General features: G+C 45.1%; 7 protein-coding genes, 2 long non-coding RNA genes and 1 pseudogene across 19 annotated transcripts in view; 5 read left to right on the top strand and 5 right to left on the bottom strand.

Moving 5' to 3' along the window:
- Positions 1-9,873: 9,873 nt before the first annotated feature.
- Positions 9,874-38,391, bottom strand: FDXR (ferredoxin reductase). Of its 2 annotated transcripts, none has more exons than XM_081184598.1 (12): positions 38,355-38,391; positions 30,593-30,702; positions 24,651-24,746; positions 22,791-22,913; positions 21,557-21,670; positions 20,633-20,734; positions 17,721-17,828; positions 17,085-17,169; positions 14,918-15,117; positions 14,111-14,282; positions 13,301-13,474; positions 9,874-10,895 (listed from the first exon to the last, which is right to left on the bottom strand). In XM_081184598.1, exons 1-12 carry the CDS (start codon positions 38,374-38,376, stop codon positions 10,765-10,767), a joined length of 1,437 nt encoding a protein of 478 aa, XP_081040724.1. In that variant the 5' UTR covers positions 38,377-38,391; the 3' UTR covers positions 9,874-10,764. The 2 variants fall into 2 exon arrangements, with proteins under 2 accessions (XP_081040724.1, XP_081040723.1); XM_081184597.1 differs by lacking the exon at positions 38,355-38,391 and adding an exon at positions 35,787-35,968.
- LOC308581913 lies at positions 37,948-46,557 on the top strand. Its single transcript, XR_014005377.1, has 3 exons — positions 37,948-38,248; positions 38,553-38,759; positions 46,428-46,557. It is a non-coding gene; the product is annotated as an uncharacterized lncRNA (long non-coding RNA).
- Positions 43,806-61,116, bottom strand: FADS6 (fatty acid desaturase 6). Its single transcript, XM_081184613.1, has 7 exons — positions 60,971-61,116; positions 55,435-55,966; positions 53,359-53,525; positions 50,371-50,551; positions 48,085-48,272; positions 46,572-46,751; positions 43,806-45,070 (listed from the first exon to the last, which is right to left on the bottom strand). The coding sequence occupies exons 1-7, from the start codon at positions 61,013-61,015 to the stop codon at positions 44,921-44,923; spliced, it is 1,443 nt and encodes a 480-aa protein (XP_081040739.1). The 5' UTR covers positions 61,016-61,116; the 3' UTR covers positions 43,806-44,920.
- Positions 61,117-62,551: 1,435 nt separating this feature from the next.
- Positions 62,552-121,093, bottom strand: LOC308581904. Its single transcript, XR_014005366.1, has 6 exons — positions 119,822-121,093; positions 86,893-87,006; positions 70,038-70,133; positions 67,567-68,118; positions 65,129-65,236; positions 62,552-62,762 (listed from the first exon to the last, which is right to left on the bottom strand). It is a non-coding gene; the product is annotated as an uncharacterized lncRNA (long non-coding RNA).
- LOC308579995 (cyclin-dependent kinase 9 pseudogene) lies at positions 102,321-103,635 on the top strand (annotated as a pseudogene). Its single transcript has one exon. The product of its transcript is annotated as a cyclin-dependent kinase 9 pseudogene (transcript).
- OTOP2 (otopetrin 2) lies at positions 113,333-157,436 on the top strand. The gene is made up of 8 exons (XM_081184587.1): positions 113,333-113,563; positions 147,445-147,626; positions 148,530-148,976; positions 149,989-150,125; positions 151,069-151,127; positions 151,988-152,106; positions 153,648-154,543; positions 155,567-157,436. The coding sequence occupies exons 3-8, from the start codon at positions 148,562-148,564 to the stop codon at positions 155,735-155,737; spliced, it is 1,797 nt and encodes a 598-aa protein (XP_081040713.1). The 5' UTR covers positions 113,333-113,563; positions 147,445-147,626; positions 148,530-148,561; the 3' UTR covers positions 155,738-157,436.
- Positions 129,231-146,656, bottom strand: USH1G (USH1 protein network component sans). Of its 5 annotated transcripts, none has more exons than XM_081184614.1 (4): positions 145,827-146,655; positions 144,981-145,245; positions 132,381-133,613; positions 129,231-131,087 (listed from the first exon to the last, which is right to left on the bottom strand). In XM_081184614.1, exons 2-4 carry the CDS (start codon positions 145,142-145,144, stop codon positions 131,084-131,086), a joined length of 1,401 nt encoding a protein of 466 aa, XP_081040740.1. In that variant the 5' UTR covers positions 145,145-145,245; positions 145,827-146,655; the 3' UTR covers positions 129,231-131,083. The 5 variants fall into 5 exon arrangements, with proteins under 5 accessions (XP_081040740.1, XP_081040741.1, XP_081040742.1 ...); XM_081184615.1 differs by having other exon boundaries at positions 145,910-146,655; XM_081184616.1 differs by having other exon boundaries at positions 144,981-145,241; positions 145,910-146,655.
- Positions 157,437-162,149: 4,713 nt separating the features above from the next.
- Positions 162,150-170,322, top strand: OTOP3 (otopetrin 3). Of its 3 annotated transcripts, none has more exons than XM_081184586.1 (7): positions 162,150-162,734; positions 163,394-163,808; positions 164,516-164,652; positions 165,952-166,010; positions 167,333-167,451; positions 168,402-169,336; positions 170,044-170,322. In XM_081184586.1, exons 2-7 carry the CDS (start codon positions 163,412-163,414, stop codon positions 170,212-170,214), a joined length of 1,818 nt encoding a protein of 605 aa, XP_081040712.1. In that variant the 5' UTR covers positions 162,150-162,734; positions 163,394-163,411; the 3' UTR covers positions 170,215-170,322. The 3 variants fall into 3 exon arrangements, with proteins under 3 accessions (XP_081040712.1, XP_081040710.1, XP_081040711.1); XM_081184584.1 differs by having other exon boundaries at positions 163,358-163,808; XM_081184585.1 differs by having other exon boundaries at positions 162,151-162,734; positions 163,391-163,808.
- Positions 170,323-173,813: 3,491 nt separating this feature from the next.
- On the bottom strand, positions 173,814-218,085 carry HID1 (HID1 domain containing). The gene is made up of 19 exons (XM_081184544.1): positions 217,744-218,085; positions 210,024-210,173; positions 206,472-206,642; positions 201,767-201,880; positions 195,734-195,840; positions 194,714-194,827; positions 192,906-193,128; positions 190,017-190,073; positions 189,764-189,904; positions 188,839-188,929; positions 186,684-186,835; positions 186,197-186,275; positions 184,685-184,849; positions 183,841-184,068; positions 183,049-183,182; positions 180,524-180,604; positions 179,336-179,427; positions 177,205-177,363; positions 173,814-175,763 (listed from the first exon to the last, which is right to left on the bottom strand). Exons 1-19 carry the CDS (start codon positions 217,807-217,809, stop codon positions 175,700-175,702), a joined length of 2,388 nt encoding a protein of 795 aa, XP_081040670.1. The 5' UTR covers positions 217,810-218,085; the 3' UTR covers positions 173,814-175,699.
- Positions 218,086-220,823: 2,738 nt separating this feature from the next.
- Positions 220,824-253,400, top strand: part of CDR2L (cerebellar degeneration related protein 2 like) — a 34,318-nt gene continuing 1,741 nt past the window's right edge. The window contains exons 1-6 of one of the 3 annotated variants that reach the window (XM_081184624.1): positions 220,824-221,017; positions 221,549-221,635; positions 245,093-245,205; positions 245,962-246,110; positions 248,402-248,566; positions 251,830-253,400. The exon at positions 251,830-253,400 is cut by the window's right edge and continues 1,741 nt beyond it. In XM_081184624.1, coding sequence (XP_081040750.1) covers positions 221,557-221,635; positions 245,093-245,205; positions 245,962-246,110; positions 248,402-248,566; positions 251,830-252,715 — 1,392 coding nt within the window. In that variant the 5' untranslated portion in view covers positions 220,824-221,017; positions 221,549-221,556 and the 3' untranslated portion in view covers positions 252,716-253,400. Of the gene's footprint in view, positions 221,018-221,484; positions 221,636-223,341; positions 223,444-245,092; positions 245,206-245,961; positions 246,111-248,401; positions 248,567-251,829 lie in introns of those variants that run through there. The other 2 variants (XM_081184623.1, XM_081184625.1) reach the window with 2 other exon arrangements.

Below are 253,400 nucleotides of genomic sequence, written 5' to 3'. Positions count from 1 at the left end.
TGGGTTCCAAAGAACGTTTGCGGCGTTCGGCAGCCAAAACATTCAAGTCAGAAGGTGTTTGAGATCATAGGTACGACTGTATATAAAAACATAATAAAACATTAAACATTCAAAAATTCCCTATACAGGACTGCCTTTAGACGTCTTCTAAAGGTTTTATAGCTACTTGCCTATTTGGCTCGGCGATCGCATAACTCCATATCCTCTGACATTTCGCTGGCGAAAACAATGACATGCTAAGGAAAAGCGTGACATTCTGGGATCAAATCAGAAACCAGGGCGGCTTCTGTAAATCTGGGACTGTCCCTGGAAAATAGGGACACTTGGCACGCTCGACAAACTACAATTACCAGGATTCTTTGGGGCTGTCAGATGTGTGCTAAATGGTGCTTTATAGAATCATAGAATCATAGAGTTGGAAGAGACCACAAGGGCCATCGAGTCCAACCCCCTGCCAAGCAGGAAACACCATCAGAGCACTCCTGACATATGGTTGTCAAGCCTCTGCTTAAAGACCTCCAAAGCAGGAGACTCCACCACACTCCTTGGCAGCAAATTCCACTGTCGAACAGCTCTTACTGTCAGGAAGTTCTTCCTAATGTTTAGGTGGAATCTTCTTTCTTGTAGTTTGGATCCATTGCTCCGTGTCCGCTTCTCTGGAGCAGCAGAAAACAACCTTTCTCCCTCCTCTATGTGACATCCTTTTATATATTTGAACATGGCTATCATATCACCCCTTAACCTCCTCTTCTCCAGGCTAAACATGCCCAGCTCCCTTAGCCGTTCCTCATAAGGCATCGTTTCTAGGCCTTTGACCATTTTGGTTGCCCTCCTCTGGACACGTTCCAGTTTGTCAGTGTCCTTCTTGAATTGTGGTGCCCAGAACTGGACACAGTACTCCAGGTGAGGTCTGACCAGAGCAGAATACAGTGGCACTATTACTTCCCTTGATCTAGATGCTATACTCCTATTGATGCAGCCCAGAATTGCATTGGCTTTTTTAGCTGCCGCGTCACACTGTTGGCTCATGTCAAGTTTGTGGTTAACCAAGACTCCTAGATCCTTTTCACATGTACTGCTCTCAAGCCAGGTGTCGCCCATCTTGTATTTGTGCCTCTCATTTTTTTTGCCCAAGTGCAATACTTTACATTTCTCCCTGTTAAAATTCATCTTGTTTGTTTTTGCCCAGTTCTCTAATCTGTCAAGGTCGTTTTGAAGTGCGATCCTGTCCTCTGGGGTGTTAGCCACCCCTCCCAATTTGGTGTCATCTGCAAATTTGATCAGGATGCCCTTGAGGCCATCATCCAAGTCGTTGATAAAGATGTTGAATAAGACCGGGCCCAAGACAGAACCCTGTGGCACCCCACTAGTCACTCTTCTCCAGGATGAAGAGGAACCATTGATGAGCACTCTTTGGGTTCGGTCAGTCAGCCAGTTACAAATCCACTGAGTGGTAGCATAGTCAAGACCGCATTTTACCAGCTTCTTTACAAGAATATCATGGGGCACCTTGTCAAATGCCTTGCTGAAATCAAGGTAGGCTACATCCACTGCGTTCCCTTCATCTATATGGTGTGGAAGTGAAGCGTGGCTACCTCAATCTCCCCCTGGACCCCAAGATTTAATGGAGGGTCTCTCCATGATCTCCCCTCCCTTCGCAGTACAGTGGTACCTCAGGTTAAGTACTTAATTCTTTCCGGAGGTCCGTTCTCAACCTGAAACTGTTCTTAACCTGAAGCACCACCTTAGCTAATGGGGCCTCCTGCTGCTGCCATGCCACCGTCCTGCGATTTCTGTTCTCATCCTGAAGCAAAGTTTTTAACCAGAGGTAATATTTCTGGGTTAGCGGAGTCTGTAGCGTCTGTAACCTGAAGCATATGTAACCTGAGGTACCACTGTACTAACAGGCCGAGGGGCGGGAGACGCCAGGTGGGGCGCAATGAGTGCCCTTTCCCCACAACTGGCATTTTCAAGAGGCTCAGCAGGGCTTGCGCTCAGGCCAGCATTTCAGCAAAACGGAGCCTTCCGGTGCCAGCAGCCTCCGGTGCCATCTGTTCCTCGAATGAAAGGCCATTAAGGAAAGAATCATGAAGCCGCGCACCCGAACGACGGCTGCGGGCCCGATGATTCATTGCCGCTAATGTCGGGGAACTTTTTAAAAAGCGGGACGCAGCCTCTGCAGACGGGGTGTGTGTGTGTGCATGTGTGGTAATTTGGGAAATTCGTCTAATTTTTTTTAACGGTTTCCTTAAACAAATCGCTTTTTGAACAACGTCCCTCTCCCGCTCCTCTTCCCTCTTCGCTCGCTTCTGAACCGCCCTCTTCCCCTCCTCACTGCTCTGCCCAAAATGGAGGCAAGGAGGCCTCTCCTCCTCCTCCTCCATCGTCCCTCGTGAGCATTAAACAACCAGGTAGCCAGGCGGCATGGGTCCCCAGGTAGCATTGCGCACACACTTAGGAAGAGCTATTACAATAACGAGGGCGGTAGTTAAGCAGGCGGGCGCGCCAGTCATTTGTTGCGCCTGCACAGAGGAACATGTTTACAAACACAATGGGAAGGAAATGACAGGCTTTGGCGTCAACTGGCATAATGGGCCTCTGCTGTGGGAAGCTGCCGCGTTGGCATCGCCTGCTTCAGGGATTCTGCAGGGGGCCGAGCTAGTGCATTTTCTGTCGCTTGTTATCCACACACCCCTCTCCTCTCTCTATTTTTAAAGCCTGCATCGTGGGGCAATAGATGGGGCTACCAGAAAAAGAGGCTAGCAAAACGGATGGCAGGCTTGTTTCATTTTTGGAGTGCGCAAGGACATAAGTCACATTCGCATCAGCCATTTGAAGAGCTATTAAGACGGCTTTCGACCGTCGTGAAGGACCCTGGGAACTGTAGTTGTGAAGGGACAACTACATAAAAAACTACAGTTCTCCATGACTGCTAAAAAGTGGCACAACAGGGCTTTAAGTGGCTGGTGTGGACGGCGTGAGCAGAATCGCCAAAACTGCGCCCACTCCTCTCACAGAATTGCCCACCCACAACTTTTCCAGTGATGTGGTGGTACGAAAGAAGTGAGGGGGCGTATCAGGAGAACATGTCCTTTATCATACAGTCTTCGGCTCTCTTAAAAGCAATTTTGTCTGCAATATAACGAGAGATGGGGAAGAAATTTGCTTGTGGTCATATTTTGATGCAAAGCGACTTAGCCTGCGCTTCCTCAAACAATATATGAACCAATCCTTTGAAATTCACACTCCTCTGAATTTTGTGGTGCAGTTTCCCAACCATATACTGTATTTTTCCGTGTATAAGACTAGGGTGTTTTTTTTACCAATAAATTAGGTTTAAAATTGGGGCTCATCTTATACACAGGTAGTGCTGAGGGGTGTTTTCTTAATTTGAAGTCCCCCAAAATAGGGGGTGTCTTATACATGGGGGCATCTTATACACGGAAAAATACGGTAATGAGTATAAAAACGATTAGGGGAAAGTATGCATAAAAAGGCAGGCACTAGTGCAAATAATATGCCCCAAAATGCATTATATTAAGAGGAATTGCCAGCAAAAAAAATAATTAATGTGATAAGCAGGCCCTTCTGGCTTTGTCTTTTGCATCCATAGAGCTGAAAGCTCCTAGCCCAAAGATAGCTTCTGCCCTATTAGTAGCTATGAGACAAGGAAACATTGGGGCAGAGGGGGGTGCCACTTATTCCATCACAGTTGTGTCGATGGTAAGAGAGCAGTGTCTGTAAGTTCCCTCCTCTCTCTTGACGCAGGGATGTTAAATACATAGCAAGTGCAACCTCATTTGTCAAGAATGCTAACATATCAGCCCTCAGAGTCTTGATGCATGCTGCACCCCTTGTATTTGTGAACAGACAAGAACATGGCGAATTAAGAGACCCCACCAACAGAGTACAGTATTCCCTTCATACCATCTGTTGCCCTGCCAATTGTGGAACAAGACGCTCAAAACAAAACTCTGCGAAACAGCCTTTTTCAGTCCAATGCACTTCATATGTTTTGGACTAGTGGTGACTGGGGTTATGGGAATCAGGTCAGTGAAGGCAGATGTAAAAACTATGCAGAAACATGCTAAGAATTTAATCCCCCCCCCCAAAAAAAAAATCATATGGAGGAAAAAGGTATGTAAGCTAATTATTGGAAGCTTGGGTGCAACTCAGCTTTTTTCATGGGACCTCCAGCTTTCCAGGCAATCCCTGTTATTTTATTTCTTTGCTGACTTCTCTCTAGCCTTTGAAGTATAGACTGATACATCTTTGATGGCATCCTGCTTACAACTTCCTCCTCCTCCTCACACTTTCTCTGGACCTCGAAGTGAGAGGTCATCTTGGATTTATCTTCTGACAACAAAGCAGAAAATGTGGCTCCTTTTTTTCTTCGACTAGTTAGCGAGGACTACAAAACTATTTTCCATCAAGAATGTAATTCCTTTAAACAAGCTTTCTTATTTAATACCAAGTCTCAGATCTGAATACCTTCCAACTAAAGGTGTGCTCCAAGAAGAATGCATTTAACTAAAGTTAACTTCTGCTGCTTATGAACTCTCTATGCTAACACTATTTTCTACTAAGAAGTCTTCTTGACCAGGGGAAACAGGAGATGGGGGAATAACTGAAATGATTTCAGAATTGTGAAAGTGTATAGACCTCCAAAGTCATTTCTCCAGTTCCACACTGTGGCCCGGCCTTCATATAGCTCCACAACAGTCTGGCCTCTCAGTATTCCACAGAGAGGAAATTCTCCTTCCTCTTAATAAAAACCATAACAGCGCCCTATAAACATAATAAATACAATATATTTTAAAAAAGTGAACCCAAATAAAGGAATGAAAGGTTGCACAGGTTTATAGGTAAACCAGTTGCAAGATTTAGGTTTTCTATGTACTGAATTCTAATTCCCTAGATTTCGTTTTACCTGAGTTCGTGTCCCCTAGGTGGCTTCACACTTCGTGAGGCAGTCATGTGTGCACCAAATGTCTACAAGGGCACGTCTATAAATACAGAGTGGGTGCACGCTGAGAGCCATGCTTGGTACTGGCATCCTGGCACACCACCGCTGCATGTTTGTCCATCTCCCTTCCTATGGAGCTCATTGTTTTTATGCACCAGGCAACCAAGAGACACATTGGCTACCCAAAGCATAAAGGGGCCTCAGTGGAACACTTAAAGATTAAACCCAACAGGAGGCTTAGTCACCTGTTGATATTATCAACAGATGCCTCAGCAGGAGAAAAATAATGGTTTGTGCCATTATGGGCAAAAGCTGAGGGAATCGTTTCCTGTCACCAGTCTTTAGATCAGCCTTCGTCAACCTCCAACACTTTAGACTGGGCTGGGTTAAGTGGGGCATGATTGACCCACATGGTGGTGCGAGGAGACAGGCAGTCCAGTGAACATCTTTTAATTGCATGACAAAGTGTAGATGGGGCATTTTATTGCAACCCTGCGTTTAGCAGGGAAGATGGTGAGTGGCATATCTGAAACTTGAGTTCACACCCACTCTATAGGTGATCTTAAGCTGTTTCCAGATTATTCCCACCCCTTCCTCCCAGTCCTAAACACAGGTTTAGTATGCAAATTTTGTTGTTCTTGTTCCAACCAGGACAGAATTATCAGGGCATGCTGCAGAGTTTGGAGATAAATGAACCATTCCATTCCTTATATCCCTACCTCATCATTGAGGTCTTGAGGTGAATCGCTGTTTGTGGTCCTCCACAGCTCAGATGCACAGCTCCCTTCTACCAGGAGCCATGCACATTCAAGTACTATGGGCCCAATTTTGGGAAGCTCCCTTCCAGTTGAGGTCAGACGGGCTCCTTCCCCACTAGAACTTCTGGCACCTGGTAAAGTCGTATTTAAATTTCTGCAGGCATTTCAAGTCAGGTGGGTGGGATACAAATAATAAAATTATTATTGTTCTTTCCAATTTTATAATTAGCTGTTAACTGGCCTTTCCTCTGGTGTATTTGTTGAGCTTGTTGTACACTTAAAGGCGATGGTAATTGAGGATATAAATGGTCAAAATAAAGAACTCCTGCATTGAATGGGTACCTCTCTTTTTTGACCATCTCCCCCCCCCCTTCCTCATTTAGCACTGCATAGCTCAGTCGTACCTGAACTTAGAAATACCTTTAACACTGCAACTGGGAAGCCACGGGAAAGAGCCTCCTTCTAAACTTAGCGGCAGGCAGCTCCTGTGCAAAGAACGATTCCCTTCCTCTCCCCAACCTGCCTCCCACTGGTTAAACAGGCAGAAGGGGTCTTAAACAGAGGAGAAGGCAAGTCAATATGTGTGGCATGAGCCATGCCATGGCATCCAAGCCAAGCCTTAAGTCCAGCCACTTTTCACTCAAACTTTTCAGGAATCAGGTGTCTTGGAAGGGGTGTGTGGGCGCATGCGCAGTAGTTTCTGGCTCCACAGCACCACCTAATGGAGAGAGCAGACTCGGGACAAGGAAGGTCGGCCTTGGATGGGGAGAGAGAGAAGAGAGAAGGGTTTTCAGGCCAAATTGGGTCACAGCAAACCGATATGGTGGGAGGGGCAGTTCAAAGGCATGAAGAACCGGCAGCACATTTACATAATCTTTACTGAGGGCTCCCTTCCCTCCCCTGCTCCCACAAGGTTAAGCCCAAAGGATTGACTTTTCGTCCTCCGGTGCTACTTTGCATAGGGGCATTAATCCCCCAAGCTCAAATCAGACTTCAGTGCGAATAGCTAAGTGCCTGCCCCAAAAAGTTTCTCCTTCAAGTCTTCGTCCTTTCTCAGTTACTGACGTAGAGGGGAAGCCAAACCAGAATGGCAGCAGGAGCTGCCATCTTTTTCTTGTTTTACACAGCTGGAATGGTGAAGGTTGTGTGGGTGTCAAATAATGTACCATTTGCTTCCACTGTGGATTTTTTTTACCTGTAGGCCCGATCTTGAGGTAGTTCCTGCAAGGGGCATGGGGAAACGCCTTTGCAATGGGAATTCAGCCATTTTGACAGAAGCACCAGCACTAAGACCTTGCACCCACCGTTGAGTTGGGACGGTGCGTCAGAGGCCCTCTTGCACCTCAACATCCCCACCAGAAGCCCAGCTCTTCCACCTCCACAAACCCCAAACACACGTCAAGGCTAATTCAAGAACAAGAAATACGACAACGAAACAGAGTAGGCACACTTCGACTGGCCTCCTTAATATATTCAAGGCTGCAGCTTTATAGCTCTTACAACACTCACTTTATTTACAAAAGGAAATGTTGGAGGCAGGATTTATAGACTGTCCCCCAAAGTACCTATTTCTCCCATTTATGAGAGGCCAGGCAGAGCTGATACGTGTACAGCAAAAACTGATCACTTGCCCAGCTCCCCAAGGGCTCCGGAGAGAGCAGTAGTCAGGCTCACTCTCTGCAAACTCACACTAGCGCAGGCAAGAATTTGAATTCCAAACTCTGTTGCTGGGAGACAGCATGGCTGGCCCCAAACGTTTTGCTTCCCAAGGTAGCATATCCACATGACCCTCCTCTGCCCCACAGAGGCAGACAAACCCCACTTAATGGCAAACAGTGCTGTGGTGACATCATCTTCAGGAACACCAGGGGTTTGTAACATGCCCTCCTTGCTCCGGCTGGTGAATGAGGAGATGACAAGGCTTTCAAGTTTTACTTTTGTTTGTGAAATGTCAGCATGTGACATGATTACTGTCAGCTTAAAACACTTGGCTATAATGGTATATTATACAATTGGTATAATGCTAGGCACTATTACTCTTTTGTCTCAACGTGTAAATTCAGGAATAGGGAACCAGGTGCTCTCCGTGTGATGATGTAGGACTTCTATCAGCCCCAACTTATGCTCAGGAATGATGGGAGTTGTAGTCCAACTACCTCCGTTGAAACAAGAGCCGCCTGATAGCATGATTCCTGGTCATTTCAATGTGCCTTTTACAGAGTAACCACCCAAGCAGAGTCTGCTACATGGGACAGATCCTTCCCATCTCTCACCCAAAGTTAGTCTCTGCAGCAGCTAGCTCACCTTGCTTCATGGTGGGGTCGCTGCTGGAGGCGAGATGCTAGCTCACTCCCCAAGCAGCAAGGGTCAGCTACCACCCTTGGGGTCCAGGTAAGCCGCCTCTTTTATCCACAGATGCACCCAGCAAAGGATGGTGGGATGCTTCAGAGTGCAAGATTGCCTTCTGCCAAAAGGCTTTAAAAAAAACAAAAGCCAGCCTTCCGAGGGAAATCTTTGGATACAGGAGCAGGCCAGATCAGAAAACTAAAGGGCCCCCGCTTTTTGTACCGGGACCCTGAATCCTCACAGAGCAGGGGACGCAGATCAGTTCCAACACTTCTTAGAGCATGCTGCCAAAACCAGCTTTCCTAAATCCAGAGTTGATGTAATCCCCAGATCAGAGAGAGTAACACCATAAATGCATCATCCAAGTGCCGTAACAGGGGCTCTATCACACAAGCAGCTGTTCGACAAGCTTTATTGCTCGTTTGCATACGACTTTCCAGCAGTCACTCCATTTCTCCCGAGTTCCCTAATGAGAGACTGCAAATGAGATTCCGGGGGTGCGTGCGTGCCTTCTCTCTGGGTTAGAAATGGGTCTCAAATACGGAAACCGAGCAGCTCGAAACCTAGAGTCTCCCAGTAACTGAAAAAGCCCCTGCAGGCCCCAATAGTGCAGTGAAAATGTGTATTTTGTGTTCAAAAAGCAAAAAAGCTGAGCCAATAAACAAATCTGATTTTTTAAAAAACTAAAAAAATCCACACATTTCAATGGGTTTGCACAATTTATTCTGTCCTGCTAAGTCATGGGGAAGGGTAATGAATTCTGCAGGGGCCCTACGCCATAACCCTCCCAATTAGGCTGGCTTTAGAGATCCCACCTGGGAATCTCTTATTTGCAGCCACAACAGTTCCAGAACATGGCTGTGGAACCTTTCTTCTGTCAAGAGCCACATTCCCTTAGGGAAAGGCCCTTTGGGGGGCTGCATATTGGCAGTGGGGAGGGGCTGGAGCCGCTGCTGTTGGGGGGGTTGGGTCAATGACAAAAGTAGGTGGGGCCTGAAACCGTTCCCTCACCTCCTTTCCACCTGTCTGAAATGATTTAACAAAATGCATATACTGCTTGACTGTACAAAAATCTCTAAGCAGTTTACCAAAATATAAAATAAAATTATTGGTTAAAAACCAGCCTCAAACAGGCATCTGAAAATATTCTTCCAAACAACCCAAGGTCTAAAACTTGACAAATCCTGTCTTGTTTTGTGAGCCACTAACCACAGTTTCCAGTTATGCTCAAACCTGGAAACTAAGGCCAAGTGCTGGATCTTGGCTTACAGAAAGGTAGGAGCAAAAGAGTTCCGGATACCAAAATGCAGCTTAGGCACATGTTGGCTTATTAAACTTGGAACTGATGGTGCGAAGGAGATCACATTGCCTCTGCAGCCCTACCAAGCGAGAAGGAGGATTACAAACCTCCTCCTTTCAACATAATAGATTGGTACCCAGAGACAAACTCCATGGCCCGAGAGAGCCCTAAAACATGCAACCCAAGAAGCCATCACTAATGCCCACCCAAACTTTGCATTGTGGGAGCAAGCTAATTAATCACGCATGTACGTTCCTTTATCTGCAGCAGTAATCCAGCTTCTGTTTGAGCTTCCAACAAGAAAAGATAATCATCGCCTGTGATTTATTGACAGTGACCGTGTGCTTGAAATTGGCAAGGACCAGTCAAGTTTGTCAAGAGCAGCCCTGCATTTCCCCAGCGCTTAGGACGGCTCCCGTGGCAGGTTTGCAGGCCTGCGTTAAAGCTAAAGCACACAGGCTGGCTAAGGAAGCTGGATTCCACTGTGCTGACCCAGGTTCACCTTCTGTTTGAGAAAGAGCTTTATTTTAAAATGGTTATACAATCCGCAATCTGGCATCAAAGTTGGGCGGCGGGTAGAAAGGAATAATTTGAGTTTCAGGGCGAAGGGGAAAGGTGACTGATGTTTCTCGTCCTATCTCTGGCTCATTCTCATGATTATTCATCCAACTTTTCGGCCCTCTCTCGGAAAGTTCTTTGACTTGGGTTTTTACTTCTTTTATGCTCACGTCCAGTGTGTGTGTAAATGGAATGCTCTGTACATTTAGCTGGGGGGTGCTCTTATGAAGTTTTTCATTATGGCAGAATAAGAGATGGCGAAAACTCATCAGGATTTTCTAATTACACAGGGGGAGGGGGGAGGCGTGCCTGGCTTTGTCTTCTCAAGATGGTTTGTGTAAACCTCATTACGTGGAGATGTGAAGTGAGAAAAACAAAGGGACAACCCTGAAATAACAAGTAAGGCACTTGGGAAAGGCCTGAATAATAAAAAAACAAAACAAAAATTTAAATTGTTCGCTTCAACCATTTACAGGCTACCTTTTCTGCAATGATTATGGCAAAGAGACAAGTGAGCCAATTCATTTTCTGGAGCAGGACTGTAAATCAGGAGGTAAAACTATGGCTAAAAGCCAGAGGTCCTTTGCAAAAAAAAAATGAGCGTAAAGGTGGACAGGGCTCTGGACCAAACGCTGCTGCTGGCAGTAGCAACAAGCTTTTAGCATATTCACATCGTTTTCAAAGTCCAGAGCCAGCACCGCCGTCACACGTTCTCTGTTTTCAGCGCATCTGTAGCATCATGAACGATGATTTCCACCATCTTTAGCAAACCAAGCACCTTTGGGAGCTACAGGGCCATTAACACGGCTAATTCTTGGCCGATTCCTGGCTGCATCTCAGGGACCGATCAATTCTAGCATCTCCTTCGGGTCGACAATCTTCTCCCGAGGCTTGCCGGCCAGCTTGCCTCTCGCCACTTCGGCAGCGTCAATCTTCTCCCAATCCGAAAAGGAAACTGGGCGGATCCCTGTTAATCACCGCAGAAAGGGAAAGCACAGATCAGATCAACCTGCTGCTCCCATGCAAAAACGGCAGAAGCTCACAAGCCTTCCGCATCAATTACTAGGCAGACTCAGGAGTGCCGGTCAAATGAGATTACTTGTATCTTGGAAGGCTCTTATAATAGCACAGCTCTACCTTAGGGGATGAAGCTCTTTTTTGGTTCGCTTTAAAAGCCTGAATTGGTTTAGAGGGAACACGTTAATTGAAAGCATTTAAATATAATGACAGCAAAGGACCCTGTCGGGCTTTAAAACTACGTCCCCAAACCCACTGGGGAAGGATCGCTGCAAAAACGATTCAATGTTTCTCCACAAAAACAAAGCCGTATTCCTGTGGTCTTTTCCCCCCAGGTTCTGCACATCGCTGAGAAGCAGTCAAACCGTCCGGGTTCCTTTTGAGATGGCATTTCTGCCCTCTCAATCTTGCCACGGCTACTGCTTTTCACATCACCACCACCCCATAGCTTTGCACCCTTGGGAGTGCAGGGATCCTTTTTACATAGGAATAAATTACCTGCATGGATCTCTCTGCCACACAGCAAAGTGAGCATGCACCTTTGTGGGTGGACAGTTACATGGGCATCCCTTATGCTGCATGTTCAAATAGAGCAGGGAGTTTTAAATGGCCCAGGTCACCAAACGAAATAGACACTAGGCCTGGGTGATATATCACATGATAGCGGTTTCATAATTTGTGATCTGGCAATATATCACAATTCATGATATATGTTTGTGTGTGTGTGCCCTATGCAAATAAATATGTGGGGAAAACCGTGAAGTCAGCCAATGCCTCTTTGTAGCTCCAGCCTTATTTTAGGCATTGTGATATAAAAGTAAAAGGCAAAGGACTTCTGGACGGTTAAGTTCAGTCATCTCGCTTTCAGGCCGAGGGAGCCGGCATTGGTCCACAGATAGCTTTCCGGGTCATGTGGCCAGCATGACTAAACAGCTTCTGGCACAACGGAACACTGTGATGGAAGCCAGAGCGCACGGAAACGCTGTTTACCTTCCCGCCACAGCTGTACCTATTTATCTACTTGCACTGGCATGCTTTTGAACTGCTAGGTTGGCAGAAGCTGGGACAGAGCAACAGGAGCTCACTTCATCGCAGGGATTCGAACCACTGACCCAAGAGGCTCAGTTGTTTAGACCACAGCGCCACCCGCATCTCTATCAGTATATCACAATGTTTAGCGGGCAATATAGCACGATGCTGAAAACCAGATATCGCTCAGCCCTACTGCTCACCTCTACAGAGTTTCATCCTTATTTCAGACATTGTGATATATCGATATATCACAATGTTTAGCTGGCAATATATTGTGATGTTGAAAACCAGATACTGCCCAGTCTTAATAGATACATGTTTCTATCACATAACTGTGTGTCCACAAACAATTGCTTTTACATACTAGGTAACTATTTTCCCATGGGCAAAGTGGCCCCAAGAGCTGCCAATGGCTTCCTGCTTGCTGCCTTGGCTTTTATTTGAGTCAGATATGTAAGCAACAGCACAGTGCTCTTACATAGACAAACCTTGTTCGCCCGCCCCCAAAGCTTGCCTGACATGCTGAACACGACACAGCACAAACCTGACGTAATCCTCTATTACGGCAGGCAAAAAAGAATAACACCACTAGACTCTTTGTGTGGAAAGGGATGAAAGTCTCTAATCGTAAGAATGAACACCCAGTTCAAGCTCCAGTTCTTTCAACCTCGGCTCCCCTTCCGTGAAGCACTGAACAACAGCTCACCTTAAAGCACTTGAGGCAAGGTTAGGCAAAGACTGCAAAATACACACTTAAAGAAGAGAACAACCACAGTAACACCAAGTTGCTGTCTTTGGTTCCTGGGAGAGGAAGGCTGAATTTCCTGTCAATGATGTTTGGGTCAAAAAAAAATCTCATTAAAAGTGAGAACAGCAAAATAAAGTTGACGGTAGGTATCCTCAAGGCTCCAGAAAGAGATTAGAAAGAAACACAACAGCAAAGGGCATTATTATTTCTTAAGATCCTTATAATGTACCAAGTACAGATAAAAAACAAGAACCCAAAAATCAAGTCCCCTGGCAAAGCCTTAAAAATCTAACATATTTCTTTAAAAATTAGAAGATGTATCTTGTCCCTCAACACTTGAACTGTGTATTTAAAGCCTCACATTTCCAAATCTTGTCTCATTGTTCGGTGGACTGTGTGTCTTTCGGCAATATATTGGGTCATTAAGGTAGCTGCATGGACACCACTGCCAATCTGGTGACAAGCTTCTCTAATGAGAATTAAAATACACACCTTGGCCAAGGTCACCTGTCCTATTATAGGATTCCAGTGTGAATCACAGTAGGATGGACAGAAAGACAGAGCAACACACTTACGTCGGGATTGAAGGATGCTTCTCACTGAGCCAAAGCCTTCCTTGGCATCAGGAAAGTCCAGAGCGCCAGACTGCAGGTCCTCCAGCACAGACTGGGCTGTGTCAAAGCTATCGTTCATCGTGGTGATGATGACGCCGGTGGGGCCCCTCTTCACCCAGCCGCTGCAGTAGAGCCCTGCAAAGGGAAATGAGCAGATGAAGCACGTGTCCGCAGGTCTTCACATGGAACACCTCCAAGCAGAAGCTGCAAACCTGCAGCTCTTTCTCCAGGGTCAACTGGAATACCTGCTGCTGACCCCAGGAAAAATTACCGTATTTTAATATTTTGTTGGAAGCCGCCCAGAATGGCTGAGGAAGCCCAGCCAGATGGGCGGGGTATAAATACAGTGGTACCTTGGGTTACAGACGCTTCAGGTTACAGACTCCACTAACCCGGAAGTTCTTAACCCTTGGGTTAAGAAATTTACCTCAGGATGAGAACAGAAATTGCGTGCTGGTGACAGCAGGAGGTGATTAGCTAAAGTGGTACCTCAGGTTAAGAACAGTTTCAGGTTAAGAATGGACCTCCAGAACGAATTAAGTACTTAACCCAAGGTACCACTGTATTATTATTATTGGGAGGGGGGACAAATGCAGCAGCGACACTCCAAGGCCCATGCATGCAGGTGCCACAAAGCTGGCCCAGAAAGCCTCGGTGCCGGAGCCACGAACCTCTCAGTAGAAATTACCCTGGGAATCACAAGCACCCCTGTCGGAAACACATTCTCACCCTCTGTAATGCCAGTCTCCACGTGGCTGCAGGTCCACTAACCTGGTGCCCCGAGAACTCTGCCCGACTGGTTCGGGATAACGCCTCGCTTGGGGTCAAAGGGCACGGCGGGGTCAATCGGGAGGCTCCTGTACCCAATGCTGCTGAGAATCAATCCGCTCATGACGTCCTCAGTATCTCCAGTGGGGACTGCCTTGGCAGCGTCTCCTGAGCCCTGCACAGTTCAGGGGCAGAAAAAGAGGAGCAGAGGACAGCGTTAGGGAGGGACGTCCTGTCCTGCCAGCACACACACAAAAACCAGGCTTATTGGAGAGGTGCATGAGCCGAGAGCCCCCAGCAGCACTGCTAGGTGTGTCCCTGGCTAGGCGTCTCCGCCACCCCTGTCCCGAGAGCCTCATGCTCCAAGCTTTTACATAGCTGAAATAGATTTCAGAAGCAGCATCCGTTTGGGTCTCAGCCTCCCCAGGATGCTGGTGATCTCCTCGTGAGCACTGGCTGCATTATGAGGGCATCCTCCTTACCCCAGCTACCAAAGAGATTGTGGGAGGGGGAGACACTTTCTGTACCACTCGGAGGAAAATGGATCCTCGGGGAGACATCGTCCCGGCTTGCCGAGAAGCTGCCATTTCAGCTTGCAGACAGCAGGCAGTTTACACCGGTGGCTCTAATTAGACTGGGAGAATAAAGCTGTCTTCCACTTAATACCGAAAGGCTCCTGGGGGAAACTCCAAAGCTAAATGGATGCAGCAAGGCGTTCCAAGCGCCAGACAGGATGAGCGAAAGGGGGCAGGAGCAGGGAAGGAAACGAGGCTTGGTGGGGCCACGGGAGAGGAATTTCGGAGCTCGTACTTCCAACCTGGTGGCAGCCAATCGGATGGCTCTGGCCTGCTTCCCGTCGGCGGTGGGCAAGACTTCCAGCGGGCTGCACATGAACTTCAGGCTCCACTCCTTGGAGGCCGAAAGCCAGCGGCCAGACACCACCTCCCCGGGCTCTTCCAAGGCTGTTTTGGCCATCAGCTCCGTCAGCCGTTTCCTAGGTCTGGGGAGATCTGAAAATTACAAAAGCACTTCAGAAGCACAGGGCGGCCCTGTTGGGATCAGAGGTCCCTGTTGTGCTACTTCAGATGGTGATGGAAGAAGGCCCAGCAGGAGGAAGAGAGACCATCTTGCTCTGCTACACAGTAATCAGAAAAAGTGGAAGACTATCTGCGGGACTCAGCCAGCCACCAGAACGTGAGAAATGGGGGTTAAGGCTCCATTAACTGAGGCCGCTGGCACTGAGCTCGGTAACAGGACACCTCTGCCCACAGAGCCACTTGCCACGAGGGGATTCAACCTGCCGTGTGAAGCACAAAGCAGAAGACTTTTTTCTCACAAGGAGAGAAAACACAACAGCCATCTACATGGATACAACAATGGAGCCTAAGTGGGGAGGGCTATTACCTCTTTGACGAGGTAGCCACTTTCCTACAAAAGGAAACACACAAATAAAGCAGGAATGGAGCCCTCATGCGATACATTGGGCTCCATCAGCAGTTCTCAGAAGGCGTCCCAAGCATGTCAGCATCCGTAAAGGTCAAACTAGACATGAAGTGATAGGATTTTCCCCATTGGGGCCCTTTGCTTTGCTTAAAAGCAGCAGGGTGGGGTAGAGGTGAGATTGGATTGGGGCCCAGGAGGAGGAGGAGGGGTCAACTCTTTTCCCTGCCACTAACACAGTGATTTATATTGCCCCACAGCCCAAACTGTTATTAGCCTCCAGGTGTGGGATTTGTGGGGAGGGGGTAAGGAAGACCCATGCAGTATTCCAACATAAAGAAAGCGTACATCTAGGGATCTGATCGCGGATCTTCTCTCATGTCTAGTCTGCATCTTGGGCTGCCAATTCATCAAAAGCGGAGGTGGAACTGGCTCAAGTCTGCAAACTGGCTCAAGCCCTTCGCAGCTTGCTACACTACAAGGGGAGGAAAAACTTGGGTTGTGATTTTACCAAAACTGTTGTTGTTATTATTATTCACTTGGTGAGGTGGCAACAAGCATTCATTCCCCAACCCCAATCTGAAGGGTTTCAGATTTTACTTGAATTCAAAATTTGAACATACAACACTTTAAAAGACACACAGTTTAGGCCAGCTCAGCTACGAGACAGAATTCCAAACACAGCATTTATCTGTTTTCCCCCGCCAACAGAATGCTTAACCTTCTACTCTCTTCTACTCAGCCCCCTTGAAATGCACCCTCCATCAACTCCTTCGCCGCCTACCCCTCTGGGCTCCTCCTCCTTCTCCCCTGATGTTCCTTTGCTGTTGTTGCGATCGGGATGTGCAGGGAAGAAGCTTTAGGACAGTGCTTGCTGCACGCTCCCGAGAGCCAGCCAGCGTGGAGGAGCTTCTGCCTGTCTCTGGCCCTCAGCCATCTCAAGGTTAAAGACAGCTGTTGTTGCAGCTCATTGCCCTTTGGAGCACTGCAGTTCGTCCCGACAGCGCACACTTCATTATTGTAAAAGAGGCTCTCCGCAGGAAACAAAAGGCAAAACAGGGGACATGTTTCGCTTGCTAAACCAAACCACTCCTGCTTGAGGTATGGCTCTGCACTGTAAACATTTGCAATGGTTCAGCCCTCATAGCAACCCTCACACCTCCACCATGGAATTTGGGTATGGGGAGGAGGACTGGCTCAAATTACCACCCTGTGTTGGCTTGGCCTTGGTCATCAGCACCAATTGGTAATTTATGAACTATAAAAAGGCACCAGCTGCCGAACGAAACATAAACATCATCCACATGTCTCTGCCATCTAAATGGAGGACCCCGTCTCTATGTGGGGACTTGGCCCCAGAGCATCTGATGTGCCCCTACCCATGTACAGAGTGCTTTCTGCTCATCACTTCCCATGCTCAGCCACACCACAACCAGCTGGGATTAGCAGGAAAGGTTTTCAGATCACGAGCCATAGCAGCAGCAGCAGCAGCAGCAGCAACATTCATTTAGGAAACAAGCTTTGGCCGATTCCTCACCTTTAACAGCCTCTCCAAGGTCTTTGAAGTCTGCAGGATCTAGGAAAGGCCGGGTGTTAGGTAGGTTGATCATCTCCCGCAGCTCCTGAAGGTTGTCAGACAGAGAGCCATTATGTGCCACAACTCCACGCCACCGAGTTGCAGAAACAGGTGTGATGCAGGGAAGCAGAATCAAATTGGCTTTCAAAAGTCCTATTATCAATATATATCTATACTCCACTGCCATAAAGAGCCTATAGGCTTAGAAAACTCATGTTTCAAACACCCACAAATGTTGGGGTCTTTTCTACCCAGCAGGCTGGCCTCACAACCAGGTGTGTCCTGGCAGGAACAGGCAGAGACTGCAGTCATTTTTGCAATTGTGAACTGCGAGCAATCTTCACGCCTTCAAAACTTTGGTGTGGAGTGCAGCAGCTCTCGCTCCGTTCCTTTTGAGACCGTAACGTGGCGAATCCAAGCCTGTCTTGGATATTCTTCATCCCAAACTTTAATCAGTGACTTCAGCAATTTTACACCCAGTGGAACATATCAGCCACACCAGATGAAGTGATAGTTATACTGAGCTGGAAGACACAGAACCTGAAGAGCTTTCAACTGAGAAACAAAAGAAGCGTGTGCGTGTCTGTTTGTTCATACCTTGATGGTGAAAGCCACCTGGAGGGGTCCCCTCCTACCGATAAGGCACACCCGCTTGACTTTGCTGCGGGCCAAGGCTGTCAGGGCATCCTCCGTGATGTCAGTTTTCTAGACAAAGGGAAGAACAGCACCATCCAGGGTTAAGGCAGGCCCACGAGGACCAAGGCTGAAAGTCATGTAGCCGCCAGTTCACATGAACGACCCAATCTCCTTCAACGCAAAGCTCATCTACGCAGGCAAATCTGACATTCAAAATTTGAAGAATTGAGCACAGCATAACCTGGGTGGGAGCATAGGAATTTGCATCATTCCAAGTCACACAGCTGGTCCACATTGCTGAGTACTCTCTGCACCAGGGTTTCCCAAACTTGGGTCTGCAGCTGTTGTTGTTTTTTGGACCACAGTTCCCATCATCCCTGACCACGGGTCCTGCTAGCTAGGGTGATGGGAACTGTAGTCAAAAAACAGCTGGAGAAGTTTGAGAAATCCTGGTCAAGATTGATGGACAGCAGCACTCCAAGGCAGAGGCCTCTCTCAGCTCTTAACTGGAGAAGCCAAGGATGGAAACAGGGACTTTCTGTTTCACCTCTGAGCCACACCCCTTCCACACATTTCTCAAGATTATAGACCAGCCATGAGCGTGCTGGAAACTCCGCCTGCTGCCTTCTTTATAGGGCACACCTGGTAACTCAGGAATCAAATTCTGAGCTTAGAATAGCAAACTAGTTCTTTGTCGTTTTGTCACTTATGAATGGCCAAATGGTTGCAGAGGAACCCAGTCCTCATCTGATGACCAGTCACATATTATACACAAGAAAGAGCTGTAATTGACATACAATGTGTCAATAAGAAACTATGGGTTGTGTCCCAAGGAAGACATCCCATCAGCGCAAATGCTTCCACCTGCACAACAGGATCTCCCCTCCCCTGTCTCTAAGAAGGGACAGGTGTTTGCAGGTAGAATCAACCAGCATATCCATGGTGACACATCTGGCAACCCAGCCAGATGGGTGGGGTATGAATGAATGAATGATTATTATTATTGTTTGGCAGCTTCTTAGGGCAGGGCAATGACATCTGCATAGCTCACATGGGAGATCTTTCTAGGCATTTTTGCAATGACTCGCCTAACTAGTTGAGCTTCAACGTGAAATCTTCCGGTGGGGAGGCAGGAGAACAGAGAGCTGCACAGCAGCGTGATGAAAGGTCAGCCGCACAAAGCCAGAAGCACAATTTGACATGAGTGTGGAGGGAGAAGTCTCAACGGGCAGCATCTCTGGAGCTTCCAATTCATGTTAGCTCAAGACCGGTTTTCTCTCCTTTGCTAGTGCAGGAAAGCTGCAGTCTAAGCCTAGCAGGGCTCGTCAGATTTTCCACCGTCCGTGTTTTCCAGATATAAAAGGGCCGAGAGATGCTCAGATGCCTCTTGCCCAAGGCTGAATAAACTCCAGTTCAATCAGCGCCTCCAGGTGGATTTAGTCCAGATGGAAGGCAAAAGAAAGGCTGGCTGTAGTCACCGGGGAAGCAGTGGATAAAACTCAAGGCGCCAAGTTGGACGTAGGTCGGAGGAGGAGGCGGGAGAGAGTTTCCTGACCAACGTACATGAAAGACATACCCAGGCTGCCACCTTGTGCTCAGCTGAGGTATGGGAGGCGGTTCCAGAAGAAGAACGCACTGTGGCAAGAGCTGCTCCCATTTCGAACATCAGCTGAAGAAAGCTCTACCCTTCTGCATGCAAGCACTGTTCCCTCAATGGGCAATTCTGCTTTTATTTTTTTAAGGACATCCTTTCCTCCAGTTCCCACAGGATGGAAGACTCTTAGAAGCACATGCAGGCAACCTCTAGGCCAGGGAAGGGGAATCTCTCTCATCCCGAGGGCCATGCTGCTTTGTAGGAAACCTTCCCAGGGCCGCAGGGTATGTGGCAAAAGTGGTTGTGGCCAGACATGTCCCATCGCATCCTCCTTCCAAGCAAGCAAATATATATTCTTACTACAGTTCAAGGGCACATTCCAGCCCAGTAAAATCTCCCGAGAGGTGGACACGGAGCAGGGCCAGCAAAGAGCATGGATTGGGGAAAGGGGAGTGTGGGCTGAGGAGTGCCAAGGGCCAGGTAGAAAGGCTTGGAGGGCCACATTCAGCCCTGTGGTTCCTCACCCCTGCACTAGGCTCCATTTATTGCCGCTGATAACTTATTTACCGTATGCCACCCAGAGAATTTAGGTTGTGGGGGAAATTAACAAATATGAAAATATGAGGGGCTGTGGGATTTTTGCACCATTAACGCAGTCTGTTCCGCCCTCCCAAAGCAGAAGACAGAAAGAAAACACGAGATGAGGAAAAAGGAAATGAAGTGGGCAGAATTCAACTTCTCTAAATCTTGCAAGGAAAGAAACAAAAGAATTTAATGCATTTAAATAGCAGAGAATGCAAGTAGTTTTTTTTTAAGAGATCTGTTTTGCCCGTGACGGTGTGTCAGTCCTACCATTGGTGGATTTAAGCAGACACACCATAAGGAAACGCGAGGGTTGATTTGTCTGTGTCTCATTTCTCACCCATCTCATGCACACACAGAGCGACACACACGGCTATGACTCTATCAGAACCCTCAATCACTCTCCCTCCCGCCCCCCGGCCACCTCCCTACCCCAAAGTCCTTCAGTGGCAGATGCAGGATTACAACCTCCCCACAGAGCTAAGCAGCAGAAGGACAGCTCTTATCTGCAAGGCGGGAATCCAACAAGCTGGCTGCAGCCATGTAGCTGCTTTTAATTAGATTCTGCCCAGCTCCACCTCGATGGCAAGAGCCCTTCATTAATCTAGATGGGATTTTCTGGTATAGTTTTACGCAAAGCCTTCACTGGCTTACACACACCCCTGCACCTGACTTCTGTTGCTTGTTCTCGACTTACCTGAAGAATTTCGAGTGGGGATAAGAGAATCCGGGCAACGTCCAGTGCCACATTCCCATGTCCCAGGACCACAGCCGTCTCACTGCTCAGGTCTGGTTTCAGCTACAAAAAGGAAAGGGGTTTTTCATCACAAGCACTCCAGCCACCCCCCTCAGTCTTATTACACAGCAGAGATTATCTGCTCTTCAGGATGTGCAGTTATGCTTTGCCTGCCCCTCGCCGTCTTGCAGGACTTCCCATGCCTCTCCACTTGAAGAGTTTCTCATGCCTCCCTCTCACAGTCTCTGGCAGAACTTCCGCGCCTGTTTATATAGGCCTGTGGACTCCATTTCTCTGTGCTCCAAAGGTGCCACTGTTCTTCTGACCAACTAAAAGCTGTCACCAGCATCACAACCGATGTGGTTAATTGAAGAAAATCCACCATAGGCGCCACTTAGTCCCATATAACTCAGAGGCCAGCCAGTTCGGGGGACCCACTTCAAATCTCCTCAGGCGGGAGCCTTGGGCAAGCCACCTTTCCCAAGCCTCCCCACCACATGCAATATTGGGATAACAAAGCTTTTCGTACAGGTTATAGGACAGCCCAATCCTTTTATTTCCTACATTCAAACAGGGGTTGGAGGTGGGGGGAACGCCCCACTGGACATACCCCCACTTCTCACCCCACCCCCTTCCCCAAAGTAGAAAAATGCCCCTTCTAGGTTTCCTCATGGCACCTCCAAGAGAGGGTCCAGCTAATCCCCTCTTACGGACGTGCAAATTGTTCACATTTGTAAGTCTAAGGAGGATTTAATTTGATGTCTGCTAATCTTTTCCAATTGCAGGCCTTTCAGCCAGCCACTAATCTGAAGCTGGATGGCTTCTCTGGAACATGTGGAAAGCCTGAAGAGGCTGCCGGGGGGAGGGGGACGACGTTCTCCTTACGTCTCTGTTCTCAGGCAGGCCATTGTACCACCCCACAAAGGCTCTGGCTGTATAAACTCCGGCCAGGTCCTCCCCTGGTATCCCCAGGGTCCGATTGTCCTCAGCTCCATAGCTCTGCAGGGGAAAGAGAGGAAATCCACGTACATTTTGCAGCACAGCTGGGAGGAGTGGCTGGCAACATTCTGCAACACTTGTGATGGGTTTCTCCCACTTAAATTACTCTCATGTTATCTGCAGCAGAGAAGGAGGTGGGAAGACCACGATGACCATAGGACTGTCAAGACCCTGGCAGAGCGGCAATGTTACTTCTCCCTTAGTTCTAGTGTGCTACAAGGGACTTTTGCCGAGATCCCACACTCACATTCACCTGATTGTAATGGCTGGCTTGAGCATTTTAAACTTCTAAGCCTCCAGCAATTTGTTTTCTGACTTCTGCATGGGACTTCTTTGTACTCTGGGAGCTTTTCCAGTTCCCAACAGTCAGAACTGAAGCAAAGTGGTTCTATTTGGGTATTTTAAATGGTTCCTGTCACTAGGGGGCAGTGTAACAACAACAACAACAACAACTTTATTATTTAACAACTACTACTTTACAGTAGTAAAGTACTTTACAGATGAAGGGCACTGTGGGTTAAACCACAGAGCCTAGGTCTTGCCGATCAGAAGGTTGGCGGTTCAAATCCCCACAACGGGGTGAGCTCCCGTTGCTCGGTCCCTGCTCTTGCCAACCTAGCAGTTTGAAAGCACGCAGTGCAAATGGATAAATAGGTACCATTCCGGCGGGAAGGTAAACGGTGTTTCTGTGCACTGTTCTGGTTCACCAGAAGCAGCTTAATCATGCTGGCCACATGAACCGGAAGCTGTACGCTGGCTCCCTCGGCCAATAAAGCGAGATGAGCACCACAACCCCAGAGTCAGCCACGACTGGACCTAATGGTCAGGGGTCCCTTTACCTTTACCACTTTATTATTTAACCCCCTGCCCATCTGGCTGGGTTGCCCCAGCCACTCTGGGCGGCTTCTAACACATATAAAAATGTGTCTTTGTGGTTTCAGTCCCAGGAAAAAAATAACTAGGGACCTAGCAATGGACACTGTGAGAAGTGGGCACACCTGGACTAAGGTAAAACATAGTCCAACAACTCTGACCTAGCCAATATATCTTTGAAAAACCCATGTCTGATCAGGCCTGCCACTGATTCTCCCGCTTAAAAACCAGAGCCAAGCAAACTTACCAAAACTACCGCATGGTACGCTTTCTGCAGCTCCTCTACGGTTACGTCCTTCCCCACAGTCACATTCCCGTAAAAGGAGCAGCGGTCAGAATGTGCCGTCTGAGTAAAGGTGTTGATCACGTTCTGTTGCAAGAGGTCAAAAGGGAGAGGTCAGAAGAAGTCGTGTTCCCACATATGCAGAGAGAACTCCCACAGCACCCAGGCAGGAGACCAGAGTCAGGCCAGAGAACAATGAAGGTCCTCAATGACCTTGCAGCATTTAAGCCAGCATCTCGCTCTCTGGTTCATGCTGCCTCTTCCAAGACTCTTATCTGACAACCGACGAGAACATCTCATTTTAAAACAACATTGTTATCTATGACCTGGCACAAGGCCAGACAGTTTCACTAAAACGGTACATTTATTTATTTTTCGTCCCCCAGCGTATAGTCATAGGAGAAAGATCGGGGGAGGGGAGGATTTCAAGTGCTGTATTCACAGGGGGGAAAGTGGGCTTTCTCACCCATCCATTTACAAGCATTTTATCAACAAGATGAGACAATGACAGGCTAGCAACGACCTTGTCCAGACATCAGGGTTTACCTCTCCAAAAATCTAGTTACCCATGCTATTGCTTTCCACTGAAAATCTTGCAAAATCAAAAGGTGAAGTGCAAAGAAGAAATCTAAACCAATGGAAATAATGCAAGTGCTGCACGTATTACCACTTTTAAAGCACCTGCCCACAGAAGACGGTGCTTGCCTGCAGGTGCACAATCTAATAGACATGGCACAAAAGGTGAAGGGGAAAAAATGTGGAGGGAAGAGGACAAATTCAGGTAGCAATTACTGAAGTTACATAACCTCAGCAGCATCATTTGATCCCTGCCTTTTAAGTACAAATATATGTGCAACCCAGCAGCCCTTAGTCCTTGACCAATGGCAGAGTCTACTCTGGTTTTCTCTTCAGCTTAGCAATTGGATCCTAGCTATTACTTACCCATCCTGCCCCAAATTCATACCTCTAGGATGTTTCTTCCTTCCACAATACCTATGTGACTTGTGCAGCTCCCTTTACTATACCGGTGGAGAGGGGAGCCAGTGGTCTAGCCTGCTTCTTCCCAGGAAGCGGATTCATGCCATAAGGAGAAATATTGCTTCCTATGACCTAAGATGCCCCCCCTCCAAAAAAACCCTGCAGCCGAGGCAAAACGGCTCAGGTGCTCGCAGCTTTTCCAATTCTCCATTTTGCAAAGGTCAAGTGGCTCCTCCCTGTTCAGCATGAGATCCCTCAGCCCGGGATCTCTCCTACGTCTTGTTAACTACTCTGTAGGATCCACATTTGTCTCGACTCTTTTATGGAGAAGCTCACGGCAGCATTTTGGCTTCACTGCAACCTGTGAGGTAAGGGAGGCTGACAGATGGCGACTTGGCCAAGGCTACAGAGTTCAATACTCCACTAAGCAAGGATATGAATCTGTGCTTCCCCACAGCCAAACCCCAAATCCTGCCCAGAGTGCCAGGCTGGCTCGCAAGCATCTGTGTCATTTCATGGAGAAGAAAAGAAAGAAGAGAGTGATTAAAGCAGGAGTGGGGAACTTATGCCCCTCTAGATCAGTGGCGTGGCAACTTGTGGTCCTCCAGGTGTTGCTTAGCAACAATTCCCATCACCCTCAGCTATGCTGGCTGGGGCAAATGGGAGTTGCAGTTGCACAACAACCAGAGGACTATAGGTTAGCCATCCCTGCTCTAGGTGTTGCTGCTGCCACCATCCCAGATCATTGGCCACGCTGACTGGGACTGACAGGAGCTTGAGGTTAACGATATCCAGAAAAGCACAGGTTGGTTTTAAGGAGAGAGATGTTCCCAAGCTACTATTTACCTTTACTTCAGGGTGGTCCGGAGCTACTCCAAAACGAACAAGGCCAAAGGGAACAGGCAACTTCTCATATATATCCACCTGAGCCAGTTTGTGGTGCTAGGGAGGAAATTAAGTTGGATTAACACATGTAGCTGATAGCGGTGGGGCGGGAGACACAGGAAAAGTTGAAATTAAATTGACTGAAGCTATTATACAGTTGAAATAGGCCATATGCAACAGCTGCTGTTGCAGCAGTTTAATGCAACTCCTATTTTTACTTTTTGAACACACAGTTTTGAGGTCCACTTACTCACTAATCGCTGTGGACGCCACCCATGGATTACATTACTTCCTTTAAAAAACCCCACATCTGCTGCTGGATGATGGCAGTATCTAGAAGGCTCCATGAAGTTGGTGGGGATCAAAGCATAACCACTTCAAGTCAGCAATGACACCATCTTGGGAGTTCCCAGGACCGATGCAGACACCTGGTCTAGAGTTCTCACAAAGCAGAACCCAACATCCATATGTGTTCACTTTCAATTTACTTCAATTACAATTAGCAACTTCAAACATTCCACTTTTCAGAGGTTTATCTCGGAACAGGTCTTCTTGCCTAAACCAGGGAAATGTGGGTTCTCTCCTCCTTTACTGCAGCCACAAGGAGGAGCTTGAAAGCTTTCCCTTCTGTTTTCAGTTTACTGTGGTTTTCTGTAATGCCAGAACCTGGAACTGTGGCTAAACTTAACTACCACTTAGGAAACAGGATCATAAACCACAGTTTGAAGTTGGCTTCTTTCCCTCAAGCATAGATAAGATTGACCACTGTTTGTCCAGGTTTAGCTGTAACACACAACCGCGGCTTGTAGGAAACTGAAGAGAAAGCTTCTGATCTTCACCTTGCAACTGTGCTAGAGGAGGAAAGAGCCTGATGCACAATCACGTAACACTAACACTACAGTTCAGTGTTACGTCCAAAACACAGCCACCGTGCTCCAATAATGTAATGCCTTTTTCTTAAAACTTAGTGCTCTTTATTCATTGCCACATAATGTGTATTTAACAAGCAGCAGGCCGCAGTCCCAAATACTGGGGAGTGAATCCCATCAGACTTAATGGGATTTGTTCTGAGTAAACATGCTCAGGGTTGCTTTGTTAGGAAAGGAACTACAATAGATCTCACTTAATTACCAGATACTTGTGAACCAGTTGGAACCATCCATTCGTGGATGAGCTCCGGAACGTGCTAAACAGTACAATACAGAACAGCTCATCACAATTGCCACCTTCTAACCCAAAGAGCTGCCTGTTATTGGAATACAGATTGGCAAAGGGACGAGACCTCGATTCAGTTATAAATATGTATGCGAGGTTTTGAACTATGGGGACATTATTGTTTCTCGGAGAGACTTCCCTCACGACCTGGTAAATTATTTGCTTTTGATCACCCTTTGCCTGGGGATTACGGGGCAAATCTAAACACTGCCATTGTTTCAGCAGAAGTGGGAACTCTGGGAAGGAGGCTAGAATCTAAAGTAGGCACACACTTTGAAAATTCGGTTATACTATGCATTTAAAGATGCTTCCCACCAGGTAACAAAATGTCTCCCACCAGACAGCTATTATGGAATCCAAGAACAACAAACCCAAAACCCTGGGAATTGATGGGGTTGTATTCAAAAGCAGTTTGTGTCCAAGTGGACTTGACTTCGACTCCCGCAATGGGACATTACCTCTCTCCTCTCCCCACCATGTCCTCAGGGTTGGGGGATCTGCCAGAGCAGATTTTAGGAGCATGTGGTGGGAGGACAGAAAGGTGAAGTCCCACTGCGTGGGCTGAAGTCCATTCACACAACACTGGGTTCCATTCTGTAGCTCTGTGAAATGACTGGTGGCTCCTACGAACTAGCAGTGCATTGGAGGCAGTATGCTTCTGAATACCAGCTGCTGGTATTCACAGACAAGGACAGTGAATTTGTCAGCAGGTCCTCTTTCCAGGTTTCCTACAGGAATCTGGCTGGCCACTGCCAGAATCGGATGATTCTCTGGTCTGATCCATCAGGGTTCCTCTGAGCAGCACTCACAGAACTACCATCCCTATGGTTCTTCAGGAGGAAGCGGTGAGACTTTAATCAACTGAAAACAAGCTTTAAATGTGGAGGACAGATTTAACATTGGCTTGTAGCAAATTCAGCATGGCCCCCGCATTACAGCATTTTAGAAAGCCAGTGTGGCGCAGTGGTTGGGGTGCTGGACTAAGACATGAGAGTCAAGGGTTCTAATCCCGACTCATCCACGAAGCTCACATGGTGACCTTGGGCCAATCCCAAGTCTCCATCCTACCCCACAAGGTCATCGTGAAGATAAAACGTGTCGGCAGTGGAAGTCGTGGGTAGGACTCAACTAACAAAGCCCCACAAATGGAAGGGCCTTCGCTAGCACAACAGGCCTTTGCCCCACCTCCCCCACTGGCCTTGGCTCTGGGTGGGTTGGCAGAACCCCCAGAACAGCACACAGCAGGGAGGAGAGGGTAAAAACTGTCCCATTAGGCAAGCAGAAATGTTTGCGGTGACGGGAGCGATCTGCTTAGCACCACGCAGAATTTCTCCCTGAGAATGCCTCCTAAGGCAAGATAGGAATGCATGCAAATTCCTTTTGACAATCTGAAGCCACAGTAGTAACTCCATGAGCAGTAGGGGGTTAAGATGAGGTAGAGATATTCCTCCTCCAGGCTCCAGCGGGGTGGGAGAGCAGGAGCTCTGCCCCTGCCCAAGCCCCAACTGTACCTGGCAAAAGCCAGTAGAGCAGGGCAAAGCAATTCAAAGCTGCACCTCCACCCCCAGAGAGGAGACTGATATTTGCCCCTGCCCTGCTACACCAACGTGGAGCTAGCGCAGCGAAAGAAGCATGCATGCACATGCACACATGCACATACACCCTTTGTGGCCAGCAGGGTCTGGGTGCAGTGGAGGACCTGATGTTACGTTCCTCCACAGCCAGTCTTAGGACTGCCAGGCCGGAGGACTTTTACAAGCCTTGACACAAACGCAGGACACAAAACAAGGCTGGGGAAGCCAGAGCTACTCTTGCAGAGACCCACAGTTTCAGCTACACTAGCATCACACATCAAGAGCTCGCCCTGAGCAGGGAGAGCGATGCCCTTGAACACGCTGGCACCCATTCCAGGATCAGTTTGTTATGCCTTTCAGGATTATCCTTCACAGTCGAATTTTGCGGCTGAGGGCGAGCAACAGGAACATTGTTTCCCCAATTTCAACCAAGAGGGAGAGAGAGAGAGAGCTCTTGAAGTTCAAAAGGATAGCAGTGGAGGCGGGGGAGAGAAGAGTGATCCTAATTTAACAGCATCACATCCAGTACTGCAAGAAGCAGAACACTTTATTCCCAATTACAGTCTCTTCCATATTCTGAACCGGCCTTCCAGCGAGAGATTTCCATCCCTCCAAGAGTCTCTGATGTGCTTATTAACCTACCTGACCTGGCTATACACAAGCACAGAAAATCCATTTTTCTTTTTACTATTTGGATCGAATCACCCTTGCAAAAAAAAAAAAAAAAGAAGTTGTGTGAAGCTTGCTTTCTCTTTTCGGGTCCAAAGCGTTGTCCCAATCAAAGGAATCGCCTCCACCATCAAAACTTGCAAGGCTCATGCAAGGCTTAAGGCACGGGTGTCAAACACAAGGCCCGCGGGCCGAATCCGGCCCGCCAGACCTCGTCATGTGGCCCGTGGCATCAAGGGCGAGGAAGCGAGCTTCTCGTCCTTTTTACTGGTCCCGACCCAGATTTTAGGGTCCGCACTCCGGCGGAGGCTCTCTGCCTTTCTAAAAAGTGACCCACGTGAACAGCCTTCCCTGCCTGCTTGCAGATAGGGCTCCAACCAACGCGCCCCAACGGCGCTGCCTACTGGCCGGTACCGCAACTTTCGCCTCCTCACGGGCCGGGCAAAGAGGCTTTCTGCTCGCTCGGTCCAGTCCGGGGCTCGCTGCGGAAGAGGCGGTCCCGCGAAGCCGAGCTCGGAGCCGGCTGCCTCCGCCCCTCGGAGCCTCCCAGGCGTGGCTGCTCGAGGGGGCGGGTCGTGCGCACGGCAACTTTAGGAGCCCAAGAGAGCCGCGGAGGCTGGCAGCGAGGGCAGGGAGCGAGAGCCATGCTTGGGACACCACTCACTCACTCGCTCGGGCCGCAAATAGAGGCCACTGCGGCGCTGCAGCTGGCGAGGAGATGGCCGGGGGCGCGGGCGGCGGGGCCAGGGGCTGGCTGGGGGTGGCTCTGGTGGGTAAATAGCGGGGCCGGCAGGCGGGGAAGGGAACGGCAGAGGCGGGTGGAGAGCGGGGACCAGGCGCAGATCCTGCAGCAGGCAGCGCGCCCCGGCTGGGCTGGGAGAGGCGAGGCTGCTGCCGGTTCAGCTGCGCAGAGTGGGGTGGAGGGAGGCGGGCGGGCGGTGTGCCACACCGCAAAGCAGGGGCGCCTCCCACCCTGAAGAGGACTGCGCTGGCATCTGGGCGGCTGGAGCAAAGTGGGAGCCTGCCAGCAACTTGGCTGCGGGAGCCTGGCTACGAAACACCGCCCCCCTCCCCACGCCAACACATCGGCTTTCTCCGGGCCGGAGGACTTGGCGGATAGCCCCCTCCCCGGGAGCAACTGTAGCAGCTCGGGGCCCCAGCAGGACATCCTGGCCACCCGCGCCCGCAGTGCCGCTGGGGCTCCCTTGCAGGGAAGAAACTGCTGCTGTCCAAACTGCAGCTCCGTATCCTCTGACTCCTGAGTGCGGCGGCAGGGCTGGGGGAGGCAACATTTGCTTCTGCTCTGCTCTGTTGGGACAGGCTCCTGTCTCCTCCCCATTGGAGCTCCAGTCTGCCTGGAAGCCCATCTCGTCATCTTTTAAAAAAATCATTATTATTTCTTCTTCTATTCTTATTTAAAATCGTACTGGAATAGGTATATTAAATAGTGTATAGGTTCAAGACAACACACACCAGTGCCTATGGAAAAATAACTTTGAAAAAGTCCTACAGATACAACCGGCCCTTTGAGGGTGACCAAAAAGCTGATGCGGCCCCCGATGAATTTGAGTTTGACACCCCTGGCTTAAGGCCAAGATCTGCTAAGCATTTCAGACAGTGGGTGTGAAATTTTCTAGTTTAGAATCCCTCTGCAGAAAAGCTGCAGGCCTACATAGACCCTTAACCAGAAGGAAGTCCTACTAAATTCAATGGGGCATACTTCTGAATAGACAAACACAGGGTTCTCTCTCTTATTATCTGTGGAGCCTCCACGAAAGGAGGCTCACCCAAAACCTGCTACTAACAGTGTCCAGTTAAGAGAGGAAGGTTGCAATTCTACACATGCATAGTAAGCACCAAGGAACTGAGCCTAAATGCACAGGATTGCATTTTTGCTCACACTAGCGTATGAGGGTGGATTTAAAAAAAAAATTTATTTGGGAATGGCTATTGCAGTTGTTGCTGTTTTTTATCCTATTACGTGGTACAGGAAGTAAACCCTTGCATCTGCTTCTCAGTGACTTACACACAGACACACACCAAGAGGGGAAATGCTACTAATCGCCAGTGATCTTGCAGGTACTATTCAACAGACACCCAGTCATCATCATCAATAATAATAATAATAATAATAATAATAATAATAATAATAATTTATAACCCGCCCATCTGGCTGAGCTTCCCCAGCCACTCTGGGCGGCTTCCTATCGACTGTTAAAAACAATACAGCATTAAATATTAAAAACTTCCCTAAACAGGGCTGCCTTCAGATGTCTTCTAAAAGTCTGGTAGTTGTTTTTCTCTTTGACATCTGATGGGAGGGTGTTCCACAGGGCCGGGCGCCACTACCGAGAAGGCCTTCTGTCTGGTTCCCTATAACCTCACTTCTCGCAACGAGGGAACCGCCAGAAGCCCCACTCTTGCCTTTGTAAGTATGCCAATTACCTTCAGAAGGTGTTGTGCCGTGTAGAATCCAGCAGGTCCACTGCCTACAATACATATCCGAGGTTCGGTCTTGGCTGTAGAAAGGAGCCTCTTGTTTCCTGAGAACAAAACTGGGGTGAAGACAACAGAGAAGTCACACAAAAAGCAAAAAAACAAAAACCACAGTGGTCCATAGCTGGTAGGTTCAATCCAGCTACAGAAATGCGCACCTGGCCTGGAAAATAATAATAATATATCACTGGAAAAGAGATATATACACACCCCTTCAGTTCCATCCTGATTGATGTCAAAAGTGGCTACCAGCAAACAAAGCAGAACCAAACCCAGTGGAAGTGGCAGAAACAGTGGGGCAGGAAGAAGACCCCCCCTTACAACAAGGGGGCTTATGGCCCACTGTTTCCATGTTCACCTCTAGCCTTGCCTGCTGATCACCACTATTGGTTGATTCAGCTTGCAGAATGAAGCACAGAAGAACAGAGTGGTAAGTGTGCAATATTTTTGATTCCCCAACCATCCCCTGCTCTGGCCATCCTTGCTCAGAGTTAACATATAGAAAACATGTTATTCTTGGGTCTGTGAATTTTATTCCCCTCATAGGGGAAAGTGAACTAGTGCCTCCTTTATTGCTAAGCATCCCCAACTCTACCAGTTAATTTAAAAAATAGCAACAATTGTTCCTATAAGCAGTTATCAGCACAGTTTGGATAAGCTGCTGTGAATCCAATATACCCACAAAATGCATGTCAAAGGAATTAGAGGGGGCCTTACACTTATTGTAACAACCTCATGGTGATAATGAGCTACCTATTATATTGGGAGGGAAGGGGAGCACCTGTCACCGCATTGCATGGGCTTGCACTGTGGTATTTTATATTTCCCCCATGATCCTTGACAGCTTGCTTATCCATGACAAATAACTGGGTTCTTACTCTCATCCCCTTTGTGCCCCAGCAGCAATGCGGGTTTGAAATATCTCATTCACGACAGCAATAAAATCCAGAGGCCAAAGATCATCAGTTACCACACGTGACTTAATCAAAAAGGCGAAGGTCTAGAGATCGTAGCCTTCCTCCCCCCCCCCCCCAGCCTACAAAGACCTTGGCAGTCACTGATAATTTTTACACTGTGAAGTACAAAGATAGCCCTATTCCCCAGCACGTCACTGAGTCTAACATTTTGACGAACTGTCCCAGATATTTTATGGGTTGTTGTTTTTAACCAGTTTGGGTTACGTAAGCATTACTTGCTTCAGAACTGCTAGACTTGCTTGGATCCACAGCCTGCCTAAGCTTGTATTCCAGTTCCAACCAGGGCCAACATTAGAAGCTTGAAAACAGATTGCGAACCGGTGGGCCCTCCAGAAGTTGCAGCCTACAGAGCGATGTCCAACAGGTTGATCGTGATCGATAGGTCGATCCTCGGGGGCTCCCTTTTGATTGCCAGCTGTAAAAAGAATTGTGTAGGAAGTCTCGCCCCCGCCCCCCAATGCTCATTCTGTCTGTGAGATGGGCGGTCGTTTAAGATACCGTATTTTTCGCACCATAGGGCGCACCGGACCATAGGGCGCACCCAGTTTTTAGGGGGGGGGGAAATCAAGGAAAAAAATATTTTCCCCCCCAGCCCCAAAGAGCAGCGTACAGGCTGCACACAACCCCTCCCTGCCAGAGGGGTTGTGCGCAGCTATGGAAGAAGGCAAGGCAGCGAGCGGGATGGATCCCGCTCGCTGTTTTGGCTTCCCCTTTAGCCCCGTGCAGCCTCTCCTTGCCGGGAGACGCTGCGCAGGGCTAAAGAAGCCATAGCCCCACGCAGCCTCTCCCTGCCGGAGGAGTTGCGCGCGGCTATGGCACAAGCCTGCATTCGCTCTATAGGACGCACACACATTTCCCCTCAATTTTTGGAGAGGAAAAACTGCCTCCAATAGAGCGAAAAATACGGTACTTGTCTGTATCATTTTGTCTGCTCTTTAGACCTGTGGCTGTTTTTGACTGCTTTATGACACCCCCTCCCCCAAAAAAGTTCAACTTTCATCTTCTCCTAAAAAGGCTCAACAACTCTCAACAAACCCTAAAAGCTCAACAACTTTGGTTCCCCCTCTTCAATGACAATGGGTAGATCACTGCCAGTTGTTTTATACTGGGAGTAGATCGCAGTCTCATAAGGCTACAGTCTGTAGGGAGTTGGACGTGCCTGCCCTACGCCACTGCATTGCCACTAAGAAGGGGAATAGCTTTCCCACCTGCGCCTGACCCCACCTGTGTCTGCGGTCTAAAGACTACTGTGTAAACTTTAGCTTTGGTTAAATACAGTCTCGCAGCCCTTGGAATACTTTGTGTAGGCCTACAACCATCTGGAAGCACGGCGGTCCAACACACAGCCCAAGGGCCACATGCGGCCCTCAAGGCCTTTTTGGGCAGCAGTGTTAGAAAATCAGATATAGAGTGGAACCTCGGTTTTCGAACGTAATCCATTCCGGAAAACTGACTGACTTCCGAAACGTTCAAAAATAGAAGCAATTACATCCGGGTTTTCAGCATTCAAAAACCGAAATGTTCAACTTCGAAGACGCTCGAAAACCAATGTTCCACTGTTTAAGCTAACCACCAAATGGTTCCTTAAACCTGAGTTAAGGTAAGGTTGCCACAGCAGAACATCTAGGCGGGGGAACAGTGAGGTTTATTATTAATTATTATTATAATCACCACCAGCATTTATATACCACTTTATAGTTTAAAGGGGGGGGGGGAGTCTCAAAGTGGTTGACAATATATTAAAGCATCCAATGAAACAATCCAATTTCCAGCTTCAAGGAAAATACTTCAGTGTCATTTTGCTTTCTCCATATTGATTTATCAACTTAATTTATATAGCTTGCCCTTAGCAGAAGTACTCTATGAAGCCAGTGTGGTAGTTAGTGTAGACTAGAACCTGGAAAATGCCTGTACAGTGGTACCTTGGGTTACAGACGCTTCAGGTTACAGACTCTGCTAACCCAGAAATAGTACCTCAGGTTAAGAACTTTGCTTCAGGATGAGAACAGAAATCGTGCTCCGGCGGCACAGCAGCAGCAGGAGGCCCCATTAGCTAAAGTGGTAAAGGTAAAGGTACCCCTGCCCGTTACAGGCCAGTCTTGACAGACTCTGGGGTTTGTGCGCCCATCTCACTCTATAGGCCGTGGGCCAGCGCTGTCCGGAGACACTTCCGGGTCACGTGGCCAGCGTGACAAAGCTGCATCTGGCGAGCCAGCGCAGCACACGGAACGCCGTTTACCTTCCCGCTGGTAAGCGGTACCTATTTATCTACTTGCACCCAGGGGTGCTTTCGAACTGCTAGGTTGGCAGGCGCTGGGACCGAATGACGGGAGCGCACCCCGCCGCGGGGATTCGAACCGCCGACCTTTCGATCGGCAAGCCCTAGGCGCTGAGGCTTTTACCCACAGCGCCACCCGCGTCCCAGTAGCTAAAGTGGTACTTCAGGTTAATAACAGTTTCAGGTTAAGAACGGACCTCCAGAACAAATTAAGTTCTTAACCTGAGGTACCACTGTATTTGTGCTTCACCCACGGCCCTAAGATGCCCATGAAATGTACCTTACCTAAGACAGAACAGCAGCGCCATGTCCAATTGCAGTAATGCTGCACCTAACCCCAAACTCACCCCTGCAGATGAATGCAGGAAATCTCTGGTGTACCCTGGTTTGCACACACTCCAAATGCCACAAAACCGACAAGATCAGACAAAAGATCTCTCACTCTCTAGTCCGGCCTCATGTTCCCACAGTGGCCAACCAGAACCCACAGAAGCAGGACATGAGCACAACAGGCCTCACCCCTCATAGTGCCTCTGGTCCTGGTGAGAGCATAAATAGCAGCCCTCTGACTAGTAGCCACCAACAAGGAATTTGATACCAAACACTTTTTCAAAGTATCCATGCCAGTGTTGGCTTCCCACACTCTGGACTAACAACGGTGGGAGAAAGTAGCACCTTCTAACGCACTGGGGGTTAGTAGCATCAAGCACCGCCTGGGCAGATCACACAGGCAACCCACACTACTGGCCTTTCAACTGCCACACCTCTGGAGGTGTGCTACCAAAAGGGGCAGCAGCATAGGCTGAAGCTCATGTGGCCTACAGCCTCAGGTGCGCCCAATAAGGACGCCATCTCGCCCCTTCTCCTGCTGTTGCTGGGATAGCAGAGTTGGTAGAGCATGAGACTTCATGCTGACCTTCAAAGCCCTAAACGGCCTCAGTCCTGTATACCTGAAGGAGCATCTCCACCCCCATCGTTCAGCCCAGACACTGAGATCCAGCGCCAAGGGCCTTATGGTGGTTCCCTCACTGTGAGAAGCCAAGTTACAGGGAACCAGGCAGAGGGCCTTATTGGTAGTGGCACCCGCCCTGTGGAACGCCCTCCCTTCAGATGTGAAGGAAATAAGCAGCTATCTTATCTTTAAAAGACATCTGAAGGCAGCTCTGTTTAGGGAAGTTTTTAATATTTAATGCTGTATTGTTTTTAACACTTGATTGGAAGCCGCCCAGAGTGGCTGGGGAAACTCAGCCAGATGGGCGGGGTATAAATAATAAATTAGTATTATTTATTATTATTATTATTATTATTATTATTATTATTATTATTATTATTATTATTATTATTATTAATAATCTCAGGATCGTGGATTCAAGCCCCACATTGGGCCAAAAGATTCCTGTATTGCAGAAGGTTGGACTAGATGACTCTCTGAGATTCCTCACACACACATTCCCTGTGGCCCGGACTTGGGGGCCTCCCTCTCCCTGTTTCTCCACCCTGCCAAACAGCCAAGTTCTGGGACAGCTCCCTTGGTAAAAGCCTGAGACTCTTAATATCTCAGGGTTGTCTGTTCAAGTCCCACGCTGGGCAAAAGATTCCTGTACTGCAGGGGGTTGGACTGGATGACCCTCGGGGTTCCTCCTAACTCGACAATTCTACGATTCCGTTCTTCTACCTTAGTCTTTCAGCAGATCGGGAGCGAGGTATCGCTTTCGTTTCTTGCTATGCCGTTTATCTTTTGCCTTTTTATATTGCAAACCGCCCTGTGACCGTCGGGCGGTATAGAATTTTAATTGATATTAAGAACAACCCAAGCATGCAATCAAATGACGCTCCCCACTTATAGGGTCCACCCTCAAAAAATAATCCCACCAGCTGCCCCGCTTACCGGCTCCGGAGGGAGGACGCTCTCCCGCCAGGGCTCCGCTAGGCAGAGAAGAGCGGAGCGCGCTCGCCCTCCTCCAGCGAAGAATCCCCCCGGCTCGGCTCATCTTGGCAAGCGGTGCGGCAGCATCGAACCCCGGCGCCTTGTCCCGCCGCTTTAGTCTCCTCTCGCCCGGAGAACGCCGCGACCAATCGCAGGGCGCGAGGGGCACGTCCTTAGCGTGGGTCCGCCCACGCGCCGCCGGACGGCTCCGTTCTCGTCCCGCCCCTCGGTCAGCAGAGGACCAATCGCGCCAAGCGCAAGTTATTTAGCATAGGACCGGCCCAACCCGGAAATTCAGAGCGCGGCCACAGGAGGAAGCACGTGACGGAATGCGCCTCTCCTGCCTTGGCCAGGTGGGCTGCGGAACTCTATCGTGCATCCTCCGCAAAAAAGGGGTATCGATTCTTTCCCCTGTGTGCAGGAGGGGGCTGCATGGGAAGCATTGATAAGTAAAGGTGGCTACGATCATGGGCGTAGCCAAGGGGGCGGGGCAGGTGCCCCCCCAAATAAATCAAAATCAATACAAATCTGAGGTTCTTCCCCTCCGTAACTAAAATCCTGGCAACGCCTATGGCTACGATGATGGGGAATAACCACACTTGCCCAGCCCCGAGTTGTATTCTGTTCAACAGTGAGTCGACAATTGACTGTCCATGTGCAGCAGCAGCAGCCCTGCCTCGTAATAGGGCTTTAATCCACCCTGGTCCATACTAATTCTTTCTCATCGCACACTGAGCCATATAATTTGCAGACAGCATGCATGAATTCACTTGCTAGGAACAAAATAGATTTGCTTTCTCGTACACCACTAGATGTGAAACGTAAATGTGGAGCCCTACAATACAGAAGTGCAAATTGCATGTAGGCAGTCTATATTATTGTTGTTGTGGATATTATTATTATTATTATTCCCCACCCAACTGACTGGGTTGCCCCAGCACTCTGAAGGCTTCCAGCATATACAAAAACGTAATAACACCAAACGTAAAAAAACTTCCCTATACAGTGGTACTTTGGGTTAAGTACTTAATTCATTCCAGAGGTCCGTTCTTAACCTGAAACTGTTCTTAACCTGAAGCACCACTTTAGCTAATGGGGCCTCCCGCTGCTACCGCGCCGCCTGTTCTCATCCTGAAGCAAAGTTCTTAACCGGAGGTACTATTTCTGGGTTAGCGGAGTCTGTAACCTGAAGCGTCTGTAACCTGAAGCATCTGTAACCTGAAGCGTATGTAACCCGAGGTACTACTGTACAGGGCTGCCTTCAGATGTCTTCAAAAGGTTGTATAGTTACTTATCTCCTTGACATCTGATGGGAGGGGGTTCCACAGGGTGGTCACCACTACCAAAAAGGCCCTCTGGCTAGTTAATGATTAATACAGCCTCTTTCCTCTTCCATTGCTTTCTACCTTAACATTAGCTAGATAAGTGCGTTAGAAATGTTTAGACTGGATCACTGGTGTAAATGATAGAGGACCTTGGTGTGACACCTGAGGATGCCAAGCCGTAAGAGTTACTTGTCTAGTAATATAAACTAAATTAAAGTTAAAGCCATGGTTTTCCCAGTAGTGATGTATGGAAGTGAGAGCTGGACCATAAAGAAGGCTGATTGCCAAAGAATTGATGCTTTTGAATTATGGTGCTGGAGGAGACTCTTGAGAGTCCCATGGACTGGAAGAAGATCAAACGTATCCATTCTTAAGGAAATCAGCCCTGAGTGCTCACTGGAAGGACAGATCGTGAAGCTGAGGCTCCAATACTTTGGCCATCTCATGAGAAGAGAAGACTCCCTAGAAAAGACCCTGATGTTGGGAAAGATGGAGGGCACAAGGAGAAGGCGACGACAGAGGACGAGATGGTTGGACAGTGTTCTCGAAACTACAAATATGAGTCTGACCAAACTGCAGGAGGCAGTGGAAGACAGGAGTGCCTGGCGTGCTCTGGTCCATGGGGTCATGAAGAGTCGGACACAACTAAACGACTAAACAACAACAACAATATAAACTAAATAGTGCCTTCTGAATTGGGATCACAATCAGTCTCATAAAACTTTTAACATTATATAACCTTTATAGTGTCAAACAGGAAACATTACATTTTTGTTCCACCATTCCGCCTTCAGGATGTATGCATGTTTCTCTCCCATTCCTCATTTTACCTTGATAAAATCCTTGTGAGATTAATTAGTCTGAGAGATGGTGGTTGGTTCAAGGTTATTCAATGAGTTTCATGGCCAAGCGAGGGATTTGAAGTTGGGTCTCCCCCATCCTTGTCTGACACACTGATTTTTCCATAGACTCACTATCTCCGCACATCAAATGTTAATGATAAAACTGAAGGTCGAGATACAGCTGGAATCTTTTCTGGTCAACAACCCTTTATGGATGCTAATCTGAGGCATTGCTGTTCCACAGTCATCTGGAACAGTACTATAGCTTGGTTCAAAACAGAACTTAATATACTCCAGTCACCATCCGCACAGCAACCCTGCCCCCACCCCCAAAAGCAGAGAAGAACAAATGAAGGGGCCACTAACCTGTTGGTAGTTATGCATGTAATTCTACAGCCAACCACCTACAAGAATTAAAAACAAAAATTAATACAACAACAACAAAGATAGGACAAGAGCAGTGGATCTCCTAAGTCCTAATGCTGAGCTATGTGGAAATGTTTGCAAAGATGTTTCCTGGCTCTTAAGAAATCAGGGGAACATTCCTTTTTCATACTGAGCCTCATTGGAAAGCAGAATACTATTTATTACTTTGAAAGTTTCTTCCCAGCTCAGTTCAACAGGGCCAAGCCCTCACCCCCCAGTTGAACACAATAGGACTTTGTGTACATAGGGTTACGTTTGTACTGTAAATCATGTTGTTTCCAGAGAGGTATCCAGCCTGATTCCGTGCATGTTTAGTTGGAAAGAAGTCCATTTACTTTCAAGTAAGTAGTAGCATTCTCTGTGATACTGCAGTATTCGCTCAATATTCAAGTTGACAAAATCATATACATATCAACACACTAGACTTCTTGTCTATCCCGTTGTATATTCCTTTTTTTACAAATGAATATACTCTTATTATTGTATATTTCTTTACATTTTATCTAATACATTCCTATATCAATATGTGCTCTTAGTCTTATTTCTCAACTCAGTCTCACTCCAACGTCAATCAAATGCTAGCATAGATAGCGAACCTTTACTGTATTTTTGAACATGTTTTATATCTATCCCACTTTTCCATAAATTTTTGTTTTAAATTGCCTCAGCGTATTTGTTAACTGCGCCATTTGTTTTTTCTCTTTGTTCTTTTTTTGTTTGCTTCATTTTCTTTCTAGGTATATAAAATTTGTATATAATTTCTGTATACATGTTGGAAATTATATTATAGTAAGTCCTGTAATGTAATATGACATTGTTTACCGATGTAATATAAGAATGTTAACAAATAAATAAAATGCAAATACAAAAAAAAAAAAATAAAAAATCAAGTTGACCTAGCTGTTGTCCTGCCCCCAAATCTGGCTTCCTTAGTCACAGCTACCTCTTTTCTTCTTCTTCTTTTTTGTCATCAGTTACATGTTGAAGGTTTTTTTGTTCCCAGGACAAACCATGCCTTTAGAAGTCTATTTTTATTAAAGACCTTGAAGCCATAAATAAATACTTCCTAAAAGGTCTGCTAGATAAGCCACTCACAGAAAGAAAAAACAAGGCTATATTTATCTGCCTAAAATAGACCATATTTTCCCTTTCATCTTCTCTTGAAGTCATTGATCTGCAAAATTGCCAATTATTCAAGATTTCAGCATGAATGATGGGAAATGTGCCCCAGCACAAATGTTGCTAGTCCTGTCTGTTCTCCCTTAATTTAATAGCCAAGAAGAGCATAAAAGCATGGCCTAGGTTTACTTCAAGACAAGCTGTTGCAATCCACTACTTGTTATGCCACAATATGTGGGTTTTTACAACACTGAGTACAATGCAAAAATTATATTCGTTATAATTTCTAGTGTGTTCTGATTTCTCACTAAACTGATACAGTGGTACCTCGGGTTACATATGCTTCAGGTTGCAGACTCCGCTAACCCAGAAATAGTACCTTGGGTTAAGAACTTTGCTTCAGGATGAGAACAGAAATCGTGCTCCGGCGGCGTGGCAGCAGCAGGAGGCCCCATTAGCTAAAGTGGTGCTTCAGTTTCAGGTTAAGAACGGACCTCCAGAACAAATTAAGTTCTTAACCTGAGGTACCACTGTACACAGTTGTCTAGTATTGAATCCTTCATGGCACTTCCTCAGTAACATATTGTAATAAAAAGAGTTTCCATGAAGTTGGGATAAAGGGCAACACAAAATGGCCCCGTGTGGCGGCTTCCTGAGGAGGATGAGCAAGATCTACTGCCTCTGAACTTGGAGGGGATGTAATAATACAGAGCCATCGTGATTAGTAGCCATTGATAGCTTTTCCCATTGATGTGTAAAAAAACCCAAACCCATTTTAGAGCCATCCCTGTTTGTGGCTATTGCCAGATCTTGTGACAGCATATTCTGCAGTTTGGCCATGCACTGTATGAAGATGTATGTCCTTTGTCTGTCCTGATCTCCCATCATTCAGCTTTTGTTGGATGACCCCCAAGTTTTGGCACAGTGGTACCTCGGGTTAAGTACTTAATTCATTCTGGAGTTCCGTTCTTAACCTGAAACTGTTCTTAACCTGAAGCACCACTTTAGCTAATGGGGCCTCCTGCTGCTGCCGCGCTGCCGGAGCCAGCATTATAAAAGAGGAAGAAAAACTTACCCACTTCCTCCACACCATTGTTCTAGAAACTTCTTGCAATGTCCTCCCTTACTCAGTAGAATCAGAGATGGAAGGGACCATGTGGGTCATCTAGCCCAACCCCCTACAATACAGGATTATTATCAGGGGCGCCGACTTATAAAAAATATTGGGGGAGCCCGCGAAAGCTCATGAATAATAAATAAGCTCATGAATATGCAAATAAAGTGGCGCCGCCTCCTCGTGAGCGAATAGGGGAGAGCGTGCTGCGCCTATTAATCAGCTCTGAAGGAAATTGGGTGGAGCTTTTGCTCGGGAGGGAGGGCAGGAGGCATGCACCCCGACCCTGTGCATTTTGGGCTGGTGGAGGGGCGGCGGTGGCGCTCTGCTGGAGGGGCGCCTGAGATTATTGGGGGGGCAGAGCCCCCCCAAACGAATTTTTGAGGGGGCTCGGGCCCCCTCAGGCCCCATGGAGTTGGCGCCTATGATTATTATTTTTTTGCCCAAGGTGGAGCTTAAACCCACAACTCTGAGATTAAGAGTCTCATGCTCTGCCAACTGAACTATCCTAGATTAGATCCTATTTTTGGTAAACTAAAAAGCTGCAGATGTTTGTAACCTTTTGTCTGGGGTGTTGCTCTTGCCCCCCTGATAATTTTGGCTGCTCTTTCTCTGCAGCTTTTCCAGCTCTTAAATCTAAACCATGTCTGTCTAGACCAGCCTCGTTTCGTGAAACAGCCAGTTGGGATATTCTGGGGCCTTACAAGCAAAGCACCAAGAGCATAGTCTTCTCCTGTTTGTTCTCCGTGTCTGGTAGTAATTTAAACAGCATAAGAAGCTGAAGGTTTTTTATCCATTTAGAGTCTTTCTATACTAGTCCCCCCCCCCCGACTCCAAATCACTTTAGTCATCAGAGTGGTTCATAAACATTGCATTTATAGGTGCATGATATTGACCCTCCACAATGGCAGTTCTTCTGACATATATCCAAGCAAGCACTGAATAAGATACTTTCTGAATATCCTGCTGGCCTGAGACAATTCTCCTGAAGTGAGAGGGACTAGCTGATTTTTTAAGCGATGTGTTTCGAATGCTGGGTCCTGTGATAGTTAAAACCATGGCTTATAGCCATTGGTAGACTTAGCCTTCATAAAGTTCAAGAAGGCTTCCAAACCAGCAGCTACCATCACATTTTGTGGTAGTAAATTCCACAAGTTAATATATGTGCATTGTGTGAAGCATTTTATCCTGTCAGCTGTGAGCCTATTGCCAATCGGCTTCATTGAATGGCTGCCCCATTCTCATAGCATGAGAGAATATTTATTTCACCCATTTTATCCGCTCTGTACCCAATTTTGTAAACTCCTTAATGATAGCAAATTAATTATATGAGCAAGTTCCTTGGATCCCCATTCAACCTGCAGATGTTGGCTAAGTATGCAATCTGATGCATACTTCTGTGGTTAAACTCCACTGGTTTGAATGGGATTATGAGTGGACATGGATAGGATCACACTGCTAATCTCTGTGTGGTGATACCATAGAGAGGGGCATTATTTTCAGTAGCAAGCAAATTTTGCTTAAAAACTTCACCTGCATGCTGTCAATATGATTTTACTGCAATAGCAACCACTGTGTATATGAACTGTATAGCTAAGCTTTATTCTGAACAAGATCAGAGCTTGTCAAACATGATTGTTTCTGAACTGAGCTGTAATTATGCCAGCAGCATGTGGCATTGGGATTAACCTCTTCACACAATCTGAAATGGTATCGAAATAAATCTCAGTTTAATCCTCCTCCCCCCCCCCCTTGCCCCTTAATTTTGCTGCCTTTGGATTGGGGGGCACTGTGGTCTTCGTAAACCAGGGAGGAAATTCATCATGATGATTAATCAAGCCTTTAATGAACAAATAGAGAGGAATGGATGGGAAATTAGACCAGCAAAATCCACCCTTGTCAGCCAGTTCAGGATTATTCCCTGCGCAGTGCTTGCTTCTACTCTGAAATGATAAAGCCTTACTTTCAGTTGGTGGCTATTAAGTAGAAGTTGAAGTAAATGTATTGTTTTGAAAATATTGTGATGAATACTCAGATTTTTAAAAAATCGGGCTAACAAAAGGCCAACAAATGACCTTTCAGACATTTGTTGGAGTATGACTCCCACCATCCCTGACCATTGGGCTTTGCTGATTAGGGATAATGGGAGCTGGAGTCCCAGCAAAATCTGAAAATGTTCTGTATCCCTGGCTTCCAAGAACATTCAGGTTTATCTTCTAATTCTAAAACTTCTTGTTCTTGTGGCATACTGCTTAATTTGCCACAATTAATTTGCTGGTCAACAGTGAAAACATTGTAAATCGATAGTTGCAAAACTCTGAGCTTCCAGACATAAGACAGGTGAACCATTATCCGTGACTTCTTGTATTATCTTATATTCCATCCTTTCAGCACTCACCTTTTTACATTCCACTCTTGTCCTCCATGGTGTAGGAGCTCCGGAAGTGGTGTGATAGCTATAACTATGGTTTGCCATTTCAGATATCACAGAATAATAGAAATGTTGTAGTTAGGATTCCTTAACCATGACTTGGCATCATGTCTGACTTGTGCCTATGTATCAGTCATTAAGGAATTGTATTACATGCTTGATACGTTGTTGGGGGGTTTATATTCTTGCTATAATAATCCATGAAATCCATCAAATCATGGATATGTAACAGAGCCTAGTTGGCTGTCTTATTGAAAAAATGTCACTTTAAAGTTTAGTAATACTAAATTTGGAATGTTGGAGCAGCATCAGCGATTTCAATATCCTGACTACATCTGGGTCTCTGCAATAGCTCATACCATGTTCCACCCACCCAGTCATCTTCCCTTCCTGCCTCTGCTACCTGCGATCTTGCTGGTGATGCTCAGTGGTGGAGAACCCTCTCCGGCACCCAGGGCGGTGCAGCCCATACGGACTTGCGCAGGCCATATGGGATGCAACTCATGTGTGACAGCATCCCGTATGGAGGGCACGTGTGAGCAGCAGCCCGGATGGATGCCGCATGAGCATGCGCCCTCGGCCGCTCTACAGCTGGGGGGAGGCAGGGGCCATCTTGTCACCCCTCCCAGAGTGGCACCCGGGGTGACCCGCCCCCTCCTTCCTACACCCCTGGTGATGCTCCACATTCTTTCAAAAGAAAAGAAATTAGGCAAGGCACAGATGTAAAATTGCATTACCAGTTTTATCTCAAGAACGCAAGTTCTCCATCACAGGAAATTTTTTTTTGGGGGGGAGCTAATATAAGAATTCATTTTCTTCCTACCTCCTCCCCCCCATTGCATAATAATTTCCACAGCAGCAGTCTTTAATATAGGCTCCCCCCCCAACATCATTCTTGTTAAGAAGTCTACCACCCAAGGTGGTTGTGTTGCCCCGGCCTATGGGCTGTCATCATTTGCAGAGGTAACTTCCATTTTGGCAGTTCTGGAAATTTGCCTTCAAGACCCATCAATCATTCCATGGAGAAGTATCACCTTTTCAATTGTCCTAGATTAGAGGCTTGACAAAGTGATTTAGCTAAGTTTAACAAAGTCCCTGAGTTATCCTGTCTGCACTGGGACAGGAGTCAACTTGATCTTTCATGTATTACTTTCCCCCTTGCAGACAGAACCTTCACACACTTCATGTCTGTTGTAAGGTATGGAAAGCAGTATGACATTTCCTCTATTGTGGATTCATAAATCAGCATCAGTCTGATCTGAGCCATACACCAAAGTTGTGCGGGGGAATACCACTCAACCATCTTGCTGTGTGCAAGTGTTTCCTGACATGAACGTTACATCTGTTTGAGGGGCAGCGGGGGAAACAACGCATGAATCAGCCCTTACAGCAGGAGTGGCAAACCTGTAGCTCTCCATTTGTTGCTGAAACATAACTCTCATCAGCCTCAGCAAACATGGTCAGGGATGATGGAAACTCTAATATAGCAATGTCTTGACTGGAGGGTCTGCAGGTTCACCATCCCTACTCTATAATTCATGGGAAGGATGCATCAAAGTTGTCGGTGTGCAAAATTAAAAGAGAGCGGGGAGGGGAGTCAAAGTATTAAAAATATCTCTTGTATAGGAGCAACTGATCTCCCCTTTGACTCATCACTGAGCAGATGCAGTTTCTTATCCAAAAGGTCATCTACTTGTCCATATGGAAGATATTAAAGACATGTTGGTGTTCCTCTTGATAGCTTGATCCAGTTCCTAATCTGAATTCTAAATTTCTTGATTCTGGGAAAGAGCAGTCTTGCCTTAGGTTTATAATAGCTTTGTGTCCTAGAAGAGTTGTCACTGAATCCCAACAAGTTCAGAAATAGGTGGCGCGTGGACCATCAGTTCTTCATATTTGGCCAGGAACAACTTCAGGCGGGACCAATAAGAATCCTCATTGTATGTCAACTTCTTCTCTTTAAAGTACCGGGAAACAATTGGCTTGATCTAAAAGGGAAAGCCAGCATTAATTAGCATTACTAGTGATTACTAATATTTCCAGCAGTTAGGATAGCCCCTAGACTAAATCCCTCCTGGGCCCTCATTTGCCAGCTGCTGAAGCAAAAGAGGGGTGTGGTTAAACAGCAAATAGGGACATCTTATTCAATAAACTGAGGGACGCGGGTGGCGCTGTGGGTTAAACCACTGAGCCTAGGACTTTCCAATCAGAAGGTCAGCGGTTCGAATCCCCGTGACTGGGTGAGCTCCCGTTGCTCCGTCCCTACTCCTGCCAACCTAGCAGTTCAAAAGCACGTCAAAGTGCAGGTAGATAAATAGATACCGCTCTGGCGGGAAGGTAAACGGCATTTCCGTGCGCTGCTCTGGTTTGCCAGAAGCACCTTAGTCATGCTGGCCACATGACCCGGAAGCTGTACGCCGGCTCCCTCATGACTGGACCTAATGGTCAGGGGTCCCTTTACCTTTATTAATTATTATTATTATTACTATTATTATTATTTTGTTTATATCTAGCCCATCTGACTGGGTTGCCCCAGCCACTCTAGGTAGCTTCCAACATATATAAAAACATCATAAAACATTAAAAAACTTCCCTATACAGAGCTGCCTTTGGATGGCTTGGGGGGGTCGCATAAAAACATACACTCCAATATTTCTCTGATGAAAATAGGAACACTCTAAGGAAAAGTGGGAAATTTCAGCATCAAATCAGAAACTGGGACAGCTTCTGAAAATCCTGGACTGTCCCTGGAAAACAGGGACACTTGGAGTGTCTGGAACAGTCCTCATGCCACAGATATTTGGCAAGTGGCTGGGGGGGGTGTCCTCCACTTCCATTACAAAGCAGCCCCAGCTCCAGCAAAACTCTTTGCTGTTGACCTGAGTTAAAGGCTTAGGCCCCAAGTATCTGAACAACCACATCCTTCCCTACAACCCCTCTCAACTGTTAAGATTGGTGGGAAGGCGGGTGCTTAGTATTTCTGCTGCCCTCAAAACTAATGTGAGGCCTGGAAGCCAGCATTCCTTTTGACAGCCCCTAAATTGTGGGATTCCCATGGCACCAAGGTTTGTCCAGCATCTTCACTGTACAGCTTCCATTGGATGCAGAAGACACTCCTCTTTACCCTGGTCTTTGATAGCCGAGAATGTAAAAATATACCTGTCTCTGCCTTCCGATTTAAACTGCATGGGTTTCTTATTTAAATTGTATTAGTTAGTTGCTTATAAAAATTATTTTTATCTGATTTTAAAATTAGATGGCTGCATTGTTGTAACCTCCTTATGGTGAGGAGTGGGTAAGGAAACCTATAATGGATAGAATAAATGCAATTTCTTCTATCCCCAGAGATGTTGTGACCTTGACCTCCCAAGAATTCACTTCCTTCTTAAAACCACCAGACATGTCCCCTTCTCCTTACTCATTCCACATTCAATAGACACTCCTGCCTTCTAAAGACCCAGCACGTCCATCCGCCACCCAACTTCGCACCTTCAGGCACATGTTATCAGAAAGTGCTGGGAAGAGATGATGCTCCACGTGGCAGCTGATGATCGAGTGCCCAAAGGACCAGTCCAGCAGGGGATTCCGAGGCAGGTTCAGAACGCCGCAGCTCATCATGTGAATCCGTTTGGGCTTTTTGTCAGCTGCGAACATTGGCAGGCCAATATGCTACGAGACAAAACCAGAAAGAGCTAGCTGCTGCTGATCAGCAGAGAGCTCGAGAGGAAGCTTAGCTACAGAAGGAAGCATCTGAATAATAGCAATAAATCATGTTTCCAGATACATCGCAGTGAGCCCCACTCTATGGTGGAGAAACAGTAACTCACTCAGAAATGGAACAGACCCAGAATTCTGCATTAAGTAATTCGCAACCTGCATAAAGGCAGGGATGGGGAATCAATTTGATTTAGTTCACATAAACCTAGAATTTGTATGTTCTGAAACAACGTGCAAGCTGAAATGCAAGCAAGATTTTCAAATTCATACTTCTCTAAATTCTGCAATACTGTATAGTTTATAGCATCACAAAAAAATATAAATAATTCACTTTCCAGGGGAAATGTGGCATAAAAATGCATATATTAGTGAGATTAATAGCAAAAAAATTTATTATTAACATATAGAGGGGAAATCTTGCAAAAACACGTACATCAAGCAAGATTTCATTCAACAATCTGTATATTAGGAGAAATGCATGCTAACATTCTATTTTTTGTGAGGACTTCTTTTCAACAAAGTAAATAGTAATGCAGCAATGTAGGGAACTGAACTTAAGATGGGGAAAAGAGAAACTGCAAGAAACCTAAATGGACAGATTCATCCATCTATACACAAAAGATCACATCAAGTATGGATGCTGTCAAATATCTGATGCAGCCTAATTCCATGTTTACTTGCAATATTGCATCATGTGTACTTGGAAGTGAGTTTGTTTATGCAGCCTTATTCCATGTTTACTTGCAATATTGCATCATGTGTACTTGGAAGTGAGTTTATTTATGCAGCCTTATTCCATGTTTACTTGCAATATTGCATCATATATACTTGGAAGTGAGTTTCTACATTACACTTACTATATTTGAGTGGGACTTATTCTTAATTGAGTGCAGAGGATTGCAGCCAAAATGCATACTTTTAGAGAGGCATCTCTATATGTGTGTTTGTGTTTGCGTAGTTAAATATGCAACCAATGTTTCATTGTTCCATTTCCTTTGCAGGTTTTGCAATATCCCATCTTTTAATCTACTTACAGCTCAGTCCTGTGCATCCCCATTCAGAAGCTGGTTTTGCTGAGTTCAGCGGGAGTTTGTGTGTGTGTGTGTGTGTGTGTGTGTGTGTGTGTGTGTGTGTGTAGGATTGCAGCCTAAACATGTCAACAGTGGGAAAGAATAAAGCATTTGCCAAATATGTTGGATGTTTCGAGTCACACGGCCTATTGCCGCAAGACCATCAATTAGTTAAACAGCAAGAGAGCCCTTGATACAGAGTTGGTAGCATTTACCTGGAAGATATTAACATGGATGTAAGGGTGAGAAAGGAGAGCTCTTGTGACCAGCATGCAACTGAGAGCGGACCACATGGACTGGAAACCTGAAATGTTGATCAGCAGCCAGTAATGGGAATACAGGCCAACAAACATGCAACAGAGCGTCCGGATGGCCGTCTTCAATTCAACTTCTTTGAGCAATCCTGTGGAATCAAGAATCTGTGAATGTAGCAGCTCTCAGGGTTCCTTCCCTAAGCTGCTACACCATCGGTGGGAAGTCATATTTCTGAGCGGCGCCTGAAGCTCTGCCTCATGTGGGGCAGTTTGCAGCAAGGCTCCATTCCTCATCCTTCTCCCTGCTAATACTACAGCAACAGTCATTCTATTTTTGAAGCATTTCTATATAGCCAAGCAGTGGTGTTAGGAAAGGGGGTGTTCAGCTCTTTTTCCTCATCACATTTCCCTAATGGCCTCCTTCTTGGGAGCTCTGTGGCAGGGGAAAATATAGGTACAGCATCTGGGTGTGTTGTGGGGGGGGGGAGAGAGAATTTAGAGTGGGGAAATAGTTCAGGTAAGATCAGTGGCTTGCTTAGGCTCCACCCGCCACAGAAAAACGCATCTCCAAAAAAGTAGCCAATGGAAGATGCAGTTCTGTGCAGAATTAGCTTCTGCTCACTTATGTAGGTGCAAATTTAGAAATACTTGCTATAATCGAAAGAGAAATAAAACATACCTCACTTCACACAAGATTATTGTTAAATATTTGACTGAAAACTAGGAAAAGGTGTGGATTTTGTTGGGTGGCATCGAGGTACTCCCCAGTAAAACTAGTTTTGGTAGAATGTGGTGAATGGTTTTATTCTGCACTCAAGGTCCGCCTGCCTGATCACAATATTTGAGGTCAGGAGTATTTGAGGTCAGGTGAGACTGGCTTAGCAACCCTGCGGAGGCAGGTTTCTCCCCTCTAATGTGTGGAATGGCCCGTTTGCTTGCTTCAAATAGCTGGAACTATGTTCTACAGGCCTCTTTCTCAGCCTGTGAGCACACTTGATTCAAATTAAGTAGGTGGGACTGGTTAAACAGATGTTCTTGTCTAATGGAAGTGGATTAGACTAGCATACTACATCTGAACCCCTGGAACATGAGTTGAGAAACCTGTGGGTCATGGACTTTCTAAAGTAAACCAAACGTAATTATTGCTTTTAATCTTTAACTGGCATGATGAATACCTCCTACAACTTTTTGTTTTCTTGACGTAACGCTAAAAATAAATAAATAAATAAATAAATGATTTATACCCCGCCCATCTGACTGGGCTTCCCCAGCCACTCTGGGCTGCTGCGTTGATACTTGGATCTGAAATGCTCAAGTCTTACATTTTAATGCTTGGGAACCACTTTTGTGCAGCAGATCCAGTGACAGTTCACCACAAGGCAACGGTTCACCACAAAGTGTGGGCCTGTGATTCACAGGCAAGCTGTAATAGTCGCTCATAATTGCTCCCTGTATGAGCACCTTGTGGCAAACCGTCACCGGATCTGCTACCAGGATCAGTGAAGGCAAAGACGCTCTGAAATTCGCTTAGTCTAAATAAGAAATAATATTTTTACGATATGTATCAATAATGATCCGAGTCTATGCCATCAATCCCCACATTTACAAACCCCAGGTAGGCAAAATTCAAGCTTAGCCATTCCACTTTGGCACTTGCCAAAACAGACTTCGTATCGAATAATTTTTCTCATGATATTGACCTATGAGTATTTTTATTACTGCTTGTAAAACTGTACGCTTTTAAAACAATATTGCAATATCCTGCGATCCAATGGTGGTGTTCTTAGATTCCCATAAACAAAAACAGCGAATTGCTTTGTAAGTACTATAAATATTTCAACAAATGATTCCACACTGATAGAAGCATTAAGTGCATTTTTGCTTTGATGCCTCATGTACTGGTTATAAAATAAGCACAAACTTGCAGTTAAAATGCATGAAACCTATGGCTGCCAAAGACCTAAGGTCCAAAACTCATGCGACAGTAAAAAGATGAGTCACACCACACCAAGTGAATTTCGATTGGCGGGTTGTCATACCAAAAAGGTTTGGAACCACTAGAGTAGCCTATCTTTGGTCCTTCCCCATCTTCTTACTCTGAGGCAAAGAATAAACGCTACACATACTGTGAGATACAATGACCAAAAATATCTCGATTTAAATCACCTTCTACATGAAGATACTTAAAATTGTCTAGGATAAACGTTATATTTGAAAAGTAACAGGATCCAGAGGAGAGCAACGTACCAATGGCTACCAAAGGGGTGAGGATGGGCACTGCGATGGGTGCAATGAACATGTAAACATAGCGGTTCAGGAAGGGAAGCTTCCAGGTGCTAGAGTCTCCCAGGCCGATGACATTTGTGTAAGCGTGGTGGATTTTCACATGGTTGTAGGACCCCTGTTCTGCCGTGAAAGCAGAGCAAACCTGGGACAGAAAGAAATGGTAAATAAAGGAACGCTGCCTGCTCATGTATGTAGCACATATGCATCCAGGGCTCTCAGAAGTGACAGTATTACAGAATTTCACATAAGGTTGCAAGCCTTGTAAGCTCAGTATTGGTCAACAAGACCTACTAGGCGGTACCGTATTAGCCCGAATATAAGCCACACTTTTTTTCCCCCCAAATTCTGATCGTGAAAAGTTAAAGTGCGGCTTATATTTGGAACCTTACACCGCCAGCAAAACAGAACAGCTCCCACCCCCTGGAAGTGTGGCCGGCCGCCACTCCAAAGCCTTCCCCGAGCTGTCGGAACAAAGGTGGGGAGTCGTACCACTTTGCTGGCAGCCTTCCCCCCTGTACCCCTTATCTCTGGCAGCTTAAGGGGGGCTTTGGAACGGCGGGTGGGCTGTGCGCCTTTGCCCTAGGCTCCCCTCTGGGGAGGGGGAGCTGCACCGCTTTGCTGGCGCCCACCCTTTTATCCGTCCACTCGAAGGCGGCTTTGGAGCAGCCGTTCACAAGCCTCCCCTGACCCACCAGAGATAAAGGGGGGAAGGTTGCCAACAAAGCGGCGTGACTCCCCCCCCCCACCGCCCCGAGAGCAGCCCAGGAGCGAGGGAAAATGGTGCGCAGCCCGCCCACCGCGGCTTATATTCAGGGTTCCCCCCCTCCAGTTTTATAGGTGTGGCTTATATTCGGGTGCGGCTTATATTCGGGCCAATACGGTAAGTTTTAGAACACTGCTGTTTGGTGGTGAATGCTCAAATCACTTAATTCAGTGTAGCCTCCCTGACTCAAATGGGGCTATGTTAGAATGTGTAGTTTCACAACTGGGTCCATAACACAACAATTCATCTGTTTGTACCACCCGAATGTCAAACTACACATTACACAGAAATACATGGAAACGTAGCTTGTAAGCCTGTTTTGAAGAGAAAGGACTACTTGGAGAGGGGGAATGCCATTTAAGAGCACAGAAGCGGCTGCTGGGGAAGGAAATTTCATTCTTTCACTTCTCATTACTTTCTTGTTCCGGATTGCTCCTGAAAAACACAATCCTATGCATGTCATCTCAGAGGCTTAAAATTGCAGCCTAAGTGACTTTCTTCACCTGCAGAGTTACACACATGTGTGTAAATATGCATTAAAGATCATACCCCAGACCCTCCCCTAGACTCTTTTTTTTTTTAGTCCAGGTTATCCCAATTTCCATTTCATATAAGACTCTGAAATTTGAATAAATTCATTTTGCAAAATAAAAGGGCAAGGTTGGCTGTGAATTTGTTTTATACTCAATCTGAATCAGGCAGTTCGGAATTTCCTCACTTGTAATCTCATTTTGACATCTTTCAATTAGGGCAACTTTTTCTCTAAAGCTTTGCCAGTTTCAGCCACAACTTGAGTGGAGCTGAAGTTTCACAGACTCCACAGACTCACCTTTGAGAGCCACTCCTTGAATCTTGCTACCCAGGATTTGTGAGAAAGCATTTAGCAATCCCTTTGTGAGGTGTGCAGTGTTGATGTGGCCTAAAGGTTATAAAAGACTGATGCTTTGTATGTTGACTGTGCTGCCGGCGCCCTGCCGCTCTCCATTTCCAACACAAGATAGGAAAACGATGGACATAATGATGGAAAGAACTTCTTTCAAGGGAAAGATTTCTATATTCAATGTACCCCTTTTTCAGAGCAACCTTTCAAGAAAATGGGAGCTTTTTCAGATTTCTCAATTTATATCTGACCCTAAGCAAATATTATTTCCCGCTTTCCTGAGGCTAAGACAGCGTGGGAAACAAATATGAGGTCAGATCCATGGAGTAAAATGTGGCACGTGAACCCCCTGACCACATTCTCCACTAATCTACAAGAGAACTCTCAAGTTTGTTCATTGGTGGTTTTATGTGCCAGTTCAAATGGTCCACATTCAGGGCAATGGTAATGCTTCGTGTTGGCAGAAATGCAACAAAAGACAAGCTTTTATTGGATCTGTCCAGTATTAAAGCAAGTGGTCGTGCAGATTGTCCTTAGAGGAGATAGAGCAACACTGGACCCCGTTACGTTTATTATCTGTATTACATGGAGGAAAATGCTGGTGCTGTTTGTAAACCCCTAATCATTTATTTCATGGTGAAATAAGGTAAAGGTAAAGGGACCCCTGACCATTAGGTCCAGTGGTGACCGACTTTGGGGTTGCGGCGCTCATCTCGCTTTATTGGCCGAGGGAGCCGGCGTACAGCTTCTGGGTCATGTGACCAGCATGACTAAGCCGCTTCTGGCAAAACTAGAGCAGTGCATGGAAACACCGCTTACCTTCCCGCCGGAGTGGTACCTATTTATCTACTTGCACTTTGACGTGCTTTCGAACTGCTAGGTTGGCAGGAGCAGGGACCGAGCAACGGGAGCTCACCCCGTTGCAGGGATTCAAACCACCGACCATCTGATTGGCAAGTCCTAGGCATCAATTACTTTAGATAACTGTTGCAATATGTAGTTTACCCCTCATGAAGCTGCAATTCCCAGCATAAACTGCAGTTCCTAGGATCCTTTTTCTTCAGGGGTGCTTTAAATGTAAAGTTTATGTAAATGTAAAACGTGCTTTTAACGTAAAAGGAGGGGGCAACTGCAGCTGAAGAAATAGCCTCACACTGAGACAGACACACACACACACACACACACACACACACACACAGAGCTTTCCACTCTCCGCCTCTAAAATAAAAGGGGGGAATGAGTTGATACGATTCAAACCTCTTTGCGTTCTCTCACAGAACAGGAGCTGCTGGAAGCGAAAACGCACCTCAAGGAAGAATACGGCCCATATTTTCCCCCAGGACTTGGACTCCGCCAGAGCGTTGTGGGTAGCCAGGTGGCTCCCCTTCACAGTGAGGGTTTGATGTACCACACCCAAGATGGCAATGCCCAACAGGAAAGGGAACAGATTGTCAGAACGCAGAAGCAGGAACCCTAGGGAGAGAGAGGAGACATTTAGAACCTTTTGCTAGAGGTAATCAAGGGACCTAGAAGGTCCATGGGTCCTAACCAGCTCTATCATGATAGCAACAAGGACCTTAGAATTATTTGGGCTCGGCTCATAGCTAGAAGGGAGGTTGATCATACTCTCTGGTAGTCAGTCAGACTCAGGATACTTGTGAAGATCAGGATCACACCTGTAGTGTACATTTAAAGCACATGACGTCTCTTAACAAATCCCAAGAACTGCAGTTTGTTAAGAGTGCTGGGAAGGACAGCTCTGTGAGAAGTAACTGACCCTTCTCAGAATTCTTTAGAGTAAGCCATTTCCTTTAAATGTATGGTGTGAATATGATCCAAACTGGTCTGCTTTTTGGAATTTAATGAAGCCTGGACACTTTGAATTGAGGGCTGCCCAAAAGTGGTTTGTTTTGGGGTGGGTCTTTTTTTACCATAGCCATGTGGTGTTTTTCCTGTTTTTTTTTTCCTTTTTTGAAGGCCCAAATAGGCATTAAAATGAGAGGCACAGCTTTTGCAACTCAGTGTCATGTGGGTGATGTCATTGTGCCATATTTTGCCCTGCCCCACGTCACTGGCAGGGTCAGGATAAGGCATGGCACCAATGATGCTGTGCCACATGTTCTAACTCAACATTACAGGAAATGGGACGAGACCAAAAAATAAAAATGAAAACCAGCAGCAACAACTTCCATGTCTATCAAGATGGTCTAGTTCAGGGTTTCCCAGACTTAGGTCTCCAGCTGTTGTTGGACTACAACTCCCATCATCCCTAACTAGCAGGACCAGTGGTCAGGGATGGTGGGAACTATAGTCCAAAAACAGCTGAGGACCCAAGTTTGGGAAACACTGTTCTTGTTGGACCTTCAAATGCACTCAGTTAAGTCGATGCAAAAGAACCACAGATACATTGTTCTGTTCCATTCTGGAATGGTTTAAGGCATATTTATCTGTTTTTGTTGTAACACACCATGGGACCTCATGTTGAAGGAGGGATAATAAATAAATTTTCATGCCAGCTGGGACAGATAAGAGGGAGAACATCCTCCAGACTCTTCAGCTGGCTTAGGAATAATTTGGTCAAATACATCCCAAAAATTAAACTCCCAGAGTGTCTCTCTCCCCTGTAAATAACCCCATACCACCTGGGCACTCCATTACTGACTTTACTGTTAGATAGCACTGATTTTATTATGCAGGATGACTAACCACCAGGGGGTCAGGCTGCACAGCAAAATAGTGACTGATCTGAAATTCACCAGATTAGCTCTATAAAAGCACCTGCCAATATCAATGCAGATTTCCAAAACCACTGCGGTCATGTTCGCTGTGACTTGCTGTGTTCTTGCTTGATACCATTTGCAACATGCCCACTGAGCTAGGTTGGAGAGCTCCTCCACAAATAAGTTTCAATGGGGAATATCTCAAGATGATTTATGATAACATCAGTACAGTGTTCCACTGACTCACTTTTCAGTGTGGGAAAGCTCCACCATCCTTTTCTGTTGCATAGTCCAGGGACTATGTGGCCATAAGTGGCAAAATGAAATAGTATCCCCACCCCCAACCCCATGCTTAGGAGTGCAGTGCAAGGACGTTAACGTACTCCATGCTGTGAGGGTCAAAGACAAGTCCCAGGGCATTCTAACCAACTCATCTCTCAGCAGTCAAGCAGATGCCCCAGAGAAGTCTCTGTGCAGGGTAAGACTGGACAATGCCCATGCCTTGGTAGCTCAGCAGTTGGCAACCTATGCTTTCCCTTCTTTGACCACATCACAGGGCTTACCTTAAGGTGTAATAGCACCCGTCAAGAATCACAGGACTCCCCGGCCTTCCTCCCACCCCACCCCGCAAGTTCAATGAGCCCCTGAGGCATTCTCCTTACCTACTGGCAGGGAGAGAAGGCTCAAAGCGATGATTGTACCATCGATGCCATGCCTCTCCCACCAGCTGCTGCTCTTCACCACGTCCTGCACCATCTCAGAGAGCTCCCGCATCATGGATTCCTCAGATCTCTTCCCTCCGGTTGGCTCCAGTTCCTCCTTGGCTGATCTTTTTAATACGCCCATCTTGTTTCCTTTGCCTAGGCCTGAATCGCCTTGGGGGGCCCTTAGGCTTTGTTCTTCTGAAATCTCCTCTTCCGAAGGGCCTTCTCTTCTGGAGCCATTTGGCAGCTGTCGCTTGGCACCTGCGCCCTCTTGGCTTGGGGCGACCCCTTGTCCTAGCCTCCTCTCACCTTCATCCTGGCAACCTTTCCCCTTTTCCGGCGCCACCCCAAGGCTTAAAGGAGACGCTCCCTGCAGAGGTCCTCCACCAGTCACATCTGCTGCCTTGGGCTGCTCCTCTTTCCTTCTCTCTGGGCACCATTCCTGGTTGTCCTTCATCAGCATCTCACCCTGCTGTGGCTCCATTCTTCCCTGCAGAGCACAGGACACTGCAGAGTGAGAGCCAATGTCCTGGTGCTTCCGCAGGATCAAATAACAAGCATGGCTGTCCCAGCAGGAAGGGCAGAGGGAGAGAGAGAGAGAGAGAGAGAGAGAGAGAGAGAGGGAGGGATAGAGAGAGACAGCAGAGAAATGCAGGTGGCCTTCTTGGCAGAAATGCCACAGTGTGCAGTCAGAAATGCTCACTGGGCTGTAAGCTCATGTTGCTTCGCTCTAGCCTGGAGAAGTTGGCCCCAGTCCCATCCCTAGGCTCTGCCCATTTTATCAGCCTCTGCTCTGGCAGCTTCCGCCACTCCCATTCTGCTTGTGTCTCCATCCCAATGGGGCCGTGTCCCTTGCCCTTGGCTCTCTCTGTCATTAAGAACAGCTTGTTCAGGCAGGAACAGTGCTGCTGCGCTCACCATTGCAGAAGGACGTGGGAAGGGCAGGGCAGCGGGTATCTTTGAAAAAAGGAGCGCGGAGCTCTGCTGGAGGCAAGTAGGAAAAGCGAGAGAAGAGGCAGACTGCAAGAGAGAGACCCAGGTCCATCACATCCCAGTCTTAAAGGGCCATCCCTCATATTAAAGCAGAACACTCTTCAAACATTCCTGGATCTGCAGTTTTAAAAGTATATTCTAAATGCTTACAGCTCTCCATCTGTGTGTAGCACAGATGAATGTGCAGTTTTGCGAATGTGAGGAGAGGGGGTCACAGTTGGAAGAGTTTATTATGAACGTGGATTACTATTGTATTATTTTTCGGTATTCAGCAGAACCCTCATTACTCCAACCTGATTTGTGTCTTCCTTCATAATAGAAAACCTGTGTTAGTGTAAACAGCTTTTTCATTTATCTTCTTAGCATAAGCCTTTGCCACAATAGCTCAGGGGATTTATTTAAAGGGCTGCCGTGCCAGTTCTGAAGAACTAAAAAATGAATTTAAAAAATCAACTCCTCGCAAATCATGAGACTTTATAAATGCCAGTTATAAATGTTGGGAAATTATTTGTATTGGCCCACAGATATGGCCAATATTAAAGGATACGAGTAGATTTCTTTCCGTGTGTGTGTGTGTGTGTGTGTGTGTGTGTGTGTGTGTGTATAGGCATATTTAAAATAAGCTAGTACCTAAACACAAACATATACACACAGAGAGAAGAAAGCACTATAAAATTCATATTAGTTTCCTGATCTCTGGCCAGGACCACTAATATTTTTGCTGTGCTTTGACCTCTTTCTCACAAAAGTTGTTTTTATTTATTATTTTAAAACAAACAGTTGAGTAGCCTAGGGCTGCCATACATCCGGTTTCCCCTGGACATTAATGGGACTTAAAAGGCAGAATTGACGTCCGGGGAAGATTTGCAAAAGGTGGTGGTTTGTCCTGGGTCTTAGGCAAGTCAACAGAAAAATTCTGGGGGGTTTTTTTTGGTGTCTTTGTAAACAGTTTGGGTGTTTCCTTAAAAAAAGCTCAACAACCTTCAGGATGTCCTGGTTTTTACTTTTGGAAATATGGCAACCCTAGAGTAGCCTAAACCTATAAGAGAGTCAGTGTTGCATAGTGGATTAGGACCTGGAAGGCTAGGGTTCAAAGCCCCACTCAGCCATACAGCTCACTGGGTCACCTTGGGCTGGTCACTGCCTCTCAGTTTAACCTACCTCACAGGGTTGTTGTCAGGATTGAATGGGTATAGGGAGAACCACATATTCTACCTTGAACACCTTGGAGACAAAAGTGTGGTGTGAATGTAATAAAGAACTAAATGAGCTGTTTGGAACAGGGGGGGGGGGGAATCATGAAATTTGCCAGAACAGATTATGGGGAAAGGGTTACCTTTTTGTTTTTAATGTCCCTGCTTCTGTGCCTTTTAGCTGCAGCCTGGCACACACACAAATTGAGCTGGTGAAATTATGTATTTTGTGTTTTTATATTGCGATTTTATGTTGTGAACCGCCCTGAGACTTGTGGGTATAGGGCAGTATACAAATAATAATAATAATAATAATACAGACCCTCCAAGTGTCCCTATTTTCCAGGGATGTAGCACTTTTATAGAAGTCATTCCGGTTTTTTATTTAATTCCATAATGTCCTGCTTTTCTTTAGGATGTCCATATTTTCATCGGAGAATTGTTGGAGGGTATGGAGTTATCTGACCCCTGAGCCATCTTAAGGCAGCCCTATATTAGGGAAGTTTTTAAAAAATGTATAATGCCTTATTATGTTTCTTATATATGTTGGAAGTCGCCCTGAGTGGCAAAGCAGTGAGATGGGTGGGGTATAAAGAATAAAATTAATTAATTATTGTTTTTGTTGTTGTTGAATAGGACGTCCCTATTTTCATCAGAGAAATGTTGGAGGGTATGGTACTAATAGTAGAAAGTGGGGAGAACAGCTTCACCTGTTAAATGTCTGCCTGACGGACTGCTGTTAAAGGCACAGGAGGAGAGCCAGTTAAATAGCTGGAAACTCAAATTGCAGGCTATACCACATAGGCCACAGGGAGAGGAAAGGAAGACAAGATGAGTTGGAGGAGAAAAGATTTGGGTGGGAGTGGGAGAGGAAGGAAGGGGGTCAGAGTAAAAAAGAAGACAGATGTAGGCAGTGGAAACAGCAAAGGCGGCAAAGAGAAACACAAGCCGTGTATTTAGGCCGGCAGATATTGTTTCAGTTTCCCAAGATAAGCTGAGCAGGGTGTATGTAGGACGGGCATGTACTGAGACTATTAAAACTATTTGAGGGGGCAGTAGGGAGAAATGGGAAGGCTAGTTTGGTGTATTAGAATATTGCATGCTCAGATGCTATGAAGATTGTGTGTGTGTGTTTCAGGTCAAGCGAAAGGACAAAAGCTGCCAAACAGGACCGGCTCAATACATTTTGCTGCCTGAGGCAGAAGACAAGATGGCGCCTCCTCCCCATTCCACCTACGTAAACTGACTGGACTGGCAGTGCAATCTTACCTCTGCCCTGGCAATAGGAGTTCCAGGAGAGGTATGTGACACACACACACGTGACTTCTAGAAGTCAGGGAATGGCTTGGGAACTCAGGAGACGAAGCCAGGGGAGCTGCTGCTACTGCTGCCACCAGTATGTACTGCATGAGCCAGTTGCCTCACTTTGCCCAATGGTAGGGCCAGTCTCAGTGTCAAATGCCTGATAATGTGTAATCTGTCAGCTTCCAGGCAGAATTCCCAGAAGTAATGTTATTTTATTGATTGATTGATGTTTTTATTTTATTTTTCTTTTGCAATCAACGTGGTTAAGAAAAAGATAAATCAATAAAATCAAAACCCTACTTTTAAACACACAAAAATTAAAATATTAAAACAGGTTAAAATCACTTCAACTTTCTAAGCATCTGGGTAGGCTTGTCGAAACAATGTTTTTTAGCAAGTGCCTGCATGATTTCAATAGGCAGGGAGTTCCGCAGTGTAAGTGCTGCCACACTCAACAATCAAGTTCTTACGGATGTGGCATCTGTAGCAGTGTCAATTCTGCTGATTGAAGTGGTCGAGTGGGCACATATGGGGCAAGGCAATGTTACAGGTAGATATTAAATAGTACTAGAAATAAGATATCCCCCTGCGGCACCCCATAATGTAGCCACCAGGGAACAAAAAGGCACTCACCCAAAGCTCCTCTCTGGACTTGGTTGTGAAAGTAGGATTGGAAACATGGTATAATACAGTGCCCCAAATTTCCATTCCCCAGAGGAGATCCAGGAGAATACCATGATCAATGGTATCAAAAGCTGATAAGAGATCAAGAATCAAAAGAAAAGCGGCAATCCCCGTGTCCCACTCTGTGCATCAGGGAGACCAAGGCTGGCTCAGTTCCGTGGCCAGGCCTGATCTCAGATTGGAGTGGTTCTAAATAATCTGTGTCCTCCAAGAACACCGGCCGCTGCCCCACCACAGCCCTCCACCACTTTCACCACAAAAAGGGTATGCGCAACTTCTCAATAGTTATTCCAGTCCAAAGGGCCCACAGCCAGTTTACTTAGAAGTGCCTTCACCACTTTCAACGCAGCAGGGACCAGCCCCTCACGCAGTGAAGCGTTAACCCAACCCAGTTATCCACCATCAGTTCGCCCTCCCAAATTCTAATGAAGATGTGGTGTTAAAAAAAACACAACTTCCTTTCACTTTTAAGGAAAAGAATCTCCCTCCCTCCCTCCCTCCCTCTCTCTCTCTCTCTCTCTGTGTGTGTGTGTGTGTGTGTGTGTTTCATATACAGGGCCAGCACCCAGCATAATCAGCAAAATGCCAGGGCCCACTGTAGCTGATGTGGTTCAGCTGGGCAGTGGCTGCAAACGGTGGAGCTCCAAGTTTGCTTGGTGGGTGGGGGGTGAATATTGTCATCTTCTTAACCAGGGGCCAGTAAACTTTTTCAGCAGGGGGCTGGTCTACTGTCCCTCACACCTTGTGGGGGGCCAGACTATATTTTGAAAATCATAATACGTAATAATGAACGAATTCCTATGCCCCCCAGATAACCAAGAGATGCATTTTAAATAAAAGCACACATTCTACTCGTGTAAAAACACGCTGATTCCCAGACCATCCGCGGGCTGGATTTAGAAGGCGATTGGGCCAGATCCAGCCCCCGGGCCTTAGTTTGCCTACCCATGCTCTTAACAATAATGGCGGCAGCACCCCTGAGTTAGGGGTACGGTAGGGTAGGGCTGGTTTTAACATAGGGATTCTGGTCAGTTGATGTATCCCAACTGGACCCAGAGTTCCACATGGCACCGCCATAACCAGGCCACCTCCCTGTATTCTGCCAGGAATTTCCCTCTCAAAGAAAATAGCACCTTCTAAGCAGGAATTTTCTTCAGTTAATGCAGAAGGGAAAGGAAGGCTTAACCACCACCCTTTCCACACCTACTGGCATGCAAATAATTATCAGAGAAAGACACACACACACACACACACCCCTCCAGCTGATGTTATTTTCATTTTTAAAAACCTGTAAATTAAATGCGAAGTTAACATCTTACCTGGTTTGGTCTCAGAAACATACAACGTGTTGTAACCCACAGCATAAGTTCTGCATGTCAGGTGACACCCACCCACTGAGGAATTAATCATCTCTGGGAATTTGTTACATAACCATGTGATACCCATCCAAACAACTGCAGGCCATTGCTCAAATGTGATGCAATGCTAGCACGTTGCAGGATTTCTGGGGAAACCTGTCTGAACCGGTTCTTTTGTAATGACGGGGAATTCAAACTATTAGCTGCTATATATACAGGCTTCTCCTCTTATATTCCATTGGCTCTTCCGTGGTATAAATTAGGACTGTGCATCATCATTACTCTGATCTGATCTGGGGCCCGATCAAGCACTTGGGATCAGATCTGAACCAGTTTTGGGCCAACCCAGATCTGGGCCCCAACTCAACTCTATCCATGCAACCCTAATGTCTAATGAGGATTTTATTTTTATTTTTAAAATAATTTTTATTAACTGGCCAATCACATCAAATTAAATCATATCACATAAATTCCGAATTACAAAGCCGAATTTTAAATTTTGTTGGGGGGACCCATATTTCAAGATCCGAAGGGGGATTCTGATCATCTTCTTGCTGCTGCGTTAATGTCCCAATTAGTCCAAATCAGTCCAAACAAAGTTCATAGGTCTATCCCATCTTGTCTTGCTGTTTCCACATCACATCTTGTTCATATATTTTCTCTTTTTTCTTTATGATCTCTTCTGATAGTCTCCTTAAGCTGATAAACACCAATAGTAATAATAGTCCTGTGTGAATTTTCCGTTCTTCCAATCCTCAAATCGAGATGGTTTCCATATATCATCTCCTTCATAGATAACATCACTCTTTCCATCATAGTCTCGTAAAGCTGTCGCTCTTAAGTCCCACTGAGGAGTTTAACCCACATATATAAACAGCTCTATTTCTCTCTTTCTCCTCCCAGACTCAAGACCTCCGACAGAACTTCCCAATATGGCGACGGCATTTTTAACTGCGTCATTCCCAAGCTCTTATACATTCCTCGCTCTTCTTAAAACATGCTTTGGTTCGAAAGTTTATCTCCACACAGCTTTAAATCCACAGCTTAAGTCCTTAAAATGACATTTCTGACTCATGAGGGGAGGGGATTCTTGTTTAATCACATAGGGAAAGAAGGGAGAGTTTTTCCCCCTCCGCCATCAGTCATTTGCCGTACCTTGTCTTGGCGTATCTTCTCATGTTTTATTCTTATCTTGTTTTGTCAGAGATCTCTTCTGTTAGCAGTCTTTACTCCCCCTTCTTTCTTGAAATATGTGCATTCCTTTCATCCAAATTGTTTCCTTTGAAGTTCTGCATCTAGTGGCGCGAATCATGGAATGTGGGAGTGTCGAAATCCCACAGGAGGGCTTTGTGCCTAGTGCCCCCACCCCCACAAATTCGGGGGTGGTATAGGGCACAGCAGGCAAGGGCCGTCCCCCACACAATCCTGGGGGGGTTAAGGAGGCTAATTACCCCCATCATAGCCTCCAAATTACCTCGTGTGGGTCGGAGAGATGTTACTGTCAGCCATCTTCCAATGCGCCCCCTAGTGGCCCCCGTTTAATGAGGATTTTAAACCTTAATTACACATGCAGTCAGGAGAGGGTGCTGCTTTGCCAACACACTGCCTGCCTCTGTCTAGGCTCAGCTGGTGCCTTGTATCTGGGAGTTGTATCACACCTCTTCCTATAGGCCCAGCCAGCCTTGCTTCATTTCCATCCTGACAGAGCTCCACAGAGCCTGGGGCTCTGAGCTTCATGGGGGGCACACTGGAACTGCCCAAGAAGGAGGAAGCCGCAGGATGAAGGGGTGGAGTGGGGGAACACTGTCCTTGCCGTGGTAATACAGCCGCTGCTCCTTACTCCTCATCTTTGGCTACTTCTGCACCTGAGAAGGCAGTGAATGGGGTTGGTGAGGAGAAGCAGAGCAGAGACCATATCTACTTCAGCCACAAACGGAACTGACTCTGGAAGGAGTTCAACGTCATCCCTTAGGAACCAGCACTGCCAAGTGTGCACATGGAAGGGCAACCACCGTCTCAGACCACAGCACCAAGTCCAGTACAGTGGTACCTCGGGTTAAGTACTTAATTCGTTCCGGAGGTCTGTTCTTAATCTGAAACTGTTCTTAACCTGAAGCACCACTTTAGCTAATGGGGCCTTCTGCTGCCACCGCACCGCCGGAGCACGATTTCTGTTCTCATCCTGAAGCAAATTTCTTAACCTGAGGTACTATTTCTGGGTTAGCAGAGTCTGTAACCTGAAGCGTATGTAACCTGAGGTACCACTGTACTGAGTATCTGCTCAGGATTGTCCCAGTTCTTCTCGACCCTTCGCTTGTGCAGCCCAGGCAAGGAAAGCATCTATTCTGTAACACTCTCACAGACACACAAACACGTCCTGACCTCCCTCTGCTTAGTCAGTGGGCATTGCAGGAGGATGAGTGGGGTGGGAAGTCTCATTGCTCTAGCAGGAGTCCTTGTGTGGGCTTCTGCTATAGGCAACAATTTGTCAAATCCTGCCCTATACTTAATTCAACAGTATGAAAAGTTTAGGAGTACTCTCATTTTCCTACTCATATTGAAATACTGCCCCTCAATGAGGCCAAACTTAGATTCACAAAATGTTTAGGGGTATGCATACCCCTGCAGCCCCCAGAAAAAAAGCACTGGTTTTCATGCTTACTCATCTGATGGGACAACAAATGCAGTTAGCAGGCAAATAGCATTTTGGCACCCCCTAGTGACAGAACACACATATTTCAACATACTAGCTGAGAGGAAGCCAGTCTTCTGCTGCAGTCCAGAGAGACTGCATGTTTAAACAGTCTCAATCCATTGAGAATCTAATTACAGAAGTCCAACCTGATATATTTTCTGTGTTAATTCATCCTCATGCAGAAATGAGGCAACTATAAGAGGCAGTTCCTTTTAAACAGTACCTCTGTATCCAGAGATGTCAGGGACTGACCCTGGTAATGCATGTGTTCTACCACTGACCTCAAGGTCTCTGGGTGGCACGGTGAAGATAAAACCAGGCCATGTGATGCCCCCCGAGAAAGAGAATATGAGCTCTCTCAGCGCGGTGCAGCAGGAAGGATTACTCTGTTAGAGACATGCAACCATTTGCTCACTTAAGCTCTCCCTCCGGCAAAAGAAAGAATTACCCAGAATCCCTAGGAGCAGGCAGCACTTCTGGGTTCTACACACAGCACAGGAGAACTGGGAACAGACAGGGCAAGTGGCATACTAGGTTCCCATTAAGACCCACAATCAGTCGTATTGTGTTAAAGCTGGTTTACCCATGATGGTGATAGGAGTAGAAGCAGTACAAACCAGCAGGTAAGAGGTACTCATTTTGCACCTGACTACAGGCCACCTGCAACCAAGTGAAGGTGCCTGGGTGCCACAATGGTGCCTGAAATCTCCACCATCTGGAAGTGCATCCCTGGGGGACCTTCAATCTTGACTGTTTTCACACACTATCAACACATTCTGTAGAACTCTATCCGTTATCTTTTATCTGCACAATCAGAATGAATTTCAGGAACCAAGAAGTCATATTGAAATATACAACTTTTGAGCTTTCTGGCCCCAAAATGGCAACTAGGCATTCCCTTTTGGCAACTGTAACCCCGGTTTAAGGAGCCATTTGGTGCCTAGATTATATAGCAGTTTCTAATAATGTTCCTGGGTATCTTACAAGGGTACTCTCCTACCTAGACTAAAGTTACACACTGTGCTCCTGTGCGTTTTGCTAAAATGTGCCGATTTCTTAGCCAGCTCTACTTGATTGACACCTGCCTTTCCTCTGGCAGAACAGAACTAGGACTTCACTAGCGCTTTCCCTCAGAACATAGGCAAGGAGGTTTCAGACATGCAAAGAGGCACGTGCCCCAAGAATTGAAGTAACTGAGCATCTATTCACTTTTTTAAAATTACGTAGTTATTTTCTGAAAAGTCAGAACAGAATCTTACCAATTCACCCAATATGTCCTCTTGCTGTATACAGACAACATAAATAATTCCTACACCCGCAAACAAAACATAACATAACATAACAATCCTTAAAAATATTACCTCTAAATTAGGTGCGAGTCATAGGTCTATGATGTGGCACTAGGATGTGAGGAAGCATACTACTAACCTCAGGTTCTGCAGCATGTGGGCTTCTTGAAGGTCACTGGTTGGTCACTGTGGCACATGTATCCTGGACTTTGATTTGATGTGTTCTTGTGTTCTTATGATCATCTGAGGGCACAAAAATTTTTAATTGATTCATTTATTATACAGTGCTATTTTTCTAGAAAAAGAGATGCTGGAACTCACCATGAGGACCTCCCTTGTTCTCTTAAAATGGCAATGGCACCCACTTGAGAGGTGCTGGAACTGAGTTACAGCGAGTTCTGGGTGAAAAAAAGCCCTGATATTATATACACCCCACAAACCTACCACACAAACATACGGTACCTTCCGGCAATCCAACTCTGGTTTCAGTCCTACTCAACAAGCTGATAATGGTGTCATTGGGCACCACCCGATTATAATGATGATAACTCTTTGCAGCTGCTTTGGTCCAGGTCACATAATACAGGGGTCAGCAAACTTTCAGCAGGGGGCCGGTCCACTGTCCCTCAGACCTTGTGGGGGGCCAGACTATAATTTGGAGGGGAGAAAATGAACGAATTCCTATGCTCCACAAATAACCCAGATATGCATTTTAAATAAAAGGACACATTCTACTCGTGTAAAAACACACTGATTCCCGGACTGTCTGCAGGCTGGATTTAGAAGGCTATTGGGCCAGATCCGGCCTCCGGGCCTTAGTTTGCCTACCCATGCATTATGAGGTAAATAATGAATGCTAAGCAACAGCTCATCCCGGGCATTTCCTCTGAGTGTTTTCCTCAGAACAACGGTTTGTATAAATTGCAACCACCCCCCATCAAGAGAGGAATTAACTGCCGCGACATTTTCCCATGTATGAGAGATGGTAATAATAGCTACATGCAGCAGTTAATGATCTGTGGTGAACAGCCACTGTAGAATATTAGGTGCTCCAGGAGTGACAGTGCAAACCACAGGCAAGTAATAGACTGAAAACAGCCCTAAGAAAAACAGGAATTCAACCTGATAGTGTGTCTCATCACTTGAAGGTCAAATTTAGCCAAAGAGGGAGTGGTTGCTCTTGCATATTCAATTAGCCCTGGCCATGTGACAAACCAGCATAAGATCAGAGGATAATTGGATGACATCTATACTAATTCATACCCAGTCCATCTAAGTCAATATTGCCTACACTGACCAGCAACAGCTCTCCAAGGTTTCAGCCTTATCTGGAGATGCTGAGGATCGGGACCTTTTGCATTCAGATCACATGCTCTGCTACTGAGCTACAGCCTTTCCTTAATATTAGACGTAGCCAAACACTTGATAAAAGTTAATAGAAAACGACTCAATGGGTGCCACTGAGTTGGCAGGAGAAAGAGACTGCATTCAGCAATCAGGGGAAAAGGAAATGTGAATAGATTATATTAACTGCAAAAACTTTACCTAAACATACTTCCTCCTTCTATTCCTACTTCAAATAGATGTGGTTGGGCAGAATTGACCATTATATTGGGAAGGAAAGTAATGATGGAAGAAAGGGACACTTAGTGTGAAGTTTGGGGCTGGGGGGTCTGCCTCTGCTGAGTTCGCCACTGTTCAGAATTGTGAAACCTAAAGGGGAGCCAAAGTCCCATGGGTGAGTTTAATTGGCATTGCTCCCTCCCTGTCCTGCTGTTTACTAAGTCAACGCCAAAATCTGGTTTCCCTACCGCTTGGCACAGGATTTTGGGAGGGGAAAACGAGATGATCTCAGTTCAAAGTTATTGCTATCCCTCCCTCCACTGGCTGAACTTTGAATGCAGATCTGTGGATTGTCATATATAAATGTGGGTTTTTTAAGTGGCATATTTCAAAAAGTGAAAATCCAGACAGAAAAGTTGTTGGCAAAGTTGTTGAGCTTTTAGTTTTGGCCAAAGTTGTTGAGATATTTCTGAGGAAAACCAGCAAAGAGGACATTTAGCAGATTTTCACCTGGACACTGCTTGCGGCTGCAATATTCCAGATAGGTCCTGGAAATTCCAGGTGTATGGCAACCCTAGGTACTGCATACCGTTGAGTACCACCAGGGGGAAAAATCACAGGTGGAGAGTCACAGGTTATTTTCCATGTATTTAAATTTTTGCATCTTATCACCATTTACCCGCATGAATACCTGAACCACCCACATTCACACTCTTTTAAAGATATTAAATACAATTGCAGCACTTTTTGGAACCGACAGCAGAATTTTCTGTTAAAGATTCAGAAATGATGGATCAGCAATATTCTCCAGGTCCTTGTCTCATGAACATCTATGTATTTTCTTATACACTCATTTTTACACACGCAACACTGCAAATAGAAGCACACAAGCAGGAAACTGGCAAACACAAAAGTGATGAACCCTTATTTTTAGAGGCACATAGAATTTTTAATACTCCTGCGGCACTTTGGTCCTTGGTTTGATATTTCAGTAAACTGTAAAGACCTACCCAAGTCAGACCTGGCTGTATGTTGTCTCCAAGTGAAGAGCACCACCTACTGGTAAGCATCGTCCTTTCTCCAGCTTAACTAGTTACTAGTCTGGTCCCTGCAGTTTAATACTTGGGACAGCAGAGGATTGGTTTGCAAAGGATCCATGCACTTTTGCACAACAATGTTTGGTCCTGTTGTAGCCCTGTCTGAGTCCCATTGCTGAGCAAGCAGGGGCTAGGAGTCTGGAAGGAGCTCTCACCTGAGAGCAGAATCCACATACAAAGTCAAACACTCCAGAGGTCAGGGAATCCTGATGGAGAGCAGGTAGCAGCAAGCTTGGGCCAGAAACTACAGGCATTGTTTCCAGCATCTGACTGCTGCTGAAAGCTCTGTTTAAGAAGGCCACAGCCAGCTGGTTCTCATCAGTGCTTTCTCCTGTGGAGTCACTCCACCTTCTCCTCCTTCAGGATGCTGTTCAACAGGTGAAGCTGACTCCTGGACCCATGACAGGTCCAGGCAGAGCACCATAGCAAGTGGGGCTAGGATTGCAGCTTTGGTTTACAGCAAACCTTCAAAATATCAAAACACAAAAGGGATAGGGGAGAGAAGTAGGGAAGTTTTTAATGTTCCATGTTTTATTGTATTTTTATATTTTGCTGGAAGTCGCCCAGAGTGGCTGGGGCAACCCAGTCAGATAGGTGGGGTACAATTATTATTATTATTATTATTATTATTATTATTATTATTATTATTATTATTATTATCATCATCATCATCATCATCATCTTAAGGAGTGGCATTCAATGCTAGTCCTACTCACACTAAACCTATTAAAGTTAATGCACATGACATAGCTGAATACAACCCAAAGCTCTTAAGGAGAGATCCTAGGCCCCCAAGGAGGCCTGTTCCTATGCTTTATTGCAGTTTCTGGGGAAATGTATTTAGAGGTTTGGGGTTAAACCCATCTCCCTCACCCAAGAGCTCTGCCAAAATTCAGAGCCACCATAACTGGGTTTCAGGAAATCAAAATAATAGGCGATTCATAGATCTTCCACTTCTTCTCTGGCTTGGCCTAAGTTGAATTTCACCCAAGGTACTTAGCTCAGTCTTATCTATAAAAAGAAATGCATATTTGTTGCTGGCAGAGCTGGATAAACAAACCAGTCAAATGTATCGCCTGCCTATTGTACTGTTTTCGCAAGAATCAGAAAACCAAAGGAAGAGATTAATGAAAGCACAGTTTGCATTGTTCATGACTTTTTCCCATTGAATTCCAACAGTTCTTAAGAAGACAACAATGCAACCAATCATAGATATCATCCAACACGTTCCAAAGATTGCAGTGATAACAACAGCAGGCCCCTGGTACCTTGAAGTCTAACTATGCCACAATAAATCTGTTAAGTCCTTTAAGATACTTCAAAACTCTTTGTTGTTTCATCTGATACATGTTGCCCTAGGAAATCTTTCGACAGCAAAATATGACATGTGTTCTAGTCTGATGAAGCGATGCAACAATTCATTATATAAAGCGCTGGTTTTGGCAAGATAAAGCTTGTTGCTCATTATCTGGAGAATCCATGCCTAAAAGATCAATGGTTCAAATTCTGACCCAATATGGCCATTATTCTTACTTGGTGCTGAGAGGATATTTTATCCATGGAGGTAATGGTTGCGTTCTGCTTGGCAGGATGATTCTCCGGGGTGTTTTTTATCATTTTATCTGCTGGGCTGTGCAAAGGAGCAAGTGCTACGGCATATGTCAAACTGACATTTGGGGAGAGATAGGTCGGTCTGCCATTGCTTTGCTGATTCACATCATACTAGGCAGAAGTTCTCAAACTTTCCCATAATAATGGGGAAGCCTGCATTTTAAGGGAGAGACGTGCTCCATGAAGCACCACTCCCTCCGAGGCCACTGGGGCTGTGGAAGCTGAAACCAAGGGCATCAGAAGGACAGTAGGAGTAGACTGTGCAACATCTATTTTAGTGAGCCAGTATAGTGTAGTGGTTAGAGTGTTGGACTATGACCTGGGAGAGTAGGGTTCTAATCCCCACTTAACCATGAAGCTCACTGGGTGACCTTGGGCCAGCCACTATGGGACTGAGCATGAGGGATAGCTCAGCTGGTAGAGCATGAGGCTCTTAATCTCAGGGTCGTGGGTTCGAACCTCATGTTGGGCGAAAGATCCCGACATTGCAGGGGGTAGACCAGATAATCCTCGCCATCCCTTCCAACTCTATAGTTCTATGACAGGCAGCAGAACTGAGAGAGGCCTGCACAGAGTGAGCCATCTCTCAGCCTAACCTACCTCACACGGTTGTTGTGAGGTTGAAATGTGGAGGAGGAGAACCACTTTGAGCTCCTGGGAGGGGGGGGGAGGTGGTATATAAATGTAATAAACACGCCAAATCCTTCAGATGGTTAGGACTACAGCCAGCCATGGCTAGTCCTTTTGGGCAAATGGGGCACTGATCCACCAACCTCAGCCAACCACCACTTGTCTGCCTCCTTCCTTGTAACCAGCCCAGTGGGTGTCCTTGGCTGCCAGCTTTCTCCTCCTCAGTTTCACCGTCACCCCTTGGGAAGAAGAAGAAGAAGAGTTTGGATTTGATATCCCGCTTTATCACTACCCGAAGGAGTCTCAAAGCGGCTAACATTCTCCTTTCCCTTCCTCCCCCACAACAAACACTCTGTGAGGTGAGTGGGGCTGAGAGACTTCAGAGAAGTGTGACTGGCCCAAGGTCACCCAGCAGCTGCATGTGGAGGAGCGGGGAAGCAAACCCGGTTCCCCAGATTATGAGTCCACTGCTCTTAACCACTACACCACACTGGGAGCAGGATGGAAGCAGAACTAGAATCTATTGGCTATGCCAGCTATTGGCTCTGGCTCCACTTGCTTTACTGTGCATGACTCTGTTCCCTTGTACTTGATCTAGAAACTGCAATTAGGACAGGATGCTGCAGCATGGTTGCTGACAAAAGTGGAAACTGTGCTAACTGGCCATCTGGCACTGTTATCGGTGCCTGAAAGGGTTGCCATATTTTGGAGAGCAAAAACGAGGACGCTATGACCACTCTCATTTTAAATACCCCTACTATGTGTAGTAGGGACGTGGGTGGCGCTGAGCCTCTTGGGCTTGCCGATCAGAAGATTGGCAGGTCGAATCCCCGCGATGAGGTGAACTCCATTGCTCGGTCCCAACTCCTGCCAATCCAGCAGTTTGAAAGCATGTCAAAATGCAAGTAGATAAATAGGTACCACTCTGACAGGAAGGTAAACGGCATTTCCGTGCGCTGCTCTGGTTCGCCAGAAGCGGCTTAGTCATGCTGGTTCACATGACCCGGAAAAACTGTCTGCGGACAAACGTCGGCTCCCTCAGCCAGTAAAGCGAGATGAGTGCTGCAACCCCAGAGTCGTTCGCAACTGAACTTAACTGTCAGGGGTCCTTTGCCTTTTTTACTATATGTAGACTATAGAAGCTGTGATATATTGCTGGGGGGGGGGTGAGGAGAAGAGAAGAGGAAAGCAAGTCTTCAACTACCAGTTACATCTATGTCTCATCCAGAAAGTATAGCCAGAGACATTTTGGCAAATTTAAAAAATCTACCCCGAGAGAAATTTTACCCCTGAAATAGAGGACATGTCCTGGGACAAGAGGACACATGGCACATGGCACGAACACGTGTTCAGTACTTGTAAGATGTCAGCCGTTTGGTGTGGCAGCAACTACATACATTGGAACTCCCTGCCTAGTGACATCAGGCAGGCTGTGCTGTACTCTTCTTGGCACCTGCTTAAACCATTTTTGTTTAGGCAAGCATAGTTGAAATTAAAATGCATTTTAATTATCTGTCAAATACTTTTAAATCCCTGTTGTTAGCAGACTGCCATAGATAACTTCAATGTTTTATTTTAATTTTATTGTAAAACGCTTAGAAGTTTGACGCAGAACATAAATTTTGCTAAAACAACCAAATTAATAAACATAGTTTTAGTCTGTGTTATTTTATGGGCTGCTAAACTGACTGTTTTGTGAACAGTCTTACCACCTTGCACTGTTTCAGCTCTGCTTTCCCACTGGTTATTGTACCATAATAATTTGATTGTTTTACCATCTTTGAAATTTCTTTAGTTGAAAGGTGGGGTATAAATTCTGAAAATAAAAAAGTCCTTATGTTGAAACTAGCACTACTTTCTTAGATCTCTTCTGAAAACATAAGACAAGAAGCTTTGGCTGTTATATAAGATTATGGAATTATGTATTACGTTTTGATTTTCTTCCAGTTTTTTCCATTTATGCTGATGCTGCACTGATAAAGCGAGATGAGCGCCACAACCCCGAACGGTCAGGGGTCCCTTTACCTTTACACTGATATATGATGTAGCATAGATAGATGATGATGATAGATGATAGATAGATAGATAGATAGATAGATAGATAGATAGATAGATGATAGATGATAGATAGATGGATAGATAGATGATAGATAGATAGATAGATAGATAGATAGATAGATAGATAGATAGAGATAGATAGATAGATAGATAGATAGATAGATAGATGATAGATAGATAGATAGATAGATAGATAGATAGATAGATTCAAAATGAGTTTTTTCAACAAAATATTGACAATGGGAGGGCTGGAAAATGTGTCTTACACCAGATCAGACTATCTGCCCACCTCACACAGTACTGTCTACTCTGGCTGGCAGCAGCCGTTCAGTGTGTCCAGTAGAGGAGCTTCCTATTACCTATCTCACCATGTAATTGGAGATGCCACCAGGGGTGGAATGTGGTGCCTTCTGCATGCCAGGCATGTGGCGCTTGACCACTGAGCTACAGCCCAGGGACATCCTGGGTGGTTGCTCAGCCTTGTGGCCACCACACTAAATGTACAAGGGCATGAGCCACTTCCCTTCCCATCTGTGATGCCTGCAGAACTCTGTGGAACAATAATTTACAAGAGGCATGCATCCTGCATCTTCATGTGATGCATGTTACTGTAAAACAACAGAATGAGCCACAACCAATTTACTGGCTAGCTTATTCACTGCGGGCTGCAGCGTGTGAACCACTGCCTCTGGGTATGCATGCGTTATGTGTCATTTTGCGATTTTAATTAATCACTGCCACACACGTATGGATCTATTACGGATATCAGAGGCACAAACATTCTTCCCAAAGCTACATGCAAACTGAAGTGGTGAGAAAGCAGCACAGTATATGGAAAGATTTGCTTTCAGATGACTTGTTTACTGAGCATTCATCCTGATTTATTTGTATGCACTTTCTGTCAATTGATGATGATGATTTATTAATTTTTTATACTGCCCGTCATCCTCACCCATTTTTTTAAAAAACTTGATTTGTTGAGCAAGGGCACCAGACCGCTTCAATCCACATTAATTGTGCAAACCTACATTTCCCAGTATGCATTTTAATCCCTCCAGCAAAATAGTAACAACCTTGAGATAGCTAGTAAACATGGGAAGTCTATTTACAAGAGACTAGCACAAGGAGAAGGGGATGACAGAGGACGAGATGGTTGGACAGTGTTCTCGAAGCTACCAGCATGAGTTTGACCAAAGTGCGGGAGGGAGTGGAAGACAGGAGTGCCTGGCGTGCTCTGGTCCATGGGGTCACGAAGAGTCGGATACAACTAAGCGACTACAACAGCAAAAAGCCTCTAGAGGGAGACATAGGCATAGATATAAGCAACAGTTAATGATCTGAAAAAGAGATGCAGTACCTTACCAGGGCTCATTTGGCAAAAAACAAAACAATGTCTTGTGTCTGTTGGTATCCAGCTCTTTCCGCCATCTGGTTCTCGGTAAAATAGATATCAGCATTCTTGTGCTAATCTTGGGGGCGATGCATTCATGATCACTGCTTAAGGAGACGACACAGCCTACACATCACATCGTAGAATATGTGACATCGTATTCAATACATCGCTTGAGTGGATAGACCCCCCCAATGTACCTAACTAAAATTGCACAATCACCTTGCCAACAAAGGTCCGTATAGTTAAAGCTATGGTTTTCCCAGTAGTGATGTATGGAAGTGAGAGCTGGACCATAAAGAAGGCTGATCGCCGAAGAATGGACGCTTTTGAATTAAGGTGCTGGAGGAGACTCTTGAGAGTCCCATGGACTGCAAGAAGATCAAACCTATCCATTCTTAAGGAAATCAGCCCTGAGTGCTCACTGGAAGGACAGATCGTGAAGCTGAGGCTCCAATACTTTGGCCACCTCATGAGAAAAGAAGACTCCCTGGAAAAGACCCTGATGCTGGGAAAGATGGAGGGCACAAGGAGAAGGGGACGACAGAGAACGAGATGGTTGGACAGTGTTCTCGAAGCTACCAGCATGAGTTTGACCAAAGTGTGGGAGGCAGTGGAAGACAGGAGTGCCTGGCGTGCTCTGGTCCATGGAGTCACAAGGAGTCGGACACGACTAAACAACTAAACAACAACAACAACAAATTGCACAAGCCTTTATTGATCTAGTATCACACTGCCCAAGCACCACTGTGGGGTAGGGACATTTGGGAGGGTGAATTAGAGAGGTGACTGTTGATAGTTGCGAAACAGAAACTAATAAACTATTACAATGAGAGGAAAGAACAAAGGCTCGGATTAAAAAGGAAGTCAGCAAAGATGCTACTTAGCTAATGCCAAGAAACAATGTTACAGAACATTTCCACAGTTCAAACAGATTAATATTATAAGAAACAGAAAAGACATGGAAACAAAGCAAATATTGGACTTAAGTCATAACCTGAAACTCAAACAGTCCATTGTTAATATATGATTTTGAAGTTAGCCATAAACTACAAACATACCAAAGAAAGCCTCTAGGTGGGAATTCAGACAGAAAGCAGGTTCTTCAAGCTCTTTGGTCGGGAAAACACTTCCTTACCCAATCTCAGCTCCTCCTCATTTTTTTGGAGCAGCTAAGAAAGCCAAGTAAGATTTTTCTAAAGACAGGCCAGCTCCTACAGCAGTGATGGGGAACAGGTGTCCATCAGGGTATTTTGTACCACAACTTCCATCAGCCCAGTCAGCATAGCCTGTGTTCAGAGATGAGGGGCTCTGTAGCCCACCAACACCTTGGAGAGCCACAGGTTGGTCACCCCTGCATTAAGGAATCCTTAGGAAGCTCGTGGAAATGCATTTCCCCCCCTCTTACAACTATCACCATATAATTTCACAATCTTTCGTATGCTCTTGTGCCGTCTGTTGCTACTGAGCAAATATTATTTGACATTTGGAGAAGACAATCTGTTTCCATAAAGGCTTTTCTCTCTCAAGCAATTTTATTCATATCTAATGTCTGTACGCTATCTGTTAGGGCCCACAGGAAATGCAGGTGTGGATAATTTCATGCAAAGCAACTCACGGCTTGCTTAGATACCAGAGCACCTTATTTGTCCAGAAGCATACCCATGACAACATTCAGGGTGTGTTCCCGTGCCCTGGCAAGACTTCTAGTCCGGGCTCTTGAAGAAATCTCATAGCTTTGGCACACTCAGCGACATGGCATGCCATAATTCAGGTTCTGTGGCCGGCTTTGCTCCTTGCGCCCGTCCATCTTCAGCGGACAACTCTTCTGCCATGATATCCCTCAGTAACACGTTCCCTTTAATGTGGTTTACATACACAGTGGTCTAACCACAGTAGACATTTTGCTTGGCCAGTCTTATCTTAATAGAGTGGATGAAGTATTGTGGCCACAAGTATAAGAAATGAAGCGGTTGTAATTGATTCCCTATAGGGGCTTTGGCAAATTGTCAGCATGCCTGCACGGATTTCCCAAAAGCATCTGATTGGCTAGGATGCTGGACTAGATAAGCCATTGGCCTGATCCAGCAGGGCTCCTCTCATGTGCTTACGTACTACTGGAGAAGAGGTAGGTGTTGCTCAGCCTCCTTCCCTTGATTTCCCTTGGTGTGCCGATTTATTGCTCAGCGCTCTCTTCCCGTGTTGCCAAGACTTGCCGAGCTACAGCTTTAGGGAACAAATTAATGGCTCTGAGATGAATGAATGTGATAGCATATTTGCACTGGTCCTCTATCAGCTTTCAGGCACGGCCCATGAAACTTGTTCCCGACCCAAGAATGCAGCCCTAACTAGTAGATGCGTGCACTAAGTCCAAGCACATTCCCCAGGCATTTTCTGTGGCTGCCCCACAGCTGCGCACTCCCTTCCATTGCAGACCCGCAGAGCTGCTAACATCACAGACGTGCCAAAATACCAGGGCTGGTTTTAAACAGCTGGCGTTAAAACAGAAAAGGTTCCTCAGTAAAATGTTACTGAGCACAATTCCCAGAGTTGAAGGTGAAGAGGGATGGGTGGTTAAGCCACTCTTGGAACTGTATCCCTGGGAGGGGAAGAGAGGTCTTCTAACAACTCTCTGCACCCTTCACAATCTACAGATTCCAGATTTCTTTGGGGAAGCCATGACAGTTTAAAGTGGTATCACAGTGCCTTAAATGTATAGTGTGACTGTAGCCTGAGTTAGATGAGAAGCTTGGATTCCAAACTCATGTCAACCGAAGAAGCACACCACCATAGGCGCCGACTCCATGGGGCCTGAGGGGGCCCGAGCCCCCTCAAAAATTCGTTTGGGGGGGCTCCGCCCCCCCAATAATCTTGGGCGCCCCTCCAGCAGAGCGCCACCGCCGCCCCTCCCCCAGCCCAAAATGCACAGGGTCGGGCTGCATGCCTCCTGCCCTCCCTCCCGAGCAAAAGCTCCACCCAATTTCCTTCGGAGCTGATTAATAGGCGCAGCACGCTCTCCCCTATTCGCTCACGAGGAGGCGGCGCCACTTTATCTGCATATTCATGAGCTTATTTATTATTCATGAGCTTTCGCGGGCTCCCCCAATATTTTTTATAAGTCGGCGCCCCTGCACACCACTGTTGGAAGAAGCAAGATTTCTTGCAACCCTATAATGATCCCTAGCAAAACAAGACAAAAGCAGGTTCAAAAAGGCCTATATGGTATACAAACCAAAATTTCTCATAACATGTTTTTTCCCCTGAAGGGGTATTTTGTGGTAGCGGCCGCCACTGCTCCTGCAAATGCCCTGGAACAATGCAAAGTCTGGAGAATTGTGGAAGAAGCAAAATGGTGGCCAGGCTACCAATGAAGAGGAATGTTTCAGGAAAAAAGAGGCTGCGTTAATGCCACTGTTCATAACGGGTCTCGTCCCTGAGACACTATTGGAGAATTTCTCCTCCCCCTAAAGAAATTCCGGAAAATGTCCCTGTCCCCCCCAGCAAATGTAGTGGGGAATTTTGAGAGGCCATTTGTATATAGCATTAGATATGAATGTGGAGGTTTGAATGCTGTGAGCTAAAGACATCATGTGCTGAGCAGCATATAAACACAGCTCCTTCCTAGCAAAAATCAAAGTGCCTGACAGGTAAAGGTAATGGTAAAGGGACCCCTGACCATTAGGGTCCAGTTGTGACCGACTCTGGGGTTGCGGCGCTCATCTCGCTTTATTGGCTGAGGGAGCCGACGTACAGCTTCCGGGTCATGTGGCCAGCATGACTAAGCTGCTTCTGGCGAACCAGAGCAGCGCATGGAAACGCCGTTTACCTTCCCGCTGGAGTGGTACCTATTTATCTACTTGCACTTTGATGTGCTTTCAAACTGCTAGGTTGGCAGGAGCTGGGGCCGAGCAACGGGAGCTCACCCCATCGCGGGGATTCGAACCACCGACCTTCTGATCGGCAAGTCCTAGGCTCTGTGGTTTAACCCACAGCGCCACACCAGCTTTAATACAATATACTGATGCCGAACAATATAGCAGTGGCCTTAAGGCTAAAGGAAATAACCCAGCAGAGGAACAATTTGGCAATTGCCAGAGGGCATGCATTGGGGGCTTGAGGAACCCTGCGTAAAGTTACTGAGCTTCCAAAAACAATTCCTCTTTGCGTTCATCAAGTTGCACAGAATAGCCAAGGGGACGCAATTGGCATAAATCATGCCCTGCTCTTCAGCGGCAGATTTTGTTATGCACAGCCTAGAACTGTGGGTGTCAGCTTTTAAACTGCATGACGTTGATCCCTGGGTGTCATCTCCCTCCAAAGCTTTACCGTGACGTTTCCCACAGAAGTTGTTGGCAATTGCATGCACTGTCTGAATCCTTTCTGGCTCCTGGCAAGTTTTATTTGAGGAACCAGTTTGAATCAACACAGCATGCCTTTATGTACTCAGCTGACTTGAATTAAAGCAGGGCTTGACCTGACCTAGTGATATGTGCAAATCCCTCCAGTTCTCCCACGACTGCACTGGAGGGACATGTTTTGCCCCAGTTATTCTCTCACTTAACCCCATTCCTACAGGGTTACGTCAGAAACTCAGGGCCTTGTCTGGCCCAGTTGTGCCTCAGAGGCCTTTGACACCTCCCACTTTCAGGAGCCTCAGCTGTTTGTTTGCAGATATGTACTTCTTCATTTCAATTTTTATTTCTTGTAAGAAAAAGACAAAGGGATAAATTAAAACTACCACTGATATAATCCATCTGGTCAACTAATAGGCACTATTTTCTTAGCTTCAAGCCTCTCCAGGAGCCATTGTTCTCTGCTCCGACACCAAGCCATATTTTGGGAAGCAAAAGTATGCATGTAACTGGAAAGAGTGTGGAGGTGTGAGGGAGGTTTCAGGAAGCTGGCAGGTGAAGAACCAAGAGAAGATAATTGGGTATCACAGCTAGGTTGCTTCCTTTTCATGCCGCACCCCCTTTCCTAGTCTCAGGGCCTATGCAAAATGTGCTGTAGCATGTCCATGAGAGAAAGAACAGCCATACATTGATACTACGCCGGGTGAAAACATGTAGTTAGGAAGTTTTCTCTTGCATAATTCATGCTATCTGTTTCACATGTTACCTCTTATAGCACCAAGAGGAACCATTAAAGAAGAATGTGATTGCTTTGTTGGCACCAGCTCAGCCAACATTCTGAACAAAGGGAGTCACCGCTGAGGAAATCTGCTGTAACATATTGTTATGCATTTGGAGGGGTCGGTTTGGATGACACCCTGCTTCTCTTCCAAACCCTCGATCCTGTATCTGTGAGGATACTGTTAAACCAGGAACTTCACCAAGGCTATGGTCTTTGCTGGCCGGTCAAGCTGGCCTCATCAGCATTTTAAATAATGAACGGTTAGGCATTTTCCTCACTCCCCTCACCTAGCTGGAAGCTACGTAATCCTAGGTGGAAGAACAGTAGCCAGAGTTGCATGTGTGAGTTTGACTGGTATTAGAAGCTGGAGACAGAGAGACACTCTGTGCTGGATCTAAATTTGGGACTCCCTCTGAAAATCTACTTATGCCCCTTCATCTTATGCTTCAGTGTGAATGAATCCTAAAGACACCAGTCTCTACTGACCATTGCTCCAGGGAAACCAAACCGTGGGAAAGTACAGGAACCCCTGGAGTCACTCAGAGATTAGAGATGTATCAATATAAAGGGGGCAGCTGGTGAAGGGCCTCAGCAGAGGTTCTTGATGTGCAGGCTGGTTGTTATGTGATCAGGCCCTTGCCATGTTGAACCCAACTGACACCGTTAGGCATGATATAAATCCACTTGACCGGGGTAGCCAACATACTGCCCTGCATTTTTTAAAAAATACAACTCCTATCATCCCTTAACATTGGCCACACTGGAAGAGGCTGATGGGAACCAAAGTCCAACAACATCATTTGGAGAACCAACGAGTCCAAAGTGTGTTTCCAGTTCCCACTGCATATAAAGCAGAGGAGAGGACAGAACTGGGCCGATCTGTGACTGGGATTTTACTCTTAAACTCAAAAGAAAGCCCTCTGTGAAAAACAGTTGCAGGCAACTTTTGTTGTTGTTGTTGTTTAGTCGTGTCCGACTCTTTGTGACCCCATGGACCAGAGCACGCCAGGCACTCCTGTCTTCCACTGCCTCCCGCAGTTTGGTCAGACTCATGCTGGTAGCTTCAAGAACACTGTCCAACAATCTTGTCCTCCATCGTCCCCTTCTCCTTGTGCCCTCCATCTTTCCCAACATCAGGGTCTTTTCCAGGGAGTCTTCTCTTCTCATGAGGTGGCCAAAGTACTGGAGTCTCAGCTTCAGGATCTGTCCTTCCAGTGAGCACTCAGGGCTGATTTCCTTAAGAATGGATAGGTTTGATCTTCTTGCAGTCCATGGGACTCTCAAGAGTCTCCTCCAGCACCATAATTCAAAAACATCAATTCTTCGGCGATCAGCCTTCTTTATGGTCCAGCTCTCTTGCAAATTTACCGCAATGTTATTTAAAAACAAGAAGGAGCCGTTGCAATTTTAAGTGGAAGAAGAACAGGTGGAGAGGTTAGCATGCCAACCCCTTTCCCTTGGCCCTAGTGGTGATTTTTCTGCTCCAACTCTCACACCCATGCTCAGCTGCACCAGTGATTCTTTCCAGTACTTGGTTAGCCAATGTCACAGGAACTATCATATCTGTAATGAACTGGTCACCAGAGAAGAGATGGCACTGCTATTTCCACATGTCACCTTCCTTCTCTATGGCAAGCTCTCTATGTTGACACCTCAGGATTGTCAGCAACCCAAAACCCAGAATGGAAACCATGATCCATCTGTGAGAACTAAATGCCATATGGAGCAAGTCCTGGCTGGAGACATTTGAAAGATTAACTCTGACATCATTAGTGGGCAATTAATACAGAAAACATTTTGGACTTTGCGGAATCCTATTTGGCTTGTGAAGCAAAATCAGTTTCATTTTTTCACTTGTTCCTCATCCCGTATCCATGAATAACCCACATACGCCAGTATCATCCTCCCAGAGTTTCTTCGGTCACACACATCCTCTCTTTACTTATGTGAGGCCCACAGTATAATTTGTGTTCTTCTATTCTTGTCTTAATTATACCAAGTCCTTTCTCCCATCTTTGTCCCAAATGTCACCACCTTTGTGGAATAAAATCCTTTTGAGTGTTAATTAAGCTCCCATTGCTCTGATGCAATACATTATTATCTTCTTGGTTTATGGAACAGCCTCAAATATTTTTACCTTAGCCATGCAGTAATTATTTCTCTAAAATGCTACTGTAAGTGTATACACGGTATCCAGTTGCTCTCAGCTAATCATTTGTGAATACATTGCATCTTCTACTTGTTTGAAATTCTAAAAGTTTCATAATTCTAAAAGTTTCATTCAGTCCACTAGTATGGGGGGAGCAGAAATTATTATTGATTGACACTTCGGGTTAATACCTCGAAGTTCTAGTTCTTCATTATTTACTTGAGCATCACCTTTGCCATGTAGTCTCTTCTACATCATGCTGGCATGAAAATGTTCTCCATCATGTGGTACTTCCCATGCCATTTTACCCGTGACCCCTTTTCCCCAGTGTGCCAGGTGTTTTTGGACTCCAACACCCACCGGCCCCAGACAGTATCTCCAGTAACCAGGAATTATGAAAACAGCTACCTCTGGAGGGTCACAGATTAGCAACCCTTGTTAAGTATATAGGTTTTGACCTAGGAAACCTCCAATTCAAATCTCATCCACAAAAGACTCAGCCACAAAAGGATCTAGTAGTTTTAGGCAAATTTGGCTTTCTCTATTACATGCTATCTTACCCACATATAGCCGTATCACCTGCCCTGCCCCCAAACAGAGAAGCATTCATAGAATCATAGAATCTTAAGAGTTGGAAGGGACTCCAAGAATCATCTAGTCCAGGGGTCAGCAACCCGCGGCTCCGGAGCCGCATGTGGCTCTTTTACACCTTTGCCGCGGCTCCGGTGCGGATACTAGCGAGGGGAGGAGGTGCATTGTGTGCCCCGACACTCCCCACTGTTTTAAATGTCGCAATGGTTTTGCGGCTCCCAGTTTTATTTCTTCGGTCCAAGTGGCTCTTTTTGTCTTAAAGGTTGCAGACCCCTGATCTAGTCCAACCCCCTGCAAAGCAGAAATCTTAGCTAAAGCATCCACGACAGATGGCCATCCAACCTCTGCTTAAAAACCTTCAAGGAAGGAGAGTCCACCACCTCTCGTGGGAGTCTGTTCCACCTCCAAACAGCTCTTACTGTCAGAAAGTCCCCCCCCCAAAAAAAATATTTAGTTGGAATCTTCTTTCTTGTAATTTAAACCATTGCCTCGAGTCCTACCATCCAGAGCAGGAGAAATTAAGCATGCTCCTTCTCCCTTAAGATATTTGAAGATGGCCATCATATCATATCATAAGAATTGTCCTGCTGGGTGGGCAAAGGCCCATTTAGTGGCCGACCAGATGCCCAGAGGAAGTCCATGGGCAGGACCCAAGAACAAGACCCCACTTGTGGTATTCAAAGGCATAGTTCCTTCGACAATAGAATTAAAATATAGCCATTTATGGCAATTGTCCTCCATGGATTTGTTTAATCCTCTTTTAAAGGCACCCAGGTTGGTGGTCATCATTGCCCCTTGTGGGAATGCATCCCATAGTTTAACTATGTGCTGTGCTTAAGAAGTCCTTTTTTTTGCCTGTCCTGAATCCTCCAACGTTCAGCTTCATTGGATGCTGCATACGCACTATACATTTAAAACACGTGACTCCACCCCAAGAATATTGGGAACTGTAGTTTGTTAAGGGGCACTGGGAACTGTATCTCTGATGAGGGTAAACTACAGTTCCCAGGATTCTTTGGGGTGAAATAGTGTGCTTTAAATGTGTTTTTAGCCTGTGGTATCTATACAGCCATAATGTTATGGGGGGGGCCTTAACCACATACTGCATGTACATTATTTAGCAATACTATTGCCTCCAGGGGCAAAGATGGTTCCAAGAATCACATAGTTGGAAGGGACCTTGAGGATCATCTAGTCCAACCCCCTGCAGTGCAGGAATATGCAAGTGTCCCATATGGGGAATCGAACCTGCAGCTTTGGTGTTATCAGCACCATGCTGTAAACCAACTGAGCTATCCAGTGCTCATGCCATGCATCATTTTATATACTTCTAGCATGTCACCTCTTATTTACCTTTTCTCTAACCTTAAAAGCCCCAAATGCTGCAATCTTTCATAGGAGATTGATCATTTTGCCTGCCCTTTTCTGAACTTTCCCCAGCTCTACAATATCCTTTGGAGGTGAGGGAACCAGAAATGTGAATTTAAGATTATTTTTTGCTCCAGTGTGCATCATCTGCAGCTCCCAACAGCACTGCTACAATCCAGAAAACGTTTTGTGACTGACTTCTGCTGATGGTGCAAACTAGTATAGAATACCTTGCCTAAGAGCACTTGGTGAGTCCCTAAGAGGAAATCTGAGCTGAAAACTTTTACCTCACCTGTATTTCACCAGCTCTTTCACCTATTAGTGTACGGATATGACTTGCAAATTGATCTAGACGTAACCTGGTATTTCCATGATTTGCGTCATCCACAAGTAATCTGCTTGCTTTAAATTCACAGACTTTGTTGTTTTACCCATCCAACATAATGTGGTCTGTCTGCTAGAAATTCTGGGTTTGGGCCTACTATTATCACAAATACAAATCCAGTGGACCTGTCATAATCCTTACAGTTTGGAGCTAAATTAAGACCTTGAAGACAGACATCGAGAGTCTGTTTGCCAACCAAATCAAACTTTACTAGTTTATCAACTTTTGCAGTTTATCCAACTCACGTGGCAAATCAATATGTCAGTTCTACCCAAAGTCCTGCTCCAAAGTTCAGTTCAACCTCAGCCACAAATGTATGTATCAAATAGCCATCATTGATGTTATCCGAATTTACGTCTTCCAATTCTGTCACACTTTTGTTGAAACAAGGAGTCTTACTGTGTGGTCCAAGGTTGACCATTAGCAGGGCCAGCCCAAAGCATTTCACTGCTTGATGCGGAAGACAAGATAGGGCACCCTCACTCAATCCCCATTCCACTTACAGGGCAGTGCTATTTTTCTAGAAGAAGAGGTGCTGGAACTCACTATGAATGCCTCCCTTGTTCTCTGTGCCCACCTGGGAGGTGCCAGAACTGAGTTCTGCTGAGTTCCTGCTGAAAAAAAGTCATTTTACAGGGTTATTTCCAATGTGGTGCTAAACAACTTGTTGCGTCAACACAAGGATTTACATTTGCACACAGGAACTCCCCTCCCCCACTTTCCTCTTCACATGCGCACCCTGCACTCTCTGCAGAGAGTTAGGGAGAGACCCTAGAAAAAATTTAGAGGGTATGCAAGAGTGGAGGAGAGGGGGGAAATTTCTGTTGTTCGAGCCTAAATCTTTGCACCGATGGAGCCAGTAAGTTGGCTAACACCCACAGAATTCAGCTACAGGGTGGGTAGCTGAATTTCACCTTAACCCTGCTGATGGGACAATATCCTCCCACCATCCCTGAGGGCAGGAGACTAGATTAAGGGGTACAGAGGAGGCTGGCTTAGGGAACTCAGAGAGAATGCGAACAGGGGACTGCTGCCACCTGAAGCAGCCGCCTCACTTGGCCTAATGGTTGGGCTGGACCTGAACCTGAGCCACACCCATTGGGTCCAAGCTATCTGAAAGATCGTATTCCCTCATACAAACCTGCCCAGGTTTTGAGATCTTTGGGGGAGGCCCTTCTCTCGGTCCTGCCATCCTCACAGGCACACTTGGTGGGGATGTGGGCGAGGGCCTTAGTGGCTGCTCCCAAGCTCTGGAACTCCATCCCTGGAGAAGCTAGCCTGGCTCCCTCCTTGTCCTTCTGCCAGCAAGTGAAAACGTTTTCATTCCATCAAGCTTTTGGGAACTGACTGCTTTTAATGAAAGCTCTGGTGCTGTTCTTATTTGAAATTATTTGTATGGTTTTAACACATTGTATATATGTATATACAGTGGTGCCTCGCAAGACGAAAAGAATCCGTTCTGTGATTCTCTTCGTCTAGCGGTTTTTTCGTCTTGCGAAGCAAGCCCATTGACGGATTAGCGCTATTAGCGGCTTTTAGCGGCTTAGCGGCTTATCGGATCAGCTGATAAGCGGCTTAGCGGCTTAGAAAAAGGGGGGGAAAGGGAAAAAAACCGCAGGAACTCGCAATACATTTTCGTCTTGCAAAGCAAGCCCATAGGAGATTCGTTTTGCGAAGCACCTCCAAAACGGAAAACTCTTTCGTCTAGCGAGTTTTCCGTCTTGCAAGGCATTCGTCTTGCGGGGCACCACTGTAGTCTTCCTTCTAACAATGCTTGATTGTTTTTTAATGATTTTTTTTCTATGTTTTTAGCGGTTCTCGTGTTAATAGGTAGGCTGCCTTGAGTCTCATCAGGGGGAAAGGGTATAAATATATGACGATGGTGATGATGATGATGATGATGATGATGATAAAAATTTCCCCATCTGAGATAATTGATCTGACTACACCTGGCGGCATCTTCAGAATCAAGTTCTGGAGAAACGGAAAAAAGTTACTTTTGGTCTGTTCCACAGGATTTCAGTTCCCTGAGAACATACCATGAGATGTTTGCAGTGCTTCCGTGGGAAACATAAGAAATCACATCCTGTGTCGTGTACAGGGAACCTGCTCTGCAAAACCATTTGTCCTATTTTCAGGGTTTAGATTCCTCTTGCAATGATGACCAAGTGGCGGTTTTATTTCCTCAGCCTAACCACTCACTTTCCAATCTTGCCCTTGGAGGAACTTCCTGTTTTTGCTCTACCACCTGTCGAGCCAGAAGAGATGCCATCTTCCAGGTTATTCCCCATGCTAGAGTTGGCACCTTGCTGCTAGTTCCTCTATGGCCTCTTAGGCTCCACATTTTAAATTCTATCACACAACATCCTTCCTGCCAGTGCAATGATTCATGTGTTTTAAGATGCTGTTTTAAAGCAATATTCCGACTGACAGTGTCAGAACCAAGTCAATGGCTACAACTGGAATTTTTTCTTTTAACGAATGGTTCCATGTAAGTGATGAGAACATACACACTTGATACAGTTTACCAGTGGGATCTCCTTACTCCAGCTGCTATGATTTCCAGAATAGGCACTGTTCCTGCATTGCAGGGACATGGGTGGCGCTGTGGTCTAAACCACTGAGCCTCTTGGGCTTGCCAATCAGAAGGTTAGTGGTTCAAATCCCCACTATGGGCTGAACTCCCGTTGCTCTGTCTCAGTTCCTGCCAACATAGCACTTCGAAAGGATGCTGATGGAAGTAGATAAATATGTACCGCTGTGGCAATAAGGTAAATGGCATTTCCGTGCGCTCTGGTTTCCCTCATGGTGTTCCGTTGCGCCAGAAGCAGTTTAGTCATGCTGGTCACATGAGCTGGGAAGCTGTCTGTGGACAAACGTCGGATCCCTTGCCTAAAAGCGAGATGAGCACCACAACCCCATAGTCGCCTTTGACTGGACTTAACCATCCGGGGGGGGGGGGGGTGTCCTACTTTTTTTTACTACTGCAGGGGGTTGGACTAGATGACCCTCATGGTCCCTTCCAACTCTACAATTCTATCATTCCCTCAATCTTTTATTTTAGCAGTACATACATACACTTTGAAACACCCTGATTATTGATAACAGGCAGGCACTTTTACCACACTCTTTTAAGTGGCTGCTAAAAACATTTTTTTTAAAGACAAGCCTATCCCTGTCCCTATCCCTATCGCGGTTCAAATCCCCGCAGCAGCATGAGCTCCCGTTGCTCGGTCCCTGCTCCTGCCCACCTAGCAGTTTGAAAGCACGTCAAAGTGCAAGTAGATAAATAGGTACGGCTCCGGCAGGAAGGTAAACAGCGTTTCTGTGTGCTGCTCTGGTTCACCAGAAGCGGCTTAGTCATGCTGGCCACATGACCCGGAACCTGTACGCTGGCTCCCTCGGCCAATAAAGCGAGATGAGCACCGCAACTCCAGTCGTCCACAACTGGACCTAATGGTCAGGGGTCCCTTTACCTTTTTATCCAGATATCTAGAATGAGAATGTTTTAATCTGTTGTGTGTTGCACCGGTCCCCACTAGCAACCCACCAAGGAATGCCTCACCAATGGAAGTAGTGGCTGTGGTGATAGATGGCACCCAGCAAACAGTTGTCACACACTTTAAAAAAAACACAAAACACCACCACCACACTCCCACACAATGCACTTCAGCATGTCCTGCGTAATATGTGATTTTTATGTTGGATTCCCCCCAAATTACTACATTATCTCTGGATCAGGAAAATCCAAATTAATTTGGGGGTGGGGGGTAGTAGTACAAACTGAACTTGGAACAGGATGTTGTGTGGATAATGCACAACACACACACCTGGGACACATCAAACCCACTTTACAGTGCCCTGTGTTCACACCTTGAGTCAATATTGGTGATGAGGAACTGAGGCTGAGAAATAGTGATGTACCTAAAGGTTCCAAATGACTTGAAAAGTAAGGTGGGATTTGAAGTGTCGACAATCTGGTTCAAAGCCTCAGTCACACGTCCCCAGCTCTCGAGGTCACTTAAGCTTCTCTGTCATCTACGAACTTGTAAGGAAACACATAAAAAAACCCACAACAATATCTTTTTATGGTTGTTTATGCTTTGAGGCCTTCTTCATGGGATCTGAGCAGCCGTTTTTCATCTCACCATATCTGTGGCAGATAGTTGTGTTACTTTGTTGGTGTTCCTTGTCTTTGACTGACTAGGATAAGGAAACTACAGAGGTCAGGGGTTTCCTGAAGCATGAATTGCGATGAGAAATAGGGTTGAATGGAAATATGTACTACTCCTCGTGTGTGTGTGTGTGTGTGTGTGTGTGTAAACCTGGTTTTGAAGGCACTGACAGAGGTGGGCATTTCTTACTTTCTTGGCAAGGTGTTTTCTCTTTGAGAATCTCCCTTCCTATCTCTTTCTATCTAGTACCCTAGTACTCTGATCCCTCAGAGCTTGCCAAGAAGATGGAGGCATACACCTTACACCAAAACGAGAGCTTCCAGAGGCATTCCAAGGGGTAACTGCAACCAGCTCCTGCTGAGGCCGCAAGCCCAGTGGGGGTGCAAAAATCACCCATCAGGTGTTGAAGTCCTCCCAATACTGGGAGCACCCCTCTCACCCAATGCTCAGCACTCCAGAATCTGTTTTGCTGGCAGAAGGAATCCGCTGGGATCTCTAGCAGGAAGAACTGCTGCTCCTGCTGCAGGAGGAGGAGATGGAATGGCCTCCAGGCATAGAGTGGCGCGAGTGCCCCATTCAGCCCCAAGGAGTCATGGTCCTCCTGTTCAGGCAACCTTGCCTGCTTCTCAGGTTGTTGTTTTTTTCAGGGGAGGGGGGTGCCTATACAGCTCCTTGCCAAGGGTGCAAGGGACACTAGGTATGCCTCTGAGAGCATCCACCTTATACCCTCAAGTGCATGTCTCATCTTCAGGCTCCTCCAGGGAAATGTGAAAATTTGTAGGTCACCTGCCACCTCCTATGGTGTTTTGTTCCTTAATTGATTTATTTAAAGCCGGCAGGGTGAAACCAAATGCAGGAAGAAACGAACAATGGACTCTCCTGCTTCCATTGCCACTTATATAACCAAATTACAACCTGGTTTAGACAATTCCCGCCTCAACTCTTATGGGTAATTTAGAGCGCCGTCCCACTGCTTGTGATGGAATTCCTAACACAACTATGCAAGTACATTTCCAAGCGATGATTGATGTAAATAACTTTTGGGCTAGCCATTATGGAGTCGTGAGAAGTCCCAAGGAAGGTTGTGTACAATTTCCTGGTCTGGTGTGTGGAGAGAAATGAAGGCTGTAGGCCTCAGAGACCCCAGAGCTATGGCAACAGAAGAGTAATATGTAACTCAAAGGGAACTGGGCCCTGTTAGGTGACCATAGGGCCAAACTAGCCAATACATTAGCTTTGTATCTGGGCCCTTAAATGCATCTTTAAGCCAGCTGGCTACACATCCTTTAGTTTGGTCCTGCATGGCACATAACCCTGAAGAAAGTATCCCAGTGTAAGTCAATGGCTCGCTCACACATCTTGAGTTGAGATTATGTAAAGGATAAACAGTAGGTGCTTAACTTGGTCATCAGGACACATTAATTAGGCTTGGCAAGCAGTAGCTGCTAAATATTTGGCTAAGCTGGAGGATTATTGGCTAAAACCCAGGTTTCTTCCTCCCTGGGCACCATATTTCCCCCTTTATGTTTAAGACTTAATTTCCAGGTGCCATTTGAAACTGGCAGGAGAAGAGAAGAGACTGGTTCATTTGCAGGTGTGTAGGAGGTTATGGATCCATTAGTGCAATTATGTGTGCTTGAGGCCTGCCGGGTTATGAACTCAGGGTCAAACTAGATCCGACTTGAAGTACCTGATTCAAAACTCTGCTTGTGTTTATTTACAACATTCCTACACCGCCCATTAATAAAAAGTTCTCTGGGTGGTTCAAGAACAAAAGTTAAAACCTCCATGAAGTGAAAAAGCAGAATGCAAGCATAAAATCTTATCAGAATAAAACCAGTATAAAGGCAGCAACAGAAAATAGTGCAAAGAGCATTAAAAGAAACCCTGAGAAAATAAAAAGGCCTTTTGCCACAGCATGGGTCTCAGGAGGAAAATCTCTCTAGTGAGAGAATTCTGCAACCAGGAGTGTTGAAAAGGCCTTCCCCTAGTGACAGCCAGCGTGGTGTAGTGGATAAGAGCAGTGGACTCGTAATCTGGCAAACTGGGTTCACTTCTCCACTCCTCCACATGCAGCTGCTGGGTGACCTTGGGCTAGTCACACTTCTCTGAAGTCTCTCAGCCCCACTCACCTCACAGAGTGTTTGTTGGGAGGGAGGGAGGGAAAGGAGATTGATAGCCGCTTTGAGACTCCTTAAGGGGAGTGAAAGGTGGGATATCAAGTCCAAACTCTTCCTCCTATTCTTCTTCTTCTGGCCACCAGCTTCAGTTCAAATGATGTCTCCTTGCCCTACTTTGTAGAGGGCAGACCTCTGTTTGAAAGTGTCCTCTAGAGCAGATCTCTTCAACCTTTAGAAACTCAGGACCCACCTTTAACCCAAACACGCATTTACGGACCCATTTCTTATGCTTTTACCATATTCCAATTTAAATGTTACAAATTTCTTTCAAAATTGGTATTTATACACTTAAGCTACCATATGCAAATTGGAGTCCTCTTTTGCCCCCTACTTTTTTTGGTGTCACAAATCATAATCTCCTATATCCCACTGATTAAAATTGGGGTGCTCGTTTGACCCTGAGTTTTTGCAGGAGCCAGCTGACTCACGCAAGAGCGTGAAACCAAAGAACGGGCGTCTTTTGGGCCAGAGATCTAGCACGAGCTGCTAGCATGTGCCAGAGTGCCCAACCAAAAAATGGGACATTCCGGAATCCAATCAGAAGCTGGGTTGGCTTCTGTAATTCCAGGATGTCCCCCTCAAATCAGGATGGTTGAGGAGTATGGCAGATCCTCAACTTTGGCAATGTGTGGCTGACCACCCTATGGGACGAATTTATTGAGGACACCCAGAGAAGGGCTTCTTAAATGAGTCTGTTGAAACAGACTGGAAAGTAATTGGAAAGTAATTCAGAATTCCCCGTTCTGTGTCTGGGGAAACCAACTGTTCTGAGCTGGTGAGAAAAGGGAGATTAAGCCTTTCCTCCTTGCTTCCTAACCCCCCCCTCCGATATGCTATTTACAACTAGGGCAAACAGCTTCTTTGGGTGGTGCTTTATATTTATAAAATATTCTTTTAGGCAATAATCCTAGGTGCAATTACCTGAACATTAATACTACCGAAATCATTATCTATAATTATAATATTAAGATTGCTGTGATAGTTAGTTACATATTCACCCTCCCAGACATTTGTCAGCTGGGAACTAGGTGCAAGCCTTTCAGTAAGGGAGAAAATAGAAAATTACCTTTTACCAGCTTTGTCTGATTCACAAGCTGGGGCTGTTTGTGGACAGGGATAGACTAATCGCTGTAGTCAATGCCTTGGTAACTTAAAGACTGGGTTACTGCAATACACTTTATGTGGGGCTGCCTTTGGACATGACTCCAACTAGAGCAGAATGCAGTGGCCTTGTTATCCCTCAACTTTCCCAGGAAAACAGGGACTTCCCATTTTTTAACACGACAGCATGGCAGCCATTTTGGGATACTCTGCCAATAGAGATTCAGCAGGCACCTTCTGTTTCAACTTTTAAATGCCTGCTAAAAACTTTATATTCCATCAGGCTTATGCAGGCAACTAATAATGCATATTTCCATAGTATAGGTAACTCACAAATTGTGCACATTCAACTTGTGCACATTCAGCTTTACACACTTGGCAAATAAAAAATAAAAAGGGGTGGGGTTCTAAGAAAAATGACTTTGGCAACCCCAATCACCATCAAACCCAATGTATTTTTGACTATATACAATTTTGGATTTACAGGTGATCCCGGAATGGAACCCTGCAGAAGTTGAGATTCATTTGTAATTGGCTGCTTTCTGATTTAAACATTTTCGAATGGCATGCATTGTCCTTTACGTATGGTTATTGTAAACCATTCTGATTCTTTTTAAAAAAATGAATAGCAGTGTATAAATATTTTTTATAAATAAATATTGTTGTTATGCACAATGGCAAATGTCATGATACAGACATTTTCATCAGTTCCAATGGCTGGGTGGGGAAAAACCCAGTGGATATAAAGAGGATAGTAAGAGTTGCTGCACTATCAAATGCAATATACAGTACATATAAACAAATCCTGATTATCCTTCTTACTTTTGTGGTTTAGAGTCTGCCCTAAAGAATTCACCCTTATCCCGTTATGCTAAAACGAAACAACTAGTTGTCACCGTTCCTTTGTATTGCGAGTTGTTTCTCCCCGCACTCCACCCACAAGTCGTCACATATGGTCCTGGAACTGCTTATAGAGCAACAACAGAAAGCACTGTTTACTTGCAATGCAGAGCAATGCGCCATCTCTTGCTGGGAACAACAGGTCTGGCCAGCCCCAAAGGCCTCTGTGACGCTGTGCAAACAGCCAGAGGGAACCTTGCCCTAATTCAATAGTGTTAACTAGGGGCATGTTATGTACAGTGGTGCCTCGCAAGACGAAAATAATCCATTCCGCGAGTCTCTTCGTCTAGCGGTTTTTTCGTCTTGCGAAGCAACCCTATTAGCGGCTTAGCGGCTTAGCGCTATTAGCAGTTTAGCGGCTATTAAAGGCTTAGCGGCTTAGCGGCTAAAAGGCTATTAGCGGCTTAGCGGCTTAGAAAAAGGGGGGAGCGGGGAAAATCGGAACCCTCGCAAGACGTTTTTGTCTTGCGAAGCAAGCCCATAGGGAAATTCGCCTTGCGAAGCAGCTCAAAAACGGAAAACCCTTTCGTCTAGCGGGTTTTCCGTCTTGCGAGGCATTCGTCTTGCGGGGCACCACTGTACTGAGTTGAATAGGATCCAAACTGCAGCAGTCTGATTGGTCCTAGAACAATAGGATCCAAATTGCAGCAGTCTGATCGGTCCTAGAACAATAGGATTCAGAATGCAGCAGTCTGATTGGTCCTAGAACAATGCAGCAGTATGATTGGTTGGCAGGAACCACCCAATCATGCTCCAGATATAAGTGAATCCACAACCTGATTGGCTTACAGTAGAATTCCAGAATTAGCCAATCATGTGCAGCCCATTGTGTAAATAATGTGTATAAAGCAGAAACTTTGGGGGGACTTTCATTCATTCCTCCTCACCACTATGAGCTGAATAAAGAGCATGAAATCACTTTGCGACTCTGAGTATATTTCACTGGCGACGAAGGTGGGATCCCGCTGAGCTGACTGCCACACACAGCACTGCAGCACCGCCACCTGCTGCACCGCTGCTTCACACCGTGTATCCAGGCTGCAGCTCCGGGACACAAGGAACTCAGAATGGCAACCGACAGCAGCTTCTCGCCGTTCAACCCAGCATCTGGAGACTGGGAAGCGTATGCCTTCCGTTTCACCTTCCTCTTAGAAGCCAAAGGGGTCACCGATGAAGAAGACGCCAAGAAGAGGGTGATATTCTTCAGCATCTGCGGAGAGGAGACGTTTGAAATCGCCCGGGGTTCTCCTTGCACCTGAAGACGTCGCTACTGTTCCATACAAAACAATAATGGAACAGCTGAAGGGGCACTTTTCGCCACAGCCCCCAGTGGTGGTTCGTTGAAATGCCTTCTACACAAAGCGGCAAGCCCCTGGGGAAACCATAACTGGGTTTGTGACCTCTCTCTGCCAAGCCGCCCGGTTCTGCAACTTCTCAGAGCTGGAGAACATGCTTCGTGACCGCCTCGTCGGTGGCCTGAAGGATGAGAAGCTGCAACGACGCCTCTACGCTAAGAAGGACCTAACGTTCCAGATCGCTCAGGAGGAGGCCCTGGCAACGGAAGCTGCCAAGAGGTCGATGCAAGAGGCACGGCCGAGCCTGCCATCCCAACCGAGGGTCCACCACGAAGACCTCACCGACGACTCAGGATCTGACAGGGAGAAGGTGCACCGAGTACAGTAGCGCACTCAAGCAGCCCACATACCACAGCTGCCTCGACGAGAAGGAGGGAACTGCGCAAGCTGCAGGGAAAGTCACGAGAGGAGGACCTGCCATTTCCGCAACGCAGAGTGCAGGCAATGCAGAAAATCGGGAAACATCGCCCGGGTGTGTCGAGCTCGGCCCACCCGACGCCAGGCATCAGATGACCAATCCAAGAGCCCCAGGTCCCGGGGCCCAACGCACCAAGGCAACTCGACGGAGCTCACGGACTTCCAGGTATACCAGTTGCCCCACCCCAACGTAGAGAAAATTTATGTAGAGGTACAGATAGAGGGGGGCCCATGCCGCATGGAGCTTGACACGGGTTCAACTCTATCCATAATCTTGGCAAGGACCTTAAGGAAACTGTGTCCTACTGGGGGTCCCAAACTCAGGCCGGCCCCATTCACCCTCCGGGACTTCCAGAAATGTAAGGTCCCCACAATGGGGGTGGGGACCTTCAGGGTGCAATACCGAGGGTGGACGCGGCAACTGGACTTGCTTGTGGTCAAGGGCCCCTACATTAGCTTACTGGGATTGGCATGGTTTGGACCACTGGGGCTAGCCATCATCGGGGTGAACCACACTACCTTACAAGTGGACGTGGGCGCCATATGCAAGGAATTTCCAGGGGTTTTTGATGGGAAATTGGGACAGTATACGCCCCCCCCCCATTGCTCTACAGCTTGACCCCGCAGTACGACCGGTCAGGCTCAAGGCCCGCCGGGTCCCGTTCACCCTGAAACCCCGTATAGACGAGGAATTGGACCAGCTTGTGGAGCAAGGAGTGCTGGAGCCGGTGCCTAATGCCCCCTGGGAAACTCCAGTTGCCACACCCGTCAAGCCTAATGGTTCGGTCCGCATCTGCGCATACTACAAATGTACCATAAACAAGGCCCTCACGGCCCATGCATACCCAGTGCCAGTGGTCAGCCATGTCCTTGCCACCCTGGCTGGGTCGAAAATTTTTGGCAAGCTGGACTTGGCCCAGGCATATCAACAGCTGCCAGTAGATGAGGCCACAGCAGAGGCACAGACGATTGTGACACACAGAAGAGCGTTCAGGGTAAAGCGGCTGCAATTCGGTGTCAGTGTGGCACCAGGCATATTCCAGAATCTAATGGACTCGCTCCTTAAAGGTATTCCTGGCATCACCCCCTTCTTTGATGATGTGTTGATTGCCGGGCCCACACCAGAGGAGTTTGAGGACCGCCTCCGCACCGTTCTGCACCGTTTCCAGGCGGCGGGTCTCAAGGTGAAGCGGGAAAAATGTCTACTAGGAGTGCCTCAGGTGGACTTTCTGGGATTTATGGTGGACGCAGAAGGGGTCCACCCGACTGGGGACAAGGGACGGGCCATTTGTGATGCCCCAGCGCCCAAGAGCAAGACTGAACTTCAGGCCTTCTTGGGACTATTGAACTTTTACCATTCCTTCCTTCCCCACAAGGCGGCAGTAGCGGAGCCCCTACACAGACTCCTGGACAAGCAGGCCCCTTGGGTGTGGGGCCAGGAGGCTGCATTCCAGGCAGTCAAGGACTTGCTTGTCTCAAACTCGGTCTTGGCACACTTCGACGAGAGGTTGCCGGTGGTGCTAGCATGCGACGCCTCGCCCTATGGCATTGGCGCTGTCCTGGGACACCAACTCCCGGATGGAAGAGAGGTACCGGTAGCATACTTTTCCCAGACACTCAGCGCAACCGAGCGGAACTACTCGCAAATAGACAAGGAGGGGCTGGCAATCGTGAAGGGAGTAAAAAAATTCCATGATTTCTTGTACAGGCGGCCCTTCACCGTGGTGACTGACCACAAGCCGTTGCTTGGCTTGTTTGCCCCCGAAAAGCAGACCCCCCAAGTGCTGTCTCCTCGCGTCCTCAGGTGGTCAATTTTCCTTGCCAGCTACCGGTATGCACTGATTCACCGCCCGGGGAAGGTGATGGGCCATGCGGACGCCCTCAGCAGGCTACCACTACCGGAAACAGGCCCCGACCCAGCACCTGCACAAGAGGTTATGAGCCTGGAGCTGCTTCCCGACCGCCCCATTCAGGCATAAGAAGTTGCACACCATTCCAAGAAAGATAGGGTCATCTCCCAGATCCTGGACTGGGTGCGGAGGGGATGGCCCAGCAGCAGCCCTGGGCCAGAATTCGCTGGCTACACAACCCGCAAACATGAACTGTCGGCCCACAAGGGGTGCCAGTTATGGGGAAGCAGGGTCGTTGTTCCCCAGCCCCTCCGCAAAAGGGTCCTCACAGCCCTACACGAGACACACCCAGGGGTAGTAAGAATGAAGGCCCTGGCCAGGAGTTATGTGTGGTGACCGGGGATCGATGGAGAGATAGAGGCCTGCGTCAAACACTGCCAGGCCTGCCAAGAATCCCGTCCAGATCCCCCAAGGGCCCCAGTCCAGTCCTGGGAGTCCACCCAAGCACCATGGTCACGCCTGCATGTGGACTTCGCTGGCCCCTTTCAGGGGAAAACATTCTTCATAGTGGTGGACTCCTACACCAAATGGCTGGAAGTCGCACTGGTACCGTCCACTTCTACATCCGCAGCCATCTGGGTACTACGCAGGCTGTTTGCAACCCACAGGCTCCCTGACACTCTTGTCTCAGACAACGGGACTGCATTTATGTCAGGAGAATTCCAAACCTTCACAGCGCAGAACGCCATCCGCCACATCCGTTCGGCGCCATTCCACCCTGCCACCAATGGCCAAGCAGAATGCACGGTGCAGACCACCAAGGACACCCTTCGCCGCATGATGCAAGGGGATTGGGAGTACCGCCTTGCCACATTCCTCCTAGCACAGCACCCCCAGCTCAACGACTGGCCGGAGCCCCGCTGAACTACTAATGGGTCGGCGCCTTGCAATCAGATTGGACCGTCTTCACCCCGATAGAGCTCAGGATGAGGTAGTGGTGGGGGAAGGCAGGAACCCCCCGGACCTTCGAGGCCCAGGACCCAGTGTACGCAAAGAATTTTGGGGCAGGCCCAGCATGGGTACCCGCCACAGTCACCAGGGTCACTGGCCCCGTGTCGTACGAGGTGCTAACGGATGGGAGGCAATGCTGGCGCCGCCACTGTGACCAGATACGGCGACGATTCCCAGGAGAAAACCAGGAGGAGGAAAGGTCAGAGGAGTCCCAAGGGAACAGAGGGGCAGTGAGGCCCATAGAGCAGGAGGGGCCAGCAGGAGAGGCAGAATCAGTAAATACAGAGAGGAACCGCGAGGCCGAAAGGACACCGGAACCAGAACCACGACTGAGCGAGCCGGTTGCGCCAGACCAAACAGGCCCATCACAGCTAGCATCCTTGGAACACGAGCCAGAACTTGAACCCCGGACCAGGGAACACCACGGGCCGCAACGCACACGTAGGCCGCCGGCGTACCTCAAGGACTATGAATGCGACCTCCCGGGCAGGACTGGAACTTAGAGGGGAGGGGTGTTATGTACTGAGTTGAATAGGATCCAAACTGCAGCAGTCTGATTGGTCCTAGAACAATAGGATCCAAATTGCAGCAGTCTGATCGGTCCTAGAACAATAGGATTCAGAATGCAGCAGTCTGATTGGTCCTAGAACAATGCAGCAGTATGATTGGTTGGCAGGAACCACCCAATCATGCTCCAGATATAAGTGAATCCACAACCTGATTGGCTTACAGTAGAATTCCAGAATTAGCCAATCATGTGCAGCCCATTGTGTAAATAATGTATATAAAGCAGATACTTTGAGGGGACTTTCATTCATTCCTCCTCACCACTATGAGCTGAATAAAGAGCATGAAATCACTTTGAGTATATTTCAGGGCAGGTGATAGGGGAACCTGCCTCAAGTGCAGCCTGGACAGGAGAGCAAATTGGTCGCTTTAAATCATCTAACATTCCACTGACAGCTACTAAAGCAATACTTCATTTGGAATAATTTGACATGTTTTCCAAGCCGGTAGCTGAAAAGTCAAGAAGCACAGCTATCAGCTTGCTCAGGGTGCTGGCGGAAACAGCAAGCCAGACTTAATGACATCCATCTAATTTGCCAGTAGGCTAAGCCTAGCCAAAGAACCTTCATACTGCAGGTGAGGGAAAAGGAAATTAGAGATATGCAACTTTCCCCAGATTTTACCATTCATTTCCCAAAGGAAGTTAAGGTTGTGGATGAATCCATCAATTTGGGGTTCTCATTTTTTCAGCTTTCAGTTCTCCGCATATCTGCATTAGTTTGTTATACAATGGTACCTCGGGTTAAGAACTTAATTCGTTCGGGAGGTCCGTTCTTAACCTGAAACTGTTCTTAACCTGAGGTACCACTTTAGCTAATGGGGCCTCCCACTGCCGCGTGATTTCTGTTATCACCCTGAAGCAAAGTTCTTAACCCGAGGTACTATTTCTGGGTTAGCGGAGTCTGTAACCTGAAGCGTCTGTAACCCGAGGTACCACTGTACACATACTCCAAAAAATCCATCAGTATTTAAGTACAAATTTATCCTAATATGCAATTTTTGGTGTGCAACTCTGCCCAAGTGGTGAAGTGCCCACGTTTGACACTTTGCAGGCTGTGACTGGAAATTGCATTTCCAACATTTCACAAAAACATAGGGATATGATTGTATCACGCCATTTCCCATACCAAGGATCGGTGCCTGAGCTCCCCACAACTAGCACATATAATAAAAGGCTGCCATTCACTTGATACATGGACCCCAGACCCCAATTATTTTTAATGATCCCCAAGTTCCCTCAACATTTAAAAAATATATACAGTGGACGCTCGGGTTGCGAACGTGATCCATGTGGGATGCACGTTTGCAACCCACAGCGGCACATCTGCGCACACGCGGGTTTTGATTCAGCCCTTTTGCGCATGCGCAACCTGAAAAACCCGGAAGTAACCCATTCCGGTACTTCCGGGTTTCGGAGCGTCCGTAACCTGAAAAAACGCAACCTGAAGCGTCTGTAACCTGAGGTATTGACTGTACTGCAGTGTGATGTTCTTCGCTGGGTTTTTTTTATCTCGGGTGGTGGTGTCATGCTCTCTCTCCAGCCATTGTCAACAGCGGCAGAACCGTACCCAGTAGGCTACTTGCCACTTCCTCATTCATGATCGCTTTTGCAATGCTCAGTCATCTTTGAGCACTTCTGGGAAGCCTTGTCTGCCCACTGAATGATCAACAGCGGCTGGCTAGTCCCAGCAGAGATTGCACATTAAAGCAGCCACTGTTCTGCCATGCCAGAAGTTTCACAAAGCCACTTTTCTGAGCTAAGTGCTTGCTGAGCACCCTACATATGTCAAGTACTTGTTTGATCAAGACTGGAATCAGGAAATTAATTATCCATTGTTTTGCGATTTGAGGACATTGACACTGCTTATATAATAAAAACAAGAGTTCCCAAATTATTTAAGAGTTAATGAATTTAATTTAATGAAATGATGCTGAATTATTAAATATATGTCTGGCAACACCCTCTTTGTGCACTTCTGCCACACCCACTTTGGCATGCAGTCCCCAGGGACATGGCCAGGGGACAATGTAGGCCTCAGACCAAAAACGGTTAGCCAGCCCTAATTTGGATGCAGCTCCTCTGCATGCTTCCAGTCTGAGCTCACTTTTGGTGCAACCTTTCATTGAACATTCCTCCTGGTTTGCTGGCACAAAGTTTACAGGGAGATTACACGACATGACATATTTATCTAGCATTCAGTTGGATTTGTTTATGGGGAGTTTATGTGCAGACCCTTCAAGTGTCCCTATTTTTCAGGGACAGTCCCGGATTTAGACAAGCCGTCCTGGTTTCTGATTTGATCCCCAAATGTCCCGCTTATCCTTTGGACATCCCTATTTTCATCGGAGAAACGTTGGAGGGTATGGAATTATGCAACCCCAGAGCCCAGGAGGTAAGTAACTTGCAACCTTTAGAAGACACCTGAAGGAAGCCCTTATGTTGGAAGCCACCCAGAGTGGCTCTGGCAGCTGAGTCAAATGGGCGGGGTACAAATAATAAAATAAGAATTATTATTGTTATGGAATAGGATGTCCCTATTTTCATCGGAGAAAGGTTGGTGTGCTTGTGATGTTGGGTCCAGCAATCATTACCCTACATCCACAGTCACTCATTAGTCTACAAGTTGGGTCAGGGCAGCCCACCATGCCACTTCAGTTGAGCTGGCTGTCCAGCAATGACTGACTAGGGGGCAATCTGGATGTAGCTGTGCTGAGGAGAGCTGTGGATCCACTTGGTGCACCTGAACTAGCCAATGCCACCCTGTGGCTGGCCCTGTGCGGAGATGTGCAGGTCGGAGCAGTGCCAGCATCATTAGCAGGGCAGCACCAGCCACTGCACATATGCAAAGCAGACCCAGAACTCCACTCAGCACAGCCACCAAACCGGAGCATCCGCTGTGGCCTTAGCTGTGTCATTAAGCCCTCCCAGGGAATCCATTGTTTGCTTTACAATGCATGCCAGAGGCTGCTGCCAGGCCTATTAAATCCCATTAGGAGTAAACATGCATAGGATTGCACTTCATGCTAAAGTCTATGGCGCTGCAATGTCATTGACTGATTGATTGATTGATTGACAGGCAGACATGGAAGAGGAGCCACAGAAGAAACCTTTTGAATTTAGGAGATTGGATTATTGTTTCGCTGTGCCTATAAAATCAACGTGCATGGATTGTTAGTGTGCAGGACAGCAGGCCTTGGACTTAGGTGACACGTGTGCTTGCACAAAGCAGGTTATAAACATACTTAATGTGGCTGACACTGACACTGGCATCTCTCTTGCACATCCTCAGATGAGAAAGAAGCCAGCCAGCCCTGTTTTATGGCTACAAATAATAACCCCTCACAATGTCCACAGTGCACCGTCACTACCATCCAAAGGGCTGGGCATGCATTCTGATGAATTGCTCCTCCTAGGAATTATAATTTGGTTTCACATGCCCTGCACTTACCCAGCAGCAGCACCTATGCTAAAGAGCTGCTTGAAAATTCCCTGCTGCCACCAAACTAAGGATGGACTTATCTGAAAATCTCAATGTCAAGTTTATCCACAATATTTCCCCCCTAATTCCTGCCTCACTCGTTCTCAATAAGAAGTTTACTGGTTCTATTAAAAACACAAACAATTCTTGCACAGCCTACACACACACACACACACACACACACACACACACACACACAAATAATATTACTAGGGGCTGCCAACCCGGCTTGCTCTATTCACCAACCCACCAATCGCTTTACCAACCCTCTTCCCCCACACCCAGCCAACCCCTTCTCGTTTCCCAACTTGGTAGGCAAATGAGCAGAGTGGGGCTAGATGTGTTTGATTTGCCAAGATGCTATAAACCATATTAACATACCCGCCTACATTTCTCTGGTGAAAATAGGGGCATCCTATTCAACAATAACAGTAATAGTAATAATAATGTGTTTCCAACATATATATAAATATAATAAAACATTAAACATGAAAACAATTCCTTGTAAAGGACTGCCTTCAGATGTCTTCTAAAGATTTTATAGGTACTTGTCTCCTTGGCCAAGGGGTTGCATAACTCCATACCTTCCATTGTTTCTCCAATGAAAAAGCCACTTCCACAATAAACAAGGAAGTGGGGTTGCGGGCGTCACACCCCTTCTCCACATTTGCGGGGGCTGCCTCCAGCCCCCGCGATACCTAAGGGAATCCCCACCCATGTCATACCCCAGGCCAGCCAATCGGCTGGCTCCGGGGGTGGGGCTTCGGCTATTTAAACCTGCTGCAGCCGAGGCTCCTCCTCTTTTCCTCCGCTGCTACAGCTGACCCGGTTTTCCCGCCCATCCCACCCCTTTTTAGGATAGGTTCTCTGACGTTGCTATGAACTCCGGTTGGTCGCCGTCAAGGGGCGTGGTAGGAATTTTCCCAAATGGCAGATTGGCTCCAGCCATTTGGTTTTCACCTACCTCGTAGCAAACCGTCACAACTCCTCGGTATTGGCAGTTAGGCATTGGTAGGGGTACTGTCCTATTGTTATGCAAATTAAGGGGGAAGGAGCACCATCACCTTCCCCCAAGCAAGGGTAGTCCGGTAAAGGATTCCGGGGGGCATGGCCTTGTCCTAAGCCTAAGGAGGTGTGGGCACACAGCACGCCCCCACGCGGTGATGCCCGGGGGAGGTCCTAGTTGACGTGCCTCAGCAGGACTCCTCCCTCTGGTGATTAACCCTTCTAGCCTCTAGCCGGTTAGTAGTTAGGACCAATGCCTAAGCCAATACCGCTCAATTCCTGTAATCAATAATGTTGTGGCCTAATTTGACCCACTAACCTGAATTCTTGTGTCCTGTGTCTTTATTTCCTCGGGGGGAGGCGGGAACTCACCACGCAATAGGAATAGCCTACCATACCCTCCAACATTTCACCAATTAAAATAGGGATGTCCTAAGGGACAACAGGACATTCCAGGATAAAATCAAAAGCTGTGACAGCTTCTGTAAATCCAGGGCTGTGCCTGGAAAATAGGGACACTTGGAAAGTCTATATTAATGTCAACAGAGAATTGCCAACATGTTTATCTCCCGCCACCCATTTATCTTCAGCATAATAGGGGCATCTCTTACGTAAGTTATCATTTTGTAATAAACCCTGTTGGAAATTACCTTCCAACCTTTCAGTAGCATGACTCAACAGAAGTTACATGTTTAGAGTGTGAGGTTAAAAGCCTCTGTGTACTTAAGTAGGCTTCAAGTGAGGTTGTCAGTCTGTAATAACCCCTCTTAATAAACAACCAGTGCAATGGCCAGGGAACTGTTGCCTAGGGACTTGGTGCAGGTAGCACTCCAACCAGCTAGCTCCTCACACACAAAGTGGCTCAGAAGAGTGACGCATGCAAGGGAACGAAGATCCCTGCCTGCAATTAGAAAAAGTGGCAGCTTGCCATTTTCCTGTTCAAAAAGAGAGGGAGCAAAGCACATTACTACTACATAAGTAGGCTGTTCAGATGAGCGGATAGTTATGCAGTCAAATCTTGCTGCACTAACATCTGTCCTGGCAGTATTATTATTATTATTATTATTATTATTATTAAACTAATAACCACTCTGATTTTTACAGTTCTCATGCTGTTGCTTATTGCTTGTTCTTATTAACTGGGCTGCATTAAACAACTGTCACTTTTTTGCATTATTGTATTCGATGCATTGTTGGAAACTGTCCTGGAATCACATAAACGTCTATAAACTGGACAGATAAATAAACTGTCTTACAGCCCGCGTCCTGGAAGTGGCATTGGTGGCGGCGGGATGAGAGGAACTGCAAAGAAATGGAGCGGCTGGGTGAAAGCGCTCCTGGAAACATGCTGCTGCGCCCCTCAGATGGAGACCGGCAGCAGCCAGAAGAGATCAGGGGCGCCGGCTCCGCCATGGCCTAGCAGTGCAACACGGTGGAATGTCTCTACTGCGACAAGGTCTCCAAGTACGAGAAGTTGGCCAAGATTGGGCAAGGCACCTTCGGGGAGGTCTTCAAAGCAAAACATCGCCAAACAGGCAAAATTGCATTGAAAAAAGTGTTGATGTAGAATGAAAAGGAAGGGTTCCCCATCAGAGCCCTACAGGAGATCAAAATCTTCCAGCTACTCAAGCATGAAAACATTGCAAATCTCATTGAGATCTGCAGGACCAAAGCCTCTCAGTACAACTGCTGCAAGGGCAGCATCTACCTGGTATTTGACTTCTGCGAGCATGACCTGGTTGGACTCCTTAGCAATGCCCATGTCAAGTTTACACTTTCGGAGATCAAGAAAGTCATGCAATTGCTCCTGAACGGCCTGTACTACATCTACCGGAATAAGATTTTGCATCGGGACATGAAAGCAGCCAACGTGCTTATCACCCACGATGGTGTTCTGAAGCTGGCCAACTTTGGCCAGCCCAATCGCTACACTAGCAGGGTGGTGACTTTGTGGTATCGTCCTCCGAAGCTGCTTTTGGGGGAACGAGATTATGGACCACCCATTGATGTCTGGGGCACAGGATGCATAATGGCAGAGTTGTGGACCCGAAGCCCCATCATGCAGGGAAACACAGAAGAGCACCAGCTCACTCTCATCAGCCAGCTTTGTAGATGCATCACCCCGGAGGTATGGCCAAGCATGGATAAGTACAAACTGTATGAGAAGGCGGACTTGCCGAAAGGGCAAAAGCACAAGGTGAAGGAGAGGCTAAAGGTGTATGTCAAAGACCCATATGCTCTGGATCTCATAGACAAGCTGCTGGTCCTGGATCCTGTCCAAAGGATAGATAGCGATGACGCCCTGAATCATGACTTCTTCTGGTCCGACCCTAGGCCTTCTGATCTCAAAAACATGCTCTCCACTCATAACCAATCCATGTTCGAGTACCTGGCTCCTTGCAGGAGGAGGGGTTGACATGTGCCACAGCAACCTGCCAATCAGGGCAGGAATCCAGTGGCGACCAATCAGACAGAGTTCGACAGAGTGTTCTGATGGCTGTGGACCAAGAACAAGAATGGAGTACTGGTTTCCAATGGAATAACGAAAACGATTTGTTTCAGCTGTTGTTGTTTTTTTACTGTTGCAAAGCAAAACAAAATGAACAAAACAAAAATTGGTGGGAAGAGAACAAAACACCTGCGGGTCTGTGTTTTAAGAGCTGCAGGGCTAGATTAAACACTGTCTGGAAAGGTGTGTAGAGTTCTGCCTACCTGGGCTATCACAGACCGAACTGCAGCTTTTCTGTGCTTGTTGATTTCTGAGGTACTGAAACAATCTTGGTGAACTGTTTTTCGGGGTTGTTGTTGTTTTTAATTCATTGCTTCTATGAAGTTGCACTGCTAGGAAAGTGTGTATCTGGTGTGCAGGAGGATGGAGCAGACTGGGTAGGGTCTTGTGTCCAAGAATGGCTGCTGACTTTGAATCATACCGTGTGGCCTGTCCACTTCTGTCAGCAAGTTCCACACACGTGTTGCTGCAGTGGGTTTGTAGCAGTGGTCTCCAAGATTCTGAGAAAACCCATAATGTGAGAAACAGTTTGTCATGTACTCAATTGCAGCTACAGGCCATGGACAGTTGCGAGAAGACTTATTCTTTTTGTACTAACCAGTGACGATAAAGCTCCCTTTATCTTATCTGTGGAATGTTGCTTAGAAGAACCAAGAAAGTCCGTTCGGAACAATAGTGAAGGCCATGAAAGAATGATGGAGCTTATGTGAAAAAGGGGGAAGTTAACCTTAAAAGGAGTGAGGAAGGATGTGGTTTAACAATTAGCTAATGAATATGTAATGCTTCATGTATATCAGCCAAAAATAAAGTATATAAGCCTCTGGGCAACCATGGCAAGGCACTCAGCTTTTGGAAGTATCCTCTGAGTATCCACTGCTTGCTGTCAGCAAACAATAAATTTACTTTCCTTTTCTTTATTGCTGCGTTTTGAAGTTTTCATTCAGTCTGCAGAGTCTTGCAACAGGTTGGTTAGGGGGGCCAGGAAGCAAGCTGCAGATCTCCCAGGCTTTGCTAACAGAGGTAGCCTTCCCATGGTGGGTGAGAAGAATGTGGCCATCAAACCAGTGTTTCTTGGATTTAGGTCCTCAGCTGTTTGACTACAAGTCCCACCATGCCTGGTCACTGGTTCTGCTAGCTATGGATGATGGGAGTTATAGTCTAGCAGCTGGTGGCCAAGGTTTGAGAAACACTGAATTCTTATATTTTTGCTGCACCACTATGTAGCTCTGCCATGGATTTTGTAGACTTCAAGCTTCTTAAAAAAAAAAAAAAAATCCCAACAGCAGCAGTAAATGCTCACTTACTTGGACCTAACAAGGCAAGAGGTCTGATGACTTTCCATTCTGGGTATGGGTGGGATACTTATCTGTATTACACTTTTATCATGTTCTGATAGCTCAACTGTAATAAACGGTATTTGCATACACACACACACACACATATACAGTGTCTTACAAACTGGACAGATAAATAAACTGCCATGTTGTTATTACTTGTATACTCCACTTTCCAATTAATATTTCTCAAGGTAGTTTAGGACGGCGATGATCAATTTTTTAAAAAACCTACAGGGTTGGACCAATATACAGTATACAGTTGAATCAATTAAATTCATCACAACAGATTATATGGGTATACATAACTGACACAAGACAAAGGGGCAGTTAAATTTCAGGCCGGCGGCTTAAAATAATAGTGCGGCAGTCGGAAACAGAACAGACCAATTTAACATCAACTTAAAACATGGTCACTTAAAATATTTTTTTTTAAAAAGGTAAACAAAGGGCCCCCCCCCCCCCGTTAGCAACAAGAAGTAAAAAAGCACTAAGAAATAAAGGTCTTGCTTCAGGCCTAGCATATGAACGAGGCACTAAGCAAGAGTCCCAGTTGTAAGTACTGAGAAGCCTTACCATCACATATACAGTGGTGCCATTTAGTACTTTGCAGCAGAAGTCCAAGGCCTCACCAAGTGCAGGCAGGGCTCCCCAATGCAGCCTGGCTGGCCAGCTGACAGATTCTGAGCCAGTGAAAGGGTATTGACTACCAGGAGTAGGTATTGGGCTTAATCTGTGCATGATTTGGAATTTGCATCTATTTAGCTTAGAGATTGCCTCCATCCATACTTTACACACCACAGGAGGAACAGCAGTGTGGTGTTAACAAGACAGGTACGGTATGTCATCCTATAAGCAGCCTGCTGAAGGACATTCTCTTCAGAGGACTCCAAGCCTGACTCAGGTCATGAAACATTTAGCATATGCAGGCATTCAGGTGATGCATCCCTAAGGATTTTTATGGTTTTAAGCATGCAGTTTTAAGCATGTCTGTGTGTATGTATGCGGTATTAAATGTGTTTATTTTGTACATGGAGAGCTTTGGGCAATGGGTGCTTTCATTAAAAAAAAAAAATCACAATGGGCATAATCCATACATGAAACCCTCCCACTGAAACTGATGGGACTGAAAACATCTATTTGAGGCAAATTTTGTACCTCTTTTATAAGACTAATAATCAAATTTATTCCAGTCATTTATAATGTTGATTTTAAGAAAATAAATCAATCAAAATTTCAACATCAAATAAACAGAAACATACAAAATGTTTTTCTTTTCTGGCTTATACACATGCACACAAAAAGAGAAAGAGAAAGCATGAATGAAAGAGATCAATCAGTTGAAACTGAATTTTATGCATCCCACGTTTGCATATTTTTGTATCATCTACACATCACTGCCCTCATCCAAATGTCAGTCGGTATTTTCTTCACATTCCTCAGACAGGAAAAATATGTCATTTATTATATACAATCACTGCTGCTGTGGATGTTCCATTGCACTTTTTTGCAGTGGGTGGTTTGTTGTGTGTGGCGACCAGTTATACTGCTTTCAGTGCTCTCTACTGCCACACCCCCGACTTCCTCACTTGAGCACAATGAAACCGTTTTGTTTCTGTGGCCTACACAATAAGAGTGTGCCTGTTTCCTCTGGCTGTTGAAGGCATGCTCCCGGTGCACATATATATATTTGTTTTTAATGCACCAGCCTTGCCCAAAACTACATCTGCACAAAACATCCTCATTAAAAATAATATAGAAGCATAGAATTGTAGAGTTGGAAGTGATCCCAATGGCCATGTAGTCCAACCTGCTGCAATGCAGGAATCTCAACACAGGGCTCCTCATCCAATTTGAAATCATATTGGACCCTGCTTAGCTTTGCAAATGCGCTAGCTGTTTTGTTGCTGTACCACTAGGAGATAATCTGGACTGTCATCCTCTCTTGGCTCTCACCCAACACACACAGTTAGAGGCTCTTACTTGTAACAATACAGGCTCAGGAGTCACGATTCAGGAGCAGGACAAGAAGTTCAGAACTGGATGGAAGTGATGAAGATGTCCCAGCAAGTTTTCCCACACCTCCCGCCAAAATTTCAAAGATGAGGCATGGTACACTAACTCACAAGGCTCCAACAATTTTGCCTGCCCCACCACCGCTGCTTCCTCCTCTTCCATCAGAGCCTGTCAGCCCAAACCTAAGAGCACTGTGGGGCTCAAGACTTAACCTGAATAACAACTATGGCAAGTGGAAAGGGGGAGAGTCCAGGTGACATGAGCTCATGCCACGGACCCCCCTCCCCTCCGGTTCTACAATATGCATGAGCATGATAAGTGAGGGAGATTCACTGTGCAGATATGATACACTGTTATATGATGTAGCATAGATAGATAGATAGATAGATAGAGGAGAGAGACAGATGCTCAATATACCAGTTCAGTGCAAATTGCTTCTCGGCAAAAAAAAAAAAAGGTCTGTATTAAAATTTTGAGCAAATATTGATCCATCAGGATATGGTCAGGATTTGGTAGCCTTCCACTCACTCAGATCGCATCACATTAAATTCAGACTCCTGTCTCTCGTCACAAAAAAACTCCCTCCCTTACCTCCTTGACTTACAGCTGTTCAGAACACTGGCGATTTCACTTTTTGTGCTGGCGAAAGCAGAAACAAAGCAGAAGGAAAAAGACCCCAAAACAGCCACTTGGTTTTTTTATGTGCTTAGTGTTGTGACATGGGGTTTGTGATTTCAGCTCTCTTGACATAATATGCTGGAGACAGTTCTCTAGTAACACTTCTTTATTAAGGCAAACAAGACTGAAGACTGAGGAGGGGAAAGCTACATTTATAGGGACAGGGAACTAGCTAGAAAGGATACATTTTGGAGGGAACAATATCAGGCAATCACAGTCCTGCCTTTTGGAGGAAACCAATAAGACAGAGGATCCAAATACAGCAGCTTAAATGAACCAATAGTAGCTGTACCCTTTGAAACCAAAAGGCAGTTACTTTACCCTAATGCAAATACAGACAATAATAATACAGATATAAAATCCTTTGACTCAATACACAACACTTAGGGAATGAAATGGCCTGGGAATGAGCTTGATAGCACCTTAAGAGAGACTTTGCAGGGGTGAAACATGGCGGGCGGGGGGGGGGAGAGAGAACAATATTGGGTCCGTTTTAAACTGCTGTGTAGACAGACCAAGCCTGGATAGATCCCACTGGTGTGGACTGCAAGCAACGCATATAGTGTCTAAAAACCCTGGAGTGTGTGTGTGGACACTTGCAAGCCAATAGTTCACACACATGAAACAATTCTGAACCACCTGTTTGCAAGATTACAAGCATCCCTGAAGCTGAAAGAAAGATTGATTCCAACCTGTTTATAAAGCATCCGTCCTGATTTCTTTGTACAAAGGTTGTATAACTTACCATCAATTGATGGCTATGCCACGCTTTCTTGTGCCATTGCAAGCAATCATTATCCCACACATTCCAGCACATTTTCCCACCACTTTCCTTACCGCAAAAAGTCTATTAAAAGAAAAGGTGGATTTGTTGTGCAAGAGAGCCAAATCCACTTTAATTGTGCAATGTGAATTTTCTCGTTTGCTATTGGATCCCACCTACAAACTAGCAACGGTCTGAAAACAGCCAAATCAGTTCATGTGTCCAGTGTCATGTATACACATGTCCATCTTGCATTGTAAATTAAGATGCTAATTCTATGAATGCTTATCTTTACTTATTCATAGGACACTTAAACTTATAATTGACATGTTACAAAAATAAAAACAGGCCCTGCCTGTAGGTGTTCAACTGGAAATCAACCTGTGCAGTCAAAGTGCTTTTTTAAACTTCAATTGATTTCAGTGGGAGAGAATTAAGCATGGGCTTAACTTCTGTGGATCATGCACTTAGTAAATATCATCTCAGAAAAGGCCCTCCTGCAGTGCAGTGAGGATTAAACATACATACAGGATGCATATGATGTAATGTTTAGTGTCTCCCAGCTCAATATGTTTTAATAAATGCTGTGTGGTGCCATAGCAATTGATCATCAGCTCTTATTGCCTCGCTTATATTACGGGAGAATCCTGTAAGGAATGAACACTGTCCAGAAGAGGAGATCTATTGCGGAATAAGTTACACCAGGGTTTAGCCAGTCATCACCTCCTCTGCCCCTATTTGTCAACTCCTTTCAATGATGCTGGAGAGAAAATCCCTTGTCCCTCTCACCTTTCCTCATTCCTCTGGGCCCTTTTCCCACGCCCAGCAAATCATTCCAAAACATTTCCAGCAGCATTCCACCACATCCTTTTTCTTATTAGTGCATATTTAAATTTAATTGTTCTCAACAGTGATTTCCCATGAAAACATGTTTTAGCACCTCCCCCCCCCCCCGGGTAGCTTTTCTTTTTCGCTTTCTAAAATCACCATAGGTAAAGGTACCCCTGCCCGTACAGGCCAGTCTTGCCAGACTCTAGGGTTGTGCGCTCATCTCACTTAAGAGGCCGGGGGCCAGCGCTGTCCGGAGACACTTCCGGGTCACGTGGCCAGCGTGACAAGCTGCATCTGGAAAGCGCAGCACACGGAACGCCGTTTACCTTCCCGCTGGTAAGCGGTCCCTATTTATCTACTTGCTCCCGGGGGTGCTTTCGAACTGCTAGGTTGGCAGGCGCTGGGACCGAACGACAGGAGCGCACCCCACCGCGGGGATTTGAACTGCCGACCATGCGATCGGCAAGTCCTAGGACCCCTGACCATTAGGTCCTGTCGTGACTGACTCTGGGGCTGTGGCGCTCATCTCGCTTTATTGGCCGAGGGAGCCAGTGTACAGCTTCTGGGTCGTGGCCAGCATGACTAAGCCGCTTCTGACGAACCAGAGCAGCGCACGGAAACGCCGTTTACCTTCCCGCTGGAGCGGTACCTATTTATCTACTTACATTTTGATGTGCTTGCGAACTGCTAAGTTGGCAGGAGCAGGGACCGAGCAATGGGAGCTCACCCGTCGCGGTGATTTGAACCACCGACCTTCTGATCGTCAAGCCCTAGGCTCTGTGGTTTAACCCACAGCGCTACCCGCATCCCTTAAAATTACCATGGTGGTGCTCAAATCTAGTGCCCCTTCAGACATTCTGGTTTCCAACACCCATCAGTTGTGTGACAGCACAGGGAATGGGAAAGGATTTTGGGAGTTGTAGTCTGGACCAAAACACCCGTTCAAGGAAGGATGAACTAGGACTGGGACCCCCAATGGTGGCATCCGTGGGCATCAGGTTCTCCATCCCCTTGGTGCCTAACAAGGCACCCCTCTCTTTTTAACTTGGAGGTTGGGGGAGACGACCATTTGGGCCAAAACGAATTTCAACAGATGTACTGCTAAGTTAATAATGCAAAGGGCTGCCCTGTACACTTGCTATTGAGCAAGAATTTTGCTAGTTCAGTAGGCAAACAGGGTAAAAGGGAAATTAAGAAGGTAATGAAATGTTTTTCTTCTGGCTTTTGTGAATGAGGCACACAATTTCGAAATGATTCTCTAGAAGGAGCCAAATTTAAGTATGTCCTTACCTGCTCAAAATGTCCCCAAGCAACTGCTCAGAATTGCTTTTTTTAAAAAAATAGAAATGTGTAACTTGTGGTTTCTCTGCATTCTTTCCTTACTTTTCTGTGTTTTGAAGAGGTTGTTTGAGCAATTCCCACTGGCGCAGAACCCACATCGTGAATGCTGTACTTTCTACCACGTCAGAGTAATGGTTCAGGCCTGGTCTACACCTTGTAAAAACTGAGGTGCTGACAGTCGTATACTGATAAAAGTTATTTGGGTGCCAGCAGAAAATGGCTGCCATGGACAGTAAGAGAGACAGAGACAGACAGAGAGACTGACTGACTGACTGGCTGGCTGGCTGGTACTCCATGTTGGTGAGTACTGTAACAGAAAAAAGCCCTGACATTATTTTTAAAAACAGCCTGTCCTTGAATCCTGATTCTATCTTCTGAGGTATTAGCCACCTCTCCCAGTTTGGTGTCATCTGCAGTTTTAATGAGTATTCCCTCAATTCCTTCATCCAAATCATTTATAAAAATGTTGGACAGCACCAAGCCCAGAACAGGAACCAGTAGCACCCCACATATAGGGCCTTGGTACGGTTTACCAGGATAATAGAACCATAGAATTGCAGTTGGAAGGGACCCTGAGGGTCATCCAGTCCAACCCCCTGCAATGCAGGAATCCTACTCACAGCCATGTCTTGGTGGGCTCAAACCACAGTACCAGCCTTCTAGTTAACAGCCAGACACACTGACCCATTGCACCACAGGCTCCCTTAATGTGTGTGAAGAACTTTGAACACTCAAAAAATTTAGTTGTTTCTGTTTTAACTATTTGTGTTTTTATCTTGTATTTTAGTCTTTTGATGAAGGGTGGTATATAAATCTAAAGAAAGAAAGAAAAGCGTTATATAAATTTCAGTGGTTTGTACTGGTAGCAGAGAACACACGAACCCTCCAAGAGCTTAGGTCATCAAAGGACCATACAAAGAGAATAAATCAACAAATTATTACTACCACTATCCTTTTGGGTCTTTGGACTGCAATAAAGAATTGACTGATACTACTGCTATGATCATGTAGGCTTAGCACTTTTCATTTTAGAAACGGAATACTACTTTGCAGTGCTTTTTAAAAAAAATGTTTAGGGGTACTCTCATTTTGACTCAAGGAAATCACCATTTTATAGTTCAAATCGGGGAAAATAAATACAGTAAATGGACAAAAGTACAAAGATTCACAAAATGTTTAGGGATATGCATACCCCTGCGTACCTCCAGAAAATAGCACTGCTACTTTGTAACCCTCAAAAAAGTGAGATACTGGAGCTGAAGCCATCTATACATGAGTAACATGTAGTTGTGCACACACATGCACATTCAGAGGGCGTTCACACACTCAAGAATCCTGGGATCAGTAGTTTGCTAAGGGTCTGGGAAATATAGTTTTGTGCGTGGGTGTGAACTACAGTTCCCAGAATTCTTTGAGGGCAGTGATTTAAATGTATAGGATCTATGCAGCCTCAGATGTGTGTGGGATGGTCAGGTGTCATATTGTAGTTGGTCATGCTGTTATTTCGTTGTGGCCAAACCTGGGAATGCAGGTAAGCCCTGGCCCAGCTCAAGCTCCTTACTGACCTCTAGCGATATAAAGAAGCAAGAACAAATGGAACTGAAGCAAGCCTCAAACTTGCTTTTTAAGTGCAGAGACAGGCGACCTGTGCCCTCCCCGTACAGCTCCCATTATTTTGACTGTTGGCCATGCTGGTGGAGGCTGATGGGCATTGGAGTGCAACAAGATCTGGAGGGCCACAGGTTCCCCACCCTGGTTGAAAGTGAACTTTCCAGTTCTCACTGCATATGGGGGCAGGATAGGATAGGACTGGGCAAGATCTGTGGCTGGGAAGATTTTGCAGAGGACATTTGCGGTGGCACGCACTTTCCCAGTTGGTGCTCAGAGGAAATGCATGCCCAAGTAACAAAACAAAAAGGGCTGTTTTTTGCTGTGTGTGGTTCCTTGTTGCCTGAAATGCACTCTCCAAAAACCTTTTGCTTTAATCAATGGGAGATTATCATATCGACGGAGAAATTCCCTTTTGTTGCAAAGCCAGCTCCTTGCCATTTGGGCCTCAGCTCAACTTTAAACAATAAAGAGTAAATATTGGCTCTAGTTTCACATAGTTGTTAAAAGGCGGCTGTTTTCAGCGGCCCTCCAGAGGTTGTTTAATTGAGTCCAACAATACCCAGAGAGCTGCAAAGTCATCCACCCAGATGTAGAGTTTCTCTACTGCCGCCGCCCCACCCCCATGAAAAACTGAAATTAGTAATAGGGTTTTATTATTTATTCATTAATAGATTTGTACCCCACTTATCCATGGAGGCCATATATTCAAAATGGCTAACAAGAAAATCCAAAAACCTATCATAAAAACATCCAATATAATTTCAAATGAAGCCTGCTCTTATTTTGATTCCACCTGGCTGAAATCGTTTCAGTTCAAGTCAATCAAATTTCTATAACCAGTTCAGCACAAAATAGAAGAAAATAAAATGATGCTTAATTTCTTATAGGTGAGTAATACCCATTTCAGAGTCAGAGCAGAACAAGAGGACCTAGTGACAGAAGCCAGTGTGTTTTAACATTACTTTCTACAATAAATCTGATCTGCTCCAGGGTGAAGTTCCCTTTGCATCAATGGGCAGAGTTCTTATCTAGACACCACACAGAAAAGCAGTAAGTACTTTATTTCACAATTCCTTCCCCCCTCCCCTCTCCATTTCAGTGTAGAAGGAAGATGGGAGAGAATTCTCAACTGGTTTGCCCAATCACAGCCAACTTGCACCAACTAGGAGTTCTGCAGGTCATGGAAAGGGGTGGGGCTGTGGTTTGGGAGGCAGGGAATCTCATCAGGATTAAAAGTGCTATATAGAAGCACCTGCCAGAGTCATTCTGCTCTCAGTTGCCCAGTGCTGCATCATCAAACAGCTTCCTGGATCATCTAGTCAGCCTGGATTGAAGACAAACACCTGTGCTTTCTTCTTATCCCACTTACTACCTGATACGCCTACTGCAAGCAACAGACCTCGGTACATCACTTCTGTAGGGATAACCAGCACGCATCAGGGGAACATAAAGAAGAGTGATGATGGAGCAAGGTAAGTGAAGCAGGATAACTTCTTTATCGCCTTTTTTAAAAAAAGTGGAGCTTGGAATATGCAAGATCAAAAACAGCAAAAAAGAGTTCTGGCATGCTGAAGTTTACCATTAAATAATGTACTGATTGCGTTTTAAAGGGTTTCCCCTTGTTCTGCTTTCTCTTGCTGATGAGACTGGAAAATATGGGCTGTTAAATAGGTTCTGAGCTACTAGTATTTGGTTTAGCTTGTTGATGGTATTCCTGTGCCTTCCTCTGCCGCCTCCTGAAAGTTGTTGTCGTTCTCGTTTGAAGTCTCTCTGTGCTTTTTTGTGCCTTACCCATCTTTGAACTCTAGGAGTGAATGAGTAACATAACCAGAATTCTGCCTTGGTCCTCATCACACAGGAAGATCACTGGGCATTAGTAGTGGCTGTGCAGCAAAACAGTCACCCAGCTAATTTGTCACATGTACAAGTTGGGTTTCACCCTGAAATAATGTGCCACAGAAGTCAATAGTTCATCTCTTTAACTGGTTGAAACTTGATCTAAGTGCATGTTGGAGCCATCAGACATTTCCAGGACACAGGCATGGGGTGGTCAGTTAGTTTCTGCTCAAAAAAACATGAACTGAAAGTATCAGACAGATATCTGTCTGGGATTGTAGACCAGGTGGAGGTGATGTGATTGATAAGTTGTCAGTGGCACATGCACTTATTTCCCACCCCACTCCTCCTCCTCCTATTGCCTCTGGTCAAAGATGTTCAGTAGGGCTTTGAAATGCTGAAAGCTCATTTGGCCAGAGGCAATAGCAGTGTCAGTGCGAGCTCCAGGTTTGGCCAAGATGCCTTCAGCCAACCTTTCTCTTTTCTTCTCTGAGTTGACCCACCTTTAAACATCTCTGCCCTTTTGCTTGTCCTCACCCTCTGGACTCAAGAGAAATGGTTGCTGCTTCGTTCCTGCTGCTTAAATATCCAAAGAGGACCAATGATTAGGTAGAGCCAGAGATGAAAGAGTAGCAAGGCCAGGAGGCTCTTAGCATTGATGATGGGCTCTCTGCAGGGGTGTAGACCTTGGCAAGTGCCTGATGATGATGGTGATCATGATGATATCCTGAGCCTAAATGCCAGGGAGGAAAACCAGTGAGTGCAACTGTGAGCATCAATGGTTTTACTCTGCTATCTTCAACTCTCTTTGAGGAGTACAGGAGAAGAATCTCTTGACTATCTCCATCCTGAAATATCTCTAATTCTTTGTGAGCCTCCTAGGATGGTAACACAAGAAGAGGCCTTCTCTGTAGTGGCTCCCCGTCTGTGGAATGCTCTTTCCAGGGAAGTTCGTCTGGTGACTTCCTTATACACCTTTAAGCACCAGGCAAAAATGTTCCTTTTTAACCAGGCCTTTGCATGTTTTGATTGACATCCTATGCCCTTTTAAAATGGGGGGGGGGGAGTTGTTTTTTTATATATTTTGTGGTTTTATATTTTGATTTTGTTCTGTGAACCACCCTGAGACCTCTGGGTATAGGGTGGTATACAAATTCAATAAATAAAATAAAATAAACAATAATATAAGGCTATATTAATCCATGATGTAACTGAGAAAATGGAGTCACTCTTTGAAATAGATAGCAACTTGATTCCATGGCTACAACTTCTGTCTACTCAAAATTACATGCAGAACATAGATTGGAATTTAGATCTTTACTGGATCTTAGTGTTGTGCAAGGATATTTGTCCAAAATTTCAGGCAGAGAGGTTTATTGGTACTTTTTCCTTCCTTGTAGTTTATAGAGCTGTTGTATATAATTCCTTCCCCATTAATGTTATGTCTGCAATCCAGCAAGTGGATTTTCAGGCTTCATTCCTCTTTGTTTCACCATACATAGGTCTTATTTTATTTTCTGCAAAGCTCCCATTTATTTCAATAGAATGTACAGTACGGGTGCTTCCAAACTACCGCTATTTTGGGATGGAATTCAGTCACAGACCAGCAAATTCAGGTTGTGCAATGGTAGTTGAGGTTAGGAATTGTGCAACAAAACTTCTTCCCAAAAAGTTCAGGCTTTTTGCTGTAAGGCAAGTGATGGGGAAATGAACCAGAAAGTGTGGGATAACACCTGTGTCTTCCAACCTCTTTGGAAACAAATCAGGATGACTGCTGAATAAATGGTTTTTGCTTGAAGAGGCCTCAATGTCATGCAGGCTTGCTTGTAGTCCACACATTTCCCTCTGGCTTTTATCCGTCCTTTCTTATTTGTCTTGCAAAGCAGACAGCTTTGAAGCCATTTAGGTAGATAACTAAGAGTGCAATAAATACCACAGGGAGAGAGAGAGAGAGACTAAAATTTTTATTAGTTAGTAAAACATGGAGGCATAAAAGCAGAATGGTGACCACAACTATTTTTCCCAAGAAAAGAAGAAATGGGGCAGGGGTGGGTGGGTGAAGCATTGTTGCTTGGGAGTGAAAAGTTCAAATGTCACCTTACACTCAAAGTAAGCAGCTTCAGAGCCTCGCAGTAAGATTCATAAAACTTTTAGGGCAACAACTTTCCCATAAGATGTCTTAAATGCCAGATGTCCTGTTTAATTTCCTTGTGGGTCCCAATTTTGCAGAAAGGAAGTGGGTTATAAGTCTCCTTGATGGCTATGTCTTCCAGTTAATTATTTGGGATCCGAAATAACTAGCTTCAGTAGAAGTAAATTGCACACTAATGTTTTGAGGACAACAGCCTTGCAGATAAATCTTACGCTGCCTACAGGCAGCACTTTATTCCATTTACTCAATGTTTATTACCTGTTAATTTCTGCAGTGAGGCTGATACTGACCCAAGCAAGCATGCATAAAATTGCAACCTTGGCTTCCTCACCGTTAAACATTATCTCCCCATCTCAGTCAGCCAGTCTCAGGGCCCCTCCTGCCTTGTATGTGTTTGCCTTTTTTGCTGTGACACGCCACTGAGGCAATAATTGTGCATTAGTGATGGATTTACTCTGGACCATCCGCACATTGTTCTGTTTTATTAGCTGCTCTGCTATGCTTCCTCTGTGTTACTGCATTATAGCCATCCGGACAGGCACTTTTGCACTACAGTGGTACCTTGGTTCTCAAACTTAATCCGTTCCGGAAGTCCGTTCCAAAACCAAAGCATTCCAAAACCAAGGCATGCTTTCCCATAGAAAGTAATGCAAAACAGATTAACCCATTCCAGACTTTTAAAAGCAACCTCTAGAACAGCAATTTAACATGAATTTTACTCTCTAACGAGTCCGTTGATCCATAAAATGAAAGCAATAAACAACGTACTGCAGTCACACAATCAATCAATCAATCAATCAATCAATCAGTAGCTGAACTGAGTTCCACACAGTCACAAAAACAAAACAAAACAAAAAAGTCACAAAAACGTAAAATAAATAGCAAAAACAGACAGACCTCAGCGTAACGCTCAAAGCGGAAGTGTGGCACTCAAATCGGAAGCGTTAACACTCAAAACGGAGTATGTTCAGCTTCCGGAAAAAGTTCACAAACCGGAACACTTACCTCTGGGTTAGCACTGTTTGGGTTTGAGTACCAAGGCATTTGAGAACCAAGGTACCACTATATAGCACAATAAAAATGGGACAAAATAAATAAATAAGCCAGAATACTTGTGGTATGAAAAATTACAGGATTTCAGCAGACACAAAATGAGGCAGTATGCCTGCCCCGAAACATTTGCAGGCACAAATAGGACTGAAAGCAAGATCGCATATACCTACGCCATCTGTCACGGATGCTCTAGCTGAGATTCCTGCATTGCAGGGGGTTGGACTAGATGACCCTTGGGGTCCCTTCCAACAACAACTGTTGTTGTTGTTGTTATACCCCACCCACCTTGCTGGGTTTCCCCAGCCACTCTGGGCAGCTTCCAGGACATATAAAAACATAACAAAACATCTGCAATGCTATGATTCTACCCCAATACTATCGCAAACACAAGCACAATGAAAAGGATGTGTGGAGAAGCCCTATGATCCTTTTAAAAGATTAGAAAGGACAGGATGGCACAAGATTGCACCGTAAGCTGCATGTCCATTGACCACACTATGGGCTTGGGAAAGATGTGGGGCCATAACTTCTATCCAACTTTGCATATGGTTTAGCAGTTAAACATTAACTCATCTGCTAGCGTGGACTAAAGTATATTGTCCATTGATGAGCTATGTTTGGTCTGTGTGCTGCCCAAACCCCTATGGCCACGTGAAGGTAGACCTGGGAACAAATGAGGAGGGGAGTGGCTTGATTTACCACAGGCACTTCTGCATGACCGAAAGAACTCTTCCAGAGTCTCCAGCTTGGTGCAAATACTTCCAGTTGCAATGGGTGTAATTAACTTAGAAGCACTCTCTGTTGCTAGATATCAGCAAGGGCTGAGTCACAGGGAGGAGACACCAAAATGACTAGGGTGAGCACATGCTGTGACTCTAGCTGGGATGCCAAGAGTCTATTAGTGGTTCAGGCATTTGTGTTTCCTTGAAAGGCTCTTAGGCACAAAACTGGCATCTCTCCATCCCCATCAGCTCCACATTGTTTGTTCTGTGGCTGGTTCTCCCTTGCATTCCTGTGTGGCGGATAGGTAAGGCGGCGTTTATGGATCTGCACTACCCATAGCAGGCAATCTTAGGTGCTTGAGGCTGCAATCCATGTATACTTATAGTTGGGAGTAACTCCCATTCAGCTTAATAAGGTTTAATAGGGTGCTGAGCTTCTCTGCTGTCGCGTCTCAGTGGCCAAAGCAGGTAGATTTCCAGAACCCACACCTGCTCCTGAAAGAATTAGCAGGAGGGATCTATAAGATTGTACCAGTTTCTCTTCCCTTCCTTCACATGTTTTGCTAACTCTCTCGTAAGCTGGTCTCCAGCACCCAGTTGACTTCTGTTGGCTTTGGCCCATAATTTTCCAGCTGTAAGTATCTATGAGAAGGGAGGAGACTGCCAGTATCCACGTCTCAGCCTTGTGACATTTGGCAAGTCAACTCCCAGAGTCATCATACCAAGCATACCTATCATAGGTATCATAGGTACCAGATTGCCTCTTAATTTCCAAATCTGATCTCCCGGCTGCAGAGACATGCTGGAGACTCAATAGAAATATGGAGCAGGGGGACGCAGTTTTAAATCCTTGCAGTTCTATCAGATTATGGACTCCCCTTACCCACCCAAGACGAGAATTACAGTACATAGGAACTCTGTGCTGGGAATATGAAATGATGACCAGGTTAAAGGACGAGCTATCATAGTGCTCTTTTCCAGATTACATGAAGGAGCAGTGGGTGTTTTGAGATGCCAAACGCTGATCCCATTATTTTCATTATTATGTATTTATATACCGCCTTTCCTTTCAAGCAGTTCACAAACCACTATCAACCGCAAAATAACAAGAATAAAACCAAATGGTAAAAATGCAGCCATACAGGTCTAGCACAGGTCTTTCAAACCTCTGGAGAGATAAAATCATTTCCTGGGCAATGAAGTAGATCCCATGTTTATGAAGAAATAAAATGAGGTCTTTTTTATTCTTAAGCAATGGTTTGGCTCTCAACACTTCTTCTAAAAGAGACGCATGTTAGAGTTAGTTGCAGAATGTGATCAAAGTGATGAGGTGACAAATATACACATGGCAATAATCTGCAATGGATTTTATCACTTCACTTGAAAATTGGGAACGCTCATATTTATGTAAAAACTCCAAACTGGTACCACCACTTTTTAAACCATTCCCCCCCCCCCACTGCCACAACTTTTATTTAGCATAGCCCACAAAGAAAAGAAAATATTATTTGCTGCATAGTTGCAGTTTTAACTGGAGATTCAAGCATGCATTTTTTCTTTCATGATTCCACAGCTGCCCCCTCGCCCAAATGAAATATTTGTGCAGATCAGGATTCCTCAGTTTCATCACAGAAAAAGGATACATAATCCCAGGTTTCTAGCTCTTAAGACTGCCATGGAAAGCTTAAAAGAGGGTAAATCTCAGAAACCACAATATGAGTTAGGGATGGGTATTAGTGCCCAGCCTTTTGTCCCTCCCTAGGGCTAGCAGATTAAGCATCAGAAGCAAGGATCTTGCAACACTTTAAGTGGCATACTATGTCCTGTCATAAACCTTGGGGGCAGGGGATATAGTACACAACACCGTCACCTATTACAGTTTTGAAGTGGCACATATAAAATAACCCACAGAATTAATCTTACAGATGCTAAAATTTTACACTCTGAAAAAGATCAACTGTACTCACCCAAAGCCAGACCAGATTTCCTTTTTTGTTTAAATGCTTAGGGCCAGATTCAATGAAGCTTTTGCGCTAGAAGAAGCCAGCGCAACGAATCCTACTAGGGCATTGTCACATTCCAGCCAAGCAAAGGACAGGGTGTGGGAAGAGTCAATGGGCCTCCTCAAGAGGCCTGGAGGGCTTCACTCAGTCTCCTAGGCCCGAGATTTCCTTTCCTTGCTGCAAAATGTGCAAGGCCCCTAGCCGATTTGGGCCATGCAACAAGCATTCACTTTTGCTCAATCACCAGTTTCCTCAGCCCCTCCCCTAAAAAAACCCCCATTCTATACTGAAACCCGTCCCAGGTTGAAAACAATGTAGGGTGGAGTGATTTGGTCCAAGCCCCATCTTCTCCTTGACTCACATTATTCTGCTTCCTTCCTCTAAAACTTCTCTTGATTTCAAGCCAGGAAGGATCATTGCAGAGCTTCTTTTCACGCCTTCCTACTGAACTGCTAAATAAAGGTGGGATTGGGAGCAAGATCACTACAGACCTGTCCTCCCCCCTGACAAAACAGTCCGGGAGGGATGGCTAAATTGTGGCCCTCCAGTTGTTGTTGGATTCCAGCTCCCAGCAGCCCCAGCCAATATGGCCAGTGGTCAAGTATGAGGGAGGTGTCGCCCGACAGCAACCGGGGCACCTCAGAGTTCCTCATCCCTGCATTACAAGAGCAAAACCTAGAATTTGGGTCTTTTATTGTGAGCATATCGGGTTTGGTGCATATCCCTCATACCCTTAGAGTGAATGGAGATCTCATAAGCCAGTAGCAGCTCATGCCATGGTGACAACACTAGTCCCATGACTGTGGAACCAACTGTTGCTAGATGCACCAATTAATCGTCAACATACCTCGATTTTCTCGTTTTTGTGAATAAGGAAACCAAGTCACACAGGAAACGTAGTGAGGTGTCGGGAAATCTCGCCTTGAGTGCCTGAGTTCTACCTCAGTGTTCCCTTGAACCAGTCAGATGGAAACAGGTGGAATGCCAAGGAAGTGACTCCATTTTATTTGTGGCTTCCATCACACCAGACTAATGAAGGGATAATACTGTGAGAAAAACGCTCTGCTCCCTGAAGGTCTAGCACATGGTGAAGTTGTTTTCTTCTTCTGAGTAGCATGAAATGAAATTTTAAAATACATCGAATCAAATACACCCCCACTCCTGATTTAGTGCTTTGAAGGTCCACAGCAGGAGCCTGAAGCAAGTGGAAACCGGTGAAGTTGGAATGATATTGGGAGTTATGTTATGTACTAAAGTTCTCACCCTGGGCCAGCAGGGGGATAGTGTAGATAGTTTTCACTCAGGTCCACGTCAGTTATTTTAGGCGGGAAACCCTGGGTTGTTGTTGCTACAATGTTGATAGCCGGCTGCCTATAAAAGCAGGCCGGCTGAGCTGTTTGCTGTTCAGTTCTGTCCAGCTTACAATAAAGAGCTTCTCTGGAGAAATCACTGTGTCATCTGCTATGTTCGCCCACAACTTAACAAGTTATATGCTCTGTGAAGTGAACCCATGTTAAGGGTCCTCCAGACTGCAAATCCACAACCCCTTCATGCTCAAATGAAAAGGCTGAAGCTCATCTCAGCTGTATTAGACGTTTGGAATAAACTGGTTTTCATCCAGCTTCAGCTCCACTGGGTTGTGAAAATACTAGTTTGGATGAGACGCTAGTGTAATGAAGAGCAATGAGGCCTATTTAGCTGAAGAACATAACCATGCTGGATTAGGTGTTTCTTTTTCGCCTGCCCTGTTTTAAGCTGCACAGAGCCCCTTGTTTTGACAGACCGGGGGGGTTCCTAAAAAATCTCATAAGCCTCAACAAACTACAGTTCCCAGGATTCTTTGGGGTCCGATAAATCTTTGATATAAGCTTGGATTTATAAACCATTGGTGCCATAAATAAAAGCTGGGTGCTAAAAGAAATGTGAACCAGCAACCACTCTCCTTGTGAACTCAGTTATCAGACTGCAAGAGAATTCAGTGTATAGCAGATTTTAAATAAATACATTTTCAGATAAAGTAAGTTGAACCAGTAGATGCTAAACCTAGAATAGTGATAAGGGTGTGCTGCCTATGTGGACTGATTTTATCCTTGCCCTGTAGTGGTTAGAACAGTTGATGTGCCTCCAGAATCCGGGGGGGGGGGGCGGTGTAAATTTATTGTTACTTATGGTTATGTTTGTAGCAGCACATTCCTCTTATAAATACTTGACGTTTCGGTTCTGAATGTCTGGTTTCATTACTGTCCTCTGTACACCATGGTTTTTGCCGCCTCCCTTTATTTGTAGAACCACTTTGGTGTTGGTGGGAGTGGCAATGGCAAGATGTCTTTCCAAGATCCAGCAGCTTTTCTTCCTCTCTTGAGTATCCCACAAGGTGAGGCAGTCTGAATAGCTGCCAACTTCTGACATCCCTACGATTCTCTCCAAACAGGTTTGCCTAGTCTGGGCATGAGAGGGAAAAAACCTTGAGCTGAGCTGTTCATTTTGTGGCTTCTGTAGTACTACTGACATCGCTTCCTGGCTTCTCTCGATGGCTTCCTCCTGGGCCCTTCTTGCCATGCTGACCTGTCCTTACACCCCAATGGAAACGAATTGCCAAGCTTAACAAATGGAGCTCTTTAATGCAGCGGTAACATATATCCACAAAACCCTACCTTAGGCTGGTAGGTCAGCCATGCATCGTCTCAAAATGGGTGGAACAGAGAGCTATGAATCTCCAGAGTTTGTGGATTTAAAATCTGGCCTGCTAAGTCTCACATTGATTGACTTTGGTTTGTTGACTTGAAAAGTTTTTGAAATCTTGCTGCAGAATTCTTTGATGATCTCAGCCTGGCTTTTCTTTTCTCGTCATAGGAACCTTTCCCACAACCCTCTTCTCCCTCCTATATTACATCATAGAGCCTCTCTTCTATTGGGATTGGTTGCATCATTTTTCCGACTTTCCAGCTGATAATACCCAAAGTCTGCTTTGGGTGGATCTACACGGGGGGGCGGGGGGGATGCTATAAATAAGTCAGAAATTGAATCGTTATAACAAACGAGGAAAAAAGCTATGTAAAAATTGCTTCGTTGTTTGTTTGTTTTTGCTCTCTGGTGCCATCTTGCATGTTTATAACGAATTCAAAATCTTGGTTTTTTACTAATGTAGCTGAGTCCTTTGTCTGTGATACTGTTTATCTTGAGAAGTTTGAGCCAGTTGGATATTGTTCTGAAACCGGGATGCCAACTGAATCACAATCCTGGTGATATCCTTAGTCTTTATCTTCAGGAGTGTCAGGGTGGGCTGGCAGCAAGTTTGCATTTAGAAAACCAGCAGTTTGGGCTGCTTGTATAGCTTAGCATAAGAACCCCAGATTCAGGGTATTGTTGAGAATGAGATAAACCAAGCAGTCCTCTGATCCACGCTCCAAGGCAAAAGATGCACCAGACATTTAAGCATCCCTAGGAGATGAGCACAAGATATTCAGACGGCAATATTCTGCGATCAGTTTACCCACCACGCAGAATTGCAGCATCTCCCGGGGGTTGGAATAACCTACATTCTTGATTAACACACCGCAAGGTTGCACAACATTTCTGTGGAAGGAAGCAAACCTTTCTGCTGAAACTTCAGGGGATACTCAAGTAGGCAGATTGTAATTGCTCAATTTGGGAAGAACCCAAAAACACCTGCAGTGTTTCAGGACACCAGCGAGCAAGGTTTTGATCTTCTACTTTCCCTAGGTCACTGCACAAGCATAAAGAAGTGAGCCGTAGTAGGGCATTCATTCAGGCATCTCACTGGGAAAACCTGTAAGTCCAAAGCTTGCATGTTATAGAAAGTATGTGGAAGTTAACTTAACGTGCAAAAAAAAATCAAAATCGAACTAAATTTCTGATACTCAAACTTTCATAGCTAGTTTCCTTTGCTTTAGTGTGCATGTGCCAAACATATATCTTGAACAATTAGAATACAACCCAAAAACACATTCGGGTACAATACAGTGGTGCCTCGCAAGACGAAAAGAATCCGTTCTGTGATTCTCTTCGTCTAGCGGTTTTTTCGTCTTGCGAAGCAAGCCCATTGACGGATTAGCGGATTAGCGCTATTAGCGGCTTTTAGCAGCTTTTAGCGGCTTATCTGCTGATCGGATCAGCTGATAAGCAGCTTAGCGGCTTAGAAAAGGGGGGGGGAACCAGCAGGAACTCGCAAGAGATTGTCATCTTGCGAAGCAAGCCCATAGGAGATTCGTTTTGCGAAGCACCTCGAAAACGGAAAACTCTTTCGTCTAGCGAATTTTCCGTCTTGAGAGGCATTCGTCTTGCGGGGCACCACTGTACTTGTAAAAGGTTGGTGTGGTGTGATAACACACACAGTTGACTTCTATAGACAGGGAAAGCAAAACTTCAGTTACCATACTAGCACATAACAATGTGCTCTCTTAAATATGGGGGAGCAGAATATATTTCCACTACATTTTGTTACCTCACTCTATGTGGATAGAGTTCTTTCTGATATATTGGAGGCCACAAAGAGAAATGACTGGACCTGCTTTTGCAGTAAGAAAGACAAAATTGATAGGTGCAAGAGAAAATTATTTGATAAGCAGAGTTCTACATTTCCCACCATGTTTTGAATATACTTCTCCTGGGTAAACTAGTCAGCTTTTAAATTTGAAACTAAAATTCTGATTCAGTTCAATTTCTTCCATCTTACTCCAGAGCAAATCACATCTATGCAGTGCAAATTAAAGCATGTGGTATCGTTGTCATCCCCCCCCCCCGAATCCTGGGAACTGTAGTTTGTTAAGAAAGACGGGAATTGCAGCTCTGTGAGGAGTACAGAACTTCTACCAAGATTCTTTGGAGGAAACCATGTGCTTTAAATGTATGGTTTGCATACGAGACAATTGTACAGGCTAACCTGCTGTATACATTGAGAGAGAGAATATCTTGCCTTTACAATCAGGAAATAGAATTAAACTTTCTTGCCATTGTGCAGCTATGAAAGGAGACTTATCTGGAAAGAGCTTGAAACCAAGAGTACTGTTTTCTCAAACAAGATACCAGGTAGTTTCCCAGAAAAATACTGTGTTTAGAAACCAGCCTGGTATCTTATTTCCTGGTGTCGTCGTTTTTAACTGTTTTAACCTCCATAGTCAGCATGCCATACAGTTGCATATTCTGGTGGGAGGGATTTGGATCTGAGTAGACCCATGGGATAGTCTTGGGTAACCCTCACCCATAAAATAATAAGAGAGATGGGTGGGGATTGTAAAGTAGATTGGCTGGTGTCATAAGTGTCATAAGAAGCAGTCATATTTTTAAATCCATGGGACGTCTTTACCAAGGCGACAAAAGGCCTATATAGAAATGCTGAAGAAGGAATAGGAAGTTTTGCCTGTAGGAAAGGACAGTTGTTTTCTCGTTGTTATGAAAAGAACCAATTAAAGGCCGCTCACAGTCTGAAGCAGTTTCTGCCTTGGAGGCAAAATACTTAAGCGTGTTGGAAGGGGTGAAACCTCTACTGGCCTGTGTGCTGGTTTCACAAGATGCCTCTCCAGAATGCATTTGCTACAGCCATAAATAATGGGCATGCAAATGGGCAGCACGTGTGGCGGTGGCCCTGCCTGGCTGACCTACCAGCTGTGCTTCCTTTCAGCAGCAGCCAAGGAGCCTGTTTCGGCATGTGAGTGTCACCAAGCAAAAGCAGAACATTCCTCTGTTCTTGCATATATTGTCTCCAGCTAGGATCAGGACAGCGATAGCTCTCTGACCTTCCGCCTGTTTTCTTTCAAAAGCTAGCCCTGCAAAGCCTTCATCACAAAAGACTTGAATCACCTATGTCCCGATTCCCCAAAGGCTCTCTCCTTCCAGGAGAGCCCTGCTTTGTGGAATAATCTCTTTAACAAAATGAAAGCTACTTGGCCAACTATTTTATCTAACAAAGCCAGACCTCTGTGGCAGGTTTGACCAGTTGAGCAGGCCCCCCACCCTATTTTCCAGACCCCAGCCTTAAAAAAAAAAAATGAGCCTGGGAAGTATCCGAAGGGGACATCCAGACCAATCCCTCCCCTAAAAAAAATTCCAATTCTCATTAGCCCAGCCAGCATAGCTGAAGGTCAGGAATAATGAGAATTGTAGTTCAGCAACTTCATCAATGGCTGAACAAGTTTCAAGTGAAGGCACTCTCCAGCGCCTTGCAGGTGCTGGCCCCTCCTGCCCTGGTTTCGCCTTTCCCAACCAGACACCTTCCAGATGCTTCGGACTACAGGACCCATCATTCCTAACCATGGGCCATACAGGTTTCTGGTTAATGGGAGTTGTAGTCTAATAACACTGGGAAGGTACCAGGTGAGGGAAGGCTATCTATTTTTTTTTTATTTTTTTTTTGAGGAAGGAGAACAGGGGGCATTTGCACTGACCAGATAGCAAAGGGGTTACAGCCTTATCTTTTAACCAAAGGAAAAAGGATATACAGTGGTACCTCTGGCTACGAAGTTAATTCATTCCGGAGGTTTGTTCTTAACCTAAAACCGTTCTTAACCTGAGGTACCACTTTATCTAATGGGGCCTCCCTCTGGCGCCGTTGCGCCGCCACTGTGTGATTTCTGTTCTCATCCTGAGGCAAAGTTCTTAACCCGAGGTACAACTTCCGGCACAGCGGAGTCTGTAACCCGAAGTGTTCGTAACCCGAGGTACCACTGTACTGTGCTTGAGGATAGCTGGAGACCCCAGGAAAGTAGCATAAAACAATCTTAAAATCAAGTTGTAAAATGGGTGTTTCTCAGCACCAGTGGACTGCACCTGCATATCTTTAAACTTGGAATACATGGTCAATGTGTCCTCTTCATCTCTCCCTGTATCATGTGAAATGGACAATTACCAATGGGCCACCAGTGTTGAAGCAGCTCAATAGCAGAACTGCCGTTCTTGCAGAACTGCTCAAAATTCTGCAGCAAGGTCTGTCGCCCCCTTAGCTGGCAGGGTTTGACTCGCAGCAGCAAACACACACCTACCTCCAGAGGTTTCCAAATGCCGCCTGCAATGGGCGCAGCTTCTTTTTGCCTCACACCCCCTCATTATGCTAGCCTGTCAGTTAAGATCTCAGATGCTTCCACAGCTGAAGACACTCCTGCTAAGTAACTGCTTAGTATTGGTTTCACTCCATTTTGCGTGGTATGGACTGAGAAAGGGAGGGAGGAACAAATGTCAATCATCGTGTCATGAAACAAATCCTGGAATGGAGCAAAGAGGTTATCAAGGACACAAGACTTCGGTCTGAGTTTTGCAAAAGTTCACCCTGTTAAGGGCTGTCCGCACAGTCTGGGAAATCTAAGAACTGTATGCACACATATATATATATGAGTGTGTGTGTGTGTGTGTGTGTGTGTGTGTGTGTAAAATATATTCATCATTGCACCTTCATTTAATATGTTACACTTCCAAACATTAAGGCACTGCCATTTTAAGAGACCTAACAGGATTTGTGTCATTTATATAGTAGAAATTAAATTGATAAAGCTTCGTTTAACTCAGAATGCCCTCTTTTCTTTTGCTGCAGGCAGCAAAATGTCTTAAGACTGTGTTTTTATACGTCCACCATGCTCTGCTTTTACTGTATATCTCTTGAGAAATGGCTGTTTAGCCCAGTGTCGAACAATATCTGAAGGGCACTGCATCAACTGCCCATGCTGTGCACACTTCCCTGGTAGTCAGGCCTATGGATATACTTCCAAGTAGGAAAGCATGCGACTGCACTTTATATCTTCGAGATCAGCAGCAAGAAAAAAGCCACACCTGTCAGAAAGGAAGGTAGATTCCAGTACAGTGATTCCTTTATCAGCATTCTCCAAGCGGAGCCAGTAGATCTATTGCACATACAGGGGGGGGGGGGGGAGAGAGAGAGAGAGATGCCCTGGAGCATACAAAACGCCTTCATGTTTAATTTGCAAGTTCTGAAAACACCCCAAATGGCTGGCACTCCTATTGCACCACCACCAGTCACCACCCCCAGTCACACCGAAAGAGCACGCCTAGGCTGCTGGCCGGCCTAGATATAGAAAGCATGACAGGGCGTGCTTTTGCAGAATTGTTGTCAGATGTTTCTGGTGCTTCTTTTCCAGCAGAGGGTGCAATCGCACTACCAATTCTATAGTCCATTAACAGGGAGTGGTTTAGGAGCAAACAAGGTGAAAGCCAGGACTCTACTACAGAGAGCTATTTCAAGACCGGCTGGCTATGCTACTGGTCTGGTGGTGTGGAAAAAGAGAGAGACACGCACAAGACGACTGCAGTTGTGAGTGTTCACTCACTGTGTTTGTTATATGTTTACATAGAATAGCCACAGACTGTGCAGATTGTATTTCTTTGTGGACATTTTGTCCCATAGCCTACATTTTATTTCCTGGGTGGAAAGCCCAGTTCCTATTATCATCTGTTGAAGAGTTCTACTGATGTGGCTTCACAAGTTGTCATTTGGGGTAGACTGATCTGTCATGCAGTGCCTTGTACCAATAAGCGTCCCGATTCACCAGCTGTTATGTTCTGGGAACGTGCTCAGCTGCAGTGTCACACCCTCCTCAAGCCAGGTGTGCTTGGCCACTTCACCCCAGATGCTCACCAGTCTGCAAAAGCTGAAGGCAAGAACAGCTGGACTGCAACCCAAACATTAGAGAAACAAGCCATGGTTTGTTTGGTCACCTATGGGGCAACTCAGCCCTGGTTCAGCAAACCATGGTTTAGCATTAGCTGTGAATTGGGCCAATGTCAAGGCTGTTTGCTGGGCCCCCAGTATTGAGCATACACTTCTGGAAAACGCACCTTAACGTCTGTGAAATGACCCACAGTGAGATTATATGGGTGAACAAGGATTCAACTTCCTCACCTTCATTGCATAGCAATGAAACTCAATATCAGCTGAACACTGGGACCTGCACAACCCTATGCAAGTTCTGGTGATCACTACATTTTTGCTGTCTGCAACAAATCAAATCCACTATCTAGGTGCACCTTAAAAGTGTTTGTGAGAATCAGCATTTCAGAAAGCTGCAGCTGCTGGAATCTCTTGCTTTCTTCAGCAGTGTTGTGAATGCACCTATTGCTCCATCTCAGTAGAGCTACTACCTATGAGAAATGGGGCTTCATGCCAGGCTCAAAGCGCCTGGAATGAGTGATGCAATGGTCTCTCTGGCTTGGAAACAGAGCAGGAATGGAGTCAGTGGGCTTCATTTTGGCCAAAAACTGGAATTACTGGGATCTGGCTATACTAAAATACTGCCCTTGTTCTAGTCCCAAATGATGCAATTTGCATTTAAAATAAACCTGCAGGAAACGTACCTGGAAGCAACCTCCTCTTCTAAATTACAATCATGAAAGACAAACTACGCCAGGTTCTTTTTATTAAAAATATTGTAATCAGGCAGTGGCAGGGAATAGTATGCACATGGTATAATAAATAAGCAGTAAACAACACGGTCCTTTTACGGGTTGGATATACATACATACAAGGAATACAAAACATACCAAACATCCACAGAAGATAGGAGGTGTACTGTAAATGCACAAACATTTACCAAACTGCAGCCCAATTCTATGCATATTTACTCAGAAATGAGTCCCTGTTGGATTGTAAAATTGACTTCTGCTCATGCAATAGGACTTCACCTTCTCCCTCTCCCAGCCCTCTTCACACCTCAGAATATGTGTTCTGGATGGTGGGGACTCCCCACCCAGAGCAAAATTTGGGTGTGCACAGGAGAGAGAGAGAAGGAAGCAGTGAAGGCCCACTGTGCAAGAGAAGGTTTGCACAACATTGGATTCCGTCCACTGATGTTCAGTCAGGCTTACTGCCAAGTACACATAAGATTGCAGCCTGAAAGATATACACTGTAGATATGGTCGGGCACAAGAGAGTCATGTAAAGTGGAGAAAGGGAAACAGTTTCTCCCCATGATCTCAAACCACACAACACTTGCTCCAGAGAAATCCTACTGAATAAAAGTAGGCTTGAGAATTGCAACCAAGTTTAGGTTGTTCGTTTAATGGCTAATATAAACAAAGAGCTTGGCTAAAATTCAGTTTACCACAGTTTAAATTTGCCCAGTATTGGTCCTTTGGATTCAAACCACATGCATATGTGATCAGATGCTCTTAACTGCTGTCAAATGAACAGTGGCACAGGGGGGGGCGGCTGTGGGCAGGATTCCTTCATTCCTAGGGGGTTAGACTAGATGGCCCTCTACAATTCTGTGAGTGGAGGGACCTATGTTTACACATGGCAATAAGCTGTCCAGTGCTGAAAGGTCTGCCCCTCTATTTTGTCAGTGGAGTTTTCTTCACCAATCCCATTGGTATGGCTTAGCTTGTTTTACCTTTATTTAAAACGTTGCAACAAAGCTTTTGCAAAACTGATGAAGATACATCACCAGGAGAAGTTCTGTAACATAGACCAGCCCATCCATTAGCAAAAATATAAACCTCGTGGGGAAAAGAGGCTTAAGACAGTGTGTGTGTGTGTGTGTGTGTGTGTGTGTGTGTTCGTTCCAGTCACAGTAAGTGAAAGCAGCAGGCATAAAGACAAGGCAGGCATAAAAAATAAACTAATTCCACTCATGCCTATTTCCATACATTTGCCTCCCACTCCAAGTCATGCAGCCTGAACTGTGCAAAGTTACTTGGAATAAGCACAATTTCCCTAGAGTTCTCAGAGCAGGAAATGCAGGTGAGCTCCTGCTCAACTTGGCCCTAAGCATGGTGGCTTCACAATGTGAGAGCCAAAGTTACAATACTGGTGGGATTCCACTGACATTGCAAATCTTGGTGGTGGTAATCACAGAGTCGTGAAGGTTTGGTTCAAATGAAGCTCCTTCATCCGTCGCTCTTCATATAGGATAGGCCTGGAAAACCTGTGGTGGGGGAAAGTGTTCAACAACAGCTGGAGCGCCACAGGCCCTGTAAGTCCTGTTGGACTTGATGGGGCTTACTTCTGAGTAGACATGTATAAGACTGCACGGTTAGATTAGTGTAGTGCAACTCATGTCCCCAAAATGCTCTTAAGCAAGAGGCTGTTCTCTGGCAAAAGTCTGCAGGCAGGAAAGCAGAGAAAGGAAGCTGAGAGGTGGTTAGAATTGGGCCTTTTATTATGGCGTTCATTATTTCCCACTGTTAGGATCACTGGGAGATGTTTTCTGGCAACTTAGAACTGGGGTTTTGTTTTTCTGTTCATTTCTTGTTCCTTAAAAACAGCTATCTGCAACGGAGAGAAGAAATTTTGTTAACGTAAAAGGACATTAACGTACAATTACTGAACTTTTCAGGGCTACAGAGTCATCACTGATACAAAAGTATGAAGCAACAAAAATATTACTGGTATCTGTGAGAAGCCCATGGTAAATCCAGCATTCCACAAAACGTTTCTCAAAGCTGCCTAGGAGATTGCAGTTCCTGTCCTCCATTCTTTGCAACAAGTAAAGATGCGTACTTAAATCTTCAGACCTACTTTACAAATAACCACTTGAGGCTAGGAATAAGAATGGGATAACAGGCTTGCGGTTTACCAAGAAGTGGCACAGGTTTTTAATGCCAACACTATGATTAATTGAAGGCTCCCATGCTGTCACATAAGAAATATATTATCTGACGGCAGCCACTGATTAAGTAGATGAGAGTCTGTTTACAAAGCCAGATCTATCTTTTCTTCAGACCAACCACCTGAATACTTTTTTTGCCTTTTAAGTGATGGTGGGGAAACTCTGGCCTTCCATGAGCCTCAGCCAGCACAATCCAATGTACAAGAATTATGGTCTAGCATATGTAGTCTAGCATATGAAGGGCTATGAGTTTCTCATGCCTGCTTTAAAGCTACCAACAGGCCCGAACTAGCTGTTGGACAGGTACAAATAGTATGGGGCTATGGGCCAGTAAGCAACAGCCAAAGGGAAGTCTCCCCACCACCACACAAGACGCTCCTTTAGCAGAGGGTGATGCAATACAACATCTGAAGGAGCAGGAGGTGGCTCTGCCAGTACTGTGCTTGTGAGTTTGGTGATCAGATGGTGTGAGCCCAAAAGTCCATAATTAGACCTGTCCTGTAAGGGTATGGAGTAGCCCAAGGTCTGTCCCTAGAAGCTCAGCTTTTGTCTGGTTTTTTGGCCAAGACTGCTTAAAAATGGCTTCCAGTGGCTTTAATGGCAGCACATTAGTGTTGATTTCACTGGGTAAAAATTATATTGATACCAACACTACCTTAATCTAGATAGCAAAAAGAATCTGATTTAAGACATTACCTCAAGGCAACTTGTGTACCCAGCTTGCAAATATTGAAACATTTGTATAAATTCATTTTTGTCAGTCTTTCTGCTGGCAATTTTCTGCCGTGTGCTACGCAGACATTCTCCTAGCACCCTGATCTATCGGAGAATTCCTGTTATTCAAATACATAATATGAATGTACGTAAGAAGTACCATTCTATGCTATGCGCATCGCATGCTGAAGACCTGTGTGCATTCCAGGAGAGTGAAAGGAGGGGGCTCAATTGCTTACAGCTCAGTGTCTTCTATGACTTCAGGGTTCTCCATAGTCTGTCTCCTCCTCTTGCAAGCATCCAGCATCTTTTTCCGGGGCCCCAGTGGAATGTTGATGCTTTTCAGATCATTGTCCGAACACAGCATAAGAGCTTCCAGGTCAATCTTCTCCTTCTTGAGGATTGAAATGAACTCAGACATATGCAAGGAAGCCAGAAAGGTCTCCAGGGGGCTCGTCTCAGGTTCGATATCATCATCCAGACCCAGCTCCACCTCGTCCCACGGCAGCTCCTCCACATTCCTCTCCTGCAGGCTGTTGGCACTGCCGATGCTGTCATTGAGACTTGGCGAGCGCTGCAGGCGGTTGTGAAGTTTAACACCCATCCTGTCCTCTCCCAGCATGCTGGGGTCATCCTGGCCAATTCCAAACAGTCCGCTACTGACATAGTTCCTCCGGAAAACCATCGTGCCAAGTCCAGGTCGATTGAATAAAGAGTCGTGACCAGAATCAGTGCTGACCTCAGAATGGGCCGAGTCCATGTGCAAACCTGGGTCACTTATGGCACGGGAGACAGTATCTTCGTCCGTCATAAACATGTCCCTAACGTTGCGCCGGGTCCAGTCCTTTGGGCTAACGTAGGTGCCTTGTTTCACAAACATGACGTCGTTGCCCAGCTGCAAGCCAGACAAGGACCTCACACTTTTCCTCCCATCCTCGTAGATTTTGAAGGTGCCATCCACTTGCTTCTTTTTCTCCAGCTTCTTCTGGATTTTGGTCTTGCCCTTGGCTGTGCCATGTATGGTGGCCTGAGAATATGGCAAGGAAGTCATCATAGACATGTGCTGGAACCTCCTGCTCAGAGTGCTGCTGGAGTAGCTGGAAAAACTCATAGTGTCTGAGTGGTCAGACATTTCCTTCTTGTACCGCTTCTCCATCCTCTCATGGTGCTTCTTCTGCATCTTTACACAGTCCTTAATCCGCTTCTCTGCGTCCTTGAAGGCCTTGTCCTTCAGCTTGCTCACCAGCTTGGGGTTGAGGCCACTCTGCTTGGCAGCAATGGAGTCCAAATAACGCACACACTCCATGTGGCCCTTCATGGCTGCCATGTCCAGCGGAGTGTGGTAGTCATTGTCCAAACACCAGATGTTGGCCCCAAAAGACACCAGGAAGGAGAGGCAATTGAGATGACCATTGGCTGCTGACAGATGAAGAGGCGTGTTCCCCCAGATATCACATTTGTCTGGGTCACCCCTAAAATGCAGGAAACAAATTAGTTAGTGATCAAGGAAGCCTGTATACCTAATGAGTAGATGTTGCTTAGGACTTGTGAATTGTATCAAATCAGTTTACACATTCTTATTCTGGCGTTTACCTTACCTGTGGCCCTTGTCTTAATCAATCACAGTAATTCTGGAGCATTTTTTGGAGGAGGAAATCCACACAAGCAGAATTATACCCAATAAACTTCCCTTCATCTCCTGTCAACAGATCTCTTTCCACCCTTCTCCACAATGCATTATTGACCTTTTTTAAAGCTTAGCTTCAGACTTGCTGTGCTTGTTCAGTCTTCTTCTTTTCCTCAGAGTGAGAGAGGGTATATTTGAAGTTTGGGGATGGCAAAGGTGGCAAGCAGCACTGACACTGAAGTAAGACATTGTGCACTCTCTCGACCTTTTTTGTGTGGGCATGAGGTGAAACGAATCCTTGCTTTTCAACTGCACTAGAGGTATTGCACAAATTAGAGCAGCTGCTTCCTACCCACTCACGCCTGCTCAATTGCCCTTGGTTATCTTCTCCAGAAATCCAGGACAAGTTAGTCAGGAGCACATTTCAAGAGGGAGCAAAGGTGAGTCCACCTCCAGAACCACAGTCTTCACTAGCACCAAGCTTATAATTTGGTCACACCTTTCCCCAGCAAAGTCGGCACAATGGGAGGCTAGTATAACCAGGCATGCTAAAAGCTGCCCTAGTATGCAAACCAAGACTCAGTCCTGCAAACAACATTTTGTTATTTTATTTTATGTCCCGCCCTTTCCCTCAAGGAAATCCAGCTATCATGCATGTCCCCTGCACCGCCAACTTTATCGTCAGTAAGACCAAGGAGAACTAGGTTCAAATTCCCACTCACCTTTAACCTACCTAGGTGACTTTGAGCCAGTCATTAGGGCTTATGCACACATTTGCCCCACTCTTTCCAGGCACAGGTCAGCGCTTGAAATCTCTGTGTCCAAGCATTGTGGTGTTTTTGCCCCAGAGCTTTTCCTGCAAAAAACCTGCTCTTTAGTGCTCAATCAGCACAACTGTCAATACTGGGTTTTCATATGGAAAACTCTGGGGCAAAGAAAAACAATGTTTGGATACGGAGCTTTAATGGATAAGCCTTGGTTATGTTGGGTTTTAAAAAAATAAAATTATATTGTTATCAGTTATGATGTTTTATTTATTGTTTATGACTATTTTTGTTACATTGCAGTTAAGTTTCTTTTGTGTTGTAAGCTGCCTTGAGCATGGCTTGAACTGTGAGGTGGTATACAAATTAAATTACGTACGCATGCATCCCACCTCACAAGGTTGTTGTGACGCTTAAAATGGAGGGGAAGGGAGTACCCTGCACACTGCCTTTTCCCATTAATATTTCTTTACATTTTTATGGCTGCCCATCAGTACAGTTCTCTAGTCCACTTACAAAACATGTATGCTGCCTCGCTCTCTTTGGAGGAAAGGCAGCTTACAAATATAATACATAAAGATGGGTATTGTTGTTGTTGTTGTTTTGAGTAGTGCTTGTTAACTCCATAGGCAAAAGCAGAAGACGCGTTTTTAAAAGAGCAGTGTTGCTTAGTGGCAGGCCTTCTCCCTATTTTAATGATATGCTGGAGTGACCGATACAAGATTTCTAAGCCATCCAACTCCAGATAAGCTCTCTGTTGTGTTTCCCACATAGAGCGAAATCTATCTAACCAGCCAGGCCCAGCAAGCAGCGACAGGAGGTGGGAGGATGAAGTTGTCTGGCAGCAGAACGCTGGAACAGGTTTCCTTTTGCTTTGTAGCCCTGGGTAAATGAGTACCATCCAGGAGCTGGCAACAGGTTCGCTGCGACTCCTTCGCTAGCCTGCCCTCATCCCTTCACCTTGATACTGGCCTATCGGTAGTGGGGAACTCAGGGAAAAGATGAATATTTGATGAATTGCAAGAGGGGTGAATTATTGATGGAGATTGCTTAAAGAGACACAGAAACTGTAAATGCTGGAGCCGGCTGGGAGCTCAGGGCGTGTGCGGCATTGTTTATATTTGTTCTGAATGAAGACATGTGCGTTGGAATTGGGCGTGGAGGCTTGCAAGCAGCCGGAAAAGCGGAATCAGACCCTTCTGTTTTCTCCCTGCAAGCGAGAAATGTTTCCCAATAAAGCAATCTATTTCACACCGATACAAAGCAGTATCGGGTGCAGGTCCAGGGCAGGAAAACGCAGCTATATCAAAGATTCTTGTTGCCAACGCAGGCAATTTCATCACGTCTCATCGGAATGTCCCAGCTTGGTGGGGCTGAGGGGAAAGTGGGTGACAGTTGCTTCCCACGTAACCTTTGGTTCGAATGTGAATGCACCAAAGCTTAGCGACAGAAACGTTGCACCGAGCATTTGTTCACTGCCCTGAGCTGGAACTTGTACCTATGGGACCGCCTCTCCCGGTATGCCCCACGGAGAGCCTCAAGGTCCATAAATAGCAACACCCTAGTGGTCCCAGGCCCTAAGGAAGTTAGATTAGCTTCAACCAGAGCCAGGGCCTTTTCAACTCTGGCTCCGGCCTGGTGGAACACTCTGCCTCATGAGACCAGGGCCCTGCAGGATCTGATTTCTTTCCGCAGGGCATGTAAGACAGAGTTGTTCCGCCTGGCCTTTGGCTTGGAGCCAGTTTGATTCCCTCCCCCTCTTTCTTTCTTTTTTTCTTTTCCTTTCTCCTCCTGCAATGAGGCTACATTTTAATATTTTAATGTTTCAATATTTTATGTTGTATTTTAATTTTGTTTTTAAGTTGTATTCATTCAATTTGTTTTTATTATTGCTTGTTAGCTGCCCTGAGCCCGGTCTTGGCTGGGGAGGGTGGGGTATAAATAAATATTATTATTATTATTATTATCCTGCTCGAGTAGGCCAATGGGCCACCTAGCTGCCAATGGCATTCTGTCCCCACAGTGGCCCACCAGACACCTATGGGAAACAAGCAAACATGATCCGGCCATGAGGGTACTCTGTCCTCCCATTGCTTCCTGTGACCATGGAGGCAGAGCATAGCCATCATGGCTAGTAGACATTAATAGCTTTACCTTCCATGAATTTGTCCAGTCCTTTCAAGATAGGAGCTGTGAAGTACAATACAACCGTTCCTTGCACCGCATTGTACTGCAGCCCCTCATTATTGAAAATTGCAATACAAATTTAACCGCTAAACCATAGAGTATCCGGGCTGGAAAGAAGCAGCATGCCTCATATTGTCCTCTCTTACATTCACCCGCTTGCCCAAGACATGTTAGTGCCTGAAGCAGGAAAAATCCCAGTGGAATCTACCTCCCAAATAGTGGCTAGTCTCATGACACAATTGACAGCCTGTTGCTCTTTAAATGGTTCTTTAAAATCTAGTGCCCAATGTGACCTGCCTCCACCTGCTAAAAGGTAGGCCTCAGTCTGGATAGCAGCTTCTGCTGCTGCCAGGTGATTTCTTGAGGCAGGTTGTAAGGGGTTGGTTGGTTGGTTGGTTTGTTCATTCTTCAATCTGGGCCTCTTCAAGGAAAATCAGTGAAGAGTCTTGTGGAACCTTGAAAGATTAACCACATTTTTATAGCATAAGCTTAAAACTACTACTGCTGCTGCTGCTACTACTAAATAGGATGTTTAGTCTTTAATTTGCCACAATACTCTCATTTTTTGGTTGCAACAGACTCACTTTGGAAATTTGTTTCAATGAAAATGACTTCTTGGAGAGCCAACGTTTGAGAAGGGTCTTTACATTGAAATGGTGAGGTGTGGATTAGTACTCAAGGCAGATGGGGGATGCTGGCAGCTCCAGGCAGGGCATTAGGCAGAGTGGGGTGACCACCTGAGGGAGCAGTCCTTGAGTGTTCCTCTTGAGCACACATCCCTTCTTCCATTTCTCTCTGCTGTCACACTGCTTGTCCTTCATGCTACTGTGGCCTGGTGCCTCAGATACAGTGGAGAAAGCTGTTGCACCCCCAGTGTTGATATCAGATTCCACTGCCATTCCAATTGGTTTCTGTGCTTGGAATGTGGAGGGACGCCATCTTGTCTGCCTCAGGCAGCAAGACGACTTGAAGAAGAAGAGTTTGGATTGGATATCCCGCTTTATCATTACCCGAAGGAGTCTCAAAGCAGCTAACATTCTCCTTTCCCTTCCTCCCCCACAACAAACACTCTGTGAGGTGAGTGGGGCTGAGAGACTTCAAAGAAGTGTGACTGGCCCAAGGTCACCCAGCAGCTGCATGTGGAGGAGCGAGGAAGTGAACCCGGTTCACCAGATTACGAGTCTACTGCTCTTCACCACCACACCACACTTGGGTCAGCCCTGGCTCCGGGACTGCTTGATTCCCACACTGGAAGGGCTCTCATACTGCAAACAGACTCCACGACTAGGTCAAGTTTCAGTGCCAAGTGCCAGATTGGTGTGCTTTCCATTCTGCTCCAGCATAGGATTTCTGTAACCTCGCTGCACGGCCGCCTCCTTTGTCTGGTATGATGTGAAGTGCTTCCGCAACAGAGTTGGGCACCATCGTCACGTGGGACAGGGTGCGTGAGCGGGGCTACAAGGAACACGAGAGACCAAGTAGGCATGGGATGCAGGGAGAGGAAGAGGCCTGTCCAAAAACCTCCTTCCCACTTGACTGATACCAGATCATCCTTTATGGGAAATTCAGTAATCCCTGCTAACAACATCCAGGCAGGAAAAACATAATTAAGTGCAATGACTGGTGGCAGTTACAAAATCACCAGAAGCAGGAATCAGCAAGAACCAGTAACCAGGGGGAAGTCCCTTTGCTAGGTGGAACATTTCCCGTCTGGCGTTGGGGGAAGTGCATGGGAAGGGGTAAGGTTGCATCAAGCTCCAATTAATGTGAGCCTAAGCTTAATCACAGTTAATAATAATCTAATTGGCTGTGGTGTTTGCTTAATTGTGACATATTGCCACTTCCAAGCACTTACAGCGCTTCCCTTAAAAAAAATGCCACCAAAATACCCTATAGATAACTGCTTCTCAAAGAGTGGGCCGGGACCCACCAGTGGGCCTTGGGACGCTTTCAGACGTCTGCTCACTCCTCACTTGCCTTCCCTGCTTCTTGGCCACGCCATACCCTTTTGGTTGGACCAATGGCAGCACCAGCCAACTGATTACATGGTGAGAAAACATGGCTGGAGATGGGGGGGCGAGGAGGAAAGAAGGAAAGAAATGTCCCCTCTCCTCTGAGGAGAAAGGACAAGGGAAGGTAATGGAGGAAATTAGAAAGTCAGACAAAAGGTGGTGGTTGCTGCTGCTGCTGCTGCTGTTGCTGCTGCTATTAGCAGTACAGTACAGTGGTACCTCAGGTTAAGTACTTAATTCATTCCAGAGGTCCGTTCTTAACCTGAAACTGTTCTTAACCTGAAGCACCACTTTAGCTAATGGGGCCTCCCGCTGCTGCCACGCCGCCGGAGCATGATTTCTGTTCTCATCCTGAAGCAAAGTTCTTAACCCAAGGTACTATTTCTGGGTTAGCGGAGTCTGTAACCTGAAGCGTATGTAACCTGAAGCGTATGTAACCTGAGGTACCACTGTAATTAACAAACTGGGACTAGTACATCTGGAGGGGACTTGGACTGGGGTGTTTTGTTAAGGGGGGGGTTGTTGATGTTGGTCTTTTGCATCTTTATTTACGATTCTTTTGTGATTCATGTGGGAATTGTTTGGTTTTGGTTTTGTATTTTTTAATGTTGTATTTATTGTTTATAACTACTTTTGATATGTTGTAGGTATGTGTTCTTTTCTGTTTTAAGCTGCCTTGAGCATAGTTTGAATTGTGGAATGGCAGCATACAAATCAAATTATGTATGTATGCACGGCTTTTTAAAAAAATAGAAAGAGTTGTCAGTACTGACCATGAAGTTGTTACAGCAAGTGCCACACTTTTAACATTTGGGGGGAAAGGAGGTGCCCAGAAAAAAGCACTGTATGTATTTATGAATAGAAATGAAGAAAGCTGTTTTACATTAAAGGACCAAGTGAAATGGCAGTTGGGTCCAAGTTTAGTGTGAAAGAAAGGGAAAATAAATCACAGGAGATGGGCAAAAATACTTTGAGAGGCATGCGGAGTTGGGACGCTAGAAATATAAAAGAAAAAAAATGTTCTCTAGTTAGAAGCCTCTGGATTAGCAAATTCTGCCTAAAATGGGAAGGCCTAGGTACACCATACCTCCAGAGCAAATGTTTGTAGTAAGCAGAGCTATGGAACTCCTTGACGCAAGGAAATTGCAGTGGCAAAGAAGTAGGCCATTTCAAAAGATGGATTAGGTGTAACTAGAAGGTGACGTCAGCAATGGCTAGCTGCTTATGCCGAAGTCTGCATCCATCTGCCACCGTTTTGTGATGAGTGTGCTTCAGTAATTTTTGCCTGTTCCAAATGGGTCCTAGGGAGCAGATAGTTTGAGAACGCCTCCTTTTGTTAACCCAACAAGTGGCCTACATTGAGCAGCCTCTTTTTATCTTCTGTAAACCTCAGCCCCATCTGTTTGTTGCCACATTTAGTGATGCAACAGCTATAAATCAGGCCCTCACTATTTGCATACATAATATTTATGAGTAATCACAAATATTTAGCATTGCCATTTTTTGTCGCCATGGCTTCCATGCCTTACACAGACACAGGATAGGCAGAAATGCTAAGGTTGTAGCTTTGCCCAGCCTTGTGATGCTGTCATGACAGGGTAAAAAGGCCTTTGTTGAATTTCTGCTCCTTCCTGACACTTGTAAATGTACAGGATCACAGCATCTAAATGTAAAATAAATACAGAAAAGGATGCTACAACTACATTAAAGGGAACCACTGAGTTCTCTTGAAGTGTCTGCAAGATGTACAGACCACTGGGCCAGATCACTGGATTTTATTTTTAATTGCTCTAGCGTCACTCGCGTCCAACACATTTTTGGAACTTTATAAACAAAAAACAAATCTCTAACATTCTGTGCTCATCTATCTCCTTGCATGTCAGCCTTCTCATGAACTGCCTTCCTGGAACAGGCAGAAATCTGAGAGGAAAGGGAACATAACAGGCTAGTACAGTGGTACCTCAGTTTACGAACTTAATCCATTCCGAAAGTCCATTCTTAAACCAAAGCTGTTCTTAAACCGAGGTGCGCTTTCCCTAATGAGGCCTCCTGCCATCGGTGCCCTTCCACCGTTTGTCCTTCGTTCGTAGACAGAGGTAAGGTTCACTAACCGGAACACTAATTCCGGTTTTGCGGAGTTCATATACCGAATAGTTCGTAAACAGGGCTGTTCTTAAACTAAGGTACCACTGCATTTGGAAACATGTAATCTTTAAGTGGGGAGTAAGTGTCCATCTGTATCCTCCACTGCAGGGATTTTTTTTCAGTGGGCAGAAGTTAGCAAGACTGAGTATAGAGGCTCAAGTGTCTTTACAACATTTGGTAAACTAAATCTCACTCCTTTCTGTAAGTCTACAATCCTCACGATCACTACTCAGTAATTAAAAATATTGCCTTGCAAATTACTGATGTCCTGACTTCAAATAGAATTAACTCAGATTCTGGGCAAGGATCAATTATTGCCATGAGTAACCAGACAAGGAAATGATCTTAGCAGTGGCGCCTGTCTAAATTTTTAAAAGACTTCTACCTCTTCTGCCCTAGAGGGCTACATAAAAATGTCAAATTAAATTTATAATTGGTGTAGAGGCTCAAGGCGGCTTATATTATTTTCCCTGCAGCCTAAGGCAGGAAGAGGCACCAACAGGTGTGCCTATCTGGAGAATGGAAGGATGGGAGAGGGTAGTATGCATGCATGGCAAGCATGCAGGATAAATATGAAGAGGCAGGGGAGAGAAGCTATGACAGTGTGCAAAATTTGGGGTGGAGGAAGGGTACAATAGAAGGAAGACAGCAGATTGCAAAACAACCTTGCTGTGTGTTAAGCCACTAATGTGAAAACATCCTACATCAGGGATGGGGAACCTTTGTACAAGGCTGGCAGGCCGCCCACCTGTCACTCAACTGGTGTCACTATGGCAACAGGCGATGCTGCGCTTTGGAGTCCCAGATCATCAAAACTTCCGGAACTGTTTGAAAGCCTTTTGCTGTTTCCCTCCCCTCTTACTTTGGATTTGCAGCAGCTGAAGCTTAAGCTCTACCTAGATCAGGTGGAGTTCAATGCATCTGCACTCCAGAGCCTGCCTCATGGTGTTTGCTTCCTGTGAGGAAGTGTGGGATCAAGCTGAAGCCATGAATTCAAATCCAGAGCAGGAAGTATAGCTAAGATCAGGGTCTCTGCATCCTGCAATCTGAACTGCATACTGCATTTGATATACAACTGAATTATGAAAAGAGAGCATCTCTGGCATTCACCCAGGAATAAAACAAACTGGGGGGAACAACACATTCTTTAATGAGTGTGTTGTTGCCAAAATAGCACACTGCTACTTGGACAGAAGGCAACTTCATTGCCACCTCATCTCCTGAAACCCTTCATTGTGAAGCCCAGCTAATCATAAGCTGGCCCATCTCCCATCTTGGGCACTGCTGCTGATGAGCTTGTCAAAAGCTCACACTAAAGAGCAATTGTTTCTCTCGGAGGCTGTGGCACCAAATGCCAGCTTGCCTCCCTTTTCCCAGCCATCGCATTAATTGTGTTCCTTTCCCTCATTAGCGCACAGCCGGGAGGATGAAAGAGGCCTTTTGTCTGACTAATGAACAGGGTAGATCTACCACCAAATCCTCCTGTCTTCCCCACAACCCTGCCTTCATCATGTGCTGCACAAAATACAAACATGGTGTTTCTTCAGAGCTGCGCACCCAGACAAATCCTTCGTGTGCAACAGTAGTATTGCCTCATTGTTCCCTACGTTGTGCATTGAGAGGATAAAGTGGTGCACACAGTTGATATAAAATTTGGGAGTGAGGCCTATGATCATAGCCTCCATATTCACCAGATATCCGTTTTGGAAAAGCTTAGGGAAGCAGTCCAGACAGCAATTTATCCTCCAGTCTAGCACACCAAAGCACATTCAGCCACTGATTACTGGTGCATAAATGTCTGCAGGAATTAGTTGCAATTGTGCAAAAGTATTTGTCCAACAGAAGACCTAAACAACTGGAGCTCATAATCTTCTAAAACAGAGTTAAGTTCCCTGCCGATTTCTGCTTGCGGCAGCTAGGCAGCTGTGCCAATACAGGATATGTCACTGTCGTTAATTGGGGGACGGGGGGAGAATAGCGAGATTGCAGACGCAGGTAAACTTTCCCAGTCAATACCGAGCATCAATAATTTTGCTTCTCTGAGCACAGCAAGGCCTCCTCCCTCTCTCTTGCAAATTCCGTGCTGTTTTAATTAAGCGCCAGGGTATATTTCTTCCATCTCTGACAAACTGTGGCCAATGATGAAAGCACCTTTTAAAGAGCCAGCCTCATCTGTCTTTTCCTAATAACATCCATCACCAAAAGGGCATGAGCATTCCTCTCTACTATATCCTCCCCACTGACAGCAAGCACATAGTATTTTCAGTTCATTAAACACTAGCTGAGCTGCAAGGAAGACGCTCATCCAGGACCATCTATTCCAGTCCAAATGTATCATCAAGTACCTTTCTGCAGAAATCCACATTTAAGCCCCTTTGAGGGGTGGCAGAATTGTATGGAACTGCAGCCAACACTGAAAAATTAGGGGAATGCCGCTTACCCATCAGATAATAATGAGAGCACTCATATTTAGTGCTCAGAGGAGAAACATATAAAAATGTGTGCATTAGCAATCATGGAAATCAAAAAGCCTCAATGTAAGGCAAGTCAGTGTAATGACTTGCTCTTTGCTTTCTGTGCAAAAGCTGAGATTTCAAAAAGACCTTTTGAAAGGGACCTGCTTTGGCCCAAAAGGTTATAGGCCCCTGTGCTTCTCCTGCACACTGGAGCTACCTGAGAGCTGCTTGGACACTTCAGCAATTAAGGAGCATATGAATACCTTCAATAAATAAATACTTTGAATTTCTAATAGTCCAGCAGCACCTGCCCAAGCAATTTCGGCAAACCTCATACAGTACTAGCTATGGTCCCTGGTCAACTGATCTATGCTGGAGCTCTGCACTGACTGGCCTCAGGTGAACTTCCATTCCTGTGCCTCAGTTCATTTGGGGAATGGGAACAACAGCACTCCAATCTTGCAGATTTGTGAACAGCAGTGGCTGAAATGAGGACACCTTTGATTATTTGTTCACCACAGAACTACCACAGAACTCATAGCCTTCGTCCAATAGATAGAGCTGCCTTTGCACACTGCCCATCTTCAACAGATAACCAAAACACATATTTTCATCTTGTAAAAGTTCAGCTTTTCTGGGACACAGAGGCTGGCCTGCCTTCAGGCAGCATAATCTAGGAAGAGGATCCAGTTATCCTGATACCTCTCTGCCTCTCAGATTCTTCCTCTTGCAGCTTCTATGATTAACACCATCAGTGATTGTGATGGAGAAGATAAGAGCATGGGTCTGATCTGTGTTTTAGCACACTTATTTTGCAGGCCTCCTCCATCCTTCTCAGCATACTGTCTTCAATGGATTTTGGAGGGGGTGCATAGATAATTAATACCCTCTTCAAACTATAACAAAAGAGCCGATACATCCCCATCAATGCCTCATGAGCCAGAGTTGGCTTGAAAAACAAATCACTTTGGGGGGAGAGGAGTGTCGAGAGATCTCCTCCATCCAACTCCCACATCTAATAGGTTTGGTAGGTTTTTGTAGTGCTTCAAAATCCACACAAAACCTAGAGGTAATAGAAATGTGAGTGGAGGAATGGAGGAAGCAATGCTAAAAAAAACACTTTCAATGTCTCTTTAAAACTATTGACACACATAACAGGAGAGGGTTACCAACCCCTGCCTTCGCCAGATAAAACAAGAGAACGGGGCTAGAGTTGCCAGCCAGGCACCAAACATCTTAACCAACATTGAGAGAACACAGTGCTGCGGTCCCGTCATTCCTGATATTTTTAAGGGTGAAATCTGCAAGGGAGGGAGACCAATCCAGGACAGTCACAGGCAGTGAAAGACAATTGTTAAAAGATGGGATAAGGTGATGGGGGAAGAGGTTTTCTTGCCCACTGACCCAACACAGCAGCTGCACCGAGTCAAAAGCTTCTCTGCTTTCCCAACATGTCCATATGGGAAATTCAGACTCGCACAGATTTACACATTCCCTCCCCGAAGGTTGAAAAACAAGCAGGCTCAATCCACCTGCCTCGCTTTCATTCCCTGTGAGGCTGTGTGGCCTGTCAAGGGAAAGAGCCGTGGACTTTTCGCTGAGCCCTGCATCACAGCAAAGTCAAAACAGGGCAAAAGGCAGAACTTACCCTCTGCTAACTATCAGCCTTAAGGCATCCAAGTTGCCATGGTAGGCGGCCCATAGGGTTGGGGTCATGCCATCCTCATCCAGCGAGTTGAGGTCCTTCTTGGTGGCTTCCTTCAGCAGGTCGAGGTAGCCATCCCTGGCTGCCCTGTGGTAGTGGTCGTTCATGGTGCAGCTTTACTCCCTGGCCGCTTCATTGGGAAGGGCGAGAGGGGATAGTAAGAGGAAGGGCACGGAGTCTGAGGGGAGAGTTCCAGGAAAGCAGCTGGCTGAGAAAAGAGAGGAGGAGGGAGCTTTGTTACTTGGACACCTGAGAATCCCTGACCAGTGAGGGGAGGAACTCCTCATATTGAATGCATGAGATTAGTTTCTGTGGATTCCCCTGGGTCCTAAGGATTCTTTGCCTCTCTCTGGTGTGCACTTCACCTTAGCAAACCCCTCGCAGAAGACACTCGTTCTGTCCTCTTCCTAGCAGCAAAATGGGCTGGTAACACTGTGGAATTCTCTGCTCAGCTGTTGCCTCAATAGCTGAAGTTCTCGCTTAAAGGGACTTAAAACTTTCTGCCTGCTACCTGCTATTCTGAGACATTTTCTCCCTCCCCTCTCTTCAAATCTGAGATAACAGCGTTGTTGTTGTTTTGAAAGGAAGTTTCTGGGAGGGATAGTTGCCGCATACAAAAACCCACTTTTGAAAAGGCTTCCCTCCACAATTTCTACTCAACAGAGAACTCTACAACTGTGTGAAGCAGCAAAGCAGCTGACTTTTAACCAGTTAGACCCGTGCTTAGTATTGTGGGCACTGACTGGCAGCTCTTCAGGCCTTCAGGCAGGGGGCCTCTCTCAGTCCTACCTGGGAGGCGTGGGCAATAGCCCTGGGACCTTCTGCTTGAAAAACACCACCCACTGTGCTCTGGCACTTCCTCCAGTGTTTACCCAAGTGAGAAGGCTCAGTTTCAGAATAGCAGTAGTTGTCTTCCAGGAATGTTCTTCAGAATTGCATTGTGCCTGTTTACTACGCAGTGTATGCCTACATCTAATGCAGGCTGCTGTGTGGTGCCTGTACAATGCATGTGCTTCCAGACACCTGTTTGTTGCATCAACCATCTCAGTAATGCGTGACCTGAATTTCAAAGGGCTGTGAGTGACCACTAGTTCTCTCTTTCCAGCTCTCTTTGGGAATACCTGGTCTTCTGGCGCCATCTGTTGCTCAGAGAATGAAATTCACTTAGAAGCTCTACCAGAAATAAGTGTCACTTAAGTGGCATAAGCTGTCATGGACTAGTGTCCAGAAATGTTTGTTTCCTTCCAGCCTTATTGAACATGGAACTAAATGATTCACTCCTGCAGTTTTCTTAGGATAAATGACTGCAAATGACATTCTATTGCAATAGCATCAGTGGATGTCATGGATTATTATTTTTTAATGTAAACTGCTTGGAGGTTTTGATGGTGAAGTGGTGTATAAATCTGGTTAAGTCAGCGAACAACTCATTGCCAGGGTGCCTTCCCTACAGTTCAATAACAGCAATCTTCTAACTAATCTGAATTGTGCACTGTTGGCTAAAGGGCACTGATATTTAAGCACAAACAAAAACACAGACCCACAGGAAACAAAACTGGCATTGCATGCCTAGGATAGTCAGGTGAAAAAGGGCTAAAGGTAAAGGGACCCCTGACCACTAGGGTCCAGTCGTGACCGACTCTGGGGTTGCGGCGCTCATCTTGCTTTATTGGCCGAGGGAGTGGCGTACAGCTTCCGGGTCATGTGGCCAGCATGACTAAGCCGCTTCTGGCGAACCAGAGCAGCACACGGAAACGCCGTTTACCTTCCCGCCGGAGCGGTACCTATTTATCTACTTGCACTTTGATGTGCTTTTGAACTGCTAGGTTGGCAGGAACAGGGACCGAGCAACGGGAGCTCACCCCGTCGTGGGGATTTGAACCGCTGACCTTCTGATCGGCAAGTCCTAGCCTCTGTGGTTTAACCCACAGCGGGGCTCCTTTGTCTTTAATAGTTGTGTAGAAAAGGGTTAGGTTGTGATTTTGTTTTGTTGCCATTTATACTGAAATCCCCTCCCCTGCATAACTATTACAGGCACAAGAGCTCTGTACCCTTTTTCATCTGGCCCCCAACTCTAAAAATATGCAGGAGATAAGACACCGACAATGCAGTCCTTATATATCACATCTACTCAGAAGACCCAGTAAGTTCAATGGAGCTCGTATAGGATCAATGGAGTGTGTATAGGATTTCAGCCTAAGGAGGTTTTACTTCCAGCTCAAGACTGGCAGGTTGATTCTAAGCCAAGGCCAATTGTTGCTGTTATGCTTTTTAAAAATAATAATAATGAAATGAAATGAAATGTGACCTGTGTGGTATGGTTTGCGATAAGATCCCACCTTCCCACCATTTTTACTGTCAAGTGACCTTGACCCTCTCTTCCTCATCCTTTCTTCCCTAAAACTAGCTGCTGCACAAAATGGATCATGTGAGCCTTACTGATAAGTTTATGAAGATCACTGGTGGTGTAAATCACAGAGGCGTCCGGACAGATATAAATTCCAGGGCATCTGTGAGCTGGGGGAAAAGGAAGCTTGTGTGAAAGCAGCGGTGAGGAAAGAGAGTCGACTTACGGTTGAAAACAGGTAGGTGTTCTTTGTTGTGATTACAGTTCTTGTCTCTTCGTGCCTAGTTATAATATACCAACTTAGCGATATTAGTAACAAATCTTAACTCCAGCACCGCACGCAATCCCATGCATCTAAAGTAAGTTCAGTTTGTTTTCAACAGGACTTATCCCCAGGCTGATGCTCATACGATTGCAACCTAGGGCTGTAGGTTGCAAAACACACCTGGGAATACATTCTCACTGAATTTAGTAGGACATACTTCTGAGCAGATATGCACATAGACTTGCACTGTAAGATGCTTGCAGGATCAAGCAAAGTGGTTAAGAATCCTTTGGAGGCTATTACTGATCAGATGCCTTTTTAAGGTCCTCATTCTTTGATACACAGAAATCAAAGTTCTCCAACTGTATTGCTGCATTGTGAAGAAGTAGATTATGTAGAGGAATACTGCTGCTGGAGTATATTCTCAATGGAGTTTGTAGGAGCCAACGCCAATGGCTGAGGTCCCTTCACCCCCGCCCCCCAATATAATATCAGCCTCCCCGCCAAAAAGTTGATGGGCATTGCCATTCAAATGGTGTGTGTGCACTATGTCTTGTGATTGATATTTTTATTCAAATTGGCACCCCAGATGTACTCCCCAGCTGATCTGTTTCTTCACAATGCAGTAGTACAACTAGATAGTTCTTGCTGCTTGCAAATCCCTCAAAATAAAGGCCTTAGAAAATAACAGAATAGGCTTCCACAACATGGGAGCTTGCTATGGAAAGAGCAGTTGAAAGATTGCACCTTGAAGCCCACCTTTGCAGGTCTTACTGTTCTCTTTTTATGTGCATCTTCCCCCTTTTTCTAACAATACCATAATTTTCGATGACACTAACATAGGTGTGTACATTTTCTCTCTTCCTGCCCCCACCTTCAGGCCAGCAGCATCTCCTCGGTGCCCATTAAATCATGACCGAAGTATCAATGTGGCAAGACTGTGAGATCAGACGTGAGGATTCCATTATGGGCTCCGGCCACAAGGACGATAAGGGCAGCTTTGGACCTGACCCGCTATCTCCCACCTCTCCCATTGGCTCCCACAAGTGCCCGTCTCCCTCGCCACACAGCTCCAAAGAAGTCTGGAAGAAAGGAGGGCGTGTCTTCTCCATTCTACTAGCCATCAATTTGGTGCTTCTGTCCTGCACACTGGTCAGCGGTGGGGCTTTCCAAGAAGTAAAGCTGCATGACTATGATGTCTTTTTCATGCTCATCATTGTGATGCTGATCAACATTGCCTGGATGCTCTTCTACATCTTCAGAACCTCCAGGCTGCAGGGTGCCATTCCTTGCAAGGACAACCATGCAGGGCCCATCTGGCTGAGAGGTGAGCAGGAAGCTATATGTCGTTGGGTGGGAAGGACAAAGCGTAAACATGATGAGCAAGTGGGTCTTATTCCCATGGGAATGGGGCAAATCCATGAAAAGGGTGCTGCTGCATTCATAAGAACATAATAAGAGACAGCTGGATCAGGCCAGTGGCCCACTGTAGTACATCAACCTATTCTCACAGTGACCAAGCACAGTCCTGCCTATATTTAATCAAAAATCTCAACTGTTCTCTAAGTTCTGCGAGACTTGCTGTTCTGTTGAGAGCCGTAAGCGGGAAATGCCTTCAGTGTCCAAGAAGAAAGCTAGGTAAAAAGTTATGTCACATTTGGTGTGGCAGCCAGAGGTGATGCCCGGATCTGGAGCATCTAACCCAGGTTCATGAGTTTTCAAAGCAAAGCCTTTGATCCAGTACAATCCCTAAAACACACACACACACACACACACACACACACACACACCACACCCCAACCACTTATCCTCCAGTGCTTTGGAGAGCATTAAGGAGGGTGGATTTAAGAATTACAGAAGCAAGCAAGTGACATAATATTGCTGGGGAGGCTCAGATGTCTTGTCTGCCTGTCAAACAGAAAATGGCGCGGTGCAGATCTTTTGCCAAAGGGGCCCAGCAGAAATCTGGAGCCAGCTCTGAGTACCCGTGTATAATCAAGGACTTGGAAGAGTTGGAGCTCCATTTACTGAGATGGATTCTGCACCCTGACATTGAGTTTGGACTTGATTTGCTTGAGGCAACACACACACACACACACACACACACACACACACACACACACACACGGGTTATTTTTGCTTTTATAAAATGGAATACCTAATTAGACTCCTGTTTCAGCAGACTGGTACCTTGTGCAGGAAATTCCATTATTGTTACTTTATGTGGGCTGCTGGCATAAAGGATCCATGGCTGTGGGTAAAAAGACAAAATGGAGGAACTATAGGAGTCTAGGAATCTGATGTGCATGGAATGTGATTGCATTTTCTTTCCAAAACAGGAGGCTTGGTCTTGTTTGCAGTCCTCTCACTGGTAATGGATGCTTTTAAGACCGGATATTATTCCAGCTACTATAAGTGCCTGTCACCCATCAGAATAATGTTTCCAGTGGTACAGGGTGTGTTTGTGATCACTCAGGTGAGTTGGACTCTTCTTTGGGGTACATAGGAGATGGTCTATGGTGGAGGAAGCCAGCCTGGGACTCTCCAGATGTTGTTGGATCCCAAATCCCATCAGTTCCAGCCAGCATGGCTAAGGCTTAGGGAAGATGGGAGTTCAGATCTTGCTGTGACTGATTCACTGAACCCAGCACATGCAGCAACCTTAGCTGAGACGAGGAAGCAAAAGGAATGGGTGGTGGCAAGCTCTTTAGCCTTGTTAGCTGTGCTTGTGTTTACTGGAGACTGTTCTTAGTTAGGACCTTGTCTGCTAGGAGGAGACTGGATAAAATTATGCCACTGTTTCCTTTTTGTGTGGCCTCACAGCTGCCTGGTTAATATACTTGGAGAGCCTCTTGTCTGTCTTTTGGATTACTTTTAGACCTGGAAAGGTTAACATTCCTGTAGAAAACATTCTCATGAGCGCAGGAGAATCTGTCACTAATTAGATCCAGGACATTTCCAAACTATGGGGGTTTTTTGGGGGGGAGGGGAGATCTGAGTGCATTCTGCAACATGTCACTGATGCAGTAATTGTGCATTAGTGGTGGATTTGTACTTGGCTGTCCACACAGCATCCTGCTTCATTAGTTTAACACTCTTCTACAGGAATGATGTGTAGAAACAGCTGGGTGGGAAATGAATCCTACAGCCATTTTATATTGGAAGGGCAAGGATATTAGTAAGACTAGCCATGCCTTTAAGGCCCCAAAGTGATCCTTGGGAGTTGGCAAGCTTGCATCGCTTAGAAGTGGAAGGAATATTTCCTCTATAAGCTGGATGAAGGGACAGAAGTTACTAAATAGGATAAGAAGAGTAAATGTGACATCAAATTTCTTTGCTCTCTTTTTTTGCCTCTTCCATTCATTCCCTGCCTACTTTGGAATGTCATTTTAAATATATATACTTCTTCCCCGTTCTAGACTGTCTTCCTCTGGATGTCTGCCCAAGACTGCATCCACAAGCATCTGAATCTTACCAGGTAAATATCCAGGCCACCTAACCGAGTTTTTCCATGCTGCTTTGTCATTTTATTAAGCCTCAGCCTAGGCTGGCTGAATAGAGGGCCGAATCCCAACATGCTAGCCATGACATCATCATCAGTAATGAAAGACAAGGAGGGGAACTGCAACAAAATGTAGGGTCCTGTTCCATCTTAAAGGGCTCTTTGAAAAGGCCAGCCAAAGACATGTTGCTGCTTCAGGTAGAACAGCAAATGAGATCATCCTCTCAAGACCAGCCAAGTTATTCTGGGAACTGAGTCAGAAAATCCCACAAGTATCTCTCCCCCTCCCTGGCAGTAAATATACAATCATAATAAGTAAATAACAACTTGCTGCCTTCTCGTGAATCCCAGAATTGGTTGCCTGAAGTGGCTGTCTTGCTCTACTAATGGTGGGTGTCCTCTGCAAGTTCCTGCTCTTTAATGACTCCAGAGGATAAGTTACAGGTAGATAGCCATGTTGGTCTGCTGTAGTCAAAACAAAATAAAACATTTCCTTCCAGTAGCACCTTAGAGACCAACTAAGAAGTGTGCATGCACACGAAAGCTCATACCAATAACAAACTTAGTTGGTCTCTAAGGTGCTACTGGAAGGAATTATTTTATTTTGTTCCAGAGGATAACTACATGATGGAAGATCTCATCTCTCTGCCTGTTGCTGTTGTTGGTCTTAGCCCTCCTGATGGAAATAGCTAACAGCAACAACAGCAGCTTAGAATTTTTATATTGAGCTTTTTCTCAGTGCTCCAAAATCCCACCTCTTGCATTTATTGTCATGATGTATAATCCTGTAATGAACAGAGTTTAACTCCATGGTTCCACGCTTTCTCTTCCTACAGATGTGGCTTGATGCTCACGTTGACCACCAACCTAGCAGTGTGGATGGCAGCTGTAACAGATGAGTCAGTGCATAAGGCTGAATCAAAGAACCCAGTTGCAAATGTTACACACAGAATGGGTAAGTGGCTCAAGCAAGGCAATCCGTTTAGAATAACTTAGATTAAAACTCACAAGGCTTCCTCACTCACACATTACACTAAACTCAAGTACAAGCTGTCTCTGCACATGTACAAGTGGTTGCATGAAGCAATAAATACTTGTAGATTTGCACAACTCGATTACTGTGTACATGGACTGCACACCTGGTTGAATGTTAATATGTGAATAATTCTACAGATGTACAGCTCAGCTCCTTATGTACACAGATTATACACTTGTTGAATGTTCATGTGTGGACATGCCTACAGTGCAGTGGACAGCCCTACAGAGCAGCAGTTTCATAGTGGATCATTTTACAATTTTCTTTTACTTTTGCTTATATTAAAGAGCAGTTTACCCAAAAGCAGACTTCAGTGGAAACTTCCATGGAGTAAGGTTGAAATTAGGATCCCCACTTCTTAACCAGCCCATATCTGCCCTATCTCCTGAACATTCCAAGACCAGGAAAAATTAGTTGGGTAGTGGTGGTGTTTCTTTGTTTTGTGAAGTGCTACATAGATTATTCGAATCCCTGCGAGGGGGTGAGCTCCCGTTGCTCGGTCCCAGCTCCTGCCAACCTAGCAGTTCGAAAGCACGTCAAAGTGCAAGTAGATAAATAGGTACCGCTCTGGTGGAAAGGTAAACAGCGTTTCCGTGCGCTGCTCTGGTTTGCCAGAAGCGGCTTAGTCATGCTGGCCACATGACCCGGAAGCTGTACGCCAGCTCCCTCGGCCAATAAAGCGAGATGAGCGCCACAACCCCAGAGTCGGTCACAACTGGATCTAATGGTCAGGGGTCCCTTTACCTTTACCTTTACATAGATTATTGTCCCCCTTCTGCACCACAACTCACAAACTAAAAGATTCTTCCTGGGAAGACATCAGGAACAGGCCTCGGCCTCACATGCTCCCATCCCTTCCCTGGTCTTCCTACTCCGTTCTGGAAAGTATGAGAAGTGAATCACCAACAAAGGAGGCCTGCTGTTATTTGAACAAGAAATCTCCCCAGCTGCCAAGAAAATAAACTGTTTCTAAAAGGGTAGTCGGCCATTCGGGCTCTCATTTAGCTCCTGTAAGAAGGAGTTGGGAGAGAGAGTATGGGCTTGTGTGAGTGAACCTAAGGGCCCCTCTCAGTATCCCTCTCTGAAGATGATAACATCCAAAGAAACCCAAAATAATCACACACACACACACACACACACACACACCCTGCCCCTTCCCCTACCTCTTAGCCTAACTAGTTTTAGAGTTGTTGGGAGAGGGGACATCTGTGTGTATCATTTTGACCACCACAGAGGAAAAGCAAGATATAAATGCAATGCACAAAGCACCTGTAGAGTTTTGAGAGGGCTTGAAGAATCATAGAGATGGCTCTGAAGTGGCAGCTCTCATTTCAATCCCATTCCAACAAAATTCATAGATATTGCAATCTTTGGCTCAGGGTCCTATTTTGTTTAAAGAACAAAAACCTTTCACAGAGCAGTAAGTAGCCCCTAACAAGCTTGCTTTCCCTTTGTTGCAGCTCTGTTAATGATGAGGGCGGCCTCGCATCCAGAAAACTGTGCCTGCAAAAGCCAACTCTGCAAGATCTTCCAGAATGGCTATTACTGGCTGTACCCCTTCAATATCGAGTACAGCCTCTTCGCTTCCGCAATGGTCTACGTCATGTGGAAGAACGTTGGCCGCCTCATTGACCCCCATGACAACCATATCCACCAACTGAAGTTCAAGCTTTTCAGAAGGACTTATTTTTTGGGCACCATCGTGGGGTTCTTGGTCCTTGTGACGGGCATAGCGGTCCTGATTGTGTATGAGATTCAGGTAAATTCAAAGGAAGACTCTAAGAGGACCGACCAGGTGCTCACTATGTATTACGGCTTCAACATCGTTTGCCTGAGCCTGATGTCCGCCATCTGCATCGCAGGCTCCATCGTTTATAGATTTGACAAGAGGGACATGGACCATCACAAGAACCCAACCAGAACTTTGGATGTAGCATTATTGATGGGTGCAGCCTTGGGGCAATATGCCATTTCCTATTACTCTATTGTGGCCACAGTGGCCAGTTCACCAAGGGACACTATAAATGCCCTCAACTTGAGCTATTCCCTGCTGATGCTTGCTCAACCCACTTTCCAAAACATTTTCATCATTGAAGGCCTGCACCGGCAACCCCCAGAAGAGGAAGACAAAGTTGACCCTCAGCAGAAGGATATCTATGGGCTCACTTTTGTCAATATGAATGCAGTATCGCTCCGTGTCCCTGAGAGTTTGAGTGCTCTGCCGCCCAGCGCACTGCCAGGGTTAGCTATTCAGACTTCTGAAGCGAGGCGGTCCCTTAAGGCCTCTAAGAAAATGAACTGGAGAAGAAGATTCCTAAAGGAGATCTCAGTGTTCCTGCTCTTGGGGAATGCCATTGTAAGTAAATCAGCTAATTAATTTGGAAAATTTCTTATTCCTTGGGGGGGGGGGATACATTGCAGCAAAGCATGCAAGGAACTCCTGCTCTGAGGCAGGGGGAATCTAGATGTACATCTTGAGTATTTCCTTTTCTAACCAGTTGCGGTCATGTTAATTACACCAACACATTTTCATGTGTGACAAAAGATGTAGCTGTAGGTTGAGTAGTGGAGTCTCTGATAGAACTAGGTGTTAACAAGAGACATGGAACTCTAGTAACAGTGTGCTTTCTCTCTCTCTCTCTCTCTCTCTCTCTCTCTCTCTCTCTCTCTCTCTGCTAACAAAACATACCGTATTTTTCCGTGTATAAGAATAGGGTTTTTCCCTAAAAAATAATGTCAAAAATTAGGGGGCGTCTTCTATACAGGGCCATCTCCCCCATTTTCTTAAATCTGAGCCCCCCCCCCCCCAAATAGGGGTGTCTTATACATGGAGGCATCTTATAGAAGGAAAAATATGGTATATTACACTGGAATTTTTTTTCTATACAGGGCTCACCCACACTTCCTTCTGTGCCATGCTTTCTAGGCTAAAGTCCAAGCTTTCCAGATCCAGAATTTCCAAGCTGTTTTACCTCCTTCCACTGCTTTCCCCTGGAAAACCGGCATTTTTCTGCTGAATCCAAGCAAACCTTTGCTCCGATTCAGTGGTAAAACCCGGGTCTCCCAGGGCAAACAGTAGGACCAAAACAAGTGCTCAGATGTGGGCCTGGAAATCCTGGATCTGTGCCTACAGTAGAAAAAACAGCACAAAAGGAAGTGTGTATGAGCCCACAGAGTGGGGAAAACGCATGGCACGACGGCATCATCTCCTGTGCTGTTAGTTTTAAATGCTATTGAGAAGTGAGCTCCAGGTCTCTTGAAAAGCCTAGTTTCCGCCCTTTATAGCTTGCTGATATAAAACTATGTAATACAGAGGGTGCTTACAGATTCCTAATGTTCTTGTGTGATTCCCCCCCCCCTTTCTTTTCCCCCCAAACAGCTCTGGGTCATGCCAGCATTTGGAGCCCGGCCACAGTTTGACAACAAAACAGAGCTTGCGTTCTACGGTTATCCCATGTGGGCTGCCATTGTGGACATCTGCCTGCCATTTGGCATCTTCTACAGAATGCATGCAGTGGCTAGCCTTCTGGAAGTCTACATCATGTCTTAATCGGAACTATGAAGAGTTTCTTATAAGGACCTATGTTATCATGCCCCTCCCAGGACTGGATGATGCACTTAATTGGGGGGGGGGGAGGTTGAGTTTCACTTTGATGTCAGACCCTGGTGATTCGTGGGATGGCAATAGCCCACATGTACCCTAGGGATTTTGTTTGCTTCTTTGTTTTCCCGTGTGTGTTTTGTCGTTCTATTTAAGTGCCTCCTTTTCTTCATCCTACTAAGGGTTGCTCATCTTTGACTACTTTTCTCCCCCCCCCTCCCCCTACCACCACAAAATGCTGACACGGACTGTTTGTAGCCTGAGGCTAATTCCTGGTCACTTTAAGGCCTGTTCAGTCAACCAGTCTAGGGAAGGTCAGTTTGAAAGAAGAATCAAGTGAATGTTGAAGCCAGTTAAACACTCCGCAGTCGTTTGGATGACTTTGTAGGTTCGTGTTGTCCCCCCCTCCACGGAGATTAAATCAGGCGGTTATTAACGGCCTTGGGGAGTATGACCCTGTTGGAACTCACACGATAAGTATAAGGCTGAAGTCCCAGAGGTTTCAGTGAAACTTACTTGCTGTCCTGAATCAGGGCCTGCAGCGTGCCAGGGTGTAGGGTTGTGCTTTCAAAAGGGTATTGAGATATGTTAGTTTTTAAAGGTAGCTTAATAATTTTTTTAACGAGTATTTTTATATGAAAAAATATTTATTGATTTTCATTCTGACAGCACACACACACACACACACACACACACACACATGATTGAATAGGGGCATTGAGGCAATCACCATTGAACTCAATACAATGGCAGCGCCTAAAGTGCAGGCATGCCTAAAAAGGTCAGAGCCTCTTCCTCAGCTCAGATGTTGTAGGAAGCGGGGTGTTCGTTGTTACCCTTGGTTGGCCTTGAAAGTTGACTGAAACTTATTGGGTGAGGTGTCTGCAAATGTGTCCTACATACGGTGGGATTTGATGGCTTTTCTTTTCAAAGTCTCCACCATCATCAGCTTTTAGTCCAGCCTTCCAAACCTAGAGGCCTCTGGATTTTATTTTTTACTACAATTCCCATCACCCCTTGCCATTGTCGAGTCTGGATGGGGCTGGTGGGAATTGTAGTCCAAGACATCTGGAGTGCATCAGGGTTTTGGAAGGCTGTTTAAATCCAGTGCAAAGCTTTGGAAAGCCTAACCTGCTCAAGATGCTCTTCCATATTGGCTAGGGCCATCATATATGTTACAAATCCTTCATAGACACTATACAGGGAATATTCTCTAAATGGAAAGTCTTGAGGCTCATTCAGTTAGAATATCCCTGCTCTTTTTCGGTTGTTATTCGAGCATCCTCGCCCCCATGAATTTTGAATGACTGTCAACATGTAAGCAGCCCAGATAGACACCCATACACTTGTGGTTAAAATTTAGCACATCTAAATCTATGCCATGGTTTAGTTACGTTCTTCCACTGGAAGCCACAGCTGCAACATTAAGATGGAGAGTAGAGGTGATGGTTCCGTCAGCTGATTCCATTCCCCCCAAATGTTTGTAGATCCAGATTTACTAGGTACACACCTACATGCACTGCCAGGATTTAAAAAAAAAACCATGAAACTGTATTCACAATGGAAAGAAATGTATTTTGCTGCTTAAAACATGGAGGGCGGGTGTTGGAAAATCTAAAATGAACAAATAAATGAAAATCATGTTTGATTTGGGTGAGCTTATTCTCTTCTTTTGACATGCCTTAAGGATCAATGCAGGGGGTAAGGTTGGGGTTTGAGCTGATTTACTGTGTCAGATACCAAAAGTCATTTAGAAGTTTGGAGTCTACATTTCCATGGATACAGTTGGGGGAAAGAAACATTTTTGCGCAGTAGTAAAAATATTTTAGCTGGAATCCTAAGAGTCAGCATAAGTTAATGGAAGGAAGGTTCCCACTGTTCCCCCTTCACTACACTTTAAGGTGCTAATGTGAACACACCCTAGGATAGGGCATTGAGGCTGCTGAACAGAAATCACCAAAACAGCTTCGCGGCCCCTCAAAAATCCATGTCCAGGGCCATGGTCCCTTTGCCCTGTCCCATGCTACGCCCCTGGCCCCTGCAGACAGACATAGCCATGGGCAGTGCGTACCATAGTTCATTATCTAAATCCTGGTTATAGTGTCAAATATACAATGAAACCCGATTTTGTTTTCTGAAGTTAAGCCCTGCTTCCAGTGGCGTAGCGTGGGTTGTCAGCACCCGGGGCAAGGCAAGTAATTTGCACCCCCTAACCCGTGGATTTGCGCCCCCTAACCCGTGGATTTGCGCCCCCTAACCCTAACCCCCAGATGTTGCGCCCGGTGCGGCTGGCCCCCCCTGCACCCCCCACGCTACGCCACTGCCTGCTTCCCTCAAGCATTTGTAAAGAGACAACCGAGTTGCGTTTGGCTGGCATGCAGGAGAGAGCATTCTGTAGAGTTTCACCTAGATTTTGGATTTTCCTTCTGAGGGAGGCCTGCTTAGCCTCATCCCTAGTGGCCCTCTCTCAGCTTGCAAAGATTGGTCTCTTTCACCTGCTGAATTCTACCTGCCCAGTTACTGTTTAACTTTTATTGGCTGTCTCCTCCTGATCTCTGAAGTCTTTTTTTTTATCATGCATTTTTACAAATATCTATTGTTTACCTCATAGTGAGAGTTTCAACGGAAAGATGGGGAGTAAGATTTTAGAAAAAGAACTAAGCAGGTGGTTTTTAAAGGACACAGTTAAACACACTGTTTGCTCATGGTCCTTACATGCCATTTTGTTTGCAGGAGGCGCTAGCGCAATGTTCGCCAACCTGGTGCCTTCCAGATGTTTTTGACCAAAAAACCCCCACTAGCGCCAGCGAGAGCAGTCAATTCTAGTCCAAAACCTCCAGAGAGGGGCATCAGGTTTGCAGAGGCTGCCCTAGTGTGTAGCTGCTGGTAGTGTTCTGTGTACGTTTCAGGACTGCTCTCGGCCTATAAATTTTTCAAGATCCAACATGATTAACAGACAGGCCATTTCCCTCTGCCCTGCCATGAATTTTACCTAAGAAGAGCATCTCAAATAGTGCCCTTGTGGCACGCTGCTATCCACAGACACACTTGGGTGGTATTATTTCAGAAGCACTCACAACACCTTTTCATTTGGGCTAACATGTCACATTTGGGCTTTGCAAGTTGTAAGATATTTAGTGGTGCCAGCAGCAGTTAATTTAATGCCCACCCGTTGGTATGAAGCTGCAACCAAGGTGTATTCATTCCTGCCTCAGTTTATGGGCAAATGAGTGGGGGCCTAGGAGCTGGCAGGGGAGCAGCTCATGTCCACACAAACACATATACAGTGGTACCTCGGGTTACATACACTTCAGGTTACAGAAGCTTCAGGTTACAGGCTCTGCTAACCCAGAAATAGTACCTTGGGTTAAGAACTTTACCTCAGGATGAGAACAGAAATCGCGCGGCGGCGGCAGGAGGCCCCATTAGCTAAAGTGGTACCTCAGGTTAAGAACAGTTTCAGGTTAAGAACGGACCTCCGGAACGAATTAAGTTCTTAACCCAAGGTAACAGGGTACATTTATGCTTACAGAAAGGCCCCACACGACCAGCTCTACCATTAGGTAACACGAGGTGGCTCTCAGGCCCCTAATTTTGGATTGCCACAAAAGGCCAACAAATTGTAAGAAGTTTAACTGCATTGTTATATGTATACTGCCAGAGAGAGGTACGTTTGAACTTTTTTTGCCTCAGATGCCAAAATAACTTAGCCAGTCTTGGGTACCTAACTTTTGGGGTCGGTGTGGGGAGTGACATTTGTTGTTCTGCTTCAGGCCAGCCCTGCAGAAAAGTTGCCATGTTGTAAATGCAGCAGGTGTGTTAAGCGGCCTCATTAGTCGCTGGTGACTGAACCAAGGCCAACACAAAAGCCAAGACTTTTCACTGTCTAATTACTTAACAACTGCTCTAATCTTGCTAATGGGCAATGATAAGAAAGCTCTCATACTTTAGCTGCTCATGATGTGTCAGCGTTGTTAGACAACACAAGAACTGCACAAGCTGTCTTCCCCAAGTTCTTCACTCTGAGAGGGTGCAGCATGTGTGCGTTTGCTTTACGGTTCAGTCTCAGAAGAAGATGCAGCGGCCTCAGGGGTCTTGCAGTTACAATTGCCCAGCAAGAAGGCCGGCGTGCTTGGGAAAATGAGAGGCAAATGCTCACCACTGTGCTGTGTGCCACCCTTAGCAATATGACCATGTTGGGGGGGGGATCTCAAAGATGTCGCCGATTTCTGCTACCTAACAGAGTCTGCCAGGACTTACCTTTGAACGAGGCTTGAACCAGGCAGCTCCCGGGCTGGGGTCTCTTTGGTCCCTACCGTGGCTTTTGAAACCATTGTTTAAAACAATGCTGCTATCAAACAAAGGCAATGCTAACAGAATTACAAAGGAGAGCACAAGCAGTGGTGTCATAATATAGCAAAATCCAGTCAAACTAAAACTGCTAAAACATGGGTGAGGAATCTCAGGCTCAAGGACCATATGTAGCCCTCAAACCCTCCCATTCCCAAGTCACCCTCTTTGGTGCTGTCCTGTGTCCTCCTCAAATACAACAACAACAACAACAACAACAACAACAACAACAACAACAACAACAACAACAACAACAACAACAACAACAACAACATTTGTATCCTGCCCATCTCACCAGGTTGCCCCAGTCACTCTGGGAGGCTTCCAACACATATAAAAACAAAATAAAACATTAAATCTTAAAAAGCTTCCCTATACGGGGCTGCCTCCAGATGTCTTCTAAAGGTTATATAGTTACTAATCTCCTTGTCATCTGATGGAAGGACATTCCACAGGGAGGGTGCCACTACCCAGAAGGCCCTCTGCCTGCTTCTCTGTAGCTTCCCCCGCTCATGCTAAAACTTGGTTAAACAAAATGACTTTCACTTGGTGCTTAAAGAGAATAGACACAAACATAAATGTATTTTGGGACCTAACTGGATAACCATCACTGGCAAAGCTCTGCCCCTGGTCACCACCCACATCACCTCCAAAGCTGGAGACTATTGATTCTAAGAACTGGATGGAAAGTTTTCTGCAAACAGACAAAAACCCACCGCCGAAAAGGTGATTTCATTGACAAAACATCACTGGGGCATTTATCTGTGGGTGAGAGCAGTTTGAAGCGATGCATACTGGAGTGTCCTATGCGTATTATATTCTGTAATATGATAGCATCAATGCAACCTGCTTGAACAAATCTTGATGCTTTACATAAACTTCCTATGACCTGATTTTTTATTGACACATTGCTGTGTGCAAGCAGGCAAAGACTCCACCCGCATGTAACCTTCAGCTTCTCCCTTTTCAATCCTGCTCTGGTCCTGGGAGACAGTGGAGCAGCAGACATTGGGGGCAGGAGGTGTGGAAGGCCTTGACTCTACAGCAGCCTGACCTCCCTCTCCCTCTCCCACTTCCTGTACCTGATCTTTACTCCCCTATCCTGCCACTTCTCCTGCCCCTGACTCCCATCTCCTGGCTGTTACAGATTCCCCCAGGTCAAGGATCCCTTCTTCCAAGCCAGCCTCCAACTCCCTGCTCCCGACGCCCACTTATCAGTATCCAGCCACCCCTCTGTGGTGCCCAGCCATTCCCTGGCCTACAATACTGCTTAAAATGCATACTGCAGATGGAGCTTCAGCCTTCACAACAAGGGATGCTCTGCTAGGACATGGGGAGAATACCTGCCACTGCCTCCTTCCCATCCTGTCCCAATGCATGTCAAGAAATCAAACCCTGTTTGATCCTTGCTCCATCTTTACCATCTTTAGCCATGTCTTATGGTGATTGTTGTTTAGACATTTAGTCATGTCCGACTCTTCATGACCCCATGGACCAGAGCACGCCAGGCACTTCTGTCTTCCACTGCCTCCCGCAGTTTGGCCAAACTCATGCTGGTAGCTTCGCGAACACTATCCAACCATCTCGTCCTCTGTCGTCCCCTTCTCCTTGTGCCCTCCATCTTTCCCAACATCAGGGTCTTTTCCAGGGAGTCTTCTCTTCTCATGAGGTGGCCAAAGTATTGGAGCCTCAGCTCCTTCCTTAATCTACCTTCCTTAATCTAATTGCAAATCTTCCATTGTTCTGGTCAAGCAACCTTTCCTCAAAGACATTACAGTGGTACCTCGGCTTAAGTACTTAATTTGTTCCAGAGGTCCGTTCTTAACCTGAAACTGTTCTTAACCTGAAGCACCACTTTAGCTAATGGGGCCTCCTGCTGCTGCCGTGCCACCAGAGCACAATTTCTGTTCTCATCCTGAAGCAAAGTTCTTAACCCGAGGTACTATTCCTGGGTTAGCGGAGTCTGTAACCTGAAGCGTATGTAACAGAGGTACCACTGTACAGAAAATAAACAAGAGTCCAAGATGACAAAGGAAGAGCTTCTGAACCTCTGAAGAACATGGGCCAGAGATTCAGATCATGTAGCAGTCCGCACCGATTAAACTTCAGGCGATCCAGTTAGCCTAGAACGGGCCCATTTCTCGCACCCTGGGTTCCTCTCAAATTGCAGCCTCGGCAGCATTAGTCATGGAGCTCTGTGGTTTTGCACTCGGCACATCCTGTGCTGCAGACTTAAACTGTTGACGTGAGCTGACCAGGCAGGTGTACAGGAGGGTGGTTGGATCCCATTGGTTGGACTCTCCAGCTCTAATGAACCTCTCAGCCTGGTAATTAATATAATGACACGACTATCCCCAAAGTAAACAAGGGGAAAAAATCAATGCAAACTACACTTTTTATTGGCAGCTCTGCTTGCCTGTGACTATTTCTCAGTCCTTCTGAGAGGAAAGGGCTTCGCAGCCCCGGAGAAGGAATGCCTTTTACTACTACTACTACTACCTCCTGTTTCTAGTTATGTTTCCCTGGAAGATGTAGGATAAGACAGTTTCCCACTATTCCAGTTTTCCTGCTGAAGCTGCCAGTGATCAAGCACGAGGTAAGAAGTCACATTCCTTAAACTGCATTTTCTGGATCTTCCCTTCTTTGCTGGGGATTTGATTTAGGGTTGATCAGGGATCCCAGAAACATTGTGGCTCTGGGGGCTTGGTGACAAGAAGATGGATGCATTTTAAACATTCCTTTTGAAATGTAATTGGACGGTTTTCAATGAGGACACATTAAACCGATAAAACCCGACATGGTGTGTTTAAGTCGGAAAATAATGGCAGCATGTTAAATGACCAATTCTGATTTGTTTTTAAGGATTTGGGGTTTAAGAGAAACAGGGAGAGAGAGAGATTTCACAGAGGATAGAATTCATTTACCTTTCATAGTCACAAAGAATAAGAAAAGCTGTGTCTGCAAATCATAATCTAGAAGGTTGCCCCTGAGGAAATAGTTCTCAGGATCAAAAGGGTTTCCCACATCTGGCATAGACAATGCCGAGGGAGGTAGACGGCTGATCTTAATGTTTGACAGCTTCATACGTAGCACCCTGAACCTACCCCACTAGCATCTGCAGCTTCCTTTGGAGTAAAGACTTGGTCAAGTCTATCCCAACAACCACCTCTTGGTCCTGCACTTATGGTGTCAATGACCCAACCTTTGTTAAATGTCTAGAGGGATTAAAAGCAAACTCTCCTGCCTACCCAGCAGCCAAAGCATCATCCAGCCATGGATATCAAAGCAACAGCGCATCAGAGACACCATCCCCAGGGAGCTGGAGAAGATGAGACTGCTTCCCCCAACCCAGAGGGCTGGAAGATCAACTACGAGAAGTCGTGGCTACACCGCCATTGCTCTTCCTTGCTCCTCCGCGACAAGCAGGCCCAGAAGGCCGGGCGGCTTTTCTCAGGACTGATGGCCATGAACGTGGTGTTCCTGGGCAGCGCCTTCATCTGCAGCATGATTTTCAACAAGGTGGTCATTACGCTGGAAGACGTCTGGATCTTCCTCTCCATCCTCAAGGTCCTGGCCTTAGGCTGGATGGCAAGCTATTTATTGTTCACCAGGAGGAAGCCACATGCTATCTTGTACCGGGATGCCCATGCAGGGCCCATGTGGGTTAAAGGTAAGCAGTGCTGCCACCATCTACAACGTCCTGACAATGTGTCTAGAGTACTTCACATACCAGGATCCAAGCATAGCCCCTAGGGCACCTACCTGGTTAATAGGCCCAAGTACCTGTTTTCTCAGGTGGGCGGTGTCACATCTTGGGGGAAACCTTAATGGTGGGCTATGGAAGCTCTAGAAGAGATGGTTCACTAATTGTTTTTAGGCAGCCTAAGAAGTACAGATTTAAAAAAAAGACACATACTACAAACTCTGGGGACATTCGCACACCTTGTTGGTGCATTCCCTTTTGCACTGTGCTTGGTTTTTTTAAAGGTGCTTTTATTTAATACCAGGGGTGGGAGATCTCAGGTTCAAAGCCAAATGTGGCCCTCCCTGTCCTTCTGTCTGGCCCTTGGAACTCTCCCCAGGTCACACACTGCAAGTGTTTTTTTCCTGGCTGCAATGCATCCTTTAACTCTGCTCATGTCTACCTCCTAACTAGACAAGCAAGGGAGAGGAATGTGGGTGTAGAAAGCAGCTACCTGTACAAAGGTAAATTCTGCGTTCAATGCTCCACCCACTTTTGCCTTGGTCCCCCACCTACCACTGTTTGCCCAGAAGGGAATGCGGTGCTCAGGCTGAAACAGGACCCCCAACTCGCAGGTTGACTGCTCTTATTAGCTAGCTCTTGACAAAATATGGTTGGTTTGTGTGTTCATACAGGTTCTCTAATCCTGTTTGGCGCTTGCAGTGTCCTCCTGCACATGTTCCGGATTGGGTACAACATTATCCATATTCAGTGTAAATCCCAGGTGGCCCTTTTGTTCCCATCCATAGGAATCCTCTTCATCTGCATTCAGGTATTAGCTCCTGCTTTTGCTACAGCCCAGCCTCTTTGCTAACAAAAGAGCTCACTTTTATCATTGGTATCAAAAGTATATATACACATTATTGTATAAACACAATGATATTATATGCTGCCATTCTAAGAGTTGTGTGTGTGCATATGTGTGTGCGCACACACACACACACACACACACACACATGGTTGCTTACCTTCAACTCCTGAGTTTTCTCCCAGACCTTTAGATTTGCAGGAGCAGGGGAAAAAACCAGCTGCCGTTTCTCCCATTTCCAATCTGGTCCTTTCACATTTTATCTGCTGCAGCAAACAGGAGACTCCCAAAGTGGGAAGAGGGCAGACAGGCAAAACACAAAGTTGCAAAGTTACAACACACAGGGAGGGAAGGGAAAACCACAAAAGTGCCCTTCAAAATTGCAGTTTTATATTAAGTACTAGCAGCCTTGTAGAAGAAGAAGAAGAGTTTGGATTTGATATCCCGCCTTTCACTCCCTTTAAGGAGTCTCAAAGCGGCTAACATTCTCCTTTCCCTTCCTCCCCCACAACAAACACTCTGTGAGGTGAGTGGGGCTGAGAGACTTCACAGAAATGTGACTGGCCCAAGGTCACCCAGCAGCTGCATGTGGAGGAGCGGAGACGTGAACCCGGTTCCCCAGATTACAAGACTACCGCTCTTAACCACTACACCACACTTGCTCTCCAATGTACCTGGCACTGCTTGATAATTCGAAGAAACAGACAAAAATTGGAGCAGTTCAGAAATTATTCACACATAGACGAAAACTTGCTCCTAGATCTCAGGACCCATAGTGTAGAATTTGGTTATATCTCAGGAGATGTTCAAATGCTAACAAGGTTACATTCAAGTATCTGTAGCTGAACACAGAACAAGTGGCCCACTCCCTCCCAGTGGCGTAGCTTGAATTGCCAGTGCCCAGGGCAAGGAAAGTATTGCGCCCCAATCACCTGTACAAAAATACAAGCAACATGTTTAATTTATTTAACAAGATTTACCATATTTTTCTGTGTATAAGACTAGGTATTTTTAAACCAAAAAAATAGGTTAAAAATTGGGGCTCATCTTATATACGGGTAGTGCTGAGGGGTGTTTTCTTAATTTGGAGTCCCCCAAAATAGGGGGTATCTTATACATGGGGGCGTCTTATAGACAGAAAAATACAGTATATACTGCTTGATTGTAAGAAAGCCTTTAAGTGGTTTTTACATGTTGGCCATCTGTACAAAACTGTTTTCATTATAGCCGCCACACTAATTTTCCTCTCTGCATTGATTTCAGACTTATTTTATATGGTGCCATGCAAAGGACTGCACCCAGGTTCACCACAACTTCACCAGGTAGGAAAACAGAAGCATGAAACCTATACAAATCGTAATGGTGAAACGGGAGCAGTGGGGGCTCACTTCATAACAGAGGCAAAGAACCTGTGGCCTATCAGATGTTATGGCCCCAACTCTCATCAGCACCAACAGCCAACAAGGGATGATGAGAGTTGAGAGAACAGCATCTCATAGGGCCACCAATTCCCCACCCCTAACAAAATTAAGTACTTTGTCACACAACACATAGCTAAACTATGGAATTTGCTCCCATTCGTAGCAATGGCCACCAACTCAGATGGTTTCAAAAGAGGATTAGACCAATTCGTGGACAATAAGTGGCCACTAGCCGCAATGGCTGTATTCTACCTCTACCATCAGAGTAGGCCTCTGAATACCAGTTGCCAGGAATCGCAAGTGGGGAGACTGGCACTCAAGTCCTGCTTTGGGGCAACTGGTATTCAATAAACTTCTGGCTGGCCCTTGTGAGAATAGAGTGCTGGACCAAATAGATCACTGGCCTGATCCAGCAGGTTTTTGCTATGCAGAATCTAGCACTAGTTACGGTATATAAGATTGCATCCATTTGTTGTCCTACTAAGGGTAGACCCACAGCAGTTAACAGGCATAACTAAGGGTTGGTCATTTCAAGGGGTCTACGTTGAGTAGAACTTAGTTGTCTGCAGCCCAAACTGTATTTACTGAAGTTTTATGATCAGAGGTTGATTCAAGGAAATGGCATTAAGGTGTTTAGGTTATTTCTTTTGGGCTAGCCCTCCTCTCCCTTGCCTACTCATTCTCTCACTCACAAACACCTTTTACATTAAAAGTTTATTCTGCAGCTTTGCAGGCTAGGTAGGAATCTTTTCATTAATGAAAGAGGAAGCCCTCGGGGATCTCTGCTCCCGATGCCAAACTCCACAACTGGAACAGGATCATGGAGCTGGATTGCATTAGCCACACAACTAAGGACTTTCACACATCCACTTTTCCTGCCAATTTTCCCCAGGTAAACTCTGCTCTTTACCACTGAATCAGAGAAAACATCAATTGGTCTTTCCACAGATTGAAGTTTGCTCTGATTTAGCCATAGAGAGTGGGTTTTCCTGGGAAAAGCCAAAATCCATTGGACTTGTGCTATCTGGGCATGGGACAAGTGGGAGTGTGGATGAGCCCTTAACTTTGCTATGTTAACTCATACACTGAAAGGTCAGCCAAGTTCCCTATTCAGTTGCCAACAAGAGAACTGAATACCAATACTGTGAGAACAGGTAGAATACAGCTTCATTAATAAAAGACCGATGTCAAAAGACTATAAATATGTGTTTCTTTTTTGACAGATGTGGGCTAATGCTGACCTTAGCCATTAACCTCTTGCTGTGGCTCTTAGCAGTGACCGATGACTCAGTTCACAAGGAAATTGAATCAGAACAAAACAATACCATACAGAGATATGAAGGCAAGGTTCAGTCTCTATTTTATTTTATTTTAAAGTGGGCAAGAGAGCCAAAAACAAGATACATTCTTCATCTTCTTAAAAAGGGTAGAGAAGTAGAATGGGGAACATGCCAGGTGAGCGGAAAGCTTTGTACATTTCCACACAGACAAACTGTGATTGTGAAGACATCACATGCAATAAGATGCTAACCTAGGTTATGAACCCTATTGATAGCTTAGGTGATCGAAAAGGAGGGTGGGTTATTTGCTCACTGAAATTAAGTGAGCCCTGATGGATCATTTATAGTCCAGCATCCTGTTTTCAACGTAGCCAAGCCCCACGATCTCAGGACCAGAAGATGTGTAAAGGTCACAGCCCAAAATGTATCTGCTTGGTTTGCATATTTGTCTCAATAAAAGGAGGCTCCACAGGGCTGGTAGGCAGCTTGCATGCAGCTCACCTGTGCGCAGCTCACCTGCATTATCAACTCCTGCCTCATGTCCATCACTTCAATAGAAACCCAGTCAATCTGATGCCTCCTTTCCCAACTGTATTGCAGAATTTAGAGTTCCAGTCCTGTACCTCGATGAGTAGGAGAGAGGGGAGAATGGTCCAATAGTAGTACCGTGATTGGTGGCTCCAGATATGTCCAGTTTCCTTGTAATGTGACAAACTGTAGTCTAATCACTGGATTACTTGGTCTGTGCCTGTCCTGATAACTTAAAATGCCAGTATTAAACAGACAAGAGCAAAAAAACCACAGAGCTGCAACCAGGCGTAATTCACAAGGATCAAAGAACAGAAATAGAGTCATGTGCCTTTCAAAAAGAAATGTGTGCCAATACTGATGGGTTAAGACAGAATCGCCCCATGCAGGTTGAGTATCAGCATTTGATTCCAGCACCTTTTCATGTGCAAACTTCATAGAAGTCTTCTAATAAGATCCTGCCATTCTCCTCATCTTATTCCAGGCAATGGGACCAGCTCCTGCAGGTGCTCCAACAAAACAGGCTGCAAGGTCTTCCAGAATGGCTATATTTTGCTGTACCCCTTCAACACAGAATACTGCCTGATCTGCTGCTCCATGCTTTATGTCATGTGGAAGAATGTGGGCCGGCGCATAGCTCAGCACCATAGTACTTGTGCCAAGCCCAGATTCAAACCCCATGGGGTCATTTTCGGGCCATTGCTGGGCATCTTCGCAGTGATCGCTGGCATCTGCATTTTCATGGTGTATCAGGTCCAAGCCACCAGCTCCTCCCCGAGCCATCAAGCATTCATTCTCTATTATTCCTACTACATTGTTTTGTTGCCTGTGATGACACTAGGAGCCTTAATTGGAACCATCACCCATGGCTTAGAAGAGAGGGAGCTGGACACGCTAAAAAACCCAACACGAAGCCTCGACGTGATATTGCTCATGGGAGCAGCCTTAGGCCAGATAGGCATCTCTTACTTTTCCATTGTAGCCATTGTGGCCACAGACCCAACGGATTTGTTGAACAGCATCATCCTAGCCTATTCGGTGAGCCTCATCATTCAGCACATCACCCAGAACATCTTCATTATTGAGGGGCTCCATAGACAGCCACTGCCAGCAAATGAAGGTCGCAGCCAGGATGAACATTCCAGGAATGGCTCTGCCTCAACCCAGAGCCCACCCAGTGAAGACATGATTGCATCCCCTGGCTGTCGAGAACCTGTCTCATCCACAGCCAACAAGGAGGCAGATCCCAATGAAGGGGAGAAATGTGAACATGCTAGCGTCCCAAAAGTTTGCAACCCAGAGAGAAGGCAGGACATCCGGAAAGCTTCACAGACCTACATCCAGACCTACAGCCATTTGAACTGGAAGAGGAAAGCTCTGAAAGAGATCTCTAGCTTCTTGATCATGTGCAACATCATAGTAAGTGCTTGACTTCAGTGCAGTTCAGAAAACTGAGGTGCGGATTGTAGTGAAGAGCCCCAAAGCCTGTCCAGGAACATGAGTAGTTCCCATCTCTAAACTTGAGGTTGCTGCCACCAGCCCTCACATTTCCCTCTTACTTTGAGACAAAGACAATTCTCAAAGCTACAAGCAGTTAATATTAGTTAGGGCAGAGTTTGCCAACACACCATCTGTGGGCACCACTGTGCTTGTTATTACCTCCTAGGGCACCCATGAAACATCTCTTCTAAAATCTGCAATGCATGAGAACACGGTTTGCTCTTCCTTAATATAAGGGTCAGGGCAGGGTTGTTTTTTTCAGTCAGAGCTCAGCTCTGGCACCTCTCAGGTGGGCGCCATTGCCATTCTAAGAGAACGAGGGAGACGTTCATTGTGAGCTCTGGCATATCTTTCTAGGAAAAACAGTACTGGGAAGGAGGGGTAAGAAAACAAGAGGATAGATAGACCTTTGTATATGGGATCACACTAGCAGCAGGGGACAACCCTGGCACATGGAACCAAGGTTGCTTTGATTTTCAGGTCACTGTAAAAGGAGGAACAGGAAGTGGGGGCCTAAATCAAAGGCAAAAAATACATTGAGCTATCTCCATATTAACTGTCCCCCTTCCCTGAGCTGCAATTGACAAACATTCTCTGATTTTTGCTCTTTTCACACCCCTTTTCAGTTGTGGATCATGCCAACATTTGGAGCGCATCCGGTGTTTGAGAATGGAATAGAGAAATCATTTTATGGCTACTCTACCTGGTTTGTTATTGTCAATTTTGGGCTTCCCTTGGGTGTGTTCTACAGGATGCATTCCGTTGGCGATCTTCTGGAGGTGTACCGATCTGCTTGAACTCAACTCAAGCCTTCATACATTGACAGCAGAGTGAAAACTTCACTGAAATATTTATGGAAACCAGTAACTGTTATGAGACTATGACATTAAAAAGTGGAAATTGTGGCTACAGTTTGAACAGTTTACGACACTGGGGGATGGGGGGACGGGGACAAAAGCAAATTTAACCTTCTTGGTACATAGCCTACTATGTCATGGGAGAATGCACATCCCATAACAGATTATTATAGAACTGACACATTCTGTGTACATTATAACCTCTAATTACAATTATGCTAGTAAGGTAAAGGGACCCCTGACCACAAGGTCAAGTCGTGACCGACTGTGGGTTTCTGGTGCTCATCTCGCTTTACTGGCTGAGGGAGCCGGTGTACAGCTTCCGGGTCATGTGGCCAGCATGACTAAGCCACTTCTGGCAAACCAGAGCAGCGCACGGAAATGCCATTTACCTTCCCGCCGGAGCGGTACCTATGTATCTACTTGCACTTTTATGTGCTTTCGAACTGCTAGGTTGGCAGGAGCAGGGACCGAGCAACAGGAGCTCACCCCGTCGCGGGGATTCAAACCACCAAACTTCTGATCGGCAAGTCCTAGGCTCTGTAGTTTAACCCACAGTGCCACCCACGTCCCTACAATTATGCTAAACAACCATTAATGAGAAACACAAGACTTGGAAGATGTGGGAACTGAGCTGGGCCCAACAATCCCTTCGGCAAAACTGTCACCTTCCATGAATACGTCAGTCCTTTAGGGTGCAAGAACCAGCCTTCAGAGACTGAGAAGCGGGTCACCAGAGGCATTTTGAAAAGGACATGGTAAGCGAATACTCACGTTAACACCCATCCACATCTAAAGAGTTAACAAACCATAATGTCTGAATTTGATGTACCGTATGTCTGGCAGGTCCAGAGATGCTTCTGGTGTTTTGTCCTTCATGTTGCCTCAATAGGCATATAACGCAAGTAGTAATGCTCAGGAAGAGTGAAACATAACCAGGTATCAAGCAGAAAAGGAACAAGAAAATCTGTAACACTAGTTTTCCAATATTGTCTTCAAAGTAACTACTGTATTTGAGGGAAAGATGATTTGAGTTCTGATTTCTGCTGACACTGGGCTATTATCCTTTTATTGTCAGGGGTTTACAACAATTAATATGACCTTAGGGGGTGTGGAAAGGGACAAAGTACCCTCAGGATACTCACATTGCCTCAATAGTTGTCCCATTCCCACTGGAAAGCCTTGTTTAGAGGACGTCCCCAGGACATGATGGAATAAGACAAGGAGTATAAAGTGTTCAGAATGTAATTACACATTTTTTAAGTTAGCATGAGCCAATAGTCTAATTCTGTTTCCATGATTTATTTAGTAATACTGAACTGGGAACAGATAGATTTTAAGAGATGTGATGTATAGTTTTGAAGACATTGCATTCGATCTGTAGCAATAGTGATGGCACTGTGGCGAACCTTGAAAAGCCACATCATTAAGCAGTTAATATGGCTAGCTAAATGTTCAAAGTTTATTGCATGTGCAATCTGCATTTCACCCGTGTTCAGGACACAGCGAAGCCAGTAGAACACAATGAAAAGCTGCCTCTAAATTATAATAGGTCTTGGCTCAACCTAGTGATCCATTATATAAAGGATTAAAAGCTGCTCCTGGCGTTGCAATCAATTCATCTTTTAGCACTATCTAAATTCTTCTTGTTGCCGAAGGCTAATAGATGGAACTGTAAACATCTCATTTTATTACTCTCTTGCAAAATAAACCACTCTCAAGCAATTTCTTGGTCAAGGTATGGGCTTGATGTCAATAATAATAATAATAATAATAATAATAATAATAATGAGTTATGAGAGGCAAAAACAGTATGCACAGGTCTCAGGTTCCCATGCCTGTCCAACAGTGTGGAGACTATTTCACTTGGACTTATAGGGCAAAAGGTCTTACGCTTTTGGACTTTGCATCTCTGTTAATTTTACCCAGCCTTATGTCAACAGGAACTGTCAGAAGAAATAAAAGCTGGATAAATTAGCACTCTTAAAAGTTAATTATTACCCCAATCCTCATGGGCAAAAGCACAGGATCCCATCAAAGGAGCTTACTGAAGGTTAGTCCTCTTTTTAAATGAAGAATTAGGGAAAGGGTTATAGATCTTGCAACAAAGAACTCTGTATGTGCAAGGGAGGCTGCCTGGACTGAGTATACACACGGGGAGCTGGGCCTGTCCTACGACAGTTAGGTTCGAACAGACCCATTGCATAAGCTGGTCAGGATTTTAAACATCCCATTCAAATTCCCACATTCCTATCAGAATATGTTCATGTTCAATGCTTTTGGTTTCCCATATTGCTCTGCAGATGGACTTCTTCTGCACACCCTAATTTGACAAACCCGTAAGCTTGTTGCAGGCGTGGAGGAGCGGATGGGTGAGGACCCCTAAGCTACATTTAAACCCTGTCGAGACGGAGGCCTTGTGGGCGAGTGGCTCCTGCATCCAAGAAACAGGAGAGTTACCTGCTCTGGATGGGGCTTCACTCCCTTCTGAATGAACAAGAATGGAGTCCTGCCATGCTCCTGGATCCTTCTTTGTCACTGGAGCCACAGGTAGCCTCGGTTGCTAGGAGTGCCTTTTACCAGCTTCATCTGGTAAGACCATAGTGGCCGCTGGAGTTAGGGACCTCAAGATTGGATGCCTACAACGCACTGCATGGGGGGGGGGGATTCCCAGAAAGCTGCAGCTAGTGCAGAATGCAGCAACCAGGCTGTTAACTGCAATATCTTCCCAATAGCATATAGCACCTCCGCTAAGAGAACTACACTGACTGCCAAAATGCTATAGGGCTCAGTTCAAGAGTTTGCTTTCTGTGTTTAAAGCCCTATGCAACCTGGGGCCAGGTTACCTGAAGGACATCTTGCCACGTATATACTTGCTCAGCAATTGCATTCCTCTGATGGGGCGTTGTTAAGAGTTCTGAATATCCCAGAAGTACATTTGATCTCAACTCGGGAAGCGGGTCTTTAGTGTTGTGGCTGTAGCTCTAAGTAATCAGCCTCCCACTGAACAGACACGTGCTTAGCATCTTTACTTTTAGCAGCTACTGAACACTTATCTTTTTAAGACATTTCTTATCTTTTTAAGAAAGTCAAAATGACCCAGCCATTTCATACTGGATTACATTACACAGAATTTTGCAGTTTGACATTTTAAAGATATGCTTTAAAAAACAGTTGTGTATATTTCGTTGCTTATGAATTTTTAAAATATATTTCTGTTGAGTGCTGCTTCAGAAACATTTGTTGGGAAGCAGTTTAAAAACCCTTTAATAAATATGGCACCCAGTTGGAGCCTACATTCACCCTATGGCTTTCTGTTAATTGGTGCAAGGGACAGTGCAAATGCTCTGAACTTATCTGTGACATCTCTCTCCAGGTGCTGCTTCCAGTTTAAGCAGTCGTGTTGAATCGGGAACTCCTGTGCAGCCATGCCTTTAATGGAAAGTTACATGTTGCAAAGGACGCCAGATCATCATAAATCAAACAGTACCAAACAAACTCATAAACCTTCTGGAGATACAGACACAGAGGAAACCCCATTGCGGTGTTTTAAGATAATTTTATCTCTATATGTAAAGCAAATAGTTTACAGTGCAACTCTGATTTTTCATGGAACAAAGAGCAGACCTGCAACACCAACGAATGCAAAAGTCAAGATAAATTCACAAGGAACAACCCACATTGACACAAAATAAAAAGATGGGGTGCTCACAAAAGTGTCTCTGTGTGAAAGGGAATGGGACAGATCAGTGTCTGGTACAGTGTGATACACTCAGCCAGACCCTTGCCAGAGCACTACCAAATCACATTTGAGAAATCAAAGACATTCCAGGGAAAGTATGAACTTCAGTCTGCCAGTGGAGGTGGAAGGTGAGATGAATAGATTAGTTTTGCCAATGAGAAAGGCGTGAGATAAAGGATATTTGTCCTTTAAATTCTTCATCTATTTTCATCTTCTAAATATTTAGAATAAGCTCCAGATAAAACCTAGAATTTGCCAATTCTGTCCAAGATAGCCTACTGTTTAGGATAACCTAAAATATATGACACATCTCTCATTTCCTGTAAGTGAGCAAGAACTACCCATAGTGAACAAAAACTGTGATTCCCAACTGGTGGTGGCCTCTGAACCCTTTGAGAGCCTTCTGGGGAGTCTGAAGAATCTTAGACTCAAGTGGTGATCAGCCAGAAATAGACCTGTCATTCCATGACCATATTTGCAAGGGGATGTTGGCTTGCATCGTAAGATACAAAACTAATTAAACTCATGTTAGCTAACCCAGGTCTAAGCATAAATCTCCAATTCCGAAAATAGAAAACTCACATTCCTCTGTAAGAACACTTTTCAAATTCATGTTGATTCCTCAGAGCCACATTCCAAAGGCATGTGGTCTATCAACCAGCCTTTGCCAGTCCCTCATGAATTCTGCTAGGGAGAAATTCCCATTCCCCCCCGCTAACTTTGAATCTATAAATCTAGCTTAAGCAACCCAGAACAGAAGCCACACGGCGCAGCTTTTTAAATAATTAAACTTCATTCTAGCAGTCTTACTGCCTACAGTTATCATTAAACACAACAAAACGATTTTCTAAATCCCTGAAAAAGAGCATGGGTCCACCCCCTCCCACCCTCTCGCCACATGTCCCACGTCAGAACAGCTTTCCCAGAAACAATTCCTGCAACAAACAGTGTGATGCATCTTAGAGACACATCCACCATTAAAAGGGAGGAAGGACGAGGGAAGAGGAATGTGGATGCTACATTACAGCACCAGTACAAAGTAGTTAAGCACATTTTCAGTGACAGGAAAGAAACGACCAGACCCAGAAGATTAACCTGAAGTGACTTAAATAAATAGAACCCCACAGCCACCTAGTAAAAGCTACTACTCCACCCTGGGAAGTTACAATAAAGCAAAACACCAGCAAGGTGGGCAACATAAAAGTGGTGGTAGGATACATTCTTGGGGGGGGGGGACCACAGAGCTACCTTCTGCGGTAGCACTTCCTTCATTGGTCCAGTTTTATATCACTCTTTACATTCAGCATATTTTAAATTGAAAGGCTGAATCTGACCAGGGAATGAAAAGATCGCTTCTCTAGCTAGTCAGGTTCAGAACCCCACCCAGAAGCAGAAGAACAGCATGGTGATATACGGGTTGGTTTTCAGTGCAACCACCCAAAGCTTTCCTTGCACATTCTTCCATCAAAGTTCCCTGGGAGCTGGGGGTGAGGGAAGATTTTTAGGGGGGGGGGGTCCTCAGCTTGAAAGTGGCAGGTCAGTAAATGGAGGTGATTGTCCTTTGGATCACTCAGCAGGCAGTGAAATGAAGGAAGAGCTGTGATGAAGAAGCGCACAGCAAGATCCTTGTTTCCAGTGTTCCCCTCTCAACAGGGGCAAGTTCCTCCCTCTCTTCCCCATTCCTTAGACTCGCTGAATTTCAAACAGCTTTACATCCGTGTCATACCAGATAGGGGGATCCACATTCCTGAAGAGAAACAGAAGTTTGTTTTATTAGGCAAACACGAATCCCGGCGTTTTCCCATCTAGGATAGTTACAACGTTCACAAAACTTTAACAGATTTGCAAACGCATGAGGTCAACAGACACAAGTTGCTAAGGGCCACACTGTTTGTGATGTTCAGTCAACTATTTCTTTATTATTTTTCTGCTCTTCTCAGACTGGAAGCAGCTCTCCAGAGTCTCAGACATATAAAAGTATTCTACATCTACCTGTTTTCTGATCCTTCTAAAATGAAGATGCCAAAGATTTTCTTTTACAAAACAGAACTGTGGAAGATCAGTAGTGGTGAGGCTTCGTAACTCTTTCTCCTCCAAGGCCCCCCACCTTAAAAAAATTCCACACCCACACTCAAAAAAAATATTAACAAATCAAAGTGATGCAGATCATCCAAACATATACAACTTGTGTATACAGTGTAAACTCACTGCTGCAGCTGGCTAAAAGTATATCATTCCTATGCTGCTTCAACCTCTGAGATCCACTTGTAATCCATATAACAGAGATCGCAAGTACAAGAAACTGTGAAAAGATTTACTTGTCACCATGTCCATGCCTGCAGAAAGTTACACTGGAACAATTATCTCCACCCAGGCAATTATCTCCACCCATGGAGATAATAATTCTACATTATAATAAACTGTCTACCATTTCCGTACTGATATTGTTATAGCAACTGCGAGTTCTTTCATGGCAGTATTATTAAACTATTCCATACCACCAGGATGGGCAACCTGTGTTTTAATATACTGTTTAAATCCTGAAATTATCCGTCTGTAGCTGAGAAGGGGAAATATACACGCAGGTCCAGCACCCATTTCCGAGGGTAAAAGATCCAAAAAATGAAATGGCAGCATTTCTTAAAGGTTCAGAACCAAACACTGAATAGATGCCTAGGGCTGAATAGATGCTTATTGTGAAGAGGATTTTTTTCCCATTTCCCCAAGGTAACATGACCCATTATGGATTTTCTCTTAAATTTACTTTCCTGTATCTTAACCCCATGCTCTCCATACTATATTAAGGGCACCTTAGGAATAATTGTTCTCCCTTTTTATTTTCAATATCTAAACATTATTTTGAATTGCCGTTTTGTTTTCAAATTCTAAGCCCAGTTCAATACTAAATGTACGTTATTCTCAGATGCCGATAAAACCCTGATTACACTTCAAAGTGATCTTACTGAAAATGAAATGTCATTCTCTGTACAGAACCTAACAACATGGCTCATGACAGGCTTGGCATCCATTACTTTGTGCAAAATTTAAAATTCACAGCATAACTCCACCTCATGGTTATGAAGGCAGCCTTTAGTACCAACCACTTAACTGAAAACAAGGCAGGCCACTCGTCAGCAACATGCTATCAGTGAAGAAAAATGAATTTGGGTTGTTTTGGGCCGACTTACCTCAAATAAATAACTCCCCACATGTAAGTGCGGAACCACATAGCAGTGCCACAGTTAGCCTGGTATTTGCGGATCAGGATGGGATGAGGAACAGGAAGCAGCCCCACCAATGTGCCATGCTGCAAGAACTTCAGAATCTCAGACTCATCTGTGAGGCCCCTGGAAAAAAGAGAGAACACTTAAACGGATGCTGCAGAAGAATAAACGTGACCCACAGAGTTTCCTTTTATTGGTGTGCACTCAAGTTCCACGGACAAGGGCAAGATGAAAGAGCATTAGAAATTCTCTAAAACTGCCAGGAATTCCCTGCAGAACATATTGAAGTGCCCAGTTATTTCCTTCAAAATGACACTATTGGTCCAAGCTTGATTTTACAATACACTAAGGGGCTAAATTACATACAACTTTGGAGCTCTGCATCTGGAGGTCCAAGGCAATGTACTTTTTTGTAAAAGCAGCCACACATTTCCAGCTGAGGTCAGGCACAGGTGGTGAAGGTACAATCCTTCCTACAGCTGTGATCTAGACTGCTCCTCTGGAACAGCTGTTGCCAACAGGAAGTTCTACATGTGGGCTAAAAAAAAATTAAGTGAACAAGTTCCCCCTCCACAACTAACAGCCATTAAGGAATGAGGGTGATCTCAATAGGGGCCCACTCCACCCACACCCATTGGAGTTCTAGCCTAAAACTGGATCCCGTGGCTCATTTTACAAATTGGGAGCTGCAAAGCAAAGAGCTCCAATGTGACATGCAGTTTTGGTCCAGTGAAGAATGTCAACTTTGCTAATAAATATCTTCAGTCAGGACAAAGAACACCAAAGAGTTTTACCCACACATTTACAGGTATCTTTTTTCTGATTGTTAATGAGGTGACGGAGACTTGCCTATTACAAAAATTGATTAGGACCATAATGCTTATGTTTACTAACTCAACATATGTTGATAGGATATTATCTCTTTGAATAAGGAAAATTGCACAGTAACATTACAGATTATGCATGAGATATCAGCCAGATTCAGGCTGGATCTAGACACATCAAAGAAGCGTTTCAGTTTAAAGCGTTATAAATTTAAACGGAAAACAGGTAGAGAAAAACGGGACTGCCATGTTGCCACCTGGTGGCACAATGTTATATTGCATATACAACGCATATAAGTCACTTTTTCTTTACCAATCTAGCTGAGTTCATAGTTTCAGCAATGTACTGTATGCTATCAGTGCAATAATAAGAGTTCAAAATTGCTTCTGTGTAAAGTGTTATCTGGAATCGTTATCGTGCTGCAATTTATTGCCTTTCTTAGGGAAACCAGTTAACCATCAGGTCGTGCAGCTGTAGGGAGCCAGCCCCATAATGCTCTGCACTTCTTAAACCACCCCCTCAAGCAATTCATTGGGATATAGAATCAAAAGGCCCTAAGAAAATGCAAATGTGGGGTCCGTACTCCTTCTCAAACTTTGCACTAAAGAAGATATACAGAGGTGGGGAAATCATGCTCTCTATTCAAGGAGAAGATCAGTTTCAGAGATCTTCAGAGAACATCCTTGAGTTGCTGCTGGCTAATTTTAATGGTGACCATGCTTATGTTATTGTGGGTATAGGATTTCTTATTATCATCTAAACCATAGTGTATGATTACTTTTAGAGTTTGTTGTTGTGTGAGTATTTTTTTAATGGAAAGTTTGTATTAGAACTGTATCTCTCACTGCAATTTGCGTTAAGACCTGCATAAGCTGATGAACAAATGAAATTTATTGTATTACCACAGTTAAAAGAAATTAGCACGAAGATGTTCCTGCCATGCATTAGGTAAACAACAACAAAAACCTCTTGAGGGGAAGGTTGGCATGTGCAAGCTCGTAACAGATCTCTTGGATAGCCTCAAAGCTGGGCTTTGCACAAGTGCAGAGCCCCATACATTGAATCAATATAGATAGACTTCTTTCTGATGTTTGGGACTGCATGTACTTTGGGTAATTATTGCCAAATTTGATATTACCCAAACTCCTATAGAAAAGTGAGCAGAGGGCATGTCCTGATCATCACAGTAATGACTTCTTTATAATTCATATCACTTTACAACTCCCCTCTGGCCCCGCCCTCAAATATTCAAAGGACCATAGACACTTACTTGTCAATGCAAATCTTCTCTACCTGGGGGACCAAGACCTGTAAAAGCCGCATGATTGTCTGTAGGGGCAGCTTTGACTTCCAAGATACTACCTACAAAGAAAAGGAGTAGAAGATAAAATCAGTGATTTTGAACAACTCAGAAAGCATACAGATGAACATATTCATGTAGACAATGTCAAGTATATCAAACTAGGTTGCCCTTAACAGGGACAGTAGGAACATTAGAGTATGTACCTACAAAAGGAACTTCCAAGCCCCCCCCCCCCCCGCCACAAAAACATAGGCAGGGGTTCTGTGAATGCTTATATTATTTTTTTTCTATAAGAGAATTAAGTCTTCAAACATAACCACAAAGGCTCTGAACACTGTAGGTTTCTGAAAGAAGAGTACAGTGGTACCTTGGTTCCCGAACGGCTTAGTTGACAAACAAATTGGCTCCTGAATGCCGCAAACCCAGAAGTAAGTGTACTGGTTTGTGAACGTTTTTTGGAAGCTGAAAGTCAGTTTCTGCTGTCGGCATTGTTTCCGGGGCCAATCAGAAGCCATGCCTTGGGTTTTCAAATGTTTTGGAAGTCGAATGGTCTTCCAGAACGGATTGAGTTCAAGAACCAAGGTACCATTGTACTCTGTCCCTACAGAGACAGAGAAAGCCGCAGGCCACCCCAGGGATAAATCCTCTTCTCATTTAGAATGAACACACAGCAACCCACCCTTCCACAGACAGAAAGAATCACGTAGACTTAAAAGCTAAGAAAGACTGCTTAACTATTAATAATTTTGATATTAAAAGCTTTTTATTGCATGTAGTGCGCAAAGTTCATTATAATTCCTGCTTCATTAAGCAATGAAGGGAGCAATGGAGCAGGACCAAAAACTATAGTGATCCCTAATGAGGGATGAAAAGTGTAGCACCTGCTTGCTGTTCTTTGCAGGCCCCTCTCTGCTCAGGTCCAGGTGGCAGGAGAATGCTGCTTCATCACTTTGGAACAAGCACACCCCCCTCCCCCGATTGCATCACGCTTGCTGTAAAAAGGGCTCAGGGTGGGCATCTGCTCTAATGCACATAGCATTTTACTTAATCACCACCTGTTTACTTTAACTGACTAGGAGCAGCCCCAGTTCAGCTCCTGCTGAATCAATAGGGAGTGAGAAGGAAAAGGAATCATGGAGCACAGGTTCCTCTCACCCATTCAGGAGTTGGATTCCACTGCCCAACTGAGGATGCACTGGACTGACGCCGTCGATCTCGCCGGGGCTGCAATGATTCCTGAGAAAAAGGGACACAACCATATCGCTTACCAACTTATCTGCACCACACTGCTGCCTGACTAATGCAAATATTACTTACATGCTGGTCAAGTGGGAGGATAAAGCATGAAAAGTAAGTGCAGTACATGAAAAGGACTGGGTGGGAGGGAAGCAAATGCAAATTTCCCCAACATATTCCTTTTCATTAATTCTGGGGGGTTTTCACTGCAGTTTTTCACATTTGGAGGTTAACCATTCCAGATGGGCATAGCAATCTATTCCCCCTGATTTGCTGTGCTGAAGAGGGTTTGGAAGAGGTAGACAGGGCCCCTCCACCCAGGCCTGCAAAAATCTGCTGGACTCTGCCAGGAGGAGCTCAACCAGCAAGACGTGCCCCAGTGTACTCCCCCAAACTGAGTGCAGAATCTATTGCTGGTGGTATTGCTACAAGCGGAAGCCAGCAGAAATTCTAGAAACAGGGCATGGGGCGGGTGGGGAGGGGGAGAGAGCTGAGCTGGCACAGGATCCAGCAGATCCTCAGCCAGCCCTGCTACTGTTATAGAAAAGGGCCCAATTCAGTGCCAATCTGTGAGCTGGCGTGGCATCCCCACTTTCTGCCTTAGATGGTGTGGGCAGTGGGACTGTGGATGCATTCAGCCCCTACCTCTCTTGACCAGGGGCTTGTATTCTTCACCTCTAAGGTCAAGAAATCTAGCAGCTGTGTCTTAACATGCATCATGGATATTCACTGACTATACTGAACCAAATTTGTTACTGGGAGACCTTCAGCTCATATCATTTCCTGTGTGGTCATAGGGCCTTTGTGCTGGACATAAGGCCACTCTACACTTAAGCCCCAATAAAAGCACCTCTGCAGGACAAAGTAGCAGTGTAGCATCCACTTCCAGGTACGTCTAAGTGGGCAGTTACAAAAACTCCTCACTGATACCATTCATCTCTGGAAACACTATACTGAGCTCTAAACCAACAGAAGTGTAATGCTGCTTATCTGGAAGCAAACAAGGTACAAGATGATCTGGGTCTCTATCTTTTTTGCCTCCAGGATTTATTTATTGTCACCATAAAGTGATAACACAATCCAGCATAATTTACAGGCACATTAACTTTATGGTATGTAGACTCCTGGACACCCCCAATAAAGCTTCCACAAATCAATCCATGAAAATACCTGTTTGGGGCCCCTGTTCATGCCCTCCCCCATCCCCAGAGCATGAGAACCTTAACCCTGTCATCAGCAAATGTCCACAAAACTGACATTTTAAGAGCAGCATAGTTCTATTTGATCTGCACAGCAATGTGTCAAACGGAGATACTTGCTAGATTTGTCCTGCTGTTAAAGAATTACTCAGGTTTAAAGTATGGATCTGAAACGCCACCAACTTCTCTGTAGATGAGAAAAAGGCAGACTCCGAACTGCAATATGTAAGAAACCCATTTTGGATCACCTCATTTTCTACACACACACACACACACACACACAAGCACTTTACCAAATGTGCTTTAGTGGATTTAATGCCAAGGGCAACAGTGTCCTTGAACTGCATCAAGGATAGCACTAGATCAGTGGATCCCAAACTCCCCCCACCCCCCAGATCACTTGAAAATGGCTGAGAGACTTAATGGACCACTTAATGATTTTTTCTGCCTGCTGTAGAAATTGTAATGTGCTATGCTAGATGCTATATGGTTTCCTTAATGGTGTTTTCATTGTTTCTTTTATTTCTTATAAGCCGTATTAAAATTTTAATTCTATGGAATTCAAATTATAATGCAATCATAGAATGGTAGAGTTGGAAGCTACCCCCAAGGGTGATCCATTAAAATCCTCTGCAATGCAGGCATCTCAACTAGATCATCCATGTCCAATGGCCATCCAACCCCTGCTTTAACAACTCCACAAAGGAGAGTCCACTGCTTTTTCTTCTACAATAAAATACAATATAAGAAATAATAGGTGCAACAACAATACCATTAAATATCATTAAGAATGTTTAAGAAGATGGATGTGTAGTCTCTCCTCTTCAACCACAAATCTGTAGACACACCATCTGAATGAAGCTCATGGTTGTAGGACCATACAGTGGTACCTCAGTTTACAGACGCTTCAGGTTACAGATGCATCAGGTTACAGACTCCGCTAACCCAGAAATAGTACCTCGGGTTAAGAACTTTGCTTCAGTATGAGAACAGAAATTGTGCTTCGGCAGTGCAGCAGCAGCGGGAGGCCCCATTAGCTAAAGTGGTGCTTCAGGTTAAGAGCAGTTTCAGGTTAAGAACGGACCTCCAGGACGAATTAAGTTCTTAGCCAGATGTACCAGTGTAGTTTGAGAACTCCTACTCTAGATACTGTTATTCGGTACCTGTATTACAACTACTAGCTATGCAAGTTTAGACAATAATAATCAGAATGTGTCCAAGCCCAAGAGCAACATGTAGCCGTACCCCACTCCAAGATTCTGTATCACTGATAACGCCAGGAGGGCTGCCTTGTGCTGCAGACTGCGCAGACTCTGGCTCCAGGGAGCGCATCGTCCCATCTTCAGACACCTGGGCTTTCTCAGTGAGCTTGTCAATACCTGAATTTGGAAGACAGCATTAAGAGGAAACCAAGCAAGGCTCGGAGGAGGTCAACAACATAACTTAGACCAAATGATGCAACTCCCACTACTTGCCTTTCTGTTAAGTAGATTCTTCTTGCTTATGTTTAAACCGACATATCAAGACATGTAAATTTGACATTTGTTTTAACACGCAACCATATTTTATAATGTATATTTTTTAACTGTTGGTTTTGTTTTGAAAATTTTAAGGCTAACATCTGATTTTATTGGTAATTTTAATGTTATATAAATCTTGTTAGATAATTTCCCACCACTTTTTCAAGAGCAGAAAGCACCTCTTTCTAGAAAAAGGAGAACTATCATGGGGGAGGTAGGCAAGCTCCCCGGTAATTGAATTAAGCTTAGGGACTAGGAAACCAAGACGGGAACATTTGGTCGTTTGTGGGTAGCTACGAAACAGCCCGGTTCAAATGAGGGTTCTATGGCAATATCCTGGCAATGGTTCTATGAAAATATCCCGGCTGACAAAGCCATTTCATAACATGGAGCTTAAGTTCTTTCCCTAAATGATCTTCGTCATCAGGAAAGACATCAAAGATTGATCCAATTCATCATCTTTAACTGAACTTACACTTTATTTAAGCAATTATACAACAATAAAGGTTAGACTGACCTGGAGTTGCTACCAAGCTGGTCTTTAGCGTCCCGGGCTCAGCAGGTGCAGCCGGTCGAGATCCTTCCATGGACACTCCGTCCTGAGAGTTGGTGCGAGATATAGGTTCGGGAGCTTTCTTTTTGCGCTGCAAAGCTTTCTGGATGGACTGCAAGTCAGTAGGCAGATTGGCCAACTGATGGAACACATTTCGCTTGCGGATAATGGCATAGACCAAGTTGGAATTGCCTAGGAAATCACAGCAGCAGAAGGGAGAAAAAACATGATTAAGTAATTTTATTTGCAGGGTAAAAGACCTACAAATAAGCCTGGGAGGCTGTATGCTACTTATAGTCCTGTATCAAGAACATCTTTCCTTACCTTCTCCTATATTACCGCTAGGGAAAAAATTTAGTCCACAAAGCAAAAGCACAGTTCTTGAGTTGTTTACAGGGTACCCAGTTGGCAATGCTAAACTTAAGATCAATAACAGAGCAGAAGGAAGTGGGAGCCTAGTGAGCAGCATGCAGGATCTGGACTTGAATTTGCTTTCTTGCTTGGCTACCTGCTTACTGAAACTTTGGCCTAGTCACTGTTCTCAGCCTTAGTGCCCAGTGCATAAAATGGAAGCTATAGTGACATGGATCCAAAGCAGTGTTAGAAACTGGGATAGAAAAGCTGGAAGCCAAATGACTTCTGGGACTTGGGTTGTGGGTGCCAAAACAGAATGTCTAGTTGTTCTGGGGGGGGGGGGGGGCGACAACACTTTTTATTATTACTATATTTAGAGTAATACATTTTCTTCATTCTTGGCATGTCATCAGAAAGGGGTATTGGGCCAGCTTATTGTTTAGCAGCTACTCACCATCAAACTGATATTGAATGATATTATTGAAAACTTCCAGCAAAAAGAAGACAAGGTGGTGGTTCTGGACAGCGGAGAAGAGGAACCAGGTGGTTGAAAATGCTTCCAACAAGTGCAGCAGTTTGTTAGCAGCTACCATGGAAAGAGACTTCAAGTATGGAGATACTGGAAGAAGGGGAAAAGAAAATTAGGGTGACAGTAATTTCCTTTATGATTGCTTATCTTCAGCATACATGGCACTTTAACACACACACACACACAGAGAGAGAGAGATAGAGAGAGAGAGAGAGAGAGAGAGAAGGAAGGAAGGAAGGAAGGAAGGAATCTAAATTTTAACAGTGGGGAAGGTACATGGGGCAGTTAAAGACAGCAAAGGATGGATGTGAACAAATGTTATTATACATCCTAAATTACTGCAGGGGAGGAGGATTAAACCAAAGACTTCATAGTAGGGGTGAATTTTGGGAAGGCACGTATTTACTAGTTCACTCAGTCTTTTGTGAACTAGTAATGTAAAACCTTAAATAAAAATAAAGAAGTTTACATCTAATTCTAGGAAAAGGTGAAGCAGGAAACTTTGTTGAAGTTTGCCTCATATCTTGAAAACTAGTTTAGGGGTTTTATGTGTGTTCCATAAAGGGAAAGGCAGACTGTAGTGTCTCGTTACACAGGGTTCCATAGCTGTTACCTTCAGAATTAGGAGATGTGTGCACCATATGGGGCCTTGTAAAATAAAGGAAACCTGATCAGACACCACTTTAGCCTTTATGACACTCTTCTTGTGTTTTTAAAATTTGTTTAAATGGTTAATATATTTGGAACAAAACCCTGTAACAGGATACAAGAGCTAGTAAAGAAAAACTAAGTCAATTATGAAAAGGCAGTTCCAAAAAATGCTACAGGTTTCCCTTAATATGAAACAAATCTTGATTCTAAGTGACTGCATATTGTTAGCGAAGGAGGCCAATGCCACCTACTGCAGTGGAGATGGTATTGCACCATTTCCTCAGCTCCTCATAAAATTACTTCAGTGCTTATTGTACAGATTGACACAAACTAGGATGTGTCTCGAACGAAAGGAAATGCACAAAATAACTCAGTGAACATTTCCCAACCGTTGCACTCACAGTGGTCTTCTCCGACCGAGTTTAAGGAACTAGAATGAATATTTCTAGAAATAACATCTGCATATATTGGGTGGTATCCAACTAAACAGTTCCACTAGCGCAAACTCTTTTAGCTGCACAACGTAACTTCCCCTCCCTCTTCTCTCGCCATGAAGCTGATTTAAGGGGACACAGAAGAGGGAAGGGAAGGTTAGCTCCACCACATGCCAAAACCCAACGATCTGTTTTGCAGGATACCAGCAACTGTCTGTTCCTTCAGATGTCAAGAGAAACACTGCTGGATTATTATACTACCAAAGGTTTCTTTTGTGGGGAGCTTGTTGATTTAAACATAAATCTCCATAACTAAGTAAGCGTTTCAATACAGTTCACTCTGGCACCTTACCATTCACAATGATAGTAAGGAGGCAGTCAAAGAGGGGCTGCAGCCTCTGGTGCCCACTGGTGATGATCTTATGAAAGACCTGGAACACGGAATGAAAGTGGAAATGAACAGGTGCAGACAGAATTATCCTGTGCTGGCTGTTGCCACCACTGAAGAGCAAATGTAGCATATGAAATTCTATAAGTCGACCATGAAGCAGTTCACAAAATTCCTGCCCATTTCTCCTAAACTCTGATTAGCAAGACACGGGGCTCATATACACTTCCACTCGTCCTGTGTTTTCTAGGCATGATTCTTAGTGGTGGTCTGTTTTCCCTGCCACTTTCCCCCCAGAAAACCAGACTCTTTAGTGCTAAATTGGAATAGACGACAATCCATGGAAAACCCAATTGCCGTTTGTTCTAATTCAGCATCAAACTGTGGGTTTTTCTTTGGAAAACGGAAGTGTGGATGGGCAATGGGCACGGCTGGTAACTGCGACACTCACAATGATCAGGAGATCCGCGTGTGTCCCTGTAAATACAGGGATATCCATTGGTACTCGAACGGAGTACGGCTTGTTCAGCCGAACCCCAAAATTTCTCTCTCCACTCAGCAGCAGTAGGATGAAGACACCGATATGCATAAGCCCAACACGTGCTGTAAAAAGAAGAACAGTGTTGACGTTCAATCAGCTAACAGAGATAACGCAAATAATTTTGTAGAAGAATCTTCTGCACAGCAGCTCCACTACTGTTCAGCGCAATGGTCCTAAAGAAACTCATGATCAAAACAGACCCATTTCACTGCTGACACCCAAGCAGTTTAACAGGGAAAGGGCTACAGCTCAGTGGTAGAGCATCTGCATGCAGTTTTAATCCCCAGCATCTCCAGGTAGGGCAGGGAGAAACCCTTATTTGAAATCCTGGAAAGCTGCTCCCAGTCACTGCAGGCAGTGCTGAGCCGGATGGACTGTTGATGATCTTACTCAGTATAAGGCAGCTTCCTATATATGTCATGGGGCAATGTGTGACTGCTGATTCTGTGAATGTACTCCAATGTACATTGACCTGTGAATGTACTCCAAGAAGGGTAGTGAAAAAAGGAGAGGGAGGTCCGAACCAGATATGACAGGGAAGCCACACATATTTACACGTTTAAAGCAGGGAGTGTGTGGACACCCTGTTTGCACAAAAAGAACCAAATGCCTGTGAAGAGCTAAACCCTATCCTGCCTTAGCTCACAGTGCTCCACTGCCTGCAGTAGTTCTTTCTCAGCCCAGCTCCAATAATGGCACTGAGCAGAGCTGAAGAGAAACATACTTGAAAACAATGTACATGTTGGAAATCAAGCCTTTATCAGGAGAAACTGGCAACTCTCCCAGGCACCCGGCTTGGTCTCCTGTTGACCTCCCTGTCTGCTTTCCTCAGCAAGATCCAGGCAGAGGTCGTGATAGGCGATCCTTCTCAGCGTGAGAAGAACACCCCCCCTCTTTGTTGCCCCCCCCGGCAGGGGAAAGAGATAGACAGAAACGTATTTCCATGCCTTTATTTCTGTCTTTGCAGAAGACTGTCTTTGCACTGTGAATTGACTGTCCCTCTGTTTCCCACGGACAGTCCCAACATCATGTGATGTTTTCAAGCTAGCAGCTTGCAGCTGCATTGCTTCTATATCGTAACAATACAGTGGTACCTCGGATTACAGACGCTTCTGGTTACAGACTCCACTAACCCAGAAATACTGTAGTACCTCAGGTTAAGAACTTTGCTTCAGGATGAGAAGAGAAATCGTGCTCCGGCGGCACGGGGGCAGCAGGAGGCCCCATTAGCTAAAGTGGTGCTTCAGGTTAAGAACAGTTTCAGGTTAAGAATGGACCTCCGGAACGAATTAAGTTCTTAACCAGAGGTACCACTGTAGTGAGGTTGGATGAGAGATGGCTAAGCTCCATTCATCTATGAATGCCTTGTCATGTTAAGGAAAACAAAACAAAGCCCTGAACCCTCTCCCTCCCCCATGCTTTACACATGAAAATAACAGACATGTCTGCCCATGTCTAATCTGGCGTGGCCCTAACACAGCTCTCTTGCCTCTGCATCTAGAATCTTTATGGCTGATGACCTAAGAGCCAAGGAAAATTAACGTGGGTATCGTTTGATTAAATTATGTTTGACTTCTGGATGCTGTGAACAGTAGACACCGAACCAGCTTCTCGCACATTTTAATGGTAACACACTGACCTGTGCTTTTCCAGCCATTCTTTTGAATCTTCCAAATCAGAGCCACCAGCTGAGCAGTACAGGAACACTAAGATTAGTGGGGAAGGCTGCTCATGATGGCCTATGGCTATATGACTGTAAACTGATAATTCTGGTTTCTCATGCTGTGTACACACTAGTGGGCAGGCAGTGGGTATGGATGTCTTCCTGTAGCTTATGTTTTCAAGTTGGGTCAAAGCTGATGGGGTGGTGGGGGGCTGTATTGAAATACAGCATTTTTCAACCTCACATACTCTCTAGGCACAACCACTTCAGTTGAATTGGACCCAACTATAGCTACACCTATTAAGTTATTTCCAGTATCTGTGACTGCACAAGCAATCACAATGAATGCAGAAACAAGCCTTATCAGCCTGAGATTTGAGAAAAAGACAAGACCAAACTTACACTGATCTGCTCTGGCATCGTTCAGGAAGAAGAGAATTGGCACCAGGATATCTAGGACATCGCTACTCTTCAGCACAAAGAAGAGAAATTTCTGAAAGGGAAAGATAAAGACTTGAACTCCTTCACACAGTTTATCTACTCTACAGGTCCAGCCACGGCCCAGTGGCCCAACAGAAAGAAACTGATGCTTTATATGAAGATGTGTCAGAGAGGAGGAATAGCATACAAACCAAGAAGTTGAGAAGTGCCGGCTAGTTTTTCAGTGGTTTTGTGTTTTAGAACTCTGCTTTCTGCTGACTGCATTGCAGCACAAAAAAGTTAAGGAGCAAGCCCTAGTAACTCAATGAGTCTGTCTTCTAAATAGATATGGTAGCATTTGCACTGATAACCCCACATTTATTTTCATGTTAAATGTCTTGATTGAATAATGAAAAGCATGCTCTGCCAGTAGTTTCTTATGTGAGGAAATCAGCAAACAGCTGGCACTATAATTTCCTATTTTCCCCCTTATAGACTCTTTCTGTTGGAGAATTCTCAAGTGTCAGGTGTGCTGATTCAGCATGCCTGGAATCTGAAGCTCACATAAGGATTGGGTTGAGGCCTGTGCTGATCTCTGCAAGTCCAACCACATGCAAGCAGACTAGCAGTATTAGCAAGGGTTATAATGTCCCACACAGTCACCAGTTAATGAAAGAACGATACTAATCAGTATATTTTCCCTTCGGTGATTCCCCATTCCTGCATCTTTCAGTGCTAAACCAGCCAAGGGGGAAGGAGGTCAGGGGAAAGAGGAGAACTGCCAACTAGGTAACACACATGTCCCTACTAGTCGCTATCACTAAGATTCCCTTATTCCCTTGCTTGCTTTCAGCAGGCACAGATCTCTCCCCCTCTTGATTCTTTGGCAGACCCAACAGATATGCACCTTGTTGAAATCACAGAGTTTCCAGAAGAGAACCAGGAGCTCCTGGTGGAACTGAATCTTCTTGGTAGAGTTTGGCAGGTAGGTTTGGAGCAGTGGGTTGGAGAGTAGACGGGCCACTCCTTTCAGAATGAATTGAAAATCCTGCCAAAAAAAGATAATGTAAATGGAATAAACAAGTCCTGTCAACAAAGATAATGTAAATGGGCTCAAGGCTAGCCCAGTAAGTAGTCAAAAGAAGAATATGGCACAATACCTCTTCTCTGTGTATCCTAGACAGGTAATTGACAAACAGATTGTCTGGTCCCGGAGGCTGCATTAAAAGGAAGTTGAGATAGCACTTCTCAGCATTTGCATTGGTAATTAAGGGCATATAAAAAGTTATTTGCATTCTCTGGCAACTGACATTTTCACCAAATTGTCAGAAAATTCTAATATTTATTTGACAAATTCACTCAGTTAGGGATCAGTGATACACAGAACAGGATTTGGTATAAAAGTGCTTCCATTCACAGAATTTAGCAGCAAGCCAAATGATACACCTTCCATTTTGAGGATGCAACGTACAGCAGTGCTGCTGACCAAAGTCAATACTTAGCATCTATAGACAAGGCTACTTACTTTACTTATTATATAGGGAATGCTATTAATTCTAAAAATTGACTTGCACACAAAAATAGGAAGTGGTTCCTAATACTACTATTGATAGCATGCAAGGTTTTAATTGTCACACAAAGATTTCTGCTTGGAGTAGAAAGCTCTGCAAAGTTAGAAGACTTGCGGTAATTTTCCTATAAAATGAATTACGGTACCTCTGCTAGCACCCAACAATTTCAAATTCTGACTCTTATAATTCAGGGGCAAGCTACATGTTACATGCACATGCAAACCCCAACACTATTTAAGAAGAGCAGCTTCTCAATTGGGTTGTTTTTGTTTTTACCCCTTTTTCCACGAGCCATTCCCCCCCCCCCATTCCAAATCACACTCCTGAAGGGAGCTAGAAGCAATTCCCACCCTGACATCAACCAGGGCCACACAGGGGAGGAACAATGGAGGATGTGTGGTTTGGTTTGAAAAAAATGGCTGTAAAGGGGAAAAGGGAAAGGCATAAGCCCGCTCCCCACCTCCAAAGCTGTTTTTCTTTCAACACTAACGACACTGGGGCTTCAGTATTTACATCTCTGTGTAACATGCAGTTTGCCTCACAGTTTGCCTCTTAGTACAAAGTATGTAGGGACAGACAGCTGAAAGCATTCTAAGATTTGAAGACTGAGCATCAGTTTGGCCAAAAATGAGTGTTTCAGTACAAAGATGACCTTCCCCTCCAATAAAGACCAGTTAGCTCCTTCACCTCAGCAAGAAAAGGAAGGGCTAGAGTGCTCCTTTCATCTCTGCTCATTTTGAGAGCGAGCATGGGATTCCTTCCCAGCATGCGGACAGGAAGAAAAGCAGAGTGAAACCAAAACAATCACGTGTGCTACAACCGCAGTGTGTGGAATGCCCTGAAATGAGCTAGTTAGTATGCACATTAATACAGGTCAGGGATTCAGAAGAAGTTATTTCAGTATTAAGGGGAAGCAAACGCACCACTAAGCCAGTGTTTCCCAACCGGTGTTCCGCGGCACACTAGTGTGCCGCGAGACGTTGCCTGGTGTGCCGTGGGAGGGAGGCGGGCGAGTCGGGCAGCGAGAGGCGGGGCGGTGATGGCGAGGAGAGGCTGCCCAGCGTGGGGCTCTCGCCGTCTGCCTGCCTGGCTGCCTGTGTGGCACTGACGTCACGGGGCTGTAACGTGCCCCACATAGGCACACGCGGGGTGGCGAGCGAGCTCCCTCCCACATCCCATCGCCGCTCGCTTCGGCCGGCCTACTGGGCTGTCGCAGGTGGAAGGCCTGCGCATGCGCGAGGTTTTCGCGCCTTCGGGATTCCCTTCACGCCTTCCTCCTCCCGGGTCCTTGAGAGCGCGGGAAGCGGCAGCGCGAGACCGGCGTTGAGCCTGGTAGGTATTGCGCTTGCCAAGGCAGTCATTTGGGAAATGAAAACTTGCAAAGCAAGCAACCAGTTCAATCTGAAGTACGTGTATGCTTAATATCCTGTATCTGAAACCTGTTCTGCCCCTCCCCCACACTTGGTGCCATTTTCATCTACACATGCAGCAGAGTAAGTTGACCCAGAATAGTACCAATTCAGATGGCAGATGGGAGAATGACAGTGCTGAATGCTTTCCCATGTAGAACAGTCCCTGCAAATAAAAACCTAGCATATTTGGAAGAGGGATGCTAGCCTAACCATTACCTTGTATGCTGTTACTATTTTTTTATTTTTTTTTACATAAGTAAAAAGTGACCTTTCCCCATCTGGCATGGTGGTGTGCCTCGAGATTTTTTTCATGAAACAAGTGTGCCTTTGCCCAAAAAAGGTTGGGAAACACTGCACTAAGCTCTTAGGATGATGGGGAGTTCATGTCTCAGATTTACCATGATTACTACAATCTTAGCAAAAGACAGCTTGAAAAGAGGTTTTCAAAAACCAGCTGGACTCTAGAAAACAGCACTATACTGAAGTATGCACTATTGAGAGAGGGCAGAGTACTCAAACTTCAGTAGAAGTCAGTCATCCCACTACATTTCACATAGTGGTGAATTTATGATACATACATATTAGTTTTTGATCTTCCCTTTTTGAATTTATTGGGCTTTTTTATAGGGACAAATCCATTTACCTGTTTGGTCAAAGACACCATCTGATCTTCTCCCAAAACCCAAACTACATGTTGCATACAAACTCTCTTCCCATGTTCCTTATCTGCAGCAAAACAGTCTCCCCCCCCCAAAAAAAATGACTTTTCCTTCACAGAAGCTCCTGAAGGGGTGTGTGTATGCAACATCTGGCAGTTTCAGGACCTTCAGCCTGACCAAAAAGACTCTTGTGTGAGTCTGGGCAATATTTGAGACTGGTCTCATGACAGATACACACAGGAAATACAGAACACAGGAACACAAAAATTCCAGCTGGAGAGTTACTCTTTGAGGTGTATAAATTTTATAAATAAAATAAATGACTGTGTACCCACAAACTTCTCTAGAAAGGGAAGCCATCCTCCCCTCAGTACAAGGAAACACAGCTAAACTTGGGAGCAACTCACATCAGCATCATCCATGACTGTTCCAGTGGTAGTTCCATCTACTGTGGGGCTGGAGCTGGTGGAAGTGTCATAGTCCAGGGTGACTATCAAGACTTGGGCAGCCTGCTCCACCAGGGGTTCACGATAGTCCGAGAAGAGCAAGTGGTTATATGGGATCCCATAGCCCACTGGATCATAAGCACAGACGATATTCAAGAGGGAAGTGAACAGTGGAAGCGCATGCCTAAAAGAGGATCCAACATGCTCAAGAAGTTGCACTGGGGATGAAAAACTCTTCAAAGCTTTCCAAAGTCAGCTGTACTTTCTACAAGGTGTGCATTCTGTTAGCATTGATTCACTACTATGTGAAAGGATAGAAACCTGTATGCCTCAGGGACAGCATGTATTAGTGAAAAGGGGGGGGACTTATTCTGAGGCATCATCTGATATTTTTAGATTATTCTTCTTAGCCATCTAGATAAATGAATCATTATTCCATAAGTGTGTCAACATAAACTTGAATTGAACCATTATAACCCATACTGTAATAAAATAAAAAAAATCATCACTACTTAAGTGCTGCTATCATACAAATCTTCTACTGTATAAAATAGTTGGGCAAAGTGCTTGTGGCATCACTAGCAATATGCAATTAAAACATACCCTATCCCTTTAACAAAACATTTTCCCAAAGCAATTTACAACAGACAATATAAAAAGCACCCACTCATATACCATGCAATTTTATGAGCATGAAGGAGTTTATTTGTTTTCCTGCTTTACAGAGACGTTCCTCCTGCCATGGTAACAGGCAGTGAAATGCTCTTATTGCTCTCTCTTTTTTTAAGGGCAGTGGGGAAAGAAGTGGACATCAACAAAACTACCTCTTTCATAGACAACGAAGGGCTGCCTTTTGTTTTGTTTAAATTCTCTGAGGCTAAGCACTCTTCCTCTCCAACACTGCTTTGTGTGCATGATTAAGTCTTTTTTTAAGTGGCACAAGGCTTTACTTACACACTTGGCACTTGCTCCCTTCCATTACATGGGGACAGAAATAGCACTGTCACTGGAGCTTGCTCCACCACAGTGCTAAGAATAAAAAACCATTTTGAATCATCTGCAAAGGCAGGCATGAAAAAAGCTGCCAGCTACTGATTTTATCACATCAACTGATGTAGCAAAAGGAAAGCGATACCACCCAGCTCAGGAGTGCTGGTTGGATAAATCCAGTCATATTCTAGACAAATGAAAGCGCTTAAGCCTTTTGAAAGGCAGAAGACTGCAAGAGATGAACACCAGAGGGCAGGCATTCACCAGGAATCAAGGATTGCAATCCAGGTATAACCAACAACGTACAGTGGTCAGAATATTTGAAGCCACAATTGGAAACCAATATAGAAAGTCCACCCAGTCTACCTGCTTGTACTTCAGAAATTGGAGTACAGTGAACTTCAACTTCCAATATGAGGCGTAGAATATATCACCTATTTGGGCAACGCGTGTGAGTTGTAAATAAAGCTAGGCAAGTGTGGACATCCGTAAGGCAGATATAGTGAAACACCCACAAAAAAGAGGGGTGACATGCAGAAGAGAGATACCTTGTCTATAGAACAGGCATCCCCAAACTTGACCCTCCATGTTTTTGGGACTACAGTTCCCAGCATCCCTAGCTAACAGGACCAGTGGTCAAGGATGATGGGAATTGTAGTCCCAAAACATCTGGAGGGCTGAGTTTGGGGATGCCTGCTATAGAACTTCTTAGGCTAACAGATTTGGATTAAACTATATTGCTCCAAAGTATCCACCACATACAGTCAGCTACCTCTCACCTATTCTCCGTGGAGCAGAAAAACTGGACCCAGGGATTTGAGTTGCTATCTGAGGAGGGGGGCAGGTACATGACCTCGGAGAAACAAGTCAGCAGGAGCTTCAGGAGCTCTGTTCTGAAAAACACAACAGCAAGAAATCCCAGTTGCATGAGGCTGTAAGGAATGGAGAGCTAATGGAGGGGTAGTTTCGGATTCTCTGTTATAATGTAAACTGAGCAACCTTTCATCAACTGCCAGCTTAATATACATTACTAAATGCATTTTTCTTCGTGTTGGCATTTGTAAGTGGTCATTAGTAGTTTTCTTCTCTTATCAAAGACATGCTTTTTCTAGGAGCGCTATTCCTTTAGCCATCAGGAGCCACAGACCACTTATGCACTCTCCCATTCACAGTAAGTAGCTATTAGCAGACAGATCCTGAAGCTGAGACTCCAATACTTTGGCCACCTCATGAGAAGAGAAGACTCCCTGGAAAAGACCCTGATGTTGGGAAAGATGGAGGGCACAAGGAGAAGGGGACAACAGAGGACGCGATGGTTGGACAGTGTCTCGAGGCTACCAGCATGAGTCTGACCAAACTGTGGGAGGCAGTGGAAGATAGGAGTGCCTGGCGTGCTCTGGTCCATGGGGTCACGAAGAGTCGACTAAACAACAACAAGCATTGTGTCTTTTGTTTGGCCCTATTCCATGGAGCCCATCTAAGCAAAAGAGTGATAGCGGGAAATAAAATGCAATGCAATGCCCAATGTAGCCTTTGCATTAGCACTGTTGGCTTGTGCAACTTCATATATCGATGATGCCTTGGTTTTCATATTCTATCAGAGACCATCTAGAATACGGACTTGAGTAGGAAAAAAATCACCTCCCCATATATGAAATTAATTTAGTCCTAGTCTTCAATACCATAAGGTTATTAGCACCTAGCTTTCGCCCATACAAAGAAAGGTCTATTGAGATGCTCACATTTCTGTATAGTGCCAGTCATCCTGCCAGCTCTCCTTTTGTCTCTTCTGTTCTTACCTGTTCAAGTCGTGGTTGTAGCTGGGCTGTGGGGAGTGAGCAAACCCAACACCAGCCTCCCAGATGTACTCACAGCTGTCAATTGCATGGATATCCTCAGCTGTGTCCTGGAAAAGAAGTCAGGAGATGAAAGATAAATACTCATGCAAACCGGAAGTGGGATTTACTTTGTCTTTTTACTAGCAGAGGCTCCTGCTGAATCTTCCAGCTGCACGAATGGCCAGGATAACCAAGATCAGGGTAAATACCTCCTTATGCCAAGGATCTCTTGTATATAGATTAAGAGGATCTGAGAGTTTCAAGCAGCAGAGAAGCGAGATAGGGCTACTAGGGATAGACCAATCAGTCTATTTCCAGTCGGTGCTGATTTACTGTGTGTTTGTTCAGAGGTCTGTTGTCTGCCCTTTTCCAAAGTTTTTAAAATCCATACAAAAGCATTATGAATTCAGATACATAATTAAATACATATTTATCACAAAATAGGTGTTTAAATACACAGAACAGGATTCAACTAATGAGTCCCATCAGAAGACACCTGCGCAAGGACTTCCACTTGTGCAATAGGGCTTCGCCTCTTTCTTCCCTCCCATGCCCTTCAAAATTGGCTCGGGGAGGTGGGAGTTGGGAGAACCCCAAAAACAACACATGGAAGGAGAGTGGGGCGTCGTTCTATCTGGCAAGCTGAAATGTTTGCATCGACAGAACAACTGTAATAGCCCAAGGTTGAATTCCTCCCACAGTTTATGCCAGTGAGTGAACTTCTAATCATCTTTTATCCTAAAACACATGTTAACAAATGTTGGTACGTTTTTGAGCCAAGAACCGTATTGCAAAACTTGGAGAAGCACGAAATCCAAAACATAGTCATGTTCCAATCTGCATATTAGCCCAGAAAGACGTAAGTGAAGCCGCTTAAAAATGCAGAACAAACAAAATTCACTTCCGGCCTTGAATGCCACACATCACAACACACAGCCATGTTATGTTTGGTTGTTTGTAGGAACTGGTGGTGTTTGCATTTATATTAGTTTACAATTTAGAGAGGCAGAGTTATGACAAGGTTGTTCGATTGGTGCCACATGGCTTCCTTTCCCCATGTGCCCCTGGCACCCACAGTCACACCCACAAAGGAGATGAGGGGGGCACAGGGGGGTGTGGTGAGAAAAGAGGAAGCCCTATTGTGCTGGTGGAAGTCCTTGTGCTAGAATCATAGAATCATAGAGTTGGAAGAGACCACAAGGGCCATCGAGTCCAACCCCCTGCCAAGCAGGAAACACCATCAGAGCACTCCTGACATATGGTTGTCAAGCCTCTGCTTAAAGACCTCCAAAGTAGGAGACTCCACCACACTCCTTGGCAGCAAATTCCACTGTCAAACAGCTCTTACTGTCAGGAAGTTCTTCCTAATGTTTAGGTGGAATCTTCTTTCTTGTAGTTTGGCTCCATTGCTCCGTGTCCGCTTCTCTGGAGCAGCAGAAAACAACCTTTCTCCCTCCTCTATGTGACATCCTTTTATATATTTGAACATGGCTATCATATCACCCCTTAACCTCCTCTTCTCCAGGCTAAACATGCCCAGCTCCCTTAGCCGTTCCTCATAAGGCATCGTTTCCAGGCCTTTGACCATTTTGGTTGCCCTCCTCTGGACACGTTCCAGTTTGTCAGTGTCCTTCTTGAATTGTGGTGCCCAGAACTGGACACAGTACTCCAGGTGAGGTCTGACCAGAGCAGAATACAGTGGCACTATTACTTCCCTTGATCTAGATGCTATACTCCTATTGATGCATCCCAGAATTGCATTGGCTTTTTTAGCTGCCGCGTCACACTGTTGGCTCATGTCAAGTTTGTGGTCAACCAAGACTCCTAGATCCTTTTCACATGTACTGCTCTCAAGCCAGGTGTCCCCCATCTTGTATTTGTGCCTCTCATTCCCCCCCCCCCCCAGTGCAATACTTTACATTTCTCCCTGTTAAAATTCATCTTGTTTGTTTTTGCCCAGTTCTCTAATTTGTCAAGGTCGTTTTGAAGTGTGATCCTGTCCTCTGGGGTGATAGCCACCCCTCCCAGTTTGGTGTCATCTGCAAATTTGATCAGGATGCCCTTGAGTCCATCATCCAAGTCGTTGATAAAGATGTTGAATAAGACCGGGCCCAAGACAGAACCCTGTGGCACCCCACTAGTCACTCTTCTCCAGGATGAAGAGGAACCATTGATGAGCACCCTTTGGGTTCGGTCAGTCAGCCAGTTACAAATCCACTGAGTGGTAGCAGAGTCAAGACCGCATTTTACCAGCTTCTTTACAAGAATATCATGGGGCACCTTGTCAAATGCCTTGCTGAAATCAAGGTAGGCTACATCCACTGCGTTCCCTTCATCTACCAGGCTTGTAATTCTGTCAAAAAACGAGATCAGGTTAGTCTGACATGACTTATTTTTCAGAAATCCATGCTGACTATTGGTGATCACAGCATTCCTTTCTAGGTGCTCACAGACTGTTTGCTTAATGATCTGGTCCAGAATCTTCCCTGGTATTGATGTCAGACTGACTGGGCGGTAATTAGTTGGGTCCTCTCTTTTCCCCTTTTTGAAAATAGGGACAACATTTGCCCTCCTCCAGTCTGCCGGGACTTCGCCTGTTCTCCAGGAATTCTCAAAGATGACTGCCAGTGGTTCTGAGATCACATCTGCCAGTTCTTTTAATACTCTTGGATGCAGTTCATCTGGCCCTGGAGACTTGAATACATCTAAACTAGCCAAGTATTCTTGTACTATCTCCTTAGTTATTCTGGGTTGTGTTTCCTTTGCTCCAAATTCTTCAGGTCGGGCATTGTTTTCTTTATCGGAGAAGACTGAGGCAAAGAAGGCATTGAGGAGTTCAGCCCTTTCTGTGTCCCCTGTTTGCATTTCACCATCTTCTCCTCTGAGTGACCCCACTGTTTCTTTGTTCTTCCTTTTGCTACGAACATACCCATAAAAGCCTTTTTTGTTGCTTTAAACCTCTCTAGCAAGCCTGAGTTCATTCTGTGCTTTAGCTTTTCTGACTTTGTGTCTACACGTGCTGGCTATTTGTTTGAATTCCTCTTTGGTGGTTTCCCCCCTTTTCCATTTTTTGTACACGTGCTGGCTATTTGTTTGAATTCCTCTTTGGTGGTTTCCCCCCTTTTCCATTTTTTGTACACATCCTTTTTTAATCTTAACTCAGTTAAAAGTTCTTTAGATAGCCACCCTGGCTTCCTTAAGCACCTTCCATGTTTCCGTCTCATTGTTATTGCCTGATGTTGTGCTTTTACTATCTCCCTCTTAACAAACTCCCAGCCATCATGAACTCCCTTTCCTTTTAGTATTACTGTCCATGGGATCTCACCCAGCATGCTAATGGAATGACTCCGCTGAATATAACTGAAAATGTGTGGCTATTTTCAATCTTCTGTTTAAATGAGCACGTCATGCATCTGGGAAGGTGGCATCTGGTCCAAAAAAGCTTATGGTACAAGAAATGGTGCCAAAAGACTCTGTTATTTCTAGTCTTGCATTCTGGACTATCATCCAGGACAAATCAGGTAGTCTCAGACATGTTTAGTAGCAAACAGATCCCACAATAGTGTAGTTAGCCACAAATAGCTCTTCTTCTATACAGAAAAGGGCACATTCCAATACTAGTTCATCCATATTCTTGCTGCCGCTTTTCAAGGCCAATGAATCATTACTCACATGAAAACCCCCTTCCCACCAGCACACACTGAAAAGAGTTATAAATTTAAGAAGCTTTTCCTTTGTATCCAGCTTTATTAAGGTTGACCACTTTGCCCTTCTCTTATTTTCCCAGTATTGTTTTTTTGGCAGCAACACGCTCTATTCTGTGCCACAAACAAATCACTGGGACCACTTTTATGGAAACAAGCAGCCATTGAATACAGTGGCGTTTTATTTTACTTTTCAGGAGCAGCTGAGGCAAAAGGGGCCTCAGATTAATGTGCTCAAATTAAGGGCATCTGGCACCATTAAAACAAATCATTCCGGTGCTTTAATTAAGAAAGTTCTGTGTTATCCTTTCCCTGGCACACACGGAGTGGCATTTACAACTCTTGCCCAATGCCTCAGAATTTCCATTATATAATGGTCAACCTCACACATCCCAACACAGAGACAGGACAACAGTTTGAATGGCTGGAGCGGCAACCAACTCTGCCCGCCTGCTAAGGCACAATCATGCAGAGCAGCGCCTTCTGTAGAGGAGTACAACTTTTTAGCTCAATCCAACAGCTGCAATCTCCCCACGGAGCCAACATTTCACTGAAGGCAAACAATCAAATAAGTTTTGGGGGTTTTTTTGTAAGTCACTCAGGGCTTTTAAAAATCTCTCTCAGACGTAAGTTCAATCCGCAGAATTAAAAAAAGGAGCATGGCATAAAACGTGTCCGGCGAGCTAAAGGATACTTCTGCTGAGCTAACCTTGTCTCAGTTAGAATGCCAATGAAAGAAGCAAGATGGTGCAATGATCACAATGGCTGAGATGCAGTAATGGGGACAGTGTCAGCAACCCAGTTAAAGGTTCACTCAACAATACCACAACACTCTGCCAGCAACACTCCTTGGACAGTCTGTACCAGGCAACTCCAATTTAGTTTTTCCAAGAACAGCACAAAACTCATGGAAGAGAAAAGCTTCCTAATTTGACAGAACAGGCCAAATAGTCCGACTCTGTTTACATCACTTGCTCCTCAGCAGCTTGAAAGCATCATGCAGTGGTAGTGGGGAAGAGAGGCAGAAGGATCATGTGGTGCTCCCGAACCCCTACAACCAACTTGGTTTTGAATCCAGTGTAGATTCCTTAACACAATAACTGGTGCTAGCCTTTGCAGGGTGCTATAGCTGAGGATGGAGGGCAATTCATCCCATATGCATTTTAAGCAAATAGAACAAATGTGCGCTGGTAAGAAAATAACTGTATATTTAAATTTACACTTCTATGAATTTCATGACCTAGTTCTTGGATCGAAAAGTATATGAAATTTGTAAAAAGCATATTTTGGAGTAAAAAACCCCATTTAGAAATGTACTTATTATATTTTGGTAGTCTATTTTAAAAAATAAATAAATCACAGATTAATGAGTAAATATAATGGATTTATGAATGTATGCGAGACTGTCATGTTAAACTGATTCACCCATATCTAGTTACATCAGGTGTTCAGAGGCTAGCCATGTAGAAAACTATTTTCAAGCACACCCCACTAAATAGGAAGGCACAGGGGGTAGATTCAGCATTAGTCACACTAATTTTCCCATACATGAGTCACTATTCTGCAGTCAACAGCTCTTCAATATTGCTGGAGGCCCTTAGAATGACGCACTATGACAAGAGTGATTTCTACCCAACACGCAGAGGTCTGTGCAAGAACCCTTGCCATCAAAAAACCCCACAGGCTACACATATTGTACCAAGGCTCTTCCACAGAGTCGAAAGGCACCCGTCCATTTTCATTTTTAAAAAGTCCTTGCTAATAGTATTTAATTATTGCATATTATGCATGCCTGTTACCAAATAGCCTTAAGATGAATTACTACTTAAACATGCTAAAATATGACAAAGGAAAGAAAGGAAAAGGAAAGACATGTAAAAACAAGCTTTTGGAGATTATTGCAGTGTGCCAAAGGATCAGAAACCGAAAGGTAATTTAAAATAAATAGATATCTGAAAGATTCACAATTATGATTTTTATGGGTTCATCAAATTTTGGGTCATCAGTCTAATGTTAAATGCACTACGTTCACCATGCTACCTGCAAATGGAATACAAACTCATGGAGAAGCATACTGTGCCCTACATCCAACACAGAGTTAGGCAAACCTGTTGCGTAAGCATGCCTAGGTGTGCTGAATTGGGGCCTACAGGTGTGGATATTTTCTGTTAACATTCTAAGCAGGGCTTTATTCAAAACTCACAGTGCAATCCTAATCATGACTACTAAGTATTATTGAGCTGCAACCGTAACCTGTCAGGATAGAACAAAATCAAATTATTGAACTCACCACATTGTTTTTCCGGTGGCTCTGGACAGTGAATTCTGGACAAAAGAGCAAATCCGCAATGGCCAGAAGCAGCGACTCAGCGAGAGGCCTAGCATTTTCATCATCTTCATCTCCCTGCCAATCAAAGGATAAGTCACAGCATACTCGATCTGATCTTGACACTGACTGCAAAGCAACATTACTTAGTTCACCTAGCTTCCTTTGGAAGCACACAAGACATGTGTGTTGGAATAGGTTCTACCAAGAGGCACTGGTGCAGGATTCAGAAAAAGCCAAAACTATGGAGGAGGAAAAAATGCAACAGAGGCAAACTCTAAAAGAGGCAGTGCTACTGAGGGAGAGGGTGCCAATGTGGTCTAAACCACAGAGCCTCTTGGGCTTGCCGATTAGAAGATCGGTGGTTCGATTTCCCGAGACGGGCTGAGCTCCTGTTGCTCTGTTCCAGTTTCTGTCAACCTAGCAGCTTGAAAGCACACCTGTGCAAGTAAATAAATAGGTACCGCTGCGGCGGAAAGGTAAACGGCGTTTCCGTGCGCTCTGGCTTCCGTCACGGTGTTCCGTTGTGCCAGAAGCAGTTTAATCACACTGGCCACATGACCTAGAAAGCTGTCTGTAGACAAACGCCAGCTCCCTCAACTGGAAAGCGAGATAAAGTGCTGCACCCCATAGTCACCTTTGACTGGACTTATCCGTTCAGGGGTCCTTTACCTTTTCCTACCTTTACTGAGCTATGTGAAGAAACATGTTTATTTTTATTTAGAACCAGGCCTATTTCTATGGGTAAGGGCTGTGAACACAGTATATTTATAGGATAAATATAAGGAGTAGGACACAGCTTTTTCCACGTTCTAGCTGAGGAAGCAAGTCTAAGCACTAACATTTTTTCTTGGGACCACCCAATGGCAGCCTGACCAAGGTAGCAATTGAAACAAAGGGTTTATTTATATATCGTCCACAACTTTCTCTCAAATTACATTTTACCTGTCTGCAGTTTCTGAGCACCTTTGCTCTGCAGACCACATGAAGCATGTTACTGTGTCCAGAAGTTTTCTTTGGCAAGTGAATAGCTTTGTGCTGCTGCTCTTCCCCTTGTGTTTTTAGTTTTCTAAATAAGTTCACATGTACAAGTTTCCATGTAACTAAAACTCAGGATGAAATATAAAGTTGTCTTAGAGGAGTAGAACTGGAAAGTGCACCTTATCAGTTTGTTTGTTTTTAATGATGGGATTACACAAGCACAGCCAAATACTCCTGGATACTTCAGCCAGATACTCCTGACTGAGTTATTTAACTGGAAATAAAAGTCGGGGGGGGGATGTAACAGGCAAATTTAATTTTTAACAAGAATGACTGTTATTAAAACCACACAATGGTCAGGTGTGGTTAAGAGCAAATGGTAGAATATGGTTGTGGCTACCAGCCATAATAGCTGAAAATGGCGACTCCGTGTTTAGAAGCAAGTCACCCCAATGAAGGGGTGGCTATCTTCATCATGCCGTACTTGTAAGCTTCCCAGGGGCATCCAGCTAGCCACTTTTGGAAACAAAATGCTGAGCTACAGGGACCTTTAGCTGCCTAACAAGCCAATGCTTATGTCTTAGCACAAGCTATGCATATGAAGAAAAAGTAGCATTCGTGCAGCCCATGATCTCCATCATAATTGCAAAACCTACTGATGCATTATCTACGGTATAATGATTATAAATATCTTCCCCACATAGAAAATATAGGGCTTTCGCTCAGTGGAACACAATATATCCCAAAGTATCACACAAAAGTACAAAGTTAATGCAGACTATGCATTGCCCAAAAAATGGCTGCAAATGAGCCCAAATGTCCTTGGTCAAATAAGTTAACATCAGGGCCACTTTGGCTTCAAATACATTACTGTATTCTAGAATCTAGTCATTGCATGAGCAGACCTTAAACAGAAGCATATAGTTCTTATGTTGCTGAATGATCTGTGAGAAATGTGTTATAGAGGCAGGGGGCTATTCAGCAAGGAGATGCTCTTAGTTTTGCTGGGGCAAAGCAAGTCTCTTCCTTCAGCGGCCCAAGTGCTTCCAGGCATCCAAATCAAGCCCTATTCTTCTATCTCAGCGCTGGTGCTTCAGTCACAAGTCTGCAGCTGTTTCCAAGGGAACCATACATCCCCTCTGCAGGCCTGTAGCACTGCCACTCAAAGCTCATCCTGGATCTCATACTCTCCTCCAGCGGAGGGGGAGGGACAGGGGCTTATCTGTGACAGCCAGGCCTGTATCAGCCTGTGCATGACACAGAGCCCTTCACTCATGGCAAGCAGGCTAGACTACAATAATGACCTGCATTGATCCAACGTTGTCTAGTACCATAACGGGGCAACCAATAAAAGCATACTAAGTGCAGAAATAGAAAACAAAAGAGATGAAAACCGGATAGCTGCCCTTCCATTCAACTTTGAAATCAGAGAAGGAAAAATAGTCTCTAAGAATCTTAAGGGCAAAAGCATCAAATCGATTAATCACAGACATCTGTTATTGTTAACATGGGATGGATTTAACACAGAGCCATGGCCTTCAGTGTAACATACAATGCACAGCTCTTGAGGTAAGCACCAATTACAATCTCCAGCTTAAGCTCCACTGAAATGAATAGGCAGAATTATACTATCACAGTTGTGCTCTTATAACTCCTGCTCCTTTTAACGGGTCTAGCCTAGAAGAAACTCCTGAAAAAGAACAGAGCCCATAAATTGACCCCCATAAATTATTTGATGTTATTTAGTCAACAAAAACATTTTCATACATATTCCCAATATTTCAACTACAGTCAAACCTCAGGTTACAGACGCTTCGGGTTGTGTGTTTTCGAATTGTGCACCGCGCCGAACCCAGAAGTACTGGAACAGGTTACTTCCGGGTTTCGGCAATCGCGCTTTGCGCATGCACATAAGCACCGAATCGTAACCCGAGCGTGCACATACGCGACACTGCAGGTTGCGAACGCTGCGGGTTGCGAACGTGCCTCCTGCACGAATCACATTCGCAACCCAAGCATCCACTGTATTGCATTTGACCAATTTAATAATTTAAAATGTTATTGGAAAGTCAACACATTTAAACAGCTTGACAGTCTGTAGGAGGATAACTATAGTAAAGCAAAATGAGGCAAGAAAGCACCACTGTGCTGTACACAGGCTGTAATTGGCAATGGGGACTATTTTTAAGCAAGTCCTTCTGCAGATATGGTGTGGAAACAGATTTCCGTGGCATTCTCAGTTTAACAATTTGCAAAAATAAAAATCCCACCAACAACTCAAAAACACACATAAAATGGTTTCATCCTGTGTTGCTTATGGCTACAAAACTGCAGTTTGTAAAACAAAACGAAAATGTTCCAAATTCTATGAGCAAAGCCCAAATGAGAAACTAAATCAATAAAACATACAAAGTGGCTGAATGCTCAATATTTGGTTGCAAAAAATTCTGTGCTTTGTCAGATTTAAATTCCTTGACAGAAGTGGGAGGTTTAGAGACTAGAATGGCATTATAGAAGTCAAAAGCAAAGAATTTTTATTATGCATTCGGGGAAAGTGGGCATAAACAACTCAGAAACTGATTGCTTCCAGACAATATGAAGAAGTCCGCCCCACTTAGTGTTGCACTGGGGTTAGCCCTCTTCAGTACTTCCTGCACATTTTCCAAGTCCCATTTTCTAAGGCTAATGCAGAGAACACATTTCAAGTGTTCAACACAATTTACACCCACCACATCCCTATTCCCACAAACACTTGGGCTGCACACATAGTCTTTGAGGAAAGTAAATTAAGAATGCCACCAGCCATCTCCTCAGGAGCAGGAAATGGGTTTGGATTCAGTCCTTTCACCTCCCCACCCAAGCCAAAAAACTGATTTGTGGGATTTTAATACTATTTTTTTTTTTTGAAGGTTCAAAGCAAGGTTTTGGCATTGGTATACACAGCCGTATACAGCTTGGGACCAGGATAACTTGATGTTTCTACATCCCAGCTGATCATATATGTATATATGATCATATGTGTTGTTATTGTAAATAACAACAACACCTGAAACTACTGAGAGTATGTCTGAACCCTGAAAACTATTGTGATTGTGGTTGTTGGCTCTGAATAAGCATGACTTGGAACAAGAGATCAATAGTACAGTCAGTCCTTGCCATTTTTCACTGGCACTGCAGACCAAAATTACTCCTTACCAGGCTATTGCAGATGCTGAGTAAGATGCAAAATTCAGCAACGAAAAGCACCTTACGTTGTCCTTCCGAGGACATCATCAGTCTAGGTTCATTTAATTTTCTTCCCTCCCATCCCATTTATAGATAGAATGAATTTCAAGACAATTCTTCAACACGGGTATCGTTTGAGAATGACCAGCTTTCCCTTGAGATGCCCATGGATGAAAAAATAGTTTAAAAGATACAGGCATGGACAAAACAAGGTGCCCACTTTACCAGTCTTTCCATTATGAGCCTCTAGTCCTCCATTAAATATGTTTCAGTGCTTCATTTAAGAAGGTAGAAATGCTGCCAGGATCAGAGCAAACCAAGCAACACAGTCCAGGCATGCCTAGGCCTGGGTGAAGTTTTCCTACCTCTAGATAAATATAATTTAGTAGTTAAAATAAATTAATCTTTACACTTTCCTCCTTCATCTGTTTGAAAGCAGTAGTACAATTCAATAGATACATACCCCTCCTCGACCTGCTCCGGGAACGGTTGACCAGAAAAAGCCTCTCCAGTCGGGATCCTCAAAGATATAGGGTAGGATGCGGGTCAACAGGCGGCTACAGTTCAGGACAATCTGCTTTTCCTTATCAGAGTGACAGCCACTCTCAGCTCCCTGCACCAGCTTTTCCACTGCCTGGAACAAATAAGGTAAAGCAAATGACAGGAACTGCTGCCATGCAGACACCAATTATTGCCACAGATAATTCAAGTTTTCAAATGGCTTACTGCAGCAGCAGCAGCATTTAATAAATGCATAATTATTTATTATTAGTGCTGGGCTCTGTTTGAACGTAATAGGTAACACCCAATGTTTCCATCCCATTAGCACAACAGATTTCCATTCGTTTTACAGAACTTGCCCTTCTAACCCCTTCCCCCACCCAAATTTGCTTTTGGAACAGAGTGTGAGGAGGGGGGAGCAGAGGAAAGGGAAATACTTTTGTGAGCATTTAAATCTGATCATGCAATGCTGTATGTTACCCAATACTGAAATCCATCTGAAAAAGATGTTTTTCTGAGAATGTGATAATTTAGTAAAGGGCGGGGGAGAGAAAGGATTTCAAGACTTAGAAGTGTGTAATCAAAATCTTACTTTCTTCCTTGATCTTGAAAAATGACTGAAGGTTCCACAGATGAATATGCTGCTCTATGAGAAGTGCTCTTAACAAGTGCCAAGCATAATGGAAGAGGTGGGAAATATGGATCCAACTGATTTGTAAAGTGTGGGGAGAGAGCATGCCAGACTTCCAAGATAAATACCTGAGATCAAGTTAATATCACTGTTTTTCAGGAACAAGGTCACTGACTCCAGTATAACCCTACCAGCAGCAGTCCGTGCCAGCTTCTATTTTTGCAGTTATTATCTGATATTCCCAGATACATTTTTAGTGGAGGGAGAAAAGCTTTGGTCTGCAGTATGGTATGCATTACTCTTGAAAATGAACTCATATTTGAATTGGAAATGCAAAGTACATTTTGAGGATCAATATGCCACTTCCAGCTCTTGGAGAACTATCAGAAATTGTTTAACATGGCTGCTCACATAGTTTGAATAGCATGCATCCAGCCCAGTGATTTGCAAGGTATGTAAAGTCATATTAAAGGGACGCGAGTGGCGCTGTGGGTTAAACCACAGAGCCTATGACTTGCCGATCAGAAGGTTGGCGGTTCGAATTCCTGTGATGGGGTGAGCTCCCGTTGTTCAGTCCCTGCTCCTGCCAGCCTAGCAGTTTGAAAGCACGTCAAAGTGCAAATAGATAAATAGGTACCGCTCCGGCAGGAAGGTAAACTGTGTTTCCATTTGCTGCTCTGGTTCGCCAGAAGTGGCTTAGTCATGCTGGCCACAAGACCCGGAAGCTGTACACCGGCTCCCTCAGCCAATAAAGCGAGATGAGCGCCGCAACCCCAGAGTCGGTCACGACTGGACCTAATGGTCAGGGGTCCCTTTACTTTACCTTAAAGTCATATTAAATAGAGTGCTCTGCAGGTAAATACTGCATAGCGGACTAGCAATAGTCCAATCTACAAGTACTGGTGGTACAGTAGATACAAATAGGTTCCTCTATCTTCCGTTTACCAAAGAGTAAAAGAAGAGGGAAAACCTCATACATTAAAGTATTTTCAATGTCTGAACGACATTCCAGACTAGAGCAGTTGAAGTTCCTATTGCTGAATATGGGAGAACTCTCCTAGGATACATCTTAGTGGTATGCAAATATCATAATATTCTACTGTGCCACATACACGTACAGAAAAAAGACAGACCCGCTTGCTTATTTTTCTACACCTGAAAGCAAGAAACTACAAATTTGATGCATATCCCCTGTCCAAGACACCCTTGTGCTGTTAAAGTCTTCTCTGTTAGACAGAGAATTACAAATATTCTGCTATAATGAATAAGAAAACCTAAACAAGAAGAGATAAAACCAAAGTCTTTAACAACTGCTTCAACTTATAATGCAAGGGTTTAAACCTGGTATACAAGATGGAATAATACAAAGGGCATTTTTATAAATACTGAACTTGCTCTGGGGCACAATTTTCTGAGGTAGGAAGTGATGTTTGTTTATTTAAGGAATGCATTCCCTGCTTTGCAATATATGTCTCGGTGTGGCTTGTAAGATGATAGATAGATAGATAGATAGATAGATAGATAGATAGATAGATAGATAGATAGATGATAGATAGATGATAGATAGATAGATAGATAGATAGATAGATAGATAGATGATAGATAGATAGATAACCACATCAGAAAATGGAAATATTACAGCAACATTCATAGTGCCTGGGCCTCCAGAAATAAAACTGCTTTAACCTGCAAGATGGTCCTCCTTCAGGAGACACAAGCAATTTACTAAAAAAGCAAGTTCTCACTTGTTTTCCTTTTCACCAGTTTCTAACTTGTTTTCCTTTTCACCAATATCATTCCCTCATCACTACATCATGTTCAGAACTAGAAAAGCATTTCCAGCAGCATTTTTTTTAGCCTCTGAGCGATCAGGTACAAGGAGTTTTTCATTCATGGTACTGATGATGACCATTTCTTTTCCAAAACATTTTAGGGGGAGGCTGGAAACGCAGCCACTGGTCTTCAGCCGGCCTTTCCTTTTTCTCTGGAGAAAACCTCTGGGACCATCCAAAGGCATTCTAAGGAAAGTGAGGGAAGAAGGCTAGGTGGCTGAATGCCCAGCACCAAACGTTTCGGTCTCGGTCCGAGAACACTATGCTGCCTGCAGACACCACATGGGGGACTCCAGGCTTAAAAGAACAAGAGAGTCCCTATAATGGGATTCAGAGGCATAACTGAGGTCACATCTAGTTTGACCCTTAGGTCTGCTTTCCTGGGGAGGGTTAGAAAGATGGTATTCTGGGCCAGCTTAGCCTAGCGGTTACTTCGGAGCAATCTTTGCAGATTCACCAATTGCTTAACGGCAGTTCGATACTGTCTGGCTTTTTTAAAAAAGAAAAGAAAGAAAGATGGTATTCTAAAATTCACCTGGTAAATGTAACTCCTGAGCACACTTAAACTAGCAAAGTTCTGTTTGATTCTTTGATCATATGTACCAAGTATCTACAGTTGAAATACATGGGAGCCTTATAGCTGGAATTCAGATTATTGCACTCTTATTCTTGCCTTGCAGGCTACTGCTGTCCAAGACTGATTGCCATAGTTAATCCTGTTGAAGTTTAACTACAGCTTTCATGTTTGCCTACCCTGCAGGGTATTGGTGGTTTGATGCTATTTCCTCTTCCAGATTACCATAAACCTCAGCTAACAATGAATCTACTGAAGTATCTTTCTATGCCTTGGTGCTAATTTAGGATTGTTTGGAATTATGGAGTTGTTTCAAAAACTGTACATTCCCTGTGATCAGGGGTCTCTACTTAAGAGTGACGGACATCTCATTCTGGATTGGTTTACCTTCAGCCAATTGTCCCCCTTTGAATGAGCTAATGTTTGTCTAATTGAATTTCACAGTGGGGGCAATACAGGAAGAAGAATGCCTTTTACCTTATAACACAAAGTAGCCAAATTTGAAGGAGATTCTTCCCTCACAGCTCTGATTTCTGCAGCAGGAACAAGAGCAAAAACATCTTGGACTGAAGTAGCTGTATCTGCCCAGAACTGGTCCCAGAACGCATCATCTGTTGCTTCTACAGGCTGAAGAGACACAAATATCAAAGGATTGAATTGATTCAGTGTTTTTATGCTGCTTTTTCCAACAGCAAAGTTGAGGTCAAAGCAGTCTACAACAATAAAGATAAGAACGCTTCCATCAGTATAATCATAGCACATCAGTAAGCAAAAGCGGACCAATAAAAAAGACATTTAATACAAACCCATGCTTATTCAAAAATAATTTATCAGAAATGACTGCTAAGCACTAGCCCAGTGCCAGCTGACATAACTCCTATAGAAAGGGGTTTTCTCGCCCAATGCAGCAGCACAACCTGAGAAGGCAGATGGGAGTAGTCAGGTGGTCTTTAATGAAAACATACAAAACCTGGAAATGGGAATGATTTTTGGGAAAGCTAAGAGCCACAGAAGGCTGACCAGAATGCAGGGAGTAGGTTAAAAACACCACCACACAATTATAACCTACATTGGTTTTTGAGTTACTGGTTGAATACTTGGTGTGATCACTTTGTTTATCAAGCAGATATTTGAATGAAGTCCATGACCAAGGAACATCCAAAGCCATCCAACCAAATCAACCCAATACTACTCACCAGTTGGACAAATGTAAATGCATCATTAATAAAATAATAGAGGATCTTGGAGAGACACAAGTAGGGTGGAAAAACTGAAGGGAAATGATGTAGAGAAGCTGAGAGCAAAAAGGCAAAGACTTAAGGCCAATAGGAAGGGGCAAGAAGCTGTGGTGAGATTCGGCAAGTACCTATGAAGCTACACCAACATCTCTTGTTCGTTCGTTGCAGCTTTCAAGAAAGACGCTTTGACAGACACTTACTTTAATAGAAACCAATGCATGTATGGGAACAGAGCTATATACACAGGCAGAGTAACACACAACATACTGGACATGGGTGCACATCTACATGCATATAGTTTATGATACAGGCAACCACAAAAGTCATACTGAGCAGACTTGATTATTTTGTGCCAACACAAACAGTCACTCTAAGAATACTAAGTGTACCAAGTGAAGAAGGTTTTCTCTCTTAATAAATGAAATAAATTTCAGTCATTACAGACTCACTGAATACTACTCAGAAGGACAAGTCAAGACATCAGGTAGAACGAATATTCTATCGTGATCTTGTGTGTCTGACATAGTAAAAGCTCCAAAAGCAAACAGCAGTTCTTGTCTAATAGCAAGTTATTCAGGGCATTCGACAATTTCAAATTGTGTTTGGAAAGGGTGAGGAGAGGAAAGATGACTGCTTGTTTAAACAAAGACAATTTCCTGGCTTCTAATTTCCTGGCTTTACAACAGATAAAGGCATCCAATGCCTACATTGTTAAAGAACAGTTTAAAAAGCAAGTGAGAGTGAGAAACTTTGTCATGCCTGATTAATAACTGGCTGTGATGAAGGGGCACTACCTGAGCTATTGATAGGTAATGTGTCACTAAAACATAAAAACCAGAAAGCTGAAGCAGGTAAGCAAAGCATAAACTGGTAGAGCAGGTTTGTTCTGTAGTGATTATATATTCCCATGAGATACTAATGTCAACTACCTCCCTGTCACCATCCTTAACATCCATAAAATGAGCCCCTTTGCATTCTCTAAAAGTAGGCACTTAATCACAGGTGATTGCCTTAATGCAGAAAGTATTCGCATGTTAACCAATGGGCAACACAGCAAGTCTGCATTCAGCTCCTTCTGAGTGAGGAAAGAGGAAAAGAGACTGAACAATCAGACATAAATTCGGCAGGAAAGCATATTCATAGTACTGAACTACTGAGAATCAGGAATTTTAGCGGATTGTGTGCACAGGTGTAAAATGCATTTACACTGACATTCAGAATGATATAACCGAGTATTTAGGTAAAGAAGTGGCCCCTGATTTGATCATAGTAACAACTACCCAGAATAAATAGGATTGGTATAACTGGGGTGCAGTGTATTATGCAACTCAAATACATCCATTACCTTGAAAAATATTCAAGTTACCAAACTCTTTTCAACATGGTCCTGGGACAAACTAATGAGCAAATCACCCACAATGCAGATGGATTAAAAATGTGACGTTAAAAAATGTGATATAAAAATGTGCATTATGCTGGATATGAAAAGGCAAGAAGAATGCAAAACTAACTGGAAGGAATATCAAATATAGTGTATTAGAATAGTAGACACAGCACTCATCAAAGAAGTGTCAGCCTTGCCTCTTCCCTAAGCTCCACCCCCCTCATAGTATCCTCTCCCACACCCTTAGGATGATGTCTGTCCCACACTCTACAAAATCCCCTTCCCAACTCCCAGAACAGCCACTTTATACGAAAGGGTAGCCATTTTGTGTATGCACCCCAAGCAGTATTTTCAAGGTAGGTTGTGATCTATCCATGTTGGATGAGGGTGGATATATGAGCACTGGCCCCATGCTATTAACTGATATACTTTCCAGCCATTGAATTGTGTTAAGATGAACCCCCACCCCTCAAAAAAAAAATTGCTCTGCAAGCTTATCTAGCCAGATGGCCACAAGGAAGCCAGAGAAGGAAGTACATTACAGTACTATATGCTCTCAAGGCAATGATTCACCAGGGACTCTGCTGAGAAGGTTGTGCGCTGGAAGAGTGTTTATTTACATGAGGAGGGTGGGGAGAATTCAGTGCTGTGCACCCATTTATCCCGCCACATAATATTAATTTCCTTTTATTTCCCCCACTAAGAACCATGAAAATGTAAGGATCCCTGTAGTATATTAAAAAAACCATATTGAATGTTACATTTGTAAATAATGTAAAACAAAAGTATAGAACATAAAATTTAAAAAAACCAGTTTGATTCCAGATCTACCCTCTGTTTCACTGGAATGCAGTGTTTCCGGAAATACTGGATATCGTTCAGGGAATTAGGCAGAATGTCCTGGTCAGATGACTGCCAAGGGAAGGGGCCACTTCAGCAGAAAAGGCAGGTGTTCTACCTTACACTGAACAGTTTCCTGGCTGAAAAAACAGAAAGATTTTGCATTACAGAATCTCTCCCCGGGCATAACTATTTGGACTATTTATTATAGTAAACTGTTTCAATGATACTTCTTCAAATATCATGAGTATGTTTGATCCAATACTCTTTGTACAAAGCGTGGGACAAGTTGGGGGCAGGGGAGAACATACCTGAGAACTATGCTTTTAGGTCACCTCCAAAGTAAGCAGAGCCCAACAAAACTACCTTAAGCTGCTACCAGACTGATGTTCAGCTGTGCCATCCTTGATATGCCAAAAAGTTTCTGCCACTTCCATTAGAATTAAAATGTATCTTGAAATAAAAAGGCATTGCAGACGAAGATATCTGAACACAACATAACCACTTGCTACAGACATGCTGTGATATGTCTGCAAACCTAAGAGGACCAAGGGTATTATAAGTGAGCTAATGATCAAAAGTAACTATTACCAGTGATGCATTTATGGCAAGGGGGTGGGTGTGAAACGTACCACCATCACCCCCACTACAAATGTAGCCAAGGAGCACAGCTCTTCTTATCATATGCCAGAAAATCAATGGCTACAACCATTTGATCTCAAATCTCCATAAGTGAAATTCTAATAGGAGATATAGGAAACACAATTATCTTATTACAGTGTAATGCTTTAAATATCTGTTTGTAAGTAAGACCCACTGAGTAAGGCAGGCCCACTGAGTTCAAGGGAGCTTACTTCCAAGTAAACAGGTACATGATTGCTGCCTTAGTTGAGTATTTGAGGAAAGGGGTTAGAGCCAGGAAACATAGCTGAGGTTTAAAGTAATTACTATAAAATAAAGCAAGAGATTTAATCCAGCCCCTCCAGGAATAATCCACCCCAAACCTAGAGAAAGTGAATGTGTGTATCAAGTGGTGTGTTGCGCATTTTAGTTCTGTCTTAACAGCTTTGCTTTAACTTGAGAGAAATGAAAGGATCTACTTAAATTCCAGTGGACCTGATAATTTCCAGAGAATCAAGAGCTCAGCATAAGATTCCTGAGGAAACAGGATACATCTGCAGAAATAAGAGAATAGTGCTACCCTTTGAAACAGGAAAAGGCAACAACGCACTCTTCCAAATCAGCATTAGCTAGATTTTCAAATAATGGTAACTTCATAAAGATAGTGCAATGCAGAATTTTGGACTTATATGGGAAATCTGGGTTCAAATCCTTGCTGAAGCTGGTGGTCTTGATAAAATCACAGTCTCCTAGCCTACTTATAAGTTTGGTGCAATAATAAGATGCTTTGTAACTGCCCAGAGCCTTTTATGAGGGGAGACAACCTAGAGCTGTATAAAAATGAAAGGAGATCCTATCCTTACACCTGCAAGGTAAGACAGGTATACAAATTAGCCCGCTGAATTGTACTTAATGTTGTCAAGCAAGAAAGCCTAGTTTGACCGTAGCTGCCCAAATAACTTTTGCTTCTCGTGCCTAAGGCCAGTTGCCTTGCTGAGTTCAAATGCCTAAAATTAATGCCTCTCTATTTGCTAATCCTACCCATCAGTAAAGGAGACAATAGGAAGAAGGAAGGCATGTGATAAAAAAATATATCATTTTCTCTGGAGAAAGTATTCCAGTTGCAATATAAAAAGCAATCCATCAACACTGACAGAATGCAATGGCAGGCAGCATATTTTCACCAAAGAGACTATGGAAAAGATAGCACTGCTTATTTGCAATTTGTACAAATTACATTAACATAGTAAAGACACCAGTCCCCAGGTTACAGACGCACATAGCCTTTCATACTGGTCACTTTTCAGACTTTTTGAAAATTATCTCATTAGAAAACACAGACTACAGAAACTATCCATGTGCACCAAGTCCAGTTGGTTCAGATCTGCAGCCTGACATTCATAAAAAGAAATTTGAAATAGTAGGATTTATTAGGTTGCACAAGGATGTGTTGTGTGTATATATAGTCTTTATGATCATTTTTTTGTCAGTCTGTACAACAGTATGACATTATGGTATAGTTTTCATTTTGACAAAACAGTCAAAAGCAACGGCATCAAACTTCAATTCACCTATCCCTGACTGATATGAAGGATCTATGTTTTTATTATAATGGTGTAATAAACAGCACCACCAAAATGTTACATACAGAATGTGGCTGATAAGGCAGTGCTATATCTTACACAGATATTTTGGTGACTAGCCACAAGAAGGCCTAGTCATACATACTGCACCTGCAGGTACTGTAGTGCCCTTCTCAAGTATGTAAATATGGGCGTTCCATCTCCTCCACCCACCTTTCCTCATGGCACAGTCTCCCCAGTACTGCTATGGAGGCTTTTAACAAACCAAGCTAGGGACACCAAACATTCACTTTTATAAAAGGAATGAACTTGTAAAGTCAGCAAACCAAAAAAATAACAACTCCTATTTGCTTGCTGTGTACTAGCACTATGCTCAGACTGTGAAACCCAATGAGACATTATACTTATACTGTAGGAGTAAGACTCACTGAATTTAACCGAGCTTTAAGCGTAGATGTCAAAAATTGCAAAGGTTATAGTCTCTTTATACACACACAGCAGTTTTTAATTTTTCCTTTACTCAATTGAATGACACCACATTAGCACTAAAAGAAAAAAAATTACATAATATTATATTAAACCTAAAGTATTGATTTATATTTTTCCATTATCTTTCTTTCAATATATTTGTCTCAACCTCAAGCTGGCTTACAGATTTTACAAATCTAATTATTATTTAGTGATGGGACAAGGAATGTGGGACTCTCAGGATCCCTAACGGGTGCCCTTATTAGCATTCTTTTCTCCTTTGTTGGAACCTGTAGAAAAGGAACCAACAGAAAAGAAAGTTAACTTTTTCCTCATATCATGAGATCTGAACATATAATGCCTGACTCTGAAGGTCTATTCATCCCTCCTTTCATCATAAACTCCACACAGCTAAAATGTCACCATGACTCTGCTGCAAGCAGGCCTTCCACTGCCACATTGCAGCAAATCAAAATAAGTCTGGAAAATCCATGTCACTAGAGCTTCAAAATATCTCTTACTTTTACTTATCTGCAGGTCCAAGTACTAGGATACTTACACTGACAATCCTAAGCAGCATTGTTATATGCCAACTAAGGGAGGTGGGTTTTTTTACAGCCTCCCTGCATTCTCACACTGTACCTGTCTCTAACCATGGTTACTAGTCCTATGCTTTTTTTGCTGGAGATGGCAAAAATCCACCAGCTGTTGCATTTTGGCCACCACGCAACAAGCAGGGTAAAGAGAAGAATTTTGCTGAATATATTTGTTGAGAATCTTCCTCTAGCTGTAACTTTCACCCTTCAATTACAAATAAAAGGTCTCAAGGCCCTTCCTGTCCCTTGTCAATAAGCACCACCTCACGTAGCCCAACCTGTCTGATGTTTCTAAAGTTGCGACAGCTGCTGCACTTTCCAGTACTCACTCAACTATTTGCCTGCAGGCTACCAGTTCATTACCTCTTCTCTCCGTAACATTTTTTGTACCCATACACCTGACTTAAAATTTAAGGGCAAGCAAACAAAAGGCATAAACCGATTAGCCGAACACCATATGCTATGTAACCACTAATTCCCCAGGCTTCCCTGAAAGGGTAAAAGAAAGTTACACATCAAGGATGTGTGTACCCAAATGATTTGATTCAGTTACCCGATGCTATGAAATAGATGCATATAGGTCAACAAAACAATTCAGCATTTTGCAAACAGGCACAGCCTTGAGCCTTGGTCTTAATCGTGCTCATTTTTTACTCCAACTGTGGTTACTTTACCACATACAGTGATTGGGGAAGAGCGTCTACCATCTGGCCTGACCACATCATATTACTAGACTGCACCCTTCCAACTTTCTCCTATGCACCCTACTCTTCTCCTCAGGCCTTCTGCTCCAGTGAGGCCTTCTCCGACTGTTAGGCCCAAATCCTTGAGGCAGCCCACCTCTGTCAGCCTCTATTCACAAACATATGGAGCTGTGAGCATCGCAGGTTTTACTTGGCTGCCTTGCGTATGTGAGAGGCCAAGTTTAATCCTGTGGGTTGTGGAGATAACACAGAGATAAGAAAGGGGGGCAATACAAATAAAGGCATGGCAGCAAGCAAATGGTCTGCAGCACAGCAATGTCTGTGAAGATAAATTGACTTAAGACCCACTTTGCAGAGGGCTCGCAAACCCAGCACTTTTCAGGTGCCTGTATGCATCTCACAAGGTCCATTCCCACCTAGATCCCCAGGATGGTGTGCTTACCCCACGTCAACACCCCCCAGAGGGAGAAAAGGGGGGGTGGATCTTCCAGCGTCAGAAGCTTCCCTGCTGGATCCTGTCAAACCCCAGCCCCACGGCTTCTCCTTGGATCAATGTCTCTGCCCAGGAAGAAAACCCTTTGCCCATCAACCCCCCCCCCCCAACCAACCACCTCGAAAGGCCTTTCCTTCAAGCCCCCTGCACGCCTCTCCTCCTCGCCTGCCTGAGGAGTGAGCCAGCCTCGCCGCCGATGCCTTTGATTTAAGGGGTGCTTCTCCCTCGCAGACCGGCCCTGCTCAGGTGCGCTCCCCCCCCCCGCCTCACCTGCGTCTTGGTGGTGAGCTGGATCACCGCCTTCCTGAAGTTGAGCTTGGAGTCGGCGTTGCCCATCCTCCTCCCGCGCCCGGATCCGGGTCCGCTACCTGCTCACTCCCTGCGGCGGGCCAGAGCGAGCCGCCGCCTCCTCCTCCCTCGTCGCTCGTCACCGCTAACAGCCCTCCTCTCCTTCTCCACCTCTTCCTCTCCTCGGCGCTGCGGGCTCCATCCCGGCGGCTTCGCTCACCTGCTTCCCTGGCGGCGGCGGAGGCTGCTACTCTCTCCCTCCCTCCCTCCCTCCCTGTCAAAGGGAGCCGCGCAGCAGCTGATGCTGTTGCTGGTCCTGATCCCGCCTCCCCTCGTCAGAGAGAGGCGGCTCCTCCTCGCGCCTCCCTCCGTCCCCGGCAGCAGCCGCCCCCTTTCCCTGATCGGGAAAAGCCACGCTAAGCCCGCCTCCCTCTCTTCCATCAGCATCGCCTCTCTGGTCCTTAGGCACGCACGCATCATGCATCCCTCCATCTTCTCCATGGGCAAAAAGGCCTTTCTGCTCAGTTGTGGTGACGCCGCCTTCGCACGGCTCCACACTAAAAACATAACCTCTCGGTTTTCCTCCAATTCTGCCTGAAGCGCAGACCGCTCCCTCGCCCCGCCTGCTTCTCATTGCTGCCTCCACCATTTCCCGCGCTCCTGCCTCATGCACACCCCAGGGTTATTTTCCCCCCTTATACCGCCTTGCGGCTCAGTTCTATATTTGTTTTCACACTGTGTTGAGGAGGGCTTCCTCCCCTTAAATGTGTATAAGATTGGAGCCCTACAGTACATCTTCTTGATTATTATCCCAGTGTATCTCATAACTGGTTTTTTGGTCCCTCACACAGAAGAGTCCTATATATATGCATTCACCCTTTCCCCACTTGTTCAACCTATTTATCTACTACATATTTATGTTCCACTATTAATTTATCTGGTCCATCCTCCACTCCCTTCCAAACTTTAAATGGCAAGATTAGCCCGAGAGATTTTGGTATGCATAAAATTGTACCCACCCATCCTATGTTCTGGCAACATAGGCAAAAAGTACACGTCCATATTTTTAACAGTGTGCACACAAAGAATACTGTGCATGCAAAAAGTCTGAAGTTCAAATTCTGGCATATCCAAATATGGCTGGGAATTTAGAGAAGGCACTTGTCTGAAACTGGAGAGCTGTCCAAACCCTTTGCACACATCAGATACATTTCAGGGCCTTGGGTTATTTTGTGGAACATAAAGGTATGGTCATACATATAAGAATACTTTTTAAACATAGCTGTACAAATATAAGGAACGGTTTAAGAGATGATTAGCACACTGTCTCAAATTTGCTACCCAAGTCAACTGCCACAGTTTGCTTCAGAATACGGCCAGAGCTTTAAAATAGTTCCTTCTGCTCTTTTCCTGTCTTAAAGTATATATGTGGCTGGTGAGGGAATTTGAATTGTCCTCATTAATGACTTTGTGTATAAACCAAGTGTGGTAGCTACTCTTCTTTTGCCATAGTAAAAATTGACAAGATATATATTTTCACACACATCCTTCTTAATTTCTACTTTATTCAGTTGCCAGCATTCATCTTTCCTTCTCCCTTCTGTATCACCCACCACTTATATGTTATCTATATTGTAGGCTCATAAATGAAGAGTCCTGCTAAATCAAATCAGAAGCCCATCTAGCCCAGCATCTCGTTCTCAGTGCTCAACCAGATGCCAATGAGGGCAACAGTACTCTTACCACTTGTAATGCCCAACAACGTATATTCAGAATCACACTGCCTCTGATACTAAAGGCAGTATGTAGCTATCATGGCTGGTAGCCACTGATAACCTTGTCACCCATGAATCAGTCTAAAATCATTTGTAAGTCATCTTGTTGTAGATAATTCCATAGTTTAACCAGGCACCTTATGAAGTAGTATTTCATTTTGTCTTTCTGAATCTTCCAAAATTCAGGTTAATTGGATGGGCCCTGGTTCTTGTTTTATGAGCAAGGGAGAAAATTTTATCCACTTTCTACATATGAAGGATAATTTTGTAAATATCTGTCATTTCATCTACTTATGTGCCTTTTTTCTAAACTAAAAAGCTTAACATATTGATTCCCCCCCATTGGGGAATTACTCCAACCACTCGATCTTTTTGGTTGCCCTTTTTGGAACTTCTTTTGCAGTATATCAAAAAATATCCTTCTTGGAGTGTGGCGTGGCAATTACAGTATTCAAAGTGCAGCCGGATTTGTATAACAGCATATTAGCAATTTCATTTTTAATTCCTTTTCCTAATAATCCCTCACATGAGGTGGGGTTTTTTGTTGTTGTTTTTTTTCAGTTGCCACACGTTAGGTCAACATCTTCATAAAGCTATTTGCAGAATTGGGCCTATAGCTATTGCTTGGTTTCTATAGAGGAACCAAGTGAGCTTTCTCCTAACGCAGGTGTGTGAGGGCTGATCGAGAAAAGGCACTCAGCGCATGCTCAAGGACACTATTTTTTCATTAAAGAAAACTAGATTCTGAACTAAACCCTGGGGAAGGGTGGCGCATCAAATTAAGTCTTTTGCCAGTAGTTGATATGGAATCACCAGCACCCCTCCGCCAAATACAGATGCCTACCCCTGTTCCAAGCTTTCCTACTCTGTCCTCCACTAGGAAGACTATTTGCCACCTCCTATTGCAAGGAACAATCTTGCCTCCCATCTATTTTAATTAATAAGAGACATGGAATCAGATCCCCCCCCCCAAGTCGGATTGTTCGTTTATTGCAGCGAGAGCAAGGATTTTCCAAAGGAACAATGGCAAGGAATAATGCCAGCATAAGCTGTCGTGAAAACATTCCCCAGCGCGCAAAGTAAAAGCTGTGCAGGCTGCCGTAGTAAAAAGGACCTCCCACTTATGTGCAGATTCACAGATTTGGGTTTTGTTTTGCTTTTTGACTGGCACCTTCCACGGCTCCGCCCCTAGCTCTCTACATCCTGGAGGAATGCAAGCCTCAAATCCGCCTAGCAGCTAAAATGCATCTGGAATTCCTCTGATGAGAAGGATCGGGCGGGTAAAAAAAAAAAAAGGAAAAGGAGGGAGGTCTGCTCTCCCTCTCCCTCCTCCCCTCCTCCCGCGCCCATGTCTTTTGCATGGAATTTTTTTTGCAGCAGTTCCATGCTAGAGGTCTCCACCGAGCTGCACAAATAGCAACTGGCTGCATCGGAAGGTTGCTCTTTCTTTTGTGCATCATCACCCAACGAAGTCGGCGCAAGTAAGAGAGCCTTTGCAGTCTTCAGGTTCTGGTTCCCGTCCGTAACAAAGACTTAATAATCCCTCCGCCCCCAGCCTGAAAGGAAGATTTTGGCGTGGAGGACAAGAAAAAGGCCGGGGAAATCCGTACGCCACGTCTTCTCTGCTCTCGCTTTCTCGCTCCCTCGCCAAAGGGCTGATGGAGAGAGAAGGAAGGAAGGTGATGCAGAGATAGAGGGAGAGAGAGAGAGAGAGCTCGATGCCTGCTACTACTGCAGCAGCAGCACTGATCACAATAGCACATCTGCAAAGCCATTGTCCCAACCTTACGTCTGCGCAGGATCAGACCTACTGGCCGATTCCCAGCCTTAAAGCCTGGCGACTGGATCCTGCCTTCATCAGCTTGGGTCTTTGGGAGAAGATCCCCTCTGCTCCCCCTCCCCCAGCTCCGGTCTTTTCTCACCCTTGATTGTATATATCTTTCTGCAGTATCCTCTTTGAGAGCTCAGCCTCTCTCTGATTTACTGCTCTGTTTTGGATGTTTCCGGAGTAGGAGAGCTAATGCTGAGCGCCGACAGGATGGAAGAGTTTCAAAGCGAGGAAGAGGAACCCTGGTACGACCAACAGGACTTGGAGCAAGGTAAGGAAACGTATAAAAAAACAAAACACTATAGCACCAAAGCCATGACGATCTTCACACAGGGGATGACCTAGCAGAACGGGATAGGGACACAGAAGCAAATAGGCTGGAAAAAGCTTCCTAATCCAACTTCTGAAACGCCATTCTCTCTCCGCCTTCAATACCTGAAAGACTGCACCATCTCTCAGGGGAGCTAAACCATCGGATTGTAAATTTAATATTTCACCGTACATCAATGGGGAACTCTTTAAGTTAAAAGGCCTCTGTAGACCCAGGGAAAGATGCATACATTTTGCCCCAAGTTATCCTGATGGGAAAAATACGTCACCATGTCATTAGTGTTCGTGGTGTTAGACCTCTGCAAAAATGGTCATGGCACTTGATTTGAGTCCCAACTATTTAGCTGTTAGTGCTAGTTTAGATTAGATTAAGTCATGTTGGTTACAGACAATTGTAAATCAGTAAGAAGTGACTTGTACAGAAATGGGAGAGAGATATAATGGGAATGGAGAAAGTTTTCAGTTGCAAACAACCAAAAGTAAGTGAACCATATTATTTTTTTTTGAAAGATAGAAATTTGTTTTGTACGTTTCTTTTTAAACGAGCAGCCACAAATTTATGCTGTATGCTTTCAACATAAGCAATATTTGCTGTACAAGCTGCAATGAGCTGCATTAAAAAAATTAAAATGTTATTTGTGTCAAACTCTTACTGACCACTAGGAAATCTCTCCTTTTCTTATATGAGAGCCCCAAAAATGAACCTTCCTATGCTCAGTAAAATAAAGGAACTGAAGATAAACCTACAACTGTAATACTGAATTAAATGCAGACATAACTGTTGGTGAGATAATCTCTTCAACTAATAGCTTCACATGGATGCTCATAGCCTTAGGAGATTTTGCTGGAACATAAGTTTTCATAACTTCAGTTGCAGAGGAGGAAATGAGAAAAGACTAAACATTCCATTTACAACATCGCACACTTAAACTAATAAAAAATACGCAGCCTAGATATTAGAGGTGCAAAACATTCATGAAACTGGAGATCAGATCAATACCCTTGTATTGTGGAGAGAGAGAGCCATAGCTAAGCATTTTATATGCCAATGAATTAAGCATGTCCTTAACTCTTAGATGTACTTTGGCCAGGTTGTGGCCTTACACTTGGGGGATGGGGTGTTTCAGCTTACTCCATCCCGTCAAAAGGAAGGCAGGATCCTAAGATGGAATGCAAAAGTGAGGATTCTGTGTAGGGAATCTAGGTTAAAACACAATTGACTTGATCCTGAACAGCATGCAACTTGGCCTCAATTTCTTGAGGCAGCATCAAGAAAGTAAATATATTTCCACCCCCAAAAAAGTGAGGTTATTATGAGGGCTTGCTTGGTGACACTGAACCCAATGTGTGACAGTGTTCAATAACTTATGCTTGCTTATGTGAATGGGAAGGGAGTTTGAATAATATGAAAAGAACTGATGCTTCCAGAGGATGAAAACAATTTGGAGAGCTACCATATCCTTGCATACCATTTTAAAAACTTGAGCCAACACCTAAGTGCCTAGGACGGGAGCAAGCCAACAGTAACATTAGCATAACATCAGTAAACATAATTTTCCACTGGCATTGGAGGTGGTGTTCCATGCTGATAAACTGTCACAGTTATTGAAGAACAGGGTCCAGGAAAATATAGGTTATAATAAAGAAGCTTAAATCAGCTAGGTATCCGAACATGGAGAAGATGTTGAGGTCTGCTATTGCTTAATAACTATAACCACAGTTAATAAGTACAATACACAAAGCTGACAAGTACTTACAGTATTGTATTCTGTGCAACTGCATTGAGACAGAATAGCAGTCTCTGGTTGATTACTGTCTCTTAAATTTAACACATTATTGCAGGCTTGTTGTTTTTTAGTTGGGAAATGCGGAAGCTTTTAAAAGGTGCAGAGTGTGTTATGCATTGCTAAGAGGATCAGGATGTGAGCCTTCTGGGGGTCACGGAGGCAAGGTAATATTTGGCAGCAGATTCAGACAGGGTGAGTGACCTTTCCTGCAGGTTAAATGCTGAAACTGCTGAAGGCAAAGTAATGTGGGAATGACATCGGTCTTGATTACTCCAGTTTGTAATGTGATTTTGCTCGGTTATCAAAAGTGTTCTTTATGTAGGAATAATAAAAGCTGCCTCCCAAGCAGTCAGTACTTTAAGCAGGAATTCAGCAAAGGGTTATTATGATCACTAACCACTTAGCTACTGGTTCATTATACCCACATTCTAAGCATAATATCTACAGTACTAGGTTCTTTTTTTTTCTCTGAATTTCCAGCTGTCTGGATATTCACATCTCTGCCTCAGTAAATCTGCTTGCATGAACTATCAGTTTAGTTATGTCTTTCACTGCCTAGAGACTTCACATGAGGCAGTTGTGAAGTACTGTATTAACAAATAATAAGTTCTAGGGTTTTCCCCCTTTTCATTAATTATGTCTCTTATCTAAAAGCCATTTTTGAATGATGCACATTGATCCCTCTTGCTCTCTGCTTGTAATACAGGGTATTTAGTATTCTACATGGCTAAAGTCAATTGGTAGCCTATGTGGAATGATGAAATAGCAGCTTCTATTTGTAATATCAGCTTCTGTTTGTAATGGAAAACAGCTTTCTTTCCCTTGTGGTGTTGAAAATTAAATGAAGAATATCTTCTGAATTCTGAAGTACACTGCACATGACCTTGCTCTTCGCCTGACCACCACCATCCTCCTCCTCCTCTCCTTGTCCTTAAATATATACCAGTCAAGAACATTTCTCTCCAATGCAAGGCTTCATTTAAAACTAAACTGGAATCAGTTTGGAGAGTATGTGCAAATTTGAGATCTACACACTCTTTGCAGAGTTCCTGTTCCTGAATATAACAGAAGCCTACACCCTTGACTCTAATAATTTAAGTGGCGTGTTTACTGTTTATGTTATTGTCTGAGAAATACTAGTTCCTTAAGAAAGGGGGATTAGACTAGTTGACTTTCAGGTTTATTTCAGCTCTTTGCTTTTAGAATGCTTTTCATAGAAAAAACTTAGGTATATTAAGTGATTTTAGATTTAGTAGTATGACTGAGCCTTTTTCAGGTAATATCAGCTTCTGTATATCGTTTCAGATTTAATTCAGCCATTGAACTTGGAGAATATTGACAAATGAGTTTATTTTGTTTCCAGAAGTAAGATTTTGTACTTTTTTATTTTTAGACATGCTTTTATTGTTGACAAACAGCTGGTGATGGCACTGTAATACCACACTTAAAACAATGCCACTAAATTGTAGCTTATGTTGCTTTAATGGCTGCAAAGAACAGTCTATAGAAAAAACCGGTTTGGCAGAGCGAGAGTGTAAACACGGATTTTGTTTAATCAGAAACCCTTTTCCCATTTGCTGAAGACATGCGTTGTGTGGCCTTGTTCCTTTAAGGAAGTCCTGCAATTGGAATGCATGAATGAAGGTAGAGCTGTGGAGAGAAGTGGAGACAATGAGCCTTGTTTCTGGCAGCTGGAACATGATGATGTGGCTGTACTGACATAATGCAGTAACTTCCCAAGGAATGTTTGCTATGAGAGCTCAAGGGAGTGAACTAGGAAACCTAAACTATAAAGAATCAGGGGAATATTTCTACTTCTTGGCTTATTATTTAGTTCAGAATAAATATACCAGAAGAGAATTGCAGTCACAGGCCAAATAGCCTGCCTAGCTGCTATGGCTCAGCAGGCATGATGTTCATGCAAGTGATATACACAATTATTTCATTTTTTCCTTGATGTTTTACATTTCTACTCTCTCTCTCTAAGATGCTTAGGGTGATGTGATCGGTCCCCCATTTTCCCTTATAACAACTCTGAGTTGGATTAGGCTAAGAGATGGTGATTGTCCCAGGCTTATCAACTGAGAGTCATGGTTTAACATGGATTTTAATTACTTGCATGCGCACGCACATACACACACACACGCATATCTGCCATTGTTTGTTTCCATTGTGATTCTTGGTGGTAAACAAGGAGGAGGAATATAGTCAACAGCCATTAAACGGGAGTGGGAGGGCATCTGTACTTACTTTCAGAAATAACAATAATTTGCTCCAGGAGTGAAGTACTTCACATCCATTCTGCTTGCACTGCTGTTCTTCTCACCTGGTCCTCACCCCCCTTCCTAAGCTGAGAATAAACCATGTAGTAGCTGGTACATAGAGCATGTAAGAAAGGATTCTTTTTTGCATTATGTGATGTGTAAGTTAGGATGAAGGAGGCTGCATTGCAAAACAAATCTGCATTGCAAAACAAATCTACCTAAGTATTTCTCCTACCTGGGAAGACAGAACTCGTTACAGGCTTCTCCCAAGTCTTTTTATGTGTTGCATTTGGGGACAAATCAACGTATGGAGGGAAAGGTTGGAGATAGGAGTAGAGCCAGCAGGCATGGTCCCAACTTCCGTCTGTTTAAGGGTCCTGTGTGTCCTGTTTGAACATGGATAGGCTCTTGTATGCATGACTGGGAAACCTTCATTTTTCCAGGGTACTAGATGTTAAGCACTTTCAGGTATATTTGCGTGGATTCCATTCATTTGGGACCCATGAGTTCATGGAAGTCCAGGAAAGGACCAGCAGGTGTTTGCTGACCACCTGTACAGCACTACTGACTTTCAGCTATGCAAAGAGAAGCAGCAACAAATTACTGCTAACCAAACATAAACAGTAGGGAAATACCTAATAGTAGCTCCAGCAGTAAACCAGGCATGAACTGCTAATGCAAACATACCATATGTGTACACTTAAGCCATATAATGTTAATGCCCACTCCAGAGCACAAATCTAAGCAGTCTTCTCTCTCAGGATCCGTAGTCTGTTTAGGCAACTTGTCACTTGTTTTGCTCACATGTAACAACACAAAATGATGTGTCTTTCACTGTGGGCTCCGGCATTCATTATGCTTCATCCTTGTACCAAGATGTAACTGCTGCACTTTCCACTAGGTGTCTATAAATCTTTTGATACAGAAGAGTAGCTGTTAACTGCAAAAGTTTTTCAAAGCACTGTATTCATTTAAAGGGCTCCAAAGGGATAATTGCAATGTAATGTGTTACTTGACGGTAACTAACCTGGAGTGTGTTGCAGTGACGAAGAATGCGCAGTTACATCCTGTGTCTTCAGCATTGCTAATACTCCAGTTGTTGTTTTTTAAGAATCTGAACATTTTCATAGAGTTTCTGGGCAAATGTATTCAACATGTAAATCAGCAGGTTTGCCACTCATATGAAATGTGAATATATCTTAAAGCTTGAACAATTTTTTAAAAAAGTATATTGCTAGATGAGGAGGTTGATAAAAACGACCCGGTTGGCAAGAAAAGATTGTTGGATTATGTAAAACCATCCTAATCACAACTTTAGGTAATAATAAAATTACTTTATTGCACTAGCCAAAGACCATGGCATCATTCTCAAAGGGAACAAAAAGAAATAATAACCACAAAAACCATAAAAACATCAGGCACTGCAGATACAGTGGTGCCCCGCAAGATGAACGCCTCGCAAGACGAAAAACCCGCTAGACGAAAGGGTTTTCCGTTTTTCGATGCGCTTCGCAAGATGAATTTCCCTATGGGCTTGCTTCGCAAGACAAAAACGTCTTGCGAGTCTTGCGATTTTTTTCGCTTTCCCCCCCTTTTTCTATGCCGCTAATAGCCTTTTAGCCGCTAAGCCACTAAGCCTTTAATAGCCGCTAAACTGCTAATAGCGCTAATCCACTAAGCCGCTAATAGGGTTGCTTCGCAAGACGAAAAAACCGCTAGACGAAGAGACTCGCGGAACGGATTATTTTCGTCTTGCGAGGCACCACTGTACAATAAACCACGATCACATCTCCTAAAAATTATTTGTTGCATACGATAGAATAGCAGGGGGTTCTCAGGTAAAATGTGCCAGCTTAAATGTCTGAATCACCTTTGCAATTGACCGCTATTTTATCTAGTTCTTTTCTCCTGATCTTCTTAGCTGCCAATGCATTAGAGTGCTACTTTATAAGTTACGAAGTCATCAGTATCACTCAGCAGCCATTTCACCCTTTCCACCCTGTTTGAGTGTGTTCCATTCATAAGCAGGGGTTTTATAAATCGATCTCCTGGTTCGATATGTAGTGGGCATTGCAATAAATAGTGGTACAGATGCTCTACGCAAGGTTGCCCACACAGACAAACTCTCTCCTTGTACTGTACTTTGCCGTACTGACCATCCACCACTGCCGAGGGCATCGATTGGAATCGTAATTCTGTAAAAGCGATTCTTAGTATGGCAAGTGGGAGCTTTGTCAAATAATTAGCTCAGATGTGCTACGTTTTGGTAAGTGGGAACCATGGTGAACTTTTGGTAGAGGCAATCATGGTTAAATCCCTTTCTGCATCGGACCTGAAGAGACAATCTCTTAAGTGCCTCTTATCCATCCATCTTCATGATCACCTGAAGATATTGGGTCAAGAGGCATTGGATGCCATCCTTCCAACATTTGGTCTGTTCCTGCTCTGTGTGGGAAAATCTCTCCTCTGAGAGAGATTCAAGTCTTTTCACATAGTTTAGACACAGATAGTCAATTCTAGCCCATATTGCACAACTTTAGGTAATTCACAAGAGTATTGCTACCTCATGGCTTGCCCAGAAATTTCTCAGCCAGATTAGTCAGTTATAAATACATAGTTTAATTAAATTTACACAAGACCCTTCTTCCCCCCCCCCCCCCATAATGCATTTTAGGCAATGAACTTGGCCAGCCATATTGCTAAAGCTGGGGTGTATGTTTTGTTTGATTAGTGGGGAGGCTTTTGGGGTGGAGTTGATAGGGGCCTAAAACTTTCTGCAGTGTCTCTCTCTGCACCCAGTTAACCACTCTGAAATTCAAGTCCGTACATTGCTGGGAATTCAGAAATACACGGGTTATTTTATTGGCTAGGTTTTGTAAACAAATGTACAATAACTCTCATTTCTGACATGGCCAGAAATACTTATCAGATACACCAGACTGAAGCATTGTGGATAAAGAAGGGAATGAAAAAGGTCACTCCATGGAGTGGCAGAAAGCTTCCCAACTTGTCTCATAAATCTGGTTGTGCTGCTCTGAAGAAGCGTGATGCAGATTGCCTGGCACTGTGGGCTGTACCGCTGTGATTGGCTGGATGTTGTTTGACCCAAAATCTGCGCAGTCAGAAGGATGCTGCTGGCTATCTCTGCAGTATCTGAAGCTCTTATTTATTTATGAGTCTAAACAAGCAGGTGTGTTCAGCTAGTGGAAACTTTTTTTCTTAACTGCTGAGCTGCCATACTGCTAAACCAGTGGCCTGTGTAAGATGCAGAGGCAAAGATTATATTTAGTTATTAAATTTAGAGCAGGGAATCCCTTTTGAACCCAAGGGCCAGAGGCCAAAGTAGATGGTGGAGCAATTAATGTGATTTTTTTCTTTGTACGGTAGGCTACTTTCTTCGCACACGCACATCCCTCTCTATCTTTCATCCAAGCAAGCAACTCGAGTTCCAAGGGCATACTGCAGCCAGGAAAAACCACTCAAGGAAGATGTGGAGGAGGACTGGTGAGGGGTGTAGCCTGAGGAGAGTTCAGAGGGCCAGCTATGGAGGCATAAAATGCTACATTTGGCCCTCGCTTGGTTTTAGAGCCTCTTCCAACATTAAAAAATAAAATAAAAAATTGTGGGCACAGAAGTGCTTCATGAATAATTTCCACAGTTAAATTGTATTATAGGAAATACTAATGCAATCAGCCTTAAGTAGGGCTGGACGATATCAGCTTTTTGACGATATACCGAGATGTTGAAAAAACTGCATTGGCCTCTGCCCACGAGGCACCTGGTGAAACTGCCCCAGCTTTCACCTCTCACCTCACAACTCATTGTGTCCTCTTCATTTTGTAGCAGTATTCACATGGATTAAAAATGTAATGTGGAAAGGCAGCCCCTTCCATGGACTAGATTCTGGTCACTGGAACATGTCAAGGAGATTCTGAAATTGATTTTCTTAAAGGAAAGAAAAATCCACCCACACCCCGCCAAATCTCCTGGAGAAAGGGAATTATTTATGCACAGATTGATCTGTAACTTCCTGTGAGAACCTCCTATGGAAGATCTTTTTAGCACTTGGTTCCACATGCAGGAGAGAGTAGAATTAGAAGCAAATTGCAGTTAGAAAGTCAAGCCAGTGGGTGATTTGAGGGCAGGGGAGAAGCAAAATGGATCCTCTGAACCTTGGAATGGCCACCTGGCTGCAGATGTTTCTCCCTGTCTAATCTATAAATAGAAAAATTTGCCTCATGAATCCTAAATGTCATTCCAACTCTAGCGACATAGACTTGTATTAGTCATTTGTGGCACGTCAGCAGCCTAGGAGGGGTGGGGGAGCAATTTGTTTTGCAACTTAGAAAAACCTTCCTGAATACCTGCCTGAAATTATTTTTTAAATGGGCACTATCCAGCACTCCTGTTGGAATCAATGAGATTGGAAATCAAAGGGTCTTACATTCTGCCAGATCACAACCTCTGCTAAATTGCCAATATCATCTTTCAGTAATGGAGTATTTTGCTGCTGCTTCTTTTTCATTTAAGCTATCATTTTTTGATAGCTGATAGTTTTAGCCTTTTATCATATGACCGGTCTTCTATACCTATTAATATTTCAATATTTCTCTGTTTTACTCCCTTTAATAGTGAAGTCAGGTGCTGAGGGTCAACAGAATTGGAGCCCAAAGGGGAGCCATTAGGAAACAAGATGGGGGAGGTATCTGCATCCTCAGGGAAACCCCTAGATTTGCAAAACTAAGTCTCCCCCCTTTTTTTAAAGTGGCAGCCTCTCTCCCCCCCCCCCAAAACAGTCCAAGGACTTTGTAGCCACAGAACACTGAGAGTCCAGTTGCAAACCTGGGAAGGGCAATTGAGGTATAGAAGTTGGAGGAAAGGGATGGCTAGCTGGCTGTTCCTGTTAGGAGATAACGATATACTGCAACATTTTGGTTGCAGGTCCCACTTGTTCCTTACTATTGGTCACCATGCTTGTGTCTTTACTGTGCCACTATCATACTACATGAAGCATGAAGGGGATTCTTATGTGCGTTTGAAGTAAATGGGTACATGGCTCCGAAGGAAGGTGCGGTTTGGAACGGTGCTCTTGAGAATGAATAGTAATGGCTCTGCACCATTGGCTCCTTCCCAGAGAATTATTATTATTTCTGCTCAGTCATCTACACAGAGTGCAGCAGTGAGTGCAAAGGATTATGGGGACTAGGTAGCCTGTTTCTAAAGACCTGAACAACACAGATAATGAGCTGGTTATGTTGAGGGCTGAAGAATAAAGCAACCATGAGGTCGGTCAGGATCCCCAGCTTCGTATGACGCACGGATGCAGAAAGGAGTTTGGGAGTTTCTGCAGTGCAGCTCCTTCCCACATGACTACGGTAATGTAAGAAGCTCCAGGCCACATGGGAGGTGGGTGTGCTGCATCTCCTCCCCACACCAGCAGGATTCCTCCTGGAAACTAGGACAGAAGCTGGCGCAGGAACAGGCTGCAGCAGGGGCTCCTCTTATGTGCCCAAGTCTTCGGATGCTCTCTTCAAGGTGCAGGAAGGAGCAGGCTGAACCACAAGAAGTGGCTCTGTGTTAACAATAACCCAGATTCACAGTGTTCACAGTAGATGTTTATGCCTCTTGATTGCTCTACCTTAGTGTATCTCTGAAAGGCAGCTGCAAGCACAGACTCTTCCTGATTTAGTAAGAGTATGCAAGGATCACCCAGGTTGTAGACAAGTATGGGGACAGGGAAAAGGTTATTTATCGTTGGCAAAATGCTGGGAAATACAGTGTAATGAAGAAATGCCAACTGAGACATCTTAAATGCCATGTAACACCTCAACGTCGGTAAGCATTTATGGTTACTGTTTTCATACTGATTACAGTGGTACCTCGGGTTACATACGCTTCAGGTTACAGACTCTGCTAACCCAGAAATAGTACCTCGGGTTAAGAACTTTGCTTCAGGATGAGAACAGAAATTGTGCTCCGGCGGTGCAGCAGCAGCAGGAGGCCCCATTAGCTAAAGCGGTGCTTCAGGTTAAGAACAGTTTCAGGTTAAGGATAGACCTCCGGAATGAATTAAGTACTTAACCTGAGGTACCACTGTAAATGCTTTATGTTAGGCTACTCCAAAGAAGACCGGGCATCTTAGAATATCCTGGGGCAGTAAAAATGCTCAAGGAGCATGGTCTGGATGGTGCCCTTTGCACGTCTTGCAGAAGAGTTCTTTCCCAGGGAACACAGGCCCATAAACTTAAAGAGATTTAAACTGGATTAAAGTATCATGGTGTTGACTTGTGGGAAGCAGAAGTTACAAATCAGACTGAGCCACTCTCCATTTTGATTCTGATGTAGTTGGTCAGGAACCTATTTTGAGAGTAGATTGACATGATTTACATATTGTTGCACTAAGAACAGAGGAAGAGTCTGTGAAAATGATTCCTAGGCTTTATGCTTACCTGCTGCTACAGAGGGCTGAAAGGTGGTGTGGCCCATGATAGAGACAAGCAGGTTCTCCAGACACTAATGAGTGGCTGCCGATTGAACAGCAGGTTCTTTTCCTTCATGCAACTACGTACTTTGCTATCCACATACTTTTAAGTGGCTGCATTGGCGAGAGGAGATTTTTAAAATGATACTTTTCTTTATGGGGAGGCTGATGAGAGGAGAGGAGTGCTTTGTGGTTTAACTAAAGAGAAACTGATTGGGGGGGATCTAGTTATGGGCTTAGATACATTAAGGGAGGGTTTATCTATAGATTATCTGAGAAATCAACTGGTTAGCTTTCTGAGAAATAGGTATTGTTGTTGCAGCCCCCCCCCCCAAAAAAAAGTGACCTCAGACAAGTGGCCTGGTGTTTGGAGGACCAGGCTCTTGCTTGTCTCTTTGCCTCATTGGTTTGCCTTCTATGAAATGGGTATTGTGTTGCAGTAGGCAAATGGGGTGCTTCAATGAATTGCTTAGTGTTTTCAGCTCAGAGAGAGAGAGAGAGGGAAAAAATAGCCTGTGCATTGTAACTTCTCAGCTTCCACATCTGTAAAATGGGTAATTTTTTTTATAGAAAGACTTCTGCCTCCTTAATTCCTCGATCATACCATGTGTGACTTCATTCAACACAGTAGCATGGCTCATTTTCTTGAGGCATCTATCTGCTCTTCGTGTATGTTTTTTCTGCCTACTGTTCATAGCACAGTTGTCGTCTGGATTGCCTTTCATTTCTGGGGTCTTGATATCATGTGTGGATAAGCATTGCCCTTGTGTTTTTATGGGGGGGGGGGCTGCCAACTGGTCAAGCTCTGCCTCTTATCTTTAACATGCCAGACTCAGTGGTTGTATTTGTAACAACTTCACTTTGGGAGGCACCGGCTGCCACTGCGTTCTTGATTCCTGAACTGATGCTCTGTTTTCCAAAATTAATCTTCTTGTTATTGTTTAGTTGTTTAGTCGTGTCCGACTCTTCGTGACCCCATGGACCAGAGCACGCCAGGCACTTCTGTCTTCCACTGCCTCCCCCAGTTTGGTCAAACTCATGCTGGTACCTTCACGAACACTATCCAGCCATCTCGTCCTCTGCCGTCCCCTTCTCCTTGTGCCCTCCATCTTTCCCAACATCAGGGTCTTTTCCAGGGAGTCTTCTCTTCTCCTGAGGTGGCCAAATTATTGGAGCCTCAGCTTCACGATTGTCCTTCCAGTGAGCACTCAGGGCTGATTTCCTGAAGAATGGAGAGGTTTGATCTTCTTGCAGTCCATGGGACTCTCAAGAGTCTCCTCCAGCACCATAATTCAAAAGCATCAATTCTTCGGCGATCAGCCTTCTTTATGGTCCAGCTCTCACTTCCATACATCACTACTGGGAAAACCATAGCTTTTACTATACGGATCTTTGTTGGCATGGTGATGTCTCTACTTTTTAAGATGCTGTCTAGGTTTGTCATTGCTTTTCTCCCAAGAAGCAGGCGTCTTTTAATTTTGTGGCTGCTGTCACCAAATGAATCTTAGGGACAATTTAAATGTTTAGCAAAATCAAGCAGTAAAATGTTCCCTTGTTGTACCACACTTGACTCAGGTGTGCAAAGCAAAATGCTTTTTTTGAATGTGTCATGGGATATCGTTCGGATTGGCAAAGCCCCTCCTTAGCCAGTTGAAATAACCAACAAGGACAAATTCCACTTCTTAATTCTACTTAAACTGGCCTTTTAGTACCACAATACTAACATGGTTTCTTTATTTGCCATTGAGTTGTTCAAAGCTCTTGTCAAATGCTTGAAAAATGGTATTTTAGTATGTATAATATATCTAGTGTTTGTGTATGTATATATGTAATATAATATAATATCTACACAGAGGTGGATTAAATGGACAGCTGACGATTAAAGTGTGTTGTGTAGACCTTCATCATTTTACACTGATGGTTATGAATTCCACAATTTGTTCAGTTGTAAAGAAAGGCTAGCAATCTCAACTGTGGTTAGCTTAGTCTGGAGTTATGAGTGTTACATTTCCAGAGGGGTAGACAGGTTAAAACTTGCAGCAAAAGCTACAGACAGGCTTGTGGCACCTTAAAGGCTAGTTGCCTAACCTAGAGTCCTGGTCAAGTTGCCGTGGAGCAGAGGAATGATGAATGAAGGTCATGAGGTTCCTAAAAAGCATGCTGTAAAAAGCCTCCTAAAGCTGTATAAATTTTAAAAAGCTTTAAAATCTCTGGAGGTTGAAACACAAGAAGTTAAAGGCAGGGACAAACCTTTAAATCTGCCTTCTTTGGCTTGAAAGACCTGCAAACAAAATGTGGCTTTGGAGACCAGTATTACCTGAGACATCAAAAATGTTCAAAGTAAGCCCTCTCAGGACATAGGAGATGATATCAGATAATGTGTCGTGGCCTCCTTAAGCACACTTAGGAAAGCAATTGAGATCTGAACAGCAAGAGTCTTGGAAACATCTACTGATCACATAAGTTGTCTCAGATCAAGGAGAGAAGACAGACTCAAAAGGCTAAACAAAGCAACAAGCATTAGTAGATAAGGTGAGCAATATTTTCATGGAAGATGCAGACATTTGTACTGTCTTCACTTTGGAGGCTTCAAAAAAGGAGTTGAAAATAATGATTTTATTTCTTACCACCTGCATTAAAAAGCTTTAGCAATGGAACACGCGACTGGGAGCAGAGCAGTCTCTACGGGCCTCTTTTGACATTGTTATGTTTCTGCATTTTCACGACAAGAAAACTATTAAGAAAGAGCAGCGACTGTTAAAGCACGAAGTTGAAAGCATGAAGGGTATTGTATTTAAAGGTCTCTCTGTGGAAATGATGCATAAGTCCAAAATTATGAACTCATCACAGTCCTAATAGTTGAAGGATTACAACGAGGGGGACTTGCTCTGTTGTGCTGAAGTTGTGGTGCTCTGAAGTGTGTGGTGGCAATAAGCCCCAGATTAACCATTTTTACAAGTTTAAAGGACAAAAAGAAGAACTGAGGCAGCCCCCAGATTGTATCATACAGGAATCCAAAGGAGCTTGCTTTCTGAAACAGACCCACAGCCCAAACTGAGTCATGATTTGCTGAGACCAAATTGAATCCAAGTTATGTGGATTCCTCCCTCATCCCTAAAGGCAACTGAAAACCTCTGAATATAACCAATTGTGTTTTGAACAAACCACAGTTATAGGTGAAAAAAAATGAGAATTTGAAAAGGTTACTCGAAAAAATAGTGAAATGGAACGATTTTTGAAAGATGGCATTAGAATCATTTGTAACATCTCAGTAAGATTCGAGTGCTAATAACATGGTATGTTTGAAAAGCCGAATTTCTTCTGGAACAAGAGATATGGACAAGCTTACATCCTTGGTGGTAGTTCAAAGGAGAACTGTTTCAAAGTTGTGGCATTTTGGTACATTACCTGAGAGCCTTAAACACTTTATAAAGATGGAGATGCTTGGAATGTCCTGGTGTTCTTGGTTACTCACTTGAATTTCTGGTGGCCTTGGCTAGCAATTCAGTGAGCTCTTCCAGCTGGATGAAAAGTTCTCTGCCTAAGGCGATCATTTTGAATTGATTTTAAACCACTGTTCAGTTGTTTTTTGTACTGTTTTTAAAAACCATGTTTAGCTTGTCTTATGGTAAGCATGGAAATCGCCTGGTGACACATGTAAAGGTGATTCATAAATTAATAAATAATAATAATTCTGGATATGTGTCCTTCACAGAAAGTACAGTGGTTGGAATTACAGTCACTAGCTATACTGGTTGAGATATGTAAATCAAAAGATAACTACCTGGCTTTATAAAATAAGCTAGATGCTCACAGTTTAATGATGAAAATCATCTAAACCATTAAAAGAGACAGATTAGATTTATAAATTATAGGGGATATTCTAAAGATGGACAAACTAAATCTGGGGTCAAAATAGATTATTTTATAGCAAAATTTTGGCCTATGATTGGAGAATGCTCAAGCCAATATTCATATATCTCTATCTATCTATCATCTATCTATCATCTATCTATCATCTATCTATATCTATCTATCTATTCCTGAGATTAGTCCTGAGAGATATAGAAGGATTTATTTGAATTAAACCTTAATTCAATATAGAGTTTGATTAATGGATGAATTAAACAAGGATCTAGTCAGCCCTTCCCTTGGTGGGATAAGGAACAGAAGGGACAACGATAGGATTGGTTAATTCTTTCCTTGTGTTGCATTTTTTGTGAAGGAACAATTAATACCGTATTTTTCGGACTATTGGACGCACCGGTCCATAGGACGCACCTAGATTTGGGGGGGGGAATAAAGGCAAAAAAAATTTATTCCCCCCCCCCCGCCAGGCGCGGGGCTGGGGCGGGGAAGCCCGAGCTTCCCCCTCCCCCAGAACGGGACCCAGAGCCATGCCGAAGCTGCGCGCAGCTTTGGCATCGCTCTGGGAGCTTGCGGGGCTGGGGGAGGAGGAAGCCTTCCGCCAGCCTCCAAACCATGTCGGGAGACAGCGGGATGGCGCGCTGCGCCTCTCCCGCTGTCCCCCGAGTTTGCGGGGCTGGGCCAGCCTTCTAACCAAGTCGGGGGACAGCGGGAAGGGCGCGCTGCGCCCCTGCCGCTGTCTCCCGAGTTTGCGGGGCTGGCGACGGGGAGGAGCAGGCTTCTCCCCCCGCCAGCCTTCTAGACAAGTCGGGGGACAGCGGCAAAGGCGCGCTGCGCCTCTCCCGCTGTCCCCCGAGTTTGCGGGGCTGGCGACGGGGAGGAGCAGGCTTCTCCCCCCGCCAGCCTTCTAACCAAGTCGGGGGACAGCGGGAATGGCGCGCTGCGCCTCTCCCGCTGTCTCCCGAGTTTGCGGGGCTGGCGACGGGGAGGAGCAGGCTCCCCCCCCCCAGCCTTCTAACCAAGTCGGGGGACAGCGGGAAGGGCGCGCTGCGCCTCTCCCGCTGTCCCCCGAGCTTGTGGGGCTGGCGGTGGGGCTCTCCTGAAGCCTGGAGGTTGTGGGGCTGGTGGGGGGAGAAGCATGCTTGCTTCTCCCACCCCCAGCCTCCAGATCAGGTCGGGGAATAGCGGGATGGCGGCGCTCCGCCATCCCGCTATTCCCCGACCTGATCTGGAGGTTGTGGGGATGGTGGGGGGGGGGAGAAGCAGGCTTGCTTCTCCCACCCCCTGCCTCCAGATCAGGTCGGGGAATAGCGGGATGGTGGCGCTTCGCCATCCCCCTATCCCCCGAGCTTGTGGGGCTGGGGGGGGGAGAAGCAGGCTTGCTTCTCCCCCCGCCAGCCTCCAGATCAGGTCGGGGAATAGCGGGGTGGCGGCTCTGCGCCTCCCCGCTGTCCCCAGCTTTTGGGTGCAGGCTGCTGCCCGCAAGCCTTGCGAGCCCGCGGGACATCCCGCCGGGCTTGCAAGACTTGGGATAGCTTCCTGAAGCCTGGAGAGCGAGAGGGGTCGGTGCGCACGGACCCCTCTCGCTCTCCAGGCTTCAGCAAAAGCCTGCATTCGCACCATAGGACGCACACACATTTCCCCTTCATTTTTGGAGGGGAAAAAGTGCGTCCTATAGTGCGAAAAATACGGTATATATTTTTTAAGTTGCCCTAGAGCTGATCTGATTGTGACAAATGTGTTGGGTCACCCAGAGCAATCTCTGTCACCATGGCAACATGGTTCCTGAGCTGGTGTTATTTCATTCTACAGTGACTTTCTGGCTTGCTTCCGGCTTTGTGTTTTCTTAACTGCAAGGCTATCTGCCCTTCTTGTTGCTCTCGACATAATTTGTCTTAACTGCTCTGACAAAAGACAGCTGCTGGAACTCCTCCTTCAAGACATCTTGAATAATATTTAACATATTTATTCCATATTTATTTATTTTGTGTAGAAGTGCTAATACTTTTGATTTTACAGAAAAATTGCAGTGATTTTCCCAAGGTGACCCTGTAGTAAGGTGACCCTCTTCGTAGATGGACTTAGGATTGCAGCCTCCTAAATCCCACTGGATTTAGTTGGACATACTTCTGGGTAAATATGAGTAGGATTGCACTATTAATTAAGCATGTTACCTGCTTGGTAGCTGAATTAATGGTCCCCCATAACTTGCATGTGTGGTTCATATCTACCACATGCATTCAGTATTATGAACCTGGCTCAGATCAGACAAACCACCCTCCTCCTTGTTGAACTTCTTTTGTTTCAGCAGGCCTTTTAAGTAACTTTTCCGATTTTGTAGTTAGTTAGTTTAATCTTTATTGTAGCATTTTAACCTTATGGTACACTGGTTAGAGATTAAAGCGTTAAACCTGTGTATAAATGCTTGAAGTAAAATAGCTGAAAACAAAATATGCCGTATCAGTTCTGATGGTGCTGTGTGACAGGCCCAGTTTGGACAATTGTATCTAGGCTTAAGCAGAAATAAGCATAAGTCTTGGGGCTGCGAGCTCTGTCCCCTTCCTTCCCTCTGTTTTTCTTGGTGTACAGTGATGAGCCAGGAAGTCTTCAGTTAACTATAATTTTCCATTTTATCTGAACCAGAAAACTGTTTACTATGTCATGACTTAAAGCCATAGTTTGATGCTGGTTTAAGAATATGGCATTTCCCAAAGCTGGTAGTTTTCCCACTTGGATGAATAGTAAATTATGCTTAATTGAAGGCTCAGCGCAGTGCACTGAGAAGGGATGGAACTGTATACACATGCATTTTGAAACACGAGAGAGGAAAACTTTGAGAGGTAAGGGAAATATATGCATTGCTGACTTACCTATGAAGCCTTGGCTCTTTTACCACCTTAAAAATAAGAAATGCATTACGTTTAACTTAGGCTGCAGTTCACACATAAAACACCACTGTTTAAATGAATTAAAAATATATAAAATCTTTCCTGTTATTCACGATTACGAGTATACCATACCTTGTGTTAGAAATGAAACGTTTAGCTGATTAAGTAGCTAATTGTGCTTTTTGCAAGTTGGCAAAAATGAAGCAAAAGTTTGCCATGGATGATAAATGAAAGAGGGCTTTTTAAAAAAAAAACATTTTTTATGGGAGGTTGTGCAGGGAAGGAGTGTTCATACCTTTTAAGTAGAAATCAGAGAGGGGGAATATGTCTCCCTCCTTATGTTAAAAGGTAAAGACCTTAAAATTCTTATAAGAAAAGGTACCCTTGACCGTTAGGTCCAGTTGCGGATGACTCTGGGGTTGCGTGCTCATCTCGCTCTGTAGGACGAGGGAGCCGGCGTTTGTCTGCAGACAGCTTCCGGGTCATGTGGCCAGCATCCGCTTCTGGCGAACCAGAGCAGCGCACGGAAACGCCGTTTACCTTCCTGCCAGAGCGGTTCCTATTTATCTACTTGCACTTGATGTGCTTTCGAACTGCTAGGTGGGCAGGAGCTGGGACTGAACAATGGGAGCTCACCCCATCGCGGGGATTCAAACTGCTGACCTTCCGATCGGCAAGCCCTAGGCTCTGTGGTTTAGACCACAGCACCACCTGTGTCTCCTGATGTTACTGGACTACAACTCCTATCAGCCCTGATCACTGGCCATGCTGGCTGGGGCTGATGGGAGTAAGAGGATTCATACCTTCAAGTAGGAGTGCCTGGCACAATAGGGCAGTGGCGTGGAGCCACCCTCCTAACTACTGGCATTGCTGCTGAATGGGGCAGGGCAGCTGCTGCTGGTGTACCCACATTGCCATAACCTCACTACCCCTCGGTCTCCACCCTGTCCAGGACACAGCTCATACACTTTTAATTCCTCACATGCTGTTGCTGGTGTCCGTGGGTGCAGAGTTCCTAGTTGTGTAGAAGAGGCAAATGTGATTGTTGAAAGCAGCAGTTCTTTAAGATATTACTTTAAACTGAAAAACCTCATTGCCTCCCGACAAAGATGTCCTCCGTCGCAGAAAAGAATAATAATTTTCCTATGCTTTTTTTCTCTTATACCTTTTACAGCTCCTGCAAAAAAAATTAAAAAACCTTTTAAAAATTTTAAAACCTTGATGCTGGATCCCGGGCTTTCCTAATCCACTTAACTCAACCCCAGCAAATTAAATTGGAAGCCATATGGTGGGACAAGGCTGACGTAATCCTTGGATATGCAGGGAGAACTCTGCTCTTTGTTACCTGGAGTGAGGCAGCACAAATGTTTCTGGGTCTATCAGCTTCTAAATAATAATTAAAAAAAGATGACGTAGAAGAAGAAGAGTACATCAGTCACAGCCCAAGGAGCTAATGAATATGACATTTCCCTTTTGACACAAGCTGGAACATATTATTTTCCTCATCCAGTACTAACCCCTCTTTGTCACGCTTCCAATCTCTTGGGGGCATTTTGAAACCTGGAGGTGGCTCCTATAAAAATCTCTCTACCCGTAAATGCAATCCGCTCTTAATCAGACCCATTCAGGGAGTGCAGCTGCCAGACCAGGTCATTCCGCATCGTTATGATTATTAAAATTAAGAGCTTGTCACTTCTCAGAGTTCACCCTGGGGTATAGTGTTCAGAGCCGGAAATCGGGTTCCTGAGGAATAATCAACATATATAACAAGGAGCTTAGGAATACATCTAAAGCCCTTGGCCAGCCTCTGGGTGTAATTTGGTGCTTCTCTCGTACTTCTTGTCAGGTTTTAAGCAGGGAAGGACAATTAGGAAAAGCTGAATCTGATTACTAATTAACAATTCTATATTTGCATACTGTTGCAAATGCAGCACAGGACACATGCACCCAGATTTAGTTATTTCCCTCCATTCTAGCATATTCAAATCCCACAATCAATAGGCCCAGTGGGCTTAATTATACAAATAGTATTGCCTTGTGTGCCTTTACAGAGGGTAGCCCTCCATTTGAAGGGCTGTCCAGTCCAAGACGCAGTAAGGGACGTGGGTGGCGCTGTGAGTTAAACCACAGAGCCTAGGACTTGCCGATCAGAAGGTCGGCAGTTCGAATCCCTGCGACAGGGTGAGCTCCCGTTGCTCGGTCCCTGCTCCTGCCAACCTAGCAGTTCGAAAGCACAAAGTGCAAGTAGATAAATAGGTACCGCTCCAGCGGGAAGGTAAACGGCGTTTCCGTGCGCTGCTCTGGTTCACCAGAAGCAGCTTAGTCATGCTGGCCACATGACCCGGAAGCTGTCTGCAGACAAACGCTGGCTCCCTCGGCCAATAAAGCGAGATGAGCGCCGCAACGCCAGAGTCGGTCACGACTGGACCTAATGGTCAGGGGTCCCTTTACCTTTTACCAGTCCAAGACTGGTTGAAAGATCAAGACTCCCGCTGTTCTTTCTTTTCACAGCAGACTGTGAAACCATACAGGTCAAACCTATTCCTACTATGATATGATAGTGCATCTTTCTAAATGTGCATCTCTCTGTCATTAATCAGCATATGCAACTTTTGAGCAAATCAGTGTCATCTTCCAACTTTCCCTTAGACTTATGCATTTCCTCTTCTTTCTTTTTTTTTGGCGGTGTGTAACTGGCCCGCCCTCTGTACAACCTTTGCCCAAAGTGAGCTGAGGTGCAGGGTGCAATTCCAAAAACTGCTGATTTACCAGAAAGGCATTTGGATTCGAGACCTGTTAATTCCTATCTGAAGCCTGACATCTACATGTGCGGGGAATAGGGAGGACAGCAGAGGAAGGTGTGTATTTGTGTGGGTGGGTGTCTGGCCTCCTGCTTCTGCTATAGCAACCAGTTCAGAACAATAGCTCCCCAGAAGCATTACTCATTAAAGTCCAGGGGAACCAGGAGGAAAGGCAGTGATTCAATTAGCACCTCTGTGGCAGCACTGCCCCCTTTGGCTTCCCAGCAGTGTGGGATAATTAGGACAATTTATCCTACAGCTGCGCTGCCCCAGAGAGACAGCCTCTCCTTAAACGGGCAGGTGCAGCTGACTCTTCCTGACACACGAAGGAGTCTATGGCAGCTTGTCCCCCAGGCAGCAGCCACCAACACTCCCAAGTCTTCTCACACGTTCACTGACAAATAGAGGATCAGATCAGACAGACAGTGGCAGAGGCAGCTGTGAAGAGTCTGGTGGGAAGAGATGGCTTTGTGCCTCCAGGCTGAGCGGGACTCTTGTCAGGAGCTGGAGATGGATGAAATGCAGAGGGTTACTCAGTCCTTGAAAAGGACTATAAACCCATTCTCCGCTGGTAGTGCATTGTAAGCAACAAGGCTGACCCTACAAGGCACTGGACACTGTTGACCTGAATATTCAACATTGGCTTGGAAAAGCTGAGAGAGTAGAATCTTATCAGTCTGCGGAAACATAAGAAAGAGTCCTCCCGGATGAGAACAAAGGCAATTGCTTTAGTTGCTAGTGTGTTTCAAGGCTAAATCAAAGGTGCCTACGGCACCTAAGGAGAGCCAGTGTGGTGTAGTGGTTAAGAGCAGTAGACTCGTAATCTGGGGAACCGGGTTCGCGTCTCCGCTCCTCCACATGCAGCTGCTGGGTGACCTTGGGCTAGTCACACTTCTCTGAAGTCTCTCAGCCCCACTCACCTCACAGAGTGTTTGTTGTGGGGGAGGAAGGGAAAGGAGAATGTTAGCCGCTTTGAGACTCCTTTGGGTAGTGATAAAGTGGAATATCAAATCCAAACTCCTCTTCTTCTTCTTCTTCTTCTTCTTCTTCTTCTTCTTCTTCTTCTCCTTCTTCTTCTTCTTCGGCAGCCATGCCTTCAACGGCCACCTCTTCATATGCAGCAGTGTCAACTCTGTGCATCAGGCCCTTCTCCAAAGTGCCTTAATTTTAGAGGGGAAACAGCATCCGCTGCAAGATGCAAGGGCTATATTTCACTTGCCCAAAGGCACAGGAACGCCCTTGTTGATCAGCCTCATAGCCTTCTGTAGAGTCTTTGCAACCAATCTAACTTTGGCAAGCATATGTCTGCTGCTTCTGCCGCCATTCTCATTGATAATGACGGTAATGATAACAATGATAAATATAACCATTATTATGGGGTTTTATATTCTGCTCTTCAAGCAGAGGCTCTTGGAGAAACCAACAAATCATAAAATAAAACACTAAAAAGATAATTAGCACCTCAGCAGCGGCGAGGCCCCCCTCCTGTGCCACACTAGGGTGAGATAATCAGGACAATTTGCCCGACAGCTGAGCTGCTGAAAACGATAATTAAGAATCATAAATAAATAAAAGCAGCAGTGCAATAAAGTATCTCCTCCTTAGGAGGTGGGGGGAGTCCACATAGGAGGGGGACGGTATCCAGTTCTGCAGTGATGCTCAAAAACGTTAGAGTCCCCCATATGTCTAATCTGGGTCAGTGAAAAGTGGACGCCACTCTGCTTCTTGGAAGCTTGACTTTTGCATGAAAAATAGCTGTATCTGCACTACCTTCATGGAACTTATGAGCAGCCCTGCTGGATCAGATTGAAAGCCCATCTTGATCAGGGTCTTCTTCTCATTTCAGCCCACCAGATGCCTGTGGGAAGCCCAAAATCACAGCCTGAGCACAACAGCCCTTCCCCTCCTAGTGATCCTCAGCAGTTCATATTCAGAAGCGTACTGTCTCAGGCAGCTGAGGTAGAACATAGCAAGGGTCCATTGGGTGGCCATCACTATCTCTTGTGGGAGCAGATTCCATGGTTGTAACAATGCAATGTATGAAGAAGTGCTTGCTTTTGTCTGTACTGAATCTCCCAAAGTTCAGCTTCGTTAAATCACCCTGGCTTCTAGTACAGTGGTACTTCGGGTTAAGAACTTAATTTATTCTGGAGGTCCGTTCTTAACCTGAAACTGTTCTTAACCTGAGGTACCACTTTAGCTAATGGGGCCTGCCGCCACGCCACCACCGCACAATTTCTGTTCTCATCCTGAAGCAAAGTTCTTAACCCGAGGTACTATTTCTGGGTTAGTGGAGTCTGTAACCTGAAGTGTCTGTAACCCGAGGTACCACTATATATTGAGAGGGGGAGAAAAACGTCTTTCTAACCATTTACTTCACACCACACATAGTTTTGTACACTGTCCTGCTTGGACCAGGTTAGATAATGCTCTGTGAGTTAGACATGGCAGGTTTCTCAGTACCATCTGCTGCAGGCTTAGGGCCATACACAATAACAAGGTTGGACCCAAGTCAAAAAATAAACCAGGGTGGTGTCCAAAAACAGGAATCAACAACTGAGGAAATCTTGTACAAAGCAGGGCAAAGACATCAGGCTCAGACATAGGCAGTTGAATGACATATATCATTCAAGCAACAGATTCCAACGAAGGTTGATACAACCCAGACCATACCCAGCCTAAGATGCAGTTGTTTGCACTAAGAGCCCACTCACTTTAGAAGGACCATTACTCTCAGAGAGCTCTTCGGTTATGCAGTAAAATTGGGTTCTCAGGCATGCACTCCACTGTTGACCAGCTGCCTCGGATTGGGCCTTCTGTTGAGTGCTGGTGGGTATGTGACCTCCCCTTCTGAGTTGGCTGGAGGCTCCTCTTCCAGAGGAGGGTCAGAAACTCATCTTGAGGGTCATTAAGTTATCCAGACTATAACTTCCTGGACACTGACAGTCTGACTTCGTATTTTCTCCTTTGTCTCCAAACCATCAGGAATTAGCAAAACATGGCTTTTATGATCCAAAACTACAGAAGGAACCTGTGCAGTTAAAATGCATTATTTATGGCACCTGAAGTGCTGTACTTGCTTCTGTTGTTTTATTAATGCATTAATCTGAGGTGTTTGAAAGCTCCTTTTTTGTAGATTTAGGTGTAGTTGTTGTTTTTTTTTCCATTAGCTGCCTTGAGATTTGGGAAGATGGGTTAAAAATATTTTTAAGAGATTGAATCAGCCCTATCACTTGCTCACACGTGCCTGGTTCCAAAGAGCTTGGTGGAAAGGCCCTCACAGCGTGTTCTGTTTCGTTTTACTTTTCAGACTTGCACTTAGCAGCCGAACTGGGGAAAACACTGCTGGAGCGCAACAAAGAACTGGAGGATTCTCTGCAACAGATGTACACAACCAATGAGGAGCAAGTGCAAGAGATAGAGGTACCGGTGAAGTACAGGCACACACATAAGCCAAATAACCCGTTTTCCTGCTTCAGGCGGAGCATGGCTGTGAAAAAGTAGACAGCTGCTTGTTTGGTATTTTCACTGCCACAGCGCAAGCCAGGATGAGCTGCAGCCTCAGAGATGTGCTATTAGGGGGAGGGATGAAAAACACATATGGAAGAGGGTAGAAAAGAGGTGGATTAAGGCCCACAGCTCAAAAAGACATTGCTTTGCATTCCTGGGAAGCCCTCCCACCCCTAACCCATATGTTTACATTCTGGGCAGCAGCTTTAGTCAGGGTCACTTTGAGCTTTGTTGAGTCCCTGGATTAGTTTCCAACAAAGTCCCTGAAATGGGGTTAACGGTGCAGACCTAACCCTGCCTGCTCAGAAGTAAGTCCTATTGAACTGAATTTAGTGTGGCTTACTCCCAGGTAAGGGGGGTTAGGATTGCAGCCTAAATGGCTTTGTCCCCTTTTGACAAAATGCATCTGTTTTCCATGGACTTTTTCTGTTTTCATTTTTCAAAATATTAAGATAGGCTTAGTAGTAGCTTACCTTGTTGTTGTTTTTTAATAGTAAATTCGGGCCCACCCATGTTGCCCATTAGGGTCAGCCTTTTAGTCAAAAGGCATTTTAAGTGATTCATCCAGTCTTTTGACTAAATGCTTTAGACCTACTGAATTGTTTTTTGGTATTATGTCCCTAATGTTTTTTTTTTTCTTATGGGCTTTTAAACCTTTTTTCTTTCCAGTATTTGACCAAACAGCTGGAAATGTTACGGCATATGAATGAACAGCATGCCAAGGTTTACGAGCAGCTGGATGTGACAGCGCGTGACTTGGAACTGGCCAATCAGAAGCTTGTGCTGGAGAGTAAGACATCCCAGCAGAAGATACAATGGTAATGCTTCATCTGGTGGGTCCTTCCATGTCTAAAGGTAGAGGTTGCCTGGCAGTTGGGGGGGGGGGGACATTCAAAACTGAGGTGGCATTGTTAATTCAAAAGTGAGGATTATAAGAACACAGCCGTTGTGACATTTTGCAGTTTCATGACCCTGTTCATGCCAGGGAACAACTGAGATGGTGGATCTGTTTCCATAATGTCCTCCGGGACATGAATGGAATGCAATATCTGTTCATAGAATCATAGAATCATAGAGTTGGAAGAGACCACAAGGGCCATCGAGTCCAACCCCCTGCCAAGCAGGAAACACCATCAGAGCACTCCTGACATATGGTTGTCAAGCCTCTGCTTAAAGACCTCCAAAGAAGGAGACTCCACCACACTCCTTGGCAGCAAATTCCACTGTCGAACAGCTCTTACTGTCAGGAAGTTCTTCCTAATGTTTAGGTGGAATCTTCTTTCTTGTAGTTTGGCTCCATTGCTCCGTGTCCGCTTCTCTGGAGCAGCAGAAAACAACCTTTCTCCCTCCTCTATGTGACATCCTTTTATATATTTGAACAAGAGGGTTCTTGTTCCCAAGTAGGGAAAACTTTCTTCTTCCTCTTCATTGGGAGAACAGTTTTTAATAAGAATTGGGTTTGTCAGCTACCCAGTGATAGCCAGTGGACAGGTAAGTTGATTGATCCTACATGTAAGCAAATATGAGAATTTGCCCTTCCTGCCCTTTGCATTGGGATCATCTAAGTTCTCCATATCTTAGAATACGTGGTTTTTCTGTCCGTTTAATGCTTCAAAGTGGAGGTGGAGAACCCTTTTTCAGCCCGAGGACCACATGCCGGTGGTGGGTGGGGTTATAGGCAAAAGTAAATGGAGCAGCAGATGCAAATTTTACCTTTGCACAGTAGCCTAGTACAATATTGACACACCCCTCTTTATCCTCTATTCAGAAAAGCAAGAGGCATTAGAGTTTGAGATACATCCCAGCCAGGCAAAACCATTTGTAGAGCAAAGAGGAGTGGCTTGGTGACGGTGCTGAAGGCCAAATCAAGAAATCTGAGGTTCCTTACCCCTGCTTTGAATAATGCAGAATAGCTTAGCTCAGAAAACATGGTGGCTCTAGTCTCACTATAACAGACTTCCAGGGAAGGCTTTGCAGGAGAGAGCTAGCTTTCGAATGTGTCTCCGTGAACTTTCATTGCAGTTGTGTGGCTCTGCCAATCATCAGCCCGAGGTGATGCGGCATGTAAGTACGTAGCTTGTCTAGTTTCCTGCTTACCTACCATTATAGTTAGGATGCCATCCAACTAACCAGTTATAATAATAATAATAATAATAATAATAATAATAATAATAATAATAAATTTTTATTTATATCCCGCCCTCCCCAGCCGAAGCCGGGCTCAGGGTGGCTAACAACAATAAAATAATGCAACATTCTGAAATCATTTCATTATAAAATTAATTCAAATCAAATTGATGGCAACCATTGGGCCAGAGATCCGCGAAGATTGCCGAGGGAGGGAGTCAGGCTGTGCCCTGGCCAAAGGCTTGGTGGAACAGCTCTGTCTTGCAGGCCCTGTGGAAAGATGTCAAGTCCCGCAGGGCCCTAGTCTCTTGTGGCAGAGCATTCCACCAGATTGGAGCCACAGCCGAAAAAGCCCTGGCTCTGGTTGAGGCCAGCCTAACCTCTCTGTGGACTGGGACCTCCAAGATGTTTTTGTTTGAAGATTGTAAGTTCCTCTGTGGGACATACCAGGAGAGGCGGTCCCATAAGTACGAGGGTCCTAGGCCGTATAGGGCTTTAAAGGTTAAAACCAGCACCTTAAACCTGATCCTGTACTCCACCAGGAGCCAGTGCAGCTGGTATAGCACCGGGTGAATGTGATATCGCAGCGAGGACCCCGTAAGGAGTCTCGCCGCAGCATTCTGCACCACCTGGAGTTTCTGGGTCAGTCTCAAGGGCAGCCCCATGTAGAGCGAGTCACAATAATCCAGTCTGGAGGGGACCGGCGCTTGGATCACAGTGGCTAGGTCAGGGCGAGAGAGGTAAGGAGCCAACTTGCTTGTGCAATGGCTTTTAGTTGTGCTGTTTAACTTTCCTTCTCCTCTCCCTTTAGGAGACATGTTGGGAGTGCTGAGGGCACAGAAGTTAACATTGCGCAGCTAAAAATCATTGCATTAGTATAACTCTGTAATTGGATACTGCCCCGTGTCTGTATCTCAGTCTAAAAACAAGCTAGCGTTCTCTTCTCTTTTTCTTTCCCATCAACTCTGGCTTCATGTAACAGCCTAACAGAAACCATTGAGGGGCTGCAGAACCAAGTCGATGACCTACAAAAGCAGGTGGAAGAGCTGCAGAGTCTAGATCAGCTACGCATCCGCCGGGAGAAGAGAGAGAGGCGCCGAACCATCCATACATTCCCTTGCCTCAAGGAGCTATGCTCTAGTCCCAGGTAATCTGCAGCTGGAGGGGCGGTGCTTTGCGGGCAGACAAGGGAGAACAGAGTTAGGACAGCCATTCCTTTGCAGGGGAAAGCTGTATCGGGCAGTATGGAACGTTCCAAGGCTGCAGCAATATTTTTCATTCAGGGACCCATGGGCATTGCTAATGGCAGAAAACAGATGGAGGAAAGTTTAATTTTATAGAATAGACTGTGCTGGTGGGTGGAAGGAGAACAAATATTTACAGAGTGCGTTAAAATAATAATAATAAAATTTGCTTTTTTGCCAGTTAAGCAGTTTCAGATCCTCTCAAAAAAATCCTAAAACCAAAGGGGGGGTGATGCAGATATCAGTTTTTGGCACGCATACCAGTCTCATTTCCATCTCCCTCTATTGCTGCCTGGTACACAGTTTGAGCAAATTCATATGTAGAATAGCATTATGAATTCCAGATTGGAGAGAGAACAGGTTTTAATAAAAGAGGGGAATATTCAGTAATGTCAGAATCCCCATTCTTGGATAAGGAAGGAAGGAAGGAAGGAAGGAAGGAAGGAAGGAAAAGAAGCAGCGTATTATCAGAACATCTTCTGTGATTATTTTTGTGCTCAGAATGATAACTTTAATAGTGTTATCACAACAGGACAGTTCTTTCCCACCCCTTTTTTTGAAGCTAAGGACTGTGTGCCCTTGCTATGCATATCTAGTATATAGGTAATTTAATTGTATACCAATAGTACCTCACTAGGGACGCGGGTGGCGTTGTGGGTAAAACCTCAGCGCCTAGGGCTTGCCGATCGCATGGTCGGCGGTTCGAATCCCCGCAGCGGGGTGAGCTCCCGTCTTTCGGTCCCAGCTCCTGCCCACCTAGCAGTTCGAAAGCACCCCTAAGTGAAAGTAGATAAATAGGTACCGCTTTATAGCGGGAAGGTAAACGGCGTTTCCGTGTGCGGCACTTAGCCGGCTCGCCAGGGCAGCTTCGTCACGCTGGCCACGTGACCCGGAAGTGTCTCCGGACAGCGCTGGCCCCCGGCCTCTTAAGTGAGATGGGTGCACAACCCTAGAGTCGGACACGACTGGCCCGTATGGGCAGGGGTACCTTTACCTTTTTAGCACCTCACTGTGGAGAACACGTGAGCTTTCCAGTCATTCTGGGTATGCATGTCACTTAAAAAAACAGTGTGCAAGAGACTGTGCACTCGTATCCCCCCTAAATGGTACCCCTGTCAATGAAGATTCATAAATATTTGCCTGAAAACAAGGGGCTCTGCACTTTAGAAGCAGACTGACCTCATTTTCAGATGTTCCTTTCCAGCGCTAAGCTCAGAGAAAACCAGTTCTGCAGTCTACTCAACCCTTTGGCCTGCCAGCAAGTTCATTGACATAGTTTCCATGTGGGTTGCAGGGGCACCATCTCAGCTTCTCCCATACCTGACAGCTCTTCCACCTGCAATTCCACCCCTGTACTAGAGTAACAAAAGTTCCCAATGCATGCTCCTCCCCAAGAGAAGCCTGATAGTCAGAGAGCTCATTTATCACCCACTCCAACTGCAATTCTTCCCTGACCTTCTGAAGACATTCCTTTGGTGCAGGGATTGGCAACCTAAGGCCCATGGGCTACAAGCAGGCCACGGGGGTCATTTAACCGGCCCTTGAGCTGCCCCCAAACCGAGCTGCCTGCTTGGCAAGTCCCTGTGCGCTGCGCTAAACCGGTGCGGTACAGGGGCTCGCTTTCATGGCACCAGAAATTGTGGGCAGGCCTGATCCGGCCCATGAAGGGATCTCCGCTGGAGTGAACCAGCCCAGGCAAGGTAAACCTTGCCAACCCTTCTTTGGTGTGTTTGCTTGTTCCAGCGGGAGCCGTCTAAACCAGCAGCATGCTGCATTGCAAACACAATCTGCTGAAAACCAGCAAGCAGAATTTCTGCTGCTGTGATGAAAGGAATATGCTATTAGGCCATAAGCTAACCCTAGGCAAAATCTGTTCAGTGCCTATGTTTCCCCACAATACCCCTGTGGTACTTTACCCAGAGTGCTGTAGGGCTCTGTGTGTTGCCTTAATAAAACCTGAATTTGGGTTTATGTAGGTCACATTCCCTCTGGGCCACTAAGAAGAATTTTCAGTACCTCTCCCAGCCACCAGTTCCAACCTAGAATGGAATGGGTCATGGGGTGGGGGGAGGAGATGGTATGGCTCCTCCCACCCCACCCCACTTCCATCTGTTTCAGCTAATGAATCAGGCATCTTAATGGGGGGAGAGAATTATATATGCTGACAGAGATAAGCCAGTGTTTGTTTTCCATATTATAAAATGACTCAGGGAGATGTTATCCCACTGGGATCATATTTATAACCATCCTCCCTCTCACTCTGGACAGCTGGCTTCAGAACTAGCTAGCTCTTTAGAGACCTGGAGACAAACTTTCAGAGATGAGCTGCCTTAACCCATGGTAACACATGGATATTTTTCTTTCTTTCTACAGCCTCTGGTCAAATAAGTTTGTTTAGTGCTTCGGGCAGTAACCTGGAAAATCAAAACAGGATCCCAAAACTCTGTCTGGCATAGAATAGAACCATAAGACGGCAGACACCGCATCCAGTGCAGGAATCAACTAACTCTTTCCTGTAAATGTTGCAGTGCTTATAATAAACAGAGCACAACACGTTTGTTTTTTATTCATCATCAAAATTCGCCTTAAAATCCATTATTCCCTTGAAGCCTATAGATTGTCTGTCTTCTTCCTTAGGAAGCTAATCTTAAGTACATGTAGCTTTCATTTGCTCACACTCATCCCTTCTTCCCTTTTCCTCCCTCCCTTCATTGTCTTGCCTGCAGTTCTACAGCTGGGGCCCTTTTTTTGCTGATATTGCTCTTAAGAACACCATTCATAGAGGTGTCACTATAAGAACAATAATGAGTGTATAGAATGCTTATAAGGTCCTTTGAAAAGAACAGTGCAAAGGTTTTCTTTAGGTCAGTTAAGCAGAACCGTACTTGGTTGGTGACTAGGGTTCAGTATGAAACTCAGGAAAGATAAGCAGAGTCCAGACAGCAAGTCTGTTGCCCTGTGGAAGAATTACTCCTGGCACATATTAAAATAGCACATCTCAATAAGGGTTCACCTATATGTTGCCATTTGGGGTGGGATACATAGGATTCTGTTGTGTACGGAGGTAACTTCTCTGTTAACCTTTGCTGGACTTATGGTACCCACCTAGGAATCTATAATGATTAGTTTGCTAATGGCTTTTTTGTTTTTGTTTTCTGGATATCAGATATGAAGATGCGTTCCAGATTCATAGCTCTTCAATGGAGTTCAGTCAGATGCCCTTGGAACGAGAGAATGAGCGGCTGCAAGCAATGGTGAATTCCCTCAGGTCCCAAGTCAACCAGGAGAAACAGCGGAAGGAGAGGGTGGAGAGAGAGTACACGTCCGTCATCCAGGAGTACTCAGATCTTGAGCAGAGGGTGTGTGAGATGGAGAACTGCAAGCTGCGCATTAAAGAGCTGGAAGGAGAGTTACTGGAACTCCAGCAGATGAAGCAAGTCAAGAAATATCTCCTCAGTAGAGAGGACAACCTGTCAGAAGCACTTCTGGAGCCACTGAACAATGCCCCAGAAGCTGACTACATTGACCTAACTGAGGAAGATGGAGGTAGAAACCATGAATCGTCCATGACAGCCTCCCCAAACCACCCTGTACGGAAAAGCTGTAGCGACACGGCCCTGAATGCCATTGTGACCAAGGATGCCGTGAGCCGCCATGAAGGCAACTACACACTGCATGCCAATAACGTACGCAAGAGGGGGATGTCAATCCTTAGGGAGGTGGATGAGCAGTACCATGCCCTGCTGGAAAAGTATGAGGAGCTCCTCAGCAAGTGCCGGCAGCACAAAGACAGCGTGCGCCATGCCGGTGTCCAAACCTCCCGCCCTATCTCTCGCGACAGCTCCTTTAGAGACTTCCGGGGAGAGGGTTATGAGCTGGACGAGCTCAAGACAATGGAGAAGAGCCTTAGCAAACACGTGGAGGCTGTAGACAAGCGGCTAGAGCAGAGCCAGCCAGAGTACAAAGCCCTGTTCAAAGAGATCTTCTCCCGAATCCAGAAGACAAAAGCAGACATCAATGCCACCAAGGTGAAAAAGAAGGCCACAAAGTGAATAATCCCGCTGCTTTGGCGTCACTGTGTTTGCCACAAGCAAATTCAGCATCGAGCTCTTCACTTTGGCACCAGGGAGCATTGTACAGCCTCCTGCCTCCCAAGTCCTAGGAGCTTCTCATGTTGATGTCTTCTTGCACAAAAAGGGAATCTCTTGGAGTGTTTCAGGAGTGGGAAGAGCCCACCTCACATTCTTCGAAGTCAGTGCTCCAAGCTGCCTGAGTCCCTGGATGTGCTGCAAAAAGCTCTATGTCATAGTTGTAGTTGGTACCCAAGATTTTCCAAGGAAACCCTTCGCATCACTGCAGCAGCCAGAAACCACAAACAGGAAATTAAACGAACTAGCCACAGTCTCACCTTCTCCCGCGACCAGTTGGATTTGCTTTCCTTCAAGCAACACAGCGACAAGCTTGGATTTCTTACAATGCCCTGGAATACCCAGAACGTAATAATTTAAAACATCAGTTTCCAGAGGCAGCTTCCATACACACACTCTTTTTCTTCAGTTTCCTTTCCCCCTTCTTCTTCCCATGAAGAACCCACAGATGCATCGGCAAGACTTTTTACTGGACTTCTCTCTTTCCGTAAGGGGAGCATGTTCTTCCTGTTTAAGCCATCCTCTTATTGGTCAGGTTTTTCAATTTTTACAATGCAAGCTCATTGCAACTGGAAAAACTTGAAAAAAG

Source organism: Podarcis bocagei (assembly GCF_964188305.1).
Source record: "Podarcis bocagei genome assembly, chromosome: 2".
NCBI classification, from domain to species: Eukaryota; Metazoa; Chordata; class Lepidosauria; order Squamata; family Lacertidae; genus Podarcis; species Podarcis bocagei.
The sequence above is the reverse complement of the archived record's forward strand: the minus strand, read 5'-3'. Positions and strand labels throughout refer to the sequence as shown.

Bases quoted from the DNA above. Each gene is read 5' to 3' on its own strand.
- FDXR (XM_081184597.1), bottom strand. From the start codon at position 35,889: ATGAGCCGAGCCGGGGGGATTCTTCGCTGGAGGAGGGCGAGCGCGCTC. The intron at 30,703-35,786 runs GTAAGCGGGGCA...TCTTCACCCCAG, and splicing joins GCGTCCTCCCTCCGGAGCCG to TTTTGTTCTCAGGAAACAAG. The intron at 14,283-14,917 runs GTACGAGCTCCG...TGAACTGTGCAG, and splicing joins TGGCTGCCACCAGGTTGGAA to GGCTCAGGAGACGCTGCCAA.
- FADS6 (XM_081184613.1), bottom strand. From the start codon at position 61,015: ATGCTGTGGGTTACAACACGTTGTATGTTTCTGAGACCAAACCAG. The intron at 55,967-60,970 runs GTAAGATGTTAA...TGTGCTCTGCAG, and splicing joins TGTTTCTGAGACCAAACCAG to GGAAGAATGGAGCCACAGCA. The intron at 45,071-46,571 runs GTGCGAAGTTGG...TTTCCCTTTTAG, and splicing joins CTGATAACATGTGCCTGAAG to ATCAAGCCAATTGTTTCCCG.
- USH1G (XM_081184617.1), bottom strand. From the start codon at position 145,144: ATGAACGACCACTACCACAGGGCAGCCAGGGATGGCTACCTCGACCTG. The intron at 133,614-144,980 runs GTAAGTTCTGCC...CCTGCATTTTAG, and splicing joins AGGCTGATAGTTAGCAGAGG to GGGTGACCCAGACAAATGTG.
- OTOP2 (XM_081184587.1), top strand. From the start codon at position 148,562: ATGACCGAAGTATCAATGTGGCAAGACTGTGAGATCAGACGTGAGGAT. The intron at 148,977-149,988 runs GTGAGCAGGAAG...TTTCCAAAACAG, and splicing joins AGGGCCCATCTGGCTGAGAG to GAGGCTTGGTCTTGTTTGCA. The intron at 152,107-153,647 runs GTAAGTGGCTCA...CCTTTGTTGCAG, and splicing joins AAATGTTACACACAGAATGG to CTCTGTTAATGATGAGGGCG.
- OTOP3 (XM_081184586.1), top strand. From the start codon at position 163,412: ATGGATATCAAAGCAACAGCGCATCAGAGACACCATCCCCAGGGAGCT. The intron at 166,011-167,332 runs GTAGGAAAACAG...CTTTTTTGACAG, and splicing joins GTTCACCACAACTTCACCAG to ATGTGGGCTAATGCTGACCT. The intron at 169,337-170,043 runs GTAAGTGCTTGA...ACCCCTTTTCAG, and splicing joins TGATCATGTGCAACATCATA to TTGTGGATCATGCCAACATT.
- HID1 (XM_081184544.1), bottom strand. From the start codon at position 217,809: ATGGGCAACGCCGACTCCAAGCTCAACTTCAGGAAGGCGGTGATCCAG. The intron at 186,276-186,683 runs GTGAGTGTCGCA...TCCGTGTTCCAG, and splicing joins ACGCGGATCTCCTGATCATT to GTCTTTCATAAGATCATCAC. The intron at 180,605-183,048 runs GTACGGCTACAT...CCTTTTTCTCAG, and splicing joins ATACAGAATCTTGGAGTGGG to GAATCATTGCAGCCCCGGCG.